This window comes from Semicossyphus pulcher, unplaced genomic scaffold, assembly GCF_022749685.1.
Source record: "Semicossyphus pulcher isolate SPU_LCO1_2020_fin unplaced genomic scaffold, fSemPul1.0.p SCAF_8, whole genome shotgun sequence".
NCBI lineage: Eukaryota > Metazoa > Chordata > Actinopteri > Labriformes > Labridae > Semicossyphus > Semicossyphus pulcher.
Genome location: NW_027211759.1, coordinates 31,729,366 through 31,989,987, shown reverse-complemented (window position 1 = coordinate 31,989,987; position 260,622 = coordinate 31,729,366). Strand labels below are relative to the sequence as shown.

General features: G+C 39.7%; 8 protein-coding genes and 5 pseudogenes across 8 annotated transcripts in view; 5 read left to right on the top strand and 8 right to left on the bottom strand.

The window, feature by feature from the left end:
- The window catches only part of slc12a3 (solute carrier family 12 member 3), a 16,269-nt gene extending 9,076 nt beyond the window's left edge, over positions 1-7,193 (top strand). The window contains exons 16-26 of the mRNA XM_069687127.1: positions 1-61; positions 232-369; positions 1,029-1,135; positions 1,260-1,342; positions 1,526-1,603; positions 1,794-1,892; positions 2,489-2,600; positions 2,789-2,875; positions 6,573-6,711; positions 6,841-6,908; positions 7,052-7,193. The exon at positions 1-61 is cut by the window's left edge and continues 51 nt beyond it. Of these exons, the coding sequence (XP_069543228.1) occupies positions 1-61; positions 232-369; positions 1,029-1,135; positions 1,260-1,342; positions 1,526-1,603; positions 1,794-1,892; positions 2,489-2,600; positions 2,789-2,875; positions 6,573-6,711; positions 6,841-6,908; positions 7,052-7,193 (1,114 nt within the window). The remainder of the gene's footprint in view (positions 62-231; positions 370-1,028; positions 1,136-1,259; positions 1,343-1,525; positions 1,604-1,793; positions 1,893-2,488; positions 2,601-2,788; positions 2,876-6,572; positions 6,712-6,840; positions 6,909-7,051) is intronic.
- A 2,139-nt stretch (positions 7,194-9,332) lies between these two features.
- On the bottom strand, positions 9,333-17,989 carry cetp (cholesteryl ester transfer protein, plasma). The gene is made up of 17 exons (XM_069687156.1): positions 17,845-17,989; positions 17,226-17,340; positions 16,996-17,127; positions 16,286-16,356; positions 15,922-16,009; positions 15,756-15,825; positions 15,551-15,611; positions 15,268-15,359; positions 14,866-14,965; positions 13,469-13,548; positions 13,242-13,292; positions 12,990-13,142; positions 11,228-11,295; positions 11,051-11,093; positions 10,100-10,172; positions 9,499-9,584; positions 9,333-9,410 (listed from the first exon to the last, which is right to left on the bottom strand). Exons 1-17 carry the CDS (start codon positions 17,987-17,989, stop codon positions 9,333-9,335), a joined length of 1,506 nt encoding a protein of 501 aa, XP_069543257.1.
- A 4,060-nt stretch (positions 17,990-22,049) lies between these two features.
- On the bottom strand, positions 22,050-32,182 carry herpud1 (homocysteine-inducible, endoplasmic reticulum stress-inducible, ubiquitin-like domain member 1). The gene is made up of 8 exons (XM_069686339.1): positions 31,846-32,182; positions 30,606-30,683; positions 29,805-29,879; positions 28,300-28,514; positions 26,659-26,769; positions 26,140-26,511; positions 23,964-24,084; positions 22,050-23,878 (listed from the first exon to the last, which is right to left on the bottom strand). Exons 1-8 carry the CDS (start codon positions 31,996-31,998, stop codon positions 23,705-23,707), a joined length of 1,299 nt encoding a protein of 432 aa, XP_069542440.1. The 5' UTR covers positions 31,999-32,182; the 3' UTR covers positions 22,050-23,704.
- Positions 32,183-37,090: 4,908 nt separating this feature from the next.
- hydin (HYDIN axonemal central pair apparatus protein) lies at positions 37,091-114,996 on the bottom strand. Its single transcript, XM_069687047.1, is given in 101 exon segments — positions 37,091-37,336; positions 38,145-38,417; positions 39,813-40,037; positions 40,128-40,358; positions 40,450-40,600; positions 42,375-42,538; positions 42,667-42,876; positions 42,952-43,174; positions 43,475-43,584; positions 43,876-44,046; positions 44,167-44,319; positions 45,280-45,478; positions 45,646-45,815; positions 45,999-46,214; positions 46,333-46,534; positions 46,668-46,815; positions 47,033-47,198; positions 47,550-47,676; positions 47,800-47,985; positions 48,115-48,343; positions 48,496-48,587; positions 48,674-48,871; positions 48,964-49,151; positions 49,558-49,700; positions 49,805-50,044; positions 51,199-51,307; positions 51,483-51,663; positions 51,758-51,906; positions 52,019-52,251; positions 52,555-52,759; positions 53,258-53,339; positions 53,674-53,829; positions 54,076-54,158; positions 55,164-55,332; positions 55,471-55,564; positions 55,835-55,928; positions 56,188-56,386; positions 56,530-56,702; positions 56,862-57,021; positions 57,101-57,220; positions 59,453-59,635; positions 59,734-59,966; positions 60,242-60,448; positions 60,575-60,784; positions 61,674-61,793; positions 62,094-62,200; positions 62,349-62,442; positions 62,581-62,737; positions 63,821-63,962; positions 64,137-64,301; positions 65,746-65,754; positions 66,584-66,662; positions 66,887-67,050; positions 67,386-67,490; positions 67,656-67,826; positions 68,217-68,346; positions 68,765-69,004; positions 69,127-69,276; positions 69,453-69,533; positions 70,118-70,231; positions 70,328-70,455; positions 70,913-71,049; positions 71,523-71,650; positions 73,290-73,435; positions 73,923-74,097; positions 74,204-74,446; positions 75,488-75,697; positions 76,039-76,096; positions 80,640-80,860; positions 81,100-81,192; positions 82,701-82,844; positions 83,109-83,244; positions 83,364-83,666; positions 83,763-84,001; positions 86,290-86,442; positions 86,568-86,732; positions 87,818-87,953; positions 88,740-88,840; positions 89,180-89,394; positions 89,567-89,634; positions 89,816-90,039; positions 91,047-91,165; positions 92,668-92,767; positions 93,757-93,838; positions 93,887-93,943; positions 94,326-94,527; positions 102,416-102,540; positions 102,950-103,149; positions 104,159-104,293; positions 104,630-104,749; positions 106,241-106,366; positions 107,752-107,865; positions 112,248-112,252; positions 112,477-112,481; positions 112,681-112,843; positions 112,886-113,073; positions 113,160-113,359; positions 113,503-113,727; positions 113,816-113,836; positions 113,968-114,080; positions 114,897-114,996. Coding segments are annotated over 101 exon segments (15,537 nt in total). The 3' UTR covers positions 37,091-37,105.
- A 14-nt stretch (positions 114,997-115,010) lies between these two features.
- pnp6 (purine nucleoside phosphorylase 6) lies at positions 115,011-124,366 on the top strand. Its single transcript, XM_069686273.1, has 6 exons — positions 115,011-115,127; positions 117,898-118,067; positions 118,161-118,264; positions 119,360-119,535; positions 119,638-119,828; positions 122,181-124,366. The coding sequence occupies exons 1-6, from the start codon at positions 115,093-115,095 to the stop codon at positions 122,375-122,377; spliced, it is 873 nt and encodes a 290-aa protein (XP_069542374.1). The 5' UTR covers positions 115,011-115,092; the 3' UTR covers positions 122,378-124,366.
- A 3,749-nt stretch (positions 124,367-128,115) lies between these two features.
- calb2a (calbindin 2a) lies at positions 128,116-143,709 on the top strand. The gene is made up of 11 exons (XM_069686640.1): positions 128,116-128,209; positions 132,373-132,449; positions 132,536-132,625; positions 133,565-133,645; positions 135,428-135,484; positions 137,488-137,565; positions 138,984-139,039; positions 139,171-139,210; positions 139,417-139,470; positions 141,950-142,021; positions 142,953-143,709. The coding sequence occupies exons 1-11, from the start codon at positions 128,116-128,118 to the stop codon at positions 143,067-143,069; spliced, it is 816 nt and encodes a 271-aa protein (XP_069542741.1). The 3' UTR covers positions 143,070-143,709.
- A 10,176-nt stretch (positions 143,710-153,885) lies between these two features.
- LOC138613268 (C-signal) lies at positions 153,886-159,701 on the top strand. The gene is made up of 6 exons (XM_069686899.1): positions 153,886-154,102; positions 154,293-154,344; positions 154,796-154,983; positions 156,902-157,072; positions 157,377-157,487; positions 157,720-159,701. The coding sequence occupies exons 1-6, from the start codon at positions 153,950-153,952 to the stop codon at positions 157,831-157,833; spliced, it is 789 nt and encodes a 262-aa protein (XP_069543000.1). The 5' UTR covers positions 153,886-153,949; the 3' UTR covers positions 157,834-159,701.
- A 494-nt stretch (positions 159,702-160,195) lies between these two features.
- Positions 160,196-168,721, top strand: syt19 (synaptotagmin XIX). Its single transcript, XM_069686898.1, has 9 exons — positions 160,196-160,876; positions 161,385-161,619; positions 161,718-161,794; positions 162,882-163,001; positions 164,203-164,388; positions 164,523-164,672; positions 164,823-164,942; positions 165,395-165,506; positions 165,608-168,721. The coding sequence occupies exons 2-9, from the start codon at positions 161,406-161,408 to the stop codon at positions 165,904-165,906; spliced, it is 1,278 nt and encodes a 425-aa protein (XP_069542999.1). The 5' UTR covers positions 160,196-160,876; positions 161,385-161,405; the 3' UTR covers positions 165,907-168,721.
- A 19,894-nt stretch (positions 168,722-188,615) lies between these two features.
- LOC138612526 (myosin heavy chain, fast skeletal muscle-like) lies at positions 188,616-198,682 on the bottom strand (annotated as a pseudogene).
- Positions 198,683-201,241: 2,559 nt separating this feature from the next.
- On the bottom strand, positions 201,242-211,387 carry LOC138612523 (myosin heavy chain, fast skeletal muscle-like; annotated as a pseudogene).
- A 2,140-nt stretch (positions 211,388-213,527) lies between these two features.
- LOC138612525 (myosin heavy chain, fast skeletal muscle-like) lies at positions 213,528-223,968 on the bottom strand (annotated as a pseudogene).
- An 8,766-nt stretch (positions 223,969-232,734) lies between these two features.
- On the bottom strand, positions 232,735-242,889 carry LOC138612522 (myosin heavy chain, fast skeletal muscle-like; annotated as a pseudogene).
- Positions 242,890-248,260: 5,371 nt separating this feature from the next.
- LOC138612524 (myosin heavy chain, fast skeletal muscle-like) lies at positions 248,261-258,356 on the bottom strand (annotated as a pseudogene).
- Between the last annotated feature and the right edge of the window lie 2,266 nt (positions 258,357-260,622).

The following is a 260,622-nucleotide window of genomic DNA, read 5'->3' as shown; positions in this document are numbered from 1 at the left end:
AGATCTCGTCTCCTGCTTCACAAAGAGTCTCAGTCTCATGATGTGCGGCAATGTGATCACTGTGAGTACGACTAAACATGTACATCACCCAGTGAAGATCTTTGGTTTGACACCTGATCCAGTAAAAAACAAACAAAAAAAGACCAAACATAATTTGAAATTATTTCACAGCCATGTCAGCTGTCAGTGCGGTTTTAGTTTTGATTATGCATTTGACCCTGTATGTGTCAGGCTGATGCCTCCCCATCAGCAGTGGACCAGGCGAGTAGCGACAGTCATGTTTCCTGGTTGAACCAAAGGAACGTGAAGTCATTCTACAGAGGTGTGCTGACGACAGAGCTGCGATCAGGTGTCAACATGCTGCTGCAGGTGAGAAATACACTTCATTCATTCTGTCCTGTTCAGTTCTTTTCTAATGAAATGTCTTCATCAACTGAGCTTTGTTGGGCTGGCTTGAGAGTTTGAGGTTAACCCTGGTTTTTCAGTCTTACAATTATGGCTCAGCTTTGATCACCTCATATAAGTTTCTTAGAATAGATAAAATTCTGCTTTCATGTTAAAGTGACGAGTAAAACATAAGAACACAGCAACTAACACCTAAGTGCAATTCACTTTAAGATGCACTTTGCTTAAATATAAACTATAGTATGTATAAGCATTTTCTGCTGATTCATAATTCTCCTTCTTCCAAATCTCAGAGGGAAATATGTCCTTTTTACACCACTTCTTTCCACCAACACTAATAGCTACTCATGGAAAAATCTTATAATGTCAGTGAAGGAAAGACTATTAGAAAAAAATCACCCAAATTCTATCTATCTTCTAATAAATATGTATATACCTACTGCCTTCAGTATTTCAAGACTGTATCAAGATCTGATGGTGTCGCTTTGATTGCTTCTTTCATGTGTACAAATTCATATTGGATTAATAAAGCCTGAGTTAGCTGTACCAGTTTTCAACATGCCACTATGTGTGAGATCAGTGATCCAGGATGGTCAATGTTAGGTTCCTTTTCTGTCCACCAGGGGGCAGGTTTGGGCCGAATGAAGCCAAATGTTCTGCTGATAGGTTTCAAGAGAAACTGGCGCAGTGACACGCCTCAGGCTGCACACAACTACATAGGAATACTGCAGTGAGTCCAGAGGGGATTAATAAACCCCTTCCTGTGTGTGTATATTTATGAACTATTATTATAATAATAACAAAGCAGATAATCATAAAGCTTTCCAATGTCAAAACTCAACATTGTGTTGCAGTGATGCATTTGACCTTCAGTACGGCGTGTGCGTGCTGAGAATGAGGGAAGGACTGGATGTGTCTCATCCATCTCAATCTCATGGTGAGAGCCAAACCTCTAATTAAAGCAGAGTACATTAATTTTACACCCTCAATGAACCCTGACTGCTGCTACACTATCTCTGTCAGTTTGTTAGGCTTTAACAAGGGGCATGGTGGGAAGGGGTGCCCACATTCATCCATCATCATTTGAGTTGTTGTACAAATTCTTCTCTTTTGAAATCAGTGAATCCAGCCTTTGATGCAGGACCAGAGAGCATAAACACCACCTCTGCCACGTCCTGTATTCAAACGAGCACTACATGTAAGTATATACATAGATCATATCATTAGGAGTCATGTATTTTACAACTGGAAGCAGTTTTAACAAATTACTTGCTGAATCCAGAAGAGGTAAAAGCTGTAAATGGCACTGATAAGTGTTTAGTCCTGAATTGATGTCATTTAAATCTAATTAAAAATAATGTTTTCTGTGTATACAAAATTGCTTGCAGCAACCATTCCCATTGAAGTGGCGTCTCAGGCGAGTACTGTGTTCCAGAAAAAACAAGGAAAGAAGACCATCGATGTGTACTGGCTGTCTGATGATGGAGGTCTGAACTTCTCTCCAAGAATTCATCCCTTTATTTTCATAAAACAAGAACAATAGCACAGGTTACCCCTGTGGTTGAATGTAGTATTATACTGTATTTAAGTAAAACATACAAGGTACTTTACTTAACTTGAGTATTCTCACTGTATGCTACTTCACTTCTACTCCATTATATCTCAGAGGCTAGTATTGTCATTTTTGTATTTATATGCTTATCCCTTTACTTTTGCATGACATCTATATCCCTGATTACTTTTCTGATCAGTTTTTCATTCCCTTCTTGTCCAGCTAAAAAAATCTCTAAATCTATGTTTATGTTAAAAATATCCTACTTTTAAACAAAAATACACAATTAAATGCCAACTAAGGAATCAAAGTGATTTCATAATCAGTCATCAAACACAGATTGATCACCTTATCTAACCAGCATTTCTACTTTGAATACTTTAATTAAAATACTTACATTTTATTGATAAAATACTTTTACTTGAGTAAGGTTAAGAATGCAGGCCGTTCACGTGGAGTGCAGTATTTGCAGAGTGTGCTATCAGTACTTTTACCTCTCTGTGTTTGTGTTTGGTGTATGTGGTTCACCAGGTTTGACCCTCCTGCTGCCCTACCTCTTGACTCGGAGGAAGCGCTGGGCAGCATGTAAGGTGCGAGTGTTTGTGGGAGGAGATTCAGACAAGAAGGAAGAGCAGAGAGAAGAGTAAAAACTTTGAATTCTTTTTTTATCATTTCATATTCATTCAAACAGAGATTTGTGTTCATTTAAAACATATTCCTTGTATACAAATAGCACCTTTTCCTGCATGTCTTTCATGATTAAAAGACACAAGCTTCTGTATGATATTGAAAACTTTATTGTATTGCTACAGTTTAACAATCTCTTTCCAGAGTGTTGGCACTGATAAAGAAGTTCCGTCTTGGTTTCCATGATGTAGAAGTGCTTCCTGACATCTATCAGAATCCTCAGCCTGGAAAGTAAGACTGCTGAAGTTTGTTTATAGGAGTAAAACAAAGCATAAACAATGGGGGAGAAGGTGTTTTGATCAGGGCCGTGGTTACTGACTGGGTACCCTGCAGAACTTCAGGCTTTTTTTTTTACCAAACCTACATGTCTGTATCATACTTGTACCTTAAAGTGAAAAAGGCTTTATGATAGCGCAGATCCTGGATTAGATCATTCACAAAATAGACGTAACAGTTCTGTCATTTGAGTCTCGTTTACTCTGGCAAAATAGTCTAAATAAATACAGGAAGGCCCTACGGCATGCTCGAGGTGTCTACTACTCCTCCCTCATAGAAGAAAATAAAAAGAATCCCAGGTACCTTTTCAGCACTGTAGCCAGGCTGACAGAGAGTCACAGCTCCACTGAGCCAAGTATTCCTATAGGCCTCAGCAGTGATGATTTCATGAGCTTCTTTAATGACAAAATCCTAAAGATTAGAGACGAAATTTGTAACCTCCTGCCGTTAACTGGTGCAGATCAATCAATCAATCAAATTTTATTTGTATAGCGCCAAATCATAACCAGGGTTATCTCGAGACACTTTACAGAAAGAGCAGGTCTAGACCAACTCTTTGTTAAGTTATTTAAAGAGAGGCCCAACATGAATCACCATGAGTAGCACTTAGCAATTCGGCACATTGGCAGAAAAACGTCCTTTTAACAGGCAGAAACCTCGAGCAGAACCAGACTCATGTTGAACAGCCATCTGCCTCGACTGGATGGGCCGAAAATGGGATAGAAGGAGATGCAGGATAGAGACAGGCAAAGAGAGCAACAACAACATATGTTCTTGTTACCACAACAACATATGTCCTTGTTACATGAACAACAACAGACACATACTTATGGTTACAATGCCAATAATAGTGGTAGACTAGGGTGAAGATTGGCTAAATAAATAAATAAATTAGCGAGAGAAGCAGAGTAATGATAAAGGCTGAGGTAATCGTAATTGTAACAGTTGAAGGTGTATCTTTGGAAACTGCTCAAAAACCTGATGTTTACCTTGACTGTTTCTCTCCAATTGACCTTCCTGAGCTAAATTCTCTGATATCTTCGTCTAAACCATCAACCTGTCTTTTAGACCCGATTCCAACCAAGCTGCTTAAGGAAGTCTTTCCCTCAATTAGCACTTATTTACTTGATATGATCAATATGTCTTTATCGACGGGCTATGTACCCCAGTCTTTTAAACTAGCTGTAATAAAGCCACTTCTTAAAAAGCCTACCCTAGATTCAGGCACCTTAGCTAACTATAGACCTATATCTAACCTTCCCTTTATCTCAAAGATCCTTGAGAAAGCAGTCGCTAATCAATTATGTGACTTTCTTCAAAACAACAGTTTATTTGAGGACTTTCAGTCAGGATTTAGAGTCCACCACAGCACTGAGACAGCACTTGTGCGCGTTTCAAATGATCTACTTACTGCTTCAGACAGAGGACTTCTCTCTGTACTCGTCCTGTTAGATCTTAGTGCCGCTTTCGACACGATAGACCATCACATCCTGTTACAGAGACTCGAACATTTGAATGTCATTACAGGATCTGCATTAAGTTGGTTTAAATCTTTAAATCTAAATTTTTCAGATCGATCTCAGTTTTTTAATGTTCATGATGTGTCCTCTATGCACACCAAAGTTAGTCATGGAGTTCCACAAGGTTCTGTGCTCGGACCGATTCTTTTTACCTTATATATGCTTCCTCTTGGTCATATCATGAGGAAACACTCCATTAATTTTCATTGTTATGCAGATGATACTGAATTATACTTATCTATGAAGCCAGACGAAACCAATCAGCTATCTAAACTAGAAGCATGCCTTAAGGACATAAAGATCTGGATGACTAGAAACTTTCTGCTACTTAATTCAGACAAAACTGAAGTTATTGTGCTCGGCCCAAAACACCTTAGAGATTCTTTCTCTAATGATATAGCTGCCCTAGATGGCATCAGCCTGGCATCCAGCACTACTGTTAGGAATCTGGGAGTTCTATTTGATCAGGATATGTCCTTCATCTCCCACATAAAACAAATATCAAGGACAGCCTTCTTTCATCTTCGCAACATAGCAAAAATCAGACACATCTTGTCTCAAAACGATGCAGAAAAACTAGTCCATGCATTCGTTACTTCCAGGTTGGATTATTGTAACTCGTTACTATCAGGCTGCCCTAATAAGTCACTAAAAACTCTGCAGCTGGTACAAAATGCTGCAGCACGTGTGCTGACAAGAACTAGGAAGAGAGATCACATCTCTCCTGTATTAGCCTCTCTGCACTGGCTTCCTGTAAAATCTAGAATAGAATTTAAAATCCTTCTTCTTACTTACAAAGCTCTTAATGGTCAGGCACCATCATATCTTAAAGAGCTCATAGTGCCATATTACCCCTCTGGAACATTGCGCTCCCTGGATGCAGGCCTGCTTGTGGTACCTAAAGTCTCTAAGAGTAGTGTTGGAGGTAGAGCCTTCAATTACCAGGCCCCCCTCCTCTGGAACAATCTACCAGTCAAGGTCCGGGAGGCAGACACCCTCTCTTCTTTTAAGAGTAGACTTAAAACTTTCCTCTTTGATAAAGCTTATAGTTAGGGCTGGCTCAGGCTTGGACTAGCCCATAGTTATGCTGCTATAGGTTTAGACTGCCGGGGGGATCTGACACATCAAGCTTCTCTCTCTCTCTCTCTCTCCCTCTCTCCCTCTCCCTCTCTCCCTCTCTCTCTCTCTCTCTCTCTGTCATATTAATGCAGCTCATTAACTCTGTATCTTCTGGTCCCATTAACATTACTAACCACATATCTTCCCGGGAGTTCTTGTGCTCCCTTGTCTTGAAGGTTCCTGGGGATCGTTGCTGCAGACCACCTGCTGCTGTGGACCTGCTCGACTGCAACAACTACTAACATCAGCCTTCCCCATAGTATCATTATTGTTGCTAATAGTAGACCTGTTGACTTCAACTGTTACAATTACGATTACCTCAGCCTTTATCATTACTCTGCTTCCCTCGCTAATTTATTCATTTATTTATTTTGCTAATCTTCGCCCTAGTCTACCACTATTATTGGCATTGTAACCACCATGTCTGTTGTTGTTCATGTAACAAGGACATATGTTGTTGTGGTAACAAGAACATATGTTGTTGTTGCTCTCTTTGCCTGTCTCTATCCTGAATCTCCTTCTATCCCATTTTCGGCCCATCCAGTCGAGGCAGATGGCTGTTCAACATGAGTCTGGTTCTGCTCCGAGGTTTCTGCCTATTAAAAGGAAGTTTTTCTGCCAATGTGCCGAATATTGCTAAGTGCTACTCATGGTGATTCATGTTGGGCCTCTCTTTAAATAACATAAAGAGTCGGTCTAGACCTGCTCTTTCTGTAAAGTGTCTCGAGATAACTCTGGTTATAATTTGGTGCCATACAAATAAAATTTGATTTGATTTGATTTAAATTTGAATTTGATTTGAGGCTTATTTGTCTGCCAGCTTTCATGGCACTGTCCCAGTTGTGCTGCTGTTTATACCAAGGGTGAAACCTTGACACTAAGGTGGCCTGATAAAGTAAAAATAAAAATAGAACCATCATATTAGAAGGAAATAATCAATGAATTCACTTGATTTATATTATTATTGCTAACTGCAATTACCCATGACCCCCGTGTGTCTCTGTGTGTTCCAGTGTTCATCAGTTTGAGAATATGTTGGGTCGCTTCAGGCTGGATACAAACCCCAAACAGGACTGTGACTCTGGAGCAGCAAGACAGCAGGGGGAGCCGTGGATGATCACTGACCTGGATATAGAGAGGAACAAGGGCAAGGTCTGACTAATAAACATGGACTCTCACAAACTGTTGTAACCTGGATCGCATATAAACTTTAAAAGGAAGAATTAATAAAATTCCCTGTCTTTCTTGACTTAAATTGTAAACTTTCTCTGTGTGATTCAGTCTCTCCGTCAGATCCGTCTAAATGAGGTGTTGCAGGATTACTCAAGAGACGCTGCTCTGATTGTTATGTAAGTACAGTCATTCTTCTTTTCGGGTTCTTGGAGTGCTCTTTGATCAGCTGTGGATGTTTTTAACTCATAATAATAAGTCAACAAACACAAACTGATCACCACATTAAACCCCTGTCGGCTGTGTCTGTGTGTCCTGACAGTACCATGCCTGTGGGGAGGAGAGGGGCATGTCCCAGCACACTTTACCTGGCATGGCTCGACGTCATGTCACGTGACCTGAGACCTCCAGTCCTATTGGTCAGAGGAAACCAGGAGAACGTCCTCACCTTCTACTGCCAGTGACATGTCTCCTTTCGACCAATGTGCAGATGATGAACAACAACTTATAACTCACTAACAACTTGACTATTTTACCTTGATTTACAAGTCATGTCAGTGTCTTGGTGACTATTGATATTATCTAATCCTGTTATGTATGATTCCTGTAATCACCATGTTCTTGCCCTTTAATTCAGCCTCTGAATGATTTATTTTAGTATTGTAGAAGAGCTGCAAAGTGAATCACTGGAGAACGTATTGGAAATTGAAGCCATTATTGATTTCAATGATTTGTAACATTTAACACTTTATGAAACTACTTAAGCAAAATGATGTAACTGTTGTAAAATGTAAAATGTAAAAACAGTGCAGCACTGTTTCTGATCATATTACTGGTTTTTGAACTAACTTGATTTAGAGGTCCGTGAATGTTTTGGTGGATGATCACAATATCTCTGATTATTTCTGTTGTCAATTTGTGCATTTACTTTGTCTCTCTCTTTTGTTGTTAACAGCTGAAAGTGAAATTGATATAACTGATATACATTGAATAATTAAATCAGCACAGTACTTTGCTTCTTCTCCAATGAACTCTTCGTACTTTATGTGTATTCACATGTATGTAAATGTATTTAAATGTATTTACATTTACAAATTACAATGACAAATGTTTAAACCATTGCAACAAAAATATGCCTTTGCCTCTATCAGCTCTTGTTTTTTAATTATAGCCCCATCTAACCCCTGTCATGAGTTAATGTTGTTTGTTGTATTACTTTGTTCAGAGTATTTCCTGTTTTATTTTGTAGTTCTTGCCCTGTGTATGTCTTTTCTTGTTTAACTTCCTGCCTTCATGTCTTTTCCCACCGGTTGGATTATGTGCCCTACCCTTATTGTTTTCAACTGCTCCCTTGATTGTCTCTCCTGTGCCTGATTACTCTCACCTCCCCAGTATACTTAGTCTTTGTCAGGGGCAGATCCAGACTTTTTTGACTGTTGTGGCCCAACTGGGGCACTTACTTATGCAGGGGTGGCATAAAGTATGTGTCCACACACACATGCAAATAAATAGTATTTAATCAACCCTTGCTTCTAAGCTTAATTCTTTAAGGACTCAAATAGAAGATGTGTGGTGAGAGTAACAATTTGAAGTAGTAAAGGAAATTTGCCACATTGAAATGGAAAGAAAGCTACTAGCAGCCTGTTGCAACACAGCCCAAATAGTTGATCCCACCTCTGACAAAGCAAATAGCCAATCTCAGTTTAGGACTTTGGGGTGGCACTTGGGGTGGCTGATCAGATTTCAATGGGGGCCCAGGCCACCCCTGGCTACCCTTCTGGATCCGCCCCTGGTCTTTGTCTTCCCATTTCCCTGTGCAACTTTGTTGTGGTCTATTGTCCTGAAACCTTGTTCTCAGTGTTCCCAGTGTGGATTATCTTCATGGCTCCTTCTGTGTTTGTTCTTCCTGACGATTTGTCCTTTGGATTATTCTTTTGCCTGGATCCCACAGTAAGACATTTTGTTCTGCCTTTTTGTTTTCCGTTTTATTGGCATTCAAGATTTTTGATTTGCATTGTGGATTTTTGCCTTTTTGGTCTTTTTATTGTTATGAACATTTTGCTCTGCCCTTTTGTCTTTTGTTTTATTTAATAAATCATCCAAGTCTACAAAACAAAAACAGAAAAAAAGACAAGGGAAGAACATAAAATGCAACTGTCAGGTAATCTGATAATGAAGCGAATGCATAAACAACTAAGAGAAGATCATCCTTTATTGATCCCCAGGGGGGAAGTCGGTACTTGACTACCCAGCTTCATGTAAGGCAAAAACAATCTAGATAAAGAGTAGAAATTATACATTTAACACACAATTATTTATACTCCAAATGTATGATCCTTTTTCTAAATGTGTTGCACTCTTCACAGTCAATCCTCAGTGCAACATCATTGACAATCTTGTCTTCCCCATTTTTATCTACATTTTAAACATACAGCAAAGCAAGCTGTTTTATCTGAAAAACTGTTACTCTAAATACATCAAACAAGTAAAAATAAAACATCAAGATACACATGGATGTGTATGGGTACATTTTCTATCTGAGCATCACTTTAAGACCAGTCACTAGAAACGAATCTGGCCCAAAATGCTTCAGGGTTTCCCCATCACTGTAGAGTCTTCTTGAGGAACTCAACCAGGAGGTGATGAGGGAAACCAAAATCCATCTGAATCACCACAAAGCCCTTCAGCATAGAGAGAGGAAAAGAGAGGCCAAATGAGAGGAAAGTACAACACACACTGAAGTAAATGAGCAAATAAAGTGACACTTACATCCTGAGGAAGCACTTCTGGGTTAAAGATGTCGAATAAGTTAGTTCCCTGTTTGTCCAACAGCCTGGTTAGCTCAACCTCAAGAACTGAAACAGAGTATAACAGAAAAATGCATGGCACACTTATTTGCTATATATCTTTTCCACATCTGGCATTAAACAAAACATAATGCAACATGTTCATAGATGCATTAAAGTTCCAAGAGTCAGCAAGGCCAGTCATCATGTTTGTTCATGTTACATAACATCACAACAACTGTTATTCCTTTAGCAAAATAAATACAATAACTTTAATTCTTTAGCTGAAGTAGCAAAATAAAACGGGACAATTAAAAATAAATTCATTTGAGAAGAAGATGCCTTTTATTGAGAAATCAACTGTGAGGAACCTTAAGTCTGAATGCATCCAGGAGATCTAGCACATTTTGAAAAGGAATTAGTATAATATAAATTGGAGCTGCCTGTCTTGTTAATTTTCTTTGTGCTCTTATATCTAAAATGTTACATTGACAATATTTTTGTTAGACATTCTAGCAAGAAGCTTTATTATGATGGTGTTAGCAGGTTGAGGTTTTTATCTGTGACATGTTTCGGTCTCATACCTGACAGAACCTTGGGGATGCCGATCTTGTCCACTGCTTCTCTTATGAATTCCTGTTCTGTCTCATTCAGCAACTAGAAAAAAAGTATGAGGTGTCTGTGAAATGTTCACCACATACTTTGTGTAATATTTACAGAATGAACATTTAAAAAATTAAAGGTGTAATAAGAAGGATTTTCCTAGAAAAATAAAATATAGACTTTTACAAATATAATATAATATAAATCATCACTATGGGCCTCTATACATGTGTGTTGGTGAGTGTGTGTGCAGACCCTTGTGAGACCCTTCCCTCTGAATCTATTCTGTTGTTTTGCTTTGCACGGGACGTTATCAGGAAGGGCACTGCTGTGGTTCCCTGAGCCAATCACAGCATATAGGTGAGTGTGGGAGTGGTTCAAATTAGCCCCATTCAGACCGGCGAACATGGCAAAAGAGCGATGCAGAGTTGGCCTTCTTTCTGTTGGACAGGTAGGTGCCTCAAACCGGGTAGGACAAGCTAATCGGTTAGCATGCTAGCACAAAGGATATGTTGTCGGTGTTAGCTCTGCGGGGTGGGCGTGTTCTCGCACGAGAGAGTGGGAGTTAGCTTCTGGTGACGAAGAGCCCAGGAGGAGGGGCCCAGTTTGAATGCGCTGTTGACAAAATGCATTATTATACCTTTAAATGAAATGGGATGAAGACCTACTTTTGTTTGCTTGCTTTCTTACTGATTTGAAATTTGCGAAAACTAGATTGTTGAGAGAAAATGTAGGTCTTTATCATCTAACATTTAAAATGTTTTTGTCAATGTTCTTAAGCTCTGTAGTTGTTCTTCAGTTGGAGTTCAATTGCAAAACATATCCCCATCATTTTTTGGGGCACTGTGCTAAGTCCCCTGCTGCAGCTTTATACTATAAGTATTTTTCTTGACATGAAGATTGTGGGTGAAATCAATTAAAAAAAACTTTACCTGTTGAGTTTGTAAGATAAGCTCAGATTTGAGTACATGGATCCTGGAATGAGAGAACATAAACTGACTTAAAATCTTAAATAAACTTAAAAGAAACATGTTAAAATCTGAAAGCAGCAGGCAGATCAGCCATAGCTCAGTCAGTGATGAATTAAAAACCAACAACGAAGTTCTTACTCTGACGCGTTTCCCTTTAGGGAGAGTTTCTTGTCAGCATAGGAAGCTGTGACATCCATGACCACATCCTAGGAATCAAAAAACAAACATCACTCAAACACACTGCACTGCCTTCCCTGATACAGCCTGATGACATGGACAATCTTTTAATCGATGGTCATTTCTTCGTTTTAACAAAGCCTCAGGTATAAATCAAAACTTACAGCTTTTAGATAACGAGCTACAAAAATGATGTTTAGTTAAACAGTATTTAGCTGTCAGAGCAGAACTGTTGTGCTCAGATGCAATGCCACGTGACCCCCACAATGAGGCCACTTACACTCGCAACAGAGAAGTACCGTGTCAGAGTAGGTTTTAGTGAGACCACTAAAATTGTGGTATTAAAATAGTGATTTTAATGAAAATTGTTGGAAGAGTGTTGCGTGGGCAAAGAGAAAAACAATTATATTTTGAGCAAATCAAACAAGCCGTAGTTCTTACCAAGTGGAGTCTGGACTCTACAAGTGCCCTACAAGTGTAATTACAATTAAAGCCACAGAATGTTGTGTTATTTACCTGCACTGAAACTTTTCATCTACCCGCAGTGGAATCGAACTGAACGTTTTTTTAAATCATAATTGAATATCTGTGTGAGTTCAAGGATTCCAAAAGGGCAGTGATCACTGAGAATTGAGCATTTCACTTCATGATGCTGAGTCCAGATTGTACAGTGAAAGACAAAAATCTCAATGGAAAAGATTGCACACTGAGTTTAGCCTCAACACCAGTCATTCCTTTTTGTCTGATGTGCCCTCACATCCCTGTCAGATGAGATTATTTTAATTTCAATGAAATTGAAAATTAAAATTTCTGTCACTATCTATCACCAAATGAGGTAACAGAACGGTGATTGAGCCTGTGGCCCACTGATGAAAGCAGTATTATGGACTGGGTGTCTGGTGCGACTTTAGCAGAAAAAATCACAAGCAGCACCCAGTTAGTGACGCGTTTTCCAACACCCAGCAGTGGTTGGTCTGCCAGAGAGGGTAGGCGGAGCTAAGCGGCTGCTTTTCCGGTCTCTGCAAGTGTTGTGAGTAAACAGTAATCTACTATGTCTGAACAAACAAAGAAAAGGTCGATGACTACAGATACAACTTCAGACATAAGTGAACAGTCTAAAAAGGAAGTGACTGTCAGTGAGGAAAATCAAGAGTTACAAACGGAGCCAACTATGGATGTCACACATGCAACACTGTCTGGGTATCTGGGAAGTGTGCTTTCGCAGTTACCGTTTATCAATATAGGTGCCACAAAAGAGAACGAAACTGAGATCTTTGAAATTATCACTTTAACACCAACTTTTCCAAGCATTCATTTCAACTCATTTTAAATTGGATGTAAAGTAACACAAGAACATAAAAGTGGATACAATATCAAATAAATCTGAATTTAGTTTGGTTATGCCAAATTGAACTACCTTAGTACCTGGACTTAGGGTGGTGGACACTTTTAGATATTTATTTCAATTGCTTGTCCATTACATTGATTTTTTCCATTACATTTAGATGAATATTTTGACTGTTTATTATTTACATTAAGCCAATTATTATGATCTTTTGACTTCTCTCTCACTCACGATGGGCGTTACCTGGTTGGTAATGCACAACTCTAAAGAGGAGCTAAACTGGTGTCAAGGAAGACAATCTTTTGTGGAATGCAAACAGGCTAAGACTCATCTCATGAAATTATGATTTTTTCTTGTTATAGACGAAGCGTAAAATACCGTTTGAAAGTAGAGGGTTGGTGCGCCTTGACTCCCACAGTGCAGCTGTCCTGAGGCCTTCGCCCAGACGGTGGTACCCAAGGTGGAGGTGTTTAGGTAGGGAACAGAGGAGCTCCACACTCTGAGCTCTGGAGAACCTGATTCCAGCAGACACTGAACACATACAAACATAGAACAATATGTTTCACCAGAAAAAAGTTTATACATGTAAGTATTTGGTAGCATGCAGGGATGAGGATGTTTCACTGTTACCTTGCTGATAATTTCAGGCATAGCACTGAAGAGATTTGTACTGAAAAGTTCCTGAAATCACAATCATCAGTATAAAGTCAGACCGAGCAAGAAATTAAACAGCAAAATTATAATAATAAGGTTCCAATGATTTCAAAGAGGGTAAGATCCTTCTGAAACAAATTTATTAACAAGACAACACATCCATGATAAATAATAAAGGCCATACTTAAAAGTTTTGTACTTACAGTGAGCTCTGCTCCAGAGATGTTGAGCTGAAAACGGCCATCTTGGTGGGCAGCAGTCAGCATTGGGTTAAAGAGCTGGTCTGGGATTAAACACAAGTTTTTGGTGTACCCCACAAGACTTTCAGCACAAAATCACCTTTAGATAACTAAACACAGTCTTAAGAACTGAGAAAATGAACCTAAAATAGGATTCCTGGAGGTTATATCACCTGGCCATACTGTAAGAGTAGAAAATCAGGGGCAGCATCTGTTAATAGAGCACTAAGTCCATTTCTCACTGTAGCATATTATTTGGAGAGATCCAGTCTCTATGTATTTTTACCACTCATGAATTCTCAGGGGATGAGACCTGAATTTTAATCTAAACAATATCAGTGACTACACCAAACATTCCCTTGACAAGAACATCAGTATAAGTCAATTATTCAAAACAGCAGAACAATATACAGTGATGTTTTTAAAACATATTTTTTTGTCCATAAATCTTTACATGTCATTTATGGTATTGATAAGGTTGTGGAAATGATAAATAAACTATGATTAAGTTTATGTAATGGTTGTGGAAATGGTCTGTCACATCCCACGCGCCTGATCACACTCAGTGCAAGTGAACTCTGTGTGCCCACTCCGAGTATTCCACTTAACATGGCATTGAGTGAGAAGTAGATAAGTTGCTATTTCTCTGTTGTTTATACTTTTGTTCACTGTATGCTGTATTAAGTGTAGTTTAAATGGTTATTTAGCGCTGGTAATCACTACATGCTAACTTCATATGCCTATTCTAGCAATAAGCCCTGTATGTTTCTGTATGTCTATGCTCGATGTCTAACTTAAGGTTTGCCTTGGCTGTCAATGTTAAATTATTTTTCAATAATCAGTCTGTCTGTTGTATTTGATGGGTACAGAAACAAACTAAGACTTAGAACACGCCTTATGTGTACTTGCCTCAATATTTAGATAAACCTCAGCCCTGAACTCAGCCTCTTTTTCTTCCAAACTCTCAACCACGCATTCAAAAATGGTGTTCTGATCCCACACGCTAAAGTGATGGCTGACACATTTATAGACTGATAGCACACAAATTCTTTCATACACAGGGGAAGAGTCTGGCTTTCCTTATTAAAGTCCAAATCACATTTGGCACAAAAACTTACTTTCTACCTTGTTTCATGAAGGACTTCCTTTACTGGCACTATATGTTGCTACTAGCAAATAGCAAACTAACCCTAACACTGGACGACACAGATACTCTATCAAACCTAGGATATAAGCTTATTCCAATATAAAGAATTTGAATGACCAACATGAATCAGTGTTTCATTGATATTTTTGTTGTTGAGTCCTTAAACCATCAAGAGCATTGAGACATGCAGCACCATTGGATACCTAGTGCTCACCTGACAGCCAGAAATAGAGCATCCTGTTTTCAGTCAGCTGGCTGGGGTGGAAAACTGAGTCATTGATGACAGCGGAGATGTTGTTGTAGTTGGTCAGCCCCTAGAAGATTTATAAGATTAAAAAAAAAAAAAGGAAGTGAAAAATGTAATGTGGTGAACACAGAGACAACAATATGAGCTTGAAGACCATAAACAAGGACATTCTTATTTGCATGGACACTGATCACAACTGCTATCGAGGTTTGGACACTGAGGGACAGTCAAAAAAATTATGTCCACGGGCAGGGGCCTAACTTAGAGCTGGAATATTATTTTATATGATGTATTACATTGCAAAATTAATACAACAAAAAATAATAATAGGAAGATATGGTCGTGACCGTATATACAGGTCTTGTTAACCTTGTGGTATGATTCTACGTAGTTTGCGGTGATGACAGGAGCAGCAGTTACACCAATATCCATACTGATGGCTCCATCACTGAGGAACTGCCCTGTAAACACACACACAACACATACTGTATACTGATGTTTGCTGGCCTGCAAGAAAACACTCAGATGAATATTTATGGATTCACACAAATGTTCAACCAAAAAAATGTTCTTTCAAAACATGTAAAGATATGAACCGACTCTTGCTCTCTCTCGTTTTCTTACACACTCAGACTCACACATGTGCACACACCTGCTGTATCTTGAATGAAGTCAGCCAGTATATTTGCCACTTTGTTGATCTCCTTGCAGATCTGCATTCGAGAACAGACTCATCATTGTATAGGACAACTGCTGATAGGACATCCCAAACATGCTAATAATTGATTGCTATATTTAGTCAAGTTTACTCTCGCTACTGGGGTGAAAAGAGATGGTAAGTGCTGATCTGCCCTCACCTGTCCCTTTATGACCAGTTTGACAGTAAAGGTGATGAAGTCTGTGAAAAGCCTCTTCAGCCAGTTTGGTCTGGCCAAATAGAACATAAAAAAAGGGTCAGACACTGTTAGTATGATGCCTTTTATGTCCTGCTGGTGACACTCAGGGTTCAGTTTTGATACTTACTCTTTGTCCCCCTGCAGGTGCAGACCCAGCTTGTGAAAGTTCAAATAACAGTCTGACGTGTCTGCAGCTACCTTCCCTCCTCCACAGTCTGACAGATGAGACAGACAGAGATAACAGTGAACTGATGCGAGGACATATGTATTAACTGAGGTAAAAGATAGGGGCGTTCAGCACATTGAACCAGAAGTAGCACAGGTGCAAATGCATTAGAGTATTGATTTCATGGCAACAAATCTGAGGTCAGTGAGGCAGCAGAGGAAACTAAATGAATTGAACAATGACAATTTAGCAGAGTTTAGGATGAGGCTTTACAGGTTTCTATCAAGCCTCAATCCCTTTGTAATGTACAACATAAGGAACTTACAAAGTTTTGGGTTGATTCCAAGATCAATCTGAGACTCAATTTCAAAGTAAACTGAATGTTGAACATTGACACTAGAGAAGAAAGAAAAAAAATAGAAAACATTAACAGATAGCAAAAAAATACATATCAATAAGAAATCAATTACCGGGACATTTCCTTTTTTCAAAAGTCATGAAAATGCAGCCTGTAAGAGCAGCTTAATGAACAGAAAATCCCCTCACAGTGCTGCTTTGTCTGTCTGATGAAATGGAATCTTTGACAAATGCAATGCCAGCAGCAGCTAGAGCTCTCAGCTCTTTTAGCGCCCAAGGAACTTAAAAAAAAAGCAATAGAAACTTTATTTTAATGTAAGACTATGTAACAATGTACAGTTACAGGATAATCATAAATACTGACACAGAATATCACAGTAGCATGTCCTTAAAAAATGAACCATAATAAATCATTCAATCAATCAATTTATGCAACTAGATGCAAAAAGGGCATCTGGGATAAATAGATAACAGGCCTAAAAAGGGACTTATAGAACTAAATAGAATAATAATAATAATAATCAGAATAATAATAAGTGAATATTTTGGTTTTAGTCCAGACAACCACAATGGAAAGAAATGGGTCGAGTGTACATGGATTGATTGTTTTCTCTTTTGCATCACTGTTTGTTCTGACAGAATAAGTGAAAGACGTGAGATGTGGCTGGTCAGACTCACAGCCAGCTACCGTATCCATACTGGAGGGTTCCTTTAAAGACTGCAGACACGTTGCTTATTTCCATGCCGATGCCTTCACCTGGACGCAGTTCAAAATCACTCCGACCAATAGACAGGTTGTGGATCTCCAAACTGGTCAATAGCGAGACATGACACAATTTTATCACATGTTGTGGGTCCATCTGTTTGTCAGTGTTTGTGTGTATGTTTATGCCTGTGTGTTTGCTTACTTGTCAAGGCCATATTTGACTTTCCCGATATAGAGCAGGGATTTTTCTCCCTTCATACTCGGGTATCTGGCATGTTGGAACGCTGCCTCAATCACCTTGGTGGTTTTCTCATTCACTACCCGCGACACAAAGACAAAGAAACTTTGAACAATAGATGGCAGCCAGGTGGGAACACACAAAAGTACACCTAAGCAGCTGGATCCTCATTGGCAAAAATGAATACACCAAAGTAAGCTCCACTATAATAACATTATGTCCTTAACCAGAAGCAATAGTATATGCTGCAAACGCTGCAAAAAGTGAAAGCTTCCATTACAGAGTCTACATTGTTTGTCACTGACACAGGCTAAAAGTTAGAGAGAGGTCTACTGAAAAAAACAGGAAAATTTCCACACAGCCATCAGACATCCTTTTTGCCATGGGCACCAGGAATTGTGGGAAATGTGGGTTTCATTTTGAGCAGCACTTGCACAAACATAAGCGTTTGTATGACATTCATCATAAAATCGAATTAACAGCAATTTTGGTAGGTTGCTAAACAAAAGAGTGACTTGATTAAACAGTTTAATGAATCAAGAGTTTGAAATATATATCAAAACAAAATCAAAGTCCCACTCACACACGACAGCTGCAGGGTAGGTGAGGCGACACACTGCTCCGGTGAATCTGTAGGCTGAAGCCGGGTCCTGTAGGCAGGCATGGGACGCCCCAAACACAGAGAGGAACAGCAGGAGCAGCAGCGGTGGAAAAACATCACAAGGCATTGTGCAGTTGAATATTTCCCCTCTCTGAGATTTGAATCGGGGTCTTTAACCCTGAGGACTGTTTGTAGTTCGTTGTATGTTTATAGGTGTAACTTTCTGCCACAGCTTACTTACTTCAAGGTAGATCGCTATTCCAAAAGTTGACTCAGTTCACGTTTAAATTTCCCTGATCACTATTTTATCCATCTCCCTTCAAGTTCTTCTTTAAGACTCAAATTCCCATGAGCTGCAACCTTTCTTTACTGTCCTAGGTTATTGCTGAGAGAACCCTACAGCCAAAAAACCTTTGATGTTTCCACTGTCAGGGAGGGCTCAGTGCACCACAAAGACCCAGTAGATACCATGTCCTTGATCCAATCACATATGGACAACTTGTGTGATTCACACTTCATGGAAGAACAAACACTGACTCAGGCTTGTCTTTTTACACAAAGTCCCCTTAAAGTAAACTGATCAAAGTTCAAACTTTCTTCTATACCAGAGACACAATATCTCTTACGTTTTTAACCATTCAGACCAAATACAAATACAACAGTTATTATAACCAGTATTCATACCAAACAGATTATAAGAAAAAATATCACAAGTACAATATCCATAAAGTATAAACTACATGCTGGAGATGAGCATGATTGAGTGGTAAATCCAAATGGTGTTTGCTTTTAACTTACTCTACTTTCAGCGCTAAAATGCTGAAAATCCTTAAATGGTATGGAACATAGCCTCTCTGAACAAAGACTCTTTCAACAAGTGCAGGCTCACAGGAAAACCAGACACCGAAGCTGGCTGAAACATGAACTATGTATTCCCTTGTGGGGATTCCCTCCGAATCTAATGCATCTATTTGTTCACCTCTATCCCCACCCCCCTGCTGAATGAGTTTGGTTTGGGTGGAAAGGGGAGGTACAGAGATCACAATCAACATCAAAGTGGAAAACTCATCCAGGAAAGGGCTTTAACAATATTCTGTGTGGTGCACTGGCACCATCTACTGTGAGCTCTGATGGAGTTGTAGCCATGGTTACCACATGCTGGTAGGTTATTGCAGGACAGCAAATGCATGTATGTGTGGAGATAGGACACAAACTGTGACCACCAACACCAGCATACACACACTTAAATATATGTTCAGACAAAAAGTGGTAATCTTGCAATCATTCAGTGCAAAGCTGCTCATTAAGCCAAAGTGTGTTTACTGTACTTAATGGGAGCTTAGAGAGGATAAAATACAGATACAATATACAAATAGAATGCAATGAAAGTAGTAGGTGTCTGTACAAACAAAAAAAAGTAACAAAAATTAAGAAGACAGTGACAACAAACAAAACTTTGAAGATGAAAAGGAAAACAACACTTGTAGCAGAGCTCAAAAGAGATCAATGAGAACCATCTACAAGAGCTAGCAAGATAGTTTTACAAAGTCTGCATTAAAGCTTCACGCTGAACTAAGGTGGCCAACAAAGACAAATGCTCCACAACAAGAATACAGATTTCCATCAGTAGAAATGTGCTGCCATTTCAGAAACAATGGCAATTCAAATCACATGCAAAAATCCCAAACCAATTCAACAATAGAAATTTGCTGCAAATGAAAAAATGGGCTGCAGAAAGGGGGGGTGGGACTGCTACCAGAAAGTAACTTTAGGCTTTGGTTGCTATGAAGGAACCTGCCCAATATTGTCTAGACAAAAAGCCTACATTGATACCTCCATTACTTAAATAACTAATATAATCTCCAGATGCAGCCCTTAGACCTGATGCCCATTGTCCTTGCTCCCAGTGCGGAATCCTTGACAACCTGCTTTTGTAGGTGTCCATAATGATAGACTTATGCAGGCCCCAGTGTGTCTGAGCTAAGTTCGGCTCTGTCTTTTCTGCACTTGTCTTTTCTGCTGTAGCGTGAATCGCCTTGACCTTAATTCTGCATCTTTTTACAAAGTATTCTGATCATTGGAACAGACACATGCAGAGTCTGTAAGAAGAGTGCTGTTACAAATGGTCAATTTAGGTACCAACCATCCCCCAAGTTTACGACCCTTCTCACATTCCAGAGAAGATAACTCACATGCAGACACATCCTTTCTGCAAAGAATATAAGGACTAAAGTGACTGATTCTCCTATGCAATTGAAATGTACTTAAAGTAATGTTATGCAGAGCTAACATATTTTAATACTGTGAAAATTGTTTTAATGTGAATCTGAAACTGCAGTTCTCCTCCTCCTGATCACACCTCCTCCTCATGTCTGTCTGCTAACAAAGGAAGACCACATGTGGACAAGTGAGATCATTTGATCCATTCATGTGATGTGCAGAAAGGTTTACCTGTGCATATGCAGACGTGTACGTGTACATGTATATACTATTTGTTGTCATAATGGATGTTGCCATCAACCTCGTTGTTTAATTGTTTAGTTCATTTAATCCCTTTTCAACAGGTTTTATTCAACAATTAATATAAAGTGTTTGGTATCGTTCTGTAGTTGACAGAGCCCAACTTTTAAATATAGAAGAATTAAATATGTGAAGTAGGCAATATTGATTTTAATGCTTTAAAAGACATAATCTCAATCTCAGAGCCTTCTCCTTATGGGTGTGGCTAGAGAGGGACCACAGAGACCAGACCCCTCTGGTCCCAAGGTTATAAAGCTCCAAGCAACTTCTTCTTGCTCTTCTCCTGTTGGGTCTTCACCGGTTGTTCTTCTCCTGTTGCTCTTGTTCCTGACTCCTCTGAGTTCTCTTCCCACAATCTTCCTTGGTGTCCTTTTAAACTCTCAACTGCTGAACGATGCCATTAGTAATTAAATCCCATTTAATTCTAAAACATCAAAGAAACTAGTCACAGATGCCGTCTACAATGTGGTCCGTTGTCATTCATGTATTGTTCATCGTTGTATTCATTGTCCCTGTTCATTTATTCATTCATATTCTACTTAGAAGTAGCTAAATAAACCTCTCATTTATAAAGACCTTGATCCATGTGATTTCTGTGTGTATGAAATGGTAAAGTCACTGTACACCATGTCCAAGAACCTCGTAGCAACCCTGACATCATGAGCCTAAAGTCATTAATAACTAATTATAAGTTTTCCCTGTTTTGTCAAAATTGGGTGGCGTCCAACACTGAATTTAAGGTAAACCTAAATCCTTTTGCTATTAATTACTTATTAATCTTGCTACCCCTTAACGCTACACCGCATAAGACAAATGGACATGATGGAACAAATGAGGCTGTGGTCTGTCCATCAGTCATCTTCACTGGTCCTTGCATTGGTGCTGAGCACATCATGGCAGCTTTTGGTGCGGACAATTTCATAGTCCATGAGGTGCCAGAGTTTAGAGCGAGGATGCATCCAATAATGTTGTGAATATATTATTTCGGTCGCAAAGTGTGTTGGTGATGATCAGGTTGTGTTCCAAACACTTAGTATACGTAGTATGCAGTTGGTATTGTCAACTCCTTCTCCCCAATATGCCTCTCCATAGTTTGTAATGTTGCCCCATCATGGCATTGAGGTCTCCCAGCACAAATAGCTTGTCCTCCTTTAGTTCAAAAGTCTGAAGATAAGACTTGGCTGCACACACACACACACACACACACACGCACACACACACACACACACACACACACACACACACACAGATTAGAGCAGGAATATATAAAAAACAATCATGTAGGATGAAAGTACTGAAATTCTTGCTTAATTAATGTAACTGGTAAATCTCATCCCTCTGTTGATAATCAAACTTTTAGAGTCTCCTTGTTTCACACTTAACAATTTCCTCCAGTTACTTTGCAAACATGCGATTCCGTCGTAGTGCTGCAGTTACACTACCACGTTCATACGCAGTTGTCTGCAGCAAATCCTGCTTGTATTTGTAGCGGCTCTAGTGCAACTATAGTGTACTAGAGGTCATATTATCATACTACAGTTCCCTATGTTCACCCCTTGCTGACTGACCTTCAGCCAGTTCATGCATTTAAACATGAGGTTAACAAACTCTGGTTGCACTCAGTAAAACACCACAACACAGTCTGAAATAAACACAATAACAAACTGTTAAAGTTAAGAACATTTATTGCATCCATTATTGCAAGTCTCCCTCAAAAAACACTTTATTTCACAACATCCCACAACTTTTACACAAGACAGTGAGATGTTTAAAGCTTTAATAATAAAACTTCCAATTTTACAACGTGACCAATGTCACAAACTACTGTCATTCCCCAAAGGGAATCAGAATGCTAGCTTTGCAACTGGGGTTGATGCAGAACACAAAATGGAGCTGAATACAAGATGGACTTTACACCTTGTAAGCTATAAGGTGTAATACATCCTTTTTTTACAGCAACATTGTTAAGATAAGATAGGAAAGCCCACTTATTGCTCATTATAGATGAATAAAACATGCACAGATTGGAAACAGTTATTAAACCCAAAGCAAGTGATTGGAACTCAGGTCACATAACAGCCTGACATCCATAATTTTATCACGTTAATAAAGTAAACAGTATTGCAGTGACAAAATGTCACGGTCATTAGTACATCTGATCTGTGACAGTGAAGGCTTCCCAATTCTTAAATGACAACTACAGTAGGAATGATGCGAGTCAGCTGCATTATGCAATATTCAGAATAACTGAGCCCCTCTCAACAAAGAATTAAAAAAACTCACAATTCTGAGAACTATTTTTATAATAGAAATCTTTCCATGTGAAAGAATAATAAACCTTAACCCCTCTTTACACAAAGAAGCTTGCATAAGATACATGTAGTAAAGTGCTTTGTGTTACAAAACTTCACCATTACTATTTTTAGGAAAATGTAACTAACAATTTGGCACATGATGCTCTATAGCAGGAAAATCCATCCCAAAATCCTTCTCTGGGTTTGTTTTTTTAAACAGTCATTTTCTTCTAACATTGATACTGTTAAATGTTCAGTATAGTGACTGTATGGAAGGGCTGAAATAATAAATCAATTATGAATCTAATCTTGTCCTTTGTTGTGTTATATTGTAATGCTATTAATTCAGCTATAATCCTTTTGGGCTTTCTAGGCTTCCATAGACAGAAGCAAAGTCTGTCAAAGTTACAAAAACAAATCTTGTTTCTCAGGGGAAATTCAGATTAAGATAACTGTATGATGCAGTGCAGTCCCGTCTCTGTAAGGATTTTCCCTTCAACTGAACATGGCTGATATAATCCTTATAAGCATGAGAGGTCTGGATCAGAGTCTTTATTATAAAACCTCAGATGAACTGATGTTGAATCCTAGGGGATCAGAAAGCACTTAAACCTCGCAGGAAGAGTAATTCAGGCAAAGCAGTCTTAGAGGGGCAGCTAAGAGGTTTATTTTTCACTCTCCTCTGCCACCTACTGTTGTTTCATGGATAAAGGAACCACGCAGGCAACTGTACTTATCTTACAATATGGAATAAAATGGTGTGGCACAGCTATATGTTGCTGGTGCTTTGTCTTTGTGTTTATTCTCAAAAGAAAGAGCAATGTCACACGGGAGCTCTTAGCCCTACTGTCCTACATTATGTTTCAATTGAGAGGTCACTGTTGACAGGGATCCATACAATGCCGTTTCCATTCAGTCTTGAGTTGACAGCCTCAAACAGGTTGCACTAACTTTTCAAGCATTAATTCCAGGGGCTTTGTTTCCCAACTAAATCATAAGAAAAGTCTGCTGTCTCTGTCCTAAAGTCCTCAGTTGGCCACACCCTGTGGAGCATCAGGTATGAGAGAGGAGAAGAAAGTTTTAAAGAAAACCCAGGTGGTCCACATGACTGACACCCTGTGAGGAGGCACTAAAACTGCTGTCATTTGTGCTTGTCCATCTGCAGCAGCTGGTTCCTCCTGTTCTCTGTCAGCAATTTCAGCCTAAAAAAGACAAGAAGAAGACTTTTCAAAACCTAAGTTGAATTAAGTTGAATTAAAGGCCAAAATCAGGGAGATTTTTTCTTACTGGATCTGGGTTCTGGTTTCTGTTCTCATTCTGCTGGTTGTGCTGGACCTCAGCGGGCTGCAGTTGGTTCGGTTCTTGGATCTGCACTCGCCTTCTGAAGGGAAACCAGCCAGCAGTGTGCCTGTGGAGGAGAGTTTCAACTGTTTATTATTTACATATCCAGCATGCGTGATAACATGATGAATATAAGTCCAATATTATCCCTTTAGTCTATTTTGGTCTCTCTTAAACAGCATCTATTCTACAACTTGTTCACGTTTTGGGATAACAAAAAAAGTATTCTTTGCCCTTCTCCTAGGAGACATCCTGTTTGCATGCTTTGTACAACATGTTCTGATCTGTGGACCGAAGCTGTTTTGAGTAAAGACTGTGGTTTGCATGTGATTTGTTTCAACTTTTGATTTCAAAGTCCCTCATAATTATCCTCAGTTCTTCTTAAAAACGTGTTACTTAGCTCTGAACAGGAGTCATGTGTGAAATTAAATAATGACAAAACTATTTTCTTTAAGTTCCGCAGTGAGTGATCAAAGAGGAAAAGGGGAAGAGAACTGTTTAGTGACATAAACGTCTGTTTCTTTTCTCCACCCTTACCTTCTCTTCTTGGTCATGTCACCTCAAAAACATCAAAAAGCATTTCTCACTTTTCGAGTTTTTTTTGTTCTGTTTGACAAACAAACACAACCAACAAACTTCTGAACCTACTTAATCCATGCCTGCGAAATGGAATGTGTATGATGAACTAAAACATGACTATTTGTGTTGGGGTGAAGGGTTATGTAACAGCAAACAGAGTGTGAGAGCAGGACATGTTAAGTAAATGAACAACGTGGCCTGTACTGATAATAACAACAGTGTTGATGTGGAAAAAGGCTGTTAGGAGGAACTTGAACCAATAACATGGCGAAGAGTAATACCACACACACACACACACACACACACACACACACACACACACACACACACACACACACACACACACACACAGTTAATGCCATTGGGGTTCTTATTTGTTCTTATTCATTTGCATTCATTTTTTTTACAGAGTCTTTATCATTTGAATAAAAAGTGGTTTAAGGAAGTGAGACACCGCATCCTGCTTCAGTGCACAGACGGGAAGTACAACAAAGAAGCTAAGATGGCTGTTCATTTCTGAGCCATTCCACACATATTATAAGATATATCTATATATACTGAGATCATGAAGACCTCAATGAGACATCATAGCTTGTATTTGCTTATCAAAAGATGAAACAGTACGGGCCAACCTCTTAAAAACTGTTTCAAGTACCAATAATACTGACATTTCAAAGCTGAACCTTTTAACAGGGTTAATTAAAATGATTATAGTAACACAAGCTAGGCAGAGCTTTAGCTTTACCATTCTACTAGACTTTTTTACTATAATATCACCATACCTACTGCTCTGGACCCAGTGTTTTATTTTTCTTTAATCTATAGTTTCCTAGCCTTCTTTTCACTTATGACCAAACCTCTACTTAGTCTTACATATGATTGGTCTATAAAATAAGACATAAAATATATATGTATGATTAATAATAATAAAGTGATTTAAACAGTTATGGATGTCAATGTAATAATTGATTAGGTGATTGAGAGTGAAACTTCTGCTCATGTTAACTTCAGTTGTAATTCAAAAGTCAGAGTTTTGTTCTGAGCTTAGCTGCTTTCACTTGTTTGTTCTTATATTTAGCTTGGGTATAACAGGTTTGAAGGGAACATATCCTGAAGGCTGGGTCGTAAGTAATCACCGTCATCAGCTACTTTGTTTATCCAGTGACACCGACGAGTCATGCATATCAGGCAGGCTACTATGCTCCTCTTCTAGCGGTTTTTATACTTTAGTAGTTTTCCAAACCCTCAGTAACACACAAATATGACTGTTTTCTGTTGAAATCATATACAGACACACAACTCAAACAACCCAGTCTCCTATTTGGCCCTTGACTTGTTATAAATGATTAATGTGGTGAATTGAGTGTTTGCTTTCAAGACTCTGGATGCCAATAGAGGCAGCTGAAAAGGACCTGAGAGGCTAAAATCATTAAAGTGGAGTTCTTTAAGATAAGTCACTTAACTCACAGCCAAGTTTGGTTATTGGATTTTAAAATGTTAAGGCCCACATTTGTCAAAGCAGAAAGCAGCGGATTGAACTTACAGGTACATGAGGAAAAGGGTGCTCATCACCAGCAGAAAGCGACTGAGGTTGGAGTTGAAGTACACGATCATGAGCAGAACGCCAAATCGAGCGGCGGTGTACAACCAGTCTAGCCAATCACGCTCAATATCCTCCTCATCCTCCATTACAGGCCCGCCCTGCGCATTCATCCTCATGTTCTGGTTGGCCTCCCCAGGGTTGATGAAAGCTCCATCTTGCGCTGGGTTCTGGTTGGCTTGCAGGTTGTCAATGGGGTTCTGATTGGCAATGGGGGCTGGTACTGGTACATGGTGGGCGTGAACGGGAGGGTACTGGCCGATGGTTGTAGCTGGTGCAGAGGGGACGTTGCCTGCTGCTGCCAGCGCTGCATGGCTGTTGGTGGAATTAAGAAGCAAACATCAAGAGTATTAGAAACCAGCTTTTCAAAGGCTTTCATGGTCATACCAGACCCCACTGAGACCCTAAAAACCAAGGAAAAGCAGTATCAATACAAATTAAAAAAATGAAATGAAAACTCACTATTGCATGTAATACTGTTGAGCATAGACATGCTGGAGCCACAAAAGCTGTTGAGGGCTGTACAGGGAGTAGGAGGGAAAGGCTGGTTGGGTCATCTGTGGTGCTCCGGGCCTGCAGGAAAAGATGATAGACTATTACCTACAGTTCAATATTGTAATCTAGTGAAAGCAATAAGAGTGAACAGTGAACACAAGATAAAAAAAATTAAAGATATAACGATTTAAAAAAAATTTGTTATATACATTTTTTATTAGGGCGGCTGTAGATCAGAGGTAGAGTGCGTCACCCTTCAGTCAGAAAGTTGGCGTTTCAATCCTCAGTTCCTTTTGTGTATGTGTCAATATCATTGGATGAGATGCTGACACCCAAATTGCTCTAGAAGGCATGGCCTACGGTGTATGAATGTGTTTGAATGCTGATAAGTATGCTGCAATCAAATGTGTGAAAGGGTGAAAATGACATGTAGTGTAAAAGCGCATTGAGTGGACGGAAGACTAGCACTATATAAGATCAGTCCACTTAACTATTTTTTCCAATCTAGTTGAAATAGAAGGGAAGGCAAAACTTGTTGTAACATAGCTAATGTGCTATCTGTTGCTTCTGAGATGAGGCATCTTGTCAAGTTAAAATCAAGGGCGTGTTTCATAGTTTCAGAATGGTATGACATGACCTCTTTTACTTCCCCTTAGGCACATGGCAACGCAGTAACACGTAGAGCAAGGGTTTCAAAATGAAATGAAACACCCACTCCTGAGCAGCCCGAAAAACAGATACTGGCCGAGTATATGTTTCCTACAATAACAGAAAACCTTACTTTATATTATGTCACAAATTGATGAAAGATCACAATACATTCAATTCATTTAGTCAGTGTCAGTCGGAAGCTGTTGTATAAACTTTGGACAAAGTCTGCTGAATCATGTCCCAAAATTGTCCACTTGCTTTGGATTCTCTAGACATGATGGCTCTGTTTACATGTTGGTTCATCTGGACATTACACTGACTTTGTACTAGGGAGCTGGCAGGATAGAGTCATTTTAATGTCCAGACAACTGATTGATCCTGATCCTGTGGGTAATGTCAACACAAATTCATGGTTGCAGTGTATGCTTGAAAGAGACTTGTGTCACTTAAGATGGTGAGAGGGATCTGCTTGAGTGGAAGACGGAAACACAACAAGTCAGAAATTTACTGCATCAAATTTGACTGTATTTGCTAGTTATGGCAACACTGATAAAAATGTTTAGTTGTCAAACAGGTTGAAGCAGTCAGTGATGCTGGATGAATCATAATCAGAAAAAGGTCTTTGTTCAATCAACAACAATGCAGGTTAATGTTATGTAGTTAGTTTTGAAAAGCAGAATCCTTGATCCTTTCGAATAGCATGAAATCACAAGCACTTGAGATCTAACAGGGATTTTTAGGGGTCCAAATTTTGTGTAATTGTGACTTTGTGCAGCTCCTAAAATGTTTAAATCAGGGGTGGCCAACCCTGCTCCTGGAGAGCTACCTTCCTGCATGTTTTAGGTTTCTCCTTACTCTAACACACCTGATTCGAATGTTTTGCCCATTATCAATCTCCTGAGAAGCTTCAGCTGGTTGATAACAAGCATACACATTGTTTCTTCTATTATGACTTACATTGCAGCAGCAGGCCACGTAGGAGTTCCTTGTGGAGACACTGGGGTATGTGAGTGAGCTGGAGCAGCGGGTGAAGTTGGAGCAGTCTGCCTTCTCTGTCTTAGTTCTGGTGTGCTGGGAGTCTGGACTGTGGAGGAGGGGATGCTGGAACTGGGTGAAGAAGAGGCGGCCATTGGCCTTGGACTGGATGGACACGGCTGTTCTGTTGCTTTAGTCTGAAAAACAAGAAGAGTTTGAAAATCTTGTTTAAAAATCTTATCAATATCCATCTCTCAGAGCTGCAGCTCACCAACTGAGACCAGTCTGTAGAGATGGGTTTTATTGCAGCGGATGTACAACCAGATGGACTGTTCCGCAGTAGTTGCTGATGCAGAGCATTACACCTGAGAGTGTTGTGAAACTTAAATGGGTTATCTTTAGCTATACTTTGTATCTCATAAGTGTATCTGAGCTCTGAAGGGTGACAGCTGAAGTGAAACCGTTTTACTCTATGGTGAGATGAAAATGAAGAAGGACGTGAAGAAGCGCACCTGTCAGTCTCTAAATCTGCCACCCTGCCCTCCAAACATGTTGAATGAGTTTTACACACATTTAGATACTGACCTGAGAAACTGAACATAGGGAGCCTGTGAAACATTTTATTTCAACAAAGCAATGGATATATGCTGGGGAGCTGAAACCATGTGATGAATGTTATTTACCCAGCATCACTGATGAAACATGCAAAGAAATATAAGAACATATTTGACAATAAATCTGAGTTTGGGCATTTGACTTTTTGCATAACAACTTTAAGAAAAAAGAAGAAAATTAATTTAAAATGGTATATTTTAATTCCAAAACCAAAGGGGGAAAGAAAGGGTCCTTTCTTCTGACATCACAACTCTTCAGGGAGAGAATACATTTTCAAAACAACCTCCGACCAACATCATAACTTCAAATAGTCAAATAGGCTGTGGCTTAGTGGAAGAGTCGGTCGTCTTTCAATCGTAAGGTCGGAGGTTCGATCCCCAGCTCCCTCAGGCTACATGTCGAAGTGTCCTTGGGCAAGACACTGAACCCCTAATTGCTCCCAGTGGCATTGCCAACGGGTATGAATGTGATATCTGATTGACAGTTGGGCACTTTACGTAGCAGCCTCTGCCATCAGTGTGTGAATGGGTGAATGTGATATGTAGTGTAAAAGCAGCTTTGAGTGGTCGCAAAGACTAGAAAAGTGCTATATAAGTCCATTTACCAAATAATCCCTCAGCCCAAGTCAGATGATAACAAAAACCTTGGTTTGAATCAGACGTTTTTAATGCGTGCCTTTTGACCGGTTAATGATACCATCCCCCCACCAAAGGGCCATAGGTTTGATGTTGATACTAAATGCCTGCCTATCATTGGCATGACAACATGGTCCCCAAACAGGTTGTTAAAACCCAACTATCTACACAAAAAAATGTGTGAAAACATCAGGTTCTGAGGAAAATCTACTATGAGTCTACATCATCATTTCTCACCTTAGGTCTTGCTCCCAGTGGTCCTTTGTTTGGACGAAAAGCACACACCAGATGGAGTGTGGGAATAGAGTCAGTCTGAAAGTGACAAAAAAATACCGTATTACAAAAGATACATGGTAAAAGCACAAAGATCAACTTAAGTAGTTCAGCTAACATTATTAAACCTATTAAACAGTCGGTTTCTGTTAAACACTAAAAAAAACAGAACCGGATTTTTTGGAACTGTTCCACTCACAGTGAACCTCGACATGAAGAACAGAGCAGGGAAGAGCGGAAAAGACAAGTAGTGTGCCCTTTATTCTCCCAACTAATACCAGGTCAGGCTGACACCTAAATGTTTACAAAGTTTATCTAAATGTGATTTCTCACAATCCCAAACACTATAAGACTAAAAAGTTTACTTCTGGATACTTTATGTCTAATCTTTACAATCTGATTGAAGGAAAGATTTTAGAGGAGTTTTCTCTCTGCAGGTGTTATCTAATCTCCAGCAACATGAGCCTCCTGCAAGATTTACACAACATAATCCATGAACCACACACATGAAATATTATACTCTATTGCTATTAGAAAGCATTGTAACATATACAAAGGCCCAGGAAATCTTTGTGTCTTTTAATTATCAAACAAAGGTTGGTGACAGAAAAGCAGGCTAGATAAAACCGTCTTCAGTTAGTTTGTCACCAGCAGCATAGAGGCCTATAATCTCTATAATCTCTTATGATGTTCACTCATTTCAGGTTTTTGCACATGCAATGTAAAACTTCCCTTGCATGTGGTTCTACACAATTCCACTCTTACCTGTCTGAAGAGATCTTTAATGTGTAGATAGTCGGGCAGGAGTTTACCAGCATAGATCAGTCTCTGGTCAGTCACAGCCTGCAGGAAACAAAAACGTTTCAGTTCTCAGTTTCAAATTTCAGTTTGTTAAGACAGTTATTATATAGATGTGCACTTGTGCTTTTAAAAGGTGTATGCATGCCCAAAATACAGATGCAACATATATGTTGGATGAACCTACATTTTAAAGATTTAATTTGTTCAGGTTCTATGAGTATATAACTTTGAATGTAATAAAATAGCCTGTTTGTTATTCTGTTTGTAATCACTGTTTTTTTTTTATTGCTGTAAATATGTTTTATAATAATTACCTCTGTTATGTAATCATGTATTCTGCTTTATCCTGCACTTAAGATGTACACATGGAAATACTGGTGATTCAGCCTTGTCTGGAGCACATGGCTAATTTTCCAAGAGGTGAAAGAGATGTTAAGTAATAATTAACTTTACTGTGGCACCTGGGTTGTCATTTGGACCAGGATATTTTACAGTCTACTGCCTGGCATGAGCTCAACCTCAGCACTGCACAATTTTCTTAATGCCCCAACCAGATCTCACTGAAGCATAGATCCTTCACTGTTCATATGTCTTCTCAGCAGCCTGAATGGATGGAGACCGCCAAGTTTCATTCACCCTGGAAGTTTGCAGTCACATATGCGTTAGATTTTAGGTACTTGGCTTACTGTCTTATTGAAGAGGCCTGAATGCAGCACATTCTGCTATTCAACATTTTTTAACCATTGTCAAACAGCTGTATTGTAATTCACAATCCAAGCTCATGTCGAGGATTATCAAAGCTTTACCACATAACCAGACTGGGTTATGTAGTAGACTCATATCTAACAAAAATACTACACAATATTTAGACGTAGGGTATACATACACGTAATAAACCTGGTATTCTAAACCCAATTCAATGTTCCTACACACTATCCCTTTGTATGCCAACAGGGAAGAAAATCATCAAATATGTCACCCAGTCGGGCCCATTGAAACTAATATTAAAAATCAGATTTTTGTAGGTGTGCGTGAGCACACGTAAAGCAAAACAATAACAGGGAAAAGGTTGGCAGCTGTTCACTGGCAGCAGCTTCCTTGCATCAGTCAACTGGCTCACGTCATGACATTCCAGGACACAGCATTAAGCTAACTAGTTCCGCTAACATAAGCCAGCTGACTTCTCCGCCTCGTTATAACTCACCGGTTTGGTTGGGTAAACAGTCGATAAATGCGTTTTAAGATCCTTTACAGTCCAGTTCAGACAGACGCCTTCGACGGTTTGGTCCTCCTGAGCCTGGTTGGGCGTTTTTATGAAAATAGTAATCATCTCTTGTTGAGAATCCCCTACATCCATTTTCACTCTTTCAGTCGTTGCAGTCTCGCGCTTCAGGTGATACTGTTTTCTCAGTCGCTTCAGCTCTAAAAAGAAAAGCCCTTGTGATTCAATTTCTTAGCAAGCAGAAATGAAGCAAGTGAAAATATCTTGTCTAAAAAGTAACTCGCGGGACAAAGATGAAACTTGAAATGTCTTTCTACGGGCTGTCATACGGGACTTTAACGAGGGGGAATGTTGTTTCCAAACACACTGTGGCCGCTGCTGATTGGTTACCGTCCGCTCGTGCTCAGACGTGGAGGCTTGGGGAATCGTCACTCTTCAGGCATGCGCGCATGTTATTGTTCCGAAGATCGTTTATTTAGAACAAGAAATACATTGAGGCCTTGCTTGTTAGACAGTGTGTAGGGGAAAATTAACACATTATTATCATAAATTATTAATTACCATTTATCAATCAATAATTTTATTTGTCACATGAAATTAAGGCCAGGCAGTTAGTGGAATGATTATAGCTTTAGGTACAGGAAGTTCATATCTCACAAACTCTGCTAATAGCTTAGGTTTCAAAGGCCCCATGGCCCATACTGACCAAGTCAGTTACACCTTACAGCAAACGTCTATTGTCAGATTTCAGTTAGATACTCTAAATTTACACAATGTTGACAGATTCAAAATGTAAAAACATGACATTCAGTACAAAATCTAGTTATGAAAAGGTTGGCATTTGTGTGCACTGTATGGACAAATGACAAAAGGCATTCTAAGTTAAGTACAAAAGCAATACTTATCACTTATCAGCTGGATTGATAATTTCACTGAATCAAAAAAACATTTTTATAAAAGGACTCTGTTTCACTTCTAAAAGGTGTCCCAGGCCTTTGCATAAACAGTTTCAACCTTCCCTCTCTTCAAATTGATGTCAATGAGTGTGTTTACATGCACGTCAGTATGGCAGCTTTAATCTGAGCCTGTTTACAATCTTATATAGGATAATATCTTTAAGCAGTACTTAAGAAATCTGGTTTATGATATTCCTGTGTACATGATCATCATGACAAAATAAAAGTTTTTCATAGTCTGTGTGCAGTTGTTTCTTACTTTCTTACCATCTCTGTCACTATGTTCTGTACCAGCAAAAAATGTTGACAAGCCTGACGATTTCTTACTTGCCACATTATTGTTGTTTTGCACATCATACTAATGGTTTTGCTGTGTGTTGATTTATGATAAAAACATTTTAGGAGCTGAAACTCGTAAGATGCAGCCTTGTTTTAACCACAAGCAAAATTGGGTTCTGGTTTCCATCAGAAAACGTCAGGAAGAAGTTTTCTTAAAACCAGATTAAGGTGTTAACCAGGATATTTAAAAAAAAAAAAACCCAAAAAACCCACAACTATAACCAGGATACAAGCACTTTAGGAGAAAGCTTTGAAAGAGGTGCTGCACAGGATAGCAAAGGTTTTGCAGCAGAGGGGGCTGTTTGGCCACATAAAATATGTGTTTTAAAGCTGCCACATCACTAGTGTGGTGTTTAACTGTAGGTCTATAATGACATGGGACAGGAATGTAACCCTCTGTTTTTAGAGAAGAACATGGCTCATTAGTCTGGGGGTATGATCGCTTAGGGTGCGAGAGGTCCTGGGTTCAAAAAACACAAGCAGCTGATCAGTTTAAATCTCTAAAAATACATTAACACTGACATCATGATCAACACAGCAAAAACATCTGAATCATTTACAAAACAACAACAGCATGGCACTGTGGAGAAAAGAGTGTAACTAAAGCAAGGACAAAGATATTAGAAGCTCTGTACTGTACCTGTGGGCTCTGTTTCAAAGGATATTACATTTCCCCAACTGCTTGTTATGTGTATGTTGCAATTTTACATTGGACTGTTCAAATATGAAAAAAATATATTAACACAAATTCATCTTTGATGATGTCTTTGACAGAGTAATACTGGCAAATGATGAAGACGCAGATGAAGTAGATGAAGCCCCAACAACCCAATGACTACCAATTCAGTGATTATTTGGACAAGGACATCAAGCCTCAAACCACCAAACACACCATTCCCAGAGACAGGTGTCAATGGTTGAAAAGGGAAAAGGGATTGGAAGTCCAATATTGATCCTCTATGGTGGCCTGAAGTGCAAGAAAGGGTGATGATAAAGAGTAAGAGAAAATTCAGTTTCGTAAATACAAATTAGTCATATTTCTATCAATAAATTATGATTATAAATAAATAGGCAATTGACCTAGCAAATTAATAATAATAATAATAATAATAATAATAATAAACCTTTATGTATATAGCACCTTTCCAAACCCAGGTCACAAAGTGCTTTACAACAACCACTTAAACAGATCAGAATAATAAAGAACAAGAATAGAGTAACAGGGGAGATATACTCCTAAAATGATCAAATACATACCAAAGTCACACATATGCCCACATTAAACATACAAGATCAGGTTATCTAAAAGTCAAGTTAAAAAGGTGGGTTTTTAAGAGTTTCTGGAAGCAGTCAACAGATTCATTTAATGGAAAGAGGAAGTGAGTTCCAGTGTCTGGGAGCTAAAACAGCGAAGCAGCAGTCACCCTTAGTTTTAAGTTTTGTGTGTGGTATCACCAGGAGATTGTGGTTTGATGATCTAAGAGGTCGTTCTGTGATGTAAGGGGTTAAAAGCTCAGAAATATAAACAGCTTAAACCATTTAGTGCTTTATAAGTAATTAAATGTATGTAATTGGCAGCCAGTGCAATGAGGCTAAAATGGATGTAACGTGGGATCTGCAATTTGTCCGAGTTACCGGTCTGAACGAGTTTTGAACAAGTTGAAGAGAGGACTGGCTAAGGCAGGTAAATAGAGAATTGCAGTAATCGAGTTGGGAAGCTGATAAAAAGGGTCTTATTTTTGCAATGTTTTGCAGTTGAAAGAAACAGGTTTGTACCAACTACCGGTACTTGAAATGATGGTCAAATTTTAGCTGAGGGTCAAATAAAATACCCAGATTTGTTGGGGCCAATAACAAGAAGCTCAGTTTTGTCAAATTTGAGCTGAAGAAAATTATGAGACATTCAGTTCTTGATCACGGCCAGACAGTTCTCCCGAGTGGCTAAGTTGCTGTTGTCATTTGGGTTTACAGAGACATATAGTGTTTTCAGCGTAGCAGTGATATGATATACAACCAAAACGACTGATTAACTGTCCAAGGGGAAGCACGTATAAAGAAAAAAGAATGGGACCAAGGATTGACTTCTGAGTCACCCCATGTAAAAGAGTGCCAAATGAGGACACATGGTTCCCTAGGGATACAAAAAGTATAAGTATGACTCGACCCATTGTAAGGCTTTCCCTGAGATGCTTGTTCAATTAAGTAGGATATTGTGATCAATGGTATCAAAAGCAGCACTTAAGTCGAGTAGGACCAGGATTGAATGTTCTTCCCTATCACCCCGCATGAGTAAGTTGTTTGTAACTCTAAACAGAGCGGTTTCCATGCTATGGCTTTGGCGAAAGCCGGATTGAAATTTGTCAAAATCATTATTCCTTTCAGCAAAATGAATAAGTTGGTCAGCGACTGATTTTTACAAATATTTTAGAGATAAAAGGCAATTTTGAAATTGGTCTATAATTATTATTATTAGATGGATCAAGGCTGGGTTTTTTCAAAAGCTGCTGGACACAAGCTGTCTTAAATTGGTTAGGAACACAGCCAGAGTTGATGGACAAGTTTATAATTCTGAGTAGAACAGGGCTGATGGCTTGCAAGAATTCTTTAAAAAATCTAGCAGGTAAAATGTCAATAAGACAGGAGGACTGGTGCAGGTTAGAAATTATATCTGTCAGCTTATGCAAAGTAATGGGGTCAAAGTGAGTTAGGGTGGTTAGAGCAGTTTGTGTTAAAACGGGACGAGACTGGAGGCATAATGCTGGACCTTATACAGTTGATCTTGTTGACAAAAAAATGTAGAAACAATTTACACTCTTTAGCTAAGGAGGGGGAGCTCACAGTGGGAGCAGGTTCTACTAGGTGATTAATGATGCTAAACAGAACTCGGGGGTTGTGTCTATTTTTTGTTATTAAATCCGAGAAATAAGCTGAACACTGAGTTTCGACTTTTTCCATTTACCTTCTGCCCTTCTGCAGTTCTTACAGCTGCGGATCTCATCATTAATCCATGAGGACAAATTAGTAGCTGGTGCAGACCTGGTTTTAAAAGGTGCGGTGGCATATAATGCCAAAGAACAGAGCTCATTGATATCATTGACCAGATCATTGACATCAGAAGTTGGGAAATTGTATAAATCAGAAAAGATTGCTGAGAACTATGCAGCCGTCTCATTGATTTAATTGTTACTTCTTCTTGCCAATGTTTCAACAATGTGAGCTCCCAGTTAGGCCCAACATTGCAATACTCCTCCTACAACAACATCTGGAGGATAAAAAAAATGTTTGCTACATTTTGTATTTATTAAGGCTTTACAGGGCAAAGTGTTATGGGCAGTCAGAAAACATCCATCCATGTTTTAATTAAACTATAGACCACTCAGGACTATCTGGAATAAGAGGCAAGTGTTCAGAGTGTGACCTCCAGCTCCACCCATTCAGCCGAGCAGCTGCTTTTACCTGTGAGCGCCCAGTGTCAAACAGCACACAGGCTGATTTGGAATACTGACTCCTGGGAGGAAGTAAACTACTTCAGTTTGTAAGGATAACCACAAGGCACAAAAGTAAGGTAATTTTTTTGGGTCAATCAATCATTGGACTACTTATAGTGGCGAAAAAATTTACTCAGTGGGGAAACTTCTGTGCAATTACAGGCCTGAGCACTTTTTCTTTGATGTATTCAGTTTATTATAACTTTTATGAAGACATTCATAAAATGGATTATTTAACCCACCTTAATAAATACATGCAAGGAAATTCTGGTTTGTAATTTTGGCTTTTAAAACTGGAGTTTAGGCATAAATAAATAAGCCATCGACACATTCAACTGAAGCATTATAAAATAAGTTACACAATGAAGGCTGGAGTCAACATGGTTGCTTATGCACGTATGTATTGACATCTGCTTGTGTATGTTCTTTCGTGTGTCTGCACAGTGAACTGCTTGTGTGTTAGTGTGTGTTTACATCCATCTTAAATGATTCTGGGCGGTAGCCCTTCAGGTAAAAGACCCAAGAATAAGGTTTTCTGTGGCCCTCGGAACGCTGACTGGAGACGGTTAGTTTGCCAAACCACGGCCCTGCAGAGCCTCCTGAAGAGGCACCAAAGGAGACCGGGATGTTGTATGTCTTTTTGGAGAGCACGGTGTCCTCACCTTTGACAGTAAAGCATGGGTTGTCCACCTAAGGGCAAGGTACACAACGCTATGGTTAAGACAATTACAGATAAAATACAAAGTGAAGCAAATTCATTAAAGCTCCTGTGAGGAGTTTTTCGGTGGTTATGACACAGACTGAAATTAATTGTGATTACTCTATATGAGCTACAAAAGCAAACCAGACCATCAGCGACAAGATTGATTATTTCTATCTAGTTATTTTTATTGCCTGAAACTGCTGGGGGGTAGGTGTCAGATGAAGTGGTTAACTGCGCCCTGCCTTTGTTTACATTTTCCAGGGCAAACATTTAAAGTCAGTGATATATATGACTGTAAAAGAAAACAGGGATGAGATTTTTTGTTAAAAACCAATACTAAAAACCAAGCATGTACAGGACAAAATCAGCAATGAGATGAGAGGTACGGCTTTGTCCACAGGGGGCGCCAAAATCAACACAAACAGAAAGTTCCTCACAGGAGCTTTAAATGTAGGCATTATAGAGGCTGAAAGTGTATAAAGAGTCATAGTCTGAAATTTGAGTATCAAAGCCAAACCACAGCATTTGTGATACTGTAACTCTTCCAGACTTTATTTAAAGTGGCTTTCTTTATGTTGGCCGGCCGTGCACCAATCAGAACTTTTTAAAGAAAATTATTTCTCCTGTATTTCCAGAAATGTACAAAGTGGCTTTGTTCACAGTGGTTGTATAGAAGATTTTAAATTACTTTCATTTATTTTAACTAAGGCTCCTCCACTAATACCACAATTTAAACATTTGTTCCACAACTTAACTCTACTTATTTTCCTGGCCCTAAGGTTATTGGGTCTTTACCTGAAAAGAAAAGACGGTGGTCTGCAGGAAAACATTCTTGAAGGGGACAGTGATGTTGCAACCCGCCTTAATGCTAAATGGGCCCTGGGCTTTTGGAGGGAGGCAGATTCCATGTAAGGGAAAGATGTATTCTCCACCAATTCCTGAGGACAGGCTGAGCTGGCCTCTCACTTCCCCCAGCTGATGAGGTTCGAAACAAACCTCCACGCTGGCCTCTGACCCTGCCTGGGAAGCATCAACCCTCTCCCCCACAATAAAGTCTGGGCAATCAATCTGCAAGAGAGAGATAACAAGTAGGGATACACCGATTGAGAAAATACTGATGTTTAAAAGAACAATTTTGCAGATGACCGATGCCGATGTTTTTTCAATAACTGTAGTTTTTGTAATTATTAATGCCCTCATCTGGATAAGGGGCCAAAATGTACTTTAATTATAAAAAAATAAATGTATTCAGGCCTTCATCACACTCTTTGAGAAAGCATGAGTTCAATCTTTCAAATTCCCAAAACACCTTTAATTTAAACATCTTTTTTCAAAAAATAACTGCCTGCCTGAAAAGCTTCTTTAGCCTGTCATAGCATAAGCGTTTTTCAGTGCTGACATAGCCTCACAAAAATCTTTCTAAAAACACAATTAAAGCAGTTAAATAATAAAAACATTGGTTACTGCTATCTTATTTGCCGATGGGCCGATGTCGAACATTTGATTATAAAGCTTCAACTAAAACATGTCATTGTAAAACTTTTGATTATATAACTTCAAACTTGCAACTTTTAAATAGTCAAAACCGAAACAGCAGAGGCCTATTGACTTCTGATCCATAATCATTTCCAAAACCTTCATAGCTACCTGTCATGAGTTTCTAGTTTAGTTCTGGTTGTCTTGTATTTTGGTGTTCAGTTATTATTTCTTGTTTCACCATGTCTATTGTCATGAGTTCTCATCGTTTAGTTTTGTATTTAGTTTATTCTGTGTTCTTGTCAGTGTAGTGTTTTTTAGTTAAGTATTTCACTTGTGTCTCTATGATTAGATCATTTCCTGTTTTACTGTGTCAACTTGTCTCTGGTGTTGGTCCACTTCCTGCCTTTGTGTTTCCCGCTTGTTTGATTATGTGACCTGCCATTATTGTTTTCACCTGCCCCTTGATTGTCTCACCTGTGTCTGAAAAGTTTATTCAGTCTCTGTGCTCCTTGTCTCTGTGCTGGTTCGTTGTCGTGTTACCTGTGTTTCTGTTTTTTCCCTTTGGATTATTCTTTTACTTGGGCAGTAAGACTTTTGTTCTACAATTTGGTTTTCTGTTTTGTCTTTTGTTGGATTTTAGATTTTGTTTTTGCATTTTTTGCCTCAGTTCATTAAACTCCTTACCATTGTCTGCACCTGGGTCCTTTACCTTTTATTTTACCCACAACTGTGACGCTACCTGTGCCAGTTAGCAGTTATCTGTTATATATCTTTTGTCTCCAAGTCAAGATTACCCTTATGACATCACCAGGGTTATTTTCTCAGGCTGAGTCCTCATGAAAATTAATGTGTAAAATGTGCAACTGTCTCTTATTGTTCTAAATGTCAATACGTAAGATCAAAGCTAGCAGAGAGGAGAGGAGAGAAGAACAAGTGTGCACCTTAAATTTAGATGTCATTAGGTCATGCCTATTGTTTTCTTACCTTGCATGAATACTCTGTTTTGGAGCGAGAGTAGTTGATAAATGTAATAACAATGGAGTGGCTCCTGCCCAGAGAAGTGTTAAAGTAGACAGTTTTCTCTGGTGGTGGGGGCAGAGCTCTAAGGAGCAGATCATAATGAAAGTAGCCCAGATCATGACTACTCAGAGTCAGCCGAGCTGTAGACTCGCCTGCACGTAGGGGCTGGTACTCGAAGCTCACAGAACTCTAAAGAAAAGGAAGCCCAGAAAATTAATGAAAGATTTGGTGGGCACAGAGCTATTTCTGTAGTGCGAGAGAGATGTACTCAATATCCACCTTGGACTGTCCTTGCACAGTATGCTGAGTTGGGGCACTGATGTCCGGACAATTACACTCAGTTCTGAGGCAGATAGATGAGGTCAGGGGGTTATCCACCTGCACAGTGGCTGAGGCTGTCCGACGGACAGCTGTCTCTAGCTCTATGGTTGAAAGTATTCCCGGGGACGTAGCCTTGAAGGTAACAAGGTAGAACAAGTACTCGCCTGATTTCACATTATGAAATGTAACCTGAGGAGAAGAAATATGAGGTGATCAGAGGACAAGGCCCAGAAATACAGTATATTTCAGGTCTGCTTGGAGAATTTGTGCGTGAACAAACCTTTGTGTTGAAGTTCCCCTCTCTGTATGTAAAAAAAGACATCTTGTATTGTCTTTTGGCCGAGGCAGGGACATCAATATATTCTAGACCTTTGAGTGAAACTGTTGCATCTGTCTTTTCAGGTTTCAGGATCTCCATCAGCACACAGAACCTGAGCACACAGAAACAATCATGTCTCTCCTGGTGAACCTGGCAGACTGTGTGTTACTACTCATTACATTTTGCATATAGGGGATCTTTTTCAAAAAAAGTAAGATTTTTTTTAGAATATCTACACTGCTCAAAAAAACTAAGGGAACACTTAATCGTCACAGTATAACACCAAGTCAGTTAAACTCCAGGGATATTAATCTGTCCATTTAGGAAGCACAAGCGATTGTGAATCAATTTCTCCTGCTATGGTGCAAATTAAAGAGACAACAGGTGCAATGGAGAGGCAAAAGCAAGACAACCCCCAAAAATGGAATGGTTTTGCATGTGGTTGCCACAGACAGTTGACAGACTCCATGAGGGTGGCAAGAGGGCCCGACGTCCTCTAATTGGACCTGTGCTCACAGCCCAGTACCGTGTAGCTCCATTAGCATTTGCCAGAGAACACCAGAATTGACAGGTCCACCATTGGCGCCCCGTTCTCTTCACAGATGAGAGCAGGTTCACACTGAGCACATGTGACAGACATGAAATAGTCTGGAGATGCCGTGGTGAACGTTATGCTGCCTGTAACATCATCCAGCATGACTGGTTTGGCGGTGGGTCAGTGATGGTCTGGGGAGGCATTTCCTTGGAGGGCCGCACAGATCTCCATGCCATAGCCCATGGTACCCTGACTGCTGTGAGGTACCAGGATGACATCCTCCAAGCAATTGTTAGACCTTATGGTGGTGCAGCGGGCCCTGGGTTCCTCCTGGTGCAGCACAATGTCCGGCCTTATGTGGCCAGAGTGTGTAGGCAGTTCCTGGATGACGAAGGCATTGATGCCATTGACTGGCCCTCTCATTCCCCTGACCTAAATCCAATTGAGCACCTATGGGACTTTATGTATCAGTGCATCAGACGCCGCCAAATACCGCCACAGACTGTCCAGGAGCTCACTGATGCCCTGATCCAGGTCTGGGAGGAGATCCCCCAGGACACCATCTGCCGACTCATCAGGAGCATGCCCAGACGTTGTCGGGAGTGCATACGGGCACGTGGGGGCCATACACACTACTTTTGGGTATAATTTTGAATCCAACCCTCAATGGGCTGATGATTTTGGTTTCCACTGACCTTTGTTACATCATTTTGTTCTATCATATCTTAAAGGAGTACTGGGTATATTCACAAACTGCAGTGTTGAGGGGGTTCACCTATAATGATGATGCTCATCTGCTGCTCCTCTCAGCCTTACCAAGCTTTATAGTAAGTTTCAGATATTACTTTTTTGCTGTTTTGCCACAACTTTACTTTTCTGGTTCCCTCTCTTTGATATCATAACATCATCTTTGAATGCAGCAGGTAGCTGTGGTCAGCGCAAAAGCTGTTAAACCCACTACCTACCTAGCACCAAACCAACAATAGAAACTTGATTCCAAATGAATTATAAAGTTGCTGTGTAACTGCAGGTTGTTTAAAAGTCAACATTTGTGAGCAACTTCACCCTAAAAGGTGATCATCAACATCAACAAAGAGTCGGTCTAGACCTGCTCTTTCTGTAAAGTGTCTCGAGATAACCCTGGTTATGATTTGGCGCTATACAAATAAAATTTGATTGATTGATTGATTTGATTGATCATATGTGCTGACAACCGTTTTCTGTCTTCTCCGAATGACAAAAACATTATTGCAAGTTTAGGAATTATCTTGGGATGCATATGGTTTAAGATACCAATGACTAAAGTGTGTGTGTGTGTGTGTGTGTGTGTGTGTGTGTGTGTGTGTGTTACCGCTGTTGCTTTGAGAGCCAGTTGTGCACAGGGAGCAACTGTGTGTGGTGAGTCTTGGCAGGCAGTTCATGCAGAATGGTGTCCTCCGCTTTGGGAGGCTCAGCAGTTCCCTGCAAGGAGTACAGCATGCCGCTCCCATCAGGGAAGGAGAAAAAGACTGATCCCTTAGGGCATAAGAAGGAGTGATATAACAAATTAATGATGATTAATATCACACTTCATGCATTGCTTTTCACTGAATATGCACAATAGAGGCTTTAAATAATAGCTGATTGTGCAAGGGCTCTTTTACCAGGTGTTTCTTTTTTTCAGCAGTCATAGTCAGTGGTCTGTAGGTGATCTTGTATGTCTCCTTTTGGAAGGGTTCCAAGATCACAGAGGGTTCAGCGCTCCACTGCTCGCCCTCAATGACAGGTTTGATGCTGCAATGCTGATTTGTGGGGTTAAACACGGGCAGGGTCTGGGTGTGAGAGCCACGTACTGGGCAAACAAAATTCACCACCTGGAGACAGATCAAAAACCCCACATGAGCAAATGACAAATTAAAAAATGGTTTATTAAAGAGAATCAATCAAACCTCTTTGCTAGTGGAGGCTACGATGCAGGAGCCTGTCAGAGTGAGGGTAACGGGTGAGGAGAAACCTTCTACACAGCAGGATACTTTTTCATATCTTATGTCATTACTCAGTTCCACAGGGGCAAACGTCACTTCAAAAGGAACCTCCATGTCTGGAGAGATATAGCCTTTAGTTGGTGCAATGGACAACTCTGGAGGAAACTTGTCTGTTTTCCAGTGGAACCTTGTAGACAGATTTAAAAAGGCAGGTTATAAATCCAGCCACCATGAGCCCAAAAAGCAAAACAAATAATATACAAAACTGTATGTTCTCATGAGACCAACTTTAAAGGAGTCTGATACATCCAGACTGTTTTAGAGTTGGTGCACTCTTTGTTTCATTACACAACAATCTTTAGACTCTTTAAAAAGGTGTAACTCTGTTTGTGTGAGCTTGAGTGTATGGATGTGTAAGTTAATCTGTTTGTGTTGCTGACTACTGGAAATGGTATTGGATCATAAAGTGTATTACACCTAACCTTACCTGGCACCAATTTCCCCAGTGTTCATCATAATTATTTTCTTCCTGACCTGGCAGCCCTGGACAACAGCTCCAAAGGCTAGGTGATCCTGGTCCAGCTGGACCTCCACAACCTAACAGTTACAATCTTAGTTTAACATGGCTTTGTCCAACACACAGTACAGAGTTAATAAAACAATCAAATATCTTGTAAAAAAAGTTGCATTATGGATTATTGTCGTGTCATCCATCTTAATGTACTTTGTTCTTAAACAAAAACAGACAGCACTTGTTTTCTATTGGATATCTAAATTATTATGTGAAGATAATTCTGAAAAATAGTTACAGCAGAGAAGAAATCCATGCTTGTAAAGCAAAAACATCAAGCAAGGTTATGAAGAAGGTAATGTACTGCATAGAACTACCCTGCAGCAGCCTTGGATGGTCAGCAGGGGGTATAACAGGCCTGGAAACTCTGCCTGCAGCTCAGCACAGAAGGGAGGTACGTGCTGATGAGGTGAGAACTGGATCTCAACATTACATGTACCAACTCTGGCTTTCAGGCTCAGCTCACTTGCAGGACTGAATGACAGATCCTGGAGGAGATAGTGGAGATCGAGCGGTGAGGAGAGGAAGTAATTAGGTGTAGACGACTGGTCACATGAGTGGGTGTGTGTGTGTGTGTGTGTGTTTGTGTGTAGGCATGTGTTTCCTACCCTTGGGTCCATCGGTGTCTTTGTGTTAAGCAGCAGAGTAAAGGACAGGTCTAAAGGGCTGCGGTTCACAAGAACTACTTGTTTCTTCACCTTCTGACCCAACATCAGAGAACCTAGCTTCACTTTCCTCTGCCTGGGATCCTCCACCTCCAGCTACGGGGCAGAATGAAATATATAAAAGATATTAAGGTGTAACATCAGACTGTAGTAAAAAAACTGTAGTAAAAGTCAAGTAGAATAATATTTGTGAGGGCAGTGTTAAATGGCCTGTTACTTTATAAAAAGTGGTTCAAATTTAATATGGAAATTATTTGACTTAGTGTTTTTTTTTAGATTGCAATTATTCAAGCAGAATTAGACAGCTTACATAGATTAAATGCTATGTTTAATATGATGTTTATGTAAAAGCTCAACCAGCTTTCGGAAGGCACTGAATCTCAAAGCCGTCAACTTTTAACTAAAAAAATGCAAAGTTCTTTGTATTATTGTTGACAATAATAATGTTAAGGAGAAACTTTCCAACTTTAAATGTGAAATAAATACAGTCCCTCATAAAAACTAATAACAACAAGCACCCTGATTTCTGTTTTTGCAGGAACAGCCCATTTTTCTATAGCGGGCAAGTAGGGACCACCCTTACCCTTACCCAAAACAAAACAAAAGTGACACAAAGCTAATCTGGAGAACAATAACTCCTAGTCCAACAAAAAGAAATAGGAATGAAATAACCACACTCAGAGATCGAATCTGCCTACTTCTTGTAAGTATGAGTCGGTTGCTTTGTTAAAGCGGCATTTCTGTATAAAGTACAATTTTCTGCGTTATTGTTTGTACGATAGCCTAAATTGAGAAGGGTGACTGCTACCAAGTAAACTATCACAATGTTACCACTAATAGTGTCGGCACATGCTGCCAGAAACATGCCTTTTGCTCTTGTGTATTAGCTTGCTCATGTGTTACTTTTCTTGCTGCCAGAAAAGGGACAGAAAAGCTGCTACTCATTTAATCAATAGCTGACATGTTTTGGGGCATGTAGATTTGGTGTGGATGGGCCTTGTTGAAGCAGGTGTAACATACATACAGTAGCCCCGCCTTAACATGGTGAAGACTCACCTTCCACTCGATGCCCTGTCCCAGTATGTCCACCTGCTTTGTGACACCGCTGTTTAAGATGAAGTTGAGTTTTTCATGGTAATGGCACGCCTCACGGGGATAGAACTTGACTTGTACCTCCATCACAGCACCAGGGAACAAAATATCTGGGTGGAAGTGCAACTCTAGATAAGAGGTGTTCTTGAACTGGCACTGGACACTGAGTAGGATAAAGCACAGAAGAGTAATTTTTTTTTTTTTTCTTTTTTTTTTTTTTTTTTAACTCTTAAAGCTCTTTTTTTTTCAAACTCTCTTCTTTCTGAGCAAAATAAAAACATTTTTTTAAGTAGTAAACACAGAAAAAAACAGACAGACACAAATAACTACCTGACATCCCTTTCGCCTTTGTTGCTGATCACTAGAGTCTGCGATATCGGCACCATGCCTGGACAGTACAGAAAGCACTCGCCAAAGTTGTACTTGTTGAAGGAGAACTGAAGGCTAGATGCTACAGCCCTGCCTTTAATGGCAAAGGTAAATGTTGGCCCATGCTTTACCTGACAGGATAAAACAAGAGAGAAACATACAGGGGAGAGAGGAGTCCAGTAGACCAAGAAAGAACAAAGAAGGTATAATGTGAATTTGTGCAGTAGTATGTCATTTATTCAATCAACTACTCTATAGACAGTATGGTACATTTTAAAACCCACATGAAATCTGACTGTAAATCAGAATCTCACCTCAACACTCAGTCCGACGTCCTGTAGGCTACAAATGCTCAGGGGGCAAAAGAAGAGTGATGACTGCAGCTGCTTTCCAAAATCAAGAATAGCATTTTGTGGTTTTACTTCCAAGTGTTGCAGCAGCTCGCTGGGACCTGTTAGGTCAAAGTTCACCTCCAGGCTGAGTCTTGCCGGATGGGACACCAAGAAATTAAAGATGGATCGGTCTGAAATCTCCACCTACATACAGCGTATGAACAGACACATACTGTAAAATAATCTGACTTCATGTTGAAACTTTACGTGAGGGTGCAGGTGAGTATTTGGGTCTTTGATGTGAAAGTATGCTGACCTCTCCATAGTCCAGAGTGTCTTGGTGGTTAGGTTTAATCTCTCTGAGGCCTCCATTTGACTTCTCAACTTGAACAGATACGGTAAAACAACTGGCCTTAACTGTGAGCGTGAGTGGCTCTGACTTCCTCTTTACCCTCAGAACCAATCTGAAACTCACACAGCCCTCCCGGCAGGGCGTGAAGGATAGTGACAAAGGCAACCTGCACCAAAGAGTAAACTTTAATTGACAGATTTACTGCTCCTTATGACTTTAATCACAGAGTTGTATTAAAATGTATTAAAAGTGCAAAACCATAACCTCACAAAACTCTAATATTTGTCATTTTTTGTCACCTGTCTTTGGGTGCCAATGTGCCACTCATGGGCTGCAAAATGAGGGTGGACTCCTGGTCATCACAGACAAGGGATGACTGTGTGACAGAGAAGTGGAGGGATCCCTCCTCTCCATTCACCAGATCAACTGTCTGTTCCACTTTACGACCTGTGAAGGCAAACACACACACACACACACACACACACACACACACACACACACACACACACACACACACACAAAAACACACACAAACACACACACACACACACACACACACACAAAATACTCAGAGAAAACTTTGCTTTGTGTTTAAAATGTGGTGCAACTTGTGCACGGACATTGTGTAAATGCATGTATAAGCATGAGTGTGTCTGTTACTTACTAACAAGCAGTTCTCCAAAGTCAAGGTGAGCTCTATCGAGATAGACAAGTGGTTCTCTGGTGGTGCCCACACACAGGAAGGGGACAGACAGCGACAGAGTCTCAATGACAAAGCTCCAGAATGACTCCACCACAGCCAGCTGCTCAGCAACATATTCAAAACACACCTGCAGGACACAGACAGGTGAGAGTGAGAGGAATGAAGGTAAGGAGGAGTGGAAGGTAGATCAGATCAGATGAGTTGAGCTCTAAATCGCAATGGTATTGGATTTGATGAGAGGAATGATATCACATTAGATTTGTTGTGATAAAACAGGATGTGGGGAGAAGAGGACACTAAAAACAGTACAGAGATATGAGAGACAAACATGTTAAATTAGGTTATAATACATTATGAAATTAACATAAAGAAGGATGGGAAAGATGTGAACAAATAATTAAGATGAAGACAGGAAGACAAATGATAGAAGACAATACAGAAATAAAGACTATTTCATGATGTCTGTTTCAATTCTTACTTCCACTTTCTTCCCAGGCAGGATGGTTCCACATGGGGTGAGGCAGCGGAATGGGCTGTCACCTGTATCAACACACCTCCACTTGAATGAGTAAGGCTTACTGGTTGGGTTTACCACACTAAAACATCTGTGGAGTAGGGGTAGGGTTAGAGGGTTAGGGTTTGGAGTAAAACATAACCACACAAACAAATTCCAAGTGTTAGGGCTTACACTGATGGAGATAAAAAGCTCTCATCTCTCTTTTTGTTACCTTATTGATGGAGCTGAGAAGCCAACAGCTTTAAACTCTATGACCCTGATGTTAGGGTCCAGGTGTCCAGGGTTGCAACGGTTAATATAATCTGAGTCATCCAGGTCAATGTGGTAGTTGGGAAATTGGCTGCGGCCACACACCAAGATACAAGGAGTCTGATCGCTATCCTGCAAGTTGGGAATACTGAAAGGAAAGTAGACACATAGAGAGAGAAAAAATTGTGTATCATTGTTCTTGGAAAGACATCCATTCACTCCCATACAGTCATCTTTGTATGTTAAAATATCAATTTTAAACAACAATTTACTGTACCTGCAGAGCAGCCTGCCCTGAAACCGGGCCACCTCCAAAGGTGAAAAGCGAATGCTGAAATTTTCTATATCACCTGGCTGTATGGCCCCTAGTTTTGGTTCAATACTGATGGGAGGAAGCTCAGGATTCCCCATCATAAGAGACATTACGCTGGACAGAGCGCTGGAAGGACGAGCTCCACTCAACACTTGTTGTGACCTACTGCCTGGTCGAGAAGTAGGGCTCCCACCTGTTATATACAGCACAGGGTAACATGTACACATATCCATTTTAAAAGCATTAAAACGTAAACATACAAGTATATCATAGTGGCTCAGCTATATAACACTGCTATTAGAGAATGATCACTAACTTCATGATATACGATTATTACTTTAGTACCTTCTTGGTCTTGGTTGATAGTATTTCTTGGATCCATAAGGACCTGCCATGAGAAGTCTAGTTGCACAGTGCCATGATTCACTATCTGCAGACTGCACAGAAATATAGACACACATAATTATCCTTTTGGGGTGTCATAAGTTTATTTTGGCTGGCATATAACCTAAGCCTAACTTACTGGTGAAGCCTGGTTTGGTAAAGCATGGTGTCTCTGAAGTGGATGGCGTCGGTGTTGCAGCTGAACCTCACATAGTCACAAACTGCACTGACACGCAATTCCATCTCCCACTGGGAGCCCTCAACCACGGTGCAGCAGGGCTCCAGATCTGTCTTTATTACCTGCATGCAAAAATATAACAGACAACTATAACAATAACTGTGTACTGGTATTTTTGTCTTTAACATTTCTTTCACATCACAGTCAATATGTTTACCTTATTCTTCACAGGCTGCTGTGGTCCTGAAGGCTGCCTGGAAGAACTCAGCCACTGCACTGTCCTCTGTCGGTCGTCCCAGTCAGCCACCTGCTCTAAAGGCTGCTGGAACTCCACCTGACAAAGCTTGCATGTCATTGGTTGGCTGGTCAGAGTCACTGGCTGACTGGGGCAAAAGGTGATGGTGACTTCCTTAGAACAACCAGCATGAAGGTGTCCCACCTGCAAGAAAACAAGGTTGATTTTACATCACATACAGCAAAGAATGTTCTTTAAAAATAGAAAAAGAGGGCTTTGATTTATACAGTTATGTATTGTTATAATATATATCATTGTACTTTAGTTTTTTCCCCAATCAGAGTTAGAAGGGGATACAGTAGGCAATGGGCTTGTTCACAACAGGGCTACTGGACCTGTGGACCAGAACCTCTGTATGAATTGACTGTTAACATTTGCTGTTAACAGTTCAAAGTGAACAGGGGTAGTATCATTTTATCATTTTAAGTGGCCTAATGTCTTATAATATGAACCTTCTTTGAATCTGTGCTCAAGTCTGGTCCTCAATAAAAGTCTTTTAACCTGCCTCTGTTCTACAGCCACACCTTTATTCGTATCTTCAATGGTTTACCTGTGGTAAAAAGAAGACATGGGGTCCAGCAGGAGGCCACTCAAACCTCACCACCTGGCTGCTGCTGTGGTTGCTCATAGTGAAACTTTCTTGGCTGGGACAATCTACATAGCAGTCACCAAAATTCAGCTCCTCATAACAACCTGTAGGAGAGAAACAGATAAGAGAGATAAGAGAAAAAACTTTACACTTCTTCCCCTCCATTCCTACAACGTGTTCAGTCTGCTGTCTTCCATTCTAGTCTTACCTTCCTCCTGATATTCCTGATCCATTTCCTGAAATGACCTGCTGATGTTGTCAAGTGAGACGATTTCCTGATAAGCTTCTCCAGTCACTGTTATTATTGTGCTGCTGTACTGGTTGTCCTCCACCTGCAGTGACATCTTGGCCTCGACACTCAGGGGCTTGTCAGAGCAAAAACTTACATCAAACTCTGCACGCTCGTTAACATTCAGCCTCAGGATTGCTCTGTGCACCAGCTGATGCTCTGTGGGAAACAGAGTGTGTCAGTAGATGGGAAAAATTTAAAAATGTTTCTTGCTGTTTCTTGGTTTTTCTTACAGCTGCTGCCGCAATAAGCTTAATTCTTGGGGCACTGATGTGGTCAGCCAGTTGTCAATAAATAACTATGATAGCATGACAAACGACTTGAGTGGCACTAAACATTTGCAGTTGGCTGGCTTCATATTCTAATCCAAATAAACTGTTTGTTACTGCGCAATTCTGCAACATGTTTCATGTAAATTGTTGAATGTCTGGGAGATGCCACTGTTGTTAAAATGAAATTTCACCAATTCTACACATCAATGTCTGTTTACAGGTCTGGGGTAGTACTATTGCATGTATATGTAATGAAAAAAAAATGTATTAAGCCTTTGAGGTGCGTTATCAAGTACTGTCACATGAGTCGCATCGGTTGGGGCCGTGAACTACTGTACATATTAGAATAGTGTGGAATTAGGAGAAGAAAAAAGTGAGCTATCAAGACCTCTGAAGCCCACTCCTCATCTCTGCCTGAGGTTAGTACCTTAAGGTTACACACCAAAATGTTTGACCTGGTCAGGGGTTGCCATACATCATACGTTATGTAGGCACAAGAAACAACAATGTATGGAATTTAAAGACAATAAATCTGGTTCTGCTGCATCTATTTAGAGTTTCTATGTGCAGCAATTTACAAGAATGGTAAGAGAATCCAGATCATTGTACTGGATGTGGACAAAGCTACGGTACAGCAAAAGAATGTAGGAGTAGCTTTAGGTATATTACTTTTACAATTACATTTGCACTTTAACAAGTGAAAAATAAAATTGAAACTGGGTTGCAATCACAACTGACATCAGTTTTCTAAAGTTTGTGAGGGTCCAGTGCCTAGAAATGAGTGTGGACTGTGGGACTGGCCTACAAACGCCTTAAAGGTGGCCAGAGGGGTAGAACAGGGTTAGGTAAAAGTTCTGATTTGGTACTGAGCTGTAAGCAAGCATAGGAACACCAAACAAACCAGAATATTGAAACTGTCTATTGCAAAACTGTTCTTTTTGAGTGCCTCATAAAAACTCCACTATCCATAGGTTAAGTACTTATTATCAAAGTGTAAAAGGGGTACATTTCACTAAAGAGTATTACAGGCTAATTCTTTACCAGAAAAAGTGGTGCCCTCAAGCTCTGAGGAGTGAATTGTGCTCAAAGTGTTGCCAGGAGCTTCTCTGAGGATGAACACTTGATGTTTATCCAGCATATCAATCTGGACCTACACAACACAGATAAACACAAAGTACATTATTATCTAGGTTCATGTGAGCATGAGCATGTCAAGGTGATTTTTGCTTTCTTGTAAAAAAAGATATGTATTATGTTATAATTTAAATTAGTCAAACACATCTTTTTAACCAAATTAAAAGAAAAAGGAATTTGTTTCCACTCACCTGAGCTGGAATATTTCCATCATTTAGCAGCACCAGAGGCAGGGTATGTCTGCGCCCTACCAGTACTCGTCTGAAATGCAGCATTGGGCTTCCTCTTTTGTTCCTCAGAGCTGGACGCACCACACACACACTGGGGAGATTTCCCTCTCCCATTAAGTCAAACTCCAATGTGGGTGTCTTTCTGGATCAGGCAGTGAAAGGAGTAGGGGGACTGTGGTCAGCACTCAAACAGCAAAGAGAACATCAAACTAGCATACACAGACAAGCACTTATACCTGCTTGTTTCCTCCAGTGTGGCCTCAAACACAGCACTGTAGAGCTGCATCTTCTGCGGTGTAAAGGTGACCACAGCGAAAGAGTGCGACTGGCTGGGAATGCTCAGTGTTGTAGCAAACACATCAAAAACCTTCATGTTAGGGGGCGTCTGTAAGGAAATGATGACAGGATGATTTTGACCTGCTAATGAATACAAGAACCAGTGATACTTGTTTACTCATTCATCAATGGATCTACTGATAGAGCTTTACATGCCTTACCTTAGTGCCAACATATCTGATGGCCACGCTGAGCACACAGGGCACCTTACTGTTGTTGGTGAGTTTGAAGCGGGCATGAGCAGTTTGCCCAACCAGGACTTTGTTGAAAAAGAACTTGTTCTCATCATGGACATAAATACCTTCAGCATTACAGAACTGCTCAGAGGAGAGCTGACTGCTGTTGTTGCAGAGATGGTGTTCTTCAAAGATAGAGGCAGTATCTAAAGCTATGCCTGGGAAGTAATACAAAAAGAAAACAGCCAGATATGTCAAAGGAATAGCCCTTCATGAAGATGGTGAACCATAGCTGTCTTTAAGACAATGCAGTTTTACATCCTTCACGAGTTTCGAACTGATACTTTCACATTGCACAGAAATTGAAGCAGCAGTAAATAATGCTCTTATGAATGGCAATCTGTGTCTTAACCCATGTTAGTGATTTTAGGAGAAACCCAACTTATGAAATGTTTGGAACAGGGCCAACATCTTTGGGTTTATCAACCAAATAAGACAGAATCAGATCTTTCATCTCTTACCTGGCTTGCAAACTTCTGCCAGCAGTCTGTACTGAATACCGCCAGGCTGGTCTGATGGGTCACGGTCACTGATGTCTATAAGCAAAAACTGGTACCAGTTACCCAGTTGATCAGCTGGACAGTCCACTGTCACCACCTGTTGAGACCCTGGCTGGAGGATTCCTGTGCAGGGAGACACTGAGAACACCCCTGTGGTGAGGCGATTCTGGAGAAAAACACGAGATGATCAGAGAGAATACTGAGGAAACTACCAAGCATACACAAATTTAACTTGATTAAAAAAGCAAATGAAAAACATACATGCATGTTTCTTTGATGCATCTTTTTTAATTAGTGTTAGTCTGTTTTACAGCCTTTTAGGCATTACAATCTGTTATTGTTTTGAATGAAACAGATTTATGTTCCTTTACTGGAACCAGTGTGTGTGGTGCGACCTGTCTTATCAGAAAAAAAAGGACAGGCGCGACTAATAAAATTGACGATGACAGTTCAGCAGATAATAATCAGGTTCAATAGTGTTTGACAAGTTTCGATGCTGCTGTGAAAAGCTTCGTAAATGTGTAAAGATCAGCAAAGCTAATATCATGTTTGATCTTTTATAATACAGAATGTCATTAGTATCACTCCAATTGACTTTCCAAATAAATAACATATACATGACTGGCATTCAGACTGTTGTCAGACTCTGCAAACAGTCTCTCACCTGTGTAGGACTCATGTCTCTGCAACTGGCACCAGCGGGCCTCCATGAATGGCTCTCTAGAAGCATCTTCTTTCCTGGAACCCTGACACCACCACCACAAAGGACACAAACCACTATGTATATGTATATAAATGTAAACACTGTTGAGAAAGCGCAAACTGATACTGGAGGCTATCACAATTGGTTGTTCCATTATTTCATTGCAGTTGAGACCTCTGACAATTGAGTGTTAATGGTTGGCAATAAATTAAGCTCTATTTTTTGTCAGTACGTTTTTTTTTTTTTTTTAAAGCAAACCAATAAAGTTTACTCTGAATTGTGATTTTTCAGTTTTTAAGCCAATTGTGTAAAATGATTATTCCATTCAATATTATTTTTTGGAAAACTATTTCTTTTACATGTTTGTGTTCTCCTACCATGGCCTCCCTGGTGGAGCAGGGTCTGGGGTCACGCGGGAGATGGAGAAACGGGTCTCGAATACTCCGTTGTTCTCAATAGTGAAGCACTGGCTTTTTCTGCAGCCGTAGACCAGTGGACCAAAATTCATGTCACATGCAGGTGTGATCTTGTACCTGTAGGAGGATCACACAGCAATTCATAATTATTGCTAAGGCTGACTTGTAGAACTACTTCATTTAAACCAAATAATGAAGCTTACAGATTTTTGATAAGAAAGTGACACATTCTTAACAGTTCAGTAAAGCAGAACATGCAATTTAACACATTGCACACATCTAAATCATAATTGATTTTAATGTTGTTTCTTAATTAGTAATACATAATATAATAAGGAGGCAGTGAATGAATCAAGCCTTAACCTGGAGTAGAGAGCCTGGACTGAAACCTTGATGGCTAAGATGGTTATAGTTTCTCCTCCATTCCCGGTGTTGGGTTCAATGACCTGCAAAGGACAAAACCAGAAACTTGAGTGTGTTCTGTAGCATCAATATGACAGTACTATAAAATCAAACTATTTAACCCCATTCCACAACAACATGAAGCATGTTGTATTGTCATCATGACTAAGTTTCAGCAAAGTAAATCTCATGTGAACAGACAAATATGTAAAAAACAGAAAAGTAAGGCATGTGGAAAGACATGCAACAAACCATAACAAACCATAACCTAGGGTTTGTCAAACAATATGGGATTCATAATGAACTTCTCAACCAGACATAGACAAAACATGTGCATAATTGTGTTAAAAGTTCATAACTCAGTGTGTGGCTCAGACCTTAGACTGTATAAAAAGATGGACGACATGACAGCTCCCTAAAAGTGAAGCCAAAACATTTCGAGCGCCCCCTGCTGACTGGCTGCAGTATAGGTTGTAAGTATATAAGTTATAAGTTATAAGATAAACGCCAAATCAAATTTTCTCAAACATGGCTTCGTAATTATAGTTAGTTCTTATCATGCTGATTTATGTCTGAGTGTTTATTTTTCTGACAAGTTTATTTTTAATTAGTTATTTGATGCTGTCAAAAAGGATGATTGACAGCTCTGTTGACCAACACGGCTCTTGCAGCCAATCAGTTACGGATAAGCAGAGTGGAGGACGAACGGCGAGAGGAAACGTAACAAAAACAATCAATATAATCATTGAAGTTTCCATACACGTGAACGTTAACCTCACACCAACACAAAGAAGCTGTTCTGCTGTTAAATATGCTGACGTGTGAGATCCTTGCTGTTTTTTTCAGAAAGTTAAGTGTGTGTTTTGGTTAACGGAAGTGGCTATAGCGGCTCCACCCGCTGATCTCTACTGCGTAGTCTCTAGCTCCAAATGACGTCACAATCACAAGATGGCAACGCCCGTCACCGAGGCAATTTTGGCATAATTTTCGAACAATGAGAGTAGATGGAGACGTGACGTCCATCTCTATATACAGGCATTGGCTCAGACCTGGCAAGGCAGGACAGGTTGCTCTTTTAGTAAGACTTCTGCAGTAGGTCTGCAGAGGATCTGCACTGTTGTTGGTTTCTCGTGTGGCAATAGAGTTCCACTCTGAGGGGTCACCGTAAACATGGAGTCCAGGTTTGGCTGGGTTGGGTCAGTCCGCTGAAATGTAAACCTTAAGAACAGAAAAGAAGACAAGAGAACAACTTTGAAAATTCTATCATGACATAAAATTAACTAATACAAATTTGGAATACTGACAACTTAATGCTATAGAACAGCGTAATGTCAAAACCTCGCAGTTTAAACTCACTTGTAGGCTATTTCATATTTCCCTTTGTTTTTCATCTTAAGAGACAGTTTGGCCTCTTCAAAGACTTTGATGGTTCCGAAGTCCAAACAGTCATCTGTAAAAACAAGATTATATAATTTGTATATAGTTAGTTAACTAGTGAGGCTTCTTTGTTCCAGAGTGAAATTATTTTTCACAGCACTTTACAATTGTATCATTAGTGACATCAGGGAAGCAACTCAGTCACTCATTAGTTAACACTGACACTGCTCACAAAGAAAAATCCTTGGTCAATATGTTTGTTGGGAGTAGCCAGACAAGTTAGAGAAGGCCCAATTAACTATGACCTTTTAATGACGTGTTTGCAAGCTCTTTCAGTATCTACCTGGTGAGATGTCCAGAGTTATATTATAGGCTTCCGCAGTGACATGTATGTTTTCAGTTTGTACGATCCCCACAATCTTCTCCACATCGGATACCTAAAATAAAACAAACATCACATTCTGTTTAAACATCCGGATTTGGATTTGTGAATATCCAGTTTGGCACATATTATCTTAATAATCTCTTTGCATAGGCCCTGCCCATATTCATTTGACTTTTTTATACATTTTTGATTCTGCCTACATCAACACTGAAATAGTACTGTCATTATGCCTATTGAACACAGTCTAACTTACAGTATTTCAAATTCATTATAAATGTCAGATGCACATGCGCTTATATATTTTACTCTACCTCAAGACGTAAGATCTTCTTAATGATGACAGGCCTCCGAGCCCTAAAGTGCAGGCTCAAGGAGAAAGAGGAGTTGGGCAAGATGATGCCCTGATCCTGTGGCACAGTGAACTCATCACCCAACTCCTCCACACCCTGCAGTCTCCAGGATACCGGGAGAGCAGTCTTGTTATGCAGTGTCACACTACGGCTGTCCCGCCTAAGGAGAAGATGAAAAGGTAGGTAAATGGAAAAGGGAAGAGGGATATACATTTTGTCTAACACAACCATTGAAAATAGAATTAAAAGAAAACATGTTTTTTTTTTTCCCCTGATATGATTCTGTTTTTTATATCTTTGTACCTGTGGGGCAAAATCCTGTCAAAGTGCAAATGCTTGCTTTCTAGCTCCAGCTCTGGTCGAACACCCCAGCAGGAGAGGTTGATGACGACAGGCTCCGGATTGTCTTTTATATTGCACACTATGCTGTCCTTCATTTGTCCCACTGTTGTTGGGTAGGCCCACACTGTCAATTCCTAACAGGACAGAAGAATATTTACATGTACCAATGCTATTATTATAGTCATCTGTAGTGACACCAAAACATGCCTAATCTGTTTTTCTTTTGCTTTTGTGGTCACACAATAATAAATAAATTATAGGTAAAGGCAGTGTAAATATAGTGATGATTGCACCTGTTTCTGCTCAGGTTTGAGAGTCATGGTTGGGGGGTCAAGCAGATATGTAGCGGCCTGGGTATCATGCTGGAAACTGAACCGGACCTCAGCCTCCAGACCGGAAGTGTTATGAATCACCAGCCTCTCTGTGTTCTCTGGGTACCTATTTTCCTTGTATCTGCACAAACACATACACTTTTGAATCTGATACAACACAGTCACACTGAGCCATTCTTAGGCATTGTTCTGCCTCTCACCTGTCTCTGGTCTTGCCACAGAGTAACGGTCCAAACTCAAAGTATCTAGGTTTGATTACGTATGTCTTCTGAAGCCCATCTTCTATTTGCTGCATCTTCTTACTGAGGGCAAAAAGAGTCCTGTAGAAACAATAATGACAACTTTAAGCCCAACTGAAATCACATTTAGGCAATTATAATGTCTGTGTTTTTTAAAGGGAAGGAAAAAAACACGAACAAGATGTGGTAAAAAAAACTTGCCCTGAGGCAGGACCTGCATCAAATGGGACCAACGTGACAGCCACAGGTATGTTTGCATGCCATTGAATATGCTTCAGCTGAGCAGCTAATAAGCTTTCCTGCCTAAAAACTGATGATAGCAGTCCGTCTCCTCCCTCTAGAATACAAAAAACCCTAATTCGACTTCCTCATTTATTCAGCCCGTCTCACGCGTGTTTGAGCGGTTACAAATTTTAAAAGAAGAAACGTTGCGTCTCTGTGCTGCTCTGACCCCTTTGCAAAAGTCTTTTATCATTATGATAAAAAAAATCAAAAGACAAATCTGTGTCAAAGTCATAACTTTTAGATTTTTCCACCACCACTGAATAAGGCGTTTAAGAAGTTATTGGATTTTTTTTTAAACTAACACATTCAGTTTAATCAACATGAATTATGATGTATGTGAAGTCAGCATCATGTTAGGGATAAAGCTAATGCACATTAAAACAGCCACTGTATGATATTTCATTAGTTTAATATTTAAAATCTGATTGAAGTGAGGTTCAGCCATGAGCCTGTTCTGCCTGAGTCGCACCTTTGAATGACGTTCTGGTATTTTATTTTTAACTGCTTCCGTGTACGTTTTTTTCTCCCGCTGGATTGCTCCTAAATTAATATAAATCTTAGCTTCCGGTCGTGATTAAGTATTAAATAAATAGACCAGTTTAAACTAGCGCATTAACTCGAGCAGCAGTTTCTTCCCACGCCGCTTCTCTCTCTTTTGCAGCTGCAGCCGTGTTACTTTGTTTTTCTAAAAACATGCTCGTATTCGCTGAACGTCCGCATGAGGATTTCGAGCTCCACTGATGTGACGTAGGAGGACCTCTTTTTGTGTACCGTTGCCATGGTGAATCGTGGTATCGGGGCTCCATTAATGCTGGCTTTTTATAGTCAGCGTGCACTCACTTAACTCCGGCTGAACCTACTCAGAGTTGATTGAACTAACTCTGATCAGCTGTTCTGGAACCGAAAACTCAGAGTTTCCTATCTCAAAGTAGATCGACTCAGAGTTCAGGGTTAGACTCAGAGTTTGTTGAACCTGCTTTGTGAAACGGACCCCTGAAAAGGACAAAGGTCTTGTGTTGTGTACTAGACTAAGACAGAGAATGGTATTCTCTTGATTAATCAAAATTGGTCACTCAAACAAAAAATACAAAAGATAGATTGTGCCTGATTTTTAAGGGAGCACACATTAGGCATACCAGATTTAAAAATGCTCTAAGTTAGAAATCTTACATATTCCCTGGCTGGCTTCATTAAAGTTATACTGTGCATATAAATATTGATAGAAATATAAAGACAAAACATTATTTTTTTAATAGTAAGTATTTTATGTCATAACCCCTCCTGTTCCCTTCTTTACCATTTATTTGACTGAATTACATTATAAGCCCTTTTCACACATGCACTGCAGTCCTGAACATGTCCTGACTTTACCTGGGTGGGTTGCATGTGTGAACGCAAACAACCTTTTTTTTTTACACCAACATTAACCCAACTTTCTCCTGCCAGCGACCTAGTATCATGTCGGAAGGAAGTCCAGGTCGGCCGATGTGTGAACCTAACAGGAAATACTCAGGAACATTCACTGCCAGCGAGTGACAGGGGAGGGAGGGGGTGTGGGCGGTTTACAGCCAACAATACGTCACCCGATTTAAAGATACATCGTTATTCCATTATAACTGTGCTTTATTCGTCTCCAACATATGTTAGTGTTTGTTCACAAAACTACTATAACTACTACTTTAATCTGCTATCTGCACCTCAATCGATGCATTGACAGGAGGGACGTGTAGGAGATGCTGCTGCAGGTATGGGAGAGACAGAACGCAAGGAACGAGTGTCCAGCAAGTTAATCGATCATGGGTGACAATCTTTTTGACAAATTGAAAAAAACACACAACAGAATTAGGTGCCAAATATAATTGCCCCCCTTCCTGCCTCCTCCCCCCCTCCGCGTCCGACAGGGAAAAATCTCCGGCTGTGAGGGACATGTGTGAAAGTGCAACTCTGGGTAATATCGGGGGCAGACGGTCCTGAAATTGTCAGGAAAATATCAGGAGTGCATGTGTGAAAGAGGCTATAGTAACTGACTTGTAGTCTTTGCAGATGGAGGGATAGGTGCAGATTCCTTTGCAGATCAGCTGGTAGTTTTGCTGGGTCCCAAGAAGCTCAAAGTTGAAGATCTGCTCAAATTTCCCTGGAGAGTCTGAGTAGAACCAGATCTTCAGAACCACCTCACCGTTAGCAGGTACAACCCAGCGAAATGTTGTTAGGCTGCACATAACAACATGAATACAAACACAAACACACAAACTGTTAGTAAAACAATAACAAGGGGGGGAAAAAATGTGACAGTTAGTGTGTTTTCTTGCCTCTGGTTACGTTTCAGCTCCAAGTCTCCTTGGTTTTGGTCTTGTTCGATGCAGTGAGTTGTGGAGGAAACTGGTACCAAAGGTGAGCGTAAGCCTTTTGCTTTTGTCTTGGCTGAAGCTCGTCTCTTGCTCCTCTGACTATCTCTGCCCTTTTTATCCTTGTCCATTGTTACTGTGCTCTCCTTAATGCTGCCCTTGCCGTACCTTCTGGTAGATGCTGCTGATATCTCTTCCTGTGGCAAGTACAAACACACAGAAACACCATTTAGATTTTTAAATACTTAATGTAACATTAATACAGATTTTATTTAATTGACTGTAATCATTTGGAAACATTAACCTGTGTTAGAGATAATTCGTAAGCATGTTTTTAAAGGCAGGCAAAATCAACACAAATATTTGGATAAAATACTTGTCTTCTTTGGACAAATCATTACAATCACTTGCTATTAATGCACAACTTACACATGTGTGTTTGCACAGTCATGTGATGTAAAATAACCTTTACCTTTACAACTGATCCTTGTACATCTTCCTCTAAATCTTTCTTCTCCTCACCCTGTTCGTCCTGCCCCGAGGGAACCAGGAAGGTGAAACAGTCACAGGTGAGTTGACTGCTGGATTGCCTTGTGTTTTTAGGGAAAGGAACTATAGACAAGGTGGTGGGAGGAGGGATGGGTGGGCCGCTGGGTCCCAAACCCAAATCATTCAACACCTAACAAAAGCAGACATTAAGCAGTGATAATATACTGAAGAAAAACCAAGTGATAGGCAACACTTTGGAAAAACACATTCAGTAAATTACACAAAGTACAATTCCAAAATAACAGGCAAGCCATACCTCAACCAGTGGAGGCAGGACGCCGCCTTTGAGCAGCTCTGTGGCACTTGGATAGCCTTTCCCTGTTACATTCAGCACAATGTGAGGGATGATGTCTTGTGGAGACAACTTGTCTCCTGTTTTGTTTGCTTCAGCTGGTGCTGCTATCTGACAGGGCATTGGAGACACGGTCTTGCTATTGCCTTTCTTGCTCCTCTTGCCAACAGGGGTCTGTTTACACAGGGGCATGATGAGGTAAGTGGATGTTCTCCAATATTCAGCTGCAGCAATACGAAGGCTTTTATCATATTTTTCCTGCTGAGTACAATTAGCAACTATATCTACATGTCATCCTTTACATTTTTCAGGTGCAAACTAGAAATCTGCTGTGAAGAAGGGTCTGTATGTAAAGTTTCCTGCAGTACAGCCCGTCCCATTAAAACTGTACACAAGTAATAACAAATACAGCAAAATTTCACAGTGATGTTCCTCTGGTCGCTAGCCAAACAGGAAACTGTTGTAATGTGAAAATTCGTCTGTTAGGCAGCAATCAGCTTAAATCAGTGATGATAAGCCCCACACATGAGTCTGGCCTCAAAAAGTTCCCCTGTTGGAAAACTTGACATTGTTTTGCATTATGTGTTGGCAAACCAATGCTGCCCTCTTCTGGACAAACGTAAATTCAACATCTTTGTTTTCTGTGTTGTGATTTCATCACTCTGTTATTAAGGATAAAGAGCTAAATTATTTGCTTTAAAATGTTTTCAACACTGTATTACTATGATACAGTAAAGGGAAATGTATATTACAATGTGGATTGTATTTCACCTAATTTCTTAGATTACTTTCCAAGTTTTCCACAATTTCCCGGTTTCTTTCTTTCTTCTTTCTGTCTGTCTGTCTATCATATTTTATATTGATTTAAGCATCTTAAATCATCTCCAATTGTGGGAAGCGACCATTATGTTCTGTTTGGAAGAAACAATTGAAATTGCCAGAAGTCTGGATAATAGTAGGCAATAGTTTAAGACAGGATACAGAAGCATTATTTTTGTCCAATTCTCAAAGACCTGAAGAAACTAATTATAAAGAAAATACAGCTGACAGTCAGCAAACATACATGTTTGTCTGGTATTGCCTCGTCTGACGCTGGGTTCAGCAACAAGCCCTGGGCTCGGTCCCAGTACTGCAGGATGTGCTCTACCTGTTCCTGGCTCTGCTCATACACACTGAACAAAGACTGCAGCTCATCCACACAGGACTGGAGAGAGAAGCAAAGGTGGATAGTAGAAATAGGAATCAATTAATAGTTGTTATCTACATACATCTACAACCTCTACATATTGTCAACTTAATTGTTTTGTATGTTCCCAATATTCAGTTTTGATAGAATGAACAAATGTCAAGTCAACACAAATGGAGGAAAGGTTTGTTTACTTGTCAGTGATACAAAAACATATCTTTTTTAAATGCAGCAGCCTTCGTTGCTTTCATAATTTTGATGAGAATATAGAAATAGAAAGTATTGATCATTAAATACCTTTTCTTTCTCCAGTTTGTCAGCGGGCGGAGGAAGAGACTCAGCATGTAATTCTTTGGTTTCTGCTGTCTGCTTTTCTAAATCATCAGCCTCTTTGCTCTGATGCACTACAGAAGAAAAAAGGACCATATGTCAGCAAGTAACCCATCTGTGCACTATTATCTACTGCATAAAATTCACCTTTTCCTAGTGCCAAGATGTTTAAAGAGAATATGCCTGGCTTTAAAAAAGGTGTGATTATTTACAGTTACTTACCTTCATTTGAATTAAGTTGCTCCCTCGGGTCCACAAGTGACTCTTTAGAATTGTGACAGGAAGACAACCTTTGCCCATTTGATGCATCTGGTGACTGGAGGGGAAATCAAACAAAGGGATTCCATGGTCACCATATGGGATAAAAAGTGAATGCGTGAGTAAGTGTGCTTCAAGCATTTCTGTTCACATAGGATTTTGTATATTTGTGTTTGAATGGGATACATATACAGACCTTCCTTCCCTCCAGCACGCTCTTTTTGCGAGACAGATCTTTAGAGTCCTTCTTTCCACCCTTTTTGCTTTTCTTTTTCAGCTCTTCTTCTCTTAACCTCTTCATCTCCTCCTGGAGCCTCTGTTCTTCTTCTTCTTTCTCTTTTTGCTTGAGCTCCCTTATACACAAGACACACATATAATAACACAAAAACACAGGTTTTCTTTAATGGTTAAGAATATTCCCACTATTTGGTGGTGGCTTTGCAAAACTCAAAAATGAGATTCTAGAGGGCACTTGAAACAGGTTTTACAACATAAAGGTAAAGTGAGGAACTTAACCAGGTATACAGACGCATAGTCCAATCAGATTTTTTTGTCTTAAATATGTATATTTCATATATTGATTAGTTCATGAAAACAAATGTGCTGCTGCTTAATTTGATAGTTTTTTTGTTATCAATTTTATGGTACTTCTTCTGCATAGAATCACTCAAAGTCAATTATTGTCGAATACCCAATAGACATGGGCCATTTGCAAGAACAGGTAATACAAAAAGCATTGTTCCTATGTGGTAAGTATGAATGATTTAAGGTACAAATTCACAGATTGCCCCAACCTATTCTTGCCAGTCCTTTATACATGAAATCATCTTTATGAATTTGATGTTTAAATATAATAGACATTTATCAAATTAAGCTATAGAACCAAGAGAATTTAGTCAAATGTTTTTATATATTCATCACTACATCATCATTGTGGCTCTCTAATTCACTGAGAGCTTTTCTGGACACATTTCAAGACAGAAAAAAATAAGTTGGGGCAATTCTCTCACTCCAATAGCACCCTTGTACTCTTTATTCAAATTGCTGTCCAGTATCATCCTATGATGCATTAGGCACTGTAACATAATATACTGTATAATGTCCCATGCCTTGTTTATTTCTGTCAGAGGGCAGCAGTAAACTCTGCAGTGTGAAAGTCTTACTTTCAATCTTTGATAACATTTTGCAACTTAAATGCAACAGGCAGCCTTATTTGGCAGGTTTAGGGGTGTTGATTTTGATACTGATGAAATCTCAAGAATGTGCACCAACACATGAGCAGGCGATTGCATCAAAATAAAAGTAGAAATGTATCCCATTTTGTCCAGTTCAAGGACTGAGGTGAATTCTACTTTAAAAAAACAAACAAACCTCACATGAAAAAAACATAAAAGGACACACGAATGCATGAAGTCCAATCACTGCCCATTATCCACCTTAGTTTCGGCTGTCTGAGCTTCTCCCTTTGTTGTTGGTCAATGCGCTCCTTGTCCTCCTCTGGCAGAGCGTCATACTCCTCCTCATCAAGCTCCTGCAGCCACTGCTCCTCCCTCTCAACTTTCTCTCTCTGCAGAGCCTCTGAAGGACACACACACACACACACACACACACACACACACACACAGTTCCACATACAATACATTTTCATAAACCATACTGAATAGAAAAATAATTATACAAACAGATGAGTTCTGCCCTCTGCAACATCTGCATGAGAATTTTTGTATGAGTGTGAGCTGGTGAATTTTTTACCCTCAGTTGCTCTCTGTGCCCTCTTGCGTGCTTTCAGGGCAGCGTAGGAGTCAGACAGGTTGATTACATAGATGTGTTTACGGTTATTCAGGGCCTTGAGAACAACCTGCACTGTGCTTGCTGCTGACTGAGTGTACGCAGAGTCCAGGCCATCAATCACTATGCCTCGGTAACAATCACTTTGCTGTAACAAAGATGGCAGCATCAACAGAAAGAAAAGACAGAAGAGAAAACACAAGTGAAGATCTTCCTCTTTTTAGTGTTACATACATAACATAATAAATATATGAGCAGCACAGATACAGGTAGATGGTGTGGACATTGAAAGAGTTCATGAAAATAAGTTTCTTGATAATAGATGACAAAATAAGCTGGAAATCTTCAATTCATTCATAATACCTGTCATAGTGATCACACGTATTAACTATTCTTAAAATCAAAAACATTAAAATTTACTGATCTGGTTCATTTTCAAACAGCGCAAAAAATGTATAAAGAAATTAACAACCTACTCCCTGGTAATATTCAAATATTGTTTTTGAATAGAGATGGGGGCATAATTTGAGGGAGGAGTTAAATTTTAACCATCTTTTTGTCCGTACATGAAAAAGTTTTTTTTATTTCTATATGTGGAGTAAAGCTGTGGAATGGATTGAGTGCAGAGCTAAAGCAATGTTCAAGCATGACCCAGTGCAAAAATGAAAGTGATATATGGTTTTCACGAGGTACAGGGAGGAAGAAGTGTGTTCTCTGTGTTCTCAGAGATTATTTATTTACTTGTTTATTCACATTATTTATTTTCTGTTGTCTACTGTATATACATTTAAATATATGCGGCAATTTGTAAATAATGTGTTAAGACGGATAAGATATTATTAGTGAGCTGATAATAATAATATAATAATAACTTTATCTATATAGCACTTTTCAAAAACAAGTTAGAAAGCGCTTTACAATTAAAACAAGGCACATAGTAAAATCAAGCAAAAAGCAAATATTTATAAAAATCCATACATCAATAAAAACAGGCTAAAAAGTAAAACAGAGCAAACGTTAAGACAAAGCCAGACGATAAAAGTGAGTTTTAAGAAGAGATTTAAAAGAAGATACTGAGTTTGCCTGCTGGAGATCACCATGCAGGGAGTTCCACAGCTGTGGGGTCCGAACTGCAATAGCTCGATCACCTTTTGTGACCGGTCGGGATTTAGGAACCTCTAGAAGGGCCCTGCCAGAAGATCTAAGGCAGCGGTCAGGCTCAAAAAAGGGTTAGCAGCTCACGGATGTAGGCTGGAGCTTGACCATTTAAAGCTTTAAAAACAAGCAATAAAATCTTAAAATCAATTCTAAAACTCACAGGGAGCCAGTGAAGGGCTGCAAGGACTGATGTGATTTTGTCGCTTCTCTTGGTGTTGGTCAAAAGCCTGGCTGCAGCATTTTGAATTAATTGCAATCTTTGGATGTTGCGTTTGCAGATACTGGAATAAAGTGCATTACAATAGTCGAGTCTGGAGGAAATAAAAGCATGGATGACCTTTTCTAAATCGGAAGGAGAAAGGAATGACCGGATCTCGGCTAACTGTCGGAGTTGGGCAAAGCAGGAGCGCATAACATTAGTCACCTGGGTGTCAAATGATAGCTCCTCGTCAAAAATGACCCCTAAGTTACGGGCCTCTTTGCATACAATGTCAGATAAGGCTCCCAGACTGGAGGAGAAATTATTGATGTAGCCCGACCTAGGGGCAGAGGGGGAACGAACCAGTCCAGTGCCACATCACTGACGCCAACACTGTACTTCAGACGGCTGATTAAGACATTGTGGTGCACTGTATCAAAGGCTGAGCTGAGGTCAAGGAGAATTGAAATAGAGAACCGACCAGAGTCAGCTGCAAGCAGTAGATCATTGACCTTGACCAGAGCAGTCTCAGTGCTATGTTGGGACCGGAACCCAGATTTAAATTCTTCAAACAAGTGTGGACACAATTTTTTCTAAAATCTTAGATTAAAATGGCAGTTTGGAGATGGGTCTAAAATAACTTAAAACAGAGGGATCAAGAGAGGGTTTCTTTAAAAGGGAATAAATTATGGCATGAAAAGTGAAAAAAAGTGAAAACTGATGACCTTTAATTACTGAGTAGGGGAGAAGGGGTAGAATTTAAAAAAGCTTCTTTCTACTCTTTTCGGACATATTAAGGTAATATTGTTTTTTTGTTTTGTTTATTTTGTTCTTTTTTGCTGTATTATTTTCACATGTTCGAAATAAAGCCATTATTCATTCATTCATTCATTCATTCATACATATGATATTTACCATTCTAAAAGTACATCTAGCTGTATGTTTAGGTCATGTGGAATTGTGCCCTAACAGTTAACAGTGTTATTATATGTCACAAAGTATATTGAATATATAAACTACTGCCACCATCTTTCTAAACAGAAAAACTGTTAACTCACCTGAAATCTTTCCACTAGGATATCAACCAGTAACTGTTCAGGCAAGAGATTACAGAGTGTTGCCACATCTACTCCCTGAAGGAAAACCATATGAAAGAATGTGATTAATTAAATTATAATACTAATACAATTTAATCAAATCCTTTTATAATCAGATTGAAGAGAGACTTTGCTGGTGTAGTCAGTAGATTACCCTTAATTTACCAAGCTGAAGGTGAACAGACAGATACTTTAAGGATTGAACAGCTTAACCTAACAGTGAAACACACCAGATGACCAGAGGAATTGAGAAAGCATACCATGCAAAGACCAAAATGTGAGTTGTCAGTCCTCTGGGGAGCCTTGGAGTCATTTCTACTGATGCTGTCTTCACTTGGCTTTCCAAGAACTTCCACAGCATCATGTGAAGCTGGATCAGTATTTATTGGAGCTGGATCTGAGGCTTCAAGATGTGCTGCAGGCGCTGTGGTTTCTTTAACAGCCTGAGCTAGATGTAGATAAATATTTTTTTTTATTTCACCTTCATTTGCCAATTACAACTGAATGCTATGCTCAAGAGGCATGCCTCTTAAGTGATTGGTAATCAAATAAAAGAGTTAATAGTCTGTTGGTCTTTACTAGCAACTGCAACTTCCATACAGTACAAACACAAAACCTTGATATGTGTATTATCCAAAATGAACTGCATACACAGTATGCCACCATCTTTCTAAACAGAATTCTGCTTACCAGCCTCCTCAGCCTTCTTCTCAGCATACTCAGCAGCAGCACAGTCATAAAGTTCTCTTGCAGTCAGACTAACAGGCGAGGTGCCATTTATCAGAGCATCTGTTACCACAGCATCAACACTCAGGCAAGCTCCTCTGTAGTAATGCGCCAGACCAGCTGCTGTGCAGCTTTTACCTGAAAAATAGGAGGAATATTTAAAATACCAATTGCAGCTATCTGGGATTATCGATGTATGTTTTCTAATACTCTTAGTATTCCTATATTTTACTGAAATATCAAGAGTTAGCATGAGAGATGATAACGTTTAACTTATCTTACAGTACAGAATCAGGATTTCACCTGTCAGTGGGGCTCCATAAACAATAATAGCAATGCCTCTGCGGTTGCGTGCTGCCAGACCCTCTGGTGTAAGGTCAATGCACATGTGGCGGGCAATTGCTCTGGAAACGGGGGTCATCTCAAGCTGCCCCAGTCTCTTGCTGCTTCCTTCTCTGGTCATCTCTGAAATAACTGAATACACAATAAACAAGCTTTAAAGAAAAAGCTCTCAGTTTATGAATTTAATCTTGAACATGAAGTAAAACACACTGTTCAAATTGCTATTAGAACTTCTTTCATAAGCATCTCAAAAATGGTTGTACTCACATAATTCAGCTGGTTTCCCACTAAGTTGGTTAATTTCTTCATCGTTAATTTCATTCCCTTCATCATCATTTGACCTCCTTACTTCCTCATGTTTTTTAACCATCCGTGCCATTTTTTCACCCGAGCCTGCCTTCAGCTCTGCTTTACACAAATTAATTATATAAAAACAGGTTTGCACTGATACATAATGTAGACAAACAAGTACATGATTTTATTTCCTGTAGATGAACATGCCATGGATGTGCCTGAAGCTACCATCATCTTTCAGCTGGGAGCAGTACTCCTTGTAGTAGTCTAGCAATTCTGTAGGGAGACTTTCTCCAGGGGCCCTGGGAGGCAGCAGTAATATGTTGTTCTCATCATAACCCTGCATCAGGCGCAGGATCTACATGGGATGAAGTAATGAGGAGGAGCGGGAAAAGAGAAAGACATATGAACAGGAAAAGGCACAAAAAAAGCAGAAAATAAATAAATGTAAATAATAGTTGAGGGGCCAGGTAAAGATGTAGAAAAGAGACAAGACAGCTCTAGAAATGGAGTAACTGTTTAAGGGCAGCTCATTTTTCCAAAAAGGAAAGGGAGAAATCTATTGGATCAGCTACAACTAACCTGAAGATCTGAATAAGGGCCAGACATTCATAATGTGATACTGACTGTACAAGGAAAAGAGAAATCGCCTTTCAAGGTCTAAATGGCATGTACACATTATTATTATCTAATCATTTTATCATATCATTATAGAACATATCTATACCATTTTTTCTTGCCTTGAATTAGGGATTTGGGGCTGAAAAGAGAGCTACCTTTTCTTCCTCGAGATACTGTGTGTCGAACTCCAGGGAGTAGAACTCAATGGGAAAAGCGCAGGGGTTTTTGACTGTAACCTCAGCTTCAGCCTCAGTGCTGAGAGGCAGACAAGGATCCAGCTCCAGCACTGATGGGTAAAACTCAAGTTTTGGCTCCTCCGCCTGCCCCTGGGCTTTAATGAACACCTGCTGGTTGCTCTCAGCTACTTGGACAATAAGCTGCCTGTTGTAAGCATGCTGCAAAGACATATTCAGGGCAGTCACCATCCTTGCCTTTATTTTGTAACAACTGTTTTACAAGTGTTTCCAATATCGATAAAAGCATTGTGCCAAACGTTGAAATCATTTAAGGTACTTACCCCCTCAGCAGGGCTGAACTTTATCTGGACATTGACTCTTTCACCAGGAGACAGCATGCCAGAGCTTGGAACCATCTCAAACACCACTGGAGGTGGTCGCTGCTCCTGCAAGACCTTTTTTCGCTGGTAGAGTGGCAGGAACTTATCTACCTGAGTGAAAACAATGTCTTTATTTTTCTCATTTTAATGATCATTTAAACACTAAATTTCTCTATGGCTAAAGATGATTGATGCTACAGAGAAGTACTTTTTGTCATGTGGATATTAAAGTACAAAAGTAAAAGTAAAAGTGAATGAAAACATCAATAATCCAACAGTTGTTCTACCTTTTTGAAAGGCTTCACCTCCTCAGCTATGCTCCAGTGGCAGGGCACAGACTCATGATTGAACAGCTGTATTGTCTTCACCTGATGGGGGATATAATATAACACAAGGTTTAGAAGGCTTTGAAATAAAGCTGAGTGCATTGTCATGTCTGTTTGACTCAAACAGAACATATTGATTTTCAGTAAATGCATGGCCTTCGTGATGCTTCTGCTAACATATCTTGTCATAGTTTTGCGCTAGTGCTTCTTCTCTACAGATGTGTAACCACAATCAAGTTATAAGCACCTTAACTGTATCAGCTTAGTAAGAAAAGTCCTTGGAAATGATCAACTTTAAGATTTTGACACCAAGATGGCACCACAGTGAGGCAACACACTGATCACTCATTAGTGCCCCTCAGTGTTAAGCTGTCGACAGCAGTTGTGCTCTCATTTACTTTTGTTTTCTCCTTCTTTAGCATGTTGATAACAAAGTAAAAATGGCAGAAAAGGTAAATTAGACTCATTTACTTATTTATTTCAATAAAGTCAGTGTAAAGGATTATATAATACACCTATACAAACATAGAAAACCGTCTACCTTCATTCAACAATAGAACACCACAAGAAAGCTTAGTAAGTCTACATACCGGCATCTTGTGATTTATGTTATTACGCTGTATTACCTGACACATGCCACACTGCAAATTGTCAAATTGCAGTGCATCTTTGGAGGCAGTAATGGCCGGCACGGTTACCACGGCACACAGCCGCACCTGAACCGTTGGACCACCTGTGACCTGCATAACCAAACATATCTTAGGGGTGAGATAACAATAGTGCTAATCAAAAATAATTCAAAAACTTCACAGTGCGCACAGTCTGCCCATGTGTACCTGTATTGGCATGACAACACTTGTGTCCCCCATCTGCAGGTTGGCTCTTTGGGGGTCAAATTTAACAGTGAATTTATGTGTCTCGCTGCAGGGTAGGTTTTTCACTCTTTCAAAGTCAGCACTGAAACCTATGATGAAACAACAGCACACTCAAAGTCATTTGTGTGTTATAAAGGTAAAGTGTCACACTAATGATAAATGATTATATTCTGTGCTATCACTTTAAGATAGGTTGTCTTGCTTCTCAGGAATCAGGACTCAATCTAGATTTTGTCACCCTTAACATACATTTGCAAACTTGTCTCTTTAAAGTAAAAGAAAAATTTTAAGATTTTGCAAAGAGTTAAAGGATAATAGCTATACCACTGTCATATTTATTTGATAATTACAAATCGGTTTCAATCTTTTGAATGAACTGTTACATGAAAACAAAATTGTTAATCATTACCTGAAAATTCTTACAAAAAGATTTTAGGTTTCAAAACCATTCATGACTACAGCACAAAGGAGACCAATAATATTTGTTAGTTCGTTTTTAATTCTTATGTGACCTCACAGATAACTTTCAGCAATGTACTGCTTTACCTGTGCCAGCTAGACGTTTACAATTTGCATGGAAGGACACGGCCACTGATCCAGTATTTGTGACATTTACAGTGTGACTGCAGCCTTTACCAGGAATGACAAAACCAAAATCCAAAACGTACTCTGGGAGTAGGAACCTGCGAGAGTGGTGATAAGACATCAGTTAAATGAAACATCCATGCCAGACATCACGTTTCTGTCATGAAGAATGACTAAGCAGTACTTAAGATGCAGGATTTATGATTTTACAAAACAATGTCCTTGCAATTAAAATGTCAAAGCAAATCACAATAAATACTGACCCAATTATTTTAAACAAGCTATCACGTAAAGGTCTTTTAGTTTTTACATGTGTTATTTTTTGGAACTCTGTTCTTTGCCCTGAACAAAAACTTAATAACTTAATAATTCTTTCATATCATAAATTTGCAGTTTACACTTGTGGAAGTTAATCAAAACTATAAATTTAAACAAGCAGTCAGAACAAAAACATACCCGCCGGGCAATACTCATTTACACAAACTCTTTGAATTCCCCAACCCAGTTCTCTCTTTCATCTAGTGAGGGGACCATCTGTACAACCAACGTGTGTTTTTGGGATTGAGCTTACTTGCTGAGATTTTGCAACTTTGTGGTGGAACCTTGTGAGTCACTGAGCTCCAGCAGGCTTTCACTCACAGCGAGAGCATTCTGTTTGACCAGCGCTCTCTCGATTTCCATGTGAAGCAGCTCTTCATACTAGAGAAATCAGGCAAAAGAGAGAAAAGAAAAATGGACAGGGACACAAAAGTATGTGCACGTAAACAAACAAGAAGCAATAAATAATAAGCAATATGCAATGACTGACAGAAAAGTAATTCAAGCTACTTTCAAATATAATACTGATAATTAGAGCACCTTTTAAGAATAGCATATTGTACTCCTTTCTCATACACTACTGAAAGATGGTTTTAAATCCGTTTTGGCTGGCAAAAAATATCTTTTTGGATATTACTTGATGAGATTCAAGGCTAAGCAACACATGCTTGTCTCTAACAGCATAGTCATTTCAGATTACAGCAGTTGCAATTTTAATCCTGAAAAAAGGCAGTGATCTTGAAAGCTAGACAGCTCTGAGATTTGCAAATTCAGGATGATCAATAGCATTTTCTACATACAGTAAATCATCTATTGCATTAAGGCAAGTCAAACCCAAAATGACAACTAGCATGTGGCCTGAGTGATCGGATCTGAATGCGTCTTCAATCCGTCCTGGGTGTGTTCACACCTGTAGTTAAGGCTGTCCACTAGTGATCCGATCACGAAAACCACATGTTGATACCAGGTCTGAACACCCTCTATGATATCTTGAAGTATGATGAATTAAATGTTTAATTGCCACATCAAGGGGCTACAAGTGGCAACACCCTACAAGTAATAGCAAAGTAATTTTCATCTTAATTCTCCTAGCCAGAATATAATCGGTGACACAAATTAGCCTTTTGACCTGACAAAATATATCTATTGCAGGTCTGTCGGGTGGGGATCCATTATCTTTGTCTTTTCCTGGTTTTTTTTGCTCTGTTCTGTGAATTTTTCATAATCCGGACCAAGGGTTGAAGAATCATGTCATGTGTGGATTAACAAAATGTAATCAAACGAGTAGTAGTGGTGATGAGTTGTTGTTCTGACTGGCCAAACTGTAATTACAGATTTAAAATGCATTACAAGATAATGTATATAAATATGATAGTGGAAAAGCAAAAAAATCGCAAACTTTATATAAATCTGTTTGCCATTGTCTTCTTTTTCTACAATATAATGGGAAAAGATGGAAGTCACCAAGGTCAGGAGGAGTCTGTAGATAGGGAGGTATTGAGATTCACTTGGCCATCACAGTCTTTAACCTTATCTGCTGCGAAAATGTTTGCATTTTCATCTCACTAGTGAAGGGTGATGTCAGTGATATTGCTTGTGCAACACACAAAACCAGGTCTAGCAGAAAATAGCTTTAACCATTGGCATTCAATTCACAGATAAGAAACAGGGAAAGCATTACATTATAGACCGGTTACTTAAAGCAGAGACGTAGTTCCTGCATCGCCTTGACTATATTTGGAATGAGTTCACTATATTATTTGACCACATAAGACTTAACATAAAAATTCTAAATAGGAAAAAATGAATACCTCAAATTATTGAATTAAACAAATATAAATTTCATCTTCATGTTGAACTCCAAACAAGTTTGTTGTAGTTGCTCTGGATTACGTTATTCTTCCTTTATCAAAACAAATTGGATAGTTTTCACTACATTATGTACAGCATATTGCAGATAGTTTTTCAATCTTTAAAACAATACTTTGGAAAATACAAGGTTTATGTTGCGGAGCATCACTGTTGTTAAGATACTGACTCGGAGAGGGCAGCTGGACTGTGTTTCTCCTCCACCAGTGATATTTCTGTTCCTAAGCTTCTCTCTGACCTTATCTGGCTCCACAGCTGCTTTGGCCTGCTGCACTGCATCACTGTAGCACTCCTCTGCTGCAAGGAAATCATAGGGTCACACCAGTGCAGAAGAGTTGTACCTGTGTTTCAATATTTCTAGGCATGTCATTACTTGTTAGACCTGTCCACCAACGGCTCAGTGTTATGCGTGAGAAAACAAAAAGTCAAACATGGATTATGTTCTAGGAGAACAGCTATGTAGCTGCTGTTCTCTGACAATGTGTTCACTGGGATCATAAACATTACATATCATGGTAAGCACTTTCTGTTTATTGCTGTGTACTGTAAGTTTGAAATTGTCCTTTCAGAGAACACTTCTTCTAGAGACATTGCCTGCACTTTTTGGTAAGGGAAAAAAGTGAAAAAGATGACTAAAGATATAGTTATAGATAACAAACTTTTTTATATTGTGAGTTCTCATCCTTTGGCTGTTGAGCAAGGATACAATCATAAATTCTCATTCTTTGGCTTTATGACTAAGGATTCAATCACGTGTGTGTGAATAAGTACATGTCTTACATACACAGGTTTTGTGGCAAGTTGAGGCTGATCCTTGGGAACACTCCCTCTCCAGTCAGAGTGATGTCCTGTGGTTGAAGGAAAGCCACCTGCAGCTGAAGCCGCTTCTCAAACACCTCAGGGACACCCGGGAGGTAGAGAATACACAGACATTGCTCCGCATCAGCATCAATGTAACCCTGACTCACGCACACACACACACACACACACAAACATAAAACCCGGTTAAAATCATCCATAATAAATGACCCTTCCACATCAGAAATTGTCCCAAGATGATCTCACCATGTTGGGGATGACCAGTGGCTGGCCAGGCATGACCTGCTGTGCTTTCACATTTTCTCCATTGCCTTTTAGCTGCTGTGTATCTGGCTGATCCTTGTCCTCTTCTAGGGCCTTCCTCCGTCCCCCTGCCTCCTCATCTGCCTCCTCCTCATTCTCCATTTGAGGGTCGATGATGCTAAATTTGAAGCCCATCTTGCCAGTATTCTTCAGGGTCACCTGAGCCTCCCCTACGTGATCAAACAACTTGAATAAAAAGAGGGAGACTTTTAGGAGAGAACACTGCTTTTTAAACTGTCACCTTCATACCTTAATTTTCATTGAAAGTCATGTAATTAAACTCACAATTAACAGAGGTTTTTGGCAAAACTACTCCACCTAGTATCTGTCTTTCAGTGTTTAATTGTGATGTATTAAAAGGAAAGCTTGTATGATGCTGGTCTCTGTTTACACCTACAAATTCTAAGCTTATTCCAAAATGAAACTGGACTTGGTTGAAGTTCTCCAGTTGCCTTTTGGATTAAGCTTTGAATTACCATGACCTGGATGACTGAGAACCTTCACAGACTTATACAAAAATTGTTTTTTCAAAATCTTTCACTTGTGCATGCACTAATGGGGGTTGTTTCAGGACTTCCTAACCTATTCAGATACATCTGATCATTGATACAAGAAAACAACAAAGACTGAAAGAGGGGGGGTGAGATAGCAAGAGAGAAAAGAAAGCAGGATAAAGTATAGTGCTGAACAGACAGGAAGGTCAGAGAAATGTTCTGCTGAATCGCTCATTTCAACTAAATCAAAAATCAATGTGTCCTTGTTTTGAATATCAATGATAACTGGTCTGGATGGCTTGCATACTTAAAGAGGGAGGGGAAGTGCAAAAGACCAAAGGAGGAAAAACATTCAAAGTTAATGGTATTCTTCACATCAGTGTATTTGTAGCGGCTAAAAAAAGTGGGTAAAAATCTCTTGACTCCCCTCTCACAGTTAATACTATTTCTTATATAAAATGTATCATAACATACAAGCACCTCATGTACAATATACCCCTCAGGATTAGATAATTTGATAATGTGTAGAAGTTGAATCGGGAAAGCAAAGTCTAATTACTTTATCTGAGAAATAATGTTGAATGGGGAAAGAAAAGTTGTATAAGTATATCATGTGTCACACACAGATACAGTTAAACAGAGGGCAAAGAAAGAACAAAGATGAGAAAACCAGGATAGAAGGGCAAGAGCTTGTTGGGATAACTCACTAAACTAGGAGCCCCTCGTTACGTACCAGCAGACCAAAGTCGACGAGGGTAGTATCAAGGCTGTAGCTGATTACTGATGCTTCTCCTCTGAGTGTTATTTCATACGTAGGCCCCTCCTCTACATGGCACTGTGCTATCAACTCTCTGCTGACATTTTTGTGACCGTAGAAAGAGAGTGTGACCAGCTGCTCATCCCCAGGTTGCAAATGACCATATATTGGCGAGACATCAAAAACCTATAGACACAAAAAGAGAACAAGAAGAACTTACAAGATTCATGCTGATTGTTTTCAGTCATTCTAAGGTTTTAATGCTGTGATATTCCCAATAAAAGATGAGGCTGACAGGAAGTGCACTTATTTGATCCTCCGTCATGAGTTTTACAAGATTACAAGATATTCTGCACACTGACATAAAGCGGGGACTCTGCATGTTGAGGTTTATAATGCAGACACTGGTGTATGTGCATGTGTTTCTACCTCCAGCACTGCAGCATAAATACATGTAGGAAATGACCCCTGACGGACTGGAAATGTCAGGGAAACCCTGATTTGTTTACATGTGGGCATTTGCCTACCTCTTCCACCAGCGGTGGGCTCTGTGTGCTGCTCTGTTCCTTTGCTCCGGCTCTGTGGCTGAGAGTAAGAGAAAAAAATAAAGGAGAGGCCATTTTAGAGGAACTCCACCATTCTTCAGTCTCATTTTCTGAATTTTTCCACTCTTGCTCTGCCTCCAGCTTCTCTGTCTCTCTAAGATGGAAAAAGTAGAATAAAATATCCCTGACATTAAATATTTATTCATAATTAAAGTTGAGCTGCATAAATAGATGCATGCAATAAATAACAAAATAGGTAATTTCCTCCAACAATCGGAAGAGGCAAGCAACATAAATTAAGCAGTCCTATGAAAATGTACAACTGACAGTATTAGACAGAAAATGCAAATAAATTATAGAAGCATCTACTGTAAATGTAATATATCACTAACATAAAAATCCCAAGTGGAGAAGAAAATCTTTAGTATCCACACCCCAAAGATCTCTGACTCTCATTTTCTCTCTCTCTCTTTGCTACTCTCTCTTTCCCTGTGGGATCAGACTGGGTGCATCCATCAAGTTAATTAAACAGAGTGTTCTATAATTAAGAGGAATTTTAATAGGCAAGCAGCAGGAAACAGGTCAGGATAGATTGCAGTGAAGTGCTGAATAAACATGGAAGAGAATGAAAGAGATTTAGTGAGTGAAGCCATCTCAAAGCTGGCTGGTCAAGTTCTATATTAAATCACCAAACACTGGCTACGTTATTGCCATAGTGTGTGAGTGTATATGAGTGTGTGTGTGTGTGTGTGTGTGTGTGTGTGTGTGTGTGTGCGTGTGTGTGTGTGTGTGTAGCCTTGGATATGTGTTTTCAGCTTCAGGGTGTGGCTGCATGTAAGGCAGCATTTACACACATTTTCCCAAGTTCCCAAGAATGCTACAGTACTGGTTTGTCAATTTATCAGTTTATATGGGGTGTATGGTAGTAATGCAACCAGCAGGGGGCATTGTTGCATGGTTAGTTTAGGATCATTGCTGTATTAAAAAACTAGTTGACCTGATGTTTGACCATGGGCAGATCACAAATTAGTACCCTCAGCAATGTAAGATGAAAGGATGAACAAACACTGTGGGTCAGTGTCCTTGAATACACGCTGCAGTTTTGGTGGATAAGACCTTTTGCGAGTCAAAGTATATCCCCCCCATGGAAAAAGACACTTTTTATAACACAGGTCCTATAAGAAAGAGTTTAAAACCTACTGGTGCGGACAGAGGAGCAGATGGTGAGACAGCAGATGATGACTCTGCAAGAGCTCAGCTCAAAACAGAAATAGCCTTTCTCTGACACTCTCACATCTGTCTCTCTCTCCTGTCCATCTACTCTTTCCTTCATGCACACTGTGGGTGTGACTGCGTTTCATTGTTGTCCTGTGTTTGCTTGTAGTAAAAATCTACACATCAAAGACAACTGAACCATAAGAATTGCACTTCCTGCAGACTGATAGAAACAAAGAAGGGTAGGGGTGGGGGTGAGAGAAGTTGATGCTGTAAAATTGTCCTAGTAAAGAGAAATAGCTACTGGGGTTCCAGTTTGTGAGTTAATGTGAGTGTGTGAGAGAGATAGAGAGGCTCTTGCTGGTTTGTCACTGATTTACAATGTTTCAATAAATTGTAAACATAAATAAATGTGTATAAAACAGCTAAGATCACAAAACAAGCTCTGTTTTCTGATTTTTACCATTTCCAGTTAGCTTAAGCCATAACTCCCACCTACAACAACAGCCAGTTTCACTTGTCTCCAATGCATTGTGGAAAGTTAATAACTACATTTGCTCAAGAGAACTATATTTCAGAAAAAAACAGGACTTGACATGGACTTTATTTGACGTTTTCCATTTCATGCTACCTTGGCAAGCTGTAATGGAAAGTAGTATACAGGTTTAAGCATTAAAGCTTTTGTCCTCTCTCTTATGAGACTTAAATTCTGATTCAATCGCTTCTGAATGATCAGAAAATCTTTGAAGCGAGAGAATAATACTAAACAATTTTTCCATTCTTCTACTGAGGTGCATTCAAACTGAAATGTCTTTTTCTCAGGCATAACGATATGCAGTTTATACAGTTCCTTTTGCAGATGACAACACAATGAAAACAGCTTTCTGTACATTTTAACAGGAAACTTGAGGCTGTTTCTGACCCATGTACTGTTTGAAAAAATAACATCCTAGGTTTAAGAGACTGCTTGACCATGGAAAGTTGACCCAGAACTTTTTCCACACCATTGCATTGGTCCCTCTGTTACCTTGGCTTAAACTCAACATCCTCTAAAGCAACTGGGTTTATTAGCTTTAAGTGATCCGGCAATCAAGTCATTCAGTTGTCCAGCAATCCATACAATAATGCGTGAAAGAGCCTACATTGCAAACAAAAAATTTGAAATAAACAGAAGCTTTCTAGTTTACTGCTTGCTGATATAAGATTCTTCAGAGAGGGAAGTTAGTGTATTTTAATGTATTGTACTGCCTCCATCTATCAGTGGGTTAGATGGATAGAAAAGAGTAAGCTCTATTGAAATTCCTTTCTCCAAGGGCTGTGGTGTAATTACCGATAGGAGCGTAATTAGCTGAACATGGGCAGATAGTGCAGGTTATGTGAGGGAGAAAGAGAGACTTTAGAGAGAGTGAGTGAGCTCAAAGTGAGGTTTCCATTTAATTAGCAGGATGGCCTATGAGACAGATTGTTAAGAGAGGTCACAGTCAAAGATTGAAGAAGTGAAGAAAGAGAAAAAAAGGTTTGTTAAGATTTGGTAGAGAGCAGAAGCACCGCCAGAAGAGGCAAGGGAGCAGGAGGAGTTCAAAAAAGACAAATAGGCAATGTTAAATCCTAATATGAGGACAAGGAGCGGAGCAAAAACGAAGAATACCAATGGATAGAAGTGGGGGAAGGAAAAAGACAGTAGAGGGTTATAAATCAGGTGGAGCACTTAGTTGGTTCATGGCCATGGATAGAAACACTACTCTTGTATTCACAGTCCATTTCAAGGGAGGAGGCAGGCACTAAGGCTTGAGAGAGGCACAATATAACATTTCGTACTCAATCAGTACATTTGTCCTCCCAAGAGAATTTAAAATGGGTTTGGCTTTCAATTTAGAGGGTTAAATGTATAGCTGCTGTACTAACTCATCCCAATGGACGGTTTGAATATATGGCTGAGATCCATTCTTTGACTTGTCCCTTCACTTCCTCGATTCCCTCCGTATATTCTATCCAGCTGACTATATAGTATCTTATCAGTTGAAAATGCAGGCGAGTTTGCTTCCAAGGCTCCACTATGTAATGTACACCAATGTAGGGGATTTGCATTGCATCTCTGCTGTAATATATAATAATGTATGTAATTATCAGAGGTGGAAAGAGTACTACCCCTCCATGAATCACCACCTTAATGTGGTGGAGGGGTTTGCGCGTCCCTGGTAGGGTCTCCCAAGGCAAATTGGTCACAGGGGAGGGACCAGACGAAGAACGGTTCAAAAACCCCCTATGAAGAGGCAAGAACATGTGACAGCTACCTCACTACCCCGGATCAGGGAGACCGGGGCTACCCCCTGGAGCCAGACCTGAGGGGGATGCTCGTTGGCGAGCGTCTGGTGGCCGGCCAACTCTGCATCGCTCTTTTGCCATGTTCGTTGGTCTGAATGGGGCCCAGATTTGAACCACTCCCACGCTCACCTATACACTGAAATTGGCTCAGGGAACCAACAGCGCCCCTCCTGAAAATGTCCTGTGCAAAGCGAAACAACAGAATAGATGCAGAGGGATAGGTCTCACAAGGGTCTGCACACACACTCACCAACACACATGTATAGAGGCCCATAAGTGATGATTTATATTATATTACATTTGTAAAAGTCTATATTATAATTTTCTATTTTTCAGTCTCAGAATTCAACGTTCTCTCAACATCCACTGCAGTAGTTTACGGGGTGTGATTTTTTTTCCTTTCGTTTTTTATTTAGGCCTACATTTTTTTTACTCAATAACGGATGTGATTTTAAATGGAGAAAAAAAAGTACAATAATTACAATACAAACAAAACCTACTTAAGTAAAAGTAAAATGACATATTTTAAAAATGACTTAAAAAAGTACAAGTACACAAAAAAATTACTAAATTACAGTAATGTGTGTAAATGTAATTAGTTACTTTCCACCTCTGGTAATCAAAGTTTCAACTGCTTAATATCCTTCATAATGTATTAGATGTGTGTAGACATCCATCCATCCATCCATCCATCCATCCATTGTCTATACCGTTTATCCTGTTCAGGGTCGTGGCGGGCTGGAGCCTATCCCAGCTGTCAATGGGCCAGTAAATCACAGGGCTGACACAGAGAGAGAGACTTTACACACTCACACTCACACCTACAGGTAATTTAGAGTCACCAATTAATGGGCATGTCTTTGGACTGTGGGAGGAAGCCTGAGTAACCAGAGGGAACCCACGCACGCACGGGGAGAACATGCAAAAAGGCCTCCTTCGTCTGAGCCGGGCTCAAACTAGGAACCTACTAGCTGTGAGGTGACATCACTAACCACTGCACCACCATGAAGCCTGTGTGTAGACATTTTGCAGTGTAAATCTACCTGTTGGTGCAGTGTTTCTGGTCTTCCAGGAAAGCCCAGTGGTAGGATACAGGCAGTGGGGAGCAGTTGGTGATTGAGATTACTTTCTGAGTCTCTGTGCAGTTAAGCACACAGCCAAAATCCACTGTGGTGGAGGAGAAGTGGAGGTTGGGGAAGTGGACCTCAGCGTGCAGCTGCACCATGTCTTGCTGTGGGTGTCCTTGGTAGTGTACCTCGAGAAACTGGATGAAGATGTCAAGGAAGGAAAAGTATGCATTCAGAATAGTTGACATTACAGAAAAATGTGGAAGTACTTTAATTGTCTTAGAAACCCACTGCAGATCCTAAAACTCTGCTACTGGGAACCACTAGCACATGCTTTTAGGTATGGTGTGCTCAAAGAACATAATATGACCCCAGATTAAAAAGCAAAGCTTCAGGTGAGAGATTAAACCAATAAAAAAAAACACTTTACTGTTACCTGATCCACGATTCGTGACATCCGATCCTGACAGTAAACTGGATTAAAGCATACCCACAACTCTGCCTGCTCCCGATCACCTAAAACCACGGACTAGAAAAAGACATACAACATTTAAAAGATGTATTACATAAAGGTGTCAAAGTAATCAGGCTGTTTATTTATTTTTTTAGAGATTTGGCAGGTACACTATATATCATTGTATTAACATGAATACATATTTATTTAGATATGTTTTTAAATGTAGTCTTGTACGCGTATTAAACAATTATAACATCATGTTTTTTGATCTGATGAATACAAAAGCACAAGCCCCCAACCATTATAAAAACATCCCCACAGGTTAATGAAATGTGTAGTAATTTTGCCTCAGGCCACAGGCTTATCAAAAACTCTGCAACTCTTTAGCTTCTATCTGAGATCTGCCTGGGGCTTGAAAACCTTTTACTGTGGAATCAAATCCTACATTCAACCAACTCTTGCAATAGAAGCTAGAGCTCTGATAAATTGAAAATCTCTATTATGGTGAACTGAAACTCTATCACAGTAAAAAGGTGTTCATAATAAGCCATGCCCCTGAGTGCAAAGAATGAAAATGTTAAGTTCAAAAAGGTAAGACACATACAGAGAATCTAACTCAAAACATCTACTGTGATCATTATTGCTGAAGTGTACAAACATGTTCCACTACAGATGAGCGTGACATCACCTGCTCAGAAAGTTAATGAGTAATATTATAGTAGACAACCTTGTTTGTACCTCCATTTTGTTTTTGTTTCTGAGCCTTTAAACATGCAGAACAGGTGTTCGGTGCCACTAATTATACTGCACTCACAACAGATTAATCCAGGATTGCCATGATAGCCAATCAATGCCATTTACATTTGATTCCTTGTGAAATTTGATAAGTAATTATGCCTCTATCATCAGGGACCCTTCTCTAGATTCATTAAGCAGATATTCCAACCTCTTTAACAAGGCTCTGACCATAAACCTCAATTTTTTCTCGTGGCACCTACACACACGTCACCTTACAGATCTTTGCTGAATTGAATTTCCATCAATAGTTTTATATTAGCTCCTCAGATATTAGAAGATTTAACAGCAAGGCAAGTGGCATGACGTGTAAAATTCACAGCAAAATAGAGAGAAAGGAACATGTTATTTATATGCTTATAATTAATTTCAGAGACAAATGTACATACTACCTTAATTAGCTTCAATAGATATCAATGATTTAACACCACAGAAGCTCTTAATTTCTGTGTTTCTAAAGTAACAATCTGATATCAAAATATCAAGAAATGCCGGACTCAATGCTAGAGATCAGACACTTCCCCACAAATTAATTTAGCTAGAAAGCAACATATAATGTGAATTAGATCGACTTAGAAAACCCCAATAATTACCTCACTTAATTATTACTATAACATCACTCTACTGGTAGATGATAGAAGTTCAAATGAAGTGTCAGTTTATTATGGCGCCAAGGAAAAGTCTATGTGCCACGGAAATGAATAGGTTTCTAACTAATGGAACTGGAAATGAAAAAACAAAAAGACAAAAAAATTAGGAGTTAACTAAAAGGAAGTGATTTGTACCTTAGTGGTCACTGAGCTGTTGGCTCCCGGGGCCTCACACAGAGAGAACGGCTCTTTGAGAGAGAGCTCCATGGATAGAGACAATGAGGCCACATTCTTTAAGATCAGCTTCCCATATAGGGGCATTAGACTCTCTCCTGGGACCTGTAAGAAATAAACAATTAATTCAACAACAAAAAAACTGCTTAAAGAACAGGAAAAAAATGCTCCCTGTTTTTTACATGATGTTACATGTATCTTTAAATTACATTTACATCCCTGCCACATACATACCAATTAGAGAATTTTGTAGGCACATTATGAAGTTTCTGCACGATACAGTACAGAACTGCATGCCATAAATATATATAGTTTAACAAAAAATAATGTAGTCGGCATGAAGATGATGATCATGATCTATACACTTACCATCTGTATGTAGAAGTTCAGCTGCTTGGAAGAAAAGCTGAGCATAGGAGCAACAAAGTGACAGGTAATATCCACAGACATGATGTGCTCTTTACAGCCCTGATGACCCACAATGCCACGGCACACCAAACGCTCCCTTACATTCTGGGAAAACAATGATACACAAAAGCATGCATCTAATCAGATGGATACGCACTGGCTATGCTTATGAATTTCTGAATATGGATTTATTCACCTTCGGGCTGGTAAGCAAACTGTCTCACCTTGGGGGAATCGGAAGATCCAGTCAGCAGCATGTCAACAGAGCAGCCTGGGAGAAGCTCTACACGAGCAGGGCTAAGTCTGAACACCGACTGCTCCCTGCTAGAGGAGCGCAAAGATGTACGGTCCAGAGTTCCCTTCTTTCTGGGAGCAGAGATTGGAGGAAGGATTGTTTTGCCAGACCAGGTTCCCACCTTGCATGTTTTTGAAGACAGGGCGTCATCAATGCCCCAGTACAGTAGGTGTACTCGCTCCCCATGGTTGGTCAGCTTGAAGTGGTACTGACATGTTTCATGGCTTATAGGATGTAAAGGAACAGCAAGAAGGTGAGGCAACAAAAAAACAAACAATCATTAAGACAAAATCTCATAAGTGCAACCTATTCCATTCTACCTTAAGTATGTGCCTAGCTCAAGGCTGGGAGCAAAAGGCCTGTCACTGACAATTGTGGTGCCAGTGCCTGTGGCAGACAGAGAGATGGTGTGTGTTTGACTGTCCTGGATAGATAATTCCAGCCTGGCCTGGAAAAGAAGCGTGTCCTTCAGGTGAGCCACTACCTTGAGCTCCAGCTGGCTCTCTGGTGGCACTTCCCCCTCTCTGGGCTCAACACGCCAAAACGGCTTTTTTTGGCACTGAGGAAACAGACACACAACCAAAGTTCCTATATATATTCCAAAACTAATGAGCTTACACATTGGCTACTAAATGCTATTACTGTCTTTGTATTTGTAGAGTGGGACAGTAAGAGTTACTGCAGCTAGGTACATGACTGAAATATGATGCATGGAAATATCTCCCTTGTGGGCACTTTCACTTATCTGTGTTGCATGTGCTATTGAGGCTGCAACTTTAGATGGTTCTGGAAAGAATAATGCGTATATCAAATAGCAGCATAATCACATTTCTGTGCAGAATGAGATCCTAGAGGTTTAAGCGAAGCAGTGGCTCTCTGCCTAACATTAGGAGGTCAAAATATCTCCCTAATATGATTATGATAATGGATAGAGTATGATATACGGATGTTTACCAAGGAGTTAAGAAGTGTCGATCCTAAGGTAAAATGTGTTTTTAAAAATACGAAAACATTTTAAATGTCTCACATCTATACTCTCTTTCATGTGAGCCCAAAAAAGGAAGACTGCAAAACAAACTTGTTATTTGTTCTATTCCATAGCTCTGTAGATTGTTCGATTGCAATCTCTAAATGAAGTCCTATGTAATAAATAAATCTGATGTTCACTGTACTGTATATATCTGACCAAGCAATGGTTGGGATCACAATCAATGTTCTACAAAGCATCTCTGTTGACGGATGGCTGGAACATACATCTTTAATTGGGATTTTGAGAATAAGCCTTCTACAGATGCAGTGAAGCTTGGGGGCTTTCTCTGCCAATGGAACATACTAGATTGCTGATCAATGAAGTAAAAAATGTCTTTAATCAAATACTGGAATTGACATTTTGTTGCCTTACTGAAGAAGAGGCTGAACTGAAATAATACTGGATGAGTAAACTATGAAGATTTTGTTTGCTATCCTTAAAGTTCTGTGGAGAAAGAAAAAAGGAAAACGCTAACGACCATACAACACGTGTCTTCAGGTGTCATCGATCACTTTCTCAGCGTTTGTATTATGGGGTGAAGGAGCTGGTGAAAGCGAACTTGCTCCAGGTCGATACCAGGGTGATCATGGTAAAGGGGTGGGTGGAGTCAAAAGAGTAGAAAGACCAGCAGGGTTGACTCCCTGAAGACAGAAGCAAGATGAACTGAATCTCAATAATCTCATCAAACCTGCTGCATTCCACAGCTTGATTAGCATTGATTGTTTTTGAATGCAGCACTGGTCAGAGGGGCTTAGAATCCAAATCAGTACGATATGCTGTTCAGTTAAGAACAGTATATCAAACTGTGTAAATCCTGCAGTGGACCTGCAGTCATCACTGCAGTCTCTTGTCAGACAATATACGACAAAACAAAATCAATATATTGTAATAAGAATCGTATGTAGCTCACGTTTCTGGTTGCTAGATAACATGCAGAGTGTTTTAATGGGGTAGAAGATCTTTTTCAAAGATGGCCACTTAAAACAAAACATGCTAGTGTGAATACCTTCCACAATAACCCTGCAATCTTCAGTCATTGGGTCTATTTGTGTGGCTCTCTGCCAGCCTATTGAGCGAGATGTAATGTAATTCTAGGAGAATCTGCATCGATTGATGCCTGAGAGTGCAAGAGGGAAACTCCTTCCCTCAACACTGCCTCAGAGGAGAGGACAGGGTCATCCAACTGCAGTTATACTGGGGTTGCCTGTGTGTGTAATTTAATTGGTGTGTGTGTATGGCCGTGTCTATGGCAGCTAAGGAAGTATTAAGGGACAGTTTCAAGTTACAAGTTTGTTCCCAGTGAATATCAGGCAATGCTGATAAGGGGATGCACAGCGACTCAGGTTTAACACTGTGTAAGTGTGATAAAAAATGAAAAAAGTAGAACATGAGTATTCAATCCTAAGAGATTGATTCTTTCCCCCCTTATATATATCTTTAAATGTTAATTGTTGTAAGCAGCTGAAGTTTCAAATGAAGTATAAGAGATGGAAATAAATGTCATTAAAAAATCCAGAAGTGTGTCATTAATGGCCTTATAACTAATTAAATATAGATATAATTAGACTGCAAATTAATTAGTCACAGAAGCAGGGAAAGACACATTAAATCTAGTCACTGAATTGATAGATGGCTGGACAGGTATAAATCCACCAATATTCCACAAAATAATATGTAATAACTGTAACCAAATACCACAAGTTTTGAAGGCAAAGTAAAGTAACATCATCAGTTTTATTGTCTTTGTGTGTGCATGCCGGGCTTAGTCAGCTAAAGTGTGTGCTTAGAGGTGTGTCCATGTTTGCATGTGTTTTTACCACTCGTGCAGTGAAGCGGGCTGGAATAGGAGACTGGTTTGACAGGTGCAAGGCTCTAGTAATGTCTGTCAGAACTGGGATTGTCCCAAAGAACAACTGTGGGTTCTGAACATGAATTATCGGTCCCTGCCCAATACATGACAAGGACACCACCTGGAACAGAAAAGAACAGAGGTCGAAATTGCTTTATTAAAAATATGAATGTACGTATTAAAAGTAAAACACCATACTCGTATTTCTGGCTAAAAACCACAATTATGCCCATAAATACAACTGACCAGTGGTGGCTGGAGGCTGCCAAGCACAGCAATGCGTAGAGTTTGGTGTAGTCTTCCAACATTTTTAGCCAGCAGGAACACAGGAAGCTCCTCTGAACTATGAGGAAGAATCAGACCTCTGGGTGTTGGACAATGGAAAATCACTGACGGACTCTTTTCATATTCCTGCAACAAGGTGACACAGATAAAAAATATTTTTTTAGTTCAGGCATACAGACCCAGCTTCTAAGGATCACAAAATGATTGGTCATGGAACATTTCCTTCGCCTTGACCACATTTTTACCACAGTACAGTAAACAATTGATAGCTGGCAGACACAGTGAACTTAGCCTTGGTCAGTTGTACCTGTTATTTGTGGTTTCATGCAGCTATCAAACCTGATTAATTTGACGCTAAATATTTATCTTAATTCTATTCTTTCTTAAAAAATAATCAATGAAAAAGTATTTCAGTGATACTTGCATATACAGTAAGTGCATTCATTAAAGCGATTTTTCTGTTTAAGACATTTTAAGGCATTTTTTTATTTCTGGCAGAAATTTTGACAAAAGGCATTACCGCTTCCATGAGACTTTAACTTAGCTTTACACTGACATCACATAACCAGTACATAACTCCCAGTAAAACAAAAACTGGTCGTTTTACACTTTCTTTCTAAAGGTTAAATGAAGTGTGAAAACAGTTTTGAAGAAGATGCCCATACACAGAATCTGGTCTGTCTTGCTGTAATTGTTCCTGTTGCTCACACTACCCAGTAAACGTTTTTATCCTGAGGTGCTCACAATGTAAGTGATGGGAGTCAGTGCTCACATCCACAGTCCTTGTTCATAAAAAAAATGCATTTCAAGCTTAAATGTGGTTTTAGCATTCTGACTTTGTAAGTTCAAGTTGATCTTGTTGATGGTTTTTGTGTCTTTATTACATTAAAAGAGATTCAATATTAAATTAAGCATGCTAATGAGATTTTTAGATGCTGGTAGGCAGACTTTGCCAGTCTTAACCCTAAGCTCAGTGAACCCAGCTGCTGCTGTAGTTTTATCATTAAGGTTTGAGGTTTGTTAAGCTTTTATAGTCATGTCGCTCCCCTCTACTGCTGTGCTGAGCTGGAAATTAGCCATTGATTTAAATTATGTATGCCTGTTGGCTTTGACAGCATTTGGGCTTGTTTATATCACTTTTCTATGAGTGCCCTGTCACTTACAGTATCTGCACACACAAATAAATCATTTATTGCAATGATCTACTTAACCTGGTCAAGCACGCCATAGCAGGCAGGCAAAGAGGTGTTGTTGGTCAGCCGCATTTTCTGTTCATAGAGATGATCAAGGAAACACCTTTTAAAGTCCAAGACTGGAGTCTCCACCACAATATCAGGGACAACGCATCTATGAACAAAGAGAAATAGACGGAGTGACAGCCAGAGAATGAAGACGAGAAGAAAGGATCCAAAGCTCATTTATGAACCACAACAATAATTGCATTGCTTCATGCCAAAACTGAAGCCTATTAATTAGAGCTGATTCATAAATTTACAATGACTGTGATTGCCGTGAGGAAGTCAGATACAATTGCTCCATTCTGAGTGATGGTGCAGGTGACATACGAATGCATTATTATGCAAATTACGTTCTGAATATTTAACACATACTCCACCGATTTGTCGACACCTGTATGGAAGTTCAATGGACCACATTCACGCCTTGTCAAAGCATCAGCGACAGCCATTTGCACAGCAGAAGTTAATGCCAGAAAAAAGGCACTTTACTTAAAAAAAGCAAGTAAAATGCAAGAAAAACCTCTTCTGTTTTTAGCATCTTGTAACACAGTCGTAACACATCTAATGTCAAGGTATTTTTTTAACTTTAACGCTGAATTTTGAAGAACAGATGCTATTACATCTTAGTAGGACAGAAAGGTGGAGATTCATCTTTATTCATTCATTTTTAATGAAGAATCTTTCAAAATGGAAAGACCCAACTGTGTTACAGCACAAAGGAAAAATTCTAGAAAACTGACCTAATAATCAGTTTAGGGACTTAATGTGCAAAGCCTAACCTCACTTTTGCTGCAACTTGGAAGAGACCCTCAGCTAACTTCAGCTCATGAGTATGTTTGAGTATGTTTACGCATTATAGAGTGAGAATATGTTGACTTCTGTAACTGTGTCTGACCTGGCATTAATAGGCAGAGTCATGATCTCCTCACCGACACCCTCAACATCCACCACCAGCGCTAGCCTGTATCTCCTGACTGTGTTTGAACACAGCGTCAACTGTTGAAGAATACATATATAAATAATGAGACCACAGATTAAAATGAAAAACTGAGTATTCCTTACATCAACACCAGTGAGCATATTTAAGACATCTACTGATGTCTTTATGATAATCTAAGTAAATCAACTAATGGCTCTAGATCCATAGTAAAAGCAGAGACCTGAAACAGATGTCTAACTTGTGACCCTACGTTAACTGTTGAAATATGAGCTTATTTTTATAAAGACATACTACTTGTACAGCTTCAACAAAGGTCTTACAAAGTCTTGTAATATGCTGCTAAGATAGCTAAATTAATTTGAATGTGCCTCCTACCGTTTGTTAGTTAACTGTACCTTTATGCTGACATCTGACATGGCACGCACAGACCCAGCTTCGGGGCTGATGTTGAACTCCACTGGATGTGTTCGCAGATCTCTAGTGGTGCCGCCTTGCCAATTGGAACAACTCACACTGGAAGATCCCAGTCCATCTCCCGGGACACGCAGGACGAAGTTCATGGGCACAAAGGAGGTGTTGAAGAGTGAACAAATCAATGTTTGTGGGATGCCTGCATAGAGGTATACAGACAGAGAAAAAGAGGGTCAAGATGAGAAAAGGGAGAACAAAGAAAAACAAAGAGGCTTAAGTGGAATTTTTTATGAACTTAGTGTTTCTCCCAAATGTAATAAATGTTTTTTTTAGCAAATTAAACATAACAAAACAAGTAAATATTAACTCACCAAAGGCTACATCTCCAAAATTGAACTCTGAAATATTGAAATGGAATGTGGGACCAATGACACAACCCCTGAAATAGAAGACAAAGGCATGAGCAATAAGAAACCTTGGGAACAACAAAGACAAGTTAAAGAAAACTAAAGAATTCCCTTGTACTGTCAGCATAGTGGAAAGTGAAAACTTTTTATATTTGCTTTAATAAAGCTGAATATTCCACGACAATTTGAGTCAGATTTATCCCCTAACTTCACCTGAAGGTCAAGGTAAGTGGTTTAGGCTGTCCTGTGACAGTTAGCAGCAAGTCCTCAGAGAAAGTTCCCAAGATTCGACTGTGGAAGGTCACTGTCACAATCTGGTTGGCCCCAGAGGGAACAACACCTTCCTCAGGACTGAAGGAGAAACAGCGTCCAAAAGTGGTATCAGGGCTTGACAAGCTGAAAGGGGCGTCAGTCAGTCCTGTGTTAGAAACCAGCACCTGGAAAAAGAGAAGTATGCACAGATTCAACAATAAAAGCAGGCTCATTATCCACTTGAGTTCATCATCATTTCACACACTTATTATAGCACAAAGAAACTGTAAACATTGTTATAACATTGGAAATGTAAACTGTTTCATTTGTATTTGTATAGTATTTACAATAACAGAAACCCAAATAGGATCATGTAAACACAAAATGTAACATGAGTATGTGGTTCATACATTAAATGTCGTTATTTTCACATATAAATACACAAGGTACAGTTAGAATTACATTTCTGCAAAAATATTGGCAAAAATGGTATAATAAGTCTTTTTTTCAAATAATACAAAACATCATAATGCGACTGTGCCTCAGTGGTAGAGTCGGCTGTCTATAAATCAGCAGGTTGGGGGTTCCATCCCTGGTTGCTACAGTCACATGTCGAAGTGTCCTTGGGCAAGACACTGAACCCCAAATGGCTCCCTGTGGCATAGCCATCGGGTATGAATACATAGATCCTGATTGGACCCTGGCACTTAGGCCATTGCTATCAGTGTGTGAATGGGTGAATGTGACATCTTGTGTAAAAGCACTTTGAGTGTTCGGAAGACTAGAAAAGCGCTATATAAGTACAGTCCATTTGCCATTTACCATTTGCTAGTGAGTGACTTGGCTGACTGTGTTGGGCCCAAAGTTGTTATTCTTCACAATAACAGAAAGTTATACTGACATTCTTATATCATACGCTTTAAAAACAGGAATATTTCTTGCATTTTTACTGCACTGCATTATGTTTTCTTGCTCTCACCCAGTTTGAAAAAGTGGATTGTCCATTTTCTTTGATTCATTATTTCTACAGCCTAAACTAGGAGAAAAGATTTACTATAAACATAGGGAGAGGATGCTGCACACAAGCTGTTCAGAAACACCACATTCAGAAACTGCATACATCAAGCTAACCAGCATGTCCTGGCTGATCATTTTCTGTTGGGACACAACAGTTTGGCTTAACCTTTCTTACCTCATATTTGTCTTTGTCACCAATGAATACATTTTTCATGTCCATCAGGTTATAGTTGAGCTGGAGTTTAGGTCCCATGCCCTCACCCTTTATTGTCAGAGGTAAACGAGATTCACGGCCTGAGTGCAGACAGAGAGACAGACAGATATAGGGATATACAGTATTCTTAATGAAGTTACAGACAGAAAAGACATACTGAAGGTTCAGTGAAATGGAAACAAAAACATAAGAGGAATAATAACAGAAATTATTTAAACTGACAACTTGCTACTTAAAAAATATATATATTTTAAATAAATTTATATTTTTTATTGAGGTGAATTAGAAAAGTTGCTTTTATGTTTCTAAGCACTGCATCAAAAAGCAATCCACATTCACAATTTCTAAATAGTTGACTTTGCTGCAGCCTCTAGATGTCTCTCTCTGTGAAATTATTAAAGGGCATGCAAGGTCTTTCTCTCAGATCTGCTTAGTAAGTTTCTAAGGCTTTTTGCAACATGAGAAATTGGGGTACAGTACTCTGCAGTCCTGCTGTCATTGACCTATGCTGGCCAGGTCGTCACCTGCCTCAGAAAACATGGAAATTCATGTAAATCTGGCCTCCGGCTCAGAAAACACACGTGACGGCCACATGCAAATTTCCTAACAACCTTTCACAACCACCAGGATGAGTTAAATGTATTGAAGCCTCATGACTGCTTGTAAATATATGAAAATTAGATCAAGTGGCAATGAGCCGTGCAGTGGTTTAAATATTTAGGCAGATTTAAGGGCTCTTCAGCTGGTTGAGCTTCAACCAAATAGATTGTTGATATCTCACACTGAAGGAGACGGGAAACAAAAGAGAGACAAAGCTGAGAGGAGCAGTTGTCCTCTGACATTAAATAAACAGACTGACAGGTTTTGCCACCCAGAATCTTTCTGTCTAACCTTTGTCTGCACCAACCCGCTGAGGGAAGGAGAATCTTTTATGAAAAGCTATCGATTTACAGCAGGAGTGTGCTGTCTGCTTTAAGTTGTTAAACAATCAATTCCAAGGTGTTAAAGGACAAACAATAGAAAAGAGTTATCCTCGAGTTCTAAGATTGCTTTTGGTTCAAGAAACAATCTGTAACTTGTGTTAAGCGTCACTATAAATTAGCTTTAAGTGTAAGTCTTAATACAGATTCTTTGTTTGACATTCAACCTAACCTGATCCCAAATCCCACCCTTACCCAGACATGTCACCAAGTTTATCATTATACTAACACTGAAAATGTAACTTGGAAACTCACCATAGCTTTATACACTGGACAAATTAGGCCTTCTATCTCATATACTGTATCTAGATCAAATTGAGATGGAATATGTTTCACACCATGAAGTAAAATGCATCTTCCTTGATCATATTTGATTTATGAGTTTGAGACTTTAACAACAGATACAATGGACAAAACCAAATGTGTGAATAGAGAAAGAACTGTGGAAGCAATTTCATTTCACAGGCATGTTTTTAAATATAAAAAAAACTACAATGGCAATAAATCAGATTCTGATCATTTGGTTAATGTATTGTAATGTTTCATGCAATGCTGTTTTGTGAAACATTGGTGAGTGTTGTATTTTGTAGCTAGACACTGACCTGCAACATCACAATAAATGGTTTGTTCATACAGTGTGGCCCCCTCTGGCTTGAAGACAATGTTGAACTGTGCTGTCATGTTTGGCCATATTTCACCCTCCTGAGCCATATGAAGACAGGTAGAAAAACAGCTTGTTATTTTACTAGTAGGATAAAACCACATACACACACACACACACACACACACACACGTGCAGTTAGTGCATTTTGCTCACACAAATTAAATAGATGTTTTTGAGGACCTGATGTGAAGAGTGAATGGAAAAGAGAGGGCATTTTTTGAAGTTCAGATGCAGTCATATCAGTGCAAAAAACAATGTGGAAGCTAACTGGTACTTTAATCTACCACAACTATAAACACACTAAAAATGTACTGTGTGACTGTATGTGTGCATGGGTGGGTGAGTGGGAAAAATGTGCTTTGACTGTAGACCATTTCTCTCTTAAATGCCTTCTCAAAGTTTGTGTTGTGACTGGCCTACAGACTGTTTACTCTCTCTGCCGCACTCTCTCTTTCCTGCCCTCTTCTGTTTTTTTATTTTTTGCCTCTTCTCTCTCTTGACCCAGGGAACATGGCTGAGCTAAGCGGAGGAGACACCGGCAGGAAAAAGGGAAGGCGGTGTCAGAACAGGTCAGGCTACCTTAGGGTCCCTGGGCAGAAAGGGGCCTACAGTATTCCCTACCCGACTGTCAGTGAGCAGTCAGACTCAATTTATATGCAAACAACACACCTGAATCTTACTTCTTTGTTAAAGATCGAATCACTGAGTTGTTTTTTGGGGGGGAATCAACAAGGGCAGAATTGGTAATAAAGAATGTAGGGAGAAGTGTCCTTCAACGTAAAGACCTCTTTTCGTATATCAGAGTGCCCCTTGATGAGCTACTGAATCCCTGCCAGCACAAACAAGGCTGTATATGTATGTTTTCCCCTTGGCAGTATTATATTATACAGATATCTCTCAAGGAGTTGTCAGTCTTTACAAGGAGACAAACAAGGAATATCCAAGAGTAGGGTGCGGCTCGAACGATTAGTTGTTGATGAGAATGGGCCAGAGGGAGAGCATGTAACACAGACACAGACAGACATACCGCTGGTTCCACAGTTATGCAGCCGTGTGAGAGGGCAAGGAGGTGGTCCTTCACAGCCTGGCTTCTGCATTCCTGCAAGGCTCTGGACAGCAGCGGGAGGCAATGGATTGCTGTTGAATCGGACTCACACTGATAAAGTAATCGCTCCATCTCCTCCTCCTCTTTTTGTTGGAGCACTGAGTTGTCCCTAGAGAAAAGTATGAAGGAAGGGAAGGTGAAATAAATAAAAAAAACAGAGGAAAACAAGAAGGGGAGGAGAGAAAAGAGGAAAAGAGAAGAACAAAGAGTAACTAACAGAAGTGATGGAACCCTGAGCTATTTCTGGCAACACATTCTGTAGTAAAGAAAAAAAATACAGCAGGTAATTTTACTTGCTACATGAATACACATCGAAAACAAAGGTTAGCTTGTACAGAACACACTTCTAAAAGAAATTTGATCAAAACCGTAACACTGCAATATTTGTGTTACCCAAGGGAAAAAGTAGGACACAAACAGATCGTCACTAAAAAGTTGAGTTATCTCAATTTACCCATTACATTTTTGTGCTAAATCATTTATGAGCATACCTCAATAAATGAAGGGCCTCCTCTTGCAGGCTGCGCCATGCTGTCCAACAGTACTTTAGAGGGATATCACTCCTGTTGATGAGGGACACTGTGTGTACACTGGCCATGGAAACGTAAGTCTTTTTCAACAGAACAAAGTCAGGCTCAAGATGGATGTCCACCTCCTCACAAGCCCCATACAAGCCGATGTACACATCTTCACCTGGGCATGAACACATGAAAACAGCAAAAATGCTCAAGTGCACACACAACCATCATTTCACAGAAGAGCATAAAAGTGTTTTTACAGTCTGGCTATGAACTATTAGTTAAAGCTTGCATTGTGGACTAACGCAACAATAATGATTATGATAGCTGAGGAAATTATGTATCCAGTTTAAAGCAATGCCCTGAAGAAGTAAGCTGAGTCAGGAGTCATTTGTTTCCCCTCAAATAACCATCAAATATTCAGTCAACACGTAGTTCCTGTGTGATAACACACAATGCCTTTCCCCAAAAAATATAGGATTATAACTGTATATCTGTATCATAAATGTGTTTATGGTATGTTATGGTACAGATTTTATGGATAGCTGCACAGTGATGTAGTGGTTAGGGCTTTCGCCTCACAGCTTCCTGGTTCATACGTGGGGGCAAGTCTGTGTGGAGTTTGGATGTTCTCCCCGTGCATGTGTGGGTTCCCTCCAGGTACTCCAGCTTCCTCCCACAGTCCAAAGACATGCTTGTTGGGTTAATCGGTGACTCTAAATTGCCTGTAGGTGTGAACGTGAGCATGAAAGGTTGTCTGTGTCAGCCCTATGATTGACTGGGGACCTGTCCAGGGTAGATCACACCTCTAGCTCAATGACGGCTGGGGTAGGCTCCAGCCCCCGTCGACCCTGAACAGGTTAAGTAGTATAGATGAATTGATGGATCGTAAAAGCTTGATCTTCCAGTCTTAGATTACACTTATATCTGTTCCTTTAATTTGTTTGAATAGTGCATATCACTGTAGATCAAGGAAAATATTATTATATATATTTAAATGATAGCTTTGTAAAAAAAAAACTCAGACTTAAGGTGAAGAAGGTAAGAGAAGCGTTTAAAAGATAAGAAGCACATTGTGGGTAAAAAAAAAAAAAGCCCATGCTCATCAAAACAACTTCAGACACATTCATGTCCATATGCTCTCTTTGTTGTCATGAGCGGCTGTGGCTCATTGGTAGAGTCAGTGGTCTCTCATTGGAAAGTTGGGGGTTTAATACCTGACTGCTACAGTCCTCATGTGTCAATTTGGTGTGTCAATTTGCAATTGGTGTGTGACTGTGTGTCTCCTGATTGGAGTTTGGAGTTTTCATTGCAGCCTTTGCCATCAGTGTATAAATGTGAGTGTGAAAGAGTGCATTTGAGTGGTCGGATGACTAGAAAAACACGGTATAAGTGCAGTCCATTTACCATAAATAAGACATGAGTAGTAGGTTTGAAAGAAGATGGGGTGTTTTGATTATATTATAAGAAATGTCCAATGTTCCAAAGTGGGAGCCAATAACCCACAACCTTAAACGTAGCAGTAGTGTGATTTGTGTTAAAATTACATTTGAACGTCTTAGTCTGAGAAGTCTACCAACACTTTTCATGATAGTGTTGCCCTTTCTCTTTGCCTCATGTTTGCAACACGACACATACCATGACACAAACTAATTTATTTTTGCTCTGTATTTAACAAGCAAGCGAACTTGGATCTAATTCATAATTAAAGCACTGCCCTAAAGTTGTAGTTGCATGGGGAGAGAAACTTACACACTGATGTACTGTACATAGAGCAGGCAAATGGTGGCTGCACAGCACAACAAAATTCTATCCGCTGATTAGCCACTATATCTCCTCTGGGAGTCTCGGGCCTAATGTGGGCAGTGGGTAGAGGAGAAACTCACAGAGGAGTCAAGGACACACTGCAAAGTCTAACTTTGAAAGACTGGAGCTGGATCAAAAGGAGCCTCGCACAGAGATTAAAATGGCTCTCAAAATATCCTGGAAATCTGGCATCCAAAACAACCAACTCAATGCTGCCAAAGTCTCTCTGAGTTGCAGCACTGTGAAATATGTTTAATATAGACATGAATAATACAATAATACAATAAGACAATAATAACACATGATGATGATTCTCTGACTTAACTTCTTCGAGGTAAAGTTTCAAAACACAAGCAGAAAGACACAGAATCCTTTATGGTTTATAAGTCTCTGTGGTAGCAACAAGATCTTAGCATCCCAGTGCGCTCACTCCCAACAGTCAGACAAAGAGCAACAATGACCAGCAGCAAATATCAGATGCAAAACAAGGTTTTGAATAAAACCATAAGGGCTTATGTAAATGTAGTGAGTGTTTGTTTACATTCAAATCAGACGGACTGAAGCTTTATCCTGGAAAAACATGCTGATTATTCTGAGATTACTTATATTTCTATAACTATGTAAGTTACATTTGTGAGAACAAATGTCCAAAGCAACACAAACACACGCACACGCACACACACACACACACACACACAGGCGACTCTTCTGGGCACAATAAAAGGGGATGTCTGAATTCTGATTTTGCTCTAACAGTGCAACAATGGTTGTCTTCTCCCTGTGATTCTGTGGTTCGTAATTCCTTTGATATAAAATTTCCCTAGCTTGAATGAAAACACAGATAACTTGGTCAATATAAATCAAGAGGAATTAGAACTGAGATTAAAGAGAATTGGAGGATTTTTGTCATTTGTAAGCACTGCACCTCATTGCGCCAAAGGGATATTTCACTCTCTTGTGATTGTAGTGTTTTTCAAAGCTTGTCTCCGTCCAAAACAACCATGGAGACTTGCCATTATTAGTTTTAGCTGATTTTGTTTCCTCAAGCTGATTGCGCATCAAGTGCACAAAAAGACATAGTGGGTATAATACATTTTGCCTGCAATTAGTGAGTGTAGAGATATTTATTTTTCAGAACATTTTTCATTAAACCTGGTTTTCATTAAATCTGGTTATTAAGTCTTGTGATGATACATTGCGGGCGGGACAGTCCTCTCTTGGGCATTATGTATTATAATTAATTTTACATGTAAACGACTGGATTTCCCATCAAAGCAAAATCAACTAAGTTCATAAATGCCAATAGTCTGCCACGAATTTGTATTTCTTCATTTTTATTTTTTCATGCAGAAGGTTATACTTATTTTTACTTTGTAGGAGGCATTATAAACATGTGTTTAACATGTTACATTTGCAGGTCTAAACTGCTGCTGCATGTATTACTTCCTACAGGGGGCGCATGTGTAGAAGTAGTCTGACCCACCAGCCACTCATCCCCCACTCTGGTGTAAAATCTTCACTAATTGTGAATGAGAGTGTGGGTAAATTAAAATTCAAGTTTTCATGAGGGAAAGTCAAATGACGCATAAAATGCCCCTTTTTATGGGGGAATGTACAATAATGAAGAAGAAACCCTGAGTTAACAAAGTCAGTTGATAACAACCTTTATGACAGCTTCATGTCTGACTTGGTTTTTAGGTCTACAACAGCTCACACACTATAAGAATCTACACTACATCAAACCAAACCAAGGGGAAAGGACTCCTTTGTGACTGTTCTAAAGAAAAACTCAATAATGATCAACCACAGCGCTGACAATTTTCTGAAGATTAATCTGCCACAACAATAAGCATCTGTGTTGAATTTTCTTAGGATAACCATCCCATTAAGTTTCAAGCCCCGTTCAACGTAGACTGCAAAAGAGAACTTTTAATCCATCTCTGCCTGAGCTGGAACACAAGTGAGCAGATGTGATTAATTGCAAGATGAGATACCTCATTCCTGACTAGCATTAAAGCCTTAGCAGTAGTAAAACTCTCACAGTGTGACTTATTTAGCTTTAAGAGGCATCGACAACAAACAGTCCAGGTTGAAGGAAACAACCAACAAGACAGTGAAGAATGAGGGCTGGTTAAATCTTTACAATAACCAGATGTGCCCGATAGTAAAAACACATATTAGAATTCAGGAAATGCTTACATTTGTTTGCAACGGGCAATTATCACAGAGACATTGAAATCATGTGCTTAAAAGCAGCAAGAAGGGGCACATAAAAGTCTGGCACAGCTCCATAAGAAGGCCAGTTCTCTCTGATGGAAAGACAGGGAAGCTATGAGATACCATCAGATGAAGAAGAAAAGAAAACATAGAAAACATAGAGGACGGAGGATGAGTGATAGAAGGAAATGAGGGAGAAAGAAAGAAGAATTGTCGAATATAGAAAGAAAAGCAATTATCTCCCAGCATCCGGATGCTATGACAGCAGTTGACAGGCAGGGAGAGCTGCAGCTTATTGCTAAGCTTTCATCAATGCTGGCCACCAACCAGCCCCCCCCAACCCACCACTCCCCCACCATGCTCACTTCCTCTTCCCATAATTCCTCTATGTACAAAGCAAAGGAACTTCTCAACCCCCTCAGCTAACTTTGATTACAGCACAAACAGCAGCTCTGCAGTATGTGTGTATGTATGAGTGTGTGCCTGTACTTTTTGTGTGTGTGTGTGTGTGTGTGTGTGTGTGTGTGTGTGTGTGTGTGTGTGTGTGTGTGTGTGTTTCGTTTGTGTGCAACTACTTGCTGTTTGTGTGCGTCTGTGCTGCTTTTCTAAAAGGCTGCTCTGCTGAAGTCCCTTTGGTGCTCTAGCCCTGTCAAAGCAGATGCCTCAGCGCTGCCTAAGAGCTGTCCGTCTTTTCATTTAAACCAGCAGCAGTGACAGAGGAAGGGATGGTGCAGGGAGAGGGAGGTTACTGGAGCAGCACAAAGTCTCTACTCACGTTTAAGACAGAACAAGCAAACTATTACTTTTCAAAGCTACATAGGCGTTTAAGTGACAATGGGAAATAAAGATACAGTGTGTATCCATGGAGCTATGGTGTACATGCAAATAGACATGCTACACACTAACACACGCATGCACACGCAGCCAGTTTATGCTGAATTCTCCAACGACCCCTCAGCAGAGTCAAGCCTTTTGCAGCATACTGATCTGAAACATACATGAGCATGAGGGAGTCAGGGAAAGGTGCTAAATTAAAAATGATAGTCTCTTGACGGGCTGTAAGTGGTGTTCTGGACCTTTGCTGGCCCTCCCATTATAAAAGCTTAATGCTGCTGCACACTGCCACTGTTTCCACTCCTTCAGCAGACCTGCCTGTTTATGTAGCCACACAGCCCCTCTGCACCTTTAAAGGTCACAAAACACAGAAATTATTTTACAGTGGTCAAAAAATGAAAAACAAAACTCCTGCACTTTTTTTACTCAAAACAATCATCATTAAAAACCTATACATAAATATTTTATCAGGTCTCTCTCTTCTAGGGGAATGGCATCACAATAATTAAAAGATAAAGTCAAAATTGATGAATATGAATCTAGAGTCAAAACAGTCCAGCTCTTATCCAGCATTATCCAATCATAAACAAGTAGTTTTTCACAAGGTGACTTTCCTGTAGTAGAGTTTCATAGTTCAACTGATAACAGAATAATGGCCGTGTCATCATGCCACTGAATTTTCCATCACATACACACACACTTAAACACACACAGTGCTTCACAGTAAAAAAGGGGGTAGTGCACTGTGGAATATCCACCCAGGTGATGCATATCTAATGAGCATAAACTCAAGTCCCTTTTCTGCATGCTACACAGCTGTTCTACTGTATTTGTTTAGCACCATGGGATGTTTCTATGAAGACGACTTTTAGGGAGCTATATAGCTGAAATGAGCTCTGGAGGACACTTTGATGTGCCAAGCTCGGGTCAGGAGTAAGCCTGATTTGCTTTTGATTGAAGTCTCCTCTTGGTTAATCAGCCTGGCCTGTCACGTTTGCTATTGCTATTTTCAGCTACTAATGTTTAGCCGTGAGTTCCGTCCTAAACCCAACAACATAATGTTACTAACACCTCCTTAATTCATGTAGGATGTTTAAAACAGGTTAAACTAATTAAAAGAAAAATAAATCACAAACTAAGCCTCAGTTAAATCACTACAGTTTTCTTGTTTTACCTCTAATTGTTCCCCTTGTGAGTTGACAGGAAAAGTCAAATATTTGTCTTCATGCCTTTGATGTTAATGAGTCTGGCTAATTGTGCATGCAATAAAGGCTGACCTAAAACCCTGTGACCACTGAGTGTTAAACTACAGTAAGTGTGCTGATCCATGGATCCCTCAAAAATGCTTTTAACAAGAGGATCACATATGAGCAGATTTATAACCAAAGAAATTGGAAGACATAGATAGTACCATCAGTGGTCATTAAAAAAAGCATTTATCAAGCACCTCATAAAATAAAACATAACTGACCGAAAAAAAACAGGATCAATGATTTATTAGTTTACCGCACTGAGCAGAGTGAGTCTCTAAAGCAGAACAAACCAGATAAACTATTATGAAATAATCAACAAAGAACAGTCTTTTCAAGTTAATCATTTGAGTTGTTTACTGCAGAATTAAGTTCACCACAGCTCAAATGGGTGATTTGTTTCTATTGAATGACAACATTTACTCTTATACCTTCATCATCATAAAAGATACGTAAAGTCGAATCATACTATCAGTAACACTGATGTATAAGCAGTGTTAGTCCTCTGTTTTCTTTTTTCATGCTTTAGAATGAAAATTATCAAACTTTGAATAGTCATTTGCAAAAGGTGGAGCCAGGAATTTATCTAATAATTTACTATGCAGAGACAACCATGAGATAGTGTATGCTAAGCCCATTAAGACGTAATTTGAGAAGAAATCAGAGCTGCTGAGGAGAGGAAAGCAGGGGAGAGGAGAGGAGAGGAGAGAAAAGAGAGATAACAGGCCCTCAGAGAGAGCTTTTCTAGGCAGTAAATACTATACCCCTCAGCCATCATAACTCCCCAACCATGTTCACATTGCAAGTCCCTCAGGATGTTATAGATTCTCCTCTCATTATTATTACTTATGTCACCTTTGACTTCATGGCCACAAGCACACACAACCAGACAGATACCCACACAAGCCCCAAAGTACCTCATTAGTAACTTCTCTTGTGCTACTTTCAAGGTTAAAGTATCATTGTGAATCCAACACCAGCCAAATTCATACAGGAGAACACAATCATACACACACAACATTTCAGGTTTCCATAAAGCAGCTAAAGGAAGACAGTTACAAAAGGGACAATGCACTGTTAATTCGGCCAGCTTTGGGCAATCCATTTGTGCTGGGCTGCTAGGATGCACGGATAGGTCCGTGGATGGAAAACAATGATAAGGGCCGGGTATGTGATGGTGACGCAGCTACACAAACACGTGATAATATCAAAAGTACAAAATGAACAAAACTTCTCATCTGACTCAATCAAGTGATTGCCTGTCTATCAACTATTTTCATTGTGTGTGTGTGTGTGTGTGTGTGTGTGTGTGTGTGTGTGTGTGTGTGTGTGTGTGTGTGTGTGTGTGTGTGTGCCAACAGTGTGTCCTGTTTAGCAGTCCTGTTCTGCTTCAGGGTCACAATTGCTGCAGAAAGAGAATCTCATTAGAGTGTTTACCTCAGTGATTATAGTAAACACATTCATCCTTTTAGTTCCACTCCATTTGACACTGCTGATTATGCAAACTATTTTTGTAGAAAATGTGTTCTCCCATCTTCCATCATCTTTATTCTACTTTGTTTATAGTTTGAGGCCTTACTCTGTGGGTTCATGTTGGTGGAAATAATTTATGTTGATACATACAATTATTTTCTGATGAAGCCAGATGAAATCGTCATTCGTGAAGTGTTTCACAAAACAAAAATGTTTCATGAGAGTACTGCAGTTGTAAAAATACAGGTATGAAAACACAACAAATAGGCATCTGAAAACTCACCACCTCTGTGGAGGCATTTTGTTTCTCTAGAATGCTTTGCTGGAAAAACACAGTTGATGAGCTACATGCTAACAGATCAACAGTCAATAGGATAGAAGTGATCACAAACTATGATCATAGCTTCTTTTAAAAATATTTGAGTCACTTGCTTGCTTACAGTTTTCTTATTTTGTTTGTTTTTAGAGGGCTTTTTTTCTCACCAGTGTGATAGTGCAGAAGCATGTCCTGGCTGTGGTCTCCTACAGTCATTGGGCTGAAATCCACAGTCACTTGCATGCCCTCTCCTATAGCAAGGGTACCAAAGGAGGGCGTCACTGAGAAAGGTCTGAAAAATACAAGAGTAGAATTTTAGAGAGTAAAATAAAAAATTGATTAGGCTTAGTGTATTATAAGACCAAGATGACCTGTTGTTTTAGTCACTGGAAGAGGAAACTCCCAAAACTTGTAATTCTCGTAAATAGTTTCTAATGTTAATTAAATGTTTACCTATCAACTAGTGCAGTAACATAGTTGTTAAGGCGGTTGTTTAGGAAAATTTTGCTGTCAAGTTGTGATTCTGGGTTAGTGCATTCAAGAATGTATTAAATGTTTATATGTTTGTATTTTATATGCTACTTTACTTATTGCATATTTCATAATGGGCCTTAAGTTTACCACTTTCTGTTGTAAAGTCAAATACAATGGCTTGAATCACTCAGACAGTAGATATAGGCCAATCCTGTAATGACTCCCACCTGTGTGTGTGTAGCGTGAACTTGGCTTCGCTGTTTCCTATGTTGCGGACTAGGTGAGTCCTCTGTGTGGATGTTTTCACAGGACAGACGGGCAAATTGATCTCATCGCGAAAGTCAAGAATGGCTCGTGGCCCAATGGCGCGGATTGGAACCTCAAACCGCTCTCTCTCTGTCACACAAACCAGACTGTGGTGGTAGTCCTAGATGGAAAAAATTTAAAAACAAATTATCAAACACTCAAGCTGCACATTCATTAAGTAGGAGAACTTATCCTTGCAAGGCACCATGATGTTTTCAACTGGATGCTAAGGTCAGCATGCTCAAACCAACAATACTAGCATGCTGATTATCATATTAGTTGAGACTATTTGCATTCTTACATTTGATATTGAGCAATAGACACCAATGAGAACTTATTTATGGGAATGTTTTTTTAAGTATTTGGTCTTAAACCAAATTATTTTTGTGCTGTTGCCAGATCAATAATCAGATAATAGAGGTTATCACAGATCAAGCTATGGAGATGATTAATGTACCAAATTACTTGGTAATCCATTAAAGCATGTTTGAAATATCTTAGACTGTTAAATGTCTTAGTATGGGAACCAACTCCCATACCAACAGTCACACACAAAGTTAAAGCAAGGTTAAAAGCAAGGTTGAAAGCTGTTAGGTGCGGTGATCACTGTTAAACACACATGACATATACTAGAGATTATGTTACTTTTAATATAATGTTGCTACATTTCATGTTGACCTTTGCTTCTCAGGTTTCTCTTTCAGCCACAGTATCAGTAAAAGAGACGACAAAAGGATGTGCTGGTGTAACCAAATGCCTGACCCTTGACCCTTAACCACTTGACTCTGACTTAACCATTTGTGCACAAAATATGAATGCAAAGTGCATCCATATTAATGTATTATCTGTTATTGATTTCAAACAATCTCTTTAATCTATGTATTTGAGCTGCAGTATAATTTTCTTCAGTGCTTACCTAAAGTATTATCTTTCTAATTCCACATTCTTACCCACATCCTTCGCACTGCTTCCCTACAGGTCTGATTACAGCTTTATCTAATCATCTAATCTAAATTCTGCACAAGCCTTTTAAGTGCAGGTTACCTTGATACTTCACTGTGCATTTTGAATCTAGCTTTCTGTGTGTGATTATTCTATGGAGCAGTCAGACTCCCCTCTGTCTTCAGTACCTTGTTCTCATTTGGGGTGAAGAAAACAGTGAAAGTAGCAGACAATCCTGGTGCGACCTTGCTCCCTGCATCCTTCGGACCAACCACCTGGAAATACTTTGAGTCTTGTAGCTCCACCTTCACTTGTCGTGAAACCTTGGAAAAAAATATCACACAAACTTAAGAAAATTGCAAACCCCCACACAGCAAGAAACACAAAGCCAGGTACACACACAAGTGATGATTTATTCATTATAACTTGATGGTGTCTGTACAGCTTGCAGTGATAAATCTCCTTCAATCCCTCCTGACCTTTTCTAATCATTCTGCTCCCTGTACACACAGTCCACAACCACTGACACACACATACACACACACTGTAAGGTTGAACTGTTTCCTCTCTTCCATATTACAGCTCTTCTTGACCGAACATCGGTTCAGCAGCCATGTTGTTTGTGAAACTATTTTGTCATTTGTTCGTCAAGCACACACCTTGTCATTGTTGAGCAGTAGTAGAGGTAACGTATAGGTCTGTGCAAGAGTTAAGTTCTGGAAGACCAGCTCAGATGGGAATGGCTGGAAAAGCGGCCGATCCATATCCACCACGGACAACTGAAATAGATACACAAATAAAGTAAAAAGATTAACAGTCTACGTATGTTGTTCCTAAAAAAAGAACATATATAATACTTATTTTCAAATGTTTGGTCATAAGTACTGTAGATCATTCTTTATACATCAATGCAATGCACATTGTTTATTACTGAAAAAGAGAAATTAGAGAAATAATATTATATTATTTATATTTGTCCTCTTATCAAGAGTAAGATGAGAAGATCAATACCGGTAACTATGAAGCTTAAGCAAGCAGCGTGTTAGCTTAAGACTGAAGGACAGGTGGAACATCTAGCCTGGTCTTTGGTCTTTTTAACCTGTTAAAGAAATAATCTGACACATAACCCCCAGTAAAATGGTAATTTGTGGTTTTTAAAATAACCAAGACCTAAATTGTTAATTGTTTAGCTTTAGACTTGCTGGAAGGTGGATTTTAGATCCAGACTAGATCTAGAGTTGTGTCAATGACCCCCACCTAATGTACTTTCATGTACCAGTCATTGCTAACACTTATCACCTGCAGTGACCCACAAGAGGTTACTCATATTTACATTTGCATATTTGGCAAATCAACAAAAAGTGTGAACAGGGTGCGATGCAAAAACATGTCCTCCTAATTTTGATGAGGCTGCATTTATACATTTTAAACTTTTGATGGCATTGTTGCTCCAAGCACCGTGTTAAATTCTGACTCTATAAGAACAGAGCATTCATTCACATTGGTTGCCCTCTGCCCATAAATTAGTGCCTGCTGACTAAGGAGAAGAAGCTTTGATACAGTGTAAATGACCTTAGTAGACAGCACATGCCCTGTATGCAGGTCTCATCTACCCTTCTGATAAGTGCACTTTATTCATCCTTTTATTGAGATATATTTACCAATCTATATTTTTAGCCTATAGAATCCAAATCTGACTTGGCCATTAAACTAAGCACTGTAACTGGAGCTAAAGCCTGTGGATAACATACAAATGCTTTGTCGGTACAGCATAATTTTACAGAAAATGGGTTTATATAGCTTATTATATGTTTATGATGTATATGGTCTGAAGCTCTCAAGCTTGTCAAAATCTAATGTAGGATTCATTTTATTTTTTGAGACATAGATTTTAAAGCAGCTTCCCCAGGGTTTTCTTCTCAAAAAGATAAAAGTCAGCAGCTGAGGAGTGTCTGCAGATAGATGTGGTGATGGCAAACTCCTGCCAAACTTTTATCTCTTTCTGTACCCTTTTGTCCGTCAGTTATTACTGATGGTGGCACTAGCCTTTAGTGTGTGTTTCAGGCTGATATAGGAGAACGAACATTTTAATGATTTCCATCATCCCAGTAACCACTTCCTAATGTTTCCTCTCATTATTACTGTTTCATCTGCAACACTATTTTTATCTGGTTCTTTTCTCATAGAAATTTAGATTTATATTTTTGTGGATGGTGAAATCATAGAAATTTGTTAGCTTCTGAGGTATCATAACATTGGCTGGAATTTACTTTGTGATGTGTCGTCATGCTCATGTCAAGCAGTTCCATGATACGGGGTGGGTGCACTTCATTGGTGTTAGCCAAGCGCTCCTCTGTCGACTGTAACATCTCCTGGGTGTAAACAGATGGAGTCACCTGAAAACCCACAGAGACAAAAGCAATCATGCTAAGGTGCCGTGATAGCCTGTTTCCTGTCTCTTAATTTATCAGTGATGAGAAACCACATCAAACAAAAATCTTGAAATGGGAAAAGGATAATGAGCACAGCAGCAGCAAGATTGTGGACTAAAAGCTGTCAGTTACAACATAGATGCTTAGACGCCAGCATCAAGAACATTTCCTTGAGCTGATTTTATGTGCTCAAAGAATATTAATACTCTCCCTTTCAGTCAGGCCTATCTGCAGCATTTTGTGGTTTATATCCTCCTCTCACAATCCTCTGGCTCCTCTTTATCAGCGCACCAGAAACATCTAACTGCACTTAGCCTATTTCAAGTTTAGGTCAGAGAAGGATTTTGGCTTAAAATCTAAATGAATAATGTAGCAGAGGGAGGTACTGTAAATGCAATATTCAGTAGCTGCCAGTTATTTGTGTATTCAAAATACACTCTGTTCTATTATCTGAGACAATAAAGTTGCTCTAATAAACAATACTTTTTATAAAGGCAAGTTGTGAAATGATGTGGCTTCTGTTTAGATTGTGACTTAAATGTAATCATTTAATGTTTTCATGGAGATATAGACAGAAAGCCCCCAGAACTCTAAACAATGGTTGCACTGCTTTATTAAAAAAATGTTACAGATTATTAACCTATCAAATTTGTATTTTTTTTTATTCATCCTGTAAACAGACATAGAGAAATACCGAATACATAAACTAATGACTGGGAAATATTTTAGATAGTAATTAAGTCTATTATGTAATAATTTATTAGTGTATGTATAGCACTGCAGTTTAAATATGCAGACAACAGGACTGTAATGTTATTTATGATGTAATTAAAATGACTTATCCACAAACTTAAAATCTATATAATCAACTGTTAGGACATGTTAGCAGTTTTATGTGGATCTCATTTTGACCTGAGAAAAATCTAAAGTGAAAGTACTTCATAATCTTGTCACCAACTCTAGGTACAAATACCATCAGTCAAGAAGAGAGAAGAGACCTAAAATTGCTGAGCTGAGGTCATTGCAACAAAACACTGCAGTCACATATTGATCTTTGTTCCCTTTAAGAAGCCAAGGTAATTATTAGAACAATCTGTCATTCGAAGCAGCCCCTTTAAAAGCTTGGGACAATGTCCAAAATGGTTCACAGGAAATTGGGCTCCTGTTAATTCATGAGAAAACCTGGTTACAACATCCAATTAATTTTAACTGGATACTGCTAATTCTGTGTTACAAGTTGTCATGACAGATATTAGATAAGATAACGTAACTTATCCCGGGAAATAGTAGGCTAGTTCATTAGTAAAATGGTACGTCTAAAATACACACAATGAATTTCATATCCTCACCCTCCATGGCTTGTCATCCTTTAGAGTAAGTTTAAGATTGTAAGGCAGAGACTTGTTGTTCTTTATCCTCTTTTTTCTCGAGGGAAACTGAATATCTGTCATTTTGGATGTGGTCTAAAGCAAATTGATCTGCAAAAAAAGGACATGAAAGAGACAATAGGAGAAGAGTCATTTAGTAGTCAAATGGATAGCGAGCTAATGACATGCACATTTTATTCTGAGTATGCAATTACCAAAGACCCTGTACTTCCTTGTTTTGTGGCTAACGTGTGGGCTAACAGTAACTAGGCAAATGGTAAATGGACTGTACTTATATAGCGCTTTTCTAGTCTTTGCGGCCACTCAAAGCTGCTTTTACACTACATATCACATTCACCCATTCACACACTGATGGCAGAGGCTGCTACGGTAAGTGCCCAACTGTCAATCAGAAATCACATTCATACCCGTTGGCAATGCCACCGGGAGCAATTAGGGGTTCAGTGTCTTGCCCAAGGACACTTCGACATGTAGCCTGAGGGAGCTGGGGATCAAACCTCCGACTTTCGATTGAAAGACGACCAACTCTACCACTGAGCCACAGCCGCCCCAGGGTAAAGGCAAATAGCGTAAAGTTAGTTTTATATTTATAGTGAAACAAGTCCTCTTTGCTACATCTCATGGAAATGTACTTATAATTTAGATTAATTACTTATATCAAGATCTTTGCATAGATAACATGGGTATATAAGGCTATAAACTGTTATCTGAGGAATCTATTCTAGTGTACCAAACTCTTGTCTGATGTCAATTAATGACTTTACAGCTCATTCATACATTCAATTAGAAACTCCATTCCACTTTTAAAATATGAAACCACTTATACATCTTTCAGATCTTTCTTCTGGTTATTTCAACTTTTCATTCATACTTTGTTTAACAGTGACCTTTCAAGGTTCATAAAGTTTCAGTGAAATGTTCCCAATCAGAGTGCGGGATGTCATATTCAGAGGGGAGAGGCTGTTGAAGAGTAACTTGGACACCTTCTAAACAAATTGAGTCCACAATTTTCACTCCAAATACATATTTTGGCATCAAATCGTAGGTATTCTTGTGCTGCTTCTGTTAGATGGGTAATTGAAACTAAAAAACTTACACTTTTGCCAGGAGATGCCTAATTCACACAGAAATTTTATCGACTGCCCCATCTGCTCTAATGTTAAGAATTTCTAGAGAACTCCACATGTGAGCACTTTTGTATTTTGCTGCCCTGGCTACATTTGTGGCAGGACAGACATTTGCCTGACTGCTTCATCAGAGTCTTGTGGTGCTTTGGTTTCATCTGTGTGATGATAGCATTTACAGTCTTGGCACAATGACAGGGTTTGAGATGGTGTTTTCAGCTGAAATCTCTTTAACAGTTCTTCAACAACATATTCCACATCTTTCATACTTATATTCATTCTAATTTCAACCACAGCATCAGCAGTTTAATATCAGCTCTTCAACATCATATTCCACATCTTTCATACTTATATTCATTCAACATTCAAGCACAACATTAGCAGTTTAGCGTCAGCTCTTCAACAACGTATTCCACGTCTTTTATACTTATTTCAAACACAGCATTAGCAGTTCAGCATTAACAGTTTAGCGTCAGCTATTCAGCATACAGAATTCACACCGCAATTCCTTCAGAAATTGCATTTTCAAGTTATTATTATTAACGCTAAAAAAATACGTCATAGCCCAAACTTATATATATAATAATTACCACTCCGTAGGTGAATAACCGGTGGGTTTAGAAGAAGCTCTCCGAATTTCACTGATGAGCTCACACGTTAACTTAGTTTGTTGCTCGTTGCTAAGGTAACTCCCTCACCAACCTCACAGTAAACCGTTCTCTGATTGGCTAGCTACTCCCAGCAAACATTAAAATCAGACCAAACATTTAACATACCACGTTTCAACGTCCAATCAAGCAACCTAGTCTGGTTCAAAACATTTTTTTCGAAATTAAGGTTGTGCCGACGTCCGGGATGACGTTACCCGCGCCAGAGCAGGGGAATATTTGCCCCTTAAATGAGTAAAGGAAGAGGGAATAAGGAAGAAAGAAAAAAAAACAAATGCAGCTCGAGTTCAAATCCCGCTTTAAGCCGTCTGTTGCAAATGATAATAATACGTGTTTAAGTTTTAAAACCCAATTTAAATTCAATAACCTTTAACTAATAATAGTTATTAATTACAATTACCTAACTATAAATAAAATTAAAGAGTGCAAGGGGACTGCTTTAATATAAAGTAGCCTGGTAATTCATTCTGTGCTTACTTATGACTATATCATTGTTTTATGTTCCATGACTTGCTTGCTTAATACGCCTATGCTTGCACATACAGCTGTAACACTTCTGTGTGGTGTTATTGCTCAACTTACCATATTTGCATCTGTCCCGTTCCATTAATTTATATCTATTTTAATCTATTTCATCCTTCAATCACTCTTTTGTGATGTTCAGTATGTAAAAAAAAAAAAAAAAAGGGTACTGTAAACCAGTTCTTGTATGCAGAAATATACCATTTAAGTTGATTCTGAACAAGACATCACCTCCCTTAATAACTTACTGTCAGCCATGATAAACAATCGTCAGTCCAAATATGTAGACAGAGCATTTGTTAGCCATAACAGTCAAAGCACATAGAAAATGTTTGGTTTCGTCACTAATTGCAACCAAATCAGACATTCAACATCTTTAGTCTGTGGTATATACACTGTATGTACTTGGATTTTTTAAAAATTATATATATTATTTTTCAATTATATATTAACCAATGACTAAACATTAAACATAACAATCCTCATAGGGAAACATAACCCTGAGTACAGAATTAGGTTCAGCATCAAGTTCCTTCTCTATCAGCTTCAGCCATTGTTCTTTGTTGGCAGTCTTAGTTTTGGGCAATATATTTTGCCCTTGTATTGTAAGTCTCTTGTGTACAAAAATACCCACAATTCCTGCAAGAGCTAGATGTTACCATCCAATTGTATCTGCATCTTACTTGCACATCTGTGTCAACAGAAAGACTGTCAGAGGTAGTGTTGGTGGAACTTGATGGAGGAATTGGACAAGGCAGCATCATCAGTATCATGGCACCAGTAGGCAACAGTTGTGACTGTGGAGCTCTTGGCTTGGGTTTAATAGGCCTCAGCCCTGATAAAAGTCAGTTACCTGGGGGCCGCAGGGAAGGAGTTGAAAGGCAGATTTGGGGGGAATGAGACTTAAGGAGGGGGATTAATGGCTCTGTGGAGGTTACTGAAGGCTAGATCAGCTGAGATCTGTTTTTCACAGCTGATGTCAGTTTTATAGAGGAGACTAAGGCTGGTTCTTTCAACGTGGCAGCAGTTGACCTGCCACTATAGCCTTGCTCCTTAACCTTCAGCCACTGATTATACCACTGCATAAGGATGGTTTACCTCAATCAGTTGGAGGGTGGTTTGCTGCAGTATTATTCCGATGATGAAGCTCAAATGAACTGCCTAATTTTCAAACTGGGAAATTTGGGTGTTACTTCAGCAAGCAGAAGAAAAATACACAGTAAAAATAAATATACCTTTATTGTTAATATACCCTAACACTAGAAGATATGAATGTGTACATCAAGAAATTGTACTATAGGAAATGACTCTAAACTATTATAAAAGAATATAATACAAGTATAAAAAGTAAATATACCAGACAGCCTGTTACAGCCTATAACGGTACACAAGGCACCCAAATAATCTTTGTTATATAGCAACAGTATATATAATATATCATTACATAGAAACAGTTCTGACCACAGTTCTAATCTAATTATTTTCTATTTTAATTCTAATTAATCCAAAAGGCAACTGGACTTGGATGAAGTTATGAAGATGTTTCAGCTTTATCTGAAAGGCTTCTTCACTTCTAATCTAACTGGTGAAATGTCTTCAAGAACTTCAAACAAGTCCAGTTTCCTTATGGATTAACTTAGAATTCCCTGTACAGAAAATCTCCTATGTTACATTAAAATACAATACAATGCATTAAATCACTGAATCAAAGATAAGAGACCTCCATGAGAAAAAGTCTGCAGTATTGTTTTGGCACTTTTAATTTGTGGGTATCACTGCTCACATTAAAATTAAAGGTATAATAGGAAGGATTTTCCTAGAAAAATAAAATATAGACTTTTACAAATATAATATAATATAAATCATCATGGGCCTCTATACATGTGTGTTGGTGAGTGTGTGTGCAGACCCTTGTGAGACCCTTCCCTGTTACGGCCAGGTACAGTAGACCCCAAAGCAGAGACGGGACTCCAGTAAAAAGTAAAAAGGATTTAATACAAAAGAATGTTCGGAAATAGCTGTGGTGACCGGAGGCTGGCTGGCTTGCAGAGACTCGCCGGTCCGATGTAACACCACAAGGACCAGATACATGGAAATGCTCAGGCTCAGACCAGGCAAAAATGCAGGCAGGCAGGCAACTCACCAGACCTGTGAACACGGGAAAACACGGGTTAGATGAGCACAATCAGAAAATACGAAGGAGAAAAAAATACTTCATGATGTCAGCAACTACCAAAGAAATTGGAATTATCTGGCGTTGAAGAGAAGTTGAAGCCAAGCTTAAGTAGAGGAAGGTCTGATGAGTTGATAAAGATCAGGTGTGTCTAGTCTGCCTGCTGCAGGTGAAGCCAGCCACGCCCCCCGTCACACACCAGCCCTGCAGGAGAGGAGAAGAGAAAAGGGAGGGGGGAAAAAAGAGCAAAGCCTACCGCCCCCCGGCGGCCTACCAGGCTTGTCCGGAAACTGGGCATAAAAATCCTTCAAGAGTTCAAGGTCCATAATCAGGGAGCGGGAGATCCATGAGCATACCCCTCCCAGTCCACCAGGTACTGGTACCCCCTCCTGCGTCTCCTTACATCCAACAACCGCCGGACAGTGAAGGCAGGATGGTCATCAATGATCCGGGGGGGCGGGGGGATTTGGCCCGAGGGCACAGAGGACTAGAGGAGACTGGCTTGAGCAAGGACACATGAAACGACGGATGGACATTGAGAGCAGGAGGCAGTTTAAGCCTCTTCACTGGGGTTAATCACACATTCAATTTCGTATGGACCAATGTACCTGGGTGCAGGTTTCCGGGATTCAACTTGGAGCGGGAGATCACGGGAGGACAACCAGACCTTCTGGCCGGGCAGGTAATCCGGAGCTGGGGTCCGGTGTCGGTCAGCCAACCTTTGATCACGTGCCAAGGTACGAGTAAGGGCTGCCCGGGCCTCAAGCCAAACCTGACGGGCATGCCAGAGATGTCCCTGCACCGAGGGCACAGCAGAATCTGCCTCCTGGGCTGGAAAAAGAGGGGTCTGGAAACCGTTAGCTGCCATGAACAGTGACATACCTGTAGCCGATCTCACCAGGGAGTTTTGGGCGTACTCGACCCAGGGGAGGTGGGTGGACTAGGAGGCCGGATGGCATGCTGAGACACAGTGTAGAGTAGATTCCAGGTTCTGGGTAGCCCGCTCCGCCTGGCTGTTGCTCTGTGGGTGGTATCCCGGGGACAGGCTGGTCGACGCCCCCAATGCGGACCTCTGTCGGAAACTATGTCCTGAGGAATACATGAATCCTGAAAACATGCTGGATGAGAAGGGAAGCAGTCTCTAGGGCAGAGGGGAGTTTAGGTAATGGGACAAAATGAACAGTCTTAGAAAAACGGTCGACAATGGTGAGTATGGTGGTATTACCTTCTGGGGGTAAGCCAGTAACGAAGTCCACGGAGATGTCCACTGGAGCACTGGGGACCTGACAGGAGGAGGTACGTACAGCCGATCAGGTGGGCAGCCTTCAGGAGCGGGGTGCTCCTCTTGGGCCTCCTGGACCACCCTTTCGATGTCCCACCTGGCTGCCCCCACCACACAGGAGGCAGGTAGGATTGTCTCTACCGGGGTTTCATCCTCTGGAGAGGTGAACTGGCGTGAGAGGGCGACAGGCTTCACATTCCGGGTGCCATGGCGATAGGTGAGAGTGGAATTAAAGCGCCCCAGGAACAGTGCTCACCGGGCTTGGCGTGAGTTGAGTCTACGGGCAGAACGGAGATAGGACAGGTTCTTGTGGTTAGTACAAACAATGAACGGATGAGTGGAACCCTCCAACCAATGTCTCCATTCTTGGAGTGCAAGAATGACTGCCAGCAACTCCCAATTACCCACATTATGGTTCTGCTCTGCTGGTGTAAGTTGCAGTTTCTGGTCAGAAGTGTAACGCTGAGAGAGAACTGCCCCCGCACCAGTATCTGAGGCATCCACCTCAACCACGAACTGAACTGCGGGGTCAGGATGGGTTAATACAGGACATTTCAATCTGGAAAAGGCTACATCAGGCACAGGAGACCACACAAAGGGAGTTTTAACTGAGGTAAGGCTGGTCAGAGGTGTAGCAACTTTGCTTTAGTCACGGATAAACCTACGGTAAAAGTTGGCAAACCCAAGAAACCTTTGAAGTTGCCTCCTTGATATAGGAGTGGACCAATCGGCCACTGCCTGAACCTTGGCAGGGTCAGACTTTATTTGGCCCCTCTCCACAACAAAACCCAGAAAACTCACAGAGGTAGCATGGAATTCACATTTTTTTAGCTTTGACATACAAACGGTTCTCCAGTAAACGTTGTAACACAAGTTTGACATCACAAACATTTATAGAGTGTATGTGGTCATGTGTCATTAAACCATCTCTGTTTATTGTTTTCTTTAGTCAGCAACAGCTGCTGGTACTCAGGTTTTTCTTTCTCTTCTCTAACTTTTAGTCTCTCCTTCTAACCCATTAGTCAGCACATTGAATTGTTCTGCAGCCTTTGTGTGTATGTGTGTGTGTGCCTATGAGAGGGGGGGGGGGGGGGGTATTTGTACAGCAAGTGTCAGGTCAGGCACCAATTTCGCAGAGTCCTAAATTTTGGTCTTTATCTTTTAATGTTCTTTGGAAAGTTATCACATATCTTGTTATTTTGCTCTTTGGTTTTGGGGTATTTTTTTCTGTTCTTTCCTGCTTTCTTCCTCCGTTCCCAGCCTTGTCTCTGTCAGTTAGCGTTTCAGTGAGCTGCTTAGCCTAGTAGAAAATTGGATTTAGTCCTCTTCAAAGGGACCGGCAGTCAGTTTGGACCCCGCCCCTTCGCCCGGAACGCCGTGACGTCGGCACGTAGCATGACCCTCTGTCACTCCGTCAGCTGCAGCAGAATCTCCCATCAGCCGCTCAACTCCTGTGTACGCAGCACAGGAAGCAACTGTCAAAAACCACACATACGGCGTCTTATCACTAGATTGGTCCCGCTCGTCGTCTAAATGGAAATGGCATCCTCCTCTACTAGTCAGTGCAGGTAAGACCGATAAGACAGGATGATGGCGGAGCAGAGGGAAATGAGCCTTACGGTTGTCAAGGCTACCATGTAGCCAAATTATAATAAGCGTTTTCCATGGGTGTTCGAAACGACGTCAGTTTAGTCAATAAGGTTTGTTTGCTATTTGTGAATTGTTAAGAGAGGCCGAGGCAACAATAACTTTGCTTAATGCTTTATTCCGAGGATTAGAAGCATGTCCTCTCGGGATGACACTGTGACGTCATTATGTATGTTACAGGTGGTTTATGTGGCTATATGTCGTAGCTTTAGTCGAATCGAGAGAAAAAAAGCCTTCGTCTGCTCACTTAGCAGGCCAGTAGACCTATAGTTTTTCTATTTCCCTGAGAGCCTCGTAGATAAGCAACAGCCCTGACTGTTCAGACTGGCTTGTGTTTAATTGGCGTGTTCTACTGTCTGCCCGAAATGTGAAGCAGTCTGTCTGCATGCCACTCCTATTCTCTGCCCTGCTGCCTAAATGTAAAGTTCTAGGCAGCACCTCGGACAGCTCCACGCACAGCTGGCCGGTCCGTGAAAGCCAGAGAGGGGAAAGCACACGAGGTCCTTTTCTGTTCTGAGTAAAATCTGGCGGCCTACTTCTATGTAACTTGCTGTTACATTAAACTGGCATATGTGACCTGTATGATCATTGCACATTAATTGATATTAAATCAAGAATAAGGTCGAATAAAAAACAATGAATATATATATATATTAATCAGTAAAAAATATCAAGGAATAAAGAGGCACTACAAAAACAAGCAGGGAAGAAAAAATGTAGCCTCCAAAAACAAATTTAAATAGCTTTATTTTAACTTTGGTTAAATTGACCTTACCCAGTTTTGAAATGAAATCAATTATGGTTCACCTTTGATCCACAGGTGTACAAGAACACAAATATATTAGTAGCCTACCCTTCTAATAAGCTAATTTGCAGTTATTATACACTGGGGCTTTTTATTTACAATAATAAAGTGTGTTTTATCTTAGGATAGTATAGTGTACATTTTGTAGAAGTGAACAAGAGCACACTCAATTTCTATTCTACATGTTACAATGCTAACACAGTTGCAGGGGGAAAAAATGAGTGAGCAAGTGAGTTTTTTGTAAATGGTTTTCAACGACAGCAATTTAGTGACACCAAATGAAGAAAAGGTTTTAGAATGAATCTTGTATTTTGCCATTGTCAGAATGTCTGTTGTGTTGTAAAAACACTTTTCTTGGAAGTTTGGTCAGCTTAGTGCACAAATTCATCAGTGGGAAACATATCAACATTGCTTTCTGTTTGGGTTTTTAAAAGGTCAGTTTATTGATGCTTGTATAAAATATGACAGCAAATTGCAGACACATAACAATGTCATCATGTTCTTTTTTATTGCTGTATTGCACATTCGTGCTTATCTGTTCTCTCTGTGTGTGTGTGTGTCTGTATGTGTGAGTGTCTTGGGTTTATAAATTACTGATTAAAAAAGATGTTTAGAATGACCTGAGTTGCTGTCATACACCTTCTGCTGACTCAAATCCATTGAATCTGTTTAACCACACACCAACAGAGTAGCAGAAACTACAGCTATAATGTGAACTTCTGCAACTGACAGGCCTGTAATGGCAGCCATATAACAATGTGTTTGCAGTTGTTTGTACTGTAAAATAGACGGATAATTCTTTGTTTTAATTACTCATTTTGGCACCATTATGGCACTTGGAGAATTGGTTGGAGCTTTATTCACATAAGAAAACTTTTATTTGGTTTTTCCCCTCCCTGAGGTCCAATTGACATACTGTAATGAAAGATTTCCGAGCTCCTTTTTGAGTTTGAATGAATGGGAAAACAAGGGGAAAATGTTGAAAGAGTACACCACAGACTACCCAGATGTACTATAGCTATCATCTTATATGGCCGCTCTAAAATGGGCTCAAAATAATCAGGCCCTGTCCTGCTGCAGATTGTTCTGGCAATGCTGCAGCCTGAAGTCTCATTGTGTTTCAATAACAAAGCTTGAGGCGTAGAGGGATCAGTTACAAGGTTATAGCTTTACAACCAAATTTATAACCAGAATTACACTGTGTATAATGTAGTTCCTCCAGGCATTTCCAATCAAATCAGCATCCCTGAATAATACGTTTGCCAGTAAATCGCAAAGTAGAAAGTGTTCCACAATGTATAATTAATTCTTATTTTTAACACAATGTTATTTTTCTATATATATTTGCTCAATAGTGACTTCCCATCCAGCTTAAATTTATCTGGTACATCAAAGTATTTTTACAGAATACAGTGTAGTATTATGACAGTGAGCGAGACGATTTGACATCACAACAAATGTTCTCTTTATCTCCACATTTAAACACTGCATTGACCTAAGCTAAATTAAACTGACTTTTCATGCAGTGTTTTCCTTGTTGCTAAGAGTTTAAATAGAGAGTTCAGCTTAAGCTTGTCTATAGAAAACTGGCATGGATGTACAGTTTGAGTGGACAACTGTATGTTTGATGACCATTCACAAATTCTGTGTCAGCAAAGTCTTTCCCCTTGTTTTACCAATATTATAATATTGTGTATATTTGAATCTGCTGTTTAACACACCCCAAAACTGTTACAAACACATACCATGCACATAGTCTATTTTACTCATTCTATTGTTCAAATGAGTCTTCGCTGTATGTTTCCTTCAGTAGTTGTTGTGTCACTTTTTATACTACGCTTTGGTAATAGTTCGCATGATTTCATATACATTTTAATGACTTTCAGATACAGTTATGAGGAGTATAAGGAGACAGCAGACTGGCTACTGGCTCACACAGAGCAGCGTCCAAAAGTAGCTATTATCTGTGGTTCAGGCCTGGGTGGTCTGGCTGAACTGCTGGTTGACAAGACTGTGTTCCCATATAAGGATATTCCACGTTTTCCTACCAGCACTGGTGAGTTTTCTCTGATAATTTGCTTTGTATCTAAAAACTGAAAATGTACTAGGGCATGTTAGCAGCTGCTCATCATCAATGTCTGCTGTGCAGTGCAGGGCCATGCTGGTCAGCTGGTGTTTGGTAAGCTGCAAGGCCGCGAGTGTGTCTGCATGCAGGGAAGATTCCACTTCTACGAGGGCTACAGTATACAAATGGTAAGCTAGAAATAATACAAGACCAAAGGTCTACAGCCATGTTATTGACTAACAGCAAGGTGCTCACGGTGAATGCTAATATGCTCACGGTGAAAATGCTAACATACTGAAGTTTCAGTTTTACCTAAATCTAAATCTAAACTCTGATTGGATGTCCTTTTTCGATGCACTTTCCTGTGTCTGAAGTCATTTGGCCAAAGTATTTGACAAAATAAAATTTTGACCTGATGATGGTGACAAAAAAATGAGGGCATCACCAGAGATGGATAATATTATATGTGTACTTTGCTATTGATGTTTTAGTCCATTTATTTATTTAAATGAATATGAATGATATTCATGTCAATACATGATGGTTTAAAGACGCAGACATGTGAATTTGTCTCCACTTTCTCTCTGTGAACAGCTTTCTGTCACAATAAATGACTTGCTTCTGCATTTTGAAACCTTGCTGTGAATGATAAACCACACCGAAGTTTAAACTCTCACTTTTAGAAAATAATTCATTGCTTTTGTTGGTGTAATGGCCTAATACTAAAACCACATATGTACACTATGTTCATGTCACGAAATGTCATTTCAGAAAAAAATGACCTAAAAGTCACTTTAGTTTTAATCTCAATTTGACATGTAATTTTGTAATTTTATAATATCAACTAAAATCAAAGCGTAAAATTCAGTACCATTTGACCACAGTATGACAAACTGCAGTATAGCAGAAAACCTTGGCTAAATATTTACCATGTATGTTGAATGATCAGCTGCAAAATTGTAATGACACCCAGTTGTCATAATATGATATCGGACTTCAGCCTTTGGGGACACAGTATGCTGGTTTTATTTTATTACAAGGTGTGGCGTGCCATCTCCTCATGAAATGATCCATATAATCCCATATAGCCATAAAATCCAGTTTCATACTTATTCATTCAAAGCCATATCCATTATGACACTTCAGTTTCCACCTTGGACTTAGACAGCTTGTTCCCAACTTACCTCCGTCTTGTATCTCCCATTTGTAGTAATCTGATGTACATCAAAGCAATAAAAGAATGATAGTATCTGTCCCTGAAGCAAAGCATGTTGTGACTCCAGGTGACATACCCGATGCGAGTCTTCTTCCTGCTGGGTGTGGAAACTCTGATTGTGACAAACGCAGCGGGGGGACTCAACAGCAGCTACGATGTAGGAGACATCATGCTCATTAAGGATCACATCAACATGCCCGGCTTTGGAGGGCAGAACCCACTGTGTGGGCACAATGATGACAGGTACAAACACCAAGGCAGGATTATGAAAGCAAGATTACACTGGCAAAATTTATGTCTTAAAGACTATTGCAATGTCCCATATATTCAACTATGTCTCTTCAGGTTTGGAGTGCGTTTCCCATGCATGTCAGATGCATATGATCGTGAGCTGAGGGCTCTGGCCAAGCAAACAGCAGAGGAGCAGGGCTGCGACAGCTTCCTGCAGGAAGGAGTTTACTGCATGCTGCCTGGACCGACATATGAGACCATTGCAGAGTGCAAAGTCCTGCAGATGCTCGGGGCTGATGCAGTGGGTAAGTACAGCTCCCTTGTGCTCACTTAAAGGGATACTGTGTCCTGGAAAACCTCCAATTGTGATGCTAACCGGGAATGTTTAAGTAAATACCAATACAGTATTTTGATAATAGACAATGCACTCTGAACAAATACAGATCTGTATTTGTATAAAGACATCTATGTCTTTTAAATTTTGCAGCAGTGTAGCAGAAACTGTATGACTTTCCTTGATTTACATTTACCAATATATAAACAAACAGGCTAGAGGCTTGAGGGACATGAGGGGGAAGACTTTTTTACTTTAAGTGAAATTAATTCTCTACTTTCCAGCAGTTTTCAAACAGATCTCTTAGCCAGTGAAGAATAGAGTTCAACTGATGTAACAAATGTTGTCTTTATAATGATGTTATTTTCACAATGATGATCTTATTTATGATCTTATATTAAAGCCTGAGATTTGAAGTCAGGGACAACCTGCTGAATGGCATGCAAAATGGCCAAGAGAGCTTTTCAGATAATTATCAATTTAATTCCCAACTTTGTTTCATATCATCTGTACCTCCTTCCAGTGCATGCATAACCTCCTTTTTCAGAATTTTGCGGTATGACCCAATAAACTATTGCATTAATGTATCAACTGTTAAGTCAAGCCAAATCAAGGCAAGTCATATTATTTGTATATTTGTCAATAACTTTGATTTTTTTATCACTTTAGAATAACTTTTCATCTGGGTCTCATCCCATTTAAATACAAAACAATTCATATATTTGTCACATTTCAGTTTTGAATAAAAAAGGGAGAGGACCCAGATGCAGAGTATGATTTATTTCAGCTAAAGACAAAAGGCAAACAAAGGCTTACTTGAGTCCAGGTAAATCAAAATCCAACAAAAGGTTCAACTCAAATCCAATATATAACAGATTAGAAAACAAAGCAAAGAACGCAGCGAGCCACAAGGAATCCACAAAGAAAGAATGGTTTGATGAAATACAAACAGTTTGACGTAAGGTTTTACGAGATAGATGAAGATGAACTGGCACAGAGACAGAGGAAGACAAACGGTGTGTCCGAAAGTGCATACTATCATACTAATCATACTGTCATGCGTTCCCATCTCATAGTATGCGATTTTGTGTATGCGAGAAATGCCCGGATGTATACTAGATCGGCCCAGATATTTGAGTATGAGACGGGAGCTCACTGGTTGTACTCAACTGCCCCAAAATGCATTGCGTCTATTCAACTTCTACTATGGCGAAGATGGACCGACTAAGTCACGTGATACGGCATCCTAATAGTCAGGTTAGTAGGCAGTATGCAGTACATACTGTGTGAGTATGTAGTAGGCAGTACGTTAGTATGTGGTTTAGGACACAGCCATAGACTAACTATACTAGGGAAGTGAATGTAATCAGGCACAGGTGAGACAATCAAGGGGCAGGTGAAAACAATAAGGGCATAATCAAACAAGTGGGAAAACACAGAATAAAGGCATGAAGTAGAACAACACGAGAGACAAAGTGACAAAGTAAAACAGGAAATGATAACTGAACATGAGTATAAACTATACACAAAACTAAACAATAACTCATGACAATATTCAATATTTGATTAGAATATAAGGCAGACTTGGCATGACCGAAAACTATTGGAATACAAATATAAGGTGAAAATACAGATACAGATAGAAGCTTATCATTACACCCCTACAGCTTGCCCATGCCATTCATTTATGTTTTATTCCCAAAAAATGGGAAATGATGCAGCTGTGAATGATCAGTCTCTATATTGTGGCTTACAGCAACAAGGGTTACAGTTTATACTGAATTATTATCTATTATTTTAGCATAGCCATATAATGTAATCATGTTAATATCAAAGGTGCGTTCCACAGATTTGACTCATTCAGGTTCATTTCAATTTTGTCATGGGCAGAGCTACACAGCTAAACACTGTCTGCCTGCGAAGTGTGAGACAATAACCGCTGATGATGTCATCAGGGAATGAGGATTATACATTTGTAATAGAAGCTTGTCTTAAAGGTTGAGTTTCAAGTCTTTAAGAAATAGCTCTATGCAGGAGCTGTCTAAATAAAGCTACTGTCAAAATGTTTCATGGGAAATGTTGGATCCAGTTGCAGAGCTTGAATCATTCTCGAGACTAAAGATAGACAGATGGACAGGCAGAGGGACAGAATGACGGAAAGACAGACTGACAGGCAGGTAGATAGTCAGACTGATAGGCATTGATTGATTGATTAATTGATTACATGATTGATTGATACATTGATTGATACACTGATTGATTCTCGTGATTAGGCTATATGTCATGTCAGTGCACCTGAAACAGACTTCCTCCCTCTGTCTAGGTATGAGCACAGTGCCAGAGGTGGTGGTGGCTCGTCACTGTGGCCTGCGTGTCTTGGGTCTGTCCCTCATCACCAACAAAGTCGTGACAGATTATGACAGCAATGAGAGAGCAAACCATGAGGAGGTGCTGAAGACCACCAAGCACCGAACAGAGTACCTCCAGAGGCTTGTCAGCCACCTCATCACAAAGATCTAGCAACTCAGCTGAAATCCGCAAACACCAAACCTCTTGGTTCTTGTATTGCTAATGTAGGGTATTAGTGGGGTCTGAGGGAGTTAAGGAAAAAGGTTGAGAATGTCAACATGATACTTAGAGGCGCCTGTCATAGCTGTAATATCCATGGCATTAGATGAATATTGGTAAAGAATGTGTATAATTGCTAATCAGTGCGTTCATAGCAAAACCTTGACAATCTAGGAAATGTTTTATAGTATAGGCTATAATTCCAGCTAACTACATTTATTCTTCAGAAGTGTAATGGTACCTTTATATTACAAAAGCAACAATGAGCCAATACGAGGGGTTTTAATAGAAGGCAAGGATTGGCTTAATTTGTTTTGGTTTTGACAGTTTTTTGGTTTTGCCCTTCTATCTGGGGCTTGTAATGATCAGGGGAAACACCAGATCCTTTGAGTGTCTTATAACCAGGCTGGTGTACAGTGTTTCACTGCCTTCTTTGGTTCAAGTATGTTTCACCAACAGACCACAGCAAGCTTTACTGTTGTCTTTGGTTTTAGTGGCTGCATAAAAAAGACCGGGACGTCCCTGACAGCTGAACCTGTAGTTTTAGTGCTCGTCACTACTTCTTATGACTTCTTACCACTATTTATGGACACTTGAAACCTTTAGATACAGTATCCTGTCATGGATAATGGTAGCATCCTGTTTTTGTTGATGTAGGCTCAGCTACAAGTTTTTTTTTTACCTCAGCTTTAACTATTGTCTATCATTAAGATTTACATGTTGTCACTGACAACCTTTTAATGCCCCCTACTTCTGCGAGAGAAATGCATACAACATCTTTGAATGCGTCATCTTTTAGCTTAAGATGTATTCAGAAAACACTGTGCACTTATGCATTGACCTTCTAATGTTGGTGCAGGGCTTGAGGAGACATCTACTTCTACTGTGGGATTTCAAGAGTTTACAGTAGGTTATAATTAGTGTTGCCTATAGAAGAGAATATGGAATATCTCTTGACTGGGCACAAATCATAGGGACCAACTGGCGCCTACCTTACTTGATTTTATGATTGCTTGTTATTATCTGTGTACAATAAATACTTATTTTAGCTACAAATCAAATGGGTATATTTACATTCTACTTTGATCAGAGTTGCATGTTTTTTAAATAGAGTAGAATAGAAGTTTTTAATTGTCAAAATGCTTATACTATAAGCAATAGCAGTCCTAATTCTTGTTGTATTTCATTTTGAAAAGAAAATCACACTTCGACAGAATCAGTTTGTAGCAATCCTGTCCTATAATGGAGGCTTCTTAGTTTCAGTGATCTTGTGGATCAGTATATTTATATGTAGAAATTAAATTAATTGCTCTAAAAAGCACAATATAATCTGCAAGAAGTACTGTAAGACAGAGGCTAATTTGGACAAGCAGACGTGATATATGGAGGTTTTTCTGCGGTGGATTGCACTGAGATCAGTCTTATTTGTACAACAAGAGACCACTACACTGTAATAACAGTGAGAGCTTTTACCCAGGCCTGCAGTTTTCAATCTTCTCTGCACCGATCTGGAACCTCCTGCCAGGTTCTCTTGACCAACTCATTCATTAGAGCTGGAAAGGCCAGAGAAATCTTACATCAGCAGGTCCACCTCTTAGACCATTTATATCGGGCTTATCATCAAGATGCTAATGGAAGTCTTAAAGGGGAATTACGCTCAGAATGAAACCATCATCAACTGTAAAACCTGAAAGCTGCTGCATACACAATTCACTGGGAAATGTGTTATTTACACAGATACTTGATTTGCAGGCTGGGTTGGTAATTTAATGATGCACTGATACTTTCCTGTATTCGCACAACTTCGTATCTTGTATTTTATTTCCTCCTGGTTTGTGAAGTATCAGATATGTTCTTATTTCTTTGACTTAATAACGACTATATTTGTATGCTCAGTTGAATTCATTAATAATAAAATAAACCTGCTATATTTCAAAACAACTTCTTCACATGTCAAGTGTTGTTGCTTTTTGCTCTCAAATAAAAACTTGCTGATTAAATTTGGAAACCTTTCTGTTATGAATGCTTGTAAATGTTTGTGAGTAGAATAGTTTCTAATAGGGTTAATTCTATTAATAATATAATTAATCAATATCAAGGAGATCCCGCTACTTCTGAGGAAACTTATGATGCTGATATCTGTAAAAAGTGTAATAAAGAAGAGCCCCGCCCCCAATCCTCCCCGTCACCACAAAAGAAAATCAGTCTCACGTCATCAACACAACCACGCTCTCTTCCTTCTATCTTCAGCCTAACTCTTTAATCCTTCACTTTAAACCTCACCTCAAAACAGATGAGGACGCTGTGAGATTGAGAGGAAGTGGAAATGGCTGTTCCATTCTCCGCTCCTTTCTGTTACATAATTCATCTACATATAGCATGTGGAGGTGCAGCCCACTGTGGAGCTGAAATATTAATACAAATGAACCAGGCAGCATGAAAATACAAACACAACCCCTCTCCTCGGCTGGATTGTATTTACACAGACGCCTCACAGCTCAGCATCACAGTGAAAAGTGAGACGTCTGCCGAGATGTGCACGTAGAATGCAAATCGCAGGCTCTCTGCTTTGCATGGGTGGAAGTGGTGGACAGGACACAGATAAAGACAGACGATACGAGTGAGTCAAGAGAATAAGAGAGGAGAATGAAGTGTGTTTGAGTAGGCAGTCCCCGCAGGCTGGCGACAGGCCTCATCGGTAATGTAATGTTGATCTATCTATTGTCGCTGTGCCAGCCGAGCCCAGAGCCCGCTATTGATTATTATAGGGTGAAAAGAGAAGCTGAGGAAATAGAGTGGGACAGCTCTGCTGAGTTTACACTCTTAAACACTGTCACACACATCCTCACACACCCAGTCTCTTTCTCTGTCACACACACAAGCTGCTCTCATGCACTGTCATGTATCAGAGCCCACACAGTCTATGAGACAGCAGTGCTACTATTAGTGAATGTGACTTTTACAAGCGTAAGAAATAGCATTAGTGAAAGAATGTCTCTGCTGACTTTCACACACCGCCTCCCAACAGGAGTCGGCTGCCAGCAGCGTGTCAGCACTGTACCAGCGGGCTGGCTGGATCTGGAAAATTACTGCTCCACCTCTGAGGACATTTGACAGGTCAAGTTCAACAATGCTTCTATGGGCATGATGGGTGCCAACTTGGTTTACGTGGATCGTCTTTATTATTTAAGGTAACCTTGATTCATAGCACTGAAAATATGAAATGTTAAGACATCAAGCAGAGACCACACATGATCCATAGATGTGACATAATGACATTGTACAGCCAGTTACTCTAGAAACTGTCAGTCAGACTGACCTAATATTTGAATATCTTATTGCAATATCATTCAGCACCATGAGCTCCAAAAGGAAAAGGTCAATATTTTATTGTTCTTCACTTTCTTTTTGAGTGAGACTGTAGGATACACCCTAAATTGGAGCTTGGAAGTTATTAGCTTATTTCAGCATAAAGACTGGAAGCAGAGGGAAACAGCTAGCCTGACTATAGCCCTTTTTACATTGCAATTCTACCACAGCGCCGTCACGAAGCTCTGTCATTATGCTGCCTTTGCTATTTGCCATTGGACCAAGCAACACCAGGGTAAATCCGCCCCAGTGTGTGTTTTTACATTGCATTCCAGGAAGCAAAACATGGATGAGGTGTAAACAAACAGACACAGCCCTGTTCATCCCTTTTCGCCACCGTTACGCCTCTGTAATTACCTCTGATGCTGGCTCAGAGGCCGAACGACTTCACTCCACCTTTCCACCTCTGTGCGTTTTACATAGAAAACGAGGCCTAACAGTGACATAATAATCTCGCCTTCAACTGGCAGTGTTAAAGGTAAAAAATATATCCACTAGTGAATTTTGAAAATGACTATGAAATTTGCCTTTACATACAAGACCTGTCCTTTCATCTATAGCAGTACTGTGCAGATGGAGAATTGTTGTTGTCCAAGAAATACCCTCATGTTATTCCCCATAAAACTACAAATTATTGTATGAATTTCCTCCTGTTTCCCGTCTCTATGCTAAGCTAGGCTAATCACCTCCTGGCGCTACTTTCATATATTTAACACACAGATATGAAATTACTATCCATCTGTCATCCAACTCCTGAAAAAAAGCCTGTTCCCAGAAATGTAGCTGGTGAACATTAAGCTGCTCAATAGATATTTCCCACAGGAGGTGGTGAAATTTAAAAAGAGAGCGAAAAGAAGAGTGACTTTTGTTCTCCAGGTGGAGACATGAAATGAATTAATGTTACTGCTGCTGTGTGAAGAAGTTTAAGGTCATCGTAAGTGATAGTATCTCAATAATGTTTTTACATTTTTCTTGCTTCCCCCTGGTGGTTATACAGAAAATGCTATATTATTTGATAAATTCAAGGACAGAGTTGATTGAACTTTCTATTTTAATCTCGATTAGTCATCAGACATATTTAACATGTGATAGCTGGAAAAGCACAGGTGTAATAATATCATGATATAAGTAATAATCTGAATTAATTAATAACATCTGCATTCCACTTTCACTTTGTAGATTCGGGCCATCATTAATGTTACACCTGTGTTCTTCAAGCTATGATAACATCTGCGTTAGGATCAACTAAAATCACCATACAGGGATGTAAAACACCCCCGGTTCCCTTCCAACACGTTACTCAGAAGCACATGTGACAGTCAATTGAAGAATATTATACATATTCTTTGTGTGTTACAAGCTGTCTCTTTGCAGAATTAATCCAACTGCAGGAACATGCTTCTAGGGATACTTGCCCTCCTGCTCATTACAGTCTTATTACCTCATCCTGAATATTATCACCTCTGCAGTAAATGAGTTCAAGGAATATATATAAGTACTTTTTTTCATCCTCATTCTCCTAATAGGATCTGTGGCTTTGCCTGGCTCTCTTCACAGTAGACTGGCCATTAATGAAAAAGACCCTCCCCACCCTAACCCCCCCTTCTTTTTTCCCAGAATTTACATTTATTATGTGGGCTAATCACTGCTGGCTTCAGGCACTGTGGGAAATGTGATTAGTGTGTGAGTTCTAATTAAGTCTGTGAAGCCTCACACACTGGCAGACAGGCTGGGGGAGCTGCACGCTTAGATACACACACAGATGTAGGAAAGAACACACACACACACACACACACACCAAAAAAAACATACGTACATTTCAAGTGCATGCACGTGGACTGAATCAAACACACAAACGCGGAATCTACTGTACAGCATGATGATTCAACACCAAAACAATCTGCACACTACCTGCATCTCTTCCATCTTTCCCTCTCACACACTAGTGCACACACACACACAGACACACACACACAGACACACACACACACACACACACACACACACACACACACACATCAGTCTGTCCACTGCAGTGCTCAAGACGTCCTATCACACAACTACATCAAGCTCGGGAGCGCATACACACACACGCACGCACACTCTCAGAGAGACAGGGACGCTGACTCAGATGGAAGCTGTTGGTGGCAGTGCGCCCCCAGCGGCGATGCAGCGGTGCTACTGCTCCTGCGCCGGGGTTAAAAAGCGGCGGGCGGCGCACCGGGGCCACAGTGTGGGGTGTATTTGAAGAAGAGACACAGAAAAGTTAGTAGCGGATTTTTTCTGACGTCCGATCTGCAGCAGCATCCTTCGAGAGCATCATGGCAAACAAAGCACAGCAGCCTCCTCACCTGCACCTGGCCGAGGTCACCGCGTCCCAGTTCCTCGACATTTGGAAACATTTCGACGCTGACGGTAAGACACTTTTGTTTTTCTAAAAGTTATTCCAAACTCAAAATTGATGAGCAATAACTGAATTATATACCAGCACTGCTAAATGCAGCCGATTTATGGAGGTTATCAATAGCCACAGGGGTAAATGCACCATGCGAATTTGTTTTAATGCATCCTTCTGTATCAGAGCAAAACCGTTATAAAGCTCAGTAAAACACACAGTAACACCTGTGCAAAAGTTTGTAGTTTTTGGTTTGTTAAAGAGACTTATGTGGGGACGTATGTATCTCTTATATAGTTTAAGAGCTAATAGACCTGACTGGACTTAATTGAATGAACCAGATTCCCGCTTTTCTAGATTAATTTAGATGCGGACCACTCCCGACATCATCACGTGGTATGTTTTTTATTTCATTTTATTTTGAGTTTTATTTTTTTATTTTATTAGATGCACAGGCTGATCAATTAGTTCTCATAGAAAGCATAACGTATTCTATGAAAGAAGCAATGCAACGATGTATGTTAAAAAGGTGAATGCAGCCTTTATTCCTCTGTCAATTAATCTTCACGAGCGCTCCCAGAGAATTCCTCCCATTGCGCATGAAGTGCACCCTGAAGATGTAATGAGGAACAGGCTTTAAACACGCGATTAAAGTGTTATTTTGCAATCAAATAAACACTTACCCAGTGTTTTTACTGGGCTACAGTAACCTACAATCATTGATTTTTTGTATGTTAAGTAATTGGCTCTAACTGATGCTCCTTGCATTGATTTCCGTTTGCACTCAAAAACTGGTTTGTTTAAGCTCCTCTGTCTAGTGTTGCTCTTATGCAGTGGAATATATAAAATGGATGTATGTTATATTGATGTGATGTCAACATAAAATAGTACCATGTACTAATTTATTCAAAGATCCCCTCCTCCATGCTACGCACACACACACACACACGCACACGCACACACACACACACACACATTGATATACAAAGTGATTCTTCCCCAGTCACCATCTTGATGTCTTTTCTTCTTGCATAGATCCTCTGTCTATCTTGCCAGTCTCTTTCACAGTCTGTAAATTTCCCTGCCTGAGCGCACACGCGCGTGTGTGTGTGTGTGTGCGCGCGTGTGTGCATTCCTGTGTTGCAGTGTGACTGTATGACATGGGTTAACAAATCCACGAGGCATGTCAGTGCTGTCGTAAAAAGCCTCATAAGTCTTATTATGTAAATGTTCATTTCATTTCACTTAAAGGTCTGCAGACTCCTCTGTGGATTAATGACATTCTGTGACCTGCTGAAAATGCTGATGGAACCATTTCCAAGAGCACTGGAGACACTCAAAGTTCCACAGTGGTCAATCTCAAAAGAAGATTTTATTTCCTACTTTAGGACTCACTGTTTTGTGTTGACTGTTTTGTTTCATGACCACGAGTGCTCACTTTTAAACAGAACATTTTTAGTGCTGCTTGTTCAATCAACTTTCTTGAGATGCTAAAATACACCTGCTGACAAGGCTATATGATGCACACACACTCCAGGGAATTCATTGTTAAGGTGATCTGTTTTTGACACCTGTACACTTGCTGAAAGGTTCTCCACAGGGAAATCAAGGTGGCATGAGGAGTTGGGTGGGGTGGCGGGGCTCAGCAGCTGAGCTCCTCCATATGAGTCAATGTGCAGACAAAGTTGTCATAAATGTTAGGGAATATTTGCCACCCAGGTGTTTTAGTCCTACTGCAGAGGTATTTTACATATTGTGATTTGCAATGAGCCACTTTGCAAATCAAATACAGCCAATGTGCATCAACAGATTTAGCTACTGTGCTTGATTCCTGCCTTCATTACTGGGAGTGTCTTCTGGCTGTGCAGAAAGAAAGGAGAGCTAATTTGTTTGCTCAGATTGAGTAAACATCTCTGAGTTGCAGATAAAAATACACAAGAGGCGATGCACCCAGAGATGATGAAACCACATATTCCCCTGTTGGCCCAGGATCAACTCTCATCTGGATTGCGCCTTCTCGCAGCTCATCCGCTTTGCGTCCCTCTCATCTTTCTCTGCCGTCTCTGTCAGGCTTTTTCACTGCTATCACTTCAAAGCTGAAAGAGGAAACAACTGCGGTGTCTTTCGCTAATTATAGAGCTGTCAATTCTTTTTGTTAACCTGGATATGGAAATTTGGAATAAGAAGCAATATCCGCCTCCTGGATTGAGCCAGCTGTGATCTCAACACAAAATATTTGAATAGACAGGGCTGCACTCTCGTTTGAAAGGCAAATGCACTTTATATAGGATTTAAATATGCACAGCTGCCCACTTTTTAGAGTTTTCCTGTGTTGGGTCTAAATTTTAGAATCGGAGCTAGTAGAAGAGTAAAGCATCTTACCCACATCTCCTGGGACTGTAATGACGCAGTATCCCAAAGAGTATGTATTTGGGCCAAAAGTGGTTTTGTGAGCCTTTTATCTCGCAGTTGGTGCATGCTTTGAGTGCATGTGCAGAAACACCAGCGAATATGAAAGTAAGTTGGTGGGCGAGCTCTCATTATGACATATAAAACCAGTTATTTGACATTTTAACTGAATGATCTTGAAGTGAGCTGAGGTCAGCCATAAAATGTATCGGCTAGCAGTGTTTTTTTTATTTTACATCTGGACACTGATACAGCCCATTGATACACAGAATAACTAAGGAATTTCAGTTCAATTAACAATGGACCCACTGTAATTTGGCTGCAGCACCTAAAGCATTTGATAGAAATATAACAGTAAAATTAGGCAAATTGTCTGGCCTGAAGGCTGCTTGGAACACAAAGTATTTATGGTACATCTGAATAAGTGCTGCACCAACAGATGTTCACTCATGAACACAAAATGGGATGTATGGATTTATTGACGTATTTATTGTATGTATCACATGGCTCCAGCATCACCTATTCATAAATCTATTTTTGTTGTCATTTTATGTCATTCAGCTTGTACTTAATCACACCTTACTCTGTTTAATTATCAAGCAGGCCGTTTCTCTCCGGAGTGCTAAATGTCAATAAGACCAACAGAAGGGAGGCTGGATAGCAGCAAGCCATTTAACTGGCCCACTTAGCGAAACAGCAGAGCTGGTATGAGTTTTGATAACATCACTGAGGAGCATGTGCATGCTAACACACATGCTCGAGAATTTCCATGGATAGAACAAAGGCGCTAAGATGTTGGTTGAATACAGAGAGGGAGTTCGACAGAATGCGACAGAGAGAGGTGGCGAGTTAGAGGTGGAGGAGAGGAAGTGGATGGCATGATAATCTTTGTTAGTGTTTAATGAGGCAGCTCTGCCTTCCAGGGTTTTATTGAAGCAGCTAGTTACATTCTTTGGAGCCATCTGTCCAGCCATTCAGCATGCTTGTTGATAGAATATTGGCACGGGATCACACTACCTGGGTGAAGCGAGCATATATTTGTCCTCAGAATAGGCACTGTGAGGGCAGCAGAACACCGGGCGCACGGATAAAATAAGATAAGAAGAAAATCTACGTAATTGTCCCCAAGTTATATTTGTCACGACGTAATTACAAAAAAATGTGATGGAAAACAAATCAGGATAAGCTCTATTTGACAGAAGTGACACTTAGGCTGTCAAAGTGATTGAAAGCATGCTGTAAAACAAGGTTACGACATTTTGTGAAGATAGCACAAAGCTTTACTCTCTCATAACTAACTTTCAGAAGTCTTAATGATAAAAAACAACAACAACAAAACAAGTGCAGGTAGACACCGTCACAGTGCACTGTTACCCGTATTGATTCATCTTATATACCACACTCCCTGCTGAAGGCCATATTGATCTCTGTGGAATAAAAGAAGCTGCTTGTGGATCATCACCTTTCATATCCTTTAAAAGCAATTTTCCATAAATAGCTTCTCCTTGCACACGCCCCTGTGAACAGGCAGTCCTTTTTGGAGTGATCAGTTTGCATCGTGTCAGTCAATAACTTCATCTATTGAGCCGGAGGGGAAGGAAGAGGGTTACTGGCAAAAGGCTCATGTTTGAATCAATACTAAGGCAAAACCGAGCCATGCTGGGATCTGTTTGACACCATGACCACATCTGTGCTTGTTTTCTGCATGTCAGCAAAACCGAAAAAAGCCCTTTGTGGTGTGTTACAAAAACTTGATGATCTGTCTGTCTCCCAGGTAATGGCTACATTGAGGGGAAGGAGCTGGAGAACTTCTTCAGGGAGTTGGAGATGGCCCGGAGAGGAGCAGGGGTGGTGAGATTAGGGACTAACAAAGATTATACAAAGATAATGCACACACAAGATTGGCCTTTATTGAGTACAACTGTTTTGTTTTGCAGGACCCTTCAAACCCCACATTCAGAGAAAAAATGAAGGAGTTCATGCAGAAGTTTGACAAGAACAAAGATGGACGAATTGAGATGTCAGAGGTAAGGCCTTGGAGTTGCTTCTCGTATTATTCTTGGTGTTTTCAGTATGATTACCATTAAGTGAGTGTTTAGCTTAGCATAAAGACTGGAAACAGGTAGAAACAGCTAATGCAAAAAGAATTCTGTAAAGAAAAAATGTCAAGATGTAGTATATGATGCTGCAAGCTTTAGTTTTTTAGTGTTCTCAGAGCAGAGCTTCACTAGTTTTTCATAAACAGAGACATGAAAGTATTATCAATCTTTAACCCTCATCAAAAAGGGAATAAGTGTATATCCTAAGAGAAGGAAACAAAGTATGGTCACATTTTTGCTGCAAACAAAGCTGTTCTACTTGGGTCCGTGCCATGACAGGTAGAAGGCTTTTTTGTGTGTGCATTCAACGTACAAGTTGATTTCTGTGAAATGTGGCTCAGATCCAAAAATAACTTCATAAAAGCTTTGATTTGTCTGCTACGATGAGGGTGAGAAAAAGTTGTAAAAAGAAAAAAAGCCTGGATTATTTAAAGCGGCAGAGACATACAGCAGCGGTGAGATGCTTCAGAGGCTTCGTCAATACTCTGATCGATGCATCTTTATGATAGTCTCTATGGAGTGTCAGTTTGGGAAACTGCCCTCCCTCGATTTTTACTATTTTCTGAGTGTAATTTGGAAGAGAAAAAATAAGCAAAGCTACTGCAATATCAATAATACTGCAGGATGGAAAAGCTGCAAATGAAAGTCCGGTGCAGACTTTGAACTTTCAAAAGCATGATTTTTTAAAATATTCAAACTTAGGCATAGGCCTCTGAGGTTATGGCTCTCTATTATTTATGTCTGAGTTGCCCTTTTGAGGCATTGTAGACAAAAAGCTCCCCAGTCTCCACTTCTTCTCTCCCAGCACATCAACGGCACCATCTTACGTACTCACCACTCCCATTTTCTTGTCATTTCTCTCTCTAGCTGGCCCAGATTCTCCCCACTGAAGAGAACTTCTTGCTCTGCTTCAGACAGTTTGTCAGCTCCAGTGCTGAGTTTATGGCGGTAAGAGTGTGTTTCTGAGTGTGTGTGGATGGGCTGCTATATTTTTTTTTAATGCAGAGCTTCTGTTTATTAACATTGTTAATAACTCTGTCTTCTTCTTCTATGACTCACGTAAATGTCTGTGCTGGTTTATCTGAGAAATCATGGGAAGTTATGAGCTACTGTACTGGATAATATGCATGGGTGGCTGTGGCTCAGTGGTATAGTCAGTAGTCTTCCAACCGAAAGTTTGGCGGTTCAAACCCGTGGTCTACATGTCAAAATGAGCCCCAAATATCATAGCTATTGGTGTGTGAAGGGTAAGGTCCTAATTGTAGATGTGACATGTAGCGTAAAAGCGGCTTGAGTTGTCTGAAGACTAGAAAAGCATGTTCAAGTGAAGTTCATTAACCATTTCCAATCCCAATTTAAACTCAGCGTTAAGCAAAGAACATGCTAACATCATGCCAGAAACCTGTGCAGGATAAAATAAACAGCTGTGTCAAAGTTCTTGCGTGACCTTAATTATCATATTATATCAGATGCTAGCTCTTCAATTACTACTGGGAGAATCTGTAGTAACCTTACAGATGGCAGGCACTTAGCTGCAGGAATCAGCTAACCCACTGAAAACTAGGCTACTAAAAATATTCCTCTGTGGTCCATACAGAAACGTTTGTTTATAATTACAAAATCTTTTGTCACAGTTCGACATTTTAATAGCAGGAAAAGACGGTAAGCACAGCAAACCTCACAGAAAATTAGACAGTCTCTAACAGTCAACTTGTGTGTTTAAGAAACCAAGTATTTATGAAAGTGTACATGTACAGAAAACAGGTTTAGTGCTGCTTTGAATTGTGAATAATAAATAACTGTAGAAGTAAGAAAAGGCCCTCAGCAGCAAGACGAGTGCTGAAAGGTACAAGAAACAGGGAATCATTTATTCCACAAAATATCTCCAGAAGATAAGAAAATGGCAGATTTTATGTTAGATGTGCCGCAATGAAAGAATGGAGCCAATTAGAAACCAATTACATGTGGGGAAGAGTCTGTCCTTGTCTCCTGTGTCATATTGAGGAGTTATAATGAAATGGGAGAAGGAGGGTGACAGAGAGAGAAGGTGTGGAAAGAGAAAGATACAAAGGGCAAACAAGAGAAAGCTGGAACAGAGAGGACGTAAATGAAATGTCGATTGAAGTTGAGAGCCGGAGTTTGAGAACATAAAACAAGAGAGGAGGATTAATCAGTCTTTGTTGAAGGGTGCAGGGAGGAGGAAGTGGGCGTCGAGGTTTTTAAAGGGTTAGAATGAGGAAGCAGAACCTTCTATTTTCAGAGTCATATATAATGGATAACACCACTGTAGCTCCTCTCTGCAGAGCCCAGAGGAGGGGAGGAGGAACAGAGGAGAGGAGAAGGAGAAGGGGGAAGACCATCCATCTTTGATAAGGAGCCCTTCTTTGGACAGGGACAGCTGCTAGATTAAAACATTCATTAAAATGACTTTCTCTCCCTTCCTCATTTCTCTCTCTGTCTCTTGTTGCCCTCTGCTCTGAATGCGGGTGAGAGGGATTGTACTGAAACTATGTGATTACACACTGATGGTCCCGGCTTTTGTGGTCGTCTCCACTGGAACGATTTCAGCTCGGCACCAGAGAAAAATCAAACTCCTAGCGCAGTTAAAGAGCACGCTGGGGTTCGATCAGGGAGGATTTATGTAGGGGGAGAAATGTCTGTGTGCTTTAGCCATCAGGGCTGAAAAACTGCTTTCAATCCAATATTTCTTTTGTCTTTTTGATTGTTTAGGCATGGCGGCGGTATGACACAGATCGCAGTGGCTACATTGAAGCAAATGAATTGAAGGTATGTTGTGAACTTATGATTTTCAATCATAACACATGGCAGGTTATTGAAGGAAATAGTGTAATATTTATAATATACATCAACGTTTGCATCCCAAAGGACAGCAAGACTTGCAATATATTGATTACAAATATAACCAACAAATTTGTTGCTTACTTTGTCAAACTCATTTTTCTTTTGTTCTCTCTTTTTCCCCTTCATTCATATGCACACCAACACATGATCACTAACAGAACACCTATCCTAAACAATAATTATCAGAAAGAAGACACTTAAGTAGCAACTTACCTACATAAACCACAGTCCCTGTCTGTTCCTGTGATAATTTACATTCTTTTACACATATTCAAGCCACTGTTAGATTCATGCTTTTCCTTTTTTGTTCCCCTCCATGTATTTGCCATCCCTTTTATTCATTTTAAGTGTAAAAGTGCAGACAAAATGTCTCAACTTGTATGCTTTTTTCTAGTTATTCTGTTGTACACCAATAAAAAGAAAGCAAGAAAGAGACAAAAACAATGCTCTATATTCTGTGTGTATAAATCATAATACTGATTCTAAATCTGTGTGCAGAAAAGAATAGTTCAGCAAATGGGAAATGTGCGTATAGGGTTTATTTCTTAGACTAGTAGCATAGCTTAGCATAAAGACAAAAACATGGCAGGGGGGAAATGGCTAACATCACCTCTGCTTGATGCTGCTTAGCCAAAAGACAAAAATACTCTGAGCCTGACCGCTTGTTGCTACATGCCATGAAGTACCTTTTTGAAAAACTGCAACAATATTATATCTCACAGTGGGTTTTGACAGAGAAAGTTTAGCAGATGCTTCACTGAAAATGTCCCAGTGATGATGAGTGTTTGTTCAGGTTAAGATTCTGATTCAAAAAGCTTCACAGATTGCACACATGTTTTTTTAATTAAACAGTTCTTGAAAATATTGTGTCAAATCATAGTCTACAGGGACATGCTCCAAACTGGTGAATTGAACCTTAAAGAGGTCAGTGACATATTAGGCTGCTTGGGTTGTTATGGGATCCCAATTCTTCCAGCTGAGCAGGTTTAGATGAGTTGGCAAAATGCAGTTGAGATCGAACGCTGCGAAGGCACCTTAACCTAGAAACAAATGCACTGACGGACGGCTCAATTGATGTAAGAATAGATTTGAGATATTGGTACTTGAGTACCTTCATTTAAAATTACTTTAGACTTTTACTGTACCATACATTTCCAAGGAAAATTAGCTTTTTATTGCACAAATGGCTGTAGTCACTCTTTGGATTTCACACATGAAACACATACGATTCATTGAAATCTTTTTTCAGTTCCTTTTATTTTTTCTAGTCTTTGCTCAACTGTGTGTTTAATCATAGACTTTGCTCTTAACTATAGCTCCACTTTCATTTTTAACAATTTTTGTTGAATACTTGAGTAGATACATGTTACTGTAACAACTTTTAAACATATATATATATATATATATATATATATTTTTTTTTTTTTTACATAATCATTAAAATTTTGAGTACATTTAGTAAAGGACTTGAGTAAGCTTCTCTCCCACTGATAATTGAGGCTATTGATGATGATGCTATTGAGGATGTTGTTGATGTTGATTAGGATAATTCATGATGATGAGGATACATGGTGATATATGATGATCGGCACCAGTGTCCGATTGCACTTGAAGCTGTTTTTTTGCACTTGCTTATGTTGTTCCCTCCTGTCTCGATCCTTGCTTGTTCTTGTTCTGTGTTAAATCTCAGATGTAAGTCTCTTTGGACAAAAGTGTCTGCTTAAAGAAATTGTAACGTTGTAATAATGGCTGGCTTTGCAGTATTTAAGGTTTGGAAGAAAGGATTTCTAAAAACTATTTGAAAAAAAACAACATCTGTAAAATGCATGACCTGTAATGGTTGCAATGAACCTTCAGCTCTGGCGTGTTTTTTTAAGTTATAAATGCCAAACTGCTGTTCTTCCTCATTTCTCTTTATCTGTCCTCAGGGCTTCCTGTCAGACCTACTTCAGAAGGCTAACAGACACTATGATGACCAGAAGCTCCAGGAGTACACACAGACCATCGTAAGACTCTCGACTCTTTCATACGCTCGTACACACACATCGACAAACACACACACACAATAAAGAATCCCAACTGAACAGCATCATATTTTGACCGTTACCATCACTCTTTTGAGATATACCTTATACTCGGGAACATATATATATAACTGCCTAAACAAACACTCATAGATCATTTTGCTGACAGCCGCCTTGATGGTTGTGACCCTTCATATCCTGCAGGTTGAGTGTTTACAGCCCAGATGTGCTTACATCTGCCCCTGCCTGGAATTGCTGACCTGACCTTATTTTCTTTAGCACTATCTTTTGCATAATTACATAATCAAAATTACACTTGGTCACCATTGTATTCCTCATACTTTATTACCCATTTGAGTATATTGCCACATAAGCAAAGCAGCAAGTTAAAATTGCTAAGATTTACCAAATAACAAAGGCAACAACATCATTCAGCTGCTGCTCGTCAGAATTTGCTTAAGCAATGTTTTATACTGTAGTACGTACATTAAGTTAAATCATATCCTAAAAAGAAAAAAATAGAAAAAAAATAGAACCATCCATCCTCTATACCGCCTATCCTGTTCGCGGGGGTGCTGGAGCCTATCCCAGCTGTCACTGGGCGAAAGGTGGGGTCCACCCTGGACTGATCGCCAGTCAATGACAGGGCTGACACATAGATACAGACAACCTTTCACACTCACACCCACAACAACCCACACAACTATGGGCAGTTTAGAGTCACCAATGAACCTAACCAGCATGTCTTTGGACTGTGGGAGGAAGCCAGAGAGAACCCACGCATGCAAGGGAGAACATGCAAACTCCATACAGAAAGGCCAGCTTTGACCAAACCGGGGTTTGAACCAGTGACCTTCTAGCTGTGAGGCAACAGCGCTAACCACTGCACCACCGTATTACCACAAGTCAGTCATCTTCTAGTGGCTACTGTGAGGAGCATTGCAGCATATTGGCCAAATTTTAACTACATTATTTCATACCGAGTATATTTTCAGTGACATTGTGAACCAATGTTAAAAGGACATCTTTGGATTTTTTCTTCAAGGGAAATTTAATGTTTAAGAATAATTGTGTATTCTATCCTCCTGAAGTATTTCTCTCAGAGAAAAGATCATTTTTGGGCTATTACTTATAACAATTCAACACCAACTGCATTGGCTGAAATTGTTAAAGCTATTTTATGGACAGCCCCTTTAGTGGTCCTCTGTTAAACATCTACAGCTATTAAAAAAAGTTGGATTTGTAATAAAGGTAGAAAGTTTGCGGCCATCCATTCTATTTCATAGTCATGAAATTCATGGTACTGCATCTGCCTTCATCTTGACAGCATATATCTATAAAAAACTTTCCCTTCAGTTTCTCTCCTCTGTCCCTTCCTATCTCTATCTCTTACTTTGTAGCTCAGGATGTTTGATCTGAATGGAGATGGGAAGTTGGGCCTGTCAGAGATGGCAAGGTAATGTGCAATTTTACTTGGCTCTGTTCGCTGTATAAATGTCGAAACACATTGCCTGCTGATGGTCTTTCAATGGATTTGAATAATTTAACACCTATTGTGTCCGCTAATGAAGTCCATCTTCCCCACAGGCTTCTTCCTGTGCAGGAGAATTTCTTACTCAAATTCCAGGTAGGGAACACACACGGTGCAGAAAGGAATGTTAATACAAAACAAAATGGCTGCAAATGATGTCCCTTATATAATTTTTAGGGTGTAGCCAAATCTTTTTAATACCTTCGATATAGGCTACCTAACTTTTGAGTTTTTTCTTACAGTGACTTCTTCTTTATAGCAGTTCGTAGCCTGCTAATCAAAGTCAAACCCTTGTTTTACAGGGTGTCAAGTTGGAAACTGAACAGTTCAATGCCATCTTCACATACTATGATAAGGTAGGAGATGCTTTGTTCAAGGTGGAAATAAATAATACTGTCTACCACTTTCCAAACACTCAGCTGGAGTCTGGTCTACTTCCTGGGTAGTTTCTCATCCATAGCTTTTATTACAAACAGTTAGCAACATTCACATTGAGTCTCAGGGGGACGTCATGAAATATATTGTCACATCTTAGGTGAAATATTAGTATGTTAGTGGTTTCGTTGGGCTGAGGCAAGTGGAATAGATGCTTACTTAAAAAAGAGTGAGACGTACCTAGTCAGCTGGGTTTGTGTCTGCAGAATTGTATCCAGTTTCTGAAAACCAATATGCTAACAGGGTAAGACGACTTGTTAGAAGAAAGTGTAGTGTATATAGACACTGTTAAATAAGAACAAATAACAGACACTTGGATCACGTTGTGTGGATGACTCAGCGTTGTTTGTTTTGGAGTTCCCCCTTCCTTTTAATCATGAATAAACAAATGTCTTGTTTTGTATCTAGGGCGCTCCCCAACTACCTAGGGAAATGAGTAAGGCTTGGCACACCTGTCCCTTTGTAAACAGCTCAGGATGGTTGAGCAGTGGTTCAGTTAATGGCCACATTTTCCACATTAGAAACAGATTGGAGGGGAGTGACTACAGGGAGGGATACCGACAAAACAGGAAAAGAGCGAAGTTACAGAGGAGAGAGATGCCTGTAGGTCATCTGCTAAATCACTTTTCTTTTTTAATGCTATCTTCTGAGTTTTTGACAGCCTGCCATTATCAGGATAGATATATAAGGAAATAGATAACTTACTTGATTAGGCGTATCACCAGAACTTGTGTTAGCTTGACTGTTAGCTTAGTGCGTGGGTGCTTAGTGCATTCTTACCCGTTAAATATTCGTACTAACATTTTTTTACGGAAATTTTCATTGGCTGTGCTCTTTTGCTTTTTAAGCTGCTCATGAAGCAGTGATTCAGCCACCACATGACAAAGTTTACATTTATTAACCCTTACCCTTATTAGTATACACCAGCCGTTCCCAACTTTTTCCGACTCATGGCCCACTTGAAAGTCTCAAAAATGTTTGCGGCCCACATTCTAAATGTGAGGGGCTGTCTGCAATAGGCAAATTAACAAACAATTGATTACATATTAAATATCATTTAACTATGGAGAAATGCATTCTCATACATAATGATAGGCCTAATATGATAAAAAAAAAACGATGAAAGGAGGTTTTAAATTTTTTAAATATTAAATATTCAAAATGATTTTTAATATAATTTTGTTTTAAAACATTCACTTTTTTTTTTTTTTTTATAATTACAATTCTGCAGATGATTTGGCGGCCCAGGCCCACCAGGGGGCCGTGGCCCACAGGTTTGGAATGGCCGGTATACACAGTATACAATGATGGTACAAAAAAATCTAACATGGATGCTATGATTGCTTGACGTTTGAAAAGAGAAACACGCTTCCTTTGTTTTTTTTAAACGTTTAGGTCAAATTGGTCGCAGTGGTTTCCATATGAAAAAAGATTATACAGCCTTTTTAGCATTGTGTCATGAGGTGCATATTCATGTCCCAGGTGGACTCTTTCGCACAGGGTTCAATGTTATAAATGAGCCACTGCGGTAACATTCTTGTAGGCCTTCTGCCAATATGGCACAACCATTTATGTGTGTAATTAGTTTCATCATTTTGTCATGAGCTGAAACACATGCGAGTGCTGTCACTGGTGCTGAGAGATCTTGGGCAGGGGCAAAGTGTGGCCGGTGAGCTGAACACTATCATGGCTCACAGTGCTACCACCTGAAACTGTGCAAGGTCTTAAAATGTCTAAAATGCAAGATGGCATGCAACTTAGAGAAGCTGACTGATACCGGATGGTGCTCCTCTTTCCTTTTGCTCTGCAAGGCGATTCTTTTAACATTAAAGGGGAAAATAAATAGAATTCACACTTTAGTCCCAAGATCTAGGACACTTCAGTCTAGCTTTCTAAACATCAAACATTTCCCAAAGTAAAAAAATACAAGACTGGCAAGCCACTCAGCTCTGAAATTGTCTTGAGACTGAGCCTTGATGAACAGAACATGGTTTTGTGCAACATGCCAAGGGAAAGTTTCCAACAATGTGGACTTTTTTGGCCCCAAACTCAAAACACTACTGTGAGACATAACTCAATAATTAGCAATGTGGCTCCATTTTGACTTTACAGCTAACCCCCTTTACAGAGTTGCGAATGTGAAGTCTTTTTTAAACCATCTGTCATGAATGGTCATTTGGCTGGTACAGTCATGACGGCTGTTATTAATTATTGAGTGATGTTGAGCAGCAGAGCAGAACACAAAACCAGAAAGCTGAGAATCTAGCATAGCTGGTGCGCACTTTAATGAAAGTAATGCTGGTCTTTTTTATTTAGATTTTTTTTTTTAAAAACAGGTGCAAAATGCAGGTAAATATTGTTGAAAATAACATCTTGCCTGTTTCTGTAAACTTCTTTTAGGATGGAAATGGCTACATCGATGAGCAGGAGTTGGACGCACTGCTACGAGACCTTTACCAGAAAAACAAGATGGTGAGACGGGAGCTCGTTTATACTTTTACAGGCATTCTGTCGGAGCCCATGTCCTGGTGGCATACCTAATGGAAAATGTACTTTTATTTTTAGTTTCTCTCCCAGCATTTCTGCTCCTCATAGCTGTTTACTCCATGAGCATTCTGTAGGACCTACCTACCATTTCTCAGACGTGAAACGAAGAATTTAAAACTATTTTAAAAATAACTCTTCAAAGCTACATGCTTCATGTGGTTAGTAATTCTGACTTCTTCGGTTCTTAGTGCTGCAGAATATGCCTCGCATTTAACTGTTTTTAACTCCATTTAATGTGCGTTATTTGTACAAGCCTCGACTTAGAGGCTTTTAAAACTAGGGCACAATTTTACAGTCTTCTTTCCTGCTGTCCGGGTTTAAATATGAACAAAAATATAGCGAGCTAAAAAGGTCTTCTACAATACATCTATTGCTCATTCTATAAGCCCGGAGTATGTAGCAATCTTTTGGCATTGTATAACATATCCCTTCCCAAGACCCTTCGACAGGGCTCTAATTAAAAAAATGACTGTTCACATTTGAGTTTACAGCCTGTATAGTCAGAATAACTAGCTAGCAGTGCTGGCTTTATTTGCAAGGCACAGTTGTAATTTCATAGAAAATCAATAGTTGTTGACAAAAATTAGGGATCACTTTTTTTCTAAAATAGTGCAGAGCCTGTTGTAAATAAACAATTATTATAAGTGTTGTGCAGTAAAAGAGAGCCTAACAGGTTTTGCCAGAGTTATAATTAAGGGTCAGTAGGCCATCAAAACCACCCAACATCTGTTGTTCACGTCCCCCAGGGCTGTTTAACAAAATGCTCCCTCCACTTCCTCCATAAAATAGAGTTTGACTGTCAAGGACAATACTACTGCTTTGCTGACTTAGTCTTACCTCCCTTTCTGTCTTTCAGGATGTGGAGCTGAAGAACCTGAAAGGCTACAAGCAGAGCATCATGAGCCTGTCTGACGGAGGGAAGCTGTACCGTGGCGAGCTGGAAATTGTCCTTTGCAAGGAGCCAGTTGTGTGACTCTTCCTCCTGTCTTCTTGTGTATCATTTTCTCTGCCTGCCCCGCTTTGCTCTCCTGAGACCACACCCACTTCCAGCTGCCTGGCAACATATACCAGGTGCATGTGCCAGACACCCCCTTGCCCCCCATCATTTCCCTTACCTTCCTTAAACGTAAAACTCCAGAATGAATGATGAGTGCACTGTCAGCACGCAACAGCTCTTCGTCTTTAAACCCTTATTTTCTGCAATCTGACCCCTCAACCCTAAACATGACCTGTTTGAAATCTCTGGCTTTTCACCTTCATAACTTTCCCCCATGTCTTTTACCATTTCTGAGCTCATCCCTGTCCATGCCGCCCTTGCTGTGCCTGACTTGTATCTCCTGAAGAGCCCAAACTCATTGTTCCACAGAAATTACCTTTTGACCTGTTGATAACCCCTGAACCTCAACCTGGCTTCATTGACCCCTCCATTCCCTTGCTCTTTGAACTTTGCATTAGATACAATATATAGTCAAACAAACCTGCAGACAACTGTGTTTGAATTGATCTAATTTATGGTCTGTGATGAAACTGTTACAGATTTTTCAACCTCTGTTTGACCTGAACCTCTCCTGTTCCATCTCCATATTATGGTTTTCATTTTTAATATTTATTTTTGGCTGATACTGTCAATTGAAAATATTAATAAAATGTCTTAAGATAAAATCAGTTTTGACATTGTATGAACATGATTTTGCAAAGAAAAACTCCAAGTGGTGGTGATGACTTTAGAAGGCGGAATACCTCCAGGACATCCTTGTGCCTTACAGTCGGAACATTTTTACTTCAGAGCTGTGAAGTGCTGCGTCATTCTCTTGAAGTTCCATTTCTTGATTACTTTCTGTTGTGCTGCAGACTTTCTGCATACAACCTTGTTTATTTTATCAATGCCTCCAGCTTTAAACTGCTCCCTCGCCTTCAGTACACCAGGAGAAGCATTAAAAGGATTAACGATGGATGCAATCACAACAAGAGCAAAATGGTGTTCAATTTACAGCTACAGTAAAGTAAGTTTACAAAAACCCTAAAACCGGACTCTGTTGTTGATGCTGGTCGTCTATATTAAGCAACTTAACAGCAGCAGCTATAACTTTTAATGCTTTGCTTCAACATGAATTGCTTGGTGTGCATTTGAATCAAGATGCTGATAGAAATAATGGCTGTTTCGCTGGTGCAACGACTCAGACAGCTTTATTTGCAGCATGATGTCTTTCTCCCAGTTGCGTAATGAAAATGACTCAAGGAACAAGAAGAGTGATATTGCTGAGTCTGCACTGCCAGGCATGGCCTCTGTTTTCCCCTCTTGTGAATGAAATGCACTTCAGCAAACATTAACTGCCGCATAAAAGAAGCTGACTTTAGCGTTCCAGTTAACATAAATTTAAACTCTGTTACTAATGGATTCACAATTTATTTCCTGTCAGTCTGTACTTACTTACTTACTTGAGAAGTAGATCTAATTGAAGAGCACCAGTCTTCCAAAGTTCAATTGTCCATAAAAACATTTAACCTCAATATGCCCAAAGATGTAAAGTTACTTAAACAAAATTAAATGAAAATTTAACTATGGGCCAAAGTGAAACTAAAAACTAAACAGGAAACAATCTGATCACCCAAAAGGAAAACCATAGTGTGTCCCAAAAGCACCGAATGTCAATCAAAACACAAATACAGAGCCTGTTACATAAAGCCTGGCATAAAATATAACGACAAAACTTAACAATTATTCAAAATGACAACAACAAAAATGTAGGCTGAACTTCTGGTGGTGCACCGGAAGCATCATGTTTTCTAGTTGAAGCCAGGGTGCAACGTTTTCCCTTCTCCCGAGCTCCGATGTTACTCCTGAGATAGTAGAGCAGGACATGATATTTCTAGTGAAACCTCTGTAATTTGAGTTGACATGCTTTTAAAGTCACCTGAATAATACAGCAAGCGCACAAGCTCCCATCTCAGTGTGGAGCTGGTGCAAACTCACATCAATTAATCAGAAGCGTTCAAATCTTTATATGACATGCAGCTGCACAAGTCAAATCTGCTTATCACTAAAATCGAGTTTATTGATTCAAATTTAAATTTAAATTGGTGAAACAATGACAATAAAAAGACAATGTTTAATGCTAAGATTATTGTTTAAGTGTAGCAGCAGTAGAGAAGGGACAAAAGGTATCAAGCTCTGTTAAATAATGTCAGTAACATAGAAATATATGTTTTGTTTGCTAATGTTAATTACCATTAGGTCAAATTTCATAGCAGGAAGTAAGACCAACAGCAAATGTCCTGATTGTATTTGAGAAAAGGCTGCTTTATTACAATGAAACAATATCAGAATAATGATTATAACTTAACTATGATATAATAGTAGCACAAGATGTGTCATAAAGTCATCATGCTGGCAGAATAATGTCAGTTGCACAATATCTATCAAATCTTTGCTAGCATGAGCCACTATAAGCTACTTACCAACTGATGTTGTAGCAGGATTGTGGTAATTCTGGAGGTATTGTTTGATTGATTAAGTAACCATTACAGTATTATTGTAAACGCTACAACTACAATACACTTTCTGGTGGTCCTTGTATTCGTCTTCAGTGATGAGCCCAGGGTCATAGGGTATTTCGGGTCTTTAGTTATCAGACACCCTCCCATGAGCAACCAAGCCAAGGGTGGTCAGCCCCTGATTTGTGTCACTCTGCTTCTTAAGTCCCCCTTTCAAATCAGCAGCCATCTTCAGGCCTTTTGTAGCAGCATCCTAAATGTTCTTGGTAGCTCTTCTGCACAGTAGTCATTTTACTTCAAGGAGTTCGAGTACGCTTTAATAAGTGACCAACAAAGCCCTAGCACCCAACTTAAACTGGCTCACAGCGTCATCTCCAGCCATTGTACCAGCACTCTGTGACAGCATCTGCATATTTAGCCCTTGAACTCGTTGGATTCTTCCCAAGGCACAGCCAGAGTCAGCAGGACAAATTGCTCTGACATTATCACCATTTCTTGGTGGAGCTGATTGGTTGCTTTTCTTCCCTTCCTAGATTGCCTAGGAGCTGCAGGTCCTGTGCATTGGCAAGAAGCCCTTTCTGAGAAACCACAATTAACTTGCGCCTTCCCCCAAGCTCTAAGTAAGGTGACTGTTTTTGGGGCATGCTGTTCCTTTCTGTTCTAAGGATTTGGTAGCACCAGCAGTATCAGGTTTCCTGGGATGGAATCAATTCAGGAAGTGCTCCGGTGTGCACCTTCTTTGGCACAGTTTTTTATGCTGGAGTGCTTGCCATGCCCCAGCTATAGGCAGGTTGGTTGTCCTTGGGAGAACATCGTGAACTGACTGGATGAGTAACTTGATGTGCAGTGATTCGGTTCTTCACAGCTTTGTCTGGGTGATTTTACGAGTTCTGGAGTCTCCTTTCTGGTCCAGTCAGCTTCGTTGTTCATGCTGATCATCTTGCTGCAGTGTTTTTCCTCAACCTCTGCCTGTATGTCCTCCTGAAACTTGTGCTTTCCCTCTCCAGGAGCTCTATCAACGAGTGGTTTGGGAAAACTAGTACTCCCCACCTAACTGCCACAGTGCCTACCAAGATGATACGTCACAGCCATGCCTCTGCTCTTACAATAGTTTTGTGTGTCTGCCACTATTTACTGGTCTTTGCAAGGGTTCCAAAACAACTCTAATATCAGAGGAGTCGCGGTACATAACTGCCCTGGCTCAGGTAACTTTGAATCCCTTTGATAGAGCACTGATGAGGTCGGCATGGTTTGTTGGAATGCCTTTACTGGGCACTGTAACTGTAATATAAGAAGAGAAGAGTCAAAGAGTCAGCACATATAAATCTAAGGTTTGCCAACTTCAACATCAACCACCCTAAGCCTATGGAGCTGGCAATTAACGGTGTAATGAGTTGAAGAAAGGTGTGTTTTATAATTTTATTGTGCATTGATTTGCTCAAAAGTTACACAGTTTTATTATAAATTGTTCTTAGTATGCAGTAGATTTAGAAATTGCCCTCTTGAATGCCAGTAATAACCAGAGCTATATATATGAGTAACTATATAATGAGTAAATCAAATATATATCCTTGTGTATTACATTTAATGATGTTTTGTAATTTAGGTTAATCACCCATAAACATGCACACAATTCTTATTAGTCCAGTTGCAACATGCACATCCTTGCCCTCAGCCTGTCCTTGCAGACACCAGCAGCTTTGTTTTGAGCTGTCTCCAATCTAAAGGTGTGTTCGTGCATCCCTGACGAGAGCACTCCCTCTCAAACGGTTCTGCACTACTATCTCCCTCTTTTTGACAAATTGAGATCTTAAATCACTCTTTGGTGAGAATAGAGATGACTCAGCTGGTGTTGTCAGACTACAAACAGGAAAGAGTTCTTTGAGGGATTGGGTGCAAAGGCGTGGGAATAATTTCCTAAAACCTAACATCGTTGAAAAAAAGCATCTGCTGATAGATTTTGTAAAGGAGGCACATCTTGTTTAAAAAAAATGCTGAATATGCAGAGATTGGACAACTGTAGATATCTCAGTGCCAACCTTGATAAGTGTCTATTTTCAACAATATTGCGTCATTCATGAAGAAATAACTAAACCATACATGTTCTGTACGTTCTGCATCAGAAGCAGAAGGTAAAGTCACTTCTTAATAAACACTTTATTGCAGATCACTTGCTCAAGTCTTCTAGGAAGACAATCAACTGTAATTCAACTGTCAAATTTGAATAGTAAACTGCATGGGACTGAAGATAGTTATATAAAAACACTGCAGAAGTCAAGACGCATGTTCAATCCCTGGACGCAGTCTTGCTAAGCACTGCCTCCTGCTACCATCTGCGAGTAGATTTTACATTTCAAATCAGACTGTTCTCATCAAACTCTGCTCTCTAACTACAAATCTGTTTAAAGGGCACTTTTAATGTTCTTTCCTAAGCTGCGATCTGTTAAATGGTCCATACATGAATACATATTGTATTGACAATAAGCTAAAAAGTCAACTATCATAGTGTGGCAAGGAGGAGTCAGGGAGAGGGCTGCAGAAAGGGCTGCATTCAAAACAACCACGCTGGTGTTCCTTACCACAATAGCACAGACAATATTAAGGAAAAGGAAAAGTATTAGGTTGCACAATACTGTTTTAGGGCTACTTTTATTTTGCAATCCTTTATTTATCCCCATGAGTATAGCCTAATCATTCCATGGCTTTAGGGATTGCAGCATCAATCAGTTGGTCTGCCACTTTGAGCTGAAATATCTACAGTGTGGGTGTCATTCATTTGGTAAAGACATTCATGGTTCAAACTAAAGGATATATCTTTGGGGATCCCCTGACTTTTTATCTGATGCCCCCATGAGCATGAGCATTGCAAATTGCAGTGCAAATTTTTCAACTAATGTAGAGAGTCTTTATTTGCTGGGTATATGTCAGATCACTGACAAACTTTTACCTTTTGCAATCAATGGTTATGCACACAAGATGTTGTATGTATAACATCTTAATAGCAATCAACCAAAAGCTGCTTGCCACCCATTCTAAGCCTTCACGTTATTCCAGATATTTTCTGCTGACCTTGTATTACTAAACAGAACAAAACAAAAAACTGTTTACAATGTGGAAAACACACATTTAAAGAAAATAATTCTATCAATCAGTATTAAATATGATTCGGAACTAGTTTACGAATTCGCACTAATGACCATGAAAGTTTATTCCCTGGAAAAGTGCAGGCATTTTAACTCAAGGTCCAATTACTATTTTTTCCCCAAGGGCTTTCAACTGCCTCAGCAGATGGCGTTGAAAACTAGGGACAACAGCCAGTGTTTAGACCATTTGCAATATATTTCTAAGAGATACACAGCAGTCAGTGGGATTTGAATGTGGAAAGTTTTGATGAGTTTCTCCCATGTGTTTTTTTAATCCAGGTCTGTTGAATTGATATCCCTGAATGAATTTGAGAGCTGATTCTTGAGTTTAAAAAATTCTGGGCACATAAGAAACATGAAGTCTTGCAGTGGAGCAGCATTTGAGAATTATATATATTTCTGCTGTCATGGATTTACTGATTTATCAAGGTCTTTTCTAGGTTATTGTAAACAGTACTTAGACAAGAAGCTTGGTAAGTGAAAGCTTATTTAAAAGCTAATAATCAGGATGCTGCTTTGCATGTAAACACATGCGATCATACATTTGGCCCCCTGTAATAAACAGTGATAAAAGCTGGAGGCAGCCAACTACACTGTGTGCAGGGGAGAAAGAGAGAAGAGAACATGAATATAAGAGAATAACGGCCATGATTTATTCATTGATGAAAGGAACCCTGGTGTTTTATTTATGGTGTCTTTAAATATAGCTCATGTGAATTCAATAAGTGATTGAAAATGGACGATTCAACCTACATTCTTGTGTATCCCACACACCCCAGCACATGCTCACATCGAAGTGCACACACGTACACATTCACACTGTACGACACAGCACAATGCATGCATTTATACATTCCCAAACAGATACAAGTTACTTACAAACACACAGTTCAACATGATTAAAAAGCAGAATTTTCAGGAATAAATTATCCAGCATTTGGTCTCCAAATATAAATAGCATATTGGCAAAATGACATCTTGATGTCACCAGAGAATTGTCTCTTCTAGCTCATTTCTTTGTGTAGAGCTGGCCTGGTAACCCACTGTTTTGGGGCAATGCACAGGGTGTATGGAAGTAGATTTTTTTATTTGCTTTATTTTATCATCATTAGCAACGTCAACAACTTCATCATCATGAATATCATCATTAACATTAAAGGGCCAGTTCTACGATTTTCAACCTCAGCCCTATCATGCTATTATGGGGAGCTAATGCCATTATGGTAGGAAAAAATGCAATTTGGCACTGTGCCTTTGGAGGACACTATCTGCTTCTCCAATGGGCCCTGGAAAACCTCTGCCAGACTACATAAAAACGCCTTCTGTCGGAGGCCAGGGAGCTCGCTAAACTACACTAGGACGCCCGCCTCCGATGTCATGTCTCGTTCAAAATTGTCAGGTTTGAAATGTAGACTGCAGAGTATTTAGACGATCCACCGGTATAATCTCATCGGATTCTGCACCACTCTGAGCCACTGCCTGCAGCGATCAATGTCCTAGACAGGAAAATGGTAATATTTCACTCCAGCGTCTCTCGCTGGGCCACTCCTTTCAGAGGGAGGGGCCCAATGCATGCTGGGTGTTGTAGGAATGTAGAATGGGAGAAACCACGAGCTGTTTGTACAACTTTCTCCACAGCTATGGCGCCAATTTCAAATATTATTATTGATTACAGAGAACACCAGCTTTGACTGACTTTAAGTGGCTTTTTCCAGAGGTGAATTGCTCCTTTAACAGCATCCTAAGAAAAAACAACATCCAATATCATCACCATCAATATCATCCTCATCTACATCATCAATAGCATCATAGTTGTTCATGAAAGAGCTGGGCCTTTAGATTTTTCTTGAAGGTGGAAAGGGACTCTGCCTACCAGTGAAGTTTGGTAGGTCATTCCACTACCAGGGGACTACAGAGCAGAAGAGTCTTGCCAGCGACCTTAGCCACTCAAATGTGCCTACCTACTAGATCCTAACTGGGTCCGTCTACTGTTTTGGTGCTTCACAGGATTTTAGGGCTTTTTTCCTGGAAATAGCTGCATGATGCCAAGAGAGCAAAAGAAGTGTCCCAAAATAGTAAAGCTGAGCTTAAACTCACTCTAAACCTTGTTACTCTAAGTATAAAAAGACAGACAAATATAGACAGACAGACAGATTTAAGAATTGAATTGAATTACTCAGCAAGAAGTTAAATCAGAGTCCAAATATCTCTTAAACCTCGATTTATTGGCATTCTTAATTAAGAGCATTTCTTAGGCAAGGCTGTTAAAATGATTAAAACACATATGGAATGTACTGACAGACAATGCTCAAGATAATGCTCAACACAAAGTAACAGCAACCCAGTCATATGGGTAGCCTGCCAACTTAACTTGGAAAATAACTGTATTGGAAATCTGCAACACTTTAGTAGTTGCAGAAATGAATGCCTTTGTCCTTTGTTTCTTTGAATTGCAAGAATTTCAATAATCCTTGTCTTGCTTTAACCTTTCATAGGGCTGTTGACAGAGTCCCAATGGCCCCTTTATGTTTATTCCTAACCACTAGGCTGATAAAAGGCATTTCAGGAAGAATGTATGAAAGAGGATCCTTACGAGATACAGGGAAAGGAAGTACAACAAAATTATCAATATTGCCATTTTCGCTTGCAGAAAATCCTCCTGCAGTGACCCGACCCATATTTAATTTTGGATGAATATTATAAACCCTGTGAGAGTGTGTAATCTTACATAAGTTATATCTTCTATCTGCTGATTATGCCTGACCAAGTTTATAATTCAAGCAGACAGACACATAAAATAATCGATAAAATCGCACATTAATTTGTCATATTCTCTTGTAATACAAATTCACAGTTCCCTTTTATCTTGATATATTAGAGTATTGACTATAGATTAAAGAATGCACCACTGTAAAAGTATTATTATTATTCAGTATTATCCTGAATAAAAACGATCCTGCAGGTTGTACCTCATGCCATTGATACAAATTACACTCTGCCTTCTTTCCTGTTATAATCACTGAGTACAATGGGATTTAAACAGCTCAGTTAACATCTTCAGCTCATGAAATTCAGGGTGGTGTTCAGATTTTATTCTTAAATATTTAAGTTCACTTTCTTTACTGTTTGGGCAGTAATAGAGACAGTAGCCTGGAGGCAGCATAGCAATACTAGCGTGAAATGGTGGACACAGACTTTATATTACTCATTATGTGATTTTGTTGAGTAGGCAAATGTTAAAATGATCAGAACAGGCAAAATGGAAAAACATTACATTCTGCATAACAACTGTCCCTCTGCAATGTTTCCTGGACTGACCAACAGCAATTTAAGCTATTAACTGATTGCTGTATTTTTTCTATGGAGACAAAACATCACTACACTATTGTGTATGCTTAGGAGAGCCCGTTGCAGCACCACACATTGTACTACAACCAACCCATCATTTGCACTGTGCTCTGTGCCAAAGAAGCTTGTCTGTAAATGGAGGCATGGAAGCCAAATTCCAAATTAACTGACCTGAAGCAGACCTGGGATATGTGCTGCTCCCAAACAACAGAAGCTTTAAGAAAATCTGGACTCAGGAGGCTGCCAGAGAAACCATCTGTGTCTGGGCTGCATAAGCTGTGCTGTCACCCTTATCACTGCACGTCCATCTTAGCTTCAATATTTGGAAACTACTGAATGCACAACCAAACAGTACATCCAATCCCTCCTACACAAAATATGTATTCATGAACCAGAATATGTTTTTTTAAAGATCATGCATCATACAAAAATGTGTGTATTTTTAACCTACGTGCTTTTTGGAAAGTGCCTTTTATTTAGTCAAGTATTCTAAAAGAGATAGGAAATGGAAGCAAACACATCATGCAGACTATAACAAGCTACGGAAGCCCTAAGGGGACTTACATTCATACATTTCATTTACTCTGTTTTCCCGTGATAATGAGTAATTTTCTGTTGTTTTTAGGAGATCATGACTTCTTTATCTCGTTATCTCGGGATAACAAAGCTTGTTTTCTCCTGATAATGGGATACTTTTCACGCAATCTAGAAAACAGAACAAAAGGCTGGTCAGTGATGTTACAGACCGGGACATGCCATGCTGCCATTGCCCACATTTATGAGGTAAGTTAAGTTAAGTTTCTTTTTTTTGCTTTGTTTTTGCTTTTGCAACTCTGGGGATATGAGTTATGATCCTCTGAGGTTACAGGTTGTGCAACATTGTTATCTCAAGATAATGAGATAAATAAGTCGAGATCTCGAGAAAACAAGTGGAAATGACTTGTTATCACAGGAAAACAGAGGAAATAAAATGTATGGATGCATGTTGGCTTAGGGCTTCTGTAAGAAACTGACTTTTACTGAACTTTAAAAAACATTAAGCATATAAAATGTTTATTACATTACAGTAATTGACTTTAAAATGAAATTGTGTGCAGTGCTTGCTATGTCACTGCCATAATGGCTGTTTCTTGATATAGTTTGTCAATGTCATAAGCTGTTGCCCCTTAAAACTCTTCATGAACCGAAGGTATAATAAAATTAACATTTTTGTTAATAAAATTCTATTATTTTTTCTTTTTTTCATTTATTTATTTCATTTTATCAAGCAAGTGTACAAGTGTCACTTTTCCCCCCTGATACAATATGAGACCAAACTGGTGAAATAAATGTTTTGATAGGAACCACAGACTATCAGTTATTGATAGGAACCATATGTGTTGGACCGGTTGGACCCTATGGTTGTGGTCAACCCAAAGAGTCTGACGAATACAAGATAAATCACCTGCAAACATAGCTGTGAGACATAGTCAGTGCGCAGTGAATTGTGGGAAATACAAACCTCTATGAGACACGTATGAAATGTTCATCATACCTCCCTGTTTAAAACGATAAAATTAATAGCCTATAAATATAATAATAGTACTCAACACATGCTGTCAACTTTTTCTGGAAAAAACAAACTAAATGTCGTTTAAAAATCAGTATTTTGCTTTTCCGGAATCTTTCTATGCTCTTGAATTATCTTTCACGTGAAGCAGCTCTGGTAAGCTTTGGTGGAATTGAGCAATCCCCCCACCTACCGGCAAAATCGCGTGACTACAGAAGATTTAGCTAAGCCGTGTGACGAGAAAGATCTGGAAAGAGACCACATGCACATGGCCACTGAGTCTTGCGTTTTTTTTTTACAAGTATCATAACATTTGCAATGAGGGGTGCGATAAATTTCAAACACTGCGGCTCTGTGCTGGTAACAGGAGCCAGCCGTGGGCTCGGGCTGCAGATAGTCGACAGCCTGGCGAGTGGAGGCTTCTCACCCGGCAAGATTATTGCCACGACCAGGCACCCCGAGGACGCACAGGTAAACACCTACATTTACAAGTTAAATAGTACTTTTTGCTTGTAATTGAATTGTTACTTCGCTGAGTCGACCAATATAACGGGTAGAGGTGTATCAAGCAGCTATAGAGTCACACGACACAGAGGGCGCCATTGTTCCCCTACTTTATGTTTGCGAACGAACACTTACAAGATGTGTGTTTGGCTTGCAGAAACTTCAGGAACTGGCAGCAAAGCATCCTAGCATTCACATTATCACATTGGGTAAGACTGAGATCAGTTTGTTTGTGTGTGTGTGTGTGTGTGTGTGTGTTTGTGTGTGTTTGTGGACCAAAGAATGTTTATATAGAATTATTGGTGTGGACACAAAACTGCCACATTGAAGCACTTGGGCGTGTTTATTTTAGATGGGGGGGGGGGGATGATGAGGGATATTTTGAAGTTAAATTTGGTTTAATAATAAAATCCCCTCATATAATTATTCGGACATATCAACAACAATATTCCTACACAAATACAAAAAATATCTTGCAGTACCACTGCTTGAACACATGCTGTCCTAATGCATGTTAAATCCTGGTATGCAGAGTTTACATCCTGGACATTTTGGCCACATTTAAAACCTAATATATTTGTTATTTATTTCCTTTCTATAATGTTCTGCTTGTGTTATCTTCCATTTAGAGGATATAGTGTTGATGTGTCTTTCTATTAGATGTATTAAGCCAGGATAGTATCAAGAAGTCTGCAGAAGAGGTGGGCCAGCTTGTACAAGAAGAGGGTCTGAACTGCCTGATCAACAATGCAGGAATCAATGTGGTGGCCGACTTTCATACAGTTACTGCAGAGAAGATGATAGAAAACTTCCATACCAATGCTGTGGCTCCTCTAATGATCACCAAGGTAATGTTAATTATTGGATTGTACGCTTCCTGTTGTGGATAAGCTCCTTTGCAATAGAAAAGGTTTTGTTTGTAAGGTATTTAGTTTACACTGCACAAGACAGTAAAATAAAGAAAGAGAAAAGATGCCACACTTGTGTTAGGTTTACTCACCAGAAGCAGGAACCATGAATGGTTATTTTCCTGAATGCTGCAAACTTATACAAAGGGATGAAAGTCATCCCTTTGTATAAGTTTGCAGCATCATGGACAGATGTAACCAAATCCCCTTAGCACAGGGCAGACTGAATATCATACATTTTAATTAAAAGTCTGACTACAATTTGCCCCAGAGTACAGAGCGAACTACAGAGCAGCACCCTTTGCTGGTAAAAATTCAGACGCTGATCAAGAACATATCAGCAGGGCAAATGCTTGCTGACACTCAATTTGCTTCAATTGAAGGACAGACTCTGTAACTACAAAGCCACTCTGCAGCCTCATTGTGTACAGGAGGGGGAGAGGTCAGCTATGAATCACCCAGAGCAGAATACTGATTCCCTGCTCTCTATGGGATGAGTGTTTGAAACATGCTTTTTATCTGTAGCCAGCAATAGTCCTGGCTGGAAGCATGTGTTTGGGTTGTCTGTCCATTCTGTTCTTTAAACGCAATATGTCAGGAACACCTGGAGGGATATGTTCAAATATGGCCAAAACCTTTACCTTGACTAAGAGATGAACTAATTAGATTTTGCTGGTTAAAGCTCAAGGTCACAGTGACCTCACATCCCTCCTATTCTCGTGAATGAGAGCTCTCAGCAATGCCTGGAAAGAATTTCGTATGGTTAAAGTTTATTTTTGATTGGTCATTTAGAAAGATGCCTTTTGCAATTGATAAGTGAAGAATCTCCCCTAGCTTTACCCCTCATGTACTGTAGTGAAAATGGTCTACTGACTTACCACATTCTTGAAACATAGATGTTTGCTAGTATTAGCCTATGTTTTACCTGCAAACATTGTGATGTGACCTCTCCTGTAAAATATCAGCATACTAATGCCATTGCTATGTTTTAAGGATGTATTTTTCAAATATATTTACAGTGTACATATTTATCCCTAAACCCATCCACAGTGACACTTAAGGATGAATCTATCATGTAAATAAACATTAGCTGTAAACTTTACTGTGAATTTCAAAACCAAAATCCAATCAAATAGATTATTAAAGATTCTTACTGCTCCTATAGTATAGATAGTATTGTAAAAGCCTAATGGCATAGTGTAAGAACATGATAGATTTAAAGAAAATAAGTAGGGATAGGTAGTATAGGGATTGAATTTCTTGGTATGTTATCATTAGGAGTATTGGTCATATGTTGTATCTAAATATTAGGGCATCACTGCATTGAAACTGTAGTTTGATAATTTTACACTATGTTGCCACTTTATTAGGCACACCTAGCAAAAAAAAAAAAAAGTCTAATGCAACAGCCCTTCCTTAATAAAGGTTCCAATGTTTAGTTTTTTTTAAGATTGTTTTAGAGAGGCGTTTTTTCAATTATATGATAATTTTGGAGGTTGTAGTTTATGATATAAATGCGGTGGACAATCTCAAAATGGACCTGTCAAATTAAAACAATACATTAAATTGGACATGCTGCCACCAGGGGGCACTATTGTATTACTCCTTGCTGACTGTACAGCATTAAATGTGCACTGGAAGTGACAGTTAAATAACAAATAAAAAATAATTTGCATATCTAAACTAAGACTCTGTTTTCTACATATTTAACATGGTTTTAGTTTATGTTTTTATTCTGTTATTAATACTACATTAATGGTATTTGCCACAAGATTTTGTCTTTTGGATTAAACCTTTGAATGACCTGAAGAGAAGGTTCAGTCTCAGACATAATGTCCTTTTTCTCTGCTCCTGCCAGGCTTTCCTGCCTCTGTTGAAGAAGGCTGCAGCAAGAGGAACAGGGGCTGCAGGAAGCATGGGTATCCAGAGGGCAGCAGTAATTAACATGACCTCTCTGCTGGGCTCTGTGGAGCTTAATTGGGGGGAACGGGCCAACAACTTCAAATGGTACCCGTACAGGACTTCTAAGGTACCGTTACCGTGCAAAGAATGCAAATACTTATAACCAATTCAACATAAGTACAATGACTTTTAAAACTTTTTAAATGGTTGGGTATTGAATTTATGCCAGACAAAATAAAAGAAAGTCATAAGCTCTTTTCTGATTGACACTTGAAACACTGGAAATAAAAATGACAATGAATGAAACAGCTGCACCCTCCAGCAAACTATCTAGGACCACCTGCTGTGGTGTAGGTTACACTGTACTGTAGCAGATTGGGCTTTGCAATACTGTACGTTGCATGGAAACATGTTTCTGCTTGCCTTCTCAGAGTGCCCTAAACATGGTGAGTCGCTGCATGGCAGTGGACCTGGAGCCTGATGGGATTCTCTGCATGGCTATACACCCTGGCTGGGTCCGCACTGACATGGGGGGATCTGAGGTAAGGGCCTACTCTGGCCAACTCTGTCTCAAGTGTCTCTGGGATGTTCTAAAAGAGCTATGAATAAAGTTTGGTTAAACTATTAAAATGTATCAGCTGTTACACTATTTTGAATGCTGATAATGGTCTTTTTTGTTTAACAGCGTTGCACATCAGAAATTTACATGCAGTGTTTTAGTGTTGTGAGCCATGCCTATAGGGATCACTGTATTTATATTTCTTCTTTTTTCAGGCTCCACTGAGTCCAGAGGAGAGCATTTCTTCCACCCTGTCTGTGATTGGTGGACTGACTAAAAAAGATCATGGGTCATTTCTTAACTTTAACGGCGAGGTCTTGCCTTGGTGACCGTGATTATCACAGTTATGATAAGGATAATTATGAGCACTATGAACTGATCATATGATCAGTTTCAGCTTTGCAAAGATGAATATATTAATGACTTGGAGTGCATTTTTCATTTTTCAGTTCATTTTTAATCTTGCTCCACATTTAAGTGGAGTGTACACCTTTTACCTTGTATATACAACTTTATTATAGAAGATCAAGAGTATTCTAGTTATTTTATGGAGATCAAATTTGTTACTGCTTGTCTTTAGGCGTCATACTGTACACACAGTATATTGTAAGATCACTACAGCCCTACATACCTCTAACATGTTAACAAATAATTTAAGCTGTTTCAAAGTCAACATCAGACTCACTATTTCTGACAAACTAACTAGACTTAGTTAATAGAGTGTTAACAAAGATGCACTTTGATTATCCTATATTTTGTGTACATCTAAGCATAATTTGGTAAATTGGAAAGCTAAAGACTGCATATTGTTCTGTGGAATTTTGCCCTGTAGCTCTAAATCAATAATTTTGCTGAGACTTCTTTATTTGAATTTAGATTGTTTATAACACATAATGTAAGTGTAAACGGATTTAAGCGTTTATGAAAGTCTCTGAAAGTCACCGGTAAGAGGATACTGATACTATGATTGATATACCGATCTTTAAAGACAATATAGAAAATACTATACAAAAATAAAATATCAGTGATGACATATACTGCATTTTTAAATACTTTTAAATATGCCCTTAAAGCTGCATACATCTGCAATATAGTGTGTTTTAACCCATTTGTTTAATTCAACTAAATGCTAAATCCGGATCCTTCATGTGTTAACCAATGTATAGTCCTTTCCCGTTATTTCATAGTCCGCATTTCAGAGCTGATAAACTATTTTGAGCCACTGTGCTACTTGTAAATAAGTAGGGATGCACGATATTGGATTTTTTGCCGATACCCGATATGCCGATATTTTACAACTCATTTAGCCGATTACCAATACCGATATTTTTTTCCCGCACACCTAATTGCAGAGATAATACAACGGTCAGGGTGACGGGTCTTGAGATGGTTAATCAAGTTTGCAGTGTTGAAAGACTTTTCCTTGGCTCCTCCTCACATCACCGAAGCTGGGCAGTCATTGCAAATAGCAGTTTTGCTATCTATTTCGGACACTTTGAAAAACTTCCACACCACGGACATTTGGCTCCTAACTCTCTCATGCTGCATGTAGACACACGTGACGTCATCACGCTGCGCCGCCCAGGTCTTCTTCACGCCGGGGACAATGCGCCGAGGTCGGGCATTTAATCAAGTATGCAGCAGCCCATTATTTTATCGGTTAATTATATCGGTGTTGGCCGATATCCGATAGTTCATTTTTAAGCCAGTATCGGCCGATACCGATAACGTGCCGATAATATCGTGCATCCCTATAAATTAGCATTGGAAGGGGCATGTTGTGTTTGAAAAGGTCCCCCAGACCTCAGACCTAAATCTGCTGTTATACTAAGCTTACTGATTTACCCTTTTATAGTTATTTATAGTTATTTTATAAGTTATTTTTCTTAAAATATTGATAAATTGCTGTTGAGCCACTAAACTCTTTAAATATTTTCTGGTTACTTTCTCCATAGCAGTTATTCAGTGAATTACGTGGTATACATTTCTATGAAAGAGGGATGACAGTAAAGTGAATTATCTGCAGTGCTACAACTACTGAATTGTATATAACAAATGCTGAATTAGAATATAGAATAATATATACCATATTAAAAATGCAGTTGTCTACCATGTGTACAGTAGTTTAGACTGCTGTTTAAAAATGTAATATGGACTTGTGTTACCTATTTTTGAATTTGCAAAAGTTTGGAGCATTCATTGTTGTTGAACAGTAATAAAATTCAACTTCAAGCATCCTGAAGTAAAAGTAGTTTTCTGCTGTGTAGTAGCTTTAGTCAGTGTGATTAATAAGGGGATCTTTAAGTGGCTGTGGGATATTCAAACTCCTAGGATCTAAGAGGAAAAAGATTGTCAAACAAGGATGTTTAGACAAAATGTTTTTCTTCCTCATTCTTGCAATGGCAAGTTTGTTATGTAATACCATTGGGTTCCAGCAGGGTGACATTTGATTATGCTGTTATTGTTGAAGGCCCATTTTTAGGTTAATATCCTCTTTCCCATTTGCATGTCTTTCTTTCAGCAGATAGTCCTGCAAATAATTTGTGACTAGTCTGCAAGATAATGAAAAAAATGTAAAGCATATTGCACAAATATCATTTACAGTTATGATCCTGTTATGAAGTTTTTACAATAGTAAGAGAGCCAAGTGTGGGTTATCATTGTTCGTTTATAGCACCTGGAGCTGCAGCTGATTTGGGTACAGTTAGGTGATAAAGCAGAACTGCCATTGAACAAAGCAGAGCTTAGAAAATGATGTATCAAACCTTAATGCAATGTGCATTAGACATTTGATGAAGTAAACTTATTAGATATATTTCTGTAACTTATAAGTGCAATAGTAATGTTTGTGCCAGAAATGATGTACAGCAGAGACATTTGTAAGCTTAGGCGGGAATAAGTGCATGACATTGTGTGCTACATGGCAGTGGGGGTATGGCTGGTTACCAGTATAATGACTTGACATACTCAAGGTTAGAATCCCCCTCTTTGTTTGTAGAGGTTCTCTGACCTGAACATTTGGCTTGCAGGCCTGCCAAGGAATCTTAAAGAGGAAGAGATCAAGTTATGTTAAGCTCCCTAAAGTGTCATTTCAATCTAATAAAACCAGTTTGCCAACAATGGTTGCAGAAAGTCATGTGCTTGGTGTTTGTGAGTGTGGAGAGAGAGAGGGAGAGAGACCAGAGAGAGGGAGTGTACCTAGAGTGCGAAAAGGAGGAACAGTTATATGATAAGATGCTGCTTTGAATTTTTCTTGCTCACACGTTCTATTGTTTCTCTGACATTTTGAGAGTTCAACATGGATTTATAGAACAGGGAGATGCTTGCATTGATGAAGAAAAAGTGCAGCTGACCTTTAATTGCTTACCACAGGTAAATATTTATGTTCTTCCTTCATGAGATAATGAGATAGCCCAGCTTGAAAGCTGCCACGAAGGCTACACATTAGTAAAATTTGTCTAAACCATTGCCCTGCTTTTAAAGAGCTTTTGAGCTCAATTTTGCAACATTTTGCAGTTCCTAACAGTGTAGTTTTTTTCCTGTAATTTCTTTTTTGTGTGCATGAAGTATGGGGTGTGTGCCATTTGACTAAACTGCCTCTGATAGGAGATAATCGTGTCTTTCTGAACATGTCACAGCTCTAAGAGTTAGCTTAACTTAGAGACTAATCAAACTATGAAAGTATGTCTAAAGGACATTTTAACCGAATAATTAGATTAGATTGTACACTGTTCAGTAAAGGTATGTTAACCTTTAATGGGTACATCCAAATGGCTGAACCTCCAAGAATGGCTGGCAAAAGGAAAAATGGCTGGCAAAGGCTTCAAAACTCTGTAATCTACCGTATTGTGCCCACATGGTCCATCCTCCTGTGTTGCAGAGAAATGTATAGGCTACATGGATGTGGAAAGTGATGGTGATGCAGATGAACTATCCAGCACCTGTGGGGCTGCTATCGACTGCTGGAGACACGAGGATGCCGTTCTCAGACACAGTCAAGTACTGCATCCTGGGTATCTCAGTTGCTCTTCTTCTGCTGGCGCTCGGGATATTGGCATGGCAGGCCTTCAGATGTTGCACACAGACACATTCCACATACACTCAGCAAGATACTGGTAAATAGGGATTAGGAGACAATACAGTAATGGTGATGCTGGCTGTCTAATCAAGAAATGTAATTAACCAAATGCAACCTTTTGTCTGATTGTCACAGTAGTGAACAGTGATCTGCTGTACCCTGTTGAAAAGCCAGGAACAGCAGGAAACTACTCAGGAGCTCCGAGTACAAGGGTAAGAAGAAATTGTTTTAAAAGGTATGCATGAAAGGTATCTTCCTTGGTCACACAGTGGTATCAAGATGGCTCCACACAAAGCGAACAGCACCAATACTATGTAATAGTAGTCATAACTAGACTTCCTAACAAATGAGCAGCCTTTGGTTGTGCCTTTCATGTGGCATTTAGAACAACTTATGGAAGAGTTCCCAGTTATTCCTGAATAAATGTCTCAGAAGGGCAATCTCAATATTGAAGACTGAGTTTAAAGATTAGTTTAACTAACAATCACATTCACAGTAGTGCAATCAACTGCAACTTTAAACTTCCGATTTGCTGAGTCAAGAGTAACTTGAATCCAATTCTGAAATTCTGAAATTAGTACAACAGTTTAGTGAGGAATTACTACAATTACAGCTACTACTTACTTCATGAGGCAAGAAAAAACATCACTCAGAAAGTCTTGATGTGGATTTCTATCCTGGCATGGATGTGTTAAACTGTGCTACTACTGTGAGGAGTCAGGTTTTTCCTGTGCTCACAGTGGGTGGGTTGGGTGAGGTGTTGATCTGGGTTGATCTTATGTTGTACTACATGTGTTTGAGAACTGTGTCAGTTTTTGTTTGCATAGATATAGATAACAGTTTCCTTCCTACCATGGGACTTGTATCATCGGAAGTTGAAAAATCTTACAATGTTTGGACAGTTAATGTCAGAAAAAACTAAAGTTGAAAAAGTGGCTCACAGTCTTCAGTGCTATCATGGTGAGGTCAAAAAGGGGGTGGAAGTGAAATTAATAGAACCATTAACACCTCTTTAGCTCATTTAAAGTTCTCGAATATTTTTGATTTTGATGATTTCTTGTTGCTTGTAAAGTATTACATTCTATTGCTGGGCATTCCCTGTTACTTTGGTCAGACCATGTAGTCTTTGGAAATGCTCCAAATAGGCAATTTCTTCTATGTACATAAAGATTAATGAGCAAACTTTTAGAAGCAGTAGTATTGGCAGAGTTGTCATAAGACAAATAAAAGCTGGAGGTGCTGTAGTTGTTAATATAACACCACTGATAGAAATGTTGTGTATGTTTGCATGCTCACCAGGTGGAGGATGTAAACACTGAGGTCCAAAGGCTGAGTCGTTGTCTGTCTCAGACCTTGTTTCCCTCCTTAGGATCCACTCAGACAGAGGGAGACATGGGAGAGCAAGCCAACATTAAAAAGGTAGCTGACATTGCTGTGCGTCCTGTTGTCTTGTGACAATCTTGCAGCTTCTATTGTTATTTTTTCTTTTTATCTTATGTCTCATATACCTTGTATATTAAAAAAACGTTATTTTACCCAGCAAGTCTCATCAGTAGTGCATTTTAAGTGAAAATGTGTGAGACCTATATCTTTTTATTGTGTAGAAAGGTAGATGTAGTCTTCGGACATATAATGTATACTGTCATTGCTTTTAAATAGAACACTTTCTTCTATCAGAATCAGTTTTATTGGCCAAGTATGTGGGCACATACAAGGAATTTGACTCAGTTTTTTCTTAACTCTCAATGTACAAACACGCAAATTGACATAATACACTTAAAACAAGGACAAGATATTATAATTATTATTACTATAAACGTTACAATGTGGGAAGCCATCAGCCATCCTCTGAAGACTCTGGGAGCGATGGCTGCATTTTTGGGGTCCCCGGTGTAGCCAGGAGGTATCAAAAAAAAGTAATCTGGCCAAAACTTCCTTTTTCCTTTGGTGCTCATTGTTTACAATCCATCTAGCAACTTGCGAAGCAAGAATGGGACTGAGATACAATGTCTTAAGAGCAGGTTGTTAGCTGCACTCTCCGCCTCTTTTCTCTCCACAGTTTTCCGGTATACAGTCAATACCAGCTGAAACACAAGTTGGCGATATAACTTGAACTACAAACCGAAATGCTAGGAAAGACCTTAAAATGCTGATCTTGAATAGGGAACATTAAACAGGTTCATGCATAGTAACAACTTTTTCACACCCAGGCAGCACTCCATGCATCTGATCTTCTAAGTTGTGAATAATATTACGCAAAACTAAACATGTCCTCCTCATGATGAGTCAGTGGACAGTAACATAAATCATCTTAATGGTCCAAGAGGGAGATTTTATTTTTTACGAACCATTGTGTTCCACAGACACATACAGCTAAACACAAAAAGTCGTGGAAATCCCTCCAGTAGCTGTTGACAGATGTCAGTGTGTATTGATGTGATTTTTTAGCTGGTGGCACCTGCTGTTTTAAATTAGCACATTTTAGCTAAGGTGTCTGCACATTTCTCTTGATCTATTAGTAATAAGGTTGATCACTAAAAGAAAATGTACAGTACATTTCACAAGCTATATGAAGAGCAGTAATAGGTGCTTAGTGTTCTAACATATCCTCTTATACTAGGTTGATGGAACGCTCCGTTTCTCCATCTATTATGACCAGCTGCATTCCAGTCTGGTGGTCACTGTCTTGCAGGTGGAGGGGCTTCTGGAGCACAGCCAGAAGCGCAACCTCCATCCATTTGTTAAGATAAGTCTAATGTGGGCATGTTCACATGGAATGGAATTGGAGAGCTGTATGGATGAGGAGGTAATTGTGTCCTTACCACTAGTATGGTACTCAGCAAATTAGATCATTTCATGGCTGGAAAAATAATCTACACAGCATTTTAATTGGTGAAATGGACAGCTTTTTCTTATTTTTCTTTTCTGCTTTGACCTTAGGGACAAGGGATGACACCTGTGATGTGGACAGTGCTGCAGGAGTGGCGGACTCGTATTGTGAAAGGCAGTTGTAATCCTTTATTTGGAGACCAGTTCAACTGTATTTTACAAGAGGATAAGGAGCTTCATCACATCAACCTCAGGATGGAGGTCCTGCAGTTGACTTACTCTCAGTAACTTACAAACCATAGATAATTTTGTCAATTCATGAAATAAAATCTAAATGGAGCAAAATTAATCTTTTTTTATGTGACTTAGCTTGTAACCTGTCTGTATGCCATGTGTCTGTTTGCAACTCAGGTAAGGGACTTTGACAAATTCTCCAGACACACAGTGTTAGGAGAGGTGAGGGTTCCTCTAGGGCAACTCAACATCTCCTACCCTCTTGAGCTAAATGAAGATCTGCAGATACCCCAGAAGGTACAACATGGCATCATGTTTACAAACACACACACAGACAATCAAATTCAACAGTTTCTTTTATCCTTCAGCTGAGGTCAATTAAATAATGGCATTCTTTGCGCACACACTTTAAAGAATAATGTAGAGTATGGTTAAAACATTGTTAAGCTTGTTAAGAGATGCAATATAACAAACTTGTTGTACTCATACAGTAAAATAGACAAGAAAGCATTTAGGGTGTGGATGCCCATGATTAAGTTTGCCACCATGGCCACCTTTTATCCAGAATAGAAGCATAATGATGCATATTCACAATCCAGTCCAAATATGGTCACATCCGGTTCTGAAAAAACAAGATCAAGGCATCAAAACTGAGGTCATAAAACCAATGGTTGACTCTGTGGTGACTTTATATATACAGCCTATGTATAGATGTATATTGTCCTAAAATGCTCTTAATTTCTGGACAGGATCTTGTAGGAGAGGTGCTTCTGTCTTTAAAGTTTCTTCCCACTTCTCAGAGGCTGGAGGTTGGACTGTTAAAAGTTAGAACAGTCCTCCCAGAAATACACTCGGATGCAGGTGAATAACGGAAATTACTTGAAAATAGAGTAATATACACAAAGCTTTTGTACGCATAACGTATAACATGTATTTTCTTATTTGTCTTCTGTGTTTTTCAGCCTTGTATGCTAAGATCAGTGTGCAGTGCAACCAGTGCAAGTTGAGGTACCAAAAAACATCTGCTGCAGCCCACTGCCTGGTGACCGTCTTCAACGAAGTCCTTATGTTCTCCCTGCCAGAGTTTCCCCTGGAGCAATGCAAAATTTCAGTTTCTGTGTATGAGACTAGGAAATCCTCCAAACATCTGATTGGACAGCTGACTGTGGAGAAGGAGAAAAGTTCAGAAGACAAACACTGGGGCTTAATGATGCGCTCAGTCCGCCAGCCAATAGCTAAGTGGCATGGCCTGCTGATTTGACAAACTTCTAATAAATCATCTCCTGCGATTCCTGGATGCTTGTGTACATGGGCGATTTTAGACACATGTACACATACTGAAACACCCCTACATTTTTATCTCAGCACCCTTGAAATAATAATAACAACAACAATAACAATTACATTCATTATTTTAAAAATCATTTTAGTCCCATCTGGCCTGGGAATGCCTCGGAATCCCCCAGGCGGATCTGGAAAACACTGCTGGCGAGAGGGACGCCTGAGTCACCCGATCCCAGCTAAGCAGAAGACAATGGATGGATGGATGGATGGATTTAAGTCCTTTCGTGTAAGGTTTTACAAACTTATCTAGACCATTGAAAAAACATTACGGGTTCAAAAAGCTATATTTAAAAAGGTATAATATCCAATATTCAACATAGATGCCGTCGTAATCCAGATTTTGACAAGTGCATGTGTTTTATATGGTGGCCCTGAAATGCAAAACACCACAGCATTTCAGAAAACAATACAGCAAATCACAAAACACTACAGCATTTTAGAAAACACTACTGCATTTCAGAAAATGCTACAGCATTTCAGAAAACACACCAGCAAATCACAAAACGAAAGGGGGAGAATATTATTGCAGGGAAAGAAGTCGGACACGCTGCTGTTCTCACGTCTGTGTAATGAATGAGGCACAGGCGGACGTGCTCCCCCGACAAGTTCTAAGGCAAATATAATCAACCACTCATTTTCAGACCAAAATAGTAGATAAACAAACTAATAGAATGATAATTGTAGTATGAAAACTTGGTCAGTAGGCCAGAATTGAACCTATATGAAGATATAAATCAAACATGACCTAAATTGTATGTATTTACATAACCTTTTTTTTTAATGTCCATTACACTCACATCTGAGCTACTATGGTCTCTAATAATTTAGCCCCAGCCCGGTACCCATCACTTATGACTCACTTACCCTCCGAAACCTGGTTATACAAAATTTTCATGGACATACAGATTAATATTAGTCCTGCAAGTTTTTTATTATCAATACATTGACCACAACATCTGCAGAAGCCATCCCTCTAGCTTGCTTACAGCTAGTTCACATCAGCCTTGTATGTCCTTTTTTTCATGAAAGCCCCCCAGGGAGAAGAGCTACACTCACAACTTTGTTAGACTGAAATGTGTTTAGTTCATACTTGACTCTAAAAGATACAGACGCTGATGGTGTGGCCTATCAGGCGCAAGTGCTTCCCGAATTGAGAGACAGTACATCCAATCAGAATGCAGATCACTGTCCAATATGTACGTTTCCATTTTTAGTCTCCCCAATGCTGGTTTGTTTTCTGAAATGCTGTTGTGTTTCGTGATTTACTGTTGTGTTCTCTGAGATGGTGTAGTGTTTCCTGATTTGCTGTTGTGTTTTCTGAAATGCTGTAGTGTTTCCTGATTTGCTGTTGTGTTTTCATGATTTACTGTAGTGTTTTGTGATTCGCTGTTCTGTTTTCTGAAATGCTGTTGTGTTTCGTGATTTGCTGGCGTGTTTTCTGAAATGCTGTAGTGTATCGTGATTTGCTGTTGTGTTTTCTGAGATGCTGTAGTGTTTCCTGATTTGCTGTTGTGTTTTCATGATTTACTGTAGTGTTTAGTGATTCGCTGTTCTGTTTTCTGAGATGCTGTAGTGTTTCCTGATTTGCTGTTCTGTTTTCTGAGATGCTGTAGTGTTTCCTGATTTGCTGTTATGTTTTCTGAGATGCTGTAGTGTTTCCTGATTTGCTGTTATGTTTTCTGAGATGCTGTAGTCTTTTGTTATTTGCTGGCATGTTTTCTGAAATGCTGTAGTTCTTTGCACTTCAGGGCCACCATAGTTTTAACCTGCGCAGCTTTTTTGTCTATGTTTGTCTAGTGATTTTAGAGGTCCAGGAAAATCACAGACCAATGCATTCGTTGTAAATCATCACACGTGACGTTACTAAGCCAATCAAATCTGTTACTCAGATAAACATTGCGACTGGACCCAGTGGGTGTGTGAGAATACCCACACATGGAGGAGCCAGCTGAAAGGAGAGTTACAGAGACACAGTGGGAGGAAACAAGTGAGTCAGGTAAAAGTAGACATGGTGTGCTCTAAAATAAGAAAAGTAGAGAACGAAAACAAAGCTTTTAATCCAGACTGGACCGACTCGTACGTTCTGTGACCGTGGTGATCAATTACCCTTGTGTATCATCCGCTAAAGCCTCAAAAGTTGTTTATCACACCATTTGCAGACCTATAACAGATCTTGCCTAGTTTTGATAGAGTTTTGATTCTTGGTGATTTAGTATCCATATATGCTGTCCATCCAAACCATTGGTCTCCGATTTTATGCAATGGATTGAATCCTCTAATTTCAACATAACTTTAATAAAACATATTAATGACCCAACTCATAACCTTGGTCACACACTTGACTTGGTTTTGTCATCTGGTGTTCCTGTTCACAATGTAGAAATAACTGACCCATGTCTTTCAGATCACAGTGCTATTGTGTTTAATGTTACCCTGTCTGTTTTGCCTCCAAAAGCTCTCCTCCCAGCTCATTGCTCTCACTACATAAACTCTTCAACTGCCAGTTGAAATAATGTTTATTTTGGCAAAGTCATTGCCATTGACCATGGTCTTGTCAACAGGTCTGGAATATGGTAGCTTATTGAAAAAGGCATACATGTCTATTGTTGGCCAACTCACAATGTAAAAAAGTCTAACTGCAATTCCTTTGGCAAAACAAATAATACAAACATTATACTACCATGTGAATTATGGCTCTTTTAATCCTGCTAGAATGTGCAATTCATGCTTGAAGTAACAGACTTTTGTATTTGAATGTATTTGTTTTTATTTACAAGTATAAAGACACTTCCATCACAAACTGGAGCATAAAAATAAACAAGACTACAGCTTTGATCTTGGACGAGCCATCACCGCCTCTAAGTGAAGCTGCTTCCAACAATCTGCAGCCATCTCCACCTGCAGAATGTGGCGGACTGCTGCAGTCTGTACCTCTGCCTCCAACCTCTGAGAAAAAACAACCTTTGTCACCTCTAACTGCAACCTCTGGCAAAAACCTGCAGCCGCTGCCTCCACCTGCAGAATGTCCATGCCATAGCCAGTGTACCTGCTGTAGGAACCAGGTAACTTATTCGATTGTCATATTTTGGGGGAAAAATGTGTCCTTTAGTTAGATTTTACATAAATTATCATCAATCAAAATTAGCTTAACAATTGTAACACAGCTTTGATTACTTAGAGGTATCACAAATGAAATATATATTACAGCTCATAAGCAGCCACATGAATTGTAATACATGTTATATGCACTATCCAGAATCCTGACTCATTTTAAGCATAACATTTGGTAGATTTATTAAAAGGGACGTGGTTAGCTTAAATTTGTATGCCTACAAATGTTTTTGCAGCAAAAACCAGAAGATCTAGGTTGGTTTTTGTGATCAACATTAGATCTAGGTTGGTTGAACTTACAATGACACTTGTTTACCTGAAGCAATAATCATTTTACATCATCACATTTAGCCTGCAGTCTTTAACCGTTTTAATCTCTCAATTCATTTGATCCATTCTGCTCTAAAAATGTTTAATTTGCATTTTTTCTCCTTAATTTTACCTACCACGATGTGGTCGACGTCATGCTCAGGTATATGTATGTGTCAGAAATCAGTAATCAATCACTGTCTAAACCAATCGACCATGTTTTTTCATCTCACAAACCATCATGATTTTAATTCTGTCTCTTCTGCTCCTCATAGCTACAAGAACGGGCATCATCGTCCCTACAGCCTCGATCTGCAGCCCATGCCTCCAACTAAACTCAAGCGTCTGCCAAACACCACTAGCAGCAACCTCTGACTAAAGCCTCTGCCAACAACCTGAAGCTACTTCCTCCACCTGCAACTTATGAAGGAAACAATCAGCCTCTACCTGCAGAATGGCATGGGCTGAATGCTGCAGCCCATGCCTCCATCTAAACTCAAGTCTCTGCCAAACACCACTGGCCGCAATCTCCTACTCAGCCTCTGTCTGCCCAATAAAGAAACAATAAAGAAGACAGCTGCCTCCTATTCTCAAAGAAACCGCCAGGCTCTACCTCCACCTGCGCTGTCAAGAGAGCTGCCTGCCATGCCTACAACTCTGGCCTCAGCCAAAAACCTGCACAGATTCCACATGCAGAATACAGCCTCTACCAACAAGCTGAAGCTGCTTCCTTCACTTGCAGCCTCTGGAAAAAAACAGCATCCTCTATCTCCACCTGCAAAGATTGTGCCAGTAACCAGGAGCCTCCAACGTCATGCTCAGGTATATTTTTGTGTCAAAAATCAGTAATCAATCACTGTCTAAACCAGTTGATCATGTTTTTTCATCTCATGAACCATCATGATTTTAACTCTGTTTAATTCCTACAGCCTCGATCTGGGACGAGCCATCGACGCCTCTAAGTGAACCCTCTGCCAACAATCTGCAGTCCCTGCCTCCACCTGCAGCCTCTGCAAGAAATCATCAGCCTTCATCCCCAGCTGCAACTTGGGAAAGACAATTTCCTCCCTCATCGTCTACTCAAGCCTCTACCAACAATCTACAGCCGCCTCCACCTGCAGAATTTGGCTGACTGCTGCAGCACATGCCTTCAAATCCTGCCTCTGCCACATATCAGCTGCCACCACCTTCAATTGAAGTCCTTACCATCAACCTGCAGTCACTACCTCCACCTGTAGACTCTGGCAAAGACCATCCTGCAAAGATTGTGCCAGTAACCAGGAGTGTCCGACGTCAGGTCAGGTATATGTTTGTGTCAGAAATCAGTAATCAATCACAATCAGCCAATCGATCATATTTTTTCATCTCACGAACAATCATGATTTTAATTATGTCTCTTCTACTCCTCACAGCTACAAGAACGGCCGTCATCATCCCTACAGCCTCGATCTGGGTCAACCAAGCCTCTGCTAGCAACCTGTAGCCGCCTCCACCTGCAGAATCTGGCTGAGTGCTGCAGCCCATGCCTCCCTCTCCATCAGCCCAAGCCTCTGCCAGCAACCAGCAGTCCAAACCATAAGGATCCTCCAACTGCGCAAGACAACTGCCTCCCACACCTCCAACTCAAGCCATGTGAATAAGTCTCCTAAGAGCAAGTTATTTTGAAAGTTTTTTAGCTTGATGGCAAACCCAAAAATTGGTATACAATTTTGAATAAAAGGCTGATGAAGGAATAACAGTTGTATATTTTTATATGTGTCTAAGATAAGTGAGGTCAAAATTTCAAAAGTAAAAAAAAAAAAAACAATTAACAATTTCTTGTGTTATTTAAAATGTTTTGTTTGTAATTGTGAAACAGAGGTAAACTGATCTTCAGTGCTCCATATCAAGTGAATGAAAATAGACTCAGATCTGCTTAAAATACTTATTGTTACTTTTAATTATCAAAGCTAGCTTCATTGTTAGCTAGCTCAGTTGAAATACTGTAAATGTAGACATACACAGACATTTATTTCAGGTTTAAGACTCATTACTGCACCCATTGATCTTTGAACATTTATAAAGAATTTTTGTTTTTATTTTAGTGGAGATCTCAAAGTCCTTAAGTTCTCAACAAACATCATGTCAGGATACATATGAATGTGATTGATGAAATTTTAAACATTAAATAACATTACAGGAAAGAAAACAGGTAAACTGCATGTAAGGGGGTTTAAACTTGAATGGACTTTGAAGTGTGGGAAAGGAAAGGGGAAAAAAAACCCAACAGAAATCTTCACTGCAGATTGTCAGGTTGAGTAAGGAGTTTCCAAGAAAGCAAGGTAGGGGATAAACATAAATGAGAAAAAGAGGACAGGAACAGGAAGATCAGAATCAGAATTGGGTTTGTTGCCAAGTGAGTTTACACATTCCTCTTGGTGTTTTGGTAAAGTTAAGTAAAAGCAATTCAACAGTAGTACTCCTACTGTCAGGGAACTTTAATAGATTTAGATAAAAAATAGACAATAAGAATAAAAAACGTATAAAACCGCGACAAAACAGCTACGAATGATCATGGTTCAATGTGTTCATTCCCCCTGACCCCCACATGAGGGCAGACAGGACCAACAGTGTCAATAAATGAGTAAATAGAGTATAATAAGAATGACTTTTTTAAACAATGGGTGCAACTTTACATCTAACAAATACAAAACTGCTTTAAGGACACACTCCCCTAATTTAGAATTAGAATGACTTTCTTCCACACACCCACCACAATGCACCCTTGCACCTAGAGTTTTTATTCTGTCTTTATTCTAGTTTTTTAGTCTATTTCTATTTTATTCTATTTTTGTACATATCTTATTCTATTTTTTATATATATATATTATTTTGTATTATGCTCCTCCTGTGAAATCGAGCTGAGTTGGCACCGAGTACCAAGAATTTCATTACTGGTCATGATTGTTACGGAGTACATGACAATAAAGAACCTTGAACCTTGATAACTTGATAGTTGATGAGACCAGAGACCTTGGGTTGGTAGAGCTTTACACTAATGGGTCCCTCTGGTTTCAACCATTATCGCAACACTAAACCAACAAGAATAATGAGAACTTTCTTTAAAATAGTAAAATACTTTCATCAATGTCCTGAGAAAGATGTTTCGGACTGAGTAGTCATATTTACCTCACTGGCAAGAAAGTAGATAGATACTAATTTTATAATTGATAAAAGATCAATCATTTAACCCTCGTGTTGTTCTTATTTTCTGTTTACACCACTTGTTCTTCGGGTCAACCTTGGCTAAACCCCTGAAATAAAGCAGCCTTATTGAATTTCAAACCAAAAATCTATTTTAAATGAAGAAACAACTTGTCATTTGCCCCTTTGTGAATATCTGGTTTTTCCCTCTTTGCAGGGAAGAAAGCATGCATATAATAAATTAACTGTGCTTGTTTTAAGTACAACACACCAGTCATAAGTCTTGTATTTACTAGGGTATAGCTTAATTGTAATAATGATCATTCTGACTGTTATTGTTTAAGTTGTGAGGATTATTTTTTACAAATAGCCTTTTTATTTCCTGAAGGAAGCAGACATGCAGAAAATACTTTCTGCATTTTATATATAGGAAACACTGACAACATGAACATAACATTTTCTTCTCGGTGATATCTTCTCATGCGAGTGTGACATTGAAATGTGTAGGCATGGCTTTAGCAAAGAGAGAACTGGATGTACTCTCATAGCTCCACTTTTAGAGCTGATGATACTCTCCTTTGGTTTGAAGAAATGTTTTATATTGTCTGAAATCTCATTTATTTTACCTGCAAACACTTTGAACTCTGAACACGAGTGGGGTCAAGGAGGGGACAAGATGCACCTGCACAACGTTTTACTTTTGTCTCAGTTCAATCAGTAGCAGCCACAATGTCAATTTGTTGTGTGTGTTTGTCTGTGTTTTCCCGTTCTGTAGACATATAGCCGGAGGGTTTTGTATAACTCTGTATATATACTAATTAGCCAATTTGGTAAAACTAGCTAATTTGACAGCCAACACAATGACACGACTCTCTAATCAAATGAAACACGCCAATTGATATCATCGTGCGCATGCGTTAGCGTTTCGTTTGCCGGTAGGAAGAGCTGGCATATTCTGCCACGTTTTATCAAGTTTCAAGGAGTATTTTAGTGTGGACTTGTAGATTGTTATTGTTTTATCAGTGTGTTTTAACGCAATCAACGTTTTAGACAATGGGCGCCCAGATCGGGAGTTCTACTGTTTGTGGAACCTGCCGCTGCTAGCCAAACCCGGCTTGTTTTTAGCTTGTCGGAGCTAGCAATGGCTGTGTGTGCTGTCTGTTATAAGCAGTACTCACAGTGAAAAGAGAGTATCCAACGCCTGAAGTCGGAGCTTCGTCAAAAGGATGGTTGAAAGTTTTATCTCCGTGACTTCCGAATAGGCAAAGCATATTTCCTATATGCGGTCCTCATATCTGGCTGGCCGTCCTGGCTGCCCGGTCGCCTTCCTCGCCAGCCTCGAAGTTGGTCTCGGCTTTCGCGACCACTCTTCCCTGGCTGGCTTTACCACACAACGGCCTCGCGCCACCCCACCTGGAGGAGCCGGCAGCCGAGGTGAGCGGGCATCGCCTCGTGGGAGAGCCAGATGCTGGAAGACGGGGCACCAACAGCGCTGGGGCAGGAGCTCCAAGCACCGCCGCCACCGCTGCCGCATTGCAGCTTGACACCACAACATCGCCGCCAGGTGATCCGGAGGTCTCGCCGGGAAGGATGCCCCTGGCCCCGGTCCTCAGCTCCACTCCAAAGCCGTGCTGGACAGAGGTGGTGCGCCGCGGCCGAAAGACGTACCCGGGCGAGAGGCTGGCTTCTCCTCCACTACCACTGACCCTCCACAACCGCTTTTCGCCGCTGTCGGGCGAGGCTCCGGCCGGGACGTGGAAGGCTCCTGTTACCGCTGTCTCACCTCCACCTGCAGCCTGCACAAGTCAGGTGACTCTCCACTCGGCTCCCTGCGTGACTGCTGCCTCACCTCCACCTGTGGCAAGCGCTGGTCAGGCATCTCCACACTCCACCACCCCGACTTAAAATGCTGCAAGAGGCCGTCATCAGACGCTAGGGGGGTCTTCCATCGGCTGAGCCGTCTCGGCTTTCTCCCTCGGCGCGGACCCCTCGGCCCGCGCCGCGGGCCTCACCGCAGACGGGGAGAGCGGAGCAACCACAGTCCCATCCAGGTAGCTCACACACATCTCCTCGTCCTCTTTTTCTACTTTCAACTCTCATCATTGGGGATTCAATCACCAGAGATATTCGCTTTTTGAACGCCATCACACACTGTCTTCCTGGTGCCACTGTCCCTGTTGTTTTGGATAAACTCCTGACTCTTCTGCCATCACTCCCAACCTCCATCATCAGGATCGTGTTGCATGTGGGCACAAACGACACATCCCGTCGGCAGTCTGAGAGCACCAAAAACGATTTTAATCTTCTTTCTACCGTTTTAAAAGACAGTGGACAGTCTGTTTTTATCTCTGCACCCATTCCAACTTTTAACCGCGGACCTGAACGTTTTAGTCGTATCCTCGCCCTGCACACCTGGCTTCAGTCCGCATGCCGATCTCACGACTTCGATTTTAAATGACAATTTTAACTTGTTCTGGAATCGTGCTCCACTTTAAAAAAAAAAGACGAAATCCATCCCAACACGTGGGGTAGGCAAATGATTTCAGCAAACATCCACCACGCGATCCAGTCCTCTTCACGATTGTTTATGTACTTAGCGCACTCCCACAGCCAAACCACGCTCTCGCTTCTCGCCCCAGAACGTCATCCCACACACCTGCTGTCTCTCTTCTTCTCCCTCCCCTCCATCCGCCAAAAACATACATACGCCCTCTACTGTCACTGACTCCACCCTTCGGAAAGATCATAACACTGCACTCTCTATTCCCGTTCATATCATCAGTAGACAGCCTAGATATCCTTTTCATTTGCCACGCTTCCAGCCCTGTAATCAGTCCAATCTAATTCACATCTGCCTGCAACCTCCGCCACCCCCTGTTTTTAACTGCAACCCAGCCAACTTTGGTCTTTTAAACATCAGATCCTTAAATAATAAATCTTTTTTTATGTCATGATTTTATAATTGATAACAAATTGGACTTTTTTTATAATCGCAGAGACTTGGTCGACCCCAGAAGACTGTAGTGCTCTTATTGAAGCAACCCCCCCCACTTTACTCACCACCACCAACCCAGACTGTCAGGCAGGGGAGGGGGGGTTGCTGTCATCTACAGAAAGGATTTTAAATGCACCCCGATTTTATATAATGGTATCATTTGAGCAACTTGGTTTTATGGTTCATTTAAAGGATCCTGTGTTAATTTTAATCATCTACAGACCACCCAGACCCAACAATGTTTTTATCCCATCTTGTTTCTAAATCTAATAGAATCCTTATTTTAGGTGATTTTAACATACATGTCTGTTGCCCTGCTCAATCTTTTGCTGGTGATTTTATGAGCACTCTGGATTTTTTTTTACTTAATTCAGGTAATAGGGGAACCCACACACTCAAAGGGCCATATTTTAGATTTAGTTTTGTTCAGTGGTCTCAGCCCTGACAACTTTTGAAACAAAGGATATCTGTGTGTCTGATCATAAAGCGGTTTTATTCAGAATGGTTTTATCCCAGCCACCTTTTACTGACAATACACCTGTCCGTCGTCATGGTTTTAAATCAGTGTCTGCTAGCAAGTTTTCAGAGCTTTTTATTTCAGCCTCTTCACCTGCCTTTTACCCAAATTTTAACACAGAGGAGCTGGTCTCCTTTTTTAATCACACCTGTAAGACAGTCCTGGACTCTGTTGCTCCTTACCGAGACAAGAAATCTAACAGAGCACCCCAGCCTTGACTCACAGTGTCAACACATGAGTTAAAAAGAGACTGCAGAAGAAAGGAACGAAAATGGAAAAAAAATGGTTTAGTATTTTATGACATCTGGAAAGAAGGCAGTTCAAGACGCAAGAGTCTCATTTTATTCCAACCTAATTTTAGCTAATCATTCTAACCCCAGAATTTTATTTAAGGTTTTATTATCAATCACCACCCCTTCCCCTGTCATTTTACTGATGTTTCTCAAGAGTTGTGTGAAAGGTTTTTAATTTCATTTACAAATAAAGTGAATGACATAAGACAACAAATCACCCAGCCAGACCGTATTTTACACACCAGTAGGGACATTTTTAGTAATTTTAGCAGTTTTGAGCCTATATCCTTGTCCTTTTTATCTGAAATTTTATCCCATATGAAACCAACTACGTGCAGCCTTGATTTTATTCCCACCAAACCTCAAGGTAACCAACAACCTACTTTTGGATGAGGACAGGGGGGAGGGCACAATTTTAATCCTTTTAGACTTAAGTGCTGCTTTTGACACCGTGGATCATGCCATTTTAATTGATCGTCTTAAAAATTGTGTTGGTATCACGGACACTGCACTTGGTTGGTTTTATTCTTACCTTTTAGAACGAACCCTTGCGGTAACCATAGGTATCTACTCCTCCTCTACCACTAAAATTACCTGTGGTGTACTGCAAGGTTCAGTTTTAGGTCCGATTTTATTTTCAATCTATTTGCTTCCTCTTGGCCAAATAATCCAGTGCCACAATGTCTCCTTTCATTGCTATGCAGACGACACACAGATATACCTTTCACTGAGACCCGGGGACCCTAGGAGCCTAGCTGCTGTCAAAGACTGTCTCCGTGACATCAACTGTTGGATGGCTGAGAAGTTTCTCCAATGAAATAACTCAGAAACAGAAATAATACTAATAAATGCAAATTACTCCACCCTCCATATAGACAGTTGCCTTGGTGCCCTGTCTACTAATGTAAAACCTACTGCCAGAAACCTTGGTGTAATGTTCGACTGCGATCTTACCTTCGACAAACACATGAAGAAAATTGTACAATCCTGCTTCCACCATTCATGCACCATCTCAAAAACTAAAGCGATAATTACCCAACCGGACCTTGAAAAAATAATCCGTACACTCATTTTCTCCAGATTAGATTACTGTAACTCCCTCCTCTCCGGAATCAACCAGAAATCCCTCTCTTGCCTCCAACTAGTCCAGAATGCAGCAGCTAGGCTTCTTACTGGTTTTAACAGACGACATCACATCACCCCAGTCCTGGCCTCTCTACATTGGATTCTAGTTACTTTTAGAATTGATTTTAGGTTTTACTGATGACTTTTAAAGCACGCATGGGTCTGGCTCAAAACTACATTACAGAGCTGTTAACACCATATGAGCCAGCCCGCGGCCTTAGATCCTCGGTTGGGGGCCTTCTGGTCTTTCCTAAATCGAGGCTTAAAACCAAAGGGGATCGTGCCTTTGCCATCAGGGCCCCTCGGCTTTGGAACAACCTGCCTGAGGAGATAAGGCTTGCAAAATCAGTGACATCTTTTAAATCTCTTCTTAAAACTCACTTTTATAGACTTGCTTTTACGTGATGTCGTCTTCTTATTGACTTTTATCTATCTTTTCAAAATGTTTATTTCACTTTACTTTCTTTTTATCTTTTTATTGCTCTTAGTTCTTTTATGTCCTTTTATTGTTCTATTGCCCTAATATCCTTTGGTGCTTTTTGCCTTTAGCCCCTTTATTGATTTTTTCTCTTACATTGCTTGTATTGCTTTTATTTCTTTTTATTGCTTCTATTGTTTTTAAATCTTTTATTGTTTTATAGCCCTTGTTGGTTTTATTTATTTATTCATGTTTTTATTTATTCTGTTGCTTTTACAGCTTTTATTTCTCTTTTTGCTTCATTTCCTCTTGCTTTGTCCCCTCGGTCTCATTACTGGCCATGTTGTGTGGGTTCTCCTGTCATTGGTTTCTTTGCTTTGCTTGTTCTTGTGATTTGCTGGTTCTGTGCTTTGCCTGTTTCTGTGATCTGCTGGTTTTATGATTTGCTTGTTTTCCTGTTTTGCTTTGCTTCGTTGTCAAAGCACTTTGTAAACTCTTGTTTTTAAAGGTGCTATATAAATAAAAGTTATTATTATTATTATTATTATAATTTGACCGCATGCACCACCAAAACAAGCATGCATGGAACAGATCGGGCATTGTCAAAACAGGCTCAATTCTGCGCATGCGCAAAGTCAGCGTATCAGGCAGCCGGGACAGATGGGGCACCGACACGCAGCACCTGCGCAGCACCACCACTCCGCGCATGCTCACACGGTCAAGCTCAATTGCTTCAGTGTGCGCAGCGTCAGCCGGCTTGGGTCCACAAAGGCTTAAAAACAACCACCAGCGGGAATAAAAAAAAGACCGTTAAACCGAAGAAGAAAAATAAGGAGAAGCTAGCTAAAGGGAAAGAGTTGGACCGAGACAGAAACGAAATGAGAGTAAACATTGGAGAGGTGGAGAGAGCGACAGGACTTGAAAGGATAAAAAAGCTATGTTGAATTAGACAGTTCTGCTTGACAGGTAATTACCCCAGCTTCAGTTCTGCTGGAATTGTTTTCAAAAAATGCTAAATTCAAATTCAAAATTGCTAAGATGTCTGCAGTTACTGTGAAGCTTTGTTACGTTCGTGTTGCAGTTTGGCGTTGTTTCATGGCGGTGTGGCTGAAAATATCTTCGTGAAGTGCCCAGGTAATGTTACCATTTTGGACTTTCTCTTGATAGTTATGTGTGCCTTTGCTCTCACACTAAAGGCTCACAACATCAGTGTGTTACTGCTTAGTTGGCTCTGTTTTTTCCAGTCTCTGTTAGCAAACTAAGAGCTGGTGGTTTTTCCGCTGGTATGATGTGCACCTGCTTCGATATGTAATATGTAATAGGTGTAATATGACGGCTGTTTAAAAAAATTTAAAAAAATGTTTAACTTTATTTACAACTTTACAAATACTGACAAATAAAGCACAAACTATATCCAGCATAAGACTACGTTTTGCCTCAGGTTGAGCATACATACATACATAACTGAAAGAAAGGGCTATCTCATATTAACTTAAAGGTCACATATTATGAAAAACTCACTTTTTCAGTGATTGTACACATACATTTGGGTCTCTGATGTGCATACTGACACACTAACTGTGAAAAAACACAATCCAGTCACTTTGCTGTGGGCTGGCTAGATCAGAAACCACGTTTCTAAACGAGCCATTCAGATTTGCCTCCCCTGCTTACGTAGCGTGGGGACCCAATGCACTTAGAACCACACCCAGAGCTCTGGGCTCCACCCACTTGAGTATATCTTCGCGAAGGTAGTCACTACAACTCGCCATTATGCCCTAGTATAGGCTAAAAAACGCTAACTGCTCTGTTGTTGGCTTCACAGAGCAGCATAAGTCTTTGCATCAGCCCCCAGCCTCAGAGGACATAAGAGCGGAGTGGATGCAGTTTATTTTTGATGGCAACATCCCAGCCACAGTAGGCAAAAACCTATATGTGTGTGTCAACCACTTTGTGCCTGACAGCTTCACCAACCTTGGCCCGTACAACGCAGGATTCGCCAATAAACTTTTTCTAAAAGAGGGATCAATACCAACTATCCGGAACAAACCTTCAGATGTAAGTATTTAACCTTAAAAATAACATATTTGCTGTGTGTTTCTTTGTTGTTTAGCACAAGCTAATTCAAAGTTAACTCTACTTAGGACGTTAACATTACAAGTAGTTCTGCTTCTAGACCATAAAGATTATCAAGGACTGGCCCCGATATTTCTTGAAAGAGGGATCAATACCGAGTGTCCGTGAAATAGCTGCAGACGAGGGAGATTTAGACTTTTACTGTTTATTTAGCAGGTTAGCCTGCCGAATTTCGCGCTAGCATGTTGCGAAGCTAATATTGCTAGCATCTATTTTTCAGCCCGGTAGGCCACGGCCCTGGTCAAGTTTACTGTCTGATAAATTTTTTATGAATAAAAGTCACCCAAGGCAAATGTCCCGTGCTTCGGTAAAAGATTAAATAAATTACTTGTTAACATTTTTGCACTGTTTGAAGATGTTGCCATCACTACACTTTTGAGATGAAGTTGGTGTAATTGCTAACAACTGTGTCCTGATAACATTACAGGCCAGTACATCACTACTGTTACCTGCAAGAAAGGATGTTGGCTGCCAGACTGACACACCACAAGGACACACTGTTGGCACACAGTTGTCTCTGAAGACTCTTCTTCCTCACTTCAGAAGTAAAGGTTTGGAGAATGATATACATTTTTACAACTACTTTTGATAACTTAACAATGAGCTGTTGCAGGCTTTAGTAGTTGTGCTATATGGTATTATGGCAGTGTATTTGTCTTATGTCATATTGCTTGGGTTTCATAAAAATATAATATCTGTTAATATCTGTGACAGCTGTCCAGGCTACTGTGTCCTGCAAAGACTTTGGTGTTGGCACATCCACAGTAACCTCTGCATCTTTTCTGGCTTTACTAACATCCACACCAATAAAGAGGAGGAGGAGGAGGAGGAGGAGGATCCATTTGAGAGTAGCTCTTTAATGGTGGCTTCACAAGGGCAAGATGATACCTATGATCCTGCAGACTCAAGCACAGCTATGACAGATTCAACAGACATGTCGTGAGTTACTCAAATATCCGGTGTATATAAAATCAGTTGCCAGTTTATAAGCTGAAACTGATGGCATTTAATTCAGCAGTCCTGAAATGAATTTTACCTTCATGCAGTGACAAGTATGTATTTTGCAGGGCTGTAGTGTAAAACTGCATTCATTTTAGCTGGGTGTCTGAAAGTACACGGACAGGGGAGAGTATGAGGGAGCTAGGTACATTACTGTGGACATCTCCAGCTGTCTCACGGCTTTTGACATGTTGCTCTTTTTTTCAGTGGTGCAGCCTCCCTTCCCACCCACAGGATAAAGAAATACATAGTGTATGAGACCTGCATTATGGATCTGTTCACGGGGTGTCCTGTGTGTCGGAGTGCATGTGATGTTCGGATCCGAAGGCTTGGGACATTCCTATCCGTGGAACAACGTTGCCCACATTGTCAGTTCTCACGACATTGGAATAGCCAGCCTCTTCTAGGAAGTACTCCAGCTGGTAACCTCCAGCTTTCCGCAGCAGTGAAAAACACTACATTACGTGCCATACTCAACAACTACTGCTCAGAGTTGTTGAATATTGTTGAAATTACAGGAAAAGCTAAATACAAAAAGTATTTTGGCTTTTTACATACTATCAGATCTTCAAAGCAATGCAGCTGCAGGTGTACCAGTACGACACCTTTCGTCGTCATGCCAGAATGTACATCGAGCCAGCAGTTGTTCACAAATGGAAAACATCACAGGATGTGATGCTCCAGCGGCTCAGTGAAGAGGACAAAGTCATAGTTGGTGGTGACATGAGGGCTGACTCTGCAGGTATTTGTAATTTATATGTTATCTAAATTATAAAGATTTGAAAGGTGTTTGATTATGTATGAAGTTGATAGGGAGGACGCCATAAAAATATGTCGCACACTACATTCAATAAGTGCTATAATGCCATATGAGGAGTAATGCAGAGTGTAACAATGTTTTCACAGGGCATTCTGCAAAATTTGGAAGCCATGATGGACCTCAAGACCAACACTGTTGTTGATATCCAATTATTTCAGGTAAGTGGGGTGGAAAAAAAATTAAATCAGTTTTTAGATTTTAATTTCTGCAATATCTGTCCATGTAAAACATTTTAAAAATGTAAATTTACAATATCTAAATATATAATATCTAAATATATGTGGGGTTTATTTTTTGGACAGAGCAATGAAGTTGGGGGAAGTTCCCACATGGAAAAGGAAGGTCTGCGTATGAGCCTTATGTATTGCATTGTTGGATGCATGGGGTGTGACTCTGGATTGCATTGTCACTGACCGTCATCCAAAAATACAGAAATTCTTGAGGGAAAGCAACATCACCCAATTCTATGACGTCTGGCACGTTGAAAAAGGTATATTTGCTCTTGTTAATTTGCAAACGTGGGAAATACAATTGATTAACATTGATTTTGACATACTGCACAGCAATGGACCACCATTTGTCCTTGTTTAGGTTAAGTTTGATATAAAATACGTTTCTTTAACCTGAATTTTAGGAATCTCAAAGCAACTGGAGAAAATAGCCAAGATGAAGGACTGTGAAAATTGCGGAAGTGGATGCGTAGTACCAAGAATCATGTCTACTGGACTGCGGCATCATCAACAACTGGGCCAGAGAGAGTGGCGAAATGGACCTCCATCCTGAACTATGTGCAGGATATCCACACACACAAGGACCCCATTTATCCCCGGTGCCTACATCCACTGAGCGAAACCAGGGACAAGAGTAAATGGCTGACAGCAGGTGTGTTCGTCATATTCAGACCAAATAATTAACACAGGACTGCTCCTTTGTATTTTTATTCTTTACAATTATTTACATGTTTGATTTTCTCTTTCTTGTACTTCAAGACTCTACTTGGCTGCCCTATATTATAATGATAATGCTGACCGACCACAAGCCACCACATCTGCTGGGGACCCTCTCTTCAGATTGCACTTTCCAAACGCCAGGAAAGGAGAATGCACAGCCAAACCAGTGAAGACTGAGCCCACATTCCGTAAGATTTACATTCATTTATTTTTCACCCAACAATGTATGAAATGTACATGTAGTATTTACAATTGCACTTCAGATTTGTAACACTTTCAACACAATAAATGAACTAAAAATATATAAATATACCTAAATAATTAAAATATGTTTAGGAAAAATATAAATTATACATGTAAGTGTAACGTGCAATTATATATAAAAAAAATGGAAACAGACACAGACTTAAAAATGTAAACACATTTTTTGTATGTCATTATTGCACAGGGTATGTGGATGACTTGATGGACCTCATCTTTGAAAAAGTCTTTGTGGACGCGGCATCATACACAGAAGAGGTTCTGAAGATTCCCATCACAGAGGACCTGTGTGCGCATTATGAGCGGCCAGACAAGGAGGAGGTCATCGCCAGCTACATGTCTCGGTTCAATCAAGGGGGGGCAGTTTGAAGCCAACATATGTGCCTTCCGCGTCGGGAAAATGTTGGCAAATCTCAAGAACCACACATGCTGGAATGGCGATTTGTACCCTTCGTCTAAGGAAGCCCCAACACCAACTCACAAAGCTTTGATAAGCTAGATATCTGTAACGATAAAAATAATTGCACAAGATATTTAGTCAACAGCTTGTCATGTAAGTATTGTAAATATTATATTGTAAATATAAACATGTAAATATTAATCTATGGTGTCTCTCCAGATCTTGTTATGGGTTCAGGGAATCCTAGTTATTTTTTCAACTTTATTTTGTTATTATTGTGGCATGTCACCAGATGTTGTGACAGCTGTACAGCACTGAAAAGTGCAACTATTCATGACCAACAATAAATTATTTCCCGTATCTGTAAAATGTTTCATGTGAATTCATGTTTAATAAGCACAGTATCTGATGAAAACTTTGCTATGTAATCAAAATGTAGAGCAAGACTGCATACAATCTTACACATTTATTTTCATTAATAGCATTACCCATATTCATACAGATTGCAAAAAACACTTACTGTTAGCAGCCATGTTGCTCTTCATGGGGTGAACTCCAAAGCGTTACCATGGTATCCAGGAGGCTGGGCCAGCTGGGCAGTGCTCTCCAGAGTGGGGTGTGGGGAGCAGCAGCTCATTTGCATAGACAGAAATGGCGTGTCCAGAAGAGGACTGAAACAGTGGGTATAAAGCCATGCTACAATGCATAATCAGAGTGGGGGTTTTTTTTCAGAAAAAAATGTAAAGATATGTCTTGGGGACCTTTTTGACATAGAGTAACTTGTTGAAAAGTAGTATAATATGTGACCTTTAACTTAAAATTAGTAGAGTAGAGAAAACAATTTTCTGGCTTTCTTGTCTTTTACCAGTCTAAGTGACTTATAAGAGCTGTGACTCGTTTTTCCAATGTTTCAAACAAAGTTTAGTCTTATAGTATCTACATTTATGTATGAAAAACTTCCCTAGCAGCAATAAAGTATTTAAAACAAAATCCAAGTCCTTGTTTTCAACGCAAATACCAAACTAGACTATCTTTACTGTCAGGGATGCGAATTAAATTGCCCTGGACCGTAGCCAGCACTGCACATCACTCCAGAAAGACTGCACCGATTCACAATCAATGAATAGATGTTCAAGACTTTCAACTTCGTTTTCACAAAATACACAATTATTCTATCAAAATTAAATCTCGTTGGATAAATTCCATTTAAAATTTTGAAGTTCACCTCTTTTACTTTAGGGGGAAACAGAAACGAGATATATCTTTTCCTCATCTTCTTTACCTCTTAAGCTGCAAAATCTTTGAGAATATATTCTCTTCTTAGTGGGTTTGGAAAACATTCCTTTAACAATATGTTCCTTATAATTCTGGTGGTACATTTATCATCACACAAGTCAATTCCTTCGATGCAGAGTTGCCTCAGTACAGGCGAGACATTGGAGTACATAATGTCCTGTTTAATCATGGATCTCAGAGACATCGGTATGGGTTTTATCTTTCTATTGTAGCTCTTGGCCGTGCATTGGAGTTGGAAGTTTAATAAAGTGGTATCGTCAGCAAGCTGACTTATTATTATTTCTCTTCCCATTACATTTAACCCTTCAATATGATTGTTTTTGATCAGAATAGATAACATTTCTGCAACCATTATAAATAGCAAAGGTGAGCTACCACAACCCTGGCGTATTCCTCTCTTAATCTCAAACCTTGAACAAGTGCCCTGATCAAGAGCTATAGAACTGTTAATATCATTTTATAGCATTCCAGTTAGATTAATAAATTTATCTCCAAATCCAAAATAATGCAGAGTTTCCAGTATAAAAGGGTGCTCAACAGAATCAAATGCTTTATAAAAATCTAAAAATACAATAAACACCCTCACTTGAATTGTATCACTGTAATCAAGTAAATCTATTACAAGTCTAATGTTATTATGAATTGATCTACCTTTCAAGAACCCAGATTACGTCTCACTAATTATGGTTGATTAAACCTGTCTTCAGTCTAGCAGTGATTGCCCCGGAAAGTATTTTATAATCGGTATTAAGCAGTGTGATTGGTCTCAAGTTATCTAATAATCTTTTATCTTTCCCAGGTTTGGGGATCAGGGTGATTAGACCCTATTTCATGCTAGATATTAATTATATCTTCTCCGTACATTACTTTAAAGCTTGGAATAATATATCTCTAACATCCTTCCAAAAGAACTGATAGAAATTAGTTGTGAGGCCATCCGCCCCTGGAGATTTATTTGAAGCCATCTTTAGAATAACTGAATCAAATTCCTCAATTTTCAGATCAGACTCACATAATTCCTTAAAGGAGTCCTCAACACATGGGATAACATTCTTAATTTTGTCAAAAAAGATATTAGTATCTACCAAAGAGTAATCTGATGAGTACAACTTAGAGTAGAATGTGAACACTTCTTTTTCAATACTCCTAAAGTCTTTGTTTTCTATCCCATTTATCAATAGACTTAAAATAGAATTTCTCTTTTGCCTACTTTTTTCTAAGTTACTGAAATAGGAGGAGTTCTTCTTACCTGCCTCGATCCTTTTTGCTCGTGATCTTACAAAGGCACCTTGAGCTCTTTCAAGATAAAGATCATCTAACTTGATTTGTAACTCCATCAACCTATTTTTTTCTTGATCAGCTGGATCAGACTTACTGCAGCACCGATACATTTCCCGGAGAAAATTACATTCATACTGTCGTTTTCTCTTGTTAAGTTCCTTGCAAAAATGTATGTTAAATTCTCGAATCTTGAATTTAATAAATTCCCATTTACCACTGTAGCATTCAATTGAGTCATTGTTTTCAAAGTCTCTTATTATTTCTCTGATCTTATTGCAATAGTCTTCATTTTCTAACAGTCTGGCATTACATTTCCAACATCCTTTATTTCTTGCTTCCCTGTTAATGGGCTCTAAAACAAGATCTATAAAACAATGATCAGATAAAGGGGCTGTTGAGATTTTACTTTGAGAGGCATGTGTCAGAATGCTATCGCTCACCAGCCAATAGTCAATTCTGGACTTGCTACCACCGTTAGGCTTAAACCATGAATAACTATTAATTCCTGGATTAAAACTTCTCCATACATCAGTCAAATTGGTATCTGTCATCAATCCTTTAACAGTTTCATTATATTGCAATTTACCCACTCTAGGAGGCCATCTATCGTACCACTCATCTGGTGTCATGTTCCAGTCCCCACCTACTAGGATATAATCCATAGGGTACAGTGTTTTGAGATCTGAGATCACATTTGTTATGTTTTCCATAAGTCTTTTGTTTTGACCATCATTGTTTTAACCATAAATGTTGGTCATTATGATGAATAGACTTTCAATTTTTAATACTACCATCAGCCAGTGACCATCTCCATCAGCTCGATGAGTCATTATTTCTTCAGGACGCTTGTTGAAGCATATTGCTGCACCTCCAGATCGATTGGAGCCATGACTAAATAAAATCTTCTCTCCCCATTGATTAGTCAAGAAAGTTGCATCCCCTTCAGAAGATGAGTCTCTTGCAAGAACAGTGAGATTTTTGCCCTTTACAAAATAAATAAAGTGCTTTTCTCTTTACAATGTCTTTCAAGCCCCTCACATTCAATGAACCAAATGTAATTTTTACATTAACCATTAACACTCAAACAGGAAAATATGAACTTGAAAATAATCAGTTGTTTATCAGCCCGCTCGGTAACTGGATAAACTGACACAGTTGACTGGGGCCTTGACTGTCCCTTTTATCTTTTCCACTATATCTCGGTCATTTAAGCATGATGTCACTTGCCATCACCAATCCGACGTCCCTTGATGAAGCCATGAGGACCTCGAAAGAAAGCCAATTTTCCAGCCCGCCTCGCTTTTTCACTTTGGGGCCAGAGGCGTCTCCTTTCCTTCCAGTCCTGCCATGGCAGCATCTCCGCGAAACGTATGCCTTTATCCTTACAGACTTTACAGACAGATCCTTTGCTCCTTCGCCAAATCTCTTCTTTCATGCGCCTTTGGGCAAAAACAACGATGGCATGTCTTTTCTTCATTGTAAATCTTTGTACCCACTCGATGCACTATATCAACAGCATCCTCCAACTTTGACTCCATCTCTGGGACGATCTTACCAAGAATCTGGATGACTTGTGCTCTGATATCTTCACCTGCTTCCTCTCCTAAATCTTTGACCCGGAGACACCACCGCATTCTGTATCTTTCTTGTTCTCTTACTCTCTCTTAAAGGTCACGGTTTTCTTTGCATAGCTCAATATTTTGTTTCTCCAGGTCATTGACTTTTTTTTTGCAGTCTTTAACCTCCTCTGCATTAAACTGGACTGCCATTGCTAAGTTAGCAAGCATGGTGCTTCTTTGCTTTGCCTGCTCATTTAAATCGGCCAGCTGCATATCCACTCTCTTTTTAAGGCTTAGAATTGCCTCCAAAATTGTGTTATTGGAGACTTCAGCATTCTCACCCTCTGCTGTTGACTTTGCCTTCTTTTCCACAGGCTTCTTAATTGGCGTTGACGGTGTTGAGTTGTCTCCGCGGTCTCTCTTGTTTAGCAGAGTGACGTCCATGGCGTAGTCATACTCCACTACTCGACCAACTTCTTTTCCTTGAGTTGTAGACGGAGTTTCTTGTCCTCTGGGGTCTGGGTTCTTGTCCTCTTGTCCGCCATCTTGCAGCCACCTCCCTCGGCTGCGGTTGTTGTCATTTCACGTTTTTACCGGTGTGTCCGCCATATTGTATATCTGGCTCCTTCAGTTGCTGTGGTTACTAGCCTGCACGCGCATGATAGCCTCCTCTGCGGGGGGGGATTTGGAGGCAGGACTGAGTGCCGCAGACATACACTGTATGTAGTGCACTGATAAGTATCTAAAACAACCCCATTTCAAATAAACCAAACTATCCGTTTAAAACAGCCCAAACTTTTTTCCAGTATAGAATGTTAAGGTGTTTCACAAATTATTTGAATTTGACATTTGCTCTTTCGGAGCACACACTCAGGTCAAAAGAACACAGAAAGCCATTTAAGATCAAAAACTATTTTATTGTGGTATATTTCACATCATATTATGATTAGAAACAGCCCGTCAGCGCGGTGCTTTACTCAGCCACATCTTTTCCCTGTACAAAAAAAGATAAAACAATCAATACAAAACAGAAACCAGCATACATATATGTTATGCTCTGTATACTTTATGAAGGGATTATTGGTATTTTATTTCATTGATGACAACAGTATTGCTTGAAGTAAATTGGAGTATGCAGAATTTTATTTGATTCGTGTTTTGACCATTCAAATTGTTACTTTACCTTGCCAGAGTCGCGGCTCTTTGCTCTCAGTTTGTTAACCTGGGACTCTGCAATGTCAGCACGCTCCTCAGCCTCCTCAAGCTCATTCTGGACCTTCCTGCACTTGGACAGATGAACATTGGCCTGCTCCTCCTGAAATAAGTAGCCAAGGCATGAATAATTGTTAAAATGTTAAAGGTTATTGTGCATTGTATTAAGACTACATAGTGGTCTTTGTTATAAACAAGTTATGTCTTTACCGCTTCCTCAGCCTGCCTCTTGTAGGCCTTCACCTTCAGCTGCAACTTGTCAACCAGATCCTGCAGCCTGGTAACATTTTTCTTGTCCTCTTCAGTCTGTTATAGAAAAGAGAGATTCACATGTTTAAGAACTTAAAATGGTAACTATATTTGATTTATTTGCACTTTACATTTTTAATATCAAAATGACTATACCTGGTAAGTGAGCTCCTTCACTCTCCTCTCATATTTGCGGACACCCTTAACAGCATCAGCTCCACGTCTCTGCTCTGCCTCAACCTCAGTCTCCAGCTCACGCACCTTCAGAATACAGTAAGACATTAAATATACATATTTTCCTCAAAGTCTATCCTCAGCTGCGCAAGAAATTAAGAAGACTTTTTACCCTCGACTCAAGTTTCTGGAGCTGCTTCTTGCCACCCTTCATGGCCAGGTTCTCAGCTTCATCCAGACGGTGCTGCAGGTCCTTAACAGCAACCTCAAGGTTCTTCTTCATTCTCTCCAGGTGAGCGCTAGTATCCTGCTCCTTCTTCAGCTCCTCAGCCATCATAGCAGCCTAGAGGAGACACCATTCAATGTTGATGAGAAATATCTTGAATAGACCCATTTACGAAAAATAACAAAATAAGAACAAATTAAATACACCTACATCAGTGATAGCCTTCTTGGCCTTATCCTCTGCATTTCTTGCTTCCTGAACAGTGTCATCCACTTCACCCTGGACCTGGACCAGATCGGTCTCAAGCTTCTTCTTGGTGTTCATTAGACTTGTGTTCTAAAAGAATATAAACAAGTCATCACTTTCTTTTATACTGACATAATGACTTAGATTTGTGAAGAAGTGAAAAAAAGAAAAGAAAAAAGAAAAATCACCTGAGAGTGCAGAAGACCGACACGCTCACTGGCGTCCACCAGCTCCTGCTCAGCCACTTTGCGGCCTCTTTCTGTCTGTTCCAGACCAGCTCTAAGTTCCTCAATTTCAGCGAGCATGAGACCGTTCCTGCGATCTACCATAGCAGCTTGTTCCTTAAAGTCCTCCTGGGCTCTGAGAGCATCATCAAGGTGCAGTTGGGCATCCTTGTGAAAAATGTCAGGAAAATGTTCACTTGAATGCCAAAATTTAATATAATAACAATACAATAATATATAATATAACATAATCTTTACCAGAACTCTATGTCATACAATACCTTCAGTTGTGCCTGTACATTCCTCAGCTGCTTCTGGGACTCAGCAGCCTGGCGATTGGCGTGGCTCAGCTGAATCTCCATCTCATTCAGGTCTCCCTCCATCTTCTTCTTGATTCTCAGGGCATCGTTCCTGCTCCTGACCTCAGAATCCAGAGTGCTCTGCATGGAGTCAGTCACCCTCTGGCTGTTCCTCTTGATCTGCTCCATCTCTTCGTCTTTCTCTGCCAGCTTCCTGTCCACCTCACCCTTGATCTGGTTGAGCTCCAGCTGGACACGCAGGATCTTGGACTCTTCATGCTCCAGAGTTCCCTGATATAATCAAAGAATGAAATATTCGTCTCTGCCTTCAGACTTTGTATAGTTTTTCAGAAGAAGATATGGCCTGTAAAAAAATGTACCTCAGCCTCTTCAAGAGCTGTCTGGATCTCAGACTTCTCAGTCTCCACCTGCTTCTTGGCCTTCTCCAGCTCATGGATGCTCTTGCCAGTCTCACCAATCTGTTCAGTCAGATCTGAGATCTCCTCTGCAGAGAGATAAATGCGTTTTATATCGATAAGCCTTAAAATGTAAAATAATTAGCAATGACTAAAATGTAAGAAATACACACTTTTAACACAATGTTACTGTACTGTACTGTGTAGAACTCACGTTGCAAGTTCTTGTTTTCACGCTTCATGGTCTCCAGCTGATCCAGAGCTTCCTCATAGGAGTTCTTCATCTTGAAGAGCTCAGTGCTGAGAGAACGAGCCTCCTTCTGAGCTCCCTCAAGCTCTGCCTGACCCTCCTCGTACTTCTGCTTCCACTCTGCCAACACCTGAATAACAATTTAGTCACTTAGTCATTGAACAACACAATGACAAGTTTTCTTCTTTGCTTGTCATGGTTGCCCAAAGTAAACATTACCTTGTCAAAGTTCCTCTGCTTCTTGTCCAGGTTGGCAGCCAGACCATTAGCCCTCTCCACATCAATCATGAGATCCTCCACCTCACTCTGGAGCCTCTGTTTGGTTTTCTCCAGAGAAGCACACTTGGAATTGGTCGCTTCAATCTGCTCCTCAGCCTCCTGAAGACGCTGGGCAAGCTTTTTCCTGTTAAAAGAGTGTTATTAGTCTCAGGGAAAATCTTAAAGATTAAAATGCCAATAATGTTTTCCACATACTTTTGCATATAAATATGAATGAAATACAAATAATTACTTATTTCCTGGAGTACCTAGTTTAACATATTCAAGAAGTTAATAGCATTGTCAGTTGAGCTAAGCTACAATGCTATACTTCTTGACATTTAAATGTTCTTACTGTGTAGTTGTCTGATTGGAAACGCTTAACCTGTACTCACTTGGCTTCCTCAAGCTCCTCAGTACGCTGGATAGCATCAGTTTCATACTTGGATCTCCACTGAGCCACCTCACTGTTGGCCTTGGACATTCCACGCTGCAGCTCAGCCTTTGCCTCCTGCTCCTCCTCAAACTGCTCCCTCAGCAGATCGCAGTCATGGCGGGCTGACTGCATTCCATGGGCCAGAGCATTCTTGGCCTGGTGTAAAAAGTAATATTCAGTGAGTAAAACTTTTAAACAACAAATAGAAAAGGTATCAGACAGTACAAATTTAAAGTCGTCTTACCTTAACCTCCTCTTCAATCTGTCTCTTCAGCTCTTCAATCTGCTGTGTGAAGGCCTGTTTGCCTCTGGTCAACTGGGAGACAAGAGCTTCTTTCTCTTCAATTTGACGGCCGAACTCGCCTTGTGAGGAAGATATCATGATGTATTAGTTTGTGTTACGTTTTACCATAATAGATACAGAAAACAACAAATCTTTCGCTTATAACTTGTAAATACCATTTTCTGTCAGGAGACGTGCTTTCTGTGCACTCGTGTCATTGATCTGACGGACATTTTCATCATTCTTGGTCTTCAGTTCACTAAGTTGGTCCTCAAGAGTACGGCACATCTTTTCAAGATTTCCCTAAGGAGATAAAGAGTGCTCAGTTCAGTGATCAGATTTATTTCTAATGATTATTACCTTGTTTACTACACTAATTTGGGTATTAAAATAAAATTGTATGTATTGTGTACCTTTGCCTTAGCAACAGCCTCCATGTTGCTGGAGAGGTCATCAATCTCCATCTTGTATTCACTCTTTTCCTTCTCAAGCTTCTGCTTGACACGCTGGAGGTTGTCGATCTGCTCTCCGAGCTCAGCAACACTGTCAGCCTGCTTCTTGCGAAGAGCGGCAGCAGTGGCTTCATGCTGCAGAGTGGACTCCTCAAGATCACGACGGAGCTTCTGGAACTCAGCTTCACGCTTCTTGTTCATCTCAATCTGAGAAGCAGTGGCACCACCAGCCTCCTCCAGCCTCTCACTGATCTCCTCAAGTTCCCTGGAAAGGTCAGCTCTCTGCTTCTCAACCTTGGCACGAGCAGCACGCTCAGCCTCAATTTCCTCCTCCAGTTCCTCAATACGGGCCTGTTGATTTTAAGTAAGTGGTATTTCAGTAAACTTTCACTTAAAATCAAAAATAATAAAGTAACACAATATGTCACCTGAAGCTCCTTGATCTTCTTCTGAAGCTGAGCACCCATTGACTGCTCATCCTCAATCTTGCTAAGGAGCTGACTGACTTCAAAGTCCTTCCTGTAAGAATAAAAGATAAAGTTATACAGTTAGAGTTTATGCTGTTAACAATAGGTTTTAAAATAATACATTTTTGTTGAAATGCAAAGACAATGTTACTTCTTAAGTTTCTCATCAGACTGCTGCTTGTCATTCTCAAGATCCATGATGGATTCCTGGGCCAGTTTCAGATCACCCTCAAGCTTTCTCTTGGCTCTCTCAAGGTCCATACGCAGCTTCTTCTCTTGCTCCAGAGAACCCTCAAGCTGAACATTAACAATAGTTTTTAATGATCATGTTCAACATGTAACATTGCCAATCTGAGTGACTTTGTAAACTTACATCATCCACTTGCTGCTCAAGCTTGGTCTTGGCCTTGGTCAAAGTGTTGACCTTGTCTTCCTCAGCCTGCAGATCATCAAGAGTCTGCTGATGAGCCTCCTGAAGGGCTTTCTTCTCCTTGGTCAGCTTAGCAATGCTCTCATCCTGAGAGGCCATCTCCTCAGTCAGGTTCTTGACCTACATTTGCAAGTAAGATGTTATTGTATGGTAATCTTCAGATATTACTTGATCTGCAAGATAATTTGTTGATAATTTCCATACCTTGTTCTCAGTGGCATGTTTCTCCTTTTCCACTTTGGCCAAGGTAAGCTCCAGGTCATCAATATCCTTCTTGAGCTCAGAGCATTCATCCTCCAGCTTTCTCTTCTTGGCAGTGAGCTCAGCATTGATTTCCTCTTCATCCTCCAGTCGCTCTGTTGTCTCTTTGAGTTTGGCCTCCATCTGAATCTTACTCTTGATAAGTCCTTCACATCTCTCCTCAGCATCTGACAGATTCTCTGATTCCTTGTTTGCATTGAAAAAAAGATGTTAGAATGTCCACAATATATGGACACAAAATTTCAAAGCAAAAATGTATACTTACTGATGCTACTTGCAGCTGCAGATCATTTTTCTCCTGCAGGATGGAGACCATCTTCTCTTCCAGCTCCTTCTTCTTGGCCAGTGCAGCAGCAAGGTCAGTCTGCATCTTCTCATAGTTCTCCTTCATCTGAGTTAACTCCTTCTCAGTTTCAGCACTCTTCAGCAGAGGCTTGATCTTGTAGTACACCTTCATCCATGGCCAGTGTTTCACATTCATGAATGAGCGGACATTGTACTGGATGGTATAGATGGCTTCCCTGTGGACAAGAAGTTTCTGTTATTAACAATGTTGCTTTGTGACTTTATCCAATTGTCATTCAGAGTTTGTTGTTTTAAACATGCCTCCTCTCCGTCATCTTCACAAACTCCCTTCTCATGAGGTAAGCACGGCAGAGAGCCTGAGTCATGGTGACCAGAGATGCAAGCTTTTCATCTCTCATCTCCTCAAGGGTACCCAGGAGACCGGCCTTGAAGAACACCTAAACAAACAAAAGAAATGAAAAGATGAATGTATGATATGAAAAAAAAACAACATTTTGGCTTAATCCTCGTAGTTTGAAGGATTTAAGGAGACAGTGTTCTATAAATGTCCTAAAGCTGGTTGCTGATCTTTATCAACTACTGACTTTTTCCTTAGCCGTTTGTCTAACTTGTTGTAAAATTCAATAGCGTCATTAATATTGACAAATGTCTTAAATGTTCCATTAAGAAAAAATCAAACACACTATCTAGATACAATAACTTTTTGGCACAGCATGTAAATAAAAAAGAAATTAAAGCAATTTACCTTGGTGTGTCCAAATCTGTACTCATCATGATTAACATCAATTGATCCAAGCAGCTTCTCTGAAGCCTTCTTGTTATCAATGAACTGACCCTCAGGGATGACACTAGCATTCAGCACCTTGTACCTGTCATGAAAGAGTTAAAGGACAGTGTGAGCATTTTCTTTTAATAGCCTGCAGTAATATTATCTTTACATACTCATTGATACCTCTGCTTGAAGTCAGCATAGACAATTCTGCTAGGGAAACCTTTTCTGCAGATTCTGATACCCTCCAGCACACCGTTACACCTGAGCTGGTGGATGACCAGGAAGTTCTCCATGAGACCTGTAAAACCACATTTATTGTAGTTAGAATTGTTCTGTTGAATGAACAACACAAAATAAAGTAAACTGTACCAACAAAATAAAAAAGTCTCTATTGAGATTTTCTTTTCTATGTACCTGGAGTCTTGGACTCATTGGGAATCAGGCAGCGCACAAAGTGAGGATGAGTGCTCCTCAGGTTAGTCATCAGCTTGCCCAAGTTCTCCTGTAGATGCAAAAACTCTTGTTGTAACAAATATCAATTAAGAATTGGAGTGTTATCTGAGTGATGTATAATATCCAAGTTTGCAATGTTAAACCTTACTCTGAACTGTGAAGACACAGTCTGCATAGAACCACCCTTCTTCTTGCCTCCCTTCTTGGCAGTGTCTGTTGATAAATTAAAGTAGACATGTTCTGTCACAAACTAGAAATACAAGTTACATGAAGAAACGCTACAGTGTGGGAAGAAACTTGCATTTTCTAAAACTTAAAAAAATCTGTTTTATGTTAATGTTGTTACTATCATACCTTCAACAACAGGAGGATACAGAAGAGCCAACAGTTTAACTGAGGACTTCTGGTACAGCTGTATGACGGATTCGTTCAGTGGATCCTTGTTCTTGTCCAGCCAGCCAGAGATGTTGTAGTCCACGGTACCAGCATAGTGCACCAGGGAGAAGTGAGCCTCAACCTTGCCCTTTGAGGGCTTTGGCTTCTCAAATGCTTTGTTTTTGCCAAGATGCTGGTCATACAGCTTGTTCTTGAAGGATGTGTCTGTGGCCTTGGGGAACATGCACTCCTCTTCCAGGATGGAGAAGATGCCCATGGGCTTTAGAAAGTGGAAGACATGTGTTATTTAAGTTGAGTATAACTAAGAACAATTACACAGAATCACAAAATTGAATCATTACCTTCTCAATCAGCTCAATGCAAGCAGCCAAGTCCATACCGAAGTCAATGAACTCCCAGATAATACCCTCCTTCTTGTACTCCTCTTGCTCCAGGACAAACATGGTGTGGTTGAAGAACTGCTGCAGTTTCTCATTGGTGAAGTTGATGCACAGCTGCTCCAGGGTGTTGAACTGTAAGGGGACAGAAAAACAACATGATTATTTTTCCAGGCACAAACGATGATTCTATTAAGAAAAGTATGTCAGCTTTTTGAATATGAAGCTTACATCAAAGATTTCAAAGCCAGCAATATCCAGCACACCAATAAAGAACTGCCTTGGCTGTTTAGTGTCCAACATCTGGTTGATTCGGATGACCATCCACAAGAACATCCTCTCATAGATAGACTTGGCCAGGGCAGTCACTGAGTTCAGCACCTGAATAAAAACCAGGATATTGTTTGATTAAAGTCAATGAAGTGTTTTGTAAAATACTTAAATACTGCTTTCCTGAGCTTCCTCTTACAAGATGTATGACACCAAAGATCATATTTTGAAAGATCCTAAAGGAAGCATTCTAAGTATTAATTTCATCAAACTCAGTACCATATTACTGAATTAGAAGTGACCAAACCAATTTGTTAAAATAGTATATTGGATATTAATATTTCATGATTACCTGAGGTACAGTCTGTCCCTTGGTGACAAACTCATTTCCGACCTTCACTCTGGGATAGCACAGAGCCTTCAGCATGTCAGCAGAGTTCAGACCCAGCAAGTAAGCAACCTTGTCAGCCTCTGACAATAGTTAAGTGATTAAATGTTAATACATACGGTATGTGATTCTGAAAGTCAATCATAATGTAAGAGAAACCAGCCTAATGGAAAACTTCAAGACTGTGGTTTTCAAGCTATAATTCTTTGCTGATGTTAAGAACTCACCCTCTGTGCCATCAGGCTCAGCCTGCTCTTCACGCTGCTTCTGCTTGAACTTCATGTTACCATGGTGAAGCACAGCACCAGTCATCTTGTAGATGCTCATCTTCTCTTCACCACTGAAGCCCAGGATATCAATAGCATTCTGTGTTCAAGAGAGGTGTCCAAACAAGAGACAGACACTTTAGAAGATGCAGTAAAGATCAGTTTGATGTTGCATTTATTGCACACAACATATTTAAACATTTTGTAGTGAAGACTACTCACATCAGTGGCTTCCAGCTCAACTTTGTCATCAATGCTGGCCACAGTGATCTGACCCATGCTGCACATGGGGAAGTCGTAGGGGTTGGTTGAGATGAGTGACAATTCTGGAGATCAAAAAGAGTGACAGGCTCAATACATTGTTTTCTATGGAAATTGAAGTAGGTTTTTCATTTTGCAACAAGTCAGTGTGTTTACCAATCAGCTCAGGTTTGTGGGCGGTCATCATCTGGTAGAAGATGTGGTAGCCTCTTTCATCAGGAAGCTGGAATGTCACTCTAGACTTCTCCAGCAGATCTACAAATGTTGTTCATTAGTCACATAGTGGCCAATTCTTTATTCCAGTAATATGTATGTACTATGAGGAGTTTTACTTACATGTCTCAATATCAGCACTAGACAGTTTGCCAGTTGTGCCGAAATGGATTCTGATAAATTTACCCTGTTTAGAACAAAGGGATGTTAAATATCCATCCACATGGGCAATGTATAGAAGGACCTCTGTGATTTTGCAAGAATTCCTTCATACTTACAAAACGAGATGAGTTGTCATTCCTCACAGTTTTGGCATTACCATAGGCCTCCAGCAGAGGATTAGCTGCAATAATCTGATCCTCCAGTGAACCCTACAAAGAAGGTTTAGAGTTGATAGTGGGAGTGATTTTTCCCCCCCATGGAAAAATATTCCATACTAAAAGTACTTTCAGTTGATAACATCATAGACATAACCCCACCTTTGATGTGTCCCTCTTCTTGTCTCCACCAACTGAGATGGTTGCAAAGTACTGGATGACACGCTTTGTGTTCACAGTCTTTCCAGCACCAGATTCTCCACTAGGTATAGAAAAAGAGGACTTGTTCTATATATTTGTTAAGATATAGATGTTAAACATGCCATAAAATGTTACTTACGTGATCAAGACAGACTGGTTCTCCCTATCTGTTGAATAAAACAACAAAGAAATTAAGCACATTTTCCTTCAGCAGAAACCTCCTATACTTTCAAATTCTCTGCTGTTATGGTTATGTCTTACCACAAAGCATGAACTGATAAGCGTTGTCAGAGACGGAGAAGATGTGGGGTGGAGCCTCCATACGCTTCTTGCCTCTATAGGCACTTACAACTTCAGAATCGTACACTGGGAGCCACTTGTAGGGGTTTACAGTGGCACAGAACAACCCAGAGTAGGTCTGAAAGTGATTACAGAGATTCAGTAGTTACCTCAGTGTTTCCCACAAGTAAAGCCATCTCCAAACGTTCTCGTTTCTTATTAGGGCCAATTTCTTACGTAGATCATCCATGCTGCATAACGCTCTTTGAGGTTATAAAGCACAGAGGCTTCATTGAGATGGGTCATCATGGCCATGTCCTCAATTTTGTCGAACTTGGGAGGATTCATTGGAGAGACGTCATCTTCTTTAACTGTCCTCTCCTAAAAGGAAATTTGTCACAATGAGAACTGATCACATTGAATAAGTTGACTCTGAGTTAAAGATACCAACCTCCTGAGTGTCCAAGACTTTGACAGTAACTTTGCCACCGTCTTTCTTGACAATTGTTCCCTTCAGGTACAGCTCTTTGACGTCTGCTACATAGCAGGCAGCCTTAGCATCAAATGGTTTGTTTTGAGCCTCAATTCTCTCCTTCTCCGGTTTCCGGAGGTAAATGGCAGCTTTGCCATAAGTGGCCATCTCTGCGTCCGTACTCATGGTGGCGCCTTTTGTCTGTTAGATAAGAGCAAAGGAGATGCCATCTTGATGTTTCAAGTCAATGTAAGTAAATAGTAATTGAACACCTGAAATTCTTCTAAGAATTAAACATAACCACATTTAAACCATGTTTCAATATCCTCATATACTGCTTTTCAATGTTATTACAGAATAAGATACAGAGAATAAATAGTAACATACAGTTCTAACATATAGTTTTTTCAAAATATTTGGAGATATGTCACACATACACACACACACGCATGTAAATATATTTATATATTTAATTTTTTCTTACCTGACCCCCACTCCGTCAATAGTGTTCACCAATCCTGTTCAAAACAGTTTTTGTTAGTTAAGGTCAAGCAGGTTTAAAAACATACATTCACTCAATTAATATGTTTATATCACATATATCGTAAGTAAGAAATACATTGAATTGGTCTGAAGCAAAAATGAGCAGAGTTATACCACAAGCAGGAACTCACAGGTCTTCTGTCCCACACTGTTCCCTGAAGGACTACTTATATTGAATGTGTTTTGCTGACACTGCCAAAGTTAAATATGGAATGCATTCCAAATGTGGTATGGTAATGTAGACAGTGATATGGTAGACATAATTAAAACATGTGTTGAAAGCATATACATCTAGTGTTTCAGGTTTCAGTTAGTAAGTCAAGTTCTTAAATTTTGCTTAATCATTACTTTGGTTAGAATCGACTTATATACATCAGTGTGCTATAATTTGATTAAATCAAAAATAAATACAATAATTGAGTTACTGAATTTGTCTACCTCTATAAATTAATCTACGTTTTTTTAATTCGTTTTTTAAGGTTGTACAGTAATTTATAATTTACATCATCTTATTTTGATCATTTAATATAAACAAAATAATTTGAGTCTAAGACAATAACAGAACAATAATCTTTTACATTCCATTAGCATCCCTTAAAATGAATCGTCATTACTGATCCTTAATTGTATTGAGCATTGTAACCCAAGCTTTCAACACTTTGAATGTCACATCCATGTATGGGTTGTCATTGCTGACTCCATTTATGTCCCTGAGTGCTGTACTCAACTGAGATAAAATTTAAATATGCATTTTCTTTTTGAAAGGCTTTATGTGATTTTTGTTCTGTTACAGAGAGACAGGACATTTTATAAAATGTGATGACATGGTGGTTGCCCAGCAAGATATACGTTTTTGACAAAACAATACATTTAACCCCAACTCTGTAAATACCACATGTAATTGATCATGCCTTTTAAGGAAGCCACTTATGAGGTTGTTTTATAGTTTAACAGATGGAATAGAAAGCCAGTTATCTCTTACAAATTAAAAAATAAATAGTATCAAATGTTTATGAATATGAAAATGTTCATGCTCTACAAATTAAAATCTGTACAACATGTTCTGTTTACAAATAAATAACACGCTGAATGGCTGCTTCAAACAAAGCATTAAACATGAAAACCTACAATTAAGTTTGGTAAATCAAGATAATGGCTAAGACTTACCTTACTAAACTGAAAGTTAAATATTAAAAGGTTAGGTTGTAACTAAATCTGGTTCTCCCTGGTCAATTTAAACTAATCCTTTACAATAACATCACTTGTAGAAATGTTGCCCTTTAATAATGAATATATTGTGAAATAAATGGATTATTTACTATGAAGTGTTGTCTTTCAAATTCATTGCAGCATCCATAGCCCTGAACAAACACAGCATTAATAAGTAATATACAACATTATCAAAAATGGAAATGTGATGACACCCATCAAAGGAGAAGATGAACTTGACATTGAATGACTTCTCCATCTTGGCTACTCTTCTTCCTTTCCTGAAAGAAGAACCGTGATCTAAGAGTGTGGAAATTGATTATTTATTAAAGGTTTATATGTGCTCTCTGTTAAGCTTCATTGCAAAACAAAAAAAACCGTCTCTCTCCTACACTTTTTTCCCCTCTTCACAATGTGTTACTCGTTGCATTTTGATGAAATCCAAACGTGAGCACAAGGTGGGATTCTGGGATGTCAAGTTTTTTTAATAGTTGTTTGTTGCCTTCAAAGACTTCTCAGCAAGAATGAATCTTTTATTCTCATGGTAACTTTCAAAGGAGTGCTTACATTGAAATTAGCAAAATACCTTTGCTTCCTCCTCAAACAGTTTTCCAACCTCACCTCAGGGTTACAAAACACTCTCAGACATTCTTGAATGTTTTTTCTCAACTCACTATTACTGTGCTAGAGACCTACTTTTAAATCACACACTTGATATGTGTCCGATTAACATCAATTATATATATTTTGTAATTTCTTTTATTTTAAAACAGCCCACACTTTCAGCAGTTCTTTATTCTTTATTCTAATATATTTATTCACCCATTCCAGTATAGAACGTTAAGGTGTTTCACAAATGACTGACATTTGCTCTTTCGGAGCACACACTCGGATCAAAAGAACACAGAAAGCAATTTAAGATTAAAAACAATTTTATTGTGGTATATTTCACATCATATTATATGATTAGAAACCGCCCGTCAGCGCGGTGCTTTACTCAGCCACATCTTTTCCCTGTACAAAAAAAGGTAAAAGAAAAAATACAAAACAGAAACCAGCATACATATATGTTATACTCTGCATACTTGGAAAGGATTTGTCTTTCTTTAATTTTATGAAGGGATTAATGGTATTTTATTTCATTGATGACAACAGTATTGCTTGAAGTAAATTGGAGTATGCAGAATTTTATTTGATTCGTGTTTTGACCATTCAAATTGTTACTTTACCTTGCCAGAGTCACGGCTCTTTGCTCTCAGTTTGTTAACCTGGGACTCTGCAATGTCAGCACGCTCCTCAGCCTCCTCAAGCTCATGCTGGACCTTCCTGCACTTGGACAGATGAACATTGGCCTGCTCCTCCTGAAATAAGTAGCCAAGGCATGAACAATTGTTAAAATGTTAAAGGTTATTGTGCATTGTATTAAGACTACATAGTTGTCTTTGTTATAAACAAGTTATGTCTTTACCGCTTCCTCAGCCTGCCTCTTGTAGGCCTTCACCTTCAGCTGCAACTTGTCAACCAGATCCTGCAGCCTGGTAACATTTTTCTTGTCCTCTTCAGTCTGTTATAGAAAAGAGAGATTCACATGTTTAAGAACTTAAAATGGTAACTATATTTGATTTATTTGCACTTTACATTTTTAATATCAAAATGACTATACCTGGTAAGTGAGCTCCTTCACTCTCCTCTCATATTTGCGGACACCCTTAACAGCATCAGCTCCACGTCTCTGCTCTGCCTCAACCTCAGTCTCCAGCTCACGCACCTTCAGAATACAGTAAGACATTAAATATACATATCTTCCTCAAAGTCTATCCTCAGCTGTGCAAGAAATTAACAAGACTTTTTACCCTCGACTCAAGTTTCTGGAGCTGCTTCTTGCCACCCTTCATGGCCAGGTTCTCAGCTTCATCCAGACGGTGCTGCAGGTCCTTAACAGCAACCTCAAGGTTCTTCTTCATTCTCTCCAGGTGAGCACTAGTATCCTGCTCCTTCTTCAGCTCCTCAGCCATCATAGCAGCCTAGAGGAGACACCATTCAATGTTGATGAGAAATATCTTGAAAAGACCCATTTACGAAGAATAACAAAATAAGAACAAATTAAATACACCTACATCAGTGATAGCCTTCTTGGCCTTCTCCTCTGCATTCCTTGCTTCCTGAACAGTGTCATCCACTTCACCCTGGATCTGGACCAGATCAGTCTCAAGCTTCTTCTTGGTGTTCATTAGACTTGTGTTCTAAAAGAAAAGAGAAGTTCAGTAATTTATATAAAATCATGATTGGTGAAATAGTGGAGAAATGAAAAGAAAATTCACCTGAGAGTGCAGAAGACCAACACGCTCACTGGCGTCCACCAGCTCCTGCTCAGCCACTTTGCGGCTTCTCTCTGTCTGTTCCAGACCAGCTCTAAGTTCCTCAATTTCAGCGAGCATGAGACCGTTCCTGCGATCTACCATAGCAGCTTGTTCCTTAAAGTCCTCCTGGGCTCTGACAGCATCATCACGGTGCAGTTGGGCATCCTTGTGAAAAATGTCAGGAAAATGTTCACTTGAATGCCAAAATTTAAGGACACTGATCATAATCTTTACCAGAACTCTATGTCATACAATACCTTCAGTTGTGCCTGTACATTCCTCAGCTGCTTCTGGGACTCAGCAGCCTGGCGATTGGCGTGGCTCAGCTGAATCTCCATCTCATTCAGGTCTCCCTCCATCTTCTTCTTGATTCTCAGGGCATCGTTCCTGCTCCTGACCTCAGAATCCAGAGTGCTCTGCATGGAGTCAGTCACCCTCTGGCTGTTCCTCTTGATCTGCTCCATCTCTTCGTCTTTCTCTGCCAGCTTCCTGTCCACCTCACCCTTGATCTGGTTGAGCTCCAGCTGGACACGCAGGATCTTGGACTCTTCATGCTCCAGAGTTCCCTGATATAATCAAAGAATGAAATATTCGTCTCTGCCTTCAGACTTTGTATAGTTTTTCAGAAGAAGATATGGCCTGTAAAAAAATGTACCTCAGCCTCTTCAAGAGCTGTCTGGATCTCAGATTTCTCAGTCTCCACCTGCTTCTTGGCCTTCTCCAGCTCATGGATGCTCTTGCCAGTCTCACCAATCTGTTCAGTCAGATCTGAGATCTCCTCTGCAGAGAGATGCATGCGTTTTATATTGTTAAGCCTTAAAATGTATAATTAGCAATGAATAAAATGTAAGAAATACACACTTTTAACACAATGTTACTGTACTGTGTAGAGCTAACGTTGCAGGTTCTTGTTTTCACGCTTCATGGTCTCCAGCTGATCCAGAGCTTCCTCATAGGAGTTCTTCATCTTGAAGAGCTCAGTGCTGAGAGAACGAGCCTCCTTCTGAGCTCCCTCAAGCTCTGCCTGACCCTCCTCGTACTTCTGCTTCCACTCTGCCAACACCTGAATAACAATTTAGTCACTTAGTCATTGATCAACACAATGACAAGTGTTCTTCTTTGCTTGTCATGGTTGCGCAAAGTAAACATTACCTTGTCAAAGTTCCTCTGCTTCTTGTCCAGGTTGGCAGCCAGACCATTAGCCCTTTCCACATCAATCATGAGATCCTCCACCTCACTCTGGAGCCTCTGTTTGGTTTTCTCCAGAGAAGCACACTTGGAATTGGTCGCTTCAATCTGCTCCTCAGCCTCCTGAAGACGCTGGGCAAGCTTTTTCCTGTTAAAAGAGTGTTATTAGTCTCAGTGAAGATTAAAATGCCAATAATGTTTTCCACATACTTTTGCATATAAATATGAATGAAATACAAATAATTACTTATTTCCTGGAGTACCTAGTTTAACATATTCAAGAAGTTAATAGCATTGTCAGTTGAGCTAAGTTACAATGCTATACTACTTGACATTTAAATGTTCTTACTGTGTAGTTGTCTGATTGGAAACGCTTAACCTGTACTCACTTGGCTTCCTCAAGCTCCTCAGTACGCTGGATAGCATCAGTTTCATACTTGGATCTCCACTGAGCCACCTCACTGTTGGCCTTGGACATTCCACGCTGCAGCTCAGCCTTTGCCTCCTGCTCCTCCTCAAACTGCTCCCTCAGCAGATCGCAGTCATGGCGGGCTGACTGCATTCCATGGGCCAGAGCATTCTTGGCCTGGTGTAAAAAGTAATATTCAGTGTGTAAAACTTTTAAACAACAAATAGAAAAGGTATCAGACAGTACAAATTTAAAGTCGTCTTACCTTAACCTCCTCTTCAATCTGTCTCTTCAGCTCTTCAATCTGCTGTGTGTAGGCCTGTTTGCCTCTGGTCAACTGGGAGACAAGAGCTTCTTTCTCTTCAATTTGACGGCCGAACTCGCCTTGTGAGGAAGATATCATGATGTATTAGTTTGTGTTACGTTTTACCATAATAGATACAGAAAACAACAAATCTTTCGCTTATAACTTGTAAATACCATTTTCTGTCAGGAGACGTGCTTTCTGTGCACTCATGTCATTGATCTGACGGACATTTTCATCATTCTTGGTCTTCAGTTCACTAAGTTGGTCCTCAAGAGTACGGCACATCTTTTCAAGATTTCCCTAAGGAGATAAAGAGTGCTCAGTTCAGTGATCAGATTTATTTCTAATGATTATTACCTTGTTTACTACACTAATTTGGGTATTAAAATAAAATTGTATGTATTGTGTACCTTTGCCTTAGCAACAGCCTCCATGTTGCTGGAGAGATCATCAATCTCCATCTTGTATTCACTCTTTTCCTTCTCAAGCTTCTGCTTGACACGCTGGAGGTTGTCGATCTGCTCTCCCAGCTCAGCAACACTGTCAGCCTGCTTCTTGCGAAGAGCGGCAGCAGTGGCTTCATGCTGCAGAGTGGACTCCTCAAGATCACGACGGAGCTTCTGGAACTCAGCTTCGCGCTTCTTGTTCATCTCAATCTGAGCAGCAGTGGCACCACCAGCCTCCTCCAGCCTCTCACTGATCTCCTCAAGTTCCCTGGAAAGGTCAGCTCTCTGCTTCTCAACCTTGGCACGAGCAGCACGCTCAGCCTCAATTTCCTCCTCCAGTTCCTCAATACGGGCCTGTTGATTTTAAGTATGTGGTATTTCAGTAAACTTTCACTTAAAATCTAAAATATGAATTATGTTTTCTGTAACACAATATGTCACCTGAAGCTCCTTGATCTTCTTCTGAAGCTGAGCACCCATTGACTGCTCATCCTCAATCTTGCTAAGGAGCTGACTGATTTCAAAGTCTTTCCTGTAAGAATAAAAGATAAAGTACATAATAAGAGTTTATGCTGTTAACAATAGGTTTTAAAATAATACATTTTTGTTGAAATGCAAAGACAATGTTACTTCTTAAGTTTCTCATCAGACTGCTGCTTGTCATTCTCAAGATCCATGATGGATTCCTGGGCCAGTTTCAGATCACCCTCAAGCTTTCTCTTGGCTCTCTCAAGGTCCATACGCAGCTTCTTCTCTTGCTCCAGAGAACCCTCAAGCTGAACATTAACAATAGTTTTTAATGATCATGTTCAACACCTATGTAACATTGCCAATCTGAGTGACTTTGTAAACTTACATCATCCACTTGCTGCTCAAGCTTGGTCTTGGCCTTGGTCAAAGTGTTGACCTTGTCTTCCTCAGCCTGCAGATCATCAAGAGTCTGCTGATGAGACTCCTGAAGGGCTTTCTTCTCCTTGGTCAGCTTAGCAATGCTCTCATCCTGAGAGGCCATCTCCTCAGTCAGGTTCTTGACCTACATTTGCAAGTCAGATGTTATTGTGTGGTAATCTTCAGATATTACTTGATCTGCAAGATAATTTTTTGATAATTTCCATACCTTGTTCTCAGTGGCATGTTTCTCCTTTTCCACTTTGGCCAAGGTAAGCTCCAGGTCATCAATATCCTTTTTGAGCTCAGAGCATTCATCCTCCAGCTTTCTCTTCTTGGCAGTGAGCTCAGCATTGATTTCCTCTTCATCCTCCAGTCGCTCTGTTGTCTCTTTGAGTTTGGCCTCCAGCTGAATCTTACTCTTGATAAGTCCTTCACATCTCTCCTCAGCATCTGACAGATTCTCTGATTCCTTGTTTGCATTGAAAAAAAGATCTTAGAATGTCCACAATATATGAACACAAAATGTCAAAGCAAAAATGTATACTTACTGATGCTACTTGCAGCTGCAGATCATTTTTCTCCTGCAGAACGGAGACCATCTTCTCTTCCAGCTCCTTCTTCTTGGCCAGTGCAGCAGCAAGGTCAGACTGCATCTTCTCATAGTTCTCCTTCATCTGAGTTAACTCCTTCTCAGTTTCAGCACTCTTCAGCAGAGGCTTGATCTTGTAGTACACCTTCATCCATGGCCAGTGTTTCACATTCATGAATGAGCGGACATTGTACTGGATGGTATAGATGGCTTCCCTGTGGACAAGAAGTTTCTGTTATTAACAATGTTGCTTTGTGACTTTATCCAATTGTCATTCAGAGTTTGTTGTTTTAAACATGCCTCCTCTCCGTCATCTTCACAAACTCCCTTCTCATGAGGTAAGCACGGCAGAGAGCCTGAGTCATGGTGACCAGAGATGCAAGCTTTTCATCTCTCATCTCCTCAAGGGTACCCAGGAGACCGGCCTTGAAGAACACCTAAACAAACAAAAAAAATTAAATGATGAATGTATGATCAACTCAGATAGTTAATACTGACATTCTGAAAACAACATTTTGGCTTAACCCTCGTAGTTTGAAGGATTTAAGGAGACAGTGTTCCATAAATGTCCTAAAGCTGGTTGCTGATCTTTATCAACTACTGACTTTTTCCTTAGCCGTTTGTCTAACTTGTTACAAAATTCAATAGAGTCATTAATATTGACAAATGTCATAAATGTTCCATTAAGAAAAAATCAAACACACTCTAGAAACAATAACTTTTTGGCACAGCATGTAAATAAAAAAGAAATTAAAGCAATTTACCTTGGTGTGTCCAAATCTGTACTCATCATGATTAACATCAATTGATCCAAGCAGCTTCTCTGAAGCCTTCTTGTTATCAATGAACTGACCCTCAGGGATGACACTAGCATTCAGCACCTTGTACCTGTCATGAAAGAGTTAAAGGACAGTGTGAGCATTTTCTTTTAATAGCCTGCAGTAATATTATCTTTACATACTCATTGATACCTCTGCTTGAAGTCAGCATAGACAATTCTGCTAGGGAAACCTTTTCTGCAGATTCTGATACCCTCCAGCACACCGTTACACCTGAGCTGGTGGATGACCAGGAAGTTCTCCATGAGACCTGTAAAACCACATTTATTGTAGTTAGAATTGTTCTGTTGAATGAACAACACAAAATAAAGTAAACTGTACCAACAAAATAAAAAAGTCTCTATTGAGATTTTCTTCTCTATGTACCTGGAGTCTTGGACTCATTGGGAATCAGGCAGCGCACAAAGTGAGGATGAGTGCTCCTCAGGTTAGTCATCAGCTTGCCCAAGTTCTCCTGTAGATGCAAAAACTCTTGTTGTAACAAATATCAATTAAGAATTGGAGTGTTATCTGAGTGATGTATAATATCCAAGTTTGCAATGTTAAACCTTACTCTGAACTGTGAAGACACAGTCTGCATAGAACCACCCTTCTTCTTGCCTCCCTTCTTGGCAGTGTCTGTTGATAAATTAAAGTAGACATGTTCTGTCACAAACTAGAAATACAAGTTACATGAAGAAACGCTACAGTGTGGGAAGAAACTTGCATTTTCTAAAACTTAAAAAAATCTGTTTTATGTTAATGTTGTTACTATCATACCTTCAACAACAGGAGGATACAGAAGAGACAACAGTTTAACTGAGGACTTCTGGTACAGCTGTATGACGGATTCGTTCAGTGGATCCTTGTTCTTGTCCAGCCAGCCAGAGATGTTGTAGTCCACGGTACCAGCATAGTGCACCAGGGAGAAGTGGGCCTCAACCTTGCCCTTTGCGGGCTTTGGCTTCTCAAATGCTTTGTTTTTGCCAAGATGCTGGTCATACAGCTTGTTCTTGAAGGATGTGTCTGTGGCCTTGGGGAACATGCACTCCTCTTCCAGGATGGAGAAGATGCCCATGGGCTTTGGAAAGCGGAAGACGTGTTATTTAATGATAAGTTGAGTATAACTAAGAACAATTACACAGAATCACAAAATTGAATCATTACCTTCTCAATCAGCTCAATGCAAGCAGCCAAGTCCATACCGAAGTCAATGAACTCCCAGATAATACCCTCCTTCTTGTACTCCTCTTGCTCCAGGACAAACATGGTGTGGTTGAAGAACTGCTGCAGTTTCTCATTGGTGAAGTTGATGCACAGCTGCTCCAGGGTGTTGAACTGTAAGGGGACAGAAAAACAACATGATTATTTTTCCAGGCACAAACGATGATTCTATTAAGAAAAGTATGTCAGCTTTTTGAATATGAAGCTTACATCAAAGATTTCAAAGCCAGCAATATCCAGCACACCTATAAAGAACTGCCTTGGCTGTTTAGTGTCCAACATCTGGTTGATTCGGATGACCATCCACAAGAACATCCTCTCATAGATAGACTTGGCCAGGGCAGTCACTGAGTTCAGCACCTGAATAAAAACCAGGATATTGTTTGATTAAAGTCAATGAAGTGTTTTGTAAAATACTTAAATATGATTGGTTATGATTTGGCGCTATACAAATAAAATTTGATTGATTGATTGATTGATTGATTGATTGATTGATTAAATACTGCTTTCCTGAGCTTCCTCTTACGAGATGTATGACACCAAAGATCATATTTTGAAAGATCCTAAAGGAAGCTTTCTAAGTATTAATTTCATCAAACTCAGTACCATATTACTGAAGTAGAAGTGACCAAACCAATTTGTTAAAATAGTATATTGGATATTAATATTTCATGATTACCTGAGGTACAGTCTGTCCCTTGGTGACAAACTCATTTCCGACCTTCACTCTGGGATAGCACAGAGCCTTCAGCATGTCAGCAGAGTTCAGACCCAGCAAGTAAGCAACCTTGTCAGCCTCTGACAATAGTTAAGTGATTAAATGTTAATACATACAGTATGTGATTCTGAAAGTCAATCATAATGTAAGAGAAACCAGCCTAATGGAAAACTTCAAGACTGTGGTTTTCAAGCTATAATTCTTTGCTGATGTTAAGAACTCACCCTCTGTGCCATCAGGCTCAGCCTGCTCTTCACGCTGCTTCTGCTTGAACTTCATGTTACCATGGTGAAGCACAGCACCAGTCATCTTGTAGATGCTCATCTTCTCTTCACCACTGAAGCCCAGGATATCAATAGCATTCTGTGTTCAAGAGAGGTGTCCAAACAAGAGACAGACACTTTAGAAGATGCAGTAAAGATCAGTTTGATGTTGCATTTATTGCACACAACATATTTAAACATTTTGTAGTGAAGACTACTCACGTCAGTGGCTTCCAGCTCAACTTTGTCATCAATGCTGGCCACAGTGATCTGACCCATGCTGCACATGGGGAAGTCGTAGGGGTTGGTTGTGATGAGTGCCAAATCTGGAGATCAAAAAGAGTGACAGGCTCAATACATTGTTTTCTATGGAAATTGAAGTAGGTTTTTCATTTTGCAACAAGTCAGTGTGTTTACCAAGCAGCTCAGGTTTGTGGTTGGTCATCATCTGGTAGAAGATGTGGTAGCCTCTTTCATCAGGAAGCTGGAATGTCACTCTAGACTTCTCCAGCAGATCTACAAATGTTGTTCATTAGTCACATCCTGGCCAATTCTTTATTCCAGTAATTGTACTAATTTTTACTTACATGTCTCAATATCAGCACTAGACAGTTTGCCAGTTGTGCCGAAATGGATTCTGATAAATTTACCCTGTTTAGAACAAAGGGATGTTAAATATCCATCCACATGGGCAATGTATAGAAGGACCTCTGTGATTTTGCAAGAATTCCTTCATACTTACAAAACGAGATGAGTTGTCATTCCTCACAGTTTTGGCATTACCATAGGCCTCCAGCAGAGGATTAGCTGCAATAATCTGATCCTCCAGTGAACCCTACAAAGAAGGTTTAGAGTTGATAGCTGGAGTTATTTTCCCCCCCATGGATAAATATTCCATACTAAAAGTACTTTCAGTTGATACCATCATAGACATAACCCCACCTTTGATGTGTCCCTCTTCTTGTCTCCACCAACTGAGATGGTTGCAAAGTACTGGATGACACGCTTTGTGTTCACAGTCTTTCCAGCACCAGATTCTCCACTAGGTATAGAAAAAGTTTTGTGAAGACTTGTTCTATATATTTGTTAAGATATAGATGTTAAACATGCCATAAAATGTTACTTACGTGATCAAGACAGACTGGTTCTCCCTATCTGTTAAATAAAACAACAAAGGAATTAAGCACATTTTCCTTCAGCAGAAACCTCCTACACTTTCAAATTCTCTGCTGTTATGGTTATGTCTTACCACAAAGCATGAACTGATAAGCGTTGTCAGAGACGGAGAAGATGTGGGGTGGAGCCTCCATACGCTTCTTGCCTCTATAGGCACTTACAACTTCAGAATCGTACACTGGGAGCCACTTGTAGGGGTTCACAGTGGCACAGAACAACCCAGAGTAGGTCTGAAAGTGATTACAGAGATTCAATAGTTACCTCAGTGTTTCCCACAAGTAAAGCCATCTCTAAAACTTTCTTGTTTCTTATTAGGGCCAATTTCTTACGTAGATCATCCATGCTGCATAACGCTCTTTGAGGTTATAAAGCACAGACGCTTCATTGAGATGGGTCATCATGGCCATGTCCTCAATTTTGTCGAACTTGGGAGGATTCATTGGAGAGACGTCATCTTCTTTAACTGTCCTCTCCTAAAAGGAAATTTGTCACAATGAGAACCGATCGCATTGAATAAGTTGACTCTGAGTTAAAGATACCAACCTCCTGAGTGTCCAAGACTTTGACAGTGACTTTGCCACCGTCTTTCTTGACAATTGTTCCCTTCAGGTACAGCTCTTTGACGTCTGCTACATAGCAGGCAGCCTTAGCATCAAATGGTTTGCTTTGAGCCTCAATTCTCTCCTTCTCCGGTTTCCGGAGGTAAATGGCAGCTTTGCCATAAACGGCCATCTCTGCGTCCGTACTCATGGTGGCGCCTTTTGTCTGTTAGATAAGAGCAAAGGAGATGCCATCTTGATGTTTCAAGTCAATGTAAGTAAATAGTAATTGAACACCTGAAATTCTCCTGAGAATTAAACATAACCACATTTAAACCATGTTTCAATATCCTCATATATTGTCTTTCAATGTTATTACAGAATAAGATACAGAGAATAAATAGTAACATACAGTTATAACATATAGTTTTGTCAAAATATTTGGAGATATGTCACACATACATACACACACACACACACACACACACACATATATGTAAATATATTTATATATTTAATTTTTTGTTACCTGACCCCCACTCCGTCAATAGTGTTCACCAATCCTGTTCAAAACAGTTTTTGTTAGTTAAGGTCAAGCAGGTTTAAAAACATAGATTTACTCAATTAACATGTTAATATCACATATATCCTAAGTAAGAAATTCATTGAATTGGTCTGAAGCAAAATGAGCATAGTTATACCACAAGCAGGAACTCACAGGTCTTCTGTCCCACACTGTTCCCTGAAGGACTACTTATATTGAATGTGTTTTGCTGACACTGCCAAAGTTAAATATGGAATGCATTCCAAATGTGGTATGGTAATGTAGACAGTGGCATGGTAGAAATAATTAAAACATGTTTTGAAAGCATATACATCTAGTGTTTCAGGTTTCAGTTAGTAAGTCAAGTTCTTACATTTTGCTTAATCATTACTTTGGTTAGAATTGACTTATATACATCAGTGTGCTATAATTTGATTAAATCAAAAATAAATACAATAATTGAGTTACTGAATTTGTCTACCTCTATATATTATTCTACATTTTTGTAATTCACTTTTTAAGGTTGTACAGTAATTTATAATTTACATCATCTTATTTTGATCATTTAATATAAACAAAATAATATAAGTCTAAGATAATAACAGAACAATATTCTTTTACATTCCATTAGCATCCCTTAAAATGAATCGTCATTACTGATCCTTAATTGTATTGAGCATAGTGACCCAAGCTTTCAACACTTTGAATGTCACATCCATTTTTTGGGTTGTCATTGCTGACTCCATTTATGTCCCTGAGTAATGTACTGAACTTAACTGAGATAAAATTGAAATATGCATATGCATTTTTTAAAGTCTTTATATGAGTTATACATTTGTGACAAAATAATACATTTAACCCCAACTCTTTAAATACCACATGTAATTGATTCTGCATTTTAAGGAGGCCACTTATGAGGTTGTGTTAAAACCTGTACAACATGTTCTGATTACAAATAAATAACACGCTGAATCACTGCTTCTTAAAGTAAAAGTTAAAGTAAAATATTAAAACTGAGGTTCTAACTAAATCTAGTTCCCCCTGTTCAATTTAAACTAATTCTTTACATTAACATGTTTCACTTGTAGAAATGTTGCCATTTAATAATGAATATATTGTAAAATAAAATGTTTTTTTACTTTCAAAGTAATTGCAGCATCCATAGCCCTGAACAAACACAGCATTGATAAGTAATTTACAACATTATCAAAAATGGAAATGTGATGAGCACTCAAGCCAAACATGAGCACTCAAGGTGGGATTCTGGGATGTCACGTTTTTTCAATAGTTGTTTGTTGCCTTCAATGACTTCTAAGCAAGAATTGATATTGAATTGATTGAAGGTAACTTTCAAAGGAGTGCTTACATTGAAATTAGCAAAATACCTTTGCTTCCTCCTCAAACAGTTTTCCAACCTCACCTCAGGGTTATAAAACACTCTCAGACCTTCTTGAAAATCCATCCAAAATTTTGTTTGTCAACTCACTATTACTGTGCTACAGACCTACTTTTAAATCACACACCTGATATGTGTCAGATTAAGATCAATTATATATCTTTTTTATTTATTTTTGATTTTAAAACAGCCCACACTTTCAGCAGTTCTTTATTCTTTATTCTAATATATTTATTCACCCATTCCAGTATAGAACGTTAAGGTGTTTCACAAATGACTGACATTTGCTCTTTCGGAGCACACACTCGGATCAAAAGAACACAGAAAGCAATTTAAGATTAAAAACAATTTTATTGTGGTATATTTCACATCATATTATATGATTAGAAACAGCCCGTGAGCCTGAGTGCTTTACTCAGCCACATCTTTTCCCTGTACAAAAAAGATAAAACAATCAATACAAAACATAAACCAGCATACATATATGTTATACTCTGCATACTTGTAAAGGATTTGTCTTTCTTTAATTTTATGAAGGGATTAATGGTATTTTATTTCATTGATGACAACAGTATTGCTTGAAGTAAATTGGAGTATGCAGAATTTTATTTGATTCGTGTTTTGACCATTCAAATTGTTACTTTACCTTGCCAGAGTCGCGGCTCTTTGCTCTCAGTTTGTTAACCTGGGACTCTGCAATGTCAGCACGCTCCTCAGCCTCCTCAAGCTCATGCTGGACCTTCCTGCACTTGGACAGATGAACATTGGCCTGCTCCTCCTGAAATAAGTAGCCATGGCATGAACAATTGTTAAAATGTTAAAGGTTATTGTGCATTGTATTAAGACTACATAGTGGTCTTTGTTATAAACAAGTTATGTCTTTACCGCTTCCTCAGCCTGCCTCTTGTAGGCCTTCACCTTCAGCTGCAACTTGTCAACCAGATCCTGCAGCCTGGTAACATTTTTCTTGTCCTCTTCAGTCTGTTATAGAAAAGAGAGATTCACATGTTTAAGAACTTAAAATGATAACTATATTTGATTTATTTCCATTTTTTTTTATATCAAAATGACTATACCTGGTAAGTGAGCTCCTTCACTCTCCTCTCATATTTGCGGACACCCTTAACAGCATCAGCTCCACGTCTCTGCTCTGCCTCAACCTCAGTCTCCAGCTCACGCACCTTCAGAATACAGTAAGACATTAAATATACATATTTTCCTCAAAGTCTATCCTCAGCTGTGCAAGAAATTAACAAGACTTTTTACCCTCGACTCAAGTTTCTGGAGCTGCTTCTTGCCACCCTTCATGGCCAGGTTCTCAGCTTCATCCAGACGGTGCTGCAGGTCCTTAACAGCAACCTCAAGGTTCTTCTTCATTCTCTCCAGGTGAGCGCTAGTATCCTGCTCCTTCTTCAGCTCCTCAGCCATCATAGCAGCCTAGAGGAGACACCATTCAATGTTGATTTGAAATTTCTTGAAAAGACCCATTTACGAAAAATAACAAAATAAGAACAAATTAAATACACCTACATCAGTGATAGCCTTCTTGGCCTTCTCCTCTGCATTTCTTGCTTCCTGAACAGTGTCATCCACTTCACCCTGGACCTGGACCAGATCAGTCTCAAGCTTCTTCTTGGTGTTCATTAGACTTGTGTTCTAAAAGAAAAGAGAAGTTTAGTGCTTTCTATAGATTCATGATTGGTGAAATAGTGGAGAAATGAAAAGAAAATTCACCTGAGAGTGCAGAAGACCGACACGCTCACTGGCGTCCACCAGCTCCTGCTCAGCCACTTTGCGACTTCTCTCTGTCTGTTCCAGACCAGCTCTAAGTTCCTCAATTTCAGCGAGCATGAGACCGTTCCTGCGATCTACCATAGCAGCTTGTTCCTTAAAGTCCTCCTGGGCTCTGAGAGCATCATCAAGGTGCAGTTGGGCATCCTTGTGAAAAATGTCAGGAAAATGTTCACTTGAATGCCAAAATTTAAGGACACTGATCATAATCATTACCAGAACTCTATGTCATACAATACCTTCAGTTGTGCCTGTACATTCCTCAGCTGCTTCTGGGACTCAGCAGCCTGGCGATTGGCGTGGCTCAGCTGAATCTCCATCTCATTCAGGTCTCCCTCCATCTTCTTCTTGATTCTCAGGGCATCGTTCCTGCTCCTGACCTCAGAATCCAGAGTGCTCTGCATGGAGTCAATCACCCTCTGGCTGTTCCTCTTGATCTGCTCCATCTCTTCGTCTTTCTCTGCCAGCTTCCTGTCCACCTCACCCTTGATCTGGTTGAGCTCCAGCTGGACACGCAGGATCTTGGACTCTTCATGCTCCAGAGTTCCCTGATATAATCAGAGAATGAAATATTAGTCTCTGCCTTCTGACTTTGTATAGTTTATTTCTCCATTATATTTTTCAGAAGAAGATCTGGCCTGTAAAAAAATGTACCTCAGCCTCTTCAAGAGCTGTCTGGATCTCAGACTTCTCAGTCTCCACCTGCTTCTTGGCCTTCTCCAGCTCATGGATGCTCTTGCCAGTCTCACCAATCTGTTCAGTCAGATCTGAGATCTCCTCTGCAGAGAGATGCATGCGTTTTATATTGTTAAGCCTTAAAATGTATAATTAGGAATTAATAAAATGTAAGAAATACACACTTTTATCACAATGTTACTGTACAGTGTAGAACTCACGTTGCAGGTTCTTGTTTTCACGCTTCATGGTCTCCAGCTGATCCAGAGCTTCCTCATAGGAGTTCTTCATCTTGAAGAGCTCAGTGCTGAGAGAACGAGCCTCCTTCTGAGCTCCCTCAAGCTCTGCCTGACCCTCCTCGTACTTCTGCTTCCACTCTGCCAACACCTGAATAACAATTTAGTCACTTAGTCATTGAACAACACAATGACAAGTTTTCTTCTTTGCTTGTCATGGTTGCCCAAAGTAAACATTACCTTGTCAAAGTTCCTCTGCTTCTTGTCCAGGTTGGCAGCCAGACCATTAGCCCTCTCCACATCAATCATGAGATCCTCCACCTCACTCTGGAGCCTCTGTTTGGTTTTCTCCAGAGAAGCACACTTGGAATTGGTTGCTTCAATTTGTTCCTCAGCCTCCTGAAGACGCTGGGCAAGCTTTTTCCTGTGAAAGAGTGTTATTAGTCTCAGGGAAAATCTTAAAGTTTAAAATGCCAATAATGTTTTTCCACATACTTTTGCATATAAATATGAATGAAATACAAATAATTACTTATTTCCTGGAGAACCTAGATTAACATATTCAAGTAGTGCAGCGCAAAAGTGACAAAACAAATATAAAAATTATGATTTAGTTAATTGTCTTGAAATACAAGCATTGATACAATTAATAGCATTGTCAGTTGAGCTAAGCTACAATGCTATACTTCTTGACATTTAAATGTTCTTACTGTGTAGTTGTCTGATTGGAAACGCTTAACCTGTACTCACTTGGCTTCCTCAAGCTCCTCAGTACGCTGGATAGCATCAGTTTCATACTTGGATCTCCACTGAGCCACCTCACTGTTGGCCTTGGACATTCCACGCTGCAGCTCAGCCTTTGCCTCCTGCTCCTCCTCAAACTGCTCCCTCAGCAGATCGCAGTCATGGCGGGCTGACTGCATTCCATGGGCCAGAGCATTCTTGGCCTGGTGTAAAAAGTAATATTCAGTGTGTAAAACTTTTAAACAACAAATAGAAAAGGTATCAGACAGTACAAATTTAAAGTCGTCTTACCTTAACCTCCTCTTCAATCTGTCTCTTCAGCTCTTCAATCTGCTGTGTGAAGGCCTGTTTGCCTCTGGTCAACTGGGAGACAAGAGCTTCTTTCTCTTCAATTTGACGGCCGAACTCGCCTTGTGAGGAAGATATCATGATGTATTAGTTTGTGTTACGTTTTACCATAATAGATTCAGAAAACAACAAATCTTTCGCTTATAACTTGTAAATACCATTTTCTGTCAGGAGACGTGCTTTCTGTGCACTCATGTCATTGATCTGACGGACATTTTCATCATTCTTGGTCTTCAGTTCACTAAGTTGGTCCTCAAGAGTACGGCACATCTTTTCAAGATTTCCCTAAGGAGATAAAGAGTGCTCAGTTCAGTGATCAGATTTATTTCTAATGATTATTACCTTGTTTACTACACTAATTTGGGTATTAAAATAAAATTGTATGTATTGTGTACCTTTGCCTTAGCAACAGCCTCCATGTTGCTGGAGAGATCATCAATCTCCATCTTGTATTCACTCTTTTCCTTCTCAAGCTTCTGCTTGACACGCTGGAGGTTGTCGATCTGCTCTCCCAGCTCAGCAACACTGTCAGCCTGCTTCTTGCGAAGAGCGGCAGCAGTGGCTTCATGCTGCAGAGTGGACTCCTCAAGATCACGACGGAGCTTCTGGAACTCAGCTTCACGCTTCTTGTTCATCTCAATCTGAGCAGCAGTGGCACCACCAGCCTCCTCCAGCCTCTCACTGATCTCCTCAAGTTCCCTGGAAAGGTCAGCTCTCTGCTTCTCAACCTTGGCACGAGCAGCACGCTCAGCCTCAATTTCCTCCTCCAGTTCCTCAATACGGGCCTGTTGATTTTAAGTAAGTGGTATTTCAGTAAACTTTCACTTAAAATCAAAAATAATAAAGTAACACAATATGTCACCTGAAGCTCCTTGATCTTCTTCTGAAGCTGAGCACCCATTGACTGCTCATCCTCAATCTTGCTAAGGAGCTGACTGATTTCAAAGTCCTTCCTGTAAGAATAAAAGATAAAGTTATACAGTTAGAGTTTATGCTGTTAACAATAGGTTTTAAAATAATACATTTTTGTTGAAATGCAAAGATAATGTTACTTTTTAAGTTTCTCATCAGTCTGCTGCTTGTCATTCTCAAGATCCATGATGGATTCCTGGGCCAGTTTCAGATCACCCTCAAGCTTTCTCTTGGCTCTCTCAAGGTCCATACGCAGCTTCTTCTCTTGCTCCAGAGAACCCTCAAGCTGAACATTAACAATAGTTTTTAATGTTCATGTTCAACACCTATGTAACATTGCCAATCTGAGTGACTTTGTAAACTTACATCATCCACTTGCTGCTCAAGCTTGGTCTTGGCCTTGGTCAAAGTGTTGACCTTGTCTTCCTCAGCCTGCAGATCATCAAGAGTCTGCTGATGAGACTCCTGAAGGGCTTTCTTCTCCTTGGTCAGCTTAGCAATGCTCTCATCCTGAGAGGCCATCTCCTCAGTCAGGTTCTTGACCTACATTTGCAAGTAAGATGTTATTGTGTGGTAATCTTCAGATATTACTTGATCTGCAAGATAATTTGTTGATAATTTCCATACCTTGTTCTCAGTGGCATGTTTCTCCTTTTCCACTTTGGCCAAGGTAAGCTCCAGGTCATCAATATCCTTCTTGAGCTCAGAGCATTCATCCTCCAGCTTTCTCTTCTTGGCAGTGAGCTCAGCATTGATTTCCTCTTCATCCTCCAGTCGCTCTGTTGTCTCTTTGAGTTTGGCCTCCAGCTGAATCTTACTCTTGATAAGTCCTTCACATCTCTCCTCAGCATCTGACAGATTCTCTGATTCCTTGTTTGCATTGAAAAAAAGATGTGAGAATGTCCACAATATATGGACACAAAATGTCAAAGCAAAAATGTATACTTACTGATGCTACTTGCAGCTGCAGATCATTTTTCTCCTGCAGAACGGAGACCATCTTCTCTTCCAGCTCCTTCTTCTTGGCCAGTGCAGCAGCAAGGTCAGTCTGCATCTTCTCATAGTTCTCCTTCATCTGAGTTAACTCCTTCTCAGTTTCAGCACTCTTCAGCAGAGGCTTGATCTTGTAGTACACCTTCATCCATGGCCAGTGTTTCACATTCATGAATGAGCGGACATTGTACTGGATGGTATAAATGGCTTCCCTGTGGACAAGAAGTTTCTGTTATTAACAATGTTGCTTTGTGACTTTATCCAATTGTCATTCAGAGTTTGTTGTTTTAAACATGCCTCCTCTCCGTCATCTTCACAAACTCTTTTCTCATGACGTAACCACGGGCGAGAGCCTGAGTCATGGTGACCAGAGATGCAAGCTTTTCATCTCTCATCTCCTCAAGGGTACCCAGGAGACCGGCCTTGAAGAACACCTAAACAAACAAAAAAAATGAAATGATGAATGTATGATACGAAAAAAAAAAATTTTTTCGCTTAACCCTCGTAGTTTGAAGGATTTAAGGAGACAGAGTTCTATAAATGGCCTAAAGCTGGTTGCTGATCTTTATCAAATACTGACTTTTTCCTTAGCCGTTTGTCTAACGTGTTACAAAATTCAAGTCATTAATTCGAGTCATTAATATTGACAAATGTCATAAATGTTCCATTAAGAAAAAATCAAACACACTATCTAGATACAATAACTTTTTGGCACAGCATGTAAATAAAAAAGAAATTAAAGCAATTTACCTTGGTGTGTCCAAATCTGTACTCATCATGATTAACATCAATTGATCCAAGCAGCTTCTCTGAAGCCTTCTTGTTATCAATGAACTGGCCCTCAGGGATGACACTAGCATTCAGCACCTTGTACCTGTCATAAAAGAGTTAAAGGACAGTGTGAGCATTTTCTTTTAATATCCTGCAGTAATATTATCTTTACATACTCATTGATACCTCTGCTTGAAGTCAGCATAGACGATTCTGCTAGGGAAACCTTTTCTGCAGATTCTGATACCCTCCAGCACACCGTTACACCTGAGCTGGTGGATGACCAGGAAGTTCTCCATGAGACCTGTAAAACCACATTTATTGTAGTTAGAATTGTTCTGTTGAATGAACAACACAAAATAAAGTAAACTGTACCAACAAAATAAAAAAGTCTCTATTGAGATTTTCTTTTCTATGTACCTGGAGTCTTGGACTCATTGGGAATCAGGCAGCGCACAAAGTGAGGATGAGTGCTCCTCAGGTTAGTCATCAGCTTGCCCAAGTTCTCCTGTAGATGCAAAAACTCTTGTTGTAACAAATATCAATTAAGAATTGGAGTGTTATCTGTGATTTGATTTCATATCCAAGTTTTCAATGTTAAAACTCACTCTGAACTGTGAAGACACAGTCTGCATAGAACCACCCTTCTTCTTGCCTCCCTTCTTGCCAGTCTCTGTTGATAAATTTAATTAAACATGGTTTGTTAAAAAGAGTCACAATTTTCATTTTCATATGCCACAGTTTAGTTAGAAATATCTATATCTACAAAATGTAAGATGTATGATTTAGTTTACTGAAGTTAATATTTTACCCTCAACAACGGGAGGATACAGAAGAGACAACAGTTTAACTGAGGATTTCTGGTACAGCTGTATGACAGAATCGTTCAGTGGATCCTTGTTCTTGTCCAGCCAGCCAGAGATGTTGTAGTCCACGGTACCAGCATAGTGCACCAGGGAGAAGTGAGCCTCAGCCTTGCCCTTTGCGGGCTTTGGCTTCTCAAATGCTTTGTTTTTGCCAAGATGCTGGTCATACAGCTTGTTCTTGAAGGATGTGTCTGTGGCCTTGGGGAACATGCACTCCTCTTCCAGGATGGAGAAGATGCCCATGGGCTTTGGAAAGCGGAAGACATGTGTTATTTAATGATAAGTTGAGTATAACTAAGAACAATTACACAGAATCACAAAATTGAATCATTACCTTCTCAATCAGCTCAATGCAAGCAGCCAAGTCCATACCAAAGTCAATGAACTCCCAGATAATGCCCTCCTTCTTGTACTCCTCTTGCTCCAGGACAAACATGGTGTGGTTGAAGAACTGCTGCAGTTTCTCATTGGTGAAGTTGATGCACAGCTGCTCCAGGGTGTTGAACTGTAAGGGGACAGAAAAACAGCGTGATTTTTTTGTAGGCAAAAACGATGATCGGAAGGTTGGAGGTTCGATCCCCAGCTCCCTCAGGCTACATGTCGAAGTGTCTTTGGGCAAGACACTGAACCCCAAATTGCTCCCGGTGGCATAGCCAATGGATATGAATGTGGTATCTGATTGACAGTTGGGCACTTTACGTAGCAGCCTCTGCCATCAGTGTGTGAATATGTGTGTGAATGTGTGAATGAATGTGACATGTAGTGTAAAAGCAGGTTTGAGTGGTCGCAAAGACTAGAAAAGCACAATATAAGTACAGTCCATTTACCATTTACCATTAAGAAAAGTATGTCAACTTGTTGAATATGAAGCTTACATCAAAGATTTCAAAGCCAGCAATATCCAGCACACCAATAAAGAACTGCCTTGGCTGTTTAGTGTCCAACATCTGGTTGATTCGGATGACCATCCACAAGAACATCCTCTCATAGATAGACTTGGCCAGGGCAGTCACTGAGTTCAGCACCTGAATATAAACAAGGATATTGTTTGATTAAAGTCAATGAAGTGTTTTGCAAAATACTGAAATACTGCTTTCCTGAGCTTCCTCTTACGAGATATATGACACCAAACATCATATTTTGATAGTCCTTGAAAGATCCTAAATAAAGCATTCTAAGTATTAATTTCATCAAACTCAGTACCATATTACTGAAGTAGAAGTGACCAAACCAATATGTTAAAATAGTATATTGGATATTAATATTTCATGATTACCTGAGGTACAGTCTGTCCCTTGGTGACATACTCATTTCCGACCTTCACTCTGGGATAGCACAGAGCCTTCAGCATGTCAGCAGAGTTCAGACCCAGCAAGTAAGCAACCTTGTCAGCCTCTGACAATAGTTAAGTGATTAAATGTTAATACATACAGTATGTGATTCTGAAAGTCAATCATAATGTAAGAGAAACCAGCCTAATGGAAAACTTCAAGACTGTGGTTTTCAAGCTATAATTCTTTGCTGATGTTAAGAACTCACCCTCTGTGCCATCAGGCTCAGCCTGCTCTTCACGCTGCTTCTGCTTGAACTTCATGTTACCATGGTGAAGCACAGCACCAGTCATCTTGTAGATGCTCATCTTCTCTTCACCACTGAAGCCCAGGATATCAATAGCATTCTGTGTTCAAGAGAGGTGTCCAAACAAGAGACAGACACTTTAGAAGATGCAGTAAAGATCAGTTTGATGTTGCATTTATTGCACACAACATATTTAAACATTTTGTAGTGAAGACTACTCACATCAGTGGCTTCCAGCTCAACTTTGTCATCAATGCTGGCCACAGTGATCTGACCCATGCTGCACATGGGGAAGTCGTAGGGGTTGGTTGTGATGAGTGCCAAATCTGGAGATCAAAAAGAGTGACAGGCTCAATACATTGTTTTCTAAGAAAATTGAAGTAGGTTTTTCATTTTGCAACAAGTCAGTGTGTTTACCAAGCAGCTCAGGTTTGTGGGCGGTCATCATCTGGTAGAAGATGTGGTAGCCTCTTTCATCAGGAAGCTGGAATGTCACTCTAGACTTCTCCAGCAGATCTACAAATGTTGTTCATTAGTCACATCCTGGCCAATTCTTTATTCCAGTAATCTGTATGTACTATGAGGATTTTTACTTACATGTCTCAATATCAGCACTAGACAGTTTGCCAGTTGTGCCGAAATGGATTCTGATAAATTTACCCTGTTTAGAACAAAGGGATGTTAAATATCCATCCACATGGGCAATGTATAGAAGGACCTCTGTGATTTTGCAAGAATTCCTTCATACTTACAAAACGAGATGAGTTGTCATTCCTCACAGTTTTGGCATTACCATAGGCCTCCAGCAGAGGATTAGCTGCAATAATCTGATCCTCCAGTGAACCCTACAGAGAAGGTTTAGAGTTGATAGCCGGAGTAATTTTCACCCCCATGGAAAAATATTCCATACTAAAAGTACTTTCAGTTGATAACATCATCGACATAACCCCACCTTTGATGTGTCCCTCTTCTTGTCTCCACCAACTGAGATGGTTGCAAAGTACTGGATGACACGCTTTGTGTTCACAGTCTTTCCAGCACCAGATTCTCCACTAGGTATAGAAAAAGTTTTGTGAAGACTTGTTCTAGATATTTGTTAAGATATAGATGTTAAACATGCCAAAAAATGTTACTTACGTGATCAAGACAGACTGGTTCTCCCTATCTGTTAAATAAAACAACAAAGGAATTAAGCACATTTTCCTTCAGCAGAAACCTCCTATACTTTCAAATTCTCTGCTGTTATGGTTATGTCTTACCAGTAAGCATGAACTGATAAGCGTTGTCAGAGACGGAGAAGATGTGGGGTGGAGCCTCCATACGCTTCTTGCCTCTATAGGCATTTACAACTTCAGAATCGTACACTGGGAGCCACTTGTAGGGGTTCACAGTGGCACAGAACAACCCAGAGTAGGTCTGAAAGTGATTACAGAGATTCAGTAGTTACCTCAGTGTTTCCCACAAGTAAAGCCATCTCCAAAACTTTCTCATTTCTTATTAGGGCCAATTTCTTACGTAGATCATCCATGCTGCATAACGCTCTTTGAGGTTATAAAGCACAGACGCTTCATTGAGATGGGTCATCATGGCCATGTCCTCAATTTTGTCGAACTTGGGAGGATTCATTGGAGAGACGTCATCTTCTTTAACTGTCCTCTCCTAGAACCGGAAATTTGTCACAATGAGAACTGATCACATTGAATAAGTTGACTCTGAGTTAAAGATACCAACCTCCTGAGTGTCCAAGACTTTGACAGTGACTTTGCCACCGTCTTTCTTGACAATTGTTGCCTTCAGGTACAGCTCTTTGACGTCTGCTACATAGCAGGCAGCCTTAGCATCAAATGGTTTGCTTTGAGCCTCAATTCTCTCCTTCTCCGGTTTCCGGAGGTAAATGGCAGCTTTGCCATAAACGGCCATCTCTGCGTCCGTACTCATGGTGGCGCCTTTTGTCTGTTAGATAAGAGCAAAGGAGATGCCATCTTGATGTTTCAAGTCAATGTAAGTAAATAGTAATTGAACACCTGAAATTCTCCTGAGAAGTAAACATAACCACATTTAAACCATGTTTCAATATCCTCATATATTGTTTTTCAATGTTATTACAGAATAAGATACAGAGAATAAATAGTAACATATAGTTCTAACATATAGTTTTGTCAAAATATTTGGAGATATGTCACACACACACACACACACACATATATGTAAATATATTTATATATTTAATTTTTTCTTACCTGACCCCCACTCCGTCAATAGTGTTCACCAATCCTGTTCAAAACAGTTTTTGTTATTTTAGGTCAAGCAGGTTTAAAAACACTTTTAGATTCACTCAATTAATATGTTAACATCACATATATCCTAAGTAAGAAATACATTGAATTGGTCTGAAGCACAAATGAGCATAGTTATACCACAAGCAGGAACTCACAGGTCTTCTGTCCCACACTGTTCCCTGAAGGACTACTTATATTGAATGGGTTTTGCTGACACTGCCAAAGTTAAATATGGAATACATTCCAAATGTGGTATGGTAATGTAGGCAGTGATATTGAAGACATAATAAAAACGAGTTGAACGTATATACATCTCATGTTTCAGGTTTCAGTTAGTAAGTCAAGTTCTTAAATGTTGCTTAATCATTACTTCAGTTAGAAGATTTACTTACATCAGTGAGTTATAATTTGATTAAATCAAAAATAAATACATTAATTGAGTTACTGAATTTGTCTACCTCTATATATTATTCTATATTTTTGTAATTCGTTTTTTAAAGTTGTACAGTAAGTTTTCAATTGTTATTTTGATCATGTAATGTAAACAAAATAAGTCTTAGATAATAACAGAACAATATTCTTTTACATTCCATTAGCATCCCTTAAAATTAATCGTCATTACTGATCCCTAATTGTATTGAGCATTGTAACCCAAGCTTTCAACACTTTGAATGTCATATCCATGTATGGGTTGTCATTGCTGACTTGTGCCATTTATGTCCCTGAGTGATGTACTCAATTTAACTGAGATAAAATCTAACTAAATATTTTCTTTTTCTGAAAGTCTTTATGTGATTTTTGTTCTGTTACAGAGACAGGACACTTTAGAGAATGTGAGGACATGGTGGTCGCCCAGCAAGATATACATTTGGGACAACCAGAAACAATATATTTTGACCTGTCTTTAAATACCCCATGTAATTGATCATACCTTTTAAGGATTCCGCTTATGAATTGAATAGAATATTTTTATTCTCATTGTGAAGTCGTACACAACAAAATGCTGTTGCACTGCCTGAGCTGAGCTCATATACAATAAGGAGTCAAATTAAAGTGAAAATTACCCAGGCACACACACAAGTTCAAAACATTCATACATACATACATACACACAGTACCTTTGTGTTACATAGACATATTGCACTTTTATAGTAAATAAAATTATAAAATAAGAATAGGAATATTGCACTCGAAATAAAAACAGGAATATTGCACTTGTCTGGGATAAGAAATACATTTTAAAAGCATTTTCTGTGCTGTATAGATTATCTTCTGCATCTGCTGCCGAAACAAGCCAGGATCCCATGTGTCAGTATGCTTTCAATGGAGCAGTGGTAGAAGGACACCAGCAGCTGTTGAGACAGGCTGACCTTGAGTGAGGAAGTAGTGTTGTTGTGCCTTTTTTTACCAGGGAGTGTATGTTGATAGACCGTATGAGATGTGGCTGCCAATGAACCTGAGTCTGGAAACTCTTTCCACTGTCTCTCCATGTATGTGCAAAGTGGTCGTCCTGCTTCCTCTTGAGGTCAGTAATCAGTTCTTTCTTTTTATATATACTGTATTTAGGTATATTTTAATGTTGTTTTATAGTTTGTCATAAGGAATAGAAAGCCAGTTATCTCTTACAAATAAAAAAATAAATAGTATAAAATGCTTATTAAAATGAAAATATTCAGCCTGTACAACATTTTCTGGTTACCAATAAAAATACAACGAATCACTGCTTCAAACAAAGCATTAAGCATGAAAACCTTCGTAAGTATGGTTAAGTATTGTGAAGCAAGATAAAGACTTATTATAAATATATATTCATAATCAATCAAATAATTTTCACATGAAGAAATGTTGCCATTTAACAATCATTATATTTTAAAATAACTTGCTTATTTACTGCGAAGTGTTGTCTTTCAATGTCACTGCAGCATCCATAGCTCTGAATGAACACGGCATAAATAATATAAGACATCAAAAATGGAAATGTGATGAAACTGAACAAATCAGGAGAAATTGATTGAATGACTTCTCCATCTCGGCTACTATCCTTCCTTTCCTGAGAGAAGAACCGTGATCTAAGAATGTGGAAGTGGATTATTTTGTTAATGGTTTGTATGTGCTCTCTGTTAAACTTTACTGTAACATCAAAAGAAAACCCTTTTTTGACTCTTCACAGTGTGTTACTGGATGCATTTTGATGAAATCCAAACGTGAGCACTCAAGGGTCCCCATCGTCCACCCAGCGCGAAGCGCAAGTGTCATTGCTATCTGGTGCAGTCGTCATTTTCACGCCCAACGCCCACGTTGTGTAAATAGCAAGTGATCTTGCGCCACCAATAGCGCCCGTGGGCAACAACATGAGATATCCCTGCTTCAGAGCCGTCATTTAAAAGCGAAGTCAATTAAATGTGATGTGTGGCACAGCTGCATCATCTGTCTGTTTTGTTACAGCCTGCTGTTTTTAATGATCTCTGTCAGCAGAACATTGTTTATGACAAGTTACCTTTAATTCACTTCACAACGTGGCATAATGTCACGCGAATGTACGGATGTCATACATGTTTATTTTTTAATTTAACGTACACACACACACAAATAAGAGGAACATTTATTATAATCCTCAAGCAAGACTATGTGGCACCAACAATCATGCCCACAGATATTAACTGTCCAGTGTCCGTTTTATGCACGCACGTGAGCATACAGCCGCGTGATCCAGCAGCAACAATAAGTAAATACAAATTTACAGCCGACCTTTCTTTGATGGTCAGCACACAGAACTTTAATATACATAAGATCCTGTCCGGACCTGACAGCGTGTCTGCAGATTTAAATAATGAATCAGTTACCTGCTGTGCCTCACGCGAGAATGTTATGTTTTGTTTCTGCTCAAAAACAGTCAATACATGAACATCAGGCTGTGGAAACTTAAAGGCCTCTGGTCTAAAGTCTATGGTGCAATCGGTGTTTGCTATTTAGAGGGTGCATTATGGACATTCATCGGAGAGTTCACAACATGAGTCTGTGCTTGTCGCTGACACAGGCACGCAGGCTACTCATAAGGAAAAAGCGGTCTGTTTGCAAATACAGTGAAAAACGTTCTTTAAGGGACAGACTTCAAGCTTTTGTTTCCCTCGTCTCCTGAAATCATGATACTGCTTTCGGTTTGTTAATGATCTGCTGAGAAGTGCAGGAAGACGTGGAAGGTCACCGCTGCCTCTACACACACCTGCCTCACCTCAGGGAGATTCCTACTCCAGCTGCGCACGGGCAAAAAACTACCGTGACCAACACAAAGCTCTCCATACTGGGCGCTCGTTCAGACGCACACTCTCTATAATACAGCAGAAACAAGGAGGTAAATTAATTGCCATACTCAAACATAACTCCCTGTGGCACCGACAATCGTGCACACAGATATTAAAACATTGTCCAGTTAGTGCCATTACGCAGAGTGTCCATTACGCACGGACAGAATGTGATCCAGCAGCAACAATAAGTAAATTGTTCAGTGCTTCAGTGGCTGTAACATCAATTCGTGTTTCAACAAATCGTACCGTAACCTGTGTTTTTTTCTGCGTGTTCAAGGACACAGTGGAAAGAAATAAGTTGAACCTGCCTGTCGGGGTCCGGATTATATAAGAAGAATGATTAAAATCCACCTACAGGCGCACCAGGCTCTTAAAGGGAATGAGAGCTGACACTCTGATTGGTTTGATTCATGTTATGCCGAAAACACGCCAATGAATAATCCAGGGACTTAAGCCAACCTCTTTGTGCCTTGCGCCTCGGTTTGTGGCCACATTGTGCGCTGTTTAACAAGCAAAAGTGTGTCGGACACACCCTAAATCACTTCCGCCTTCCGTCCTCTAAATAGAGCCCAAGGTGTGATTCTGGGATATCAAGTTTTTTTAATTGTTGTTTGTTGCCTTCAAAGTCTTCTAAGCAAGAATTAATCTTTCATTCTCATGTTACTTTACAAAGTAGTGCTTACAGGGAAATGTGCAAAATACCTTTCTCCTCAAACAGTTTTTCAAACCTGATCTGGTCATGCAGATGTGCGCTCTCTCTAATACAAGCAGGAACAGACAGACAGACACACACACAGACAACTATGAGATACATTAATTATAATCCTTAAAACTTAACTACCTGTGGCACTGAGAATCTTGCCAACACTGTCCAGTGTCCATTACCCACGCACTTGAGTACAGTCTTGTGATCCAGAAGCAACAACAATTAAATAAACATTTACAGCCGACCTTTCTTTAATGGTAAGCATACAGAACTTTAATAACATAAGATCCTGTTTGATCCTGACAGCCTATCTAGAGATTTAAGTAATTAATGAAGTTACACTGCGGTGCATCGTGCATTAACATACACAGCATCTCTCTTAATTTTTGTCTATGAGCGGCAGTGGGATTTTAACATCAAAATCACCTGTGTCTATTCTGTGTGTGCAGTTGCACAGAGGATGGAATGAAGTTTAATATGCTGACCCAAGCCCAATTTATATATGAACAAAGACTGAAATCCGCCAAATAGCAACACACCTGCCTGCAGGTGGACCTGGCTCTTAAAGGCAATGAGAGAGAGAGAGATGACTCAGATTGATCGTGTTACTCCCAAAACACATTGATGAATAATCAAGCGTCATGAGCCAACCTTTTTTTTCCCCAATTATTTATTTACTTATTTTTATCATTTAACAAACCTACCCGAACAGGTACACAAATAGTAAAATGAAATAAAATGTATGAAATAAAATAATAATGTCTAAAGGGAAAAACAAAGACAAAACATTAGAATTGAGTAGAGAGAGAAAACAAACAGACAAACAAACAAACAAAAAAACAATAATAGTAAATAATAATAATAATAATAATAGTCATAGTTTCAGTATGGTCATCACAGTAGAAATGTCTCAAAGCACATCCAATCAGGCGAGGTGAATGGTCAGAGGTCCATAAGAGGTTCCCAAGTTCTCAGGAAGATTTCCCCCTTATTTTTTAAGGTGTAGGCGCGTTGTTCCAGTTGTAGTGTATCGTTCAAAATTTGTTTGAACAAATTAAATGTTGGGGGTCTTTGCTGGTTCCAGTTGAGCAAAATGCACTTCTTAGCAATATATGATATTATGCCAATCCTCTTTGTTGACATGGGGTCTAGTGTCTGAACCAACGAGGTACCGTACTGGCGAAATGTTCAACGGAATTTTCAGCACCTTAAGAGTCAGATCATGTACCTCTTTGTGTTTGTGTTTTAATTTTCTGCATTCCCAAAAAACATGGATGATTGACCCTGTACATGTTTAACATCGGTGGCATCTGGAGGAAGAGTTAGGATATATCTTACTTAAACGTAGTGGGGTAAGGTACATCCTGTGCATAAATTTATAATTTTGTTCAATTATTTTATTACAGGACAGTGCAGTTAAGACATTTTGACACATAACATCCCATTGGTCACCACTGAGATCACATCCCAGATCTTTTTGCCATATAGCCTTCAGAGGTGTCAAGGAGGAACTATGATGTTCTAACAGAGCACTGTAGATTGACGAAATTTTCCCTTTCAATGATGTGGAGTTCTCCAGAATCTCCTCCATCCTTGACAGCCCCAGCGACAGAGGTCCTCCTCTTTTCAGAGTAGTAATCAAGTTACGAATTTGTAAATATTTATAAAATTCCTGTTTGGGAATTCCAAATTCTGATCTCAAATCTAAGAAAGATTTAAGGGAGCCTTCAGTAAACAGATGTTGAAACTGAGGTTTACCATATTCTTTACACTTTGTGAGCAGGGATTTTCCAACTGAGGGTGGCAGGTCTGGATTAGAGGATAGAGGAGCTAGCAAAGAGATTCCTGCAGAAGATCCACAAAATTTCTTTACGTCCTGCCAAGCCCTAAGAGTGTTATGAATTACATAGGTTCTTGATACTGAATGAAGGGCATTTATGTTATTAATAAATAGTAAACTGGTCAACGAGGTAGGAGAGCAAAGTTCTTCTTCAATATCTCTCCAGTGAGCAGTTCTTCGTTTTTGTATCCAACTAATCAGGCCTTTTGTCTGGGCGGCCCAGTAGTATAACTGAAGGTCCGGGAGTCCCAGTCCACCTTTCTCCCTAGACTTAGTTAAAGTTTTGAAAGCTATTCCAGGTGAGGAATTCTTCCAAATAAAAGAGCTCATTAGTTTGTTTATGGATTTAAAAAATGCTTTGTCTAAATAGCAAGGAAGTGACTGGAACAAGTAACCAAAACGGGGCAGTATATTCATTTTAATTACATTAATCCGGCCGAGGAAGGAAATGGGAAGTAAATTCCAATGTTCCAGCTCTTCTTTGATCTTTTTGAGTAATGGGTAGTAGTTTATGTGAGACAGGTCTTCAAGTTTGGGAGACACGTTCACCCCCAGATACTTGAATCCACTCTGTGCCCAAGTGAATGGTGAGATGGTCTTGAGTTCAATAGAGATTGGTGAGTTCAATAAGAAGGCATTAGATTTCGTTAAGTTAATTTTGTAGCCTGATATCCTCTCAAATTTGTCGATGAGATCTAGGACTGCAGGAATTGACCTCTCTGGGCTAGTTAGGTACAAGATAATATCGTCGGCATACAATGAAATTCTATTTTCAGTTTTACCAATGTCAATTCCAAAAATGTCTTTACTAGTCCGTATGGCCTCTGCGAAGGGTTCAATTGCCAAATTAAATAGGAAAGGGGATAATGGACACCCCTCTCGACATCCTCTATATAAACTAAATTTTCCTGTGAGAGTGCCATTTATACATATTTGAGCTTGTGGGTTGCTATACATAGACTTGATCCATCCAATACATTTATCGCCAAAATTAAATTTCTTCAAGACAGAAAATAAATATGACCACTCAACCCTATCAAACGCTTTTTCTGCGTCAAGCGATAATACTAACGCTGGTCCATTATATAGGGTCGAGTGATCAATTATGTTTAATAGTCTCCGAATATTATCAGAGGCATATCGCGCCTGTACAAAACCAGACTGGTCGGGGTTAATGAGCTGGGGCAACAAGTCTTCTCATCTATTAGCAATTAACTTTGATATTATCTTAAAATCAAAAACTGGGAGTAGTGAAATTGGACGGAATGAGGTATATACTGTGATATCTTTGTCCTGTTTGTGTATCAATGTAATTGCAGCTGTCTTCATTGATTCTGGGAGGGTTCCACTGTCAAAAAAATCTGTGAGCATGGGCATAAAAAGAGGCTTAATATGAGGCCAGAAGGCCTTATAAAATGCTGCAGGATACCCGTCCAAGCCAGGAGTTTTTCCGGAGGGCAGTGACATAGTTGCTCACAGCACCTCCTCCGCGGTAAATGGAGAGTTCAACTGCTCCTTATCTTCTTCAGAGATTGAGGGCAAAGATATCTTTTCTAAAAATGTGTGGATATCTGGTTCAGATGGGTTTTCTGATGCATACAGCTGTGTATAAAAATCGAGGAATGAAGACTTCATTGATTGTGTGTCATATTTCAATTGGCCTGTAGTATCACGTATGCATTTTATTGTACGATCGGCCTTTTCTTTTTTAAGCTGATAGGATAAGAGACTGCTCGGCTTATTACCATACTCGTGGTATTGTTGTCTAGTAAAAAACAGAAGTTTTTTGATATGTTCAGTTTGAATATGATTAAGATTAGTTCTAACAGCGTTTAGCCTCCTCATATTTTCCTCTGTAGGTGATTGTTTATGAGATTGTTCCAAATCAATGAGCTCCTTTTTAAGTTGTTCGGTTTGTTTGGTAACTGCCTTTTTTCTTGCAGATGTGTATGAGATGAGATGACCTCTAATCACAGCTTTAGCTGCATCCCACATCACTGCAGGATCATCAACCTTTTTATGACCTGTTCCTCACTTTGCTCCTGCAAAAGTGCGCCGCATAACTAGCAAAAGTGGGTTGGACACGTCCTAAATCACTTAGCGCTCAGACCTTTCGCGGTGCGCAGTTTTAATAGGGCCCACTGACTCTGACAAACACACTGAATAAATTATATTCATCAAGTCGATCGAGTCAAATTATATAACTGTCAAAGGTGATGTCAAAAAAATTACATTAATTATCTCAGGAGCCCCTTGGGGGTCGCGAACCCCAGGTTGAGAACCACCGTGCAAGAGACCTATATGTTTTGCATATTGGGGGCACACTTAATAGTTTCACATCAGACTTTTTTTTTTAACTTTAAATGAGCCCAAACTATTAGCAGTTCTTTATATTGTTGCCACCCATTCCAGTATAGAAAGTTAAGGTGTTTCACAAATGACTGACATTTGCTCTTTCGGAGCACACACTCGGATCAAAAGAACACAGAAAGCAATTTAAGATTAAAAACAATTTTATTGTGGTATATTTCACATCATATTATATGATCAGAAACCGCCCGTCAGCGCGGTGCTTTACTCAGCCACATCTTTTCCCTGAGAAAAAAAGATAAAACGATCAATACAAAACATAAACCAGCATACATATATGTTATACTCTGTATACTTGGAAAGGATTTGTCTTTCTTTAATTTTATGAAGGGATTATTGGTATTTTATTTCATTGATGACAACAGTATTGCTTGAAGTAAATTGGAGTATGCAGAATTTTATTTGATTCGTGTTTTGACCATTCAAATTGTTACTTTACCTTGCCAGAGTCGCGGCTCTTTACTCTCAGTTTGTTAACCTGGGACTCTGCAATGTCAGCACGCTCCTCAGCCTCCTCAAGCTCATGCTGGACCTTCCTGCACTTGGACAGATGAACATTGGCCTGCTCCTCCTGAAATAAGTAGCCAAGGCATGAACAATTGTTAAAATGTTAAAGGTTATTGTGCATTGTATTAAGACTACATAGTGTCAAGTTGTCTTTGTTATAAACAAGTTATGTCTTTACCGCTTCCTCAGCCTGCCTCTTGTAGGCCTTCACCTTCAGCTGCAACTTGTCAACCAGATCCTGCAGCCTGGTAACATTTTTCTTGTCCTCTTCAGTCTGTTATAGAAAAGAGAGATTCACATGTTTAAGAACTTAAAATGGTAACTATATTTGATTTATTTGCACTTTACATTTTTAATATCAAAATGACTATACCTGGTAAGTGAGCTCCTTCACTCTCCTCTCATATTTGCGGACACCCTTAACAGCATCAGCTCCACGTCTCTGCTCTGCCTCAACCTCAGTCTCCAGCTCACGCACCTTCAGAATACAGTAAGACATTAAATATACATATTTTCCTCAAAGTCTATCCTCAGCTGTGCAAGAAATTAACAAGACTTTTTACCCTCGACTCAAGTTTCTGGAGCTGCTTCTTGCCACCCTTCATGGCCAGGTTCTCAGCTTCATCCAGACGGTGCTGCAGGTCCTTAACAGCAACCTCAAGGTTCTTCTTCATTCTCTCCAGGTGAGCGCTAGTATCCTGCTCCTTCTTCAGCTCCTCAGCCATCATAGCAGCCTAGAGGAGACACCATTCAATGTTGATGAGAAATATCTTGAAAAGACCCATTTACGAAGAATAACAAAATTAGAACAAATTAAATACACCTACATCAGTGATAGCCTTCTTGGCCTTCTCCTCTGCATTTCTTGCTTCCTGAACAGTGTCATCCACTTCACCCTGGACCTGGACCAGATCAGTCTCAAGCTTCTTCTTGGTGTTCATTAGACTTGTGTTCTAAAAGAAAAGAGAAGTTCAGTAATTTATATAAAATCACGATTGGTGAAATAGTGGAGAAATGAAAAGAAAATTCACCTGAGAGTGCAGAAGACCAACACGCTCACTGGCGTCCACCAGCTCCTGCTCAGCCACTTTGCGGCTTCTCTCTGTCTGTTCCAGACCAGCTCTAAGTTCCTCAATTTCAGCGAGCATGAGACCGTTCCTGCGATCTACCATAGCAGCTTGTTCCTTAAAGTCCTCCTGGGCTCTGAGAGCATCATCAAGGTGCAGTTGGGCATCCTTGTGAAAAATGTCAGGAAAATGTTCACTTGAATGCCAAAATTTAAGGACACTGATCATAATCATTACCAGAACTCTATGTCATACAATACCTTCAGTTGTGCCTGTACATTCCTCAGCTGCTTCTGGGACTCAGCAGCCTGGCGATTGGCGTGGCTCAGCTGAATCTCCATCTCATTCAGGTCTCCCTCCATCTTCTTCTTGATTCTCAGGGCATCGTTCCTGCTCCTGACCTCAGAATCCAGAGTGCTCTGCATGGAGTCAATCACCCTCTGGCTGTTCCTCTTGATCTGCTCCATCTCTTCGTCTTTCTCTGCCAGCTTCCTGTCCACCTCACCCTTGATCTGGTTGAGCTCCAGCTGGACACGCAGGATCTTGGACTCTTCATGCTCCAGAGTTCCCTTTTATAATCAAAGAATGAAATATTCGTCTCTGCCTTCAGACTTTGTATAGTTTTTCAGAAGAAGATATGGCCTGTAAAAAAATGTACCTCAGCCTCTTCAAGAGCTGTCTGGATCTCAGACTTCTCAGTCTCCACCTGCTTCTTGGCCTTCTCCAGCTCATGGATGCTCTTGCCAGTCTCACCAATCTGTTCAGTCAGATCTGAGATCTCCTCTGCAGAGAGATAAATGCATTTTATATCGATAAGCCTTAAAATGTAAAATAATTAGCAATGACTAAAATGTAAGAAATACACACTTTTAACACAATGTTACTGTACTGTACTGTACTGTGTAGAACTCACGTTGTAGGTTCTTGTTTTCACGCTTCATGGTCTCCAGCTGATCCAGAGCTTCCTCATAGGAGTTCTTCATCTTGAAGAGCTCAGTGCTGAGAGAACGAGCCTCCTTCTGAGCTCCCTCAAGCTCTGCCTGACCCTCCTCGTACTTCTGCTTCCACTCTGCCAACACCTGAATAACAATTTAGTCACTTAGTCATTGATCAACACAATGACAAGTTTTCTTCTTTGCTTGTCATGGTTGCCCAAAGTAAACATTACCTTGTCAAAGTTCCTCTGCTTCTTGTCCAGGTTGGCAGCCAGACCATTAGCCCTCTCCACATCAATCATGAGATCCTCCACCTCACTCTGGAGCCTCTGTTTGGTTTTCTCCAGAGAAGCACACTTGGAATTGGTTGCTTCAATCTGCTCCTCAGCCTCCTGAAGACGCTGGGCAAGCTTTTTCCTGTGAAAGAGTGTTATTAGTCTCAGTGAAAATCTTAAAGTTTAAAATGCCAATAATGTTTTTCCACATACTTTTGCATATAAATATGAATGAAATACAAATAATTACTTATTTCCTGGAGAACCTAGATTAACATATTCAAGTAGTGCAGCGCAAAAGTGACAAAACAAATATAAAAATTATGATTTAGTTAATTGTCTTGAAATACAAGCATTGATACAATTAATAGCATTGTCAGTTGAGCTAAGCTACAATGCTATACTTCTTGACATTTAAATGTTCTTACTGTGTAGTTGTCTGATTGGAAACGCTTAACCTGTACTCACTTGGCTTCCTCAAGCTCCTCAGTACGCTGGATAGCATCAGTTTCATACTTGGATCTCCACTGAGCCACCTCACTGTTGGCCTTGGACATTCCACGCTGCAGCTCAGCCTTTGCCTCCTGCTCCTCCTCAAACTGCTCCCTCAGCAGATCGCAGTCATGGCGGGCTGACTGCATTCCATGGGCCAGAGCATTCTTGGCCTGGTGTAAAAAGTAATATTCAGTGTGTAAAACTTTTAAACAACAAATAGAAAAGGTATCAGACAGTACAAATTTAAAGTCGTCTTACCTTAACCTCCTCTTCAATCTGTCTCTTCAGCTCTTCAATCTGCTGTGTGTAGGCCTGTTTACCTCTGGTCAACTGGGAGACAAGAGCTTCTTTCTCTTCAATTTGACGGCCGAACTCGCCTTGTGAGGAAGATATCATGATGTATTAGTTTGTGTTACGTTTTACCATAATAGATTCAGAAAACAACAAATCTTTCGCTTATAACTTGTAAATACCATTTTCTGTCAGGAGACGTGCTTTCTGTGCACTCATGTCATTGATCTGACGGACATTTTCATCATTCTTGGTCTTCAGTTCACTAAGTTGGTCCTCAAGAGTACGGCACATCTTTTCAAGATTTCCCTAAGGAGATAAAGAGTGCTCAGTTCAGTGATCAGATTTATTTCTAATGATTATTACCTTGTTTACTACACTAATTTGGGTATTAAAATAAAATTATATGTATTGTGTACCTTTGCCTTAGCAACAGCCTCCATGTTGCTGGAGAGGTCATCAATCTCCATCTTGTATTCACTCTTTTCCTTCTCAAGCTTCTGCTTGACACGCTGGAGGTTGTCGATCTGCTCTCCCAGCTCAGCAACACTGTCAGCCTGCTTCTTGCGAAGAGCGGCAGCAGTGGCTTCATGCTGCAGAGTGGACTCCTCAAGATCACGACGGAGCTTCTGGAACTCAGCTTCGCGCTTCTTGTTCATCTCAATCTGAGCAGCAGTGGCACCACCAGCCTCCTCCAGCCTCTCACTGATCTCCTCAAGTTCCCTGGAAAGGTCAGCTCTCTGCTTCTCAACCTTGGCACGAGCAGCACGCTCAGCCTCAATTTCCTCCTCCAGTTCCTCAATACGGGCCTGTTGATTTTAAGTAAGTGGTATTTCAGTAAACTTTCACTTAAAATCAAAAATAATAAAGTAACACAATATGTCACCTGAAGCTCCTTGATCTTCTTCTGAAGCTGAGCACCCATTGACTGCTCATCCTCAATCTTGCTAAGGAGCTGACTGACTTCAAAGTCCTTCCTGTAAGAATAAAAGATAAAGTTATACAGTTAGAGTTTATGCTGTTAACAATAGGTTTTAAAATAATACATTTTTGTTGAAATGCAAAGACAATGTTACTTCTTAAGTTTCTCATCAGACTGCTGCTTGTCATTCTCAAGATCCATGATGGATTCCTGGGCCAGTTTCAGATCACCCTCAAGCTTTCTCTTGGCTCTCTCAAGGTCCATACGCAGCTTCTTCTCTTGCTCCAGAGAACCCTCAAGCTGAACATTAACAATAGTTTTTAATGTTCATGTTCAACATGTAACATTGCCAATCTGAGTGACTTTGTAAACTTACATCATCCACTTGCTGCTCAAGCTTGGTCTTGGCCTTGGTCAAAGTGTTGACCTTGTCTTCCTCAGCCTGCAGATCATCAAGAGTCTGCTGATGAGACTCCTGAAGGGCTTTCTTCTCCTTGGTCAGCTTAGCAATGCTCTCATCCTGAGAGGCCATCTCCTCAGTCAGGTTCTTGACCTACATTTGCAAGTCAGATGTTATTGTGTGGTAATCTTCAGATATTACTTGATCTGCAAGATAATTTGTTGATAATTTCCATACCTTGTTCTCAGTGGCATGTTTCTCCTTTTCCACTTTGGCCAAGGTAAGCTCCAGGTCATCAATATCCTTTTTGAGCTCAGAGCATTCATCCTCCAGCTTTCTCTTCTTGGCAGTGAGCTCAGCATTGATTTCCTCTTCATCCTCCAGTCGCTCTGTTGTCTCTTTGAGTTTGGCCTCCATCTGAATCTTACTCTTGATAAGTCCTTCACATCTCTCCTCAGCATCTGACAGATTCTCTGATTCCTTGTTTGCATTGAAAAAAAGATGTTAGAATGTCCACAATATATGGACACAAAATGTCAAAGCAAAAATGTATACTTACTGATGCTACTTGCAGCTGCAGATCATTTTTCTCCTGCAGGATGGAGACCATCTTCTCTTCCAGCTCCTTCTTCTTGGCCAGTGCAGCAGCAAGGTCAGACTGCATCTTCTCATAGTTCTCCTTCATCTGAGTTAACTCCTTCTCAGTTTCAGCACTCTTCAGCAGAGGCTTGATCTTGTAGTACACCTTCATCCATGGCCAGTGTTTCACATTCATGAATGAGCGGACATTGTACTGGATGGTATAGATGGCTTCCCTGTGGACAAGAAGTTTCTGTTATTAACAATGTTGCTTTGTGACTTTATCCAATTGTCATTCAGAGTTTGTTGTTTTAAACATGCCTCCTCTCCGTCATCTTCACAAACTCTTTTCTCATGACGTAACCACGGGCGAGAGCCTGAGTCATGGTGACCAGAGATGCAAGCTTTTCATCTCTCATCTCCTCAAGGGTACCCAGGAGACCGGCCTTGAAGAACACCTAAACAAACAAAAAAAATGAAATGATGAATGTATGATATGAAAAAAAACATTTTCGCTTAACCCTCGTAGTTTAAAGGATTTAAGGAGACAGTGTTCTATAAATGGCCTAAAGCTGGTTGCTGATCTTTATCAAATACTGACTTTTTCCTTAGCCGTTTGTCTAACGTGTTACAAAATTCAAGTCATTAATTCGAGTCATTAATATTGACAAATGTCATAAATGTTCCATTAAGAAAAAATCAAACACACTATCTAGATACAATAACTTTTTGGCACAGCATGTAAATAAAAAAGAAATTAAGCAATTTACCTTGGTGTGTCCAAATCTGTACTCATCATGATTAACATCAATTGATCCAAGCAGCTTCTCTGAAGCCTTCTTGTTATCAATGAACTGGCCCTCAGGGATGACACTAGCATTCAGCACCTTGTACCTGTCATGAAAGGGTTAAAGGACAGTGTGAGCATTTTGTTTTAATAGCCTGCAGTAATATTATCTTTACATACTCATTGATACCTCTGCTTGAAGTCAGCATAGACGATTCTGCTAGGGAAACCTTTTCTGCAGATTCTGATACCCTCCAGCACACCGTTACACCTGAGCTGGTGGATGACCAGGAAGTTCTCCATGAGACCTGTAAAACCACATTTATTGTAGTTAGAATTGTTCTGTTGAATGAACAACACAAAATTAAGTAAACTGTACCAACAAAATAAAAAAGTCTCTATTGAGATTTTCTTTTCTATGTACCTGGAGTCTTGGACTCATTGGGAATCAGGCAGCGCACAAAGTGAGGATGAGTGCTCCTCAGGTTAGTCATCAGCTTGCCCAAGTTCTCCTGTAGATGCAAAAACTCTTGTTGTAACAAATATCAATTAAGAATTGGAGTGTTATCTGTGATTTGATTTCATATCCAAGTTTTCAATGTTAAAACTTACTCTGAACTGTGAAGACACAGTCTGCATAGAACCACCCTTCTTCTTGCCTCCCTTCTTGCCAGCCTCTGTTGATGAATTTAATTAAACATGGTTTGTTAAAAAGAGTCACAATTTTCATTTTCATATGCCACAGTTTAGTTAGAAATATCTATATCTACAAAATGTAAGATGTATGATTTAGTTTACTGAAGTTAATATTTTACCCTCAACAACGGGAGGATACAGAAGAGACAACAGTTTAACTGAGGATTTCTGGTACAGCTGTATGACAGAATCGTTCAGTGGATCCTTGTTCTTGTCCAACCAGCCAGAGATGTTGTAGTCCACGGTACCAGCATAGTGCACCAGGGAGAAGTGAGCCTCAGCCTTGCCCTTTGCGGGCTTTGGCTTCTCAAATGCTTTGTTTTTGCCAAGATGCTGGTCATACAGCTTGTTCTTGAAGGATGTGTCTGTGGCCTTGGGGAACATGCACTCCTCTTCCAGGATGGAGAAGATGCCCATGGGCTTTAGAAAACGGAAGACATGTGTTATTTAATGATAAGTTGAGTAAAACTAAGAACAATTACACAGAATCACAAAATTGAATCATTACCTTCTCAATCAGCTCAATGCAAGCAGCCAAGTCCATACCGAAGTCAATGAACTCCCAGATAATACCCTCCTTCTTGTACTCCTCTTGCTCCAGGACAAACATGGTGTGGTTGAAGAACTGCTGCAGTTTCTCATTGGTGAAGTTGATGCACAGCTGCTCCAGGGTGTTGAACTGTAAGGGGACAGAAAAACAGTGTGATTTTTTTGTTGGCAAAAATGATGATTCTATTCAGAAAAGAATGTCAGCTTGTTGAATATGAAGCTTACATCAAAGATTTCAAAGCCAGCAATATCCAGCACACCAATGAAGAACTGCCTTGGCTGTTTAGTGTCCAACATCTGGTTGATGCGGACAACCATCCACAAGAACATCCTCTCATAGATAGACTTGGCCAGGGCAGTCACTGAGTTCAGCACCTGAATAAAAACCAGGATATTGTTTGATTAAAGTCAATGAAGTGTTTTGTAAAATACTTAAATACTGCTTTCCTGAGCTTCCTCTTACAAGATGTATGACACCAAAGATCATATTTTGAAAGATCCTAAAGGAAGCATTCTAAGTATTAATTTCATCAAACTCAGTACCATATTACTGAAGTAGAAGTGACCAAACCAATATGTTAAAATAGTATATTGGATATTAATATTTCATGATTACCTGAGGTACAGTCTGTCCCTTGGTGACATACTCATTTCCGACCTTCACTCTGGGATAGCACAGAGCCTTCAGCATGTCAGCAGAGTTCAGACCCAGCAAGTAAGCAACCTTGTCAGCCTCTGACAATAGATAAGTGATTAAATGTTAATACATACAGTATGTGATTCTGAAAGTCAATCATAATGTAAGAGAAACCAGCCTAATGGAAAACTTCAAGACTGTGGTTTTCAAGCTATAATTCTTTGCTGATGTTAAGAACTCACCCTCTGTGCCATCAGGCTCAGCCTGCTCTTCACGCTGCTTCTGCTTGAACTTCATGTTACCATGGTGAAGCACAGCACCAGTCATCTTGTAGATGCTCATCTTCTCTTCACCACTGAAGCCCAGGATATCAATAGCATTCTGTGTTCAAGAGAGGTGTCCAAACAAGAGACAGACACTTTAGAAGATGCAGTAAAGATCAGTTTGATGTTGCATTTATTGCACACAACATATTTAAACATTTTGTAGTGAAGACTACTCACATCAGTGGCTTCCAGCTCAACTTTGTCATCAATGCTGGCCACAGTGATCTGACCCATGCTGCACATGGGGAAGTCGTAGGGGTTGGTTGAGATGAGTGACAATTCTGGAGATCAAAAAGAGTGACAGGCTCAATACATTGTTTTCTATGGAAATTGAAGTAGGTTTTTCATTTTGCAACAAGTCAGTGTGTTTACCAATCAGCTCAGGTTTGTGGGCGGTCATCATCTGGTAGAAGATGTGGTAGCCTCTTTCATCAGGAAGCTGGAATGTCACTCTAGACTTCTCCAGCAGATCTACAAATGTTGTTCATTAGTCACATAGTGGCCAATTCTTTATTCCAGTAATATGTATGTACTATGAGGAGTTTTACTTACATGTCTCAATATCAGCACTAGACAGTTTGCCAGTTGTGCCGAAATGGATTCTGATAAATTTACCCTGTTTAGAACAAAGGGATGTTAAATATCCATCCACATGGGCAATGTATAGAAGGACCTCTGTGATTTTGCAAGAATTCCTTCATACTTACAAAACGAGATGAGTTGTCATTCCTCACAGTTTTGGCATTACCATAGGCCTCCAGCAGAGGATTAGCTGCAATAATCTGATCCTCCAGTGAACCCTACAAAGAAGGTTTAGAGTTGATAGTGGGAGTGATTTTTCCCCCCATGGAAAAATATTCCATACTAAAAGTACTTTCAGTTGATACCATCATAGACATAACCCCACCTTTGATGTGTCCCTCTTCTTGTCTCCACCAACTGAGATGGTTGCAAAGTACTGGATGACACGCTTTGTGTTCACAGTCTTTCCAGCACCAGATTCTCCACTAGGTATGGAAAAAGTTTTGTGAAGACTTGTTCTATATATTTGTTAAGATATAGATGTTAAACATGCCATAAAATGTTACTTACGTGATCAAGACAGACTGGTTCTCCCTATCTGTTAAATAAAACAACAATGGAATTAAGCACATTTTCCTTCAGCAGAAACCTCCTATACTTTCAAATTCTCTGCTGTTATGGTTATGTCTTACCAGTAAGCATGAACTGATAAGCGTTGTCAGAGACGGAGAAGATGTGGGGTGGAGCCTCCATACGCTTCTTGCCTCTATAGGCATTTACAACCTCAGAATCGTACACTGGGAGCCACTTGTAGGGGTTCACAGTGGCACAGAACAACCCAGAGTAGGTCTGAAAGTGATTACAGAGATTCAGTAGTTACCTCAGTGTTTCCCACAAGTAAAGCCATCTCTAAAACTTTCTTGTTTCTTATTAGGGCCAATTTCTTACGTAGATCATCCATGCTGCATAACGCTCTTTGAGGTTATAAAGCACAGAGGCTTCATTGAGATGGGTCATCATGGCCATGTCCTCAATTTTGTCGAACTTGGGAGGATTCATTGGAGAGACGTCATCTTCTTTAACTGTCCTCTCCTAGAACCGGAAATTTGTCACAATGAGAACTGATCACATTGAATAAGTTGACTCTGAGTTAAAGATACCAACCTCCTGAGTGTCCAAGACTTTGACAGTGACTTTGGCACCATCTTTCTTGACAATTGTTCCCTTCAGGTACAGCTCTTTGACGTCTGCTACATAGCAGGCAGCCTTAGCATCAAATGGTTTGCTTTGAGCCTCAATTCTCTCCCTCTCTGGTTTCCGGAGGTAAATGGCAGCTTTGCCATAAACGGCCATCTCTGCGTCCGTACTCATGGTGGCACCTTTTGTCTGTTAGATAAGAGCAAAGGAGATGCCATCTTGATGTTTCAAGTCAATGTAAGTAAATAGTAATTGAACACCTGAAATTCTCCTGAGAAGTAAACATAACCACATTTAAACCATGTTTCAATATCCTCATATATTGTCTTTCAATGTTATTACAGAATAAGATACAGAGAATAAATAGTAACATATAGTAACACCATTAATATCAAAATATTTGGAGATATATCTGTGGACATAAAATGTAAAATGTATATAATTACACACACACACACATATATATATATATATATTTATATATATATATATATATATAATTATTTATATATATATTTTTTTTTCTTACCTGACCCCCACTCCGTCAATAGTGTTCACCAATCCTGTTCAAAACAGTTTTTGTTAGTTAAGGTCAAGCAGGTTCAAAAACATACATTCACTCAATTAATATGTTAACATCACATATATCCTAAGTAAGAAATTCATTGAATTGGTCTGAAGCACAAATGAGCATAGTTATACCACAAGCAGGAACTCACAGGTCTTCTGTCCCACACTGTTCCCTGAAGGACTACTTATATTGAATGTGTTTTGCTGACACTGCCAAAGTTAAATATGGAATACATTCCAAATGTGGTATGGTAATTTAGGCAGTGATATCGAAGACATAATTAAAACGAGTTGAAAGTATATACATCTCGTGTTTCAGGTTTCAGTTAGTAAGTCAAGTTCTTAAATGTTGCTTAATCATTACTTCAGTTAGAAGATTTACTTACATCAGTGAGTTATAATTTGATTAAATCAAAAATAAATACATTAATTGAGTTACTGAATTTCTCTACCTCTATATATTATTCTATATTTTTGTAATTCGTTTTTTAAAGTTGTACAGTAAGTTTTCAATTGTTATTTTGATCATGTAATGTAAACAAAATAAGTCTTAGATAATAACAGAACAATATTCTTTTACATTCCATTAGCATCCCTTAAAATTAATCGTCATTACTGATCCCTAATTGTATTGAGCATTGTAACCCAAGCTTTCAACACTTTGGATGTCATATCCATGTATGGGTTGTCATTGCTGACTTGTGCCATTTATGTCCCTGAGTGATGTACTCAATTTAACTGAGATAAAATCTAACTAAATATTTTCTTTTTCTGAAAGTCTTTATGTGATTTTTGTTCTGTTACAGAGACAGGACACTTTAGAGAATGTGAGGACATGGTGGTTGCCCAGCAAGATATACATTTGGGACAACCAGAAACAATATATTTTGACCTGTCTTTAAATACCCCATGTAATTGATCATGCCTTTTAAGGATTCCGCTTATGAATTGAATAGAATATTTTTATTCTCATTGTGAAGTCGTACACAACAAAATGCTGTTGCACTGCCTGAGCTGAGCTCATATACAATAAGGAGTCAAATTAAAGTGAAAATTACCCAGGCACACACACAAGTTCAAAACATGCATACATACATACATACACACAGTACCTTTGTGTTACATAGACATATTGCACTTTTATAGTAAATAAAATTATAAAATAAGAATAGGAATATTGCACTTGTAATAAAAACAGGAATATTGCACTTGTCTGGGATAAGAAATACATTTTAAAAGCATTTTCTGTGCTGTATAGATTATCTTCTGCATCTGCTGCCGAAACAAGCCAGGATCCCATGTGTCAGTATGCTTTCAATGGAGCAGTGGTAGAAGGACACCAGCAGCTGTTGAGACAGGTTGACCTTGAGTGTCCTGAGGAAGTAGAGCCGCTGTTGTGCGTTTTTTTACCAGGGAGTGTATGTTGATAGACCGTATGAGATGTGGCTGCCCATGAACCTGAGTCTGGAAACTCTTTCCACTGTCTCTCCATGTATGTGCAAAGTGGTCGTCCTGCTTCCTCTTGAGGTCAGTAATCAGTTCTTTCTTTTTATATATACTGTATTTAGGTATATTTTAATGTTGTTTTAAAATTTGTCATAAGGAATAGAAAGCCAGTTGTCTCTTACAAATAAAAAAATAAATAGTATAAAATGCTTATTAAAATGAAAATATTCATGCTGTGCAAATTAAAACCTGTACAACAACATTTTCTGGTTACCAATAAAAATACAACGAATCACTGCTTCAAACAAAGCATTAAGCATGAAAACCTTCGTAAGTATGGTTAAGTACAGTGAAGCAAGATAAAGACTTGCTTTACAGTTTTCACATGAAGAAATGTTGCCATTTAACAATCAATATATTTTAAAATAACTTGCTTATTTACTGCGAAGTGTTGTCTTTCAATGTCACTGCAGCATCCATAGCTCTGAATGAACACAGCATAAATAATATAAGACATCAAAAATGGAAATGTGATGAAACCGAACAAATCAGGAGAAATTGATTGAATGACTTCTCTATCTCGGCTACTATCCTTCCTTTCCTGAGAGAAGAACCGTGATCTAAGAATGTGGAAGTGGATTATTTTGTTAATGGTTTGTATGTGCTCTCTGTTAAACTTTACTGTAACATCAAAAGAAAACACTTTTTTTTGACTCTTCACAGTGTGTTACTGGATGCATTTTGATGAAATGGTGCTCTCTGGTGCAGTTGTCATTTTCACGCCCAACGCCCACGTTGTGTAAATAGCAAGTGATCTTGCGCCACCAATAGCGCCCGTGGGCGTGCTGGTTTTGATATGAGCTGTGGTCAGGAAATGGGTGGCGCGTTGCTATCTAGAGGACGCAGAAAGCGACTCCGCCTCAGACAAACAAAAACCTAAGGCTCTTTTCATTTCTCAGTCTGTACCTCCTCGAGTCCTTTCCTCGACTCCTCTCCTCGCGTCTTAGTCCCTCCCACCGGAGATGCGAGCGGAGGAGGCGAGGAAGAGACACGAGGAGAGAGGAGTCGAGGCAACAGACATTTAACATGATGAGATATCCCTGCTTCAGAGCCGTCATTTAAAAGCGACGTCAATTAAATGTGATGTGTGGCACAGCTGCATCATCTGTCTGTTTTGTTACAGCCTGCTGTTTTTAATGATCTCTGTCAGCAGAACATTGTTTATGACAAGTTACCTTTAATTCACTTCACAACGTGGCATAATGTCACGAGAATATACAGATGTCATACATGTTTATTTTTTAATTTAACGTACACACACACACAAATAAGAGGAACATTTATTATAATCCTCAAGCAAAACTATGTGGCACCAACAATCATGCCCACAGATATTAACTGTCCAGTGTCCGTTTTATGCACGCACGTGAGCATACAGCCGCGTGATCCAGCAGCAACAATAAGTAAATACAAATTTACAGCCGACCTTTCTTTGATGGTCAGCACACAGAACTTTAATATACATAAGATCCTGTCCGGACCTGACAGCGTGTCTGCAGATTTAAATAATGAATGAGTTACCTGCTGTGCCTCACGCGAGAATGTTATGTTTTGTTTCTGCTCAAAAACAGTCAATACATGAACATCAGGCTGTGGAAACTTAAAGGCCTCTGGTCTAAAGTCTATGGTGCAATCGGTGTTTGCTATTTAGAGGGTGCATTATGGACATTCATCGGAGAGTTCACAACATGAGTCTGTGCCAGTCACTGACACAGGCACGCAGGCTACTCATAAGGAAAAAGCGGTCTGTTTGCAAATACAGTGAAAAACGTTCTTTAAGGGACAGACTTCAAGCTTTTGTTTCCCTCGTCTCCTGAAATCATGATACTGCTTTCGGTTTGTTAATGATCTGCTGAGAAGTGCAGGAAGACGTGGAAGGTCACCGCTGCCTCTACACACACCTGCCTCACCTCAGGGAGATTCCTACTCCAGCTGCGCACGGGCAAAAAACTACCGTGACCAACACAAAGCTCTCCATACTGGGCGCTCGTTCAGACGCACACTCTCTATAATACAGCAGAAACAAGGAGGTAAATTAATTGCCATACTCAAACATAACTCCCTGTGGCACCGACAATCGTGCACACAGATATTAAAACATTGTCCAGTTAGTGCCATTACGCAGAGTGTCCATTACGCACAGACAGAATGTGATCCAGCAGCAACAATAAGTAAATTAACATTTAAAGCCTACCTGTCTTTGATGTTCAGCATGCAGAACTTTAATAAACATAAGATCCTGTCCATCTGGAGATTTAAATCATTAATTCTGTGCCTCGTGCGTAAACGTACACAGCATGCCTCTTTTCATTTTTCGTTTCTGTTGAGCAGTGGGATCGCTTCAGTGGCTGTAACATCAATCCGTGTTTCGACAAATCGTTCCATAACCTGTGTTTTTTTCTGCGTATTCAAGGACACAGTGGAAAGAAATAAGTTGAACATAAAATCCACCTACAGGCGCACCGGGCTCTTAAAGGGAATGAGAGCTGACACTCTGATTGGTTTGATTCATGTTATGCCGAAAACACGCCAATGAATAATCCAGGGATTTAAGCCAACCTCTTTGCGCCTTGCGCCTCGGTTTGCGCCCACATTGTGCGCTGTTTAACAAGCAAAAGTGCTTTCCGTCTTCCGTCGTATAAATAGAGCCCAAGTGTGTGATTCTGAGATGTCAAGTTTTTTTAATTGTTGTTTGTTGCCTTCAAAGTCTTCTAAGCAAGAATTAATCTTTTATTCTCATGTTAACTTTACAAACAAGCCCAATTTATATATGAACAAAGACTGAAATCTGCCAAATAGCAACACACCTGCCTGCAGGTGCACCTGGCTCTTAAAGGCAATGAGAGAGAGAGAGAGATGACTCTGATTGATCGTGTTACTCCCAAAACACATTGATGAATAATCAAGCATCATGAGCCAACCTTTTTATGACCTGTTCCTCACTTTGCTCCTGCAAAAGTGCGCCGCGTAACTAGCAAAAGTGGGTTGGACACGTCCTAAATCACTTGGCGCTCAGACCTTTCCGGGTGCGCAGTTTTAATAGGGCCCACTGACTCTGACAAACACACAGAGTAAATTATATTCTGAGTCAAATTATATAACTGTCAAAGGTGATGTCAAAAAAACAACATTAATTATCTCGGGAGCCCCTTGGGGGTCGCAAACCCCAGGTTGAGAACCACGTGCAAGAGACCTATATGTTTTGCATATTGGGGGCACACTTAATAGTTTCACGTCACACTTTATTTTTAACTTTAAATGAGCCCAAACTTTTAGCAGTTCTTTATATTGTTGCCACCCATTCCAGTATAGAAAGTTAAGGTGTTTCACAAATGACTGACATTTGCTCTTTCGGAGCACACACTCGGATCAAAAGAACACAGAAAGCAATTTAAGATTAAAAACAATTTTATTGTGGTATATTTCACATCATATTATATGATTAGAAACCGCCCGTCAGCGCGGTGCTTTACTCAGCCACATCTTTTCCCTGAGAAAAAAAGATAAAACGATCAATACAAAACAGAAACCAGCATACATATATGTTATACTCTGCATACTTGGAAAGGATTTGTCTTTCTTTAATTTTATGAAGGGATTATTGGTATTTTATTTCATTGATGACAACAGTATTGCTTGAAGGAAATTGGAGTATGCAGAATTTTATTTGATTCGTGTTTTGACCATTCAAATTGTTACTTTACCTTGCCAGAGTCACGGCTCTTTGCTCTCAGTTTGTTAACCTGGGACTCTGCAATGTCAGCACGCTCCTCAGCCTCCTCAAGCTCATGCTGGACCTTCCTGCACTTGGACAGATGAACATTGGCCTGCTCCTCCTGAAATAAGTAGCCATGGCATGAACAATTGTTAAAATGTAAAGGTTATTGTGCATTGTATTAAGACTACATAGTGTCAAGTTGTCTTTGTTATAAACAAGTTATGTCTTTACCGCTTCCTCAGCCTGCCTCTTGTAGGCCTTCACCTTCAGCTGCAACTTGTCAACCAGATCCTGCAGCCTGGTAACATTTTTCTTGTCCTCTTCAGTCTGTTATAGAAAAGAGAGATTCACATGTTTAAGAACTTAAAATGGTAACTATATTTGATTTATTTGCACTTTACATTTTTAATATCAAAATGACTATACCTGGTAAGTGAGCTCCTTCACTCTCCTCTCATATTTGCGGACACCCTTAACAGCATCAGCTCCACGTCTCTGCTCTGCCTCAACCTCAGTCTCCAGCTCACGCACCTTCAGAATACAGTAAGACATTAAATATACATATCTTCCTCAAAGTCTATCCTCAGCTGTGCAAGAAATTAACAAGACTTTTTACCCTCGACTCAAGTTTCTGGAGCTGCTTCTTGCCACCCTTCATGGCCAGGTTCTCAGCTTCATCCAGACGGTGCTGCAGGTCCTTAACAGCAACCTCAAGGTTCTTCTTCATTCTCTCCAGGTGAGCGCTAGTATCCTGCTCCTTCTTCAGCTCCTCAGCCATCATAGCAGCCTAGAGGAGACACCATTCAATGTTGATTAGAAATATCTTGAAAAGACCCATTTACGAAAAATAACAAAATAAGAACAAATTAAATACACCTACATCAGTGATAGCCTTCTTGGCCTTCTCCTCTGCATTTCTTGCTTCCTGAACAGTGTCATCCACTTCACCCTGGACCTGGACCAGATCGGACTCAAGCTTCTTCTTGGTGTTCATTAGACTTGTGTTCTAAAAGAAAAGAGAAGTTCAGTAATTTATATAAAATCATGATTGGTGAAATAGTGGAGAAATGAGAAGACAATTCACCTGAGAGTGCAGAAGACCAACACGCTCACTGGCGTCCACCAGCTCCTGCTCAGCCACTTTGCGGCTTCTCTCTGTCTGTTCCAGACCAGCTCTAAGTTCCTCAATTTCAGCGAGCATGAGACCGTTCCTGCGATCTACCATAGCAGCTTGTTCCTTAAAGTCCTCCTGGGCTCTGAGAGCATCATCAAGGTGCAGTTGGGCATCCTTGTGAAAAATGTCAGGAAAATGTTCACTTGAATGCCAAAATTTAAGGACACTGATCATAATCTTTACCAGAACTCTATGTCATACAATACCTTCAGCTGTGCCTGTACATTCCTCAGCTGCTTCTGGGACTCAGCAGCCTGGCGATTGGCGTGGCTCAGCTGAATCTCCATCTCATTCAGGTCTCCCTCCATCTTCTTCTTGATTCTCAGGGCATCGTTCCTGCTCCTGACCTCAGAATCCAGAGTGTTCTGCATGGAGTCAATCACCCTCTGGCTGTTCCTCTTGATCTGCTCCATCTCTTCGTCTTTCTCTGCCAGCTTCCTGTCCACCTCACCCTTGATCTGGTTGAGCTCCAGCTGGACACGCAGGATCTTGGACTCTTCATGCTCCAGAGTTCCCTGATATAATCAAAGAATGAAATATTAGTCTCTGCCTTCTGACTATGTATAGTTTATTTCTCCATCATGATGACTTTTTTCAGAAGAAGATCTGGCCTGAAAATTTTTTACCTCAGCCTCTTCAAGAGCTGTCTGGATCTCAGACTTCTCAGTCTCCACCTGCTTCTTGGACTTCTCCAGCTCATGGATGCTCTTGCCAGTCTCACCAATCTGTTCAGTCAGTTCTGAGATCTCCTCTGCAGAGAGATGAATGTGTTTTATATTGTTAAGCATCAAAATGTAAAACAATTAGCAATGAATAAAATCTAAGAAATACACACTTTCTTAATATATATTATACCAATTTTTCTGTACAGTGTAGAACTCACGTTGCAGGTTCTTGTTTTCACGCTTCATGGTCTCCAGGTGATCCAGAGCTTCCTCATAGGAGTTCTTCATCTTGAAGAGCTCAGTGCTGAGAGAACGAGCCTCCTTCTGAGCTCCCTCAAGCTCTGCCTGACCCTCCTCGTACTTCTGCTTCCACTCTGCCAACACCTGAATAACAATTTAGTCACTTAGTCATTGATCAACACAATGACAAGTTTTCTTCTTTGCTTGTCATGGTTGCCCAAAGTAAACATTACCTTGTCAAAGTTCCTCTGCTTCTTGTCCAGATTGGCAGCCAGACCATTAGCCCTCTCCACATCAATCATGAGATCCTCCACCTCACTGTGGAGCCTCTGTTTGGTTTTCTCCAGAGAAGCACACTTGGAATTGGTCGCTTCAATCTGCTCCTCAGCCTCCTGAAGACGCTGGGCAAGCTTTTTCCTGTTAAAAGAGTGTTATTAGTCTCAGTGAAAATCTTAAAGTTTAAAATGCCAATAATGTTTTTCCACATACTTTTGCATATAAATATGAATGAAATACAAATAATTACTTATTTCCTGGAGAACCTAGATTAACATATTCAAGTAGTGCAGCGCAAAAGGGACAAAGCAAATATAAAATTTATGATTTAGTTAATTGTCTTGAAATACAAGCATTGATACAATTAATAGCATTGTCAGTTGAGCTAAGCTACAATGCTATACTTCTTGACATTTAAATGTTCTTACTGTGTAGTTGTCTGATTGGAAACGCTTAACCTGTACTCACTTGGCTTCCTCAAGCTCCTCAGTGCGCTGGATAGCATCAGTTTCATACTTGGATCTCCACTGAGCCACCTCACTGTTGGCCTTGGACATTCCACGCTGCAGCTCAGCCTTTGCCTCCTGCTCCTCCTCAAACTGCTCCCTCAGCAGATCGCAGTCATGGCGGGCTGACTGCATTCCATGGGCCAGAGCATTCTTGGCCTGGTGTAAAAAGTAATATTCAGTGTGTAAAACTTTTAAACAACAAATAGAAAAGGTATCAGACAGTACAAATTTAAAGTCGTCTTACCTTAACCTCCTCTTCAATCTGTCTCTTCAGCTCTTCAATCTGCTGTGTGTAGGCCTGTTTGCCTCTGGTCAACTGGGAGACAAGAGCTTCTTTCTCTTCAATTTGACGGCTGAACTCGCCTTGTGAGGAAGATATCATGATATATTAGTTTGTGTTACGTTTTACCATAATAGATACAGAAAACAACAAATCTTTCGCTTATAACTTGTAAATACCATTTTCTGTCAGGAGACGTGCTTTCTGTGCACTCATGTCATTGATCTGACGGACATTTTCATCATTCTTGGTCTTCAGTTCACTAAGTTGGTCCTCAAGAGTACGGCACATCTTTTCAAGATTTCCCTAAGGAGATAAAGAGTGCTCAGTTCAGTGATCAGATTTATTTCTAATGATTATTACCTTGTTTACTACACTAATTTGGGTATTAAAATAAAATTATATGTATTGTGTACCTTTGCCTTAGCAACAGCCTCCATGTTGCTGGAGAGATCATCAATCTCCATCTTGTATTCACTCTTTTCCTTCTCAAGCTTCTGCTTGACACGCTGGAGGTTGTCGATCTGCTCTCCCAGCTCAGCAACACTGTCAGCCTGCTTCTTGCGAAGAGCAGAAGCAGTGGCTTCATGCTGCAGAGTGGACTCCTCAAGATCACGACGGAGCTTCTGGAACTCAGCTTCGCGCTTCTTGTTCATCTCAATCTGAGCAGCAGTGGCACCACCAGCCTCCTCCAGCCTCTCACTGATCTCCTCAAGTTCCCTGGAAAGGTCAGCTCTCTGCTTCTCAACCTTGGCACGAGCAGCACGCTCAGCCTCAATTTCCTCCTCCAGTTCCTCAATACGGGCCTGTTGATTTTAAGTAAGTGGTATTTCAGTAAACTTTCACTTAAAATCAAAAATATGAATTATGTTTTCTGTAACACAATATGTCACCTGAAGCTCCTTGATCTTCTTCTGAAGCTGAGCACCCATTGACTGCTCATCCTCAATCTTGCTAAGGAGCTGACTGACTTCAAAGTCCTTCCTGTAAGAATAAAAGATAAAGTTATATAGTTAGAGTTTATGCTGTTAACAATAGTTTTTAAAATAATACATTTTTGTTGAAATGCAAAGACAATGTTACTTCTTAAGTTTCTCATCAGTCTGCTGCTTGTCATTCTCAAGATCCATGATGGATTCCTGGGCCAGTTTCAGATCACCCTCAAGCTTTCTCTTGGCTCTCTCAAGGTCCATACGCAGCTTCTTCTCTTGCTCCAGAGAACCCTCAAGCTGAACATTAACAATAGTTTTTAATGTTCATGTTCAACACCTATGTAACATTGCCAATCTGAGTGACTTTGTAAACTTACATCATCCACTTGCTGCTCAAGCTTGGTCTTGGCCTTGGTCAAAGTGTTGACCTTGTCTTCCTCAGCCTGCAGATCATCAAGAGTCTGCTGATGAGACTCCTGAAGGGCTTTCTTCTCCTTGGTCAGCTTAGCAATGCTCTCATCCTGAGAGGCCATCTCCTCAGTCAGGTTCTTGACCTACATTTGCAAGTCAGATGTTATTGTGTGGTAATCTTCAGATATTACTTGATCTGCAAGATAATTTGTTGATAATTTCCATACCTTGTTCTCAGTGGCATGTTTCTCCTTTTCCACTTTGGCCAAGGTAAGCTCCAGGTCATCAATATCCTTCTTGAGCTCAGAGCATTCATCCTCCAGCTTTCTCTTCTTGGCAGTAAGCTCAGCATTGATTTCCTCTTCATCCTCCAGTCGCTCTGTTGTCTCTTTGAGTTTGGCCTCCATCTGAATCTTACTCTTAATAAGTCCTTCACATCTCTCCTCAGCATCCGACAGATTCTCTGTTTCCTTGTTCGCATTGAAAAAAAGATGTTAGAATGTCCACAATATATGGACACAAAATGTCAAAGCAAAAATGTATACTTACTGATGCTACTTGCAGCTGCAGATCATTTTTCTCCTGCAGGATGGAGACCATCTTCTCTTCCAGCTCCTTCTTCTTGGCCAGTGCAGCAGCAAGGTCAGACTGCATCTTTTCATAGTTCTCCTTCATCTGCTGCAGCTCCTTCTCAGTTTCAGCACTCTTCAGCATAGGCTTGATCTTGTAGTACACCTTCATCCATGGCCAGTGTTTCACATTCATGAATGAGCGGACATTGTACTGGATGGTATAAATGGCTTCCCTGTGGACAAGAAGTTTCTGTTATTAACAATGTTGCTTTGTGACTTTATCCAATTGTCATTCAGAGTTTGTTGTTTTAAACATGCCTCCTCGCCATCATCTTCACAAACTCTTTTCTCATGACGTAACCACGGGCGAGAGCCTGAGTCATGGTGACCAGAGATGCAAGCTTTTCATCTCTCATCTCCTCAAGGGTACCCAGGAGACCGGCCTTGAAGAACACCTAAACAAACAAAAAAAATGAAATGATGAATGTATGATATGAAAAAAAACAACATTTTCGCTTAACCCTCGTAGTTTGAAGGATTTAAGGAGACAGTGTTCTATAAATGTCCTAAAGCTGGTTGCTGATCTTTATCAACTACTGACTTTTTCCTTAGCCGTTTGTCTAACTTGTTACAAAATTCAATAGTCATTAATATTGACAAATGTCATAAATGTCCCTTCAAGAAAAAATCAAACACACTATCTAGATACAATAACTTTTTGGCACAGCATGTAAATAAAAAAGAAATTAAGCAATTTACCTTGGTGTGTCCAAATCTGTACTCATCATGATTAACATCAATTGATCCAAGCAGCTTCTCTGAAGCCTTCTTGTTATCAATGAACTGACCCTCAGGGATGACACTAGCATTCAGCACCTTGTACCTGTCATAAAAGAGTTAAAGGACAGTGTGAGCATTTTCTTTTAATAGCCTGCAGTAATATTATCTTTACATACTCATTGATACCTCTGCTTGAAGTCAGCATAGACGATTCTGCTAGGGAAACCTTTTCTGCAGATTCTGATACCCTCCAGCACACCGTTACACCTGAGCTGGTGGATGACCAGGAAGTTCTCCATGAGACCTGTAAAACCACATTTATTGTAGTTAGAATTGTTCTGTTGAATGAACAACACAAAATAAAGTAAACTGTACCAACAAAATAAAAAAGTCTCTATTGAGATTTTCTTTTCTATGTACCTGGAGTCTTGGACTCATTGGGAATCAGGCAGCGCACAAAGTGAGGATGAGTGCTCCTCAGGTTAGTCATCAGCTTGCCCAAGTTCTCCTGTAGATGCAAAAACTCTTGTTGTAACAAATATCAATTAAGAATTGGAGTGTTATCTGTGATTTGATTTCATATCCAAGTTTTCAATGTTAAAACTTACTCTGAACTGTGAAGACACAGTCTGCATAGAACCACCCTTCTTCTTGCCTCCCTTCTTGCCAGCCTCTGTTGATGAATTGAAGTAGATGCCGTTTTGTTAGAACAAGACATGAAATGACAAACATTACATGACGGCATGTTACAGTTAATGTTTTTGCTATCATACCCTCAACAACAGGAGGATACAGAACAGCCAACAGTTTGACTGGGGACTTCTGGTACAGCTGTACAACAGAATCGTTCAGTGGATCCTTGTTCTTGTCCAGCCAGCCAGCGATGTTGTAGTCCACGGTACCAGCATAGTGCACCAGGGAGAAGTGAGCCTCAGCCTTGCCCTTTGTGGGCTTTGGCTTCTCAAATGCTTTGTTTTTGCCAAGATGCTGGTCATACAGCTTGTTCTTGAAGGATGTGTCTGTGGCCTTGGGGAACATGCACTCCTCTTCCAGGATGGAGAAGATGCCCATGGGCTTTAGAAAGCGGAAGACATGTGTTATTTAAGTTGAGTATAACAAAGAACAATTACACAGAATCACAAAATTGAATCATTACCTTCTCAATCAGCTCAATGCAAGCAGCCAAGTCCATACCGAAGTCAATGAACTCCCAGATAATACCCTCCTTCTTGTACTCCTCTTGCTCCAGGACAAACATGGTGTGGTTGAAGAACTGCTGCAGTTTCTCATTGGTGAAGTTGATGCACAGCTGCTCCAGGGTGTTGAACTGTAAGGGGACAGAAAAACAGCGTGATTTTTTTGTTGGCAAAAACGATGATTCTATTAAGAAAAGAATGTCAGCTTGTTGAATATGAAGCTTACATCAAAGATTTCAAAGCCAGCAATATCCAGCACACCAATGAAGAACTGCCTTGGCTGTTTAGTGTCCAACATCTGGTTGATACGGACAACCATCCACAAGAACATCCTCTCATAGATAGACTTGGCCAGGGCAGTCACTGAGTTCAGCACCTGAATAAAAACAAGGATATTGTTTGATTAAAGTCAATGAAGTGTTTTGTAAAATACTTAAATACTGCTTTCCTGAGCTTCCTCTTACAAGATGTATGACACCAAAGTGTCAAAATACAATAATTATTGTACTGAAGTAGAAGTGACCAAACCAATATGTTAAAATAGTATATTGGATATTAATATTTCATGATTACCTGAGGTACAGTCTGTCCCTTGGTGACATACTCATTTCCGACCTTCACTCTGGGATAGCACAGAGCCTTCAGCATGTCAGCAGAGTTCAGACCCAGCAAGTAAGCAACCTTGTCAGCCTCTGACAATAGTTAAGTGATTAAATGTTAATACATACGGTATGTGATTCTGAAAGTCAATCATAATGTAAGAAAAACCAGCCTAATGGAAAACTTAAAGACTGTGGTTCTCAAGCTATAATTCTTTGCTGATGTTGAGAACTCACCCTCTGTGCCATCAGGCTCGCCCTGCTCTTCACGCTGCTTCTGCTTGAACTTCATGTTACCATGGTGAAGCACAGCACCAGTCATCTTGTAGATGCTCATCTTCTCTTCACCACTGAAGCCCAGGATATCAATAGCATTCTGTGTTCAAGAGAGGTGTCCAAACAAGAGACAGACACTTTAGAAGATGCAGTAAAGATCAGTTTGATGTTGCATTTATTGCACACAACATATTTAAACATTTTGTAGTGAAGACTACTCACATCAGTGGCTTCCAGCTCAACTTTGTCATCAATGCTGGCCACAGTGATCTGACCCATGCTGCACATGGGGAAGTCGTAGGGGTTGGTTGTGATGAGTGACAATTCTGGAGATCAAAAAGAGTGACAGGCTCAATACATTGTTTTCTATGGAAATTGAAGTAAGTTTTACATTTTGCAACAAGTCAGTGTGTTTACCAATCAGCTCAGGTTTGTGGGCGGTCATCATCTGGTAGAAGATGTGGTAGCCTCTTTCATCAGGAAGCTGGAATGTCACTCTAGACTTCTCCAGCAGATCTACAAATGTTGTTCATTAGTCACATCCTGGCCAATTCTTTATTCCAGTAATTTGTATGTACTATGAGGATTTTTACTTACATGTCTCAATATCAGCACTAGCCAGTTTGCCAGTTGTGCCGAAATGGATTCTGATAAATTTACCCTGTTTAGAACAAAGGGATGTTAAATATCCATCCACATGGGCAATGTATAGAAGGACCTCTGTGATTTTGCAAGAATTCCTTCATACTTACAAAACGAGATGAGTTGTCATTCCTCACAGTTTTGGCATTACCATAGGCCTCCAGCAGAGGATTAGCTGCAATAATCTGATCCTCCAGTGAACCCTACAAAGAAGGTTTAGAGTTGATAGTGGGAGTGATTTTTCCCCCCATGGAAAAATATTCCATACTAAAAGTACTTTCAGTTGATACCATCATAGACATAACCCCACCTTTGATGTGTCCCTCTTCTTGTCTCCACCAACTGAGATGGTTGCAAAGTACTGGATGACACGCTTTGTGTTCACAGTCTTTCCAGCACCAGATTCTCCACTAGGTATAGAAAAAGTTTTGTGAAGACTTGTTCTATATATTTGTTAAGATATAGATGTTAAACATGCCAAAAAATGTTACTTACGTGATCAACACAGACTGGTTCTCCCTATCTGTTAAATAAAACAACAATGGTATTAACTATGTTTTCCTTCAGCAGAAACCTCCATACTTTCAAATTCTCTGCTGTTATGGTTATTTCTTACCAGTAGCCATGAACTGATAAGCGTTGTCAGAGACGGAGAAGATGTGGGGTGGAGCCTCCATACGCTTCTTGCCTCTATAGGCATTTACAACCTCAGAATCGTACACTGGGAGCCACTTGTAGGGGTTCACAGTGGCACAGAACAACCCAGAGTAGGTCTGAAAGTGATTACAGAGATTCAGTAGTTACCTCAGTGTTTCCCACAAGTAAAGCCATCTCTAAAACTTTCTTGTTTCTTATTAGGGCCAATTTCTTACGTAGATCATCCATGCTGCATAACGCTCTTTGAGGTTATAAAGCACAGAGGCTTCATTGAGATGGGTCATCATGGCCATGTCCTCAATTTTGTCGAACTTGGGAGGATTCATTGGAGAGACGTCTTCTTCTTTAACTGTCCTCTCCTAGAACCGGAAATTTGTCACAATGAGAACTGATCACATTGAATAAGTTGACTCTGAGTTTAAGATACCAACCTCCTGAGTGTCCAAGACTTTGACAGTGACTTTGGCACCGTCTTTCTTGACAATTGTTCCCTTCAGGTACAGCTCTTTGACGTCTGCTACATAGCAGGCAGCCTTAGCATCAAATGGTTTGCTTTGAGCCTCAATTCTCTCCCTCTCTGGTTTCCGGAGGTAAATGGCAGCTTTGCCATAAGTGGCCATCTCTGCGTCCGTACTCATGGTGCCGATTTACTTCTGTGTGGTAATTGCAATAAGGGAAAAACAACTTTAAATTTTAAAATATTGTCAATCAGGCAAGTTACTGAAAAGCCCAGAATAACTGAGTTCAAATAAATAAACATATTTACAAGACGTCAGCTTAATCCAAGTCACTTGACAGTGATAAGATGATCACTACCCCCACTTTTTTATGTCTCAAAAACTATGCAACTGAATCAAATGTTTCACATTTAATAAATACAAAGTAAAGATGATTTAAAGTTGTTCATACCTGACACTTTCTCTGTCAAAAGTCTTAAATATTGCAGAATCCTGTTGAAAACATGTCACATATTTTCAGTTATTTTAAGATGGTTTAAACACAACAATTCTTTTCAATAGATCCATTTATATTGAGATTTAAATCTTAGTTCCCAAACCAGATAGAGGATGAGCTTACCACAAGCAGGGGTCACCTAGGGTCTTCTACCACACACTGATCTGTCCTCTTGGACTCCTTATATCAAACCCTTGTTGCTTACGCAGCCAAAGCTAAATATGGACACATCACTAGATGTGGTGTGGATAACATTAATAGCAGACATAAAATTGATGGTTTGGATTTTTCTATGTGAGGCAGATTCTTAATGTATTACCTTTCTAAATATCTTTCTATATATATTGTGAGATTTATATTTTTTTTACAAGTATTACAATCATAGAATAGATTTTATTTATGTAAGGCCACTGCCACCGTGGTGATTCGTACCATTGCAACAAAATGTATTTTTAAATGAATGAATGAAACTGTAATTGCCCCTCGGGGAACTGCACCAAGAGCATGAAAGCATACATAACAAAAGACATCAACAAATATACAGGACAGTACATAATATACATTAAATAAAATATCGTAAATACTTCATATATCCATCATAAAGTATCATATGGTAACCTTTGAAGGATAAGATAAATATAGTGCAGACTGTTTTGACTAATTTCAGGGCTTGTTAAGCAGCTGAATACTGCTACTGTAATGCCTCTTTTAGCCAGCATCTTTGGCATTGTGTACCTCTGACATTAAGATAAAAGTTCAAATTCAGACCATAGGGGTTGCAGTGGGTCTGCTATGATCTTGTGTGTTAAATTCAATGTGTACTGGTTCGTCATCCTAACGAGACTGCACATTGGTTCCCCAGTTATCTTGCCACCTAGTTTTACAACCCTGTCCAGTTTGGTGTGTTATATAGACAGTGTTCCCCCCAAACACTGAATAACAAGTAAGTACACTCTGAATAAAGGTCTTCGAAAACCACTTCAGCATAGTACTTTACACATTAAAACTTCTAAGCGTTCTTAAAAAATAGAGCCGTTGTTGATATTTTGCAAATCTTGCAATGGTGTTAGCATTCCATGTCAATATGTTGTAAATGATAGTCCCCAGGTACTTTTACTCCTGTACAACTTCAATAATTGTGTCGTTCATGATTAAAGGGGGCAGAGCAGAATCTCTTTTAAAATCAATGATCATTTCTTAAGTTTTCTTTATGTTTGAAAATCAAAATCAAAAATAAAGATCAACAGGTTTTTTCTTAGCTCTGTAATTGGCCTCATGGTCGTTTAAAAGACCCATCAAAGCAACATCATCGGCAAATTTAATCAATGTGCAATTATCTTGATGACTAATACCTAATATCTAAAAAGGTTGATTAGCTGCTTGCATTTAACTAGGAATTTACACCGACACTGTATCGTCAAAAATAGGCTTCAAATACATGTAAATAGCTAAATAAATGTTTGCTTCTTCAAATATTGAAACATGTTTTGTAGAATATTTTTCATTCCAATGAGTCCAAATCCTTGCTGATCTGATGTGCCCAACAGAGCAGGATGTGGAACAAACCCAATCATTGTATAATTCTGACATTTGAGCAGAGACTTTGTAACTATTGTATTGTAAACTATAAACAATAGCAACAAGTAAGAATTTTTGTGTAAAACTGTGCCAACACTATGAGACATACAAACTGACAATAATCCACACATAGCAGTGGATTATACTGCAGGAATGCTTTGAGACATTGAGAACTTCCTATGAATGTTTGTTATATTTAGACATGTTATTTTTCTGAGGCTCACGGTCGCCCTTGGAATCCATTGCAGCTGCCATGAATACAAGTTGACAACAGCTGTCATTGTCCTGAGGTAATGAGTGAGATTTGAATGTTTCAGCGACACTAGTCAAGCTTACAGGTGGGTTTTGAGTCAGGGATAACAGTGACACAAG

Excerpts from the sequence above, each read along its gene's own strand:
- cetp (XM_069687156.1), bottom strand. The coding sequence starts at position 17,989 with ATGCCTTGTGATGTTTTTCCACCGCTGCTGCTCCTGCTGTTCCTCTCT. Across the intron at positions 15,826-15,921 it reads CACCTGCAGGGGGACAAAGA|ACCAAACTGGCTGAAGAGGC; the intron begins GTAAGTATCAAA and ends CTATTTGGCCAG. Across the intron at positions 13,293-13,468 it reads TCTCTGGAGCAGAGCTCACT|GAACTTTTCAGTACAAATCT; the intron begins GTAAGTACAAAA and ends TTGTGATTTCAG.
- herpud1 (XM_069686339.1), bottom strand. The coding sequence starts at position 31,998 with ATGGATGTAGGGGATTCTCAACAAGAGATGATTACTATTTTCATAAAA. Across the intron at positions 26,770-28,299 it reads ACGTGGCCTGCTGCTGCAAT|GCCCGGAGCACCACAGATGA; the intron begins GTAAGTCATAAT and ends CTTTTCCTGCAG. Across the intron at positions 23,879-23,963 it reads GAAACCAGAACCCAGATCCA|GCTGAAATTGCTGACAGAGA; the intron begins GTAAGAAAAAAT and ends TGTCTTTTTTAG.
- pnp6 (XM_069686273.1), top strand. The coding sequence starts at position 115,093 with ATGGAAATGGCATCCTCCTCTACTAGTCAGTGCAG. Across the intron at positions 115,128-117,897 it reads TCCTCTACTAGTCAGTGCAG|ATACAGTTATGAGGAGTATA; the intron begins GTAAGACCGATA and ends AATGACTTTCAG. Across the intron at positions 118,265-119,359 it reads AGGGCTACAGTATACAAATG|GTGACATACCCGATGCGAGT; the intron begins GTAAGCTAGAAA and ends TTGTGACTCCAG.
- calb2a (XM_069686640.1), top strand. The coding sequence starts at position 128,116 with ATGGCAAACAAAGCACAGCAGCCTCCTCACCTGCACCTGGCCGAGGTC. Across the intron at positions 128,210-132,372 it reads GAAACATTTCGACGCTGACG|GTAATGGCTACATTGAGGGG; the intron begins GTAAGACACTTT and ends TCTGTCTCCCAG. Across the intron at positions 139,471-141,949 it reads TCTTCACATACTATGATAAG|GATGGAAATGGCTACATCGA; the intron begins GTAGGAGATGCT and ends AACTTCTTTTAG.
- LOC138613268 (XM_069686899.1), top strand. The coding sequence starts at position 153,950 with ATGAGGGGTGCGATAAATTTCAAACACTGCGGCTCTGTGCTGGTAACA. Across the intron at positions 154,345-154,795 it reads CATTCACATTATCACATTGG|ATGTATTAAGCCAGGATAGT; the intron begins GTAAGACTGAGA and ends TCTTTCTATTAG. Across the intron at positions 157,488-157,719 it reads CTGACATGGGGGGATCTGAG|GCTCCACTGAGTCCAGAGGA; the intron begins GTAAGGGCCTAC and ends TTCTTTTTTCAG.
- syt19 (XM_069686898.1), top strand. The coding sequence starts at position 161,406 with ATGTGGAAAGTGATGGTGATGCAGATGAACTATCCAGCACCTGTGGGG. Across the intron at positions 161,795-162,881 it reads CAGGAGCTCCGAGTACAAGG|GTGGAGGATGTAAACACTGA; the intron begins GTAAGAAGAAAT and ends CATGCTCACCAG. Across the intron at positions 164,673-164,822 it reads ACATCAACCTCAGGATGGAG|GTAAGGGACTTTGACAAATT; the intron begins GTCCTGCAGTTG and ends TTTGCAACTCAG.